The 253705-nt window shown below is 37.5% G+C and overlaps 2 protein-coding genes, 1 non-coding gene and 1 pseudogene across 6 annotated transcripts in view; 3 read left to right on the top strand and 1 right to left on the bottom strand.

Annotated features, from left to right (window-relative positions):
* Positions 1-15501, top strand: part of HEY2 (hes related family bHLH transcription factor with YRPW motif 2) — a 16794-nt gene extending 1293 nt beyond the window's left edge. The window contains exons 2-6 of one of the 4 annotated variants that reach the window (XM_020986983.2): positions 1040-1122; positions 3363-3441; positions 3586-3669; positions 6676-6757; positions 13308-15501. In XM_020986983.2, the coding sequence (XP_020842642.1) occupies positions 1040-1122; positions 3363-3441; positions 3586-3669; positions 6676-6757; positions 13308-14002 (1023 nt within the window). In that variant the 3' untranslated portion in view covers positions 14003-15501. Of the gene's footprint in view, positions 1-817; positions 1123-1154; positions 2666-3362; positions 3442-3585; positions 3670-6675; positions 6758-13307 lie in introns of those variants that run through there. The other 3 variants (XM_020986982.2, XM_020986981.2, XM_020986984.2) reach the window with 3 other exon arrangements.
* Positions 15502-41679: 26178 nt separating this feature from the next.
* Positions 41680-41751, bottom strand: TRNAE-CUC (transfer RNA glutamic acid (anticodon CUC)). The gene has a single exon. It is a non-coding gene; the product is annotated as a tRNA-Glu (tRNA).
* Positions 41752-51737: 9986 nt separating this feature from the next.
* On the top strand, positions 51738-226847 carry NCOA7 (nuclear receptor coactivator 7). The gene is given in 18 exon segments (XM_078155161.1): positions 51738-51998; positions 70063-70207; positions 84326-84440; positions 144332-144573; positions 179900-179979; positions 182871-182978; positions 184354-184467; positions 185063-185188; positions 187418-187602; positions 191364-191989; positions 191992-192402; positions 193708-193876; positions 208296-208443; positions 219208-219333; positions 220101-220253; positions 223135-223230; positions 223638-223711; positions 224632-226847. Coding segments are annotated over 16 exon segments (2844 nt in total). The 5' UTR covers positions 51738-51998; positions 70063-70207; positions 84326-84390; the 3' UTR covers positions 224768-226847.
* Positions 172195-179767, top strand: LOC110208933 (eukaryotic initiation factor 4A-II-like; annotated as a pseudogene).
* Positions 226848-253705: the final 26858 nt, after the last annotated feature.

Genomic DNA, 253705 nt, shown 5'->3' with positions numbered 1-253705 from the left:
GAAATCTAGATTCCAGTCTCCTTTGAGCGAACCCTATGTTCCCAAATATTCTGAGCTGGAGAAGCAATGGAAATTTGGGGAGAGAAAACAAATCTCTAATAGAACAGTTTTAAGAGGATAGGAGGAAAAACCGTCTACATATGAGACTGCGATCATGTGAGCTTTGGAACCACGGATCCCGAGAGGGGAAGAGCCCAGAGGGCAGTCTCCCTTTTAGACTTCTGCCAAACACGCGTGCGCACAGCACAAACACACACGCACGCACAGAGCCACGCGTTTGAGGTTGTTCTCTAAACATAGCTCAGAAACTTTGTTTAGGACCGAAAGTGACCGGGGTGGGGGGAGTGTTGGGGGGGGCGGGTGCCGAAACCAAAAGTCTTGCACTCAACACCTGATTCTTAGTCTCAGCGTCAGCACAATTTCCCTACATCGATCAGAGAAATGCGGTAACACTCGCCCCGGGGTCGACCCGATTGCGCCTTTCCCCGCCCGCAGCTCCCAAGAACCGGAGGTGCAGCGGCTGCTTTCCCACGCTTGGAAACTACCCACTGGCTCTAGGCTTTCGCAAAGGACACCCCTCCTCCCAGTCCCCTTGCCCCCTCCCCCCAGTCCCCTTGCCCCCTCCCCCCGCCCCGATCGCCTCTCAGCCACCAGCCAATCCCAAGCGCTCCCGACTCCGAGAGGGGGCGGGCTGATGCTGCCCATCAGGAGCTTTTCGGTCCAATAGGCGGCGCCTGCGGGGGAGCCAGCCGCGGGGGGGGGGGTGGATGGGGTTACACCCGGGACAGTACGCGGGGGGGAAGGGGGCGTGCCTGGAGACTGGGCACTTGCGCTCGCTGGAGGTAGGGACTGCAGCGTGGGAAAGAGCAAACAGGAACAGACCGCTGCAGCCGCCTCCGTCGTGCCGCGCTCTCCAGGCTCTGCGCTACGCTGCAGACCCTCGAGGGGAGGGGTAGGGGGGAGAGGAGAAAAAGAAAAGCACCCGGGTGGGTATTTATTCCTCATTAGCCTGCCTTGTGCATCCCCCCGGTTCGCCAAGATGAAGCGACCTTGTGAGGAAACTACCTCAGACAGCGACATGGATGAGACCATAGACGTGGGAAGCGAAAACAATTACTCGGGGTGAGTGTGAGTAGCTCAGGTGGTGGGGAGACGAGGAGGGGATTCTTTCCATCGGGAGTTGTTCTAGGGTTGGCTGGAGCAGGGCAAAGAGAGATCCAGGTGGTCCCCTAACCTTTCAGCGTGGCCAAGGCTTTGTGGGAAACTCCTAGTGTGGGTGAGCATCTCTTGCGAAATCTCGGGGAGTATTTACCTCCCGGGCATCCTGGAGGAGACCAGAAAACTTGCCTGTGAAAGTATCCGCGCTTAGTTGAGTAGTGACGTTAGGGAGTTATATGGGGCATTGTATTGTTTTTGAGGACTTTGTGGTTTTTTAATCCTTTGGGGGTAGGGTGGAACACGAGGAAGGTGAGACGTTCTGTGGTTGTGGGAGATTTAATGAGCCATTGACTTCGAGGCGATGGATCACCTGTAGCTGTCATACCCCGTTGGTGACTTTGCAAAGGACTAGGTAAACTTCAGGTGTCCCAGCTCCTGAAGGTCCAGTCGGGAGCCCTTTCGAAAATGGGACTGTAGGAGCAAGAAAAACGAATGATTTCTTTTTTCTCTTTTCACCGAAGAGTTCAAAAGCGTTCACTGGAAATCTTGAGGCGATTTTATAATGTCCAGACTGGCTAGGTGGCGCTTTGTGGAATAAGCATATGTGACTGGCAATCCAGAAATAAAATGACCTTCTATTATAAGGGTGTTTTCGGGCATCATCGTTTTCACACGGGTATCAGCATGATTATTAGGACTGAAAAAGAGTTGGGTCATGTTAGTAGAAAACAAATCACCACTTCACATGACAGAGTTAACCTGGCATTTTAGTGCCAATGCAGGTCAAGTTATAATTGCTTCTAATTAGCATTCCCAGGAGCTGTTAAATTATTTACTTTCAACTAAGTGTCATTCAGAGGTCAGGATTCTTGCCTTTTGGAAATTACTTTTCTTTGGTATTTTCACAGAAATCCAAACACCAAAAAGCCAAAGTTATTTGAAAAGTTTAAAAACTCTTCTGTCCCAGTAGTTTTCAAAGTGTGATCTGAGGACTCAGGGTCTTTGAGGTCAAAACTTCTTTCATAATAATGCAAGATATTTTAATGATATTTTAATTTCTAGCACAGCGTACATGGATATGTTTAAACCCGTATAAATAAAAGCTTTTGGGGTCTTCAGTAATTTTTGAGTATATAAGGGACTAAAAACTTTGAAAACTGCTATCTGTCTAATCTTGTTAAGTGTTTCCCAAAGTGCAGTATGTCATAGCTCAAAAACGAGGCTGATGGTGAAGAAGACATTGAAGAAAAGGAGGAATGTTTGAGACGGGAGTGAAAAGGAAGGAGCAGGGCTAGTTATAGTGGAATTCTAAGACAGGAAGCAGTTCTGACCATCTTTTCTGAAAGGAAACAGCACAAATAACAAAAACAGCAAATTCATGAACATAAGTTGCGCATTATGACATCTTTGCACATTATGAAAAAAGAAGTGTCTTACTAATTAAGAGTGACTACAAAATGAATGAGACAGTGAATTCAAGATGCAGTTTCCAGACTACACTTTATAGGTAGGTTTAAACCTAGACTGTTTTTTTAAGACTGGAAGGTTTTCAACTACAAGTCTCAGATTCATTTTCAGAGTGAAGAAGATTTATCTGACCATTCCGCTTTAGTTTGATGCATGTGTGTTAATAACTTATTTGATTCACAGTGTTCTGGAAGTTAGGTACATATTAAAGTTTAATTTTTCTTGTGCTAAGAAATAAAATAAGATAGCTTTTGTTTATTTTAATAATTGGATCGAGTGACATATTACCAGAATGTGTCTGTTTGATAACAAGACTTTAATGTGACCTTTATTTTAAAATAGCCTTGCTTTTCCAGTGCCAGAGAAGGAAATGCCATCAGAGGTTAGCTGACTTTTGAAAAAAATCTAAGTGGAACTATGAAGTGTCTAAACCTACATACTTTTCACTAAGGCTTTCCATAATTGTTTCAGTGAGTTATAGGTAGAGGCTCAAAACAGTGTTTTCTTATGGCCTTGATGCCAAGACTATCCATTAAAAGATGTAATTCAAACCTAGAGAGAGAGACCAGAAGGCCTAAAAAGCAAAATGTGGTAGAAGTGAAGGAAGAGTTAAGAATAAAGGACCAAACACTTAGGGGAGTAGTATAATCGCTGAATATTTAATAGGTGGCATCAGGTACTCACAAGGAACAATCATTGTGTTATGTAGCACCTGACACATTCTTACTGTTTTATAGGCAAAGTACGGGCTCTGTGATTCGATCAAATTCTCCAACAACAACATCTCAGATTATGGCGAGAAAGAAAAGAAGAGGGGTATGTATACTGTTTTTCCCCCCCCTCTTTCTTTGATTTCATGAAATCAGTCTAACATGTAACTTTCTATCTTTCCACTATGTGTAATTTCACTATTCATGTATTCATAAACTTTCTTGTTTTGTTTTATTTCTTTTGGGACAGATTATAGAGAAAAGGCGTCGTGATCGGATAAATAACAGTTTATCTGAATTGAGAAGACTTGTGCCAACTGCTTTTGAAAAACAAGTAAGTTGCTTTCCTCCCCTCTTAAAATTCGTGTATGTACGCTCTCACAAACACAGATTCTCTCATCTAGTAATGTGGGTTCTTGTTAAAGCTCATTAAAATAATAGTGTATGTGTCCTGATCTGGCATAAAGCAGCCATTTCAATAAAATGCTTTGTTGTGGCAAAACTATTAAAAACATAATCCGTCATGAAGCCGAAAAACATTTCCATTCTTTTGCTTCTTTTTCCCTTAAGGGTAGGAGTGTTCATGCTTTCTCTGTTCTTTCTATGAATACCAGTAGTGGTTTTGTTTAAAAATGTGCTGCGTGCAGTATGCTTCAAAAAAGAATGAAATGTAAATTACACTTCTGTCTCAAATTGTGTTTTTTTATTTAAACACTTTTTCTTATTAAAAAAGACAGCAATCCCAGAAATAGTATATCTAACCCACAATCTTAAAATATAAACTGATTTACCAAGCCATTTACTTTCATTTTAATGCCTTGTTATTAGCCTGTTTGATTTGAAGCATCCTTTTAAAAGTCTAGTATGGTCAAACTTGACCACATAATTAACCATTTCAGAATAGAAATACACCTTTAAAAAATAAACAGCCCTTTGCACAAGTAAGAAAGTAGAGACCTGGTCAGTTTCAAAGCTGCTTGCTTCATGGCTCAAGAAAAAGTCGTATTTAAACTACCTATACAAATCTGCTGGCAGCACAGACACCAGAGAGCATCCTTCAAAGGACAGAAACATATGATGGAAATATTTTCAATTTAGTTCAAACAGGGTATGAGACAACAGTTATTTGTTCCATTTTATTGTTTACTTCATGAACACCACAAACATTATAATACAACCCCTACAAAGTCCTTGGAAAATACCCAGAAACTGCAATTTTGAGTTATTAGTCACTCTCAGTGAAACTACTTGTACCGTCTCTATGGAAAAGATTAACACTGAGAAAAAGTACAGCTTGTAATACCCTATTAATTATAACTCCTTAATGGGAGAAAAGTTCCCAAAAAGACACTTATTCTATATCTTGAGTCTTTCCATAAGGGGAAACATAATGTTAAAAAAGTAATTTTGATGAGGAATGCTTTGAATCCTTCTATGCTGTTATTAAAATATCAATTATCAATGCTTTTTTAAAATGTTCTGATTACTGAAAGTCTGTCCACAGTTATTAGAATCACTTGGTTTAGGAATTTTTTTGGTTTGTTAGATTTTTCTTAAATATTGACTTAAAACAACTTAAGCTTTAAAAAACAAACCTCTGTTCTCTGGCAGTAAGTTATTATAAACACATGGGTCTCACATTTGCAGAGTTTGGTTACCAAGAACAGAGAGTTAGAACTTGTCATAGTATGATTAGAAGAGTATTCTTTCATGGAAATAAGTGACTTGGGGACCCTCACTATGGACTGAGTTCTGGTACTATCCATTTAAAACAAGTAAAGCTTAGAAATCGAAACCAAATCTTAGCCTCTGTTTTGAAAACATAAGAATTTAATATGTTATACATTATCTATCCAGCTTTTGCTGGCAAGTCAAGCAGCCTTAAGAGATATCTGTGTGTTCCAGTGGCTTTTCATAGGTATCTTTACAAGGAAATAATTTCAACATTTTTAAATGTCTGAGGTTCCTCTCTGAAGGAGCTCACAGTCTGATCAAGAGGACGCATATACAAATAAATAACCAAAGCAAAGCAAAATGGGAGAAAAAGTATTTCTAATTAAACTATGGAGAAACTATCGCAACCTTTAAAAAATGATTCAAAGGTCCTTAAGAATTTAAAATATTACCCAGATTAGAACTGAGTTTTCCTCTCATATTTTGGATATTGATACACAGAGTGACACCTGCTGGTCAAAACTGAAAAGGGTTTTGTTTTGGGTTTTTTGGGTTTTTTGTTTTTCTTTCATCCAGGGAGGGACTTTGCTGATAAGGAACTAATGGATTACTTTAATGGCAAAATCATTTTCCCTTTCAGAGCCTATTATTTTAAAAAATTCATTTTTGAGTTATTAAAGTCATTAAGTCATTAAAATCATGTATACTTTGTATCGTATAATAATCGATAAGCCTGCAATATCCTATAATACTATTTTAACATCCAAAGTAAGACAAAGGACATTTTTTCCCAAGATAAAAAATAGATACAAAGCTTTTTATCCTATGCAACTGTACAGTTTTTAATTTGGTATTTTAATATGCATAAAAAATATATGACACTGTCAATATAGCAGATTCTTTTTTTTTTTGCATTTCATGAGGTGATCTCTTTTTTTAAAAATTAATGTATTTCTTTTTAGTTTTCAACATTCACTTCCATAATATTTTGAGTTCTGAATTTTCTCCCCCTCCCTCCCCTCCCTAAGATGGTATACAATCTGATACAGGCTCTACATATACATTCATATTAAACATGTTTTTATATTAGTCATGTTGTAAAGAAAGATTAGAACCAATAGGAGGAACCACGAGAAAGAAGAAACAAACAAAAAAAAAGCAAATAGCATGCTTCGATCCGCATTCAGACTCCATAGTTCTTTTTCTGGATGTGGATAGCATTTTCCATTATGAGTCTTTGGAAGCTGTGTCAGATCCTTGCATTGCTGAGAAGAGCTAAGTCTATCAAAGTCAGTTATCGCACAATGTGGCTATTACTGTGTACAACGTTCTCCTGGTTCTGTTCACTTCACTCAGCATCAGTTCATGTAAGTTTCTCCAGGTCCTGAAAGTCTTTTATAAGGTCAAATATTTTATTAGACCTCCAGTCATTCTTTAAAAGTAGATGTGGTAAGTATTACAAGCTATGGCATAGTATGAATAGTTCCAGCTATTCAGTGATTTACCATGAAGTCTGGTAGGCGTCTAAGATATATTCTGGGAAGAAATTAAACTAATAATGCTCTGATAGCAAGGAAAATTAAAACCATAACATTAAGTTCAGTGAAAAGTATGCTAAATTAGAACCTGCAGGATTTATAAGGCTTTATTATTTTTATTCTTCAAGGGATCTGCAAAATTGGAAAAAGCAGAAATACTGCAAATGACAGTGGATCATTTGAAGATGCTTCAAGCCACAGGAGGTAAAAGTAAGTTACTTTCTCTCTGTACCTTTTTTTTTATTTAAATATCGTAAACCCAGAGCTGAACAGTTTTTTAACATGCTGGTATAGGCAGTCCCAGATTAAAGCAGTGGAAATCAATGCTAATGACAGGATTAAACTCGTGGGAAAGGACTGCTGGAACAAAAGAAACACTTGACCCTGGGCTTGTGTTTGCTTTCATAACACTGTGGGAGTAAAGGCTTCATTCACGGGCAGCCCAGTCAGAGATTTGTTTGGGGCTTCAGAAGAGCACTGAAATCTGCATGGGGAGACAAAACAAACACGCAAACATCCAAACATAAACAGGAGGTTGGCGACAACCATTAGGCTGCACCAAAATTCTAATGCTAGAATTTGATATAATGTAGATATCTGTAAGGAAGTGAAAATTCTTTGTTGTTTTGGATAGCTTTTGTTTGATGCAGGGTGAAGGGGAGTAGAAAGCTATTTTAAATAACCAATAATAAACCTCTGTATTTCACACAATTAATGGAAATAACTGTTCCCAGGTTCTAGGCCCCAGATTTAGGTACCATGGGGAGTGGACTGGGCAGTGGTTTGATGGAGGTAATGGGAAGATGAGAAGGGAATACTTCTATCAGTTAGGGATCTCGTTTTTAAAAAGACCTAAAGGGCCTATAAACGGTCCTATTTCCTTACATGCACATCCCTCAGGTTTTACATATAGCCTTTGTATGACTGTTTCCTCTCATAGGATGTCCTTAATGTTTATTTTAACCACCTTATAAAGCCATTTAGGGAACACTTGTACAGTGTGATTTCCCTCAGGCCCTACCCTCCCAAGTAACAGATTGGTGTAACTGTAAAGGACAGTGGACAAAGTTTAGTCAGGAAACCTGGGGTTTAGTCCTATTATACCACTTATTGTGTGACTCAGAAAACTCACTTGAAATAGCAGTAAAAGCAACTGTACTACCCACCTCACTGAGCTGTTGTGGACTAAAGGCCTTTGCAAACTGAAGTGCTAGGTAATCGAAAAAGTAAGACCCGGCCTCAGACACTAGTTGTGACCCTGGGCAAGTCACTTTAACCTCTGTTTGCCTCAGTTTTCTTACCTGTAAAATGAAGATTAATAATAGCACCTACCTCCCAGGGTTATCATGAGAATCAAATGAGATAACTGTAAAGTACTTAGCACATAGTAAGCACCATTATAAGTGTTATTATTACTGAAGTTAGACATAATGAATAAAATTTTGATTTCTGTTTTATGAAAATGTAAGCCAGAAGTATAAGATATACCCTGTCTCTGTAGTTGTTCAAACAGAGGCTGGATAAACTGCTTATCAGGAATGTTATAAGGAGGAATCATGCTTTTAATAGGGGTTGGACTAAGGACTTCTGAGGTCCCTTCTAACTTTATTTTTACTGATGAACAATCAGCAAATGAAAATCTCTGACCTTAACAGGGCCAGATTAAATTAGAAGGTCGTTAAAACACTGTCCACCAAGCACCATACTAGATACCAAGAAAAATGCAGGATTTAGATTAAACAAAATCCTGCCTTCAAGGAGTTTACAGTCTAGTCTTAGGATAAGATGATACAATCACTCATAACCACAATACAAAAGTAAATACCAGCTGCACTTCCTTGAAATGTGGCTGGCTTTCTTATATTTGAATTATCATTTTGAGCCCTAGTCAGAACAGTTCTGAAGTTTGCCTCAAAAGAAAACATTTTTTTTATTCTGGTTTTTTTTCGGTGAGGCAATTGGGAGAGAACATGTATTTTTTTTAAAAGTTCATAGTGTCTGTTCATGGTAGGTAATTTAAAAAATAATTAGGTAGGTGGTGGATAAAGGTTTGGGGAAGAAATATGAAGTTATCATGTCTCTTAGTCGATAGAACATCCTTTGTCAAAGATTTTCAGCCTTGAGCTGTGGCTAGATTCTAATTTATTTTTTTAACACCTTTTTTTTTACTTCTGTCTGCATTTGGCATTTGTAATTTGTATTATTTTTTAGTTAACATTAAGAAACAGCAAACTGCTCAGGCCTGTAAGTTACATAATGAAGTATGATGTTGGAATGTGTTCAGTTTATGGCTATAAAGGAAAATTTCCTGGGAGTTTCTGGAATAAATTGTATTGGCCTATCTTCTATTTCCTTTGTAGCTATGAACAAGCTGAGTAATGTCAGTTTCTAAAGCCATTTGGGCTCTGTCTTATTAGAATAATGCTTCATTCTCTTGCCTCTGATTTATACTGCTCTGGGAGATTTGATCTTCTGACTTCGTTAACTTGAGAACTTAGAAGATAATGCACTTTCCATTGAGGGTTCTTCTACTTCAGAAATATCTTTGCTTCCTGATCTAAAATGTAATTTGTTAATAGCACTATTAATATGTTAGGGGTAATTATAGCTCTCTTTTGTACTTATCTAACACCTTTCAGTTTACCTAATTCAGGGGTAGGAAAACTTCAGCTTCAAGGCCACATGTTGCCCTCTAAGTCCTCAAGTTCGGCCCTTTGACTGAATCCAAACTTCACTCAGGGGTGGGAAACCTGCAGCCTGGGAGGCCACAGATTCCCCACCACTGGATTTATTAGCCATACATTCTTTTCGATAAAGTGTCTTTTTACCTCTAAATATGTTTCCAAGACTTCCAGACTTGTAATTCTAAGTATAGAATTTTTAATACACGGGACATGTATTTCTGCAAGGTGTTTTGGCTATAGAATATAATGGTCATAGAATCTTAAAGTCAGATAGGACCACAGAGGAAATCTAGTCCAACCCTGTACCTTGACAATAATTTCTTCTACCTCATCCCTGAAAAATGGTCATCTACGACCTTTCTAGTAATTGATATGTGTAACAGAATCCACAAAGGATTTCTTCTCTGTCGAGTAGTTACGAAAGATGACAGTTATATGTGATTACATTATCTCTTACATACCTACACACGTATATACATGGGTTCATGGAAAGATTTCATCCTGAGTGTGAAAAAATAACTGGAAATGGCATTAAATCAAGTTAGAGAGAGAGAGAGAACACTACTACATACTTAGGATCATAGCTCTAAGAGCTGGAAAGGACTGTTCTCAACCTTCATTTGTAGATGAAGAAACTGAAGTAGATTAAGTGCTGCTGTCGCACAAGTAATTGACACCAGAGATGAGATTTGAACCTGGGTCCTCTAGTTCCAAAGCCCATATTCTTTCTACCAACTCTAAAAAAATCTAAAAAACCCATTAAATATCTAAAGATTACTCTTTGAAACAAGTAGTGAACTTACCCCCATGTTTATTATTGCCCACTACTTTTGTTTTTCCTACATATACAGATATGTGAAGGAGCTGTGATTTCATCAGTGGGTAGAATTCCCAGTGTGGGAACCCCCTTCATCAACCCTGATCACTGTCTCCAACCTTAAGTTCTAGGAATGTGTTTGAGATTCATTGAGGTTAAATGATTTGCCTAAGGTAACACAGCTAGAAAGTGTCATTGGAGATATTTGAACCCAGGTCTTTTTGACTTCATACCTATCGCTATTTACTGTGCTGCATTGCTTCTGTTTTCCCCTATAGATGTAATCTATTCTACTTAACATATATTATGTTCTAATTAAAGGGATAGTTTTTCATTAACTGTAGCATAGTAGGAAGAACCATGGCTTTTACATTCATGGGATCATAGGTTTTAGAAGGAGTCTTTTGAGGCCATTGAGTCTGGCCCTTCTCATTTTTAAAGAGGTAAAGAAACAAATTCGTTGTTGGTAGAATTGTGAAATGATACAATGATTTTGGAGAGCAATCTGAAATCATGCCCAAAGAGTTATTAAATTGCCTATACCTTTTTTTGTTTTTTTGGTGAGGCAGTCGGGATTAAGTGACTTGCCCAGGGTCACACATCTAGTAAATGTCAAGTGCCTGGATGTGAATTTGGGTCCTCCTGACTCCAGGGCTGGAAAGTTATCTTCGTTTTTGGTTTTGGTTTTTTTTTTTAAGGCAGTTGGGATTAATTAGTACATATCAAGTGTCTGGTCTGAGGCCAGATTTGAACTCAGGTCCTCCTGACTCTAGGGCCAGTGCTCTATCCACTGAACCACTAGCTGCCCCTTAGCCTATGCCTTTTGACCCAACAATACCACTATTTGGTCTGTTTCTGGAGATACATAGGGAAGGGGGCGGGAAGAAGAGGAACCTCTATGTGTTCTAAAATGTTTATAGCAGTTCTCTTTGTGGTGGCAAAGAACTGGAAATTGCAGGGATGCCCATCAGTTGGGGAATTGGCTGAACAAGTTGTGGTGTATGATTGTAGTGGAATATTGCTAGGCTATGAGAAACGATGAACTCAACGATTTTAGAGAAACATGGAAAGAACTGCACAAAATAATGAAGAACAAATTGAGGAGAACAAATAGAACATTGTATCAGTAATAAAAATATTGGCGGTTTTTTGGTGAGGCAGCTCGGGTTAAGTGACTTGCCCAGAGTCACACAGCTAGGTGTTATGTGTCTGAGGGCAGATTTGAACTCAGGTCTTCCAGACTCCAGGGCCAGTGCTCTATCCACTGTGCCCCCTAGCTGCCTCTAACAATATTGTTTTAAGAGTAATTTTGAGCGAATAAGTTATTTTGATTAATATAAATACCCAGATTAACTATAAAGGACATATAAAGAAAGATGCTATCTGCATCCAGAGAAAAACTCATAAATAGAAATATGTATAGAATAATTTCACATATATATACCTATTTGTGTCCATCTTTAGGGCTGGGGTGAGAGCGAGGGAAGGAAGGAAAAAAAGACATTTCTGTGATTATTTTATATTTAAAAGGACTAGCAAGTTGTACATAATAGATTTGCAGTTTTATGTGCTGTCACCTTTTTTATTGTACTGTATTATAGAAATGCTTGTTTTATTCCATAAATTAAAAAAAAATTTAAGTAAACACACTATAGCACAGAGAATTTAAGTGATTTACCCGGGGTCATATAGCTAGTAAGTTTCTAAGGCAGTATTTGAACCCATATCTTCCCTACTCTTCTTCTTCCTCCCATAGTTAGAAGATTTGAGTTTCTGGAATGCCTTCAATAGCAAGAGTCTGAGCTTTATCCTATAGCAAATGGAGAACCATTGAAAGTTTGAGGAGTGGAACAGCAAATAAAAGCTTCCCTCCAGGAAACCTGATCTAGAAATGTATCGAGGGTCACTTGTAGAAAAGAGAAACTAGAGGCAGTGACTAATTAAGGGACCTGAACCACATTTCAAGCATGAGGTGATAAGAACCTGGGCAGACTTGAGACTATGATGACTTCATCAGGATTAAGAAGAATTATATGTAATGTAAAAACCAGTAATAAAATGTCATTAAGAAAAAAAGAAACTGAGGCCTAGTCCAGCTTTACTACTACCCAAGTGAACTTTGGCAAATCAATTAGCCTCTTGGCTTCAGTTTTCTCATCTGTAAAGTGAAGAGCTAGAACAGATGATCTAAGCTTCAAATCTTATGATGATATGACTCACCTTTGAGCCAGTTATGAGACTAATTTCAGGAGTGAGTGTGTGTGTGTGTGTGTGTGTGTGTGTATGAGTGTGTATATATATATATATATATATATATATATATATATATATATAATATATTATATATATATATATATATATATATATATATATATATATATATATAAAGTATATACACCCACTTACTTATTGGACTGTTCTTGGAAAAGTGCCAAATAAACATATGCTTAAGAATGAGCAGCATTTATAATAAAATTCAATGAAGTTAAGAATTCCATTAGGTATCTCATATTATTAAGCAGCCTTGTACTGGTTGGCAGAAAACCGATTAATATAGCTCTTCAAATTAGTAACTGAATTACACTTAAAAAAACCTCATTTTGTTTCCTCTGAGACTTTTTTCTTCATGAGGAGCGTGACAAGATGTTTTCAGTTTGCTTTTAAGTAACACAACATGTCAAGATGCGCTCAGAATTTTACTAAGCAGACACTATCCTAATAAAAGGACTAAAGAAAGTCCCCAGACTGTCAAAATGTATGTGGTGTTTAGCATGTAGGTTATAAAGCCCAACACCAGAAAGAAAGGGGCAGGATGCTATAGACAGATCCTTTAATCTTCAATCCATGTTGTGTGTAAAGGAGACAGAGAGACTAGATCTCTATTACCATGAAAAGGCCTGCCATGGAATTCCACTCTCCCACAGTACAAGAAGAGAGCGATAGCATGTTTTTTGAAGAGTCTGAAACATGAATGTTCTTAATTTCTTTTTCCACTGTGATATTTGGTTGCAGGAATTGTCGCATACTGTATTGCTAGAGTTTGTTACACGTGTAAATTACCAAATACACTTTTTAAAAACTTCTATAAAACTAAAAAATACAAATAACTGTTCTAAGTGTTTAGAAGGAAGAGATTCTAGCTAAATCTGAGCAAGGACAAAGTGGAACATTGGCTGGTATTTTTTGTTTCTCCTTTCTCACTCTTTCCCTCCCCCCCCCCTTTTTTTTCCCTTTTTCCTTCCCCAATTCTATCTTTCAGGTTATTTTGATGCCCATGCACTTGCCATGGATTTCATGAGCATTGGATTCCGAGAATGCTTAACTGAAGTTGCCAGGTACCTGAGCTCAGTGGAAGGTCTGGACACATCGGATCCCCTGAGAGTTCGACTTGTTTCTCATCTCAGTACCTGTGCCTCTCAGAGGGAGGCAGCCGCCATGACTAGCTCTATGGCCCACCACCATCATCACCCTTTACATCCACATCATTGGACAGCTGCTTTTCACCATCTTCCTACAGCCTTGCTTCAACAGAATGGACTGCACACCTCAGAAACCACCCCTTGTCGATTGTCCACAGCGTCAGAAGTGCCTCCCCCTTCCCATGGCTCAGCTCTTCTCACAGCTACTTTTGCTCATGCCGACTCTGCACTTCGAATGCCTTCCACGGGCAGCGTGGCTCCATGTGTTCCGCCCCTCTCTACTTCTCTCCTGTCCCTCTCTGCCACTGTCCATGCTGCGGCTGCAGCAGCCACAGCAGCTGCTCATAGCTTCCCGCTTTCCTTTGCCGGGGCATTCCCCATGCTCCCACCGAATGCAGCAGCAGCAGCAGTAGCAGCTGCAACAGCCATCAGCCCACCTTTATCTGTGTCAGCAACTTCCAGTCCCCAGCAGACAGGCAGTGGAACCAACAGTAAACCTTACCGACCCTGGGGGACTGAAGTTGGAGCTTTTTAATATTCCCCGGAAGCTTTCTACTAGACTTTTGGCAATAGTAACTGAATGTCCTTCATTTCAGAGTCAGCTTTAAGGCCTGCACCCTGAAGGTAGCAGCCATGACAGATGCCTGAAAAGCCATCAAGAAACAAAAAACACTGTTTTTAGACACAGATCTCACAAGAAGAAAGGATATATTGCCTGTTTTCTTCTTTGTTTTTGCTTTAGGCATCTTGTTAACTAACATCAGTGAGCTTTTGAAAATGTCACATTCTTTTTACCGTTTAAAAGTTTATGAGGGAAATATACAGATTCTAGAGATAATCTTCCAGCTACACATCTTCATGTTTGTGGGTTAGGAAAGAAATACTCCATGGAATTCTCCAGAGGCTGGATGAAAAAGAAAAAACCACGATTTAAAGTTTCATAAGTGCCTGAGCTATTAAATATTTTCTTCATAAAGGAATAACATTGCACAAGAAAAGAAGGTAGAGAGGTATGGGTTAAGAAATGAGAAGGGAGGGAGTACTGCATTAGGCTGCAGACATTTGATACATTTCTAGAGAAGAGTGCACTGTTAAAACCAACAGATTTATTTAGCTAAAAGAGGTTTCTGAGAAGTAATTTTCAGGTTGAAAGGCCTAGTTTTATCTTACCTAGTTTACTTTCTTTGTACAGACTTGCCAAGTGGTGACATTTAGCATAGCATTGGTATAAGCAATTATCCTATCAGTGCTTGGATTAACAAACAATTCAGCACCACTTGCAAGCCTTCAGGCGCTTTTTTTTAAAAATTGGCTTAAAACGTGGTGCTTCTTTATTAGTGCACCTATGTGTATGTAACTGCCTACTGAGTGCCCACTGGAGAATATTTGATTCATGCCAATACAAAAAAAAAAACTTCTTTGTAAGATGTTAAATTAACTTATTTAGTTGTATTTGGACTATTTTTATATATATTATATATGCTTTTCATTGCCTCCAGATAACATGCAAAATTTTTCTGTCACCTATGAGGGAGATTGTAATTTCTGGGGACAACAGATGATGAGATGGGTAGGGAGCATTAGGAAAAGAAAAGGCACTATTTTTTTTCAAGTTGCTCTTTCCCAAATTCACCAATTTCATTTGATTCCAAACCAAGATGAATGTATTCAATGTCATGCCAGTAAATTATTTTATGTCCATTCCCAGACAAATAGTGCTACACAATGGTGTTTTGGTTTGTTTTTTTGCTTTTGTTTTATGACATAAAATAATCTCTTAATACATTAAATCAAGCACGTGAGATTTTATGTTTTGGAAAATAAAGACACAGCGTGTATTATGCACTTGATTTCTCTGCTGTGTGGAGAAAGCAATAAACATTATGAGAATGTTAAACATTATGCAAAATATACTTTAAAATATTTGTTTTAAAAATACTGTACCTAGTCTTTGTTTTTACATTACTTTGTAACTTTTTTCTATGCAAAAATCTTTACATATCACTAATTAAATGAATTCCTTTTTTGACTGTTGTTATGGATAAATTGAAATTGTTTGCCACTGCAGAATGGAAAAGCTTAGGTAGATTAGAAATTAGGCCTAGTTTCCCAAACAATCTAAGCTAAGACTTTTCCTCTTCCTAAATCATTTTAACTCATTTTTATTGTAATTTCTTGAACCTAAAACTTCCAAGCCTACCTGAACTCAGGACAGCATTTGTTTCCTAGGCTTCTAAATTTAGCATCACTGATATGACAGTATTGTGGAGTATGAACTGATTGGTTCTCTACACTATTATTCCTACCTGTTTTTCAGAAAAAAAAAGATGTGTGCTAGGCATTTCTTCTTAGAAATAAATTGCAGAAATAAACCTAATAGAAATAACTTAAATGCAGTACTACAAAGAATATATCTAAAATCATGTGTCTCAAAGGTCATTTGTAGAGGGGTTTTTTAATATGCATACATACACAAAAGACGCTATGCTTCCCTTTTGTGCTTTTCTGAAAAGACACCGTAGAACCATAAAAATATCATTGTGGGTTTCCTTTCCCTCTTTGCTGCATTGAAGCCTGGGAAATATATTACTGATTTCAGGGAAATAATTTAAACAATGCAAAAAGTGAATAGAATGAAGAGGGTTGTTTCTTCCTTTTTATTTCTATCTTTGCTAGTAAGTACACATCAGTATATCATCTTTAGTTTTTCAGGTTCAACCTAGTATTACTAAAGTTTCCTAACATCTGTACCTGGATCCATCCATTTTCAGAATTGGTTCCAGATTTATGTTTAACCCAATTGTGGATATGATCTAAATTCAAGTCAACAAACATTTCTCAAAGCACTCCTTGCCAGATACTCAAAGGTGCAAAAAAAAAGGGTGATAGTGGAGGTGGGGTGAGGGGTCTGCTGTCAAGAAATTTAGTTTAATTGGGGAGAAAACATGCAAACAGTTTTGTACAAACAAGACATAAGCAGGATATGTTGGACATGATCTCAAGAGGGAAGGCAGTAATATTAAGGGAAACTGATACTGGTTTCTTGCAGAAAGAGAGGTTTTAGCTAAGATTTGAAGGACGCTAGAAGGTAAAGATGGAGAGAATTCCCAGCATGAGAGACAGCCAGTGAAAATGTAGTCTGGAGATACTTGTACAAGGAGCAGGAGAGTGTAAGAAGACTGGAAAGGTAGGGAGGGGTCAAGTTATGAAGAGCTTTAGAAGCCACACAGGATTTTATATGTGATCCTCTGTGGGAATTTTTTCAGATTAATCCTATGCAGAGCTCATCTGTGCTTAGTAGTTCATGTTGTCTGTCTCATCATACTTTGAGCTTCTTTGAAAGTAGGGACTGTCTTTTGCCTTTCTTTGTATTCCCACAGCTTAGCACAGTGCCTGGTCCATAGGCAATTAATAAATGTTAACACTGACTGATTTCAGAGACAATAGGAAGCCACTGTAGTTAACTGGATAGGGAAGCAACATAGATCTGTGATTTAGGAAGGTCAATTTGATAACAATTCAGAATGGACTAGAGTATGGAGAGACAAGGCAGTAGGGGGAACATGAAGGTTATACAGCTGGCTAGTTCACATTGTTTCAGTTTATGAAATATTTTTCATAAAGGGAATGGAAGGTTTACCCTCAGCTCTGGTTTGTGGATGACGCTGGGCCATGAAGTAAAATTGAGTTGCATGCTCCAGCACTAACATCATTAGAATGACCTTATGATAGTTTTAATGAGAAGGATGGGGAAGAAGTGAGGAATACAGTAAATTTCAAATTACAAAATGGATTTGATATAGGATCTAAATATTGCTTTTTGAAAAACCAAATCACAACATTCAAAATTTGAAACTTTTATAAGGCTGCTAAGCACCCACTTCTACACCTTCATTAAACACAAAAGCCAATATTAGTAGATCTGACCAGTTACTTAAGAGACCTCTGATTGGCACAGATGTGAGATTCATGTTCACTGGTTTGACATCTCACCTGAAGTCAAAGCATTACAACAAAGTTTACAGGAAGCCAGGGATTCTTTGAATTTTATTTCCAGGGCCCATCATCACTTTAGTGGCAACTAAAGTACTTAACAGTGTAGTTAGAATCTCTTGCTGACCAGCCACAACTTATAATCAGAAGTGCCTTAACTGATCCCCAAACCAGGAGCTACTTTGAGAAATATATTGCCAGCAAATTACTTGTCCAGGGAATCATTTTCATTGAACTCAGACACTGATTTATCTTCCTTAAACTCAAGAGCCAACATTAATAGGTGATCTTGAGCTTTTTTTGGTCCACTCCCTTGTGGTAGTAACTAATAAGTAACACAAATGCCTTATTACTTAAAATCACTTAGCATTGGTTGATGCTATCAAGTCAAGATGCCAACTTTTAATGGGTTCAGCGATTTCTGATACCCTTTTAAGGCATGGTATGCCAATTATAAAGACAATTAAAGAGAGATCATTGTTCTAGCTGATTCCATCAACCAACAGCATGAAAAGTATTTCTAGACAGTGAATTAAATTTACTTTCACAAAGACTTTGGTTATGAAAGAACTCAAATGACCTCATTGAAATGTGGTACTCTCTTTGCTTACTTCCATGCTCCCTACTTTGGCAATCTTGCTCTTCACCACTCTACTAAATTTCTTGAGGTTGCCTCTGCCCAAAAGATATTTTCCCTCTAGAGATCAACATAACATCAGGAACTCAGTTTAGAAGAATCTATCTCAGACAGTATCAGGAGCAACTATGTTTTGCATTCCAGGGAAAGATCATTAAGCATTTCTTTTTATTTATTTATTGTTTAAAATTAATTTATTTTGAATTATGAACAAACATTTCCATAAGCTTTTGAGTTTTAAATTTTTTTTCCCCTCCCATCCTACCTTCTTTCCCAAGATGGTGTGCAATCTCATATAGGCTATACATATACATTCCTATTAAACATATTTTCACATTAGTAATGTTGTAAGGAAGAATTAGAACCAATGGGAGGAACCACCAGAAAGAAGGGAAAAAAACACAACAGAAGGAAAAAAAATGGCAAATAGTATGTATGCTTCAATCTGCATTCAAACTCCATAGTTCTTTCTTTGGATGTGGATAGCATTTTCCATCATGAGGCCTTTGGAGATGTCTTAGATCCTTGTATTGCTGAGAAGGGTTAAGTCTATCAATATTAGTCGTCACACAAGGTGGCTGTTACTGTATACAATGTTCTCCTGCTTCTGCTCACTTCACTCAGCATCAGACCATACAAGTTTTTCTAGGTTTTTCTGAAGTCAGCCTGTTCATCATTTCTTATAACACAGTAGTATTCCATTACATTCATAGACCACAACTTGTTCAGCCATTCCCCAATTGATGGGCATCCTCTCAGTTTCCAATTCTTTGCCACCACAAAAAGAGTTGCTATAAATATTTTTGTACATGTGGGTCCTTTTCCCATTTGTATGATCTCTCTGAGATACAGCCCTAGAATGCTATTGCTGGGTTAAAGGGTATGCACATTTTTATCATTAAGCCTTTCTTATCAAAGCATAAGAAGTGGCCACCCATGGACTCCTCATCTGCTCTACTGTACCAATACACATAGTCATTACATGATATTATATACTGTGACCTTCAGAAAGCTGGGCTTTTGAAGGTTTTTATATTAGATTTAGAACCAGATTTCAATGAGATTGTGACTAAAACATGAATAGAATGCCACCAAGACTGGACAGTCGAATACGATTCTGCATAAGTAGGAGAATACAGGCAATACCTACCCTGCAAAAGTGAAGGTTACTTTGTCAAAGCCCTGATAGGGAGAAAACTAAATAAAAATGACAGCAATAATAACAATAACTAACATTTATATAGCATTTACTATGCTCTAGGCACTGTGATAAGTGCTTTACAGTTATCTTATTTGATTCTCACAACACTGGCAAGGAGGTGCTATTATTATCTCTGTATTACAGTCAAGGAAACCAAGGCAGACAGAGGTTAAAAAGTAACTTGCCCATGATCACACAAGTAGCAAGTGTCTGAGGCTGTGTGTGAATGCTGGTGCTGGAATTTTGAGTGTCCTTTGGAGATCAAATCAGTCAATATTTAAAGAAATTAATTGACACTATTCTTTGGAAGGTCAAATACTGAAGCTGAAGTGTAAGCTTAAATACTTTGGCCACATAATGAGATGACAGGACTTATTGGAAAAGACCCTGATGTTGGGAAAGATTGAAGGCAAGAGGAAAAGGGGACAGCAAAGAATGGGAGGAAGAGAGAGTGTCATGGACACAATGAACATGAACTTGGACAGACATAGGGAGATAGTGGAGGATAAAATGGCCTAGTGTGCTATACAAAGAGTCCAACACAACTGAATAACTCACCACCAACAACAACAATAATAACTACATCCTGACTCCTGGCTAGCACTCTATCCACTGCCACCTAGCTGCTTCTAAAGATAATATAAATTTACTTATGACTACCTATCTAGGATACTGGTTCCCAATAATCTAATCATAGTGCTAGTTCTGAAAGACAGAAAACTTAAAGAGAAGGTATTTCTCAAAACAATTCCTTTGTATGTAAATTTGTCAAGTAATATGTGAGGCCTCCAAGGTATAGAAGCACATTTTATGCCCTTACATGAATATGCACTGGATGACAGTGAATGTAACAACTTTTAATTATCTTCTGGATATGATGTCAGTGGCAGCTTCAAGGTCATGTTCCTTTGTGATCAACTTGGACTATTCATCATGGTGTAATGCTTTGCATCTAGGGCTTTAATATCCCTTCTGTCATGAGCTTGATAAAATGTTTGGGTCACCCCACTCTTTCCATACCGAGATTTCAATGCCTTATTTTACTCCATTTATAATTTAGAACTGATTTAACCCACTGAAACAACTAAGTGATTTGTCTCTAACGTATTAATTACATTGTGTTTTAAAGAAGCAGAGATGATAGGGGAAGCAATGAAGAAAAACTTCGTACAATATTGGCATCTTTCTGTGAGATCTTAGTGCTCTCAGAAGGTGAAGTCATCTTAGGACAGGGTGATAATCAGACTATTTTGATTAAGTGTTTATGAGATGAGAACAGAAAATCAGCCTATGCTACAGCAATTATCTACAAAGAGCTGCAGTTCCTGCTGGGCATGACCTCAAGCCTGAGGAATTCTGGGCCTCTGACTACTTCTATGAATACAGCAAGAAAAAGCCTTTTAAAAGAGCATGTGTACCAAGTGCTCTGGTACAGATATATAGCCTGTCTGAGGATACTAAGGTGCTACATACAATTAGTAGGAGCAGCTAGGTGGCATAGTGGATAGAGCACTGGGCCTGGAGTCAGGAAGTCCTAAGTTCAAATCTGACCTCAGATACTTACTAGCTATGTGATCCTGGGCAAGTCACTTAACCTTGTTTGCCTCAGTTTCCTCATTTGTAAAATAAGCTGGAAAAGGAAATGGCAAACCACTCTAGAAGACCTTTTACCAAAAAAAAAAACCTCAAATGGGGTCATGAAGAGTCAGACACAAATGAAATGATTTAACAACAAAGAATCAGCAGTGCCCAAAGTGCCAGCCAATCTGACCAATTCTTGGCCCTCACTGTCAAGATGTTCTTCTACTATGAGGAACTTTTAATTGAGATTCCCAGAGAGATAAAAGATGAAGGTCTCCTACTAGCAATAGGACCCATATCAGATGAGTTACGTTCACTTGCTTTAGCATGAAGAGTATATTTCAAGGGAGTGTCAGACCCAGTCACACACAGATTTATAATCCTTCAAACTACATTTTGTACTTGTTTCAGAAGACAAACCAAGCTGTCCACATGGGTATATTAGGAATTGGAGGCCTATCATTAAGAGAATAAGACAACCACACCAGGCCTACATCTCAATCCAAACCTTCAGATGACCTGGATACGCATGTACAAGTTCAAACTGGATACATGAAGAGTTGAAATCACAATGAGCATCACAAAGGGCATCAGTATGCCAATTAGAGCACAGCAATTCTTTGTGCACATAAGCTAGGTTTACACTCCAGCTATACCAACTCAGTTTCATTTTTTTCTATTGAATCTCTAGTGTACTGAAGCTTGTACTCAAGAAGGCCATGTCTGCTGTATCTAGGATATCAGATAATCAATCACAATGGTAATAATAAGAGCTGGCATTTATAGAGTGCTTTAAGGTTTACAAAGTCCTTTACGTATCTTAACTCTAGGTTCTGTTATTCCCATTTTACAGATTAGAAAACTGAGACAGGCAAAGATTTATGTGGGAAGGGAGGGAATAAAATATTTATTAAGCACTTACTGTATGTCAGGCACTGTAACAAATGCTTTACAAATATTATTTGATTTGATCCTCACAATAATCCTGGAAGGTAGTGCTATTATTATCCCCATTTTATAGATGAAGAAACTGAGACACAGGCTAGAGGCTAGATTTAAACTCCAGTCTTCCTGACTCTGGGGCCAGCACTCTATCTACTGTGCCACCTAACTTCCTCCATCATCAAAAGCAACAGTCATGACATGTAACATTGATTCAATGGGAATGGTACCATCTAAATAGGAGGTTTTTAACCTGGTGTCGTGATATCTTGACTTGTGCATGACTTCAATTTCTACACTAGTCTGAGAGTCAGTGGTAGATAATTTTCCTTTTTTGCTTTGTGCAAAGAATGTTTCCAATAACATTTGGAGGTTGTTGTTTTGTTTTGTTTTGTTTTGTTTTTCACACAGAATCCTGCATATCCTGGAGCACCATGGCTCTTACAAAACCAATCATGGGCAAGGTAAGTCAGAAGGTTAAACTCAACTGGTGTGGGACCCATTTATCAAAGCTGCCTTGGCATTTGACAATGAAGTCTCTTAATCTCTTCTGATTGAGTCTTGTATTTTCCAGAGCATTAACTGAGAACCTCAAGCCACCTTGGAGAGGCATTCTGTATTCAACTTACTCCTACTTACTTGGGAAATAGAGATTGAAGGTATTTGGTAAACACAACTGTCTATGCCTCTTATTTGCCATAAATCTCAGTACTTACATAATACTTACCTAGTCGTTGGACAATCAGACACTCCTAGTTATTTCGAGACTATTTATAAGATCCCTTGATTGGGAAAGCACTTATCCCCTTATTGAGCACCCTCCATATTTCACATGACCTATATGGAAACAAAGCAAGTTCTTTTTTCAGGACTTACTTTATCTAATTACTAATCCATAGGATCCAAAGTCTAACTTTCATATCTCCTTTGATATGTCTAAATTAGATCTCAAAACAACTATTGACCTCAACCCATAGCATGTCAGCTCAACCATAAGTTGTATTAAATAGATGCAAATAACTTTGTGAAGTACGGGGCCCTCAGTCTGGAAATGTCTTTTTTTTTTTTTAATATCATACTACCCCAGATCATTCATAGCTATCTGAAGCTGCAATTAGAAGTTTGGACATAGAAACTATGTTGCTCCTGATAATGAAACAAGGATTGTGCTGAACATTGTTTATATGCAAAATATTACCATTAAATATATATCATTCAGTGACACAGCCTCTTATGGCCAATGCTTAGATTTGGATCACTGTTCAGCCACCAATATAAGGATTGTTTCTCCAGCACCATTGATGGTAAACCAAGCCAATGATGATGACTAGTGTGTTTGTAAAGACATTGGTATCAAAATGCCCATTAAAGTAAATCTATTAGCAGATTATTATGGTGGTTTGTGTAAATTTCTCACCTTTTTATTGTCTTTGTTGCTGAAAAGGAATTAGATGACCCTTTCTTAACTATCCATTAGACCTTGAAGTCCTGAGTGGGTAGTCACCCTTATAGAATCTTATAGCTTTTTACCATTCAACTTGTTTCAGAGTCAATAGGAGAATATAACACATTGTCTGCTAAGGTTATGTTTTCACTTGGCCATGAGACTTACAAAGTAAAAGTACTTTGAATATATGATTAGTGAGTCTGGAGTCAGAAGTAGGAGACAAATGAGGAAAGCAACTCCCAGACAAAGTATTATCAACATCCCAACATGACTTGTGTTCTTGGAATTATATGGGGTTGTCTTCTCTATGTATCCTACAAGGATGGGTATAGCCTTTATTTTATTAAAGAAAAAAAAACAAAGAAAAATCTATTAATAATAAAACTACTCAAATGAAAAAGGAAGAAGATCAAGATGCATATTTCTGACCAAGCATCAATCAGCACTCATGAAATTTCTTTTACTTTTTAAAAATAAATTGAAATATATGATATATGCACATGATAAGAGCTAGTATTTAAATAGCACTTTTAGGTTTTATCAAGTATTTCACATACATTATCTCATTTGATCCTCATAACAGCTCTGGGAGATCAGGGCTATAATTAGCCCCATTTAATAGATGAGGAAATTGAAGCAAACTGAGGTTAGGTCACTTGTCTGGGGTCACACAGCTAGGAAGTGACTGAAGTAGGATTTGAACTCAAGTTTTCCTAACTCCAAATCCAGCACTCTATGCATGGTGCCACAGCTGTCTGCATATATCAAATAAATTTAAACAGATATGTATACATATATTTAAATATATACATACATTTAATTCTTTTGGTGTTAAGTTCACTTGTATGTCTCAATAGGTTGCATAAGGTCAATTCCTATAGCTTTTGGGGCCCTGTATATGTAAGATATATAAACTTGTTCTTATGGAATATAATCGTTTTTCTATAATCCCATGCTAAATAAATTGTAAGCATGGTTCCTGAGCTTTGAAAGTTCAGACCTATATGGTTAATGAATAGGAAATTTCAGAAAAATGGACTCCATAACAAATAGAAAGCTCTCTGCTTACCCTTTCCACAAATAAAAATAATAACCAAAAAAAAGCTAGCATTTACATAGTACTTTAAGGTTTGTGAAGCACTTTACATATGTTAGTTCATCTGACCCTCACAACAACCCTTGGAGGTAGTTGTTATTATCCCCATTTTACAGATGAGGAAACTGGTCACAGAGAAGTTAAGTGACTTGCTCAGGGTCACAAAGTTATGTAAGTGCCTGAGGCCACATTCGAACTCAGATCTTTCTGATTCCAATTCTTCATTTTATCTACTGTGCCACCTAGCAGCAATATACCCATTAGTGATGCCCTGAGAAATAAATAAAATAAAGAGTTGTCCTTGCTACTAGTAGTACCTTTCTAACAATCCTCCTAATTTCTAGCTTAAATATATCTAGTAGGAATGAGAGTGGGAGGGAAGGCTGGGCCTTCCCATAGGGCAACTTCGTTTGTTAACTCACTGAACTAGAAAAACCAGAAACATAATGGTATAAAGGAGGCTTTTGGTATTGCATTCCTAAGTTTTGAGGTCCATGTTATCCTGAGATAGCATGAAAGGAAGACATCTAGGTTACATTTTCAATTCAATTAAACAAACATTTATTAAGCACTTGCTATATACAAGGTTGCTTGCTGCTTGTCTTTCATTCTCAAAGAGGACCATGACATTAGGGAGGTGATGCCATGACATGCAAATGAATTGGATTTAAGTGAAGAAAGGCTGTGCAAAGGCACCAGTCTGACTTTCTCCTCTGGAGCCATCTGGGTCCAGTGGCCAGATATGGATCAGGACAGTGGCCCAGGATGTAGTGGGAGTCCTTGGCCTTTTCAAGCTAAGGTCTATACAAGGTAATAGGAATTTGGGAGAAGATGGTATGCAGGAATACAGGACAGGGATTTCATACAGGACAGTATGAAAATTCCTTACCCCAATATAAATTGATGCTTGACACTGAAAGTAAAATCAATGAGCATTTAAGCGTCTACTGTATGTCAGGTCAGATGACTTGCCCATAGTCAAACTGCTAGTCTGTGTCAGATATAGGACTTGAACCCAGGTCACCCTGCCTCAAACACTGGTCCTCTACATAGTCTCTCAAAGGCCCCTGGGCCTCAAGGAGCTCACATTCAATTGGGTTTACACATACTCTTGATTTTAAAAATCACTAAAACGCTCATGCTACATTTAAAAAAGAATAATTATACTTCTATAATATGACACTAAATAGTATCTCATTTTCATAATGTCTTATGGATTTATACAATACTTAAAATTATATGACTCCATTGATTCTCACAACAATCCTTTGAGGTAGGTGGGAGAAAGATATTATGTGTATAAATGTCTATACTATATGCTCATTCATGCCACCATTCATAATTTAAATATATGCACATATATTATATATACATACATATACACACACACATACAGCTTGTTATTTTTATTCAAATGCAACCTGATATGTATATGTAACAATTGCCAGGGAATAGGATCAACTATTGTTTACAAACATACATCTATATTGACAATAAAAGAGCACTTACCTGCCATTCACCTTCATTCAAGACTCAAAGAAAGGTTTCCACCAGTCAGTTTCTCCTGAATCATTAAACAGTGTTAAGGCAGTTTGTGCTTGACCAAGATAATGAGGATTACAACAGCAAGCTCATGCTCCCCACTACTGATCATGGGAACTGGCCTCAGTCATAAATCCATGAATTATCTAGCTCACATTGACCAGTTCTCGTGCCAGAGCAGCTCTTTTTATGTGACCGGCAAAACTCCAAGGATGCCCAAAAGCAGTAGCCACAGACAAAACAACAGAAGAGCAATAATTCAATAAAAATAAATTTTCTCCTGCTTCCCCAAGCTCTCTGATTTAGCAGCCTGATTGCTGGCCTTGCCTATGAGGCACTCTAGACAAAAGGAGAAAAAAAGTTCACACTAATTGCTTATTTTCAGGGTATGACCCTGTGAGAAAGTTTTACAAATGGTTCCTCTCTTCTTTTTCCTTCACAAATATACCTGATTTTCTAAAATTCTTACTTTTTTTTTGCTAGGCTTCAGATTCCTTGCTGTCTATTTCTGTACATATAAAAGTTAGAATTATTCACTGTGAAAGGTGTTAGTAGACTAAGTGTTTGGCTTTACTTCCATCCCCAAAGCTAATGAATGACTAAATAGTTAAACTAAATAATCAAGTTTTTTGTTTCTGCCTTTGGCTAATTTATTCTTTCTGCATATAAGACATTTGGGAACAATTCTGAAATTCATATTTAATAATTAAATTCAGGAAAATTAAATTTCACATTTATAGGACATGCAAAACAAACTTCCATTATTCAACATTGTTTTACTTAGACTTTACTCCCTTGAGTAAGTTTCACATTCCACCTCCACTCACCCCTTCAAGCCAAATGAACAACATGACAAGCATTGATGGAGTCCTTATTATGTAAGAAACTTTGGGCTGGACACTTGGAACAAGAAATGTCCTCCGGTTGCTTACAGTCTAGTACAGGAGCTAAGGCATATTGTTACGTAAGTACCTATAATACAAGATAGAAGTACAGTTATAGGGGCATAGTCTAAGAAGAAATCAATTCTGGCTGGAGACTGGGGAGCAGAAAAGGAAGGATTCCTGGAAGAGGTGACATATGAACCAAGCCTTGGTGATTAGGTAATATTTTGATAGGCAAAGATTGAGGAAAGAAGTTTGAGAAGAACATAAGTAAATGCATGGAGACAGAAAAGTACAGGTTATATTTGGGAAGCTTCAGGTAGCCCAATTTGAGCTTAGAATACACGAGGGAAAGTCATGGTCAAGGAACCTAGAAAAAATAAATTGGGTCCAGATAATGGAGGGCCTTGGATATCACATTTAAGATTCTGGACTTTATTCTGTAAGGCATTTAAAAGTTTTTGAGCAAGAGACTAACATGGGATCATAGAGCTAGAGTTGAAAGGGACCTCAGAAGTCATCTAGCCCAACCTCCTCATTTTGCAGATGAGGAAACTGAGGCCTAGAGGGGTTTTTGACTTGCCCAGAAGTGGGATTTGAACCTATGTCCTCTGGATCCAGAGCTATGATTTAAAATGATTAATCCAGGGGCAGCTAGGTGGCACAGTGGATAGAGCACCGGCCCTGAAGTCAGGAGGACCTGAGTTCAAATCCAACCTCAGACCAAATACTTGACATTTACTAGCTGTGTGACCCTGGGCAAATCACTTAACCCCATTGCCTAGCCAAAAAAAAAAATAAATAAATAGAAATTAAATAAAATGATTAATCCAGACATGATAGGTAGAATGAGTTTCAAGAGAAAAAGACTCAAGGTATGGAAACCCATTAAGAATCTATTGCAAGAGCCCAAATGAGAGTAATGAGGTCCAGAACTAGAGTGGTGGTAGAGGTGATGAAAAGGATGGAACAGATGCTAAAGACATCGTGGTGAAATTAATTGTACTTAGGCATTGATTCTAATTGTCATTGATCTAACTGCACATATCCCATTCTTGTGTTCAGCTTGGTGGTATGCAAAGCTTGCTTGTCATGAATATGTTAACCATAAAGGAAGCCATTTCTCATATTTCTTTTATACTCTTAAATGACAGAGATTGCACCATGAGTAAGCTAGGTAGGTCCACAAATTTCTTCCAACTCAGAAAAGGCCATGATTCTGTGGTTCTAGTTCTTCTTCAAAATTAGTCTAGTGTGGTGCTAATAAACTAAGTGGAATTCCAAAATGAATGTTTGGAATTAGGCTGTACTATTTTGAAAATACAGATTCCTAAGTTTCACTCAACAGAAATGAGATTGGTATGCGATTACTGTGTTACTTCCATTTTTCAAAAAGCAGACCCTGCATATTTGCCTATAATTTTCACATCACCTAGTAACTAGAACATTCTATCTTTTCACAATGTCTGGCACCCAGTAGGTGCTTAATAAGTTATTTCTTCAATTGAATAAAAGCTATAATATTGCAGATTTAGAATATTAGACATGGAGTCTGAAAGATATGAGTTCAAATCATGCCTCAGACACTTCCTAACTGTGTGACCTAGGGCAAAACATTTAACCTTTCTAAGCCTCAGTTTCCTCATCTATAAAATGAAGTTGAATAATCTAGCACCAACCTTACAAGATTGTTGAGAGGATCAAATTAAATAATATAAGTAAAGCACTTTGCAAACCTTAAAGTACTATACAAAGGTTAGCTATTTATACTATTATATGAGAATGAAAACACTGGCTTTATATTCATTTTAATTGTTTTTCAAGCCATATTAATGGGTTTCCTGAGATAATATATTTATTATATTGAGAATTGGGTCTGGCAATAAACTAATAATCATTGAATAAATGCATGAATCAATCAACTGAATTCTTGTTTTATAATAAACCTATAATTTCAATAAGTAGCATGCAGGAAACTACAAAGAATCTCTGCTATTCCTTTTGGATGCATTAAACCTCAGACATTATCCTTATGAAGCTTTTCCATTCGAATCTCAATTAGTATTTTGTCCTGTAGGAAAGAATAGAAGTTAAGCACATGAAACTGGGATGCCACCTTGTGGTACATTTTAACTTTTTCAACCAGATTTCTTCAGCTTTCCTGCACCAATGTACACCAGTGGCCCTATTAGTATAGTATAACTACTCTTTTCCAGGTACAGAGAAGGGAGGAGATAACTGAAATATTGTTCCTGGGACCATAAAGAACATTAATATTTATTGTATGCAAGACTTTGTTTTAAAGTCTCATTAATTATCAAGACCAGTTATAGTATTGATAGCCAGTTTGTATTCAACTCTATGCCAGGCTCTGTAGGTAATAAAAAGGTATAAGATATAGTGCCCACTTTAGTGAAGCTGACAACCTAACTGGGGGAGGGAGGCTGGAGAAAGGAGGAGGACAGAGGTGATATGAAGTAATAAATACAAGGCAAAATGTAATTAAATGCTAGATTGTATAGTTCTCCAGTCGAAAAGTATCATACAGAGGAGAGGGATAACAAAAGTGAAGGCTCTTCAGGGAAAACAGGTTCATAGGTTTTATATACTAGAAACAATTTTACATTCAATTCAACATTTATTAAGTGCCTACTGCATGCTAGGTGCTTTGCTAGACTCTAGGGATACAAACACAAAAAAGTAAAACAGTCTTTGACTTCAGAGAACCTATATTCTACTGTAGGTCACAACATATGCACAGATAAAATACTAGGTAATCTGAGAATAGAAAGAACCCTAGCACTAGGGATATCAGGAAAGGCTTTAATTAGGAAGCAGCACATGAGCTGAAACTCAAGTAAGTTTGGGATGCTTAGAGGCAGATATGAAGAGGGGTTGGATAGCCTGTGCAAAGGCATAAACACAAGAGATGGAATTTTGAGTTCAGGAAATGACTAACAGGCAAGTCTGATTTGAATGCAGTGTGTGTTCAGTGGCCACAATGTGAAATAAGTTTAGTAAGGTAGATACGAGTAATATTGGAGAGGGATATGAATGTAGGGCTGAGGAATTTATATCTTATTCTAGAGGTAAAAGAGTCACTGAAGATTTTTCAGCAGGACAGTGGCATGTAGGACCTAAGTCTTAAGAATATTAATTTGGCAGCAATATGTAGGATAAAGCTTGTATGATCTGCCAACACTTTCCTTTTCTCCCACCTTCCTTTCTTCTCCCTTTTGGGAACTATTTGACTTCTCAGATGGGTTGGATGAGATGGGAGTCAACAGTTCTATTTCTTTCAATCAGACAGACCTCACCATCTGCCCTACCTAGTTCCCCAGCACAGTCATTTAGCCTAATTATGTAACCTAATGACCCCTGGGACATGCCATTTGCCTTACAGCCAAGCCCTTAGGATTTCCAGGCCTTTCCAGTACCCCTGCCATTGAACTTTCTTTTATGCATTGTCTCTCCCAATAAGACTATGAGCTCCTTGAAAGCAGGGATAGCATTTTTTTTCTATTTTGTATCTTAAATGTGTAGTACAATGCTTGGCTCACAGTAAATGCTCAATATTTTTTTCCTATCATTCATTCCTCTTGTACTCTCAATTCCATGTCTTTGCCTAAGCTACTTCCTATTCACTCCACCAATCTTCAGCTACTGAGATGTTACACATACAAAGAACATTAGAGACGAAAGGCATTTTAGAAACCCTTTGGGACAGTGGGGAAAGGGAAAGGTAAGGCCCTGGTTTGAAGCAAATAAGATGCCTTGGCCAGGTTACTGTTAGAGATAATACTAGATTTTACAGCGCTTCTTAAACTGGGGTTGCAACCCCATATGGGATTCTCCAGTGGAAAAAATTTAAGAAGCCTTAGAACTCAGGTCTTTAGAACTGGTGGAGGTGGATCAAGAACCTTTGATGTCATTTTATACAAACCCTTGTTTCAATGAATAAAGTAGCAATTCAGCTGGGGAGAGTGGTAGTTTGTGACTCTCAGCAGTAAGTTCTCACTCCCACTCTCAGTCATACAAGTAGTTTGAGCAGCCATGTCACCCTTTTCTTTGGCCCATCTATACTTTATGAGGTTTGGATGACCTAGGAGCCAAGGGAACGGAGGAAAGGAAGGAAATGTAAGAAGAGCAGCCCTCCTTTCTACTCTTCTCATCCAGCCACCTCAGATGGAATCTGCCCTGCCATGGAACCCTCCTATATGTATTGTCTCTTCCTGTTAGAATGTGAGCTCCATGAAAGCAAGAACTGTTTGAGTTCCGGAGCTTAGCACACAGTAAGTGTTTAATACTTTGTCATTAAATCATTTACTCACTCATCTCCTCCATCTTCCACAGTGGCTTCATCCCCCTCGGGAAGGGTAGTCTCCAATATTTAGGATAACAGCTGAGGACAGGGGCAAGAATGGGAAAGCATGGGAATTGCCTCTAAGCAGCAGGCTCTAGAAAGGATTCTGCTGTCTGTGATATTGCTTCACTTGACACCTGTTCAATTCAGGTAGAGGACAGGGCTGTATTACAGAGGCTGTGGGGAGGACTCAAGGACCCTTGGAACAACTGCACCCCTTCCATAGTGATGGGGCACAGGGGAACATCCTATTGGCCTTAGGAGAAACAGCTGTCAGCTCACTCTTGGGCTGCCATAAATCTCCTGCTTCTCCACAGCCCTAACCCTCTTTCTCTGTACCCTGTGCACAAGAAGTAAAAACTAGTACCCTGGCTGACCTACAGAGAAGAGGCGAGAGCCATATGTGCCTTCACCAGCATGCACTCCCTTCTGCGACCTCACAACACACAGTCTCGTATGAATCTGGTCAATGAGTTAGTTCCCATTGCCCCTCTCTTCGCAACTCTGGAATGAAAATACAAACTCCTCTCTGTGGCACTTAAGGCTCATCACAATCTGACTCCAGCCTACCTTTCCAGGAGTATACATGTCACACATTCCTCCCCTTCACAAACTGAACATTTTAGCCAAACATTCTTACTTGCTATTTCTCTTACTGAACCAATGTTCAGTAAGAAAAGCATCCCCTATCTCCACACACACTGGTTCTTTCCATGCCAGGAATGTTCATCTTCCTCACCTTACAAGCCCTAGTTTCCTTCAAATGACTCAATTGCCATCTCCTGCCAAGGCCTTTCCTGATCCTTCCAGTGCCTTCCTCTCAGATTACTTTGTATAGATTTTGTACTTATTTATAGAGGTGTTGTGGTACACTGGAAAATACACTGGATTTGGAGATAAAGGATATGAGTTTGAAAGTGTCTCTGTGGGGGAGGATTCTGGGAAGATGGTGGAGTAGGTCAGAAAATTTCAAGATCTCAAGATTTTCCTCCACAAAAGAGATAAAAGAAAAAGTACCTCTAGGTGAACATTGAGCCTTGAGAACAAATAAGAGTAGGGGCAGAAGAGGGGTCTCCTGGGGCAATTGGAAATCTGAAGAAAAATCCTGGACAAGATTTCCTCTTGGTGAAGAGTAAACTCCTCCAGGCTAGGGTCTGCTTTAACAACCAGCAGCAAGCTGCTTAAACAACAAAAGGCAAGCCCTGCGGGGGTTGGCTGGTTTTCCAGCCTGCCTCAGCCCCAGCCACAGGAACTTTTACCCCTGGAGTTGTAACGGGAGTTGGGTGTCTGAACTGGAGAAGATTGGGAGAGCCTCTTCTGACCAGCAATGCCAGACTCAGCTGTGCTGTGGAGAGCTGGTCAGGCAAGAAGGAACCAGCACATGCCCAGTGAGTGCTGAAGCTGGGGATGCCTCTGCTATGGGCACTTACAGGAGGCTAGTTTGAGTTTGATTTGAGTTCAAAGTCAGAAGGGTGAATTGAAGAGGATTAGAGGCACCATCCCCCCATACCCTAGGACTACAGTTGTTATAAAAACTAAATTATTACCAAAAAAATACACAGGCAAAGGAGAAAGAATCCAACCATAGAGAGCTGGGAATAGAGAAGATCGGGATTCATCTTCAGAGGAGGACATTAAAGCAAAGAACCCTCTTCTACCCCAAAGAGGAATGTCAGAATGGTCACCTGCCCAAAAAGAATTCACTGAAGAACTTAAAAAAGACTTTAAAAATCAAATGAGAGAGATTGAGGAAAAACTAAAAAGAAAAATAAGAAGATTATGAAAAGAAAGTCAACCAATAAGAAAAGGAGATCCAGAATCTTAAGGAAGAAAATGACTCCTTGAAAATCGGATCGGGCAAGGGAATGCCAGCAAAGTTATAAGAGATGAAGAAATTTTAAAAATATATGTAAAGAATGAAAAAATAGAAGAGAATGTGAAACATCTCATAAGAAAAAAAAGGATCTAGAGAACAGATCAAAAGAGAAAACATAAGAATAATTGTACTACCTGAAAATTCTGATCAAAAAAAGAATCTTGGCACAATAATAGAAGAAATAATTTTTTAAAATTGTCCTGAAGCATTAGAACAAGAGGGGAAAGTAGAAATAGAAAAAAATCCACTAGTCTGAAAGAGATCCTATGAGGATAGTCAATATTTCATATTATAATCATATTATAGTCAAATTTCAATACCCCAAGATCAAGGACAAAATATTATGAGCAACAAGAAAAAAACAATTTACATATGGTGGCACTACAATTAAAATCACACAAGACCTAGTAGTGGTGACATTAAAAGATCACAAGTGTTGGAACACTATATCAAAAAGCAAAAGAACTGGGCTTCTGGCCAAAAATATCATACCCAGTAAAACTAATCATAACTCTGAATGAAAAAAAATGGACATTTGATCAATTGTCAGACTTTCAGGTCTTTGTTTAAAAATAAAACAACAAAAAACAAAAAACTCTGAACTCAATAGAAGATTTAACATACAAGAGCCAAGAAAAATATAAGGTACATACCAATGACCAATTACAAGAGACTAAATAAGGATAGAATTTACCTTTTATGTATGAAAAATATAAAACCTATGTCTAAGATTGTTACTAGTAATTATGTAACTTATAAGGAAGAGGGCGGTAGGCCTTCAAAAAGTAAAACCATTCAAGAACAGCTAAAAGAGTAATTATCTTTTACAAATGAGGTGCAAGAGGAAGAACCAATACAGAGGAATTAGATGGGGGAGGGGAGCTGTTAGTTCTGGAAACCTATTCTCATCCTGAATGGGTTTAAGAGGGGAAAATACATACACATTCAGAAGAGTATAAAAATCTTCTAAATTTAGAAAGAAATAAAACTCTAAGGGGATAGGGAGGGGGAGAGGATAAAGGAGGAACCTTTAGTGGGGAGGGTGTGGAAATAGGTTAAAAAGGGGATATAAAAGGGGGTTTAGATTTAGAGTAATGGGAGGATAAGGGAGGGATTGCTCCAGTAGGGGTAGGTTAAGTAATAGGAGGGTAAGGTAGCAGGTAGAAGAAAAGTAGAAGAGTTAGAACAGATAGGAAAAATAAAGAGATATGCACAAACATAAAAACAAAGATTAGGAGTAGAATCTTTTAGGGAAAGTATATATGTGTGTGTGTGTGTGTGTGTGTGTGTGTGTGTGTGTGTGTGTATGTGTGTGTATGTATAAGTGTATGTATGTATCAATACCTACTTATAAATATAGCCAATGCTCAACTGTAGCCTTGGGTGGTGGGTAGGGTAGAGGGAGGGAGAAAAAAAGAACAAAGTAAAAAGTATACAGTAGAGAACAAAAGAAAACCTACAAGGAAGCAAAGAAAAGGTGGACAACTTTCAACATAATGAACAGTATTTAATATATAGGCTTTCTTTAAATGAAAAGTTATCACTATATAATTTGAATCCGCTCCTATGTTCTGCTGTGCATATGACATTTTTTGGTTTTTTTCTTATTTTATATTTAAGTTTATAATGTTTCTTTTTCTTTTCATATTATGTATTTAAGTTTCAGCATTTGTCTAAAATAAATATTTTTTAAAAACACACAAAAACATATGTGGAGACTTGGTCTAAGGAAAATATTTAAGGCTATATAAAATGCTTTTTAAAAAAATTATCAGAAAGTAGCTCTGCCCTCTACCACTTATGTGTCTTTAGACCAGGGGTGGGGAACCTGCAGCCTCAAGGCCACATGTGGCCCTCTAGGTCCTCAAGTGCAGCCCTTTGACTGAATCCAAACTTCATAGAACAAATCCTTTGTTCTGAGTTTCCTCATCTGTAAAATGAGTTAGGTTAGACTATATATAGCCTTTAGGGTCCCTTCTAGCTTGAAATTTATCATCCTGTGATCCTATGTGCACATATGTTTCTCCCCAGTAGAAAGTGAATTCTATGAGGCCAGGGGTTATATTGTTGTTGTCTCTGATTGTTACATAAAATATTAATAAAACAATAAATAATGCTTGTGGAATAGATGTGGAATGAATAAATGAGTAAAGACTTCCTGCTTTTTGCCTATCACTTCATGCATCCAGGCCTCAATCAACATCAGCACAAGCCCAGAGGTCAGACCTGTCAGCCTCCATGGCAGGTAGGGAGAGAGGAGGCCTGGACCTGCCATGCTCACCTAGGATCTGCCTTGTTAAATTTTTTTTAAGTGTGTATGTATGTGTATACATATGTGTGTTATAAGTATGTATCTCCTCCTGGATATTACCTCCTCATTTTTCATTAGATTGCCTTCTCCTGGTTCTCCTACTTGGTTAGTCACACTTTCTTAGTAATCTTTGCAAGATAATTATCCATAACCGGCCCCTAGATATTATTGTATGCTAATCAGCAATGTCTTAATAAATATTTAACAGCCAATTCTGGGGAGGGGGGAGTGGGGAATGTGAACACCATCATTATTAACATTATCTCAATCACTTAAGTCTATTCAATAAACAACATGATTTGTAGCATTTGTCAATGTCTAAAATGTAAATGCTCACACTGAAAATTTAACAATCAGCTTCCTCAAGTGAGCTTGAGTTGACTCCAGCAAACCCAATTCTAATACTCTGTTCTAGGTCTTCTTCTCTTCTCTCTCTACACTCTCTCTTTTGGTAATCTTATCATCCTTATGGATTGTTATTATCTGTTTACAGATGACTAACAGTTCTATACCTAGTCCTCATATATTTCCTGAGTTCAAGAAGCACATTACCTACTTACCTGTTGGGTGTCCTTAACTGCCTGAGTGACCCATAGGAATTTAAAACTCAACATGTACAAAACAGAGCTCCTTATCTTTCCTTCTAAATCAGGGGTTTTTAAATCTTTTTTGTGTCATGGACCCATTTGGAAATCTGATGAAACCTATGGCTGGGGAAGCATTTCTAGGATTCCTGAAGTTCCCTTGCCCTCTCCCCCCAGGGAAGCCATTCCCTATCTCCACAGGTACTGTCCCATTATGGCCAAACTCCTTTGGAAAGGTTAGTTAACTGATATATCTAAAATCTTGGGGAGGTTTTTCCCATTTATCTTGTGTTGATTGTACTTCGTTGTGGAGTTTCTATCTTGATTTTTTTTTACTTGATCCTCCAGCTAACCTCTCACCCACATTTTTTAGAGAAAATTGAGGGACCAGAACTTCAAGGGAAATGGAGTTACCATGATAGGGAATCAGAAATGTCTACACAGTAAGTAAGGCCTGTGTTCAATCCTATCTTATTTCTTCCACCTAAGTTGGCCTCTACATGCAGGGAAGCGATCTCTGCTGTAAATTTCACTTTCCCTTGAAGAAGTAGTGCCTTAGTTTTGACTTTGCTTGTTGGTTTGAATTAGAAACTACCAGATGATTCACAGGGGTGGGCTCCTCTAGCCCCACCAAAACCTTTCCCCAGCATTCCTTTTATTCCCTTCCCCATGCCCCAAGGTTGGGGGTACCTTTATTTTCTCTTGTCCCAGCTACAAAAATTCCTAGACAGGGCCATGTATTTAGTCAAGGTTACATACAAAAATAGAGCTTCAAGGTCTTCCTTAGGTAGTCTACGGTCCTATATTTTTCCAGCTTGTTCTACATCAAGAAAAATAATAGCTTCCATTTCTGTTTGTGCTTTAAGTATGGCAAAGTGCTTTACACACTGTCTCGTTTCATTCTTAGAGCAGCCCTGTGAGGTAAACATTATAGGTATTATTATCATTTAATAAGATTGAGGCTGAATTAAATCTAGCTACCTCTGTTCCTTGACACACAGCAAGTGCTCAATAAATTCTTGTCATTGTTGTCTTCCTGATAGGCCAAGTTACACTTCCCAGACTCCCATTACGGCCTATGCAGATGACTAGCTGAGGAGGAAGATATAGAAGAGGTCTGTGTGCCCTGGGTCAAGTTTATTATTTTTGCTGGCCTTTGCATATGTAATTGAGCTGCTATTCAAGCCTCAGATCCTTTCTTAGGTATGGAATTTTTCCTTTGCATCTAAAATACCTTTCCTTTTTCATTTCAGTGTCTCTACTCATGTGTGTGTGTGTGTGTGTGTGTGTGTGTGTGTGTGTGTGTGTGTGTATGCATACATAGAGATATATATAAAACCTTTTGTAAGTATAAAGAGGACACACTTTTATACTTTATTATTATTCTGGCCTCAATGATCAACCTTGTGCACATAACCCCTAAATTTACATGTTTAGCTCTTATTTAGGGATGCTATGGCAGAACAGATAGAGTATGGGATAAGAATGACCAAGGTTCAAATCCTACCTCGGACCCTGGGTGCTTAAACTTATCCAGCCCCAACCTCTTTGTGGAGCTAATAACAGTACCCATATCATGGGAGTGTTATGAGGCTCCAATTAGATAACATATGTAAAGTGTTTTGCAAATCTTAAAGTCTTATAAGAATGTCAGCTGTTTATTATTACTTCAGCCGGACTCTCTAGTCCTGCATTCCAATTGCTGGTTAAATATCTGTACATCCTGCAAGTACTTCAAACTGAACATAGCCAAAACTGAATTCATTGTCTTTCTACCCAAGACATCTCCACTTCCCAATTTCCCTATTTTCTCTGTCATCCAGAACTAAAACCTTGAAGTTATCTTTGACTCTCCCTCCTTCTCATCTCTCTTATTCAAGCATTAGCCAAGTTCTGTCCACCAAACCTACAAAGAATCTCTGCCTGATACTTCCTGCCTTGGCTACCTCCCCTTATTTAGGTCTTCACCACCTCTCACCTGGACCATTGTAATAACCTCCTAACTGGGCTTCCTGATTTGTCCCTATCCTCAAAAAAATCATCTTTTAGAAAGCTACCAAAGTAATCATCAGTTGATTATTTTGTGAATTAACCTGTGAATTAACATATCCAGTCGCCTTTTTTTCATTCTTTATCCTGCCTGATCTTTTTTAGCCTTTGATATTGTTGTTCATGTTTTCCTTCCTGATATGCTCTGCTTGCCCAGCTTCCATGACACTGCTTTCTCCTGGTTCTCCTACCTATCAAAAACTCCTATTCAGTCTCCTTTACTAGTGGTATATTTTCCTCCTTCTACTCCTTCTGTTCAGGTGTTCCCTGAAGGTTCAATCTATCCAGAATAAAATACAAGCTCCCTAGATTTGAAGGCAAAACCCTCAATAATATGGCTCCAACTTTGCTTTCCAGCTTCATTCTGCATTATTCCCCTTCACAGAATATTCTTTTTCCAGACAAAATGGCAATTAGCTATTCCCCCATCTCATCTTACTCTCTGCTGTTTCTTTACGTGAGTGAATGCACAAACCATCACCTGGAATATATTTCCTTTCACATTTCTGCCAACTGAAAGCCTTCTCTTCCTTCACCTCTCAGCTCAGGTGCCCACAAAGCTTTTCCTGATTCCCAGAGCTGAAAAATGACCTCTCCTTCAAATTTCTTTTTTCACTTTTTCTAAACCTCTCTTTCAATGTACTTTAAAAGCTGTTTAGAGAAATATCAGATGATAAATAAGGCCTACTGCAAAAAAAAAAGAATTGTAGATAGAGAAGAGAGGGCTTAATGCCTAAGCAAACTTTTATATAGAATCATCAGATTCCCTTATTTTTTTTTAATATAGAATCTGCAGATATACAGTGTTTATTAATATATTGAGTAAGAATTAGAGCTGTGGCAGCTAGGTGGTGGAGTGGATAGAGCACCAGCCCTGAAGTCATGAGGACCTGAGTTCCAATCTGGCCTCAGACCAAACAATTGACACTCACTAGCTTTGTGACTCTGGGCAAGTCACTTAACCCCAACTGCCTAAAAAAAAAAACCCAGAACAAAACAAGAATTAGAGCTGAAAGGGGGTGAGGGAATTATCAGCTTGTCAGTGAAAGGTCTAAGGGAATACCCATCAGATAGGAGATTTGACATAAATCAGAAGCTAGGAGTTGAGGCAGGTAGGTGGCATAGTGGATACAATGTCAAACCTTGAAGTCTGGGAGACATCTTCCTGAGTTCAAATGTGATTTCAGACACCTAATTGCTGTGTGATCTCATGAAAGTCATTTAACCTTATTTGCCTCAGTTTCCTCATCTGTAAAATGGTCTGGAGAAGGAAATGGCAGATCACTCCAGTATTTTTGCAAGAAAACCCCAAATAGGGTCAAAACAACTGAGCAACAACAACAGAAGCTAGGAGTTAGGATTTCACTGACTCCAATCCATCTGTAAGAAAGGTGAATTTTAGTGTGTGTAAAGTAGATTTTTTTGTTATTCTTTCTTAGAGTTTTCATCCCAGGATCCATAGCCATAACAATCTCTACTTCCCAGGTGTTAGATATGAGTTCTCATGATGATGGTTCAAAATAGTTTCTACTGCACAGTCACGGTAGATACAGTGGTGAAGTAATGTAAAATTGTGAGGCTATTGCTGGCAATGTGCCTTCTCGAGAAGTAAGTAGGCACTGGTTAGTGACTGGGGACCCCCATAAGGGTGAATGTGCCGGCTGGAATGCTGTGTGTGCCTTGATCAGCCCCCATCAAGGCTTGGGAGGGGGAATCTGTGTGTTTGCCTCAACTGGCCCCCATTGAGGCTTGAGGAGATTTAGGGGAGTGCACAAGTTGTGTTGGTCTCAATTCACCCCATCCAGATGGAGGGGTTATTGCCCTCCCCTTCATGCTGGCCCCTGTGAGAAGGGTTGTTAGGGAATGCTGTAGGAGTTGGTACTCCCATTATCAGCGAACTCCTCCTTTGAGAAGACTAGACTAAATTAAGTTTATTTAACCCCTTATTATGACTCCATTCCTCTCTTCCTGTCTGACCAGATCAAAAGGGATCCTGCTAGTGAGAAAGGTACTAGCAGCCCTCCTGTGTCTCTTTCCTAAGAAATGCATCGTTGGTGGAGTTGTGAAATGATCCAACTGTTTTGGAGAGCAATTTGGAACTATGCCCAAAGGGCTATAAAAATGTGCATAACCTTTGACCCAGCAATAGCACTTCCAGGGCTGTATACCAAAGAGATCATAAAAATGGTAAAAGGACCCACATGTACATAAATATTTATAGCAGCTCTTTCTGTGGTGGCAAAAAATTGGAAACTGAGGGGATGCCCATCAATTGGGGAATGGCTGAACAAGTTGTGGTCCACGAACGTAATGGAATACTATTGTGCTATAAGAAATGATGAGCAGGCAGACTTTAGAAAAAACTGGAAAGACTTGTATGTACTAATGCTGAGTGAAATGAGCAGAACCAGAACTTAGTACACAGTAACAGGCATGTGGTGTGATGACTAATATTAATAGACTTAGCCCTTCTCAGCAATGCAAGGATGTAAGACATCTTGCAATGTCTCATGATGGAAAAGGCTATCCACATCCAAAGAAAGAAGTATGGAATTTGAATACAGATCAAAGCATACTATTTGTTATTTTTTTTCTTCTGTTTTGTTTTATTTTCTCTCTTGTGGTCCTTCTTATTGGTTCTAATTCTTCCTTACAACATGACTAATGTGAAAATATGTTTAATAAGAATGTACATGCATAACCTATATCAGATTGTGCACTGTCTTGGGAAGGGAGGTGGGGAAGGAGGAGGAGAAAAATTTAAAACTCAAAAGCTTATGGAAGTGATTGTTGATAAATTAAAATAAATTAATTTTTTAAAATGAGGAAAAAAGAAAGGAAAAAAAAAGGAACACTTCTAGCTCTAATTCCTCAGCTCTCAATACAGATGCCAAGGAGCTAAAGATTTTTAAAAAAAGAAAAAGCCAAAATTAATTTTTTTTCTTTTTTGAATTATTCAAACAGAGCTCCATTAACTGTGGCTGTACCCAAATTTAAGTCATTCTCAATGCACTGGGATCTCCTAGCTTTGCCTCCTCGGAATTCCTACTTTTCTTCAAGATCCTACTGAGATGCACCTCCTACCGGCAGCCTTTTCTGGATCTTTTCCTCTTTACTTCTCCCCTTTTCCCTGTCTCCCTGCCTCCCTCTCCCCTTCCCAGAATAATCAGATACATACTTACCTACAGTAAAAAGTAAGCGTCTTGAGAAGGTGGGTTTTTTTTCCTCATTGTATCTCTCCGAGCTTCTGGCACAGTGCCAAGCACGGAGTGTTTAATACACAAGATGAACTGGATTGCACATGAGCAGTGTGCTGAGGTCCATACATTCTGATTTCGTTTTAAATATGGTGATAATAGTATTTCAATATAATTTATTCCTTTTGTAATGCTTTTGTATTATAATTTATACATTTTAAAATATGAAGCAGAGAAGGGGTCTATAGACTTCACGAAAACTACCAAAGGACATCAAGGCCCACACAAAAAAAGTTAAAATCTCTTGCATGGGATTTTTACAACTGACCTACAAAGCTAGAATGTAAACGCCTCGAGAGTAGGGTGTGTTTTGTATTGGTGCCCCTAGCACCTAGGATAATTCTTGGAGTAGTAAAACGAAGAATTTTGAAACAAGCAAGGAGAGAAGTTAACATCCGGAAGCACTACCAACAAAGTAGAAACATAGTTTCAGAAAGCAAAACACATTTTTCCCTGACCGGGAATCGAACCCGGGCCGCGGCGGTGAGAGCGCCGAATCCTAACCACTAGACCACCAGGGAACTTGGAGAGCGGCTTGCTGCAGACCTATTAGTGTCTTTAACCTCTTCACGTAGTAAGTTTTGTCCAATCAACATCTGGATAAAGGTTCCACCCCTTCCCCTTTAGTTTCAGCTCCAAAGTCCAGACACTTCCCCTTGTGCCAGACTTCGCGTTTTAGCTCCCGCTCCTCTTTGTTTTTATTTTTACCACTCTGTGGAAAACTTTGAAACCGATTTTTAAAAATCCGTCAATAAGAATGTGACATTCTGCTTCCAGAGAAGAATTAAAATGAATAATCCAAAAGACCAGGCAGCTATGGATTAGTTTGGTCCCTCTCCCCAATCTTTTCTGTATAGTATTTTTAATAATGCGGTAGTGGTAAGAGGGACAAAGTTTTGTAAGAGTCTTATAAGAGAACGAACAGGGGTTCAAATTCCACGTTTACTGTTTATTATCAGCCAGACCTTGGGAAAGCCTCTCAGGCCACTCCGGGGTCTCAAGGTTTTTGGGGAGGGGTGGGGGAGCGGAAGGGAAGGGTGGGGAGGGGAGGGGGTTATAGGACTCCGTATCCTCTGGGATGTCTTCGAGTTGCTCCAGGTCTTAGATGGATTGCAAGTAATATGAGTTTTTAAATGGACATTATTTTGAGATTCAAACTGGAAGAGATTTTATATAATATATATATATGCATGCACATATTTTATATATATTATATATATACATATATATATATATATATATATTTCTTTTATGAACATAGTTATTTGCACACAGTCTCTCATACAAGAAAATGAGTTCCTGGAGGATAGGGACAGTATTTTTAATCTGTCTTTGTCTCTACCCCTTTCCCCCACTGGAATGTAAGCTCCTTGAGGGTAGGGACTGCCCTTCTGCTTGTATTTGCATCCCCAGTCCTTTGCACAGCTCCTGACTTAATAAATGTTTATGGATGGACAGACTGATGTACTGACTAGTCTGAGTTTTCTAGACGATTCAGTTCTATCTATAGTTCTCTGTATACTATGCTGGATCCTGGTCTGAGAACTGTCTATCAACTGATGTAAAAAAACTAACCACAGCACTAAAAATATCTCGGCCTGTGTGAACAGTCTTTATCAAGACAATGCAACAGGAGGGATTTTCACGCCTTTATTTATTTTTTAACGAAAATTGATAAGGCTGATTAAAAAATAAAGTTCCCATGCAGAAATTAGGCAGTTCCTTAGGAAGCAGTATAGGAATGGCCCTCTGATTGTGAGAGTGGGAAAGCTGAGTATGAATTTATAATGAGGATGTTGTTGCAACAGCACTTGGTGCTAAGCTGATATCATTCAATATAGTAATTAAGGTGGAGACTGAACTTGGAATATTGCTTGGAGAAACCAAAAATAATGAAAAGGAGCATTAAATACTGGTATTAATTACTGAATGATTTGAATCAAACTGGTTGATTCCAAGAAGCAAAACAAATAATTTGAATAGAGACTTATTTATAAATAATAAAGAGTTAAAGAACCGCAGTAGAATTGAGAAAAAGAGTTATTTGGGTGGCAGAGCATACGCCAGTCTTTTGCCAAAGAGCATTAGAATAACAGAAAAAAGGTTGTAGTAATTCAGTAGGTGGAGCTCTTTCCTCCCATGTAACAGCATGCATACCCAACTTTCTTTTTATTTACAAAGCCGGGAAAGCTTAAAGCAGATACTGAAATTGTATATTTATGTTGTCTGAATATCTATATTAGGTTTTGTTTACAAAATTTTTTAAAGAGAATAACTATTTGCTTTTAGTCACTTGAATCAATTTACTATTCTTTTACCCACATTTTTTCCTCAAGAGTGTAATAGTTTCTTTTTAAAAAAAAAATAATTAATTAATTTTTAGTTTTCAACATTCACTTCCACAATACTTTGAGTTCCAAATTTTCTCCCCATCCGGTCCCTCCACCACCCCAAGGGGGCAGGGCATGCATTCTGAATAGCCCTTCTCCTAATCTACCCTTCCTTCTGTTTTCCCACCTTCTTTTTTCCCCTTCCCCTTCTGTTTTCCTGTAAGGCAGGAAAGATTTCTATACCCCATTGCCTGTATTCCTTATTCCCCAGTTGCACATGAAAACAATTTTTAACATTTGTTTTTAAAACTTTGGGTTCCAAATTTTCTCCCTTCCTCCCTTCCCCACCCACCTTCATTGAGAAGGCAAGCAACTTGATACAGGTTATACATGTGTAGTCATGCAAAACACTTCCATAGTAGTGATGTTGTGAAAAACTATATTTCCCTTCATCCTATCCCGCCCAGCACCCCCCCTCAGTTTATTCTATTCTCTTTTTTGACCCTGTCCCTCCTCAGAAGTGTTTGCTTCAGACTATCTCCTTCCCCACTCTGCCCTCCCCTCTATCATCCCCACCTTCCTTTTCCCCCTTCCTCCCTATTTTCCTGTAGGGTAAGATAGATTTCCATACCCAATTGAGTATGCATGTTATTCACTACTTAAACCAAAACTGATGAGAATAAGAAAGAGTGTAATAGTTTTTAAGATAATATTGTATGTTGGAAGAATTTATCACTATTCCTAATTCTAAGTAAGACACATTTATAATTCCCAGCTATTTTAAGTTCATTCTGCAAAATTCTCAATATCTAATGAGAAAGGAAAGGGAAGGGATAAGTTGAAAACTTTTTTTAAAAAATTAAAGCACACACTTATTTAATTTATAATGTATATGTCTTTCCTTAGAAGACAAACCAATGTAGGCCCATCACTTGACATCAATTTCTCTCTCCTAATAAGTCCAATTAATGCATACCATACCATTTAAATTTTAGTTTGATGGGTTATTGCAGAATTGTAGAACTGTGATCTTAACACTGGTACTTGTCAGAATAAATAATTTTCTTCTTCCATTATGCTGTTCAGAAACACTGTCAAAAGCATACCCAAGGAACTGTTAAATTAGCCATCAGACTGGTTGAGTGTAGATGTAAAACTGCTAAAAAATGCAACCAATAGTCAAGGCTAAATTTTAATAATAATAATGTTAGGGTATGAATGGGAAAGAGATTTGGACTGTGGGAATTGTAGGGATTGAGTGAACCTTCTTGTGCCTCAGTTTTGGACCCAGCTCTTTCTAATTCAATTATGTACAATCTGTACTAGAATAGAATGTAAGCTTCTTGAGGGAAGGCATTATTTCTTTTTGCCTGTGTATCCCTAGTGTCTAACACAGTACCTACCTGACACCTGCTTGGCATTCAACAAATGTTTATTGAGCTGTAGTTCCCATATTCACCTCTTCATGGGACTGTTCATTTTCTGTCTTGGGAGAAAACTTCATTGCATTGTTTGAATGCACTCCATGGCTGGGAAGCTGGACCACCTCTACTTGTTGCTTAGAGACGCTTAACTAAGGACCCACATTATGCCAACCAGAAACCCAGTCTGATCCAAAGACTAATTCAAGTTCTCTTACTATTACACATCTCAAGCAACCCATATATCTTATCTGAAAACTGGCCCTGATTGGCCAATCAGTAAATTTTTCCTCGTTCCTTTCATTGAATACAGACACCTGACAGGGAGTGGGACACCTTTTTCTGATTTCAGGGATTTGTACCAATTTTCTCTCCCCATCTCAACTCAGAAAGCCTCTAACCTTACCTCCAATTAGAAATCAAATTACCTAATCTTGTGTCCTAGTTTATGTGTTGTTAAACATTTTCTTTTAATGCATAAAAATCTGTCTTCCCCTGTATTCGGGGTCCAGTGCCAAGCTGAGGGGGTCTGGTCCTGATTTGTTATGCAATTGTCACGAATTGCTTAATAAATGGATGTACTTAGAAGCTCATATGTTTGTTTCTTCATTTGTTTCAGATTTTCCCCTTCATAGGATTATACTGACTTTGGCTGTATGTCTAAGTGCTTACCTGAGCCTCCACAGCAATAGATTTCTACAGATTGCAGTATTCTTTTTCTCGTACACCCTGAGATGCTCCTCAGATCATTCCATTAGACTGTTGTTATTTTTCCACATCCAATTCTGCTTCATCCCAAAATGCTGCCAAATTTATGCCCATCTACTGTTGCACTAGTTACATGTTTTTGGAAGCCAAGATGGTAACTACAATATCTCAGATAAACAATAACTGTGGCCTTCACATTCTCTTATAAAAACTAATCATAGCAGAACATTATTAGGTAATGAGCATTTATATTGGCTGCACAAGCCCATTCATGGATGTTAAGTAAATTTGAGAGTCCTTGTATCTGCCCATATGCCTTTAGTCCCACGAAGAAGTGAATATGGCAACTCCAATTCAATAAACATTTTTTGAGTGCCAACTAGGTGTCAGGCAGGCACTGTGCTAGGAACTAGGGATACAAAGGCAAAAATGAAACAATCCCTTCCCTCAAGAAGCTTACATTCTATTCTAATAATCTGTGCCTTTTTTTTTTACTATACATTGGGAAATTATTTTTCTTACAATTTGTAGTTTGTAAATTCAGAGAAATGCATGACATATCCTCTTTGAACTAAAATATATAATCTTGTTTTAAAACCTCTTTTGACCATATTTTAGGCCATTCACATCTGTCTGTATGTCAAGCTGCACAGTTCTTTCTGTGATTAGCTTCTCCTGTGAACTACTAGGTTACTGTCAAAGAAGGATTTTTCATTAGAATTCAGAGAAGTTCTGAAGCCTGTCCTAGTCTAAACTAGTAGAAGGCTGTATATAACCTATACACTTAAGAAAACAGCTGATAAACTTAGGGTACTGTGGCTCTGAAGTTGGAAGTCTCATGAAAGTTGTTTTCCTGAGACAGTCATGTTCTGCAGGGAACTCGTAATGACCTGGTCTATAATGTTAGCACAGATGAGAATGTCTTCCATGTGTTGTTCATCAGACCTGATGACAGATCTGATAGTGATCACCACATGCAAACTGAAGATGTTTCTGCCACATAATTCTGGCTAAACATAGATTTGTGTGAAGAGGGAAAGTGTGCTGCAAAGAAGATGGAATGCCTGCTTTAAACTAAAATTTCCCTGAAGACCAGTCATAGAATTATAGAATTTTAGAGATGGCTGGGACAGTAGAGATGATCTAATCCAATCTCTCTGACCACAGGACAACTGGTCCTAGTTCCAGTTGTGGCATAACTTATTTTGTGGTCTTGGGCATGTTAACAGTATTTCTTTTCTCTGAGCCTCAGAAACATTCTATGATTCACTGTAGAGAAATTTTCTCTAAAACATCCCTACTAAATGGTCAATCAGCCTTTGCTTGAATACTTCTAGTGTTCTCTAGTCAACCCATTCCATTGTTGGAGAACTCTAAAAGTCCTCCTTCAGAAAAATTTTTAAAAATGAGTTCCTGTAATTTCCACCATTGGTCCCAGTTTTTTCAGTAACAAGGACTAAGTAAAGGAGGACAAATAGTCAAGTGTTGGTTCTGGAAATCAGAGCACTTTCAAATCCTGACTCTGATGCTACAATGTGTGACCCTAGGCAAATTATGTACCCTCCTTGAGTCTCAATTTCCTCATCTGTAAAATGAGTTGGTTGGCCTACACTGCTTCTGAGCTCTTGATTCTAAAATCAAATGGACTCTTTTCCTCAGTACAATACTAGAGGGTTTCCTTTGTTCACTTCTCCCTTGTCTAAGGTACTTCCTAAGGCAATGTTCCTTCTTCATGCAAAAGAAGATGAAGAGCATTTGTCACCCGGGGTGTCCTAAGATGATGGTCCGGTTTCCTTCAAAAATGGAGCAGACTCAGATATTTTTAACATGGATCCTTATGCACATTAAACCTGCATTTGGCACTATAAGCTGAATATTATTACTGGTGCCCAAACCGTTTTATGTACATATTCTATCTTCCAAATGAAATCTTGGGCTCAGAGAGCAAGAATCACCAGGCTTTGCCACTTTTTAAAAATAGATAAATGAAGAAACTTCAAAGAGGTGCTTAAATTATTTTTTTTTTGACTAGGCAATGGGGTTAAATGACTTGCCCAGGGTCACACAGCTAGTAAGTGTTATGGGTCTGAGGCTGGATTTGAACTCAGGTCCTCCTAAATCCAGGGCTGGGGCTCTATCCACTAAGCCACCTAGCTGCCCCCTTAAATTATTTTATTTTACTGGAATTTCATTACATTGACTGTTGCTCTAAGTCACTAGCTTAGTGTGGAACTCTATTACAGAGTTTTTTTGGTTTGTTTTTACTGTAATGGAATTTTGTTTTAATATGATAATTTAACATGGATGATAACACTTTACATGGAAAGACTAATGTATTTGGAGTGGATCTAGGTTAAAATCGTACATATGTGTGATTTGGGCAAGTTACTTAGTTTCTCTGGGCCTCAGTTTCTTTCTCTATAAAATTAAGTGGTTGAACTAGATGACCTCTAACATCCCTTTCTGTTCTAAATTTAAGATCAGATTAACCTATAATTCCCTCTAGGAACCAGAATTCTATGGCAAATCCTTTGTAGATTTTGTAGATTAATAACCTTCCTCTATATTTTTCCCCTTGAAGGGCTAGTTATTAGGAAAAAATGTTTATGTCTACATTTAGGAAACTGTGAGCATTTTCCTAAGATTTTTTAAAAATGTCTTTAATTTATAAAATGCCTGTTTCAAAGCATATATGGTCTGTCTATTCATTCACAGAAATGTGCAAGGATGTATCTTCTCATTATATAAGAAAACAGTTTCCAAAACAGTGGAGCAAAGGCACCAGTTACTGGAGTAGATTGATATCTATATATATAAAATAATTAGGGAACCATTAATGGGATTTGACCTATAGTGCCAAAAACAGTTTTCATGTACATGTTCAAAATATCTGAGTCTATAGCATTTGTGAAAGAACACTACAAATCAGAAGTATTTTTTAATTTCCCTCTCCATGAGAAAGTAACATTGTCTGGAGTTATTGCAAACAAGGAAGTAGTGAATGGGGAACCACCAGAGATGGTTAGCGAACAGTGAGAGAAAGATCCATCTGACTTAGATGTAGAGCTGACAGATGTCTTATTTTACCAATGAGGAAACTGAGGTACAGATGATAAATGATATACCTAAGGTCACATAGGTGATAAATATCAGAGACAGGATTTGAACTTACGTGCTGGTAGGTAGCTCAGTGGATAGAACCCTGGACCTGGAATCAGGAAGACCTGAATTCAGATCTCACCTCACACACTTACTATCTGTGTGACCCTGGGCAAGTCATTTAACCCTGTTTGCCTCAGTTCTTCATCTATAAAATGACCTGGAGAAGGAAATGGCAAACCACTTCTATATCTTTGCCAAGGAAAACCCATGGACAGTATGATCCATGGAATCATGAAGCATCGGACACAACTGAACAACATTAACATTCTAATTCCAGAGCCACCCACTGTACCATATGGCCTCCCTACACAGATGATGCAAGGATAAACACATAAATGAGATAAGTTTCATTTAGCCTTGCATCATTTCTGCAAAGTATGGAAAATAAAGGAAGACCCAAGATCACACAAAAGTCAGCCCAGCAAAAGTCAAGCCAATACAAAATTTCCAAACAAGCTCTTCTAGAGGCTCTTCTAGAGCTCTTCTTAGGCTATTCTTCACTATTCCTAAGAGTTTCCTTAAAAACAATTTTCCAAAGTTTTAACTGATGACCTTACATTGTCTTGATTGCAACATAGACCATAATCTTTTGACACAATTTCAAAATCATAACATGTATATCTTACACTAACATGTAGCAATTCAGTTTCTTTCTGCTTCAAATGACTTCCCTTTAGTACAGCTATACCTAGAATTCTCACTTTAATGATCTTACCCTTTTAAAAATATCTACAAATGTGCCATAATTAAAAGTACATGAAACCAAATGGAAGTTTTTTTTAATCATTACAGCAAAGCTTAAAACAAGTTAATAACAACCTTTATTATGTTGTTTTTAACAGACATTTTATTGTCTTGGGGCAAATCTCCTATTTAGAGATGAGGGTACTGGGTGAATGCATCTAATATATAAATGTTCTTAGTTTGGTCATGTAGTTAGTTGGTAGTTGCTGGGGTATATCCAGTACTTAAAAATATTATGAGAGAAGCATATTATAAGAGAAACAGTGTAACACTGGAGGATAGAGAACTGGCATCAGCTGGGTTCAAGTTCAGCCTCTGATTCATACTGGTTGTGTAATTATGGCCATACTACTTAACCTCTCATTACCTCCAGGAGACTATCTAAAACTCTAGGTTGCAGAATAATTGATCAGTTGCGTTGATAGATTAATATTCAACACAAGGAAGACCCAATACTGATGAAATCACATCTCTGGACACTGTTTCCAAATGACTGGCTCTAATAGATTATAAACAGCAGGAGATGGTCAACTGTATTTTTCCCCCTGGTTGAGCTTTGGCATGGCATTAGCTTTTAAAGAGCAGAACCCCGAGATTTTCTGTAGGTAAGAGAGCAATGGTTACAATAGAAAGAATGGATTTTGAGCCAGGTTGTGGATAGCATTCCCAGCTCTGCTGCTTACTATCTATGATCACTTATCTGTATGTCACTTATTAATCTCTCTGGGCCTCGGATTCCTCATTTATTAAATGAGGGGATGTTCAAGATAATTTCTGAGGTTGCATCAGTGAAAGTAACATTACCTGGAGATACCTTATACAGGGAAGGAGTAAACAGGGAAGTAGTGAGGGGAAAGATCCGTTTGAATTAGGTATGCAGCTGATAGGGAGGGGGATCATTTTTACCCAGGAGGACACTGAGGTCTAGGGAAGGGTAACAATTCCAGCTCTAAATTTACAGTACGCTTCGATGAACATTTCTAGTCTTGCACAAGTTGCCAAAAGAACAGGAAGGGAATGAGATGCTTGGTGTGGATGCCTCATCCAAACCATCAGACCATCAAAATATTCAATTTCTGCTGAGACACAACTAACCAATCTCTACTCTCAGCTGACTAGGTTCCAGCCTGCTGTACTGCTGCTGACAGAAGGCAGCAACAGGATGGTGTGAATCTGGGGCTGGGGCTGGGTATGGGTCTGTCAGTCCAGGCTTCGGGTTGAGGTTGTGGGTAGATTGTGACAATGTGGCAAATTCCTTCCTAGATGCAACACTGTAAAAAGAATTGAAGCTAAAATGAAGAATCGCTTGCCACTCGGTGGCGCTTGGATCTGACCTTGACTGGAGATACAAGAGAAAGGCCCTCGGCTGGCTTACAAATTGAGGGAGATTAAAAGCCCTCAGCCCCACGCAGAGCTGGCTACTCAAAGCCAGTGGAGACCCCCGAGTGCAGCCCTACCATCTCCCCCACCCCTTCGCCCCCAGGCCTACTCCCTCAGTGGGCCCAGCCCAGCCCGGGCCTGCGCTCTCTAGCAGAGTTACAGGGGCCTGGCCCAGCCCGGCCCTCCGCGGGCTCGCGCGCCGGCGCCCGCCGCGTCACAATGGGGCCAGGGACTGGGAAGGCAGTCGGCGCGCGCCGCTGATCAAGTGCGGGGTGGAGTTGCCGCTGTCTCCCGGGCTGGGGCTCTGGTGCTCCGAGCTCTCGAGCCGAGCCGTGGTGCCTCCAGTGCTGGTGGTGGTTGGGGACTCTGGTTGGGGGTGGTGGCGGTGTCAGCCGCGGTGTTGGGGAGGTGACAGCGACCTGAGCCCGCGCGGGTGGGGGCAGGGATGCTGCCGCAGCTGCGGTCACCCACGCTGCTGACCCGACTCCACTGAGGGCCATCTGGGAAACGGTCAGGATCGTGCCCGGGGCGTAGCAGGCAAAGCCACCGGGGCGGCAAGAGGGGCAGCTTTGGCCACGATGATTCTCCGGCAGGAGGTTGGGAGCCCACCGCAGCGGCTCGGAGCCTAGGCGGTGCATGCAGCCGGAGCTGTCTGCTCAGAGAGACCCCTAGGTCCTTCCCTGGACAGCGGCGGCGGCCACAACAGCGGCTTGGAACGTGAGGGGCCCCGGGTGCGCGCGACTCAGCCAGCTCCGCTGCCTCCTCCCCCTTCCCTTCCTCGGAGCCCGTTCCTCCTCCCCGCCCCCCCCCCCACCCCGACCCCTCCTTCCCCAGGAGAGAGCGAGAGAGAGGATGGGCTCCCCTGCTCCGGGCAACAGCGGCTGCTGCGGCGGCGGCGGCGGCAGCAGCAGCAGCAACAGCAACAGCGGCAGCAGTAGCTCCTCTTTCCTCGGCCAAGGCCAGATATGCGTCTTCTTGGACACCTCCTCCCGGGCCGTCGGGATAGGCTTCTCAGCCCTGTAGGTGAGTAAGAAACCTTGAGAGCAGTACTCGTAGAGGCTGCTGATGTAGCAGATGCTGCTGCTGCCGAAGCTGATGCCGTTGATGCTGAGCCTGGAGAGGGATGGGGATGGGGGTGGGGTTCCGAGAGGAGAGGGGGATACTCCCCAGCCACCGGGTTTTCTCCAGAATGTGCTCGGAGGAGTCCTAATGGCGGGATGCGAGCTCTGTTTCGCTGTACAGCCGGCTCCAGAACCATGTGAAGTTCAGGAATGTTTCAGAGAGAGGAGGGAGGACATTGCCCTTCCACTCCCCCCGGGGAAGAACTAGGCTAGGGGTCGGGAGCTGGACAGGTGGCTTAGCTGGTGGGCGGTGGGTGGACGGACAGGTGGGTTCTAAGAGTTCATTGTATTTGTTCTGGAAATATTCCTGCCCTCTTTTTCCAGCCCCAGGCGGTACCAGAATGGAGGAGCTTATTTTAGGGATGCACAGGAGGAGAGTGTGGGCGTTTATGCATTTCATGGCTTGAGGATTTTCCTTTTTTCTTTATCTGACAGGTCGAACTCAGATTAGTGCCTTTTGCCTCTTTATATGAACATTTTAGGCCTGGTTAGAGAAGGGCCGGCTTGCGGTAGAATGTATTTCAAACTGTTAGTAGATAAAAGAGGTTGGGATATTTCTACGGCCCCTACCCCAGGGCCTCTATTTATTGAAAAAGGCATATATGTTAAGACTGTAAGATTTGTCCTAGGTACAGGATGTGGGGTGGGAATGTACTGCAGTGTTTCACTGAAGGGCCAGCAGTAGGCAATCATGTGTCTAGCTCAACTTCCAACCTGATCTTATTGCTTGTCTTCTAGAGAAATTGCACTGCTCTTTCAAGTTCAAAACACAGAATAGTTGACAAAATTCGATTTTCCTCTCACTCCTGTCTTTGATTTCAGGTTGACTTTAGGTGATTTGGTTCTTTGGAAAATGTCAGATGTTTAAAGAATCATTAACAAAGAGACCACAATTTGGAGTGAAAATTGAAATTGATCTCATTGTCAGTACTATCTCACTTAGTCTTTCTCGTTTGTGGATGGCTTTCCAACTTGAATAATTTTCCAAAACTAGTTGGCATTTTTTGCCTTCTTGTTCCAGCCTATGGTGTATATATTCATAGGGTTTTTTTGTGTTAATTATAGTGTAATCTTCCCCCAAATCCCTAAATCTAAATTAATCTTGTCTGTCTAAGCTTGCAATTTTTCCACTGTAGGTGATTTTTAAAAACCTAGAATATCCTTAACTACTTAAAGGAATAAAATTTAAGGTTTAAATGTAAAAATTCAAGTTTCTTCAGAGGAAAAACTTGTAAGGTTTAATGCCAAGTTAACTTGATTTGTATTTGAGTTGCAAAGTGATGTTTGGATAGCTATTATATTATGGGTAGTCAAAATCAAAACAGATCTGGGGAGTGCCTGTTCTCTTGGGAAAATCAAGTTGAGTCTAACTGTGTAGTACCAGTCAGACTCTAGTCATATATTTGTATAGGTTTGCTCACAATATAGCAGGTGTTTCCAGGCTAAGCAAGCCATTTCACTTCTGTGGCACCTCAGTTCCCTCATGTGTGAAATGAGAGGGTTGGACCAAGTGATCTCTAAGGTCCCCCCCAGCTGGAACATTTTGTGTTTCTATGAATCAATACAGCAATAGACATTGCCTGTTAGGATTTGTTTTCTACACTCCATAAAATCCCAGGATTGCTCTTTATCCCTTACATCCATGGTTGTGTGTGACAGCTTCCGCTTCTTTCCAGCTTCCTTGCTTAATGACCAATGTCTCTTGAGATTGCTTAGTGGGGTGTTGTTGATTTCAGTTCCTCTCCATTACCATTATCATTATGTACCTTTCTTCCATGTTTGTGTTACTATTTGCATTTCCCCCCTTTTCAACTGATTAATTTTCATACCTAGTTCTTGTTTTATTTACCCTCTAACTGTTAGGGGTGGGGAGAGTTGGTTTAGTGTTTTGCAAACTCATTGTGTGGCAGTCAAAAAAGTTGATGCAGTCTTAGGCTACATTTCAAGAAGGGGTAATATCTAAGATTAGTGTCCCCAGTTAGTTCCCAGTACTCTGCTCTAGTCAGATGACACGTGGAATTGTTTTTAGTTCTGTGTGCCACAGTTTAGGAAGGACATTTTCAGCCTAGAATTGGGTCCCAAAGAGAACAGCTTGGATGGTAAAAGGACCTGAAGTTAACGTAAAGATCAATTGGGGAAAATGAGGAAATTTAATATAAATATGACTTGGCAAGGACAATAGATGAAAAAGGGCTGTCATGTGGCTTGGCCCTAGAGGGTAGAATTAGGAACAGTGGGTGGAAGTTGCAAAGAGGCAGAGATATAGGATTGATCCTAAAAGAAAGGGGGAAAAAAACCAAACATACTTTGAGCTATCCAAAAATGGAATGAACTGCCTCAGTTGGGCCATCTTCATTAAAGGTCTTCAGGCAAAACCTGGATGACCATTTGTTGGGAATCTTGTAGAAGGGATTCTTGTGTGGTATGTGTTAAGTGAGATGGCCTCTGAGTTTGCTCCTAACTCTGAGATTCTGTGACTTACTAGATTCTAAAAACAAATGATAATACTGATTTTTATACCTATTTTTCCAGGCACATGACAGATGCTAAGTAAATACATATTGAACTGAATTAGATTGAGTGGATTGTAAACATTCCTTCATAATTTTCTGTCTTATGCACCACACAGTTTATTTCATTCCCACAATTGTTCTAAGACCTTTTTAGGCAAAGATACTTATATGAATATCTGATGTCCTCTTTAAAAAATAAGTCCTTTAGTCAACTTTCATAGATTTAGACTCTGAAAGAACCTTACAACTAGCCCAATCTTCTCATTTATAGGTGAAAAAACTGTGACCCAGAGGGATTAATAGCAGAATCAGAAAATGAACTGAGGGCCTTTGCTTCCAGATCTAGCACCCTTTTCACTCTATCATTCTACATTATCGTTTGTTTGGAACCTTTGTATCTAATTGTGAAAATGTCTTAAAATAACATTAAAATGTGCTTACAGAGACTTTCCAGTCAATCAAAATATTTAAAAATGTAGTCTTAAAATATTTGGTGGCACATTTAAATGTATATATTCAGTCACATGAGCTACTAGAGGTTAATACCTTCCTAAGATTGCTAAACAGTATCTAAAGCTACCAGTAGTAGTGGTTTAGGTAAGAAAGAAATGTATTGCCATAAATGGAGGTCCTGGCAGCTAAGTAGAGCAGTGGGTAGAGTGCTGGACCTGTAGTCCGGAAGACCTGAACTTAAATATAGACTCAGACCCTAATGTGTGAAATAGCAGCTACCTTCCAGGGTTGTTGTGAGGATCAAATGAGATAATATTTATAAAGTATACCCGGAACATAGAAAGCACTTATTGCACGTACCATTTATAGTCATATAATGTCAATAGATCTAGAGAAAGGTCCTAATATGTTGGATGAACTCCACATAGAAAACTTACAGGAGGACATAGACAGGTATCATAGAAGATAATAAGGCATAGATAAGTTGTAAGCTGCAAATTTGCAGAGAATATTCACATCTGTGAATAGATCCCTTAAAGTGTCTAAAGCAAAGGGAATCAGTGTATTCTGGGAATTTTATAATTAGAGCAACTTTACAAATTCTAAAAATTGAAATTAAAGCCATTATTACATAATTACATTTGGTAAAGATAGCCTATATTCCTTATCAATTTCTATGAATAATGTTCTAAATTTTTTTTAATGGAAAGAGGTAATACCATTATAAAATACCTTGCAATTACTATACTTTGACCTTCATGAGGTTTTTAAAAAAAGAATGAATGACTATAATTAGATTATAATAAATCCAGATTTCAGCGGGAAATGCAAATACTTTTCAATATAACTAATATAATATTTTCTTTTTATTGATCTACATAATAGAAAGAGTGCTGAACTTGGAGCCTGGAGACTTAGATTCAAGTCTAGTCTCAGCCACAAGCTGTTTGACCATACATAGGCAAGCTTAACTCTCAGATTCTCAGTTTCTTCATCTACAAAAAGAAGATGATAATATTTCTACTGGCTACCCAAAGAGTTGTCATAAGGAAAAAGCACTATATAAATGAATTGTTATTGTTGTCATTCATTCCAATCTTTATGCTGGCCAAAAGAAGTATGATGGTAAACTACACTGTTGTACTGAAGTTCTACAAACAGAAGCTTACACTGTTTGACCAAAGTTAGTATAAACCATTTTTAAAACCACACAACTTCAATGAAGTAACTTTTTTTTTTGGCTAAGTATAAACTCAGCCTCTGTTAGTAGAGTCAAGCACACTCACAAAAAAGATCTTTTTGGTTAATAGATGCACGTTATATGTATGAGTAGGTCACAATATTATAGATGTAGAGGTGGAAAGGATCTTTGAGATCATCTAGTCCAACCTGTCCATTTTACAATTGAGGAAATTGAGGTCCAGAAGGTCAAGTGACTTGCTCAAAGTCATATAGGAAGTAATTGGCAAAGCTTGGATTTGAATTCAGGTCTTCTGACTCTAAGTCTCACACTCTTTCCCTAAGGTTAAAAAGGAATGAAAGTGCTTATTTAGCACTTGGTACTTGACTGCTTCTCCAACTCTTCTCTGATTCAGGTAGAATGATCCTGTAGTCCTAATTCTCCCTAAATTTCAAACCTTTATCCCATCTCTAATCTTTACCAAAATATCTCTATACATTCATTTCCTTCCTTCCTCCCTCCCCCTTTTCTTTCTTTCCCCTCTGTGTGTGTGTGTGTGTGTGTGTGTGTGTGTGCCCTTGCTCTCTCCTGCAGTCTATCTGTTCCACTAGCCCTCTATCACATTTTCTTTTTTTGCTCTTCTTAAAAATTATTGGGCTAGGGACTGGACCTGTGATTTTATTGGTATAGGGAGCTCCCAGGTTAGGAAACTCCCTTCACTAATGCAAGTGAGCACCTTTGAAACTCATGGTCTTAGAGAGTTGGCTAAAGTGCTAAGGTTAAGTGGCTTGCCCAGGGTCACTAAGACAGTAGTATCAGAGATCTTCCTAGCTTCAAGGCAGACAGATACTTGTACCTTGTATACTCATATAAACTCTTTACATTTTTTCACAATCATAATTTATGCATCTCTTAAAGCTTATTATTACATTAATCCTTAAGGTTCATCAGATATCTGCAGCACATTGATATCTTGGCACAACTATGTTCTATTTAATGTATTTCTTTTTTTTTTTTCTTAGGGGCAGGGATGATCATCTTGATTGGGAAGTTTGTTATTTTTCATTGTATTATTTTGAACTCACAAGGGTGTTGTGAGCACTACTGTCAAATAAGGCATTGTAAAATGTCATGGACACTTTTACTAAGGAGGAAGTAAATGAGTCAGTCAATGAACAAACATTTATTAAGTACTCACTATGTCAAAGGCTACATTAAACACTGAGGATATGATGACAAAAATGAAAGAGTCTCTGCCTTCAAGGAACTTATAGTCTCTGAGGGGAGAAAAAGTACGCCCATTCAAATCACCTGAATATATATAAGGTGAATCCAAGATTGTTTGGGGAGGGAATGCGCTAGCAGTTGGGGTGGAGGCTGGGAAATAGGTATGGGTGACCAGGTAAAGCTTGATGAACCAGGAAACATTTAACCTGAGTCTTGAAGGAAACCAGAATATCTAAGGCCAGAAGTTGAGGAGGGAGTGCATTCCAGTCATGAGGTACAACCAATCAAAAGACAAGTATTTGCCAGTATTGTGGGAGGAACTCAGTAAAGTGTAAGAAGTTTAGACAGGAAGGGACCAAGTTGTAAAGGGCTTTAAATATCAGACAAGAGTTTCTATTTAAACCTTGAGGGAGTCACTAGAGTTTTTGAGTAGGTTTGTGAGATGATCAGATTTGTCTCTTCTGAAGAAAATCAGTTAGCAGCTGGGTGGAGGATGTATTGGAGAGGCCTAAGGCTTGATGCAGGGACATCAAATAGTAGGCTATTGAAGTAGTCTCTAGGCTGGAGGTGATGAGGGCCTTAACTAGGGTGGTGCCTGTGTGAGTGGAGAGAGGATGGGATGAATATGAGAACTGTTTTGGAGGTAGAGAAGCTTTGATGAATAAAGAAAAGGAGGAGTATTAATCATTTAAAGTTGAAGTTTTTCAGTCAATACTATTACACTGATAGGACTCCTTTATTAGTATCCTGTGACATACATTTTCAGTTGGAGCCAAGGTCAGAATTTGTTATGGTTGACTGTGCATCGTTGTTATAAGGGTTTTGTTTTAACTTTATTCATTTTTTTAGGGGGAGATGAGAGCAAAATAAAATAAGTGCTTGTTAATTTAAAAAAAGTAAATTGCATGACCTTTCAAAATACTATAATAATCTTGACCATCTTGATTTTCTTCCTCTAATTCAAGCATTTTATTATTGTATTCTTTTTGAAGCTGGATATACCGTTTTCCCTTGGCTCAAAGAATTCTTTTTTTCCCCCTTGAGGGGGAGGGAAAGATTCCCTGTCTTACCTCAGAACTGGAAGCTTTTTTTGTCATAATCAGCAACTGTGGGATGATTCTGCAAAATGAGTGCCTCCTTTCCTTAGTCATGTTATTCAAGGCTTTTACTTAGTCTGCCTTATACATCATAAACTTGAAAAGACTAGAATGTGTTGTTCCTCAATCAGAATTTCATTTTATTGGTGTCAGTAGGTGGTTTGGGGTTTTATATAACTGACTCAAGGGAGGTTTCTGTTATATCCTATCCATGTGAACAAGCAGATGTGACCAATCTCCATGAAGACGTTTGGGTTCAGTGTGGTGCAATGTATGAGTCAGGAGACCCAAGTTCTGATTTTTGTTCTGCCAGAAACTTACTCTGTAACCTTGAGTAAGTCACTTGATCTTCCATACATTTTAAGAGAGTAGGTCAAATGTTAAGGTCTCTTACAGCTCTACTTATATGGTCTGTTATTTATCTACATGATACCTGTAAAAATATGAACTGTGGGAATGATTTTTTCACTTTTTATCGAGCTGTATCAGCTTTATGTAGATACTTCAGGAGTGTCATAGTAAGCAAATTTTGCTTGATTAGAGACATTGAGAAGCCATTAGATATTAAGACAGCTTATCCTGCTAGAGGTTCTATCCTTGAAGCAATCACGTTATCATATTGAAATAATCAGAAATGAAAGATTTGCTACAAGTAATGAAAAAGGGGCATTTGAGAGGAACTTGGGGGATGTGTCTCCTGTACTGTTAGGGGTCAGGAACATTTGGCAGGCTTGAACAAGTTTATCCCTAGAGGCACTTTTCTTTTTCTTCTTCTGTGTTTTCACCAAGCAGACTTCTGATCTTAAGTTGGTTTCCTAAGAACGCTTCCCTACCAGGAAGAGAGATGTTTTATTGTAAATTATTAATTGGCTTTCTGGTACAAATAAGTCTCCTGTGAGTTTGGATAGCACGAGCCAGTTTTTCCCAGAGTCTGAGCACCCCTGGGTAAGTGTGCCATGAAAGTTCCAGATTAGCGGTGCTAATGAGACAGACTGTGAATGTAGAGAGAAATCGTGAGCTCTTCTCTAACTATCAATATCTTTCCTGCTACTATATGTACACATACTTCTGTTAATCTTGTTGTATACTTGGATGGTTTCTTCTCTTTTAAATAGATTATAAGAATATGAACTTTCACAATCAAATTAGGAATAGCTTTTATTTCTGAGAATCAGTATCAGGTGATAGACACTGGTATGGGAGTCAAGGACACCCTGGGTTTAGTCCCAGTGTGGTCTCTAAACTGCTATGTGATCTTAGATAAGTCACTTAATCTCTCGTGTTCTCCTCATTAAAATCTTAGGATTGGACTATATGACTTCAAAGTTGTGAACTTCCATATTCCTATGATTCTAATCTGGGAACTGCTTTAATGGTTTAAATAACATTTGCTTTTGTATAACATCCTAGTATTTCATACCTGTTTTTCATCAAAGATTTTTTTTATTGTCTGAAGCAGCAACTCATTCATTTTTGCCCCCTTTTTTTTACATGTACCAATTTTATTTTTACTTCATCCTTATCCTAGCCCATATCCCACTTGCTTCATATTTTGCTTGGTTTTGGCTTCTTTGCTTACATTTTGTATTTTATTTTGAGATAAGATTAAGTCTCGAGTATAAATTAGGAGAGGGATAGAGACTGGATATGTGATTTCATAGGTATAGGCAACTCCCATGTAAGTAAGCTCCTAGTACCAATGCAGTTCAGTACCTTCTCTGCAAAGTCTAGTCTTAGAAAGTTGCCTAAGAGTCAGTGACTTGCATGGGGTCACACAGCCCATGGGTGCTGTGTCATGTGTAAGACATGAATCCAGGTGTTCTTGACCTTGCAACCAGCATTTTATCAGTTACACCATTTTGCCTTTCTTCCAGGTAAAATACCTTGCATAATATAAACATTGGCATAGAAGTCTTATGTTTTCTTTAGAAAACGTAAACTAAGGAATGTATTAAAAATGAATTGATAACAGAATTTTAGAATTGTAATGGACCGTACAGATAATTTATTCCAATATCCCCTCATTTTATGATGAGAAAACATGCCTAAATTGATTGGTTGTCATCAGAGCTGGCATATGAATCAAAACCTTTTGACTCAAAATTCAGGAGTCTTCCCATTTTTTCAGTATTATGATATATCTGTGATCTGATCAACATGGGCACTCCCTCCAATAGCATATATTGCAACTGATCCTCACCTTCTCATCTTGTGCAACTCTTGTTCATTTCCTCTCAGAAATCTTCCATACAGAGTCTATTTAACATTAGGGGTCTTAATTTAGGCCTCTTGATATAACATGAGTACCAGTCTGTTTCTTAATTCTCTTTCGCCAGCCTCATTTTTTCATCATATATATCTTTGATATCTTTTCTGCCTCTTATGCAAAGGTCTTCATTGGTAACATCTTTCCGTCTATTTAGATTTGCTACACACCTTGCTATTGCTTTTTGGGTAATCTTCAGTTTTGATTCTTCAACGGTGGTATTCTTCCATGGTTCACAGCTATGTAGTGTCACTAGAAGAATATTGGTGTTTAAAAAGATGGGGTTTTGTTTCAAGAAGCTTGGAGTCACAAAAAGCACTGAACAATTTTTCAAATGAAATTTAGCTAATTCTCTTTGTCCTATTCAATTCTGAGCCCAGCTTATTGTCTATCTGAAGTGTTTGTCTGAGACATCTAGATGAGTTATTCACTGATTGTTTGGTAGTTCAGTTGTGTATGACTCTTTGTGATCCCATGGACCACACTGTCCATGGGGTTTTCTTGGCAAAGATATGGGAGTAGTTTGCCGTTTCCTTCTTCAGTGGATTGAGGTAAGCAAAGATTAAGTGACTTGGCCAGGGTCACACAGTAAGTAACTAAGGCCAGATTAGAACTTGTGTTCCTGACTTCAGTTCCAACACTCTATCCACTGAGATGCCTAGTTGCCTCTTATGCGCTGATGCGTTCTAAAGTCTAGTTATATATCATGAGATCACAAACCTAGAATGGACCTGAGGCTATCAAATCCATCCCCCTTATTTTAAAAATAGAGAAACTGAAGACCAAAAAGGCTAAGCAACTTGTCCCAGTCCACACAGATAATAACCATCAGAGGTAGGATCTGAACCCAGGCCCTCTGGTTCCAGAGCCAATGTCCTTTCCACTAGGTCATGTGGATAGCAGGCACTCATTAACCACTTGGCTTTTCCTTTGTGGATAGTAAGATGTCTTGCCTCAGACACAGCACAGATGGGAAACGTGACCCCATGCAAGTCACTGAACTTCTTAGTGTTCTCCCTTGGGCAACTTTCTGAGACTAGAAGTTGCAGAGAAGGTACTGACCTGCATTAGTGGAAGGAGTTTCCTTACCTGGGAGTTCTCTATGCCCATGAAACCGCACATCCAGTCACTATCCCTCTTCTAATGCTCTGCAAATGTTTTTTTTTTAAATGACTATCGATCTTATTTAAGAGCTTCAGCAGTGTACCTTAATTTACTTAAATTTAATTCAACAATGATTTATTTAATACCCTCTATGTACAAAGGACTGCACTTAGCACTTCATTTGTTTCAAAGACAAAATAAAAATAGTTCCTGTGCTCAAGGAGCTTACATTCTACAGGAGGACGTGACATGTTAACAAATGCTTAAATTTTTAAAAATTTGATAAGAGAATATTAGAGAAAAATGGTTGAAACTAGATTAATGCAATCAGTACAATGTAATCTGCAAACAAGAGCATTTGGAGAACCTCACTATCTCTAGTGTACCTCTTCAACTTATATTCTGTACTGGGTATCTTAAACGACAGTGAGATATACATTTATAAAATCTATCTATCTATCTATATCTATATCTATATCTATATCTATATCTATATCTATATCTATATCTATATCTATATCTATATCTATATCTATATCTATATCTATATCTACATGGCAAGCATTTGTTTCAACCATAGGTTTTACTTGAGATTGATCACTTAATCAGAAAACATCTATTTAGGTGCTTACTGTGTTCTAAGCACTGTGCTAGGTCCACAAAAATGTCTTCAAGAATCTTACATTCTGTAAGGGAAGACAAAATGAACATATGTAAATATATATTAAGTATATACCTAATAAATACAAAGTAACTCAGTGGGGGTCAGGGCTGCATTAACAGGAGAGATCAAGAAAGTCCTCATTGTGTTCAAGTCAATGTTCAAGGAAACTAGATGCAGAAAGTAAGTTTCTGGCATGAAAAAAGCCATGAAAGTCATATATGAGGATCAGAAGAAATTCAGATTGGCTGGAAGGTAAACTGTATGAAGGGGAGTAATGTATAAAATAAGATTGGAAAAGCAAGGAGGGACCAGGTTATGATAGGCTTTAAATGCCAACTGGAGAGTGGATATTTGATCCTAGTGATAAAACAAACAGAGCGCCCTGGTATTCATTGTGCAGGGGAATGGCATGTTATCAGACCAGTGCTTTAGGACTATCACTTTAACAGCTCTAAAAAGGATGGTGTCTAGAAGATATATGTATGTATATATGTATATGTGTATATCTACACATAGATATACAAACATTTATATACACATATACATATATATCATATATATGAGATATATATACCATATACATCAGGGAGGCCAAATAGAAACCTACTGAAATAATGCAAGTGAGAAGTTATAAGGACCTGAAAACTAGGATGGTAATCTTGTGAGTTGGGAGAAGGGAACAAAGCAAGAGATAGTGTTGAGATTAATTAGAGGGGCACCAAATGTGGCTGGATGAGAGGAGACATGGGCCCAGCCAGGGAGGGAGAGGGGTGGGGAATAACCTGAGTATTGCTGGCCAGGATAGGGAGCTCTCCCAGCCTGAATGAGAACAGAACATGGTGGGGATAGTTGCCATTTCTGCTTCTTCTACCGCTGATGGGTGAGCCCTGGTTGCCTTGGCCATGATCATGACTATGACTGTGAGTGAATAGATGTGCTTATATTGGCTGTGGTGAATCACATGTAGGTCATAGTACTATTCATTCTAAAGAAACAAAAATACTATCTCACTGTAAATCTTATCATTAGAGTTTGGTGTTACGCTGGCACTTAAAAAGTGTTTCTGGGTAGGAAATTCAGAACTCCATCTTCATTAACCTATATGAGAATAAATCTTTACCCTTCCCCCCCAAGAAAACATCCAGGATTTTAAGGTGCCCCTTCCAACCCTCAAGATCACACTGGCTTCTGTCATTTGCTGATCTGGGTAGAGATGTGGAAGAAAAAGAGACAAAAGTAGCTGCCCATATAGACTTACTCTAGCAAAAACCTGAAATTCAGGTCAAGCAATTCAGTAGGAAACTACAGTCAGTGATTTCTTCTACTCCAGAACAGTTCAAAGAACTACTTAGAAGCCCACAAACAATAGGAAAAGGTGCTGCTAGCAAAGCCAGCATAGTCACAGGCAAATAAGCCTGTGGTGTCTCAGTAAGACCAGAGTGGTCCAGAAGCATATGGAGCCTGCAGATTTCTGTGTCTGGAGGCGGCAAGAGCTGAGATTCCATCTCAGCCTAGGAAAGTAGGAGGAAGTTCTGGGAAGCCACCAGCATGGCTCAGAAGTTCTTAGAGCTGGACATGCCAGGCCTAGGGGCTTAGAAGCCCCTAACACTCGGTCTAAAGACTCCAAAGAGGGTCCTGAATATTGTGAATCTCAGGGATCTGCACATGGTCTCCTACCTCAGATAACCTTATCCGAGAAGGTTGAACAAATAAGCCCTGGAACCCAGGGGAGCCAGGATGAATCCACACAGGGCTGATCACCCCATACAAATGGGAAGCAGGGAAACAGAGCTTGACCTTGGCACAAACCCCGGATTCAGGAGCTAAAGCTGAAGAAATGAGTAAACCAAATAAGACATTGAGCAGTATTTAAAAATACTCTAGATCTTGAGAGGCTCAAAAATCCAGCTTAAAAAGAGAAAGTAACTCCATAACAATTGCAAGCAGAAGTTCAAAGGAAAAAATGGATCCCCCCTCCAATTCATTTAGTCCAAAGGACTACATGAATACATAGAAGAAATGAAGCAAGGGATTAAAAATTTAAATAAAGCTGTAGAGGAAAAGATCAGAAGGAGAATAAAATAGCTTAGAAGAAAAAGTGGTAAATCTTACCGAAGTAACAGTGTTCTGATTAAATGCTAGACCAAACAGAAATCAATGACCCCATGAGACAGCAGGAAATATTAGAAGAAAATCAAAAGATTGAAAAAAGAAGAAAATGTAAGCTAGCTTATTAAAAAAAATAACCCTGACACACAAAATAGTCCCCAAAAAGATAATTTAAGAATCAGTGGATTCTGAATCTGCAATTACCTGAAAACCATGATAAGGAAAAGCCTGGACACACTGTTTCAGGAAATAAGTGAAAACTTCAGATCTATTAGAATCAGAGTATAAAGTGAAGATAAAAAGAATCCACTGATCACCTCCTGAAAGGAACCCCAAAAGCAAAGTTCCAAGAATGACATAGCCAAAATCTTGAACTCCCATGTCAAAGAAAAAACACTATAACAAGCATCCAGAAAGAAGTTTTAGTACAAAGTAGCTATAGTCACAATCACACAAGATTTGACAGTCTATTACAAATTACAAATATTATTACAAATCAGAGATCTTGTAATACAATATTCCGAAATGCAAAAAGGATAGGATTATAATCAGGTACCAATTCCCTACTGCAAAGCTAAGTATTATCCAGTGGGGGTTGGAGAATAGACCTTTAATGGAATAGAGAACTTTCAAACTTTCTGATGAAGAGAATGAAGCTGAGTAGAGATTTTAAAATGCAAACTCGAGAAAAAAGAAAGCTAAAAAGGTAAATTCATTTGAGCATTTGGAAAGGGCTATAGGATAATGTAGTGCTAGCATTCTAATGGGGGAGAAGAAACAAGTGTCCCTGGAAAATCTTAATGTTGTCATAGAGTATTGAGGGAGTTATACAAGAACAAAAGAGGGACAGCTAGGTGGCTCAGTGGATAGAGTTCCAGCCTTGGAGTCAGGAGGACCTGAGTTCAAATGCGGCCTCAGACACATAACACTCACTAGCTGTGTGGAGGGGTAAATACACATATTCATCAACAAATACATATAATTTGGTGTAGAAATACATCAAACTCAACAGGGTTGAGTGTGATGAAGAGACTAGGACCTGAGAGAAGATAACATTATAGCGGGAAGAGACACACAAAAGTAGCCTTCCTAATGCTGGTGGAGGGGATGAAAAACAAAGAAAAGAAATGAGCCAGCATATAAAGGGACAAATGGTTGAACCAGTGGTGATGAATGGAATGGAATATTATTGTGCCATAAGAAATAAAAAAGGTGATTTCAGAGAATTCGGGGTCATTTGACCTGACACAGAATGAAGTAAATGGTGAAGTAAGATGACTATATTATATATGTGTGTGTGTGTATATGTGTGTGTGTATTGTGTGTGTGTGTGTGTGTGTATGCACATAAGAATGACAACATTGTAAAGACAAATGACTGCCAAAGATTTAAGTATCAATGAAATGACCAATTATTTTTCCAGAGAACTGATGACAAAGTACGTTACCCATCTCCTAACGTAAGGGACAGAAAGACATGTTTTTGGATATGACCTCTTTGTGGGTTCATTTTTTTTGACCATGCTTATCTGTTTATGGTATTTTCCCCTCAATTTTTAATTGAGGGTTGAGGGGAAAGGGATGTCTAGTATGAGAGGAGGCCCCCCATAAAAAGAGGGCCATTGAAACTGTCAAAAATGCTCAGAAGAGAAGAGAAGGAAGTTCAGAAGGAAGTACAGTCAAGCAGGATAGTTTTGACTGTGATTTGTAGAATTATTACATACGTTTTTTTTAAATGAGCAGTATGAAATGGAAATTTGTGGTTTCCTATATATTTCTTTTTTTGTGTCTTTTACTGTGTAATTTCAAAAAACCTTCCTGTTCTCTTCTCATACCTTCATCAATGATGTCCTTGATACATGTGTGGATTATCTTGAAGGTTTTATAGAGCTAGGACAGTTAACATATGGGTTGGTAGGAACATTTTTTTAATTGCCCTTTTTGGTAGTAATAATATCCATTATTTTTTCCAAGCATCTGATATCTTCTCCTCTGTCAGATACCTTGAGAATCATTTCTTCAATTATGTCAACTCCAATACAAACCACTTTTATGGATATTGGGTCAGTTTAAGCTGCTGTTCTCATCTTTGTTTTCCGTATTGCCATTTCTACTTTGTCATGTAAAACATCAGAAACTGTGTTGTTGGAATGCACATGTGGTGGCTCCACTGTCATTGATGGAGAAAAAAATTGTTACAGAAATTTTTGACATATTTCCATTTTTTATCTATTTATTTCATTCCTCCAGATTTCAGCCTTGAGTGCTCTTGGGATGATTTGACTTAATTGGTTTTTTGTTTTTGTTTTTGTTTTTTGCCAAGCTTTCTGTTAACTTGTTTTTCCTCTACACCTTCTCACTATTGTACGAGGCATAGTACTCATATACCATCCTCTCTATGAGATTTTACAAATCATTTTATATTTATGTAGGTATGATGCTGTTTCTACTGAGAGAGAGAGAGAAAGAGAGAGAGAGAGAGAGAGAGAGAGAGAGAGAGAGGAGAGAGAGAGAGAGAGAGAAACTGTTCTCACCTTCCTGTAAAATAAAGCATATTCCTCATTCCTGTCTAGGCCTTCCATTATTTGTTTCTATTTTTCCTATGGAACCTTAATTTTCACACCTCTCCAAAACGAGCTGGTCTCCTCACACTCCAGTGAAGCTGGTCTCCTCACACTTCTTTACACACCATATAAATACTTACATACAAACTTTTCTTTACGCTATTAGGGTTACCTAGAATGCTCTTGATCTTCTTCTGCCTGTTGAGTTTTATTACCTCCAATCAGCAAATATGCATGCCCTGAATATTATTGACTCACTCTTCTTTGCCTTTCATATCCACATTACTCACTGTCTATACCACTAGTTTGTTCATTTGCCTTGTGCTGTTGTTTTTTTTTCCTCTACATATCTCATCAAATGACTATAAATTCTTTGAGGGCAGGGGCTTTGTCTTTTTTTTTTTTATGCTTTTGAATTTCTCTTTGCTCCTAGTACACCTCTTTTCAGCATATACTATGGATTCAATAAATGCATATGGAATAGATCATAGATTAAGAGTTGGGGAAAAAAACTTACTATCTGTCTCATCCAACCTCTTCAATTTACAGATGAGAAAATCAAGGTCTAGAAGGGCAAAAGCAAATTACTGAAGGTCACCCAGGTAGAAAGTAGCCATACTAGGCTTTGAACTAAGGTCCTCTGATGGCAGATCCATTTTTCTTTCCATGATACCATGTTTCCTTCATAATATATACCTGTTTGAATTGACAAGTATCCAAATTGTGTCATATAAGACAATGACAAGAACTTAGAATTCTGGGCCTGGAAAAGAAAAGACTATATTTGAAAGGTTGTTACCTAGAAGAGAGATTAAACTTAATCTGCCTCACCTCAGAGAACAGTGTTTAGACTAGTACATACTGGAAGTGAAGCAGATTGGGGCAAAAAATATAAGAAAGTATTTACTAAAATTTAGAACTCTTCAACAATGGAATGCGCTGACTTGAGAGGTAGTGAGTTAGTTCCTCTGTCACTGAACAAGTTCAAGAAGAGGCTGGACAATCATTTTTCAGGAATGGTGTAGAAAGGATTCATTAAGTCACTGAAGAGAGGGTTAGACTAGATTCATAATCCTTTCTTTTCTTTTTTTTTTCTTTTTGACTAGGCAGTGGGGTTCAGTGACTTGCCCAGGGTCACACAGCTAGTAAGTGTTATGTGTTTGAGGCCGGAGTTGAACTCAGGGTCCTCCTGAATACAGGGCTGGTGCTGTAGCCACTGTGCCACCTAGCTGCCCCACATAATCCTTTCCAACTCTAAAATTCTGTGATCTATAAATATGGTTTAATATTTTGAACTGTTATATACTTGACCATTTTAAAGTCTTTTTACTCTTCATTTCCTTCCCCCCCCCAATTCCCCAACTCTATTTTATGGTGTTTATATTCTCTAGATTTTATAGGAAAGAGAAAATAAAACTGGCTGTTATATACAAAGTATTGCTAAAGGCTCATAAATAAATGTCAGTTAGCAAGCATTTTAGTCCTGTTTACATCTGTTATTATTTCTGATCACTTGTTTGCTCGAATTTATGTATATTCATTAAACTTCTCGGGGGTTTATAATAATTTATTAAGTATATTCAAACTGCATAGTCTTCCATTCTCTGGAGGGGAATCAGATCTCAATATTTTCACCTATTGGTACTTTTGGTCTAAGCAAAAGGTCATGTAATCTTACAAATTATTTTCATTTGTAGTAGAACCTGTAATAAAACTTAATTGTGAATTTTTAAATGGTTCTTCCCAGTTAAGATATTAGCTGCTCTTATATAGTCTTTAGCTATAACCAATCAATAATGAAAGGCATGCCTTGGCAAGAGCACTGACTCTGGACTTGGGTTCCAGGGAGACACTTGAGGACATGGGTTCAAATCCTCGTAAATACTACCAGTATCATCTTTGGCATGTGACTTTATGTCCCTCAACCTCAGTTTCCTCATCTGTAAAGTGAAGGGAAGGATGTTGACTAGATGTTTATTCTGGTCCCTTCCAACCATAGATCTATGATAAGAATTTTAAGACATACATTATGTGGCCAGAATACACATGAAAATTTGGCACTTATTACTTGCCTTTGAGATGCTTATTTGCAGTCTAGTTAGAAAGATATAAAAAGCAAAAGAAGCAATTAGATATTAATAGAAAGGGGTATATAGAATAGAAAATATGACCTAAAAATATTAGTATGGTTTCATTATGTTAAGGTTACCACTGAAAATAAGTATGATATTTGTAAAGGATTAATGAATAGTTATGCTTAATCTTTGGAATTTTCCATACTTTTAAAAATGTTAGTGTCTATGCTTATATCTCAGCCAAAATCTTGCCATTTGTTATCTTATCCAAAAAAGATGGTACTGGTTTATCCACTGTGTAACAACTGCATATGTGAGATCTTTCTGTTTTAATTGGACAAAATAATACTGTTGATTATTTTTTTTACATTCTCTTGACAACATAAACATGTTTTTATTTGAATTATATAAAACAGATATGTTTCTAGGTGCCAGAGAAAAGAAGTAACAGATGTTTAAAACACAATCAATGTCTTTTGCACAATATTTTATAATATCCCTTTAAGTTTTGATGTGTCTGAATCTCAAGATTTAAATATATCAAGAAAGATGCATAATCTGATCTTTGGTTTTGGATGTTGGACTCTTCTTGGCTGACCATCCATTACTTTGTAAACTGAATCCTTGGGCTAGCCAGAAGAAGCATAAAAAAAGGGAATATACCCTTTGTTAATGTTACTTGTGCTATATGGATACCATTCTCTCATTCTTCTAGATGGCTTTGGCATATTGTTTGACCAGGCATAAGGAATGAACTTGTGATTCATTGGTATAGGAAACTCACTCAAGCTTCCCCTCCCAATGCAGATTGGCACCTTTCTGCAACTTACGGTATTAGAGTTGCCTAGAAACCTGAGAAGGTAAGTGGCTTGCTCAGGCTCATATAGCCAATCTGTATAAGAGGTGGGATTTGAACTCCTGGCTTCCTGACTCCAAAGTCAGCTATTTCTCCTTTATTCCACACTGATTCTTCATTTGAAGAGTCCACTGTTTCTTTTGAATGCAAAGTAATATTGAGTGTGTAATTTTGACCTCCATCTCTAAAAAGCCTTACAATAGTTTATGGATCAGGGTGTTTCTATGTTTTCCTATTCACTATGAGTGTCATGCATAATTTTTAGGTTGATGTGGATATCCTTGAGATCACGTATGCTTTATACATAGATGGATAATAATTGTGTAGCTCTTTAAAGGATAAAGTGTGTGCATGCTGAATGACTCAATCCAGTATTTCTGAATGCTTTACCTGAAAGGCACACGACTAGCTCTTTCCACAGTGCAGATTATTGGCTATGTTAATCTGATTTCACAGGCAGATTTTCCTTGTTTCTAGTGATTTAGCTTTGCTTCACTCTTTGCACTTGATCCCATTTTTTTGAACTTGCAAATGACAATAGGCTTTAAAAAAATTATGGTCATACCTAGACTATGGTATATCAAGTTTATATAAGTCTTGCAGAATTATAGTAACAGTATGTTTAGCATACCACTGGAATCACTAATAGTGTACCACTGCCAAAATCTTGGTGTATTTTCTTGGCATGTAGCTACTTATTGGTTAATCTTTTATCTTTGGCAAGCCTTCCCTGACAATTTAATTCCCAGACCCCTCAAAGTACTTATTATATGTATGACCCATTTTGGCATTTGATTATGTTCTGGTTTCTAATTGTGACATGTGTAGTCAGTCTCATCTTTCTAACTTCATGAAGTCTGAAAACCATGAAAGCAGCAATCCACTCAGCAATACCTTTTACATCTGTAGATTTTTCTGTACATAGTCCCAGGGCTGGGTGCACAATGTTCATAACAACCCAAGTTTATGTAATTTTTAAATTACATAAAATTTTTATGTAATTTTTTTAAAATTTTTAAAATTTTAAAGATGCTCCACTAAATACTAGTGGTGACCACCCCAGTGGTGACTCTTGGTTCTAGAAGGTAATATCCTGTGAGGTCAATCAGTTAATCAGTAAACATTTATTTAGTGCCTTCTACGTGCCAGCACTGTGCTAAGCATTGTTGGTAGACAACACACAAAAGGAAGCTGAAAAGGGGAGGAGAGAAGAGAATGAGAGGGAAGAGTACTACTTAGTGTCAGGGAGCATTATGGAGAAGTCCAAAGGAGTGCATCTGGATGGGAAATAAAGAGATGGCTGGCCAGGGCATCTTCTTAACAAAGGGAAGTCTTAGGAGGAGCTCTCCAGCTCCATCCTTTAGAGGGGCCCCAGGAGCAGAGGGTACCAATAAGGTGTGAGTACCAAGGCTGATGTGATCTTGCAAGATGGTGAGGTTCCTGGAGATACGATAGAGAAATCCAGAGGAGTGCGGTTGGATGAGAAATGAAGAGATGGCTGTGCTGGGCATCCTCTTTAAACAGTGGTTTTCCTGGAAAACCTGCAAGGATAGGCTCACGAATGGCTCACAGAGTTATACAAAACTGAGTCTAAGTTCAGAGAAGCTCATCACCAGGTTGCTGCAGGGTGATGAAGATTTTTGTCCAGTGCAACTTTTGAAGACCAACTACTAAGTTATTAGAGGTTTAGTGATCTGTACCTGTGAGGAGGGTGTTTTAGTGTGTGTGTGTGTGTGTGTGTGTGTGTATACTTATATATAATGGGTACAAATTATATATATATATATATATAAATGTACTTAAAGGTTTACAGAGCACTTCCCCCCTCCCCCGCCCCAATAACTTATAAGGTAAGTGATGCAAGTGTTCCTAACTTTCAAATCAGGAACCTGAGGCTCAAGGAATTTAAATTACTTGTCCAAGACCACAGAACTAGCAGGATAGGCGCATGAATTGGAATTCAGGTCCTCTAAATTCATATCAAGCATTTTTTCTTCTATACTGTGCTGAAACCAAAATCATTATTGAAAACTTTTGAGAGTGAAGAGGATAATAATAAAGATCAGTTTTCTATTAATTATAGCACTGTTTATACATAAAAGGTACTCAGTAAGTGAGTTCTTGTTGAATGGAATAGTATTGATATGCATAGTATTTTTTCATTACCCATCCCCTAATGCCTTTTTTAGTCTGTATTATCAGTTTGGATACTGAGGCATATTAAAGGGGAATGATCATTCAGCTGTTTTTCAGTGCGCATTTTTTAAATCCTATAGATAACCTGGTGTATTTCAAGTGTGCTTTCAATACTGACCAGCAAAACACAAAATATTTATAAGCTTTTCATTGGAGGAATGGAGAATTGCTTAGTAAATGTACTTTATTGCTTCTATTGTAGATAATAGACCTAAAAATATAGTCAAATCCACTTTCTTAAAAAAATTCTTTAGTCAGTTTATTACATTGATTTTTTAAAAAGGCATTGCATTTATTTTTTACCCCAAAACTTAATCTAAAACTTTGATTGTGTTAATCACCTCTGAATTTATGGTCTATACAAATCTATCAAACAGCAATAAAGGGGGAAAAAGCATCTCCGATTTATCTTGTATATATCTTGTTTGTACATAGTTATTTGCAAGTTTTCCCTGTTTTAGATTGTAAGTTCTTTGAGGGTAAGGGATTGTTTTAGTCTTTCTTTGGCTCTGTGTGGGTGATTAGAAGAATAGCAGTACCATCAACAGAAATAGGGAAGTTAGAATGAGGAGGAGGTTTATGGGAAAAGATAATGAATTCTCTTTTCAACTTGTTGATTTTGAGATGCATATAGGGCATCCACATGGATATGAACAATTATATATGTGGGACTGGAGCTCAGGAGAGAGATGAATACAGGATGCATTGATTTGGGAGTTATTTTCCAGGAAAGAATAGTTGAATTCATGGGAATTGATGAGATCTGCAATTAGGTGGTACAGTGGATAGAGTGCTAGACCTGGAGACAGGAAGACAAGTTCAAATCTGGCCTCAGACCACTTACTATCTGTGTGACCATATGCAAGTCCCTTAAACTCTGTTTGCCTCAGTTTCCTCATCTGTAAAATGAGAATAATAATAATAGCACCTCTCTCCCAGGGTTATTGTGAGAATCAAATAAGGCAATAATTGTAAAGTACCTAGCACAATGCCTGACATATTGTATGTACTATATAAATGTTGTTGTTATATCACCAAGAGAAAGTGTGGAGAGAGAAGAGGGCCCAGGACTGAATCTTGAGATACATCCACACAAAGGGGACAGGACATGGACGATGATTCTGCAAGAGAGTCTCAGAAGGATTTGTCAGGCAGAAGCAGAACCATGACAGAGGAATGTCAGGAAACTAAGGTAGAAGGGAATATTCAAAAAGAGGGGCTCATTAACAGTGTCAGACATTGCAGAGAAGTCAGGAAGAATGAGGACTGACAGAAAGCTATTGGATTTAACAATATATACTATAATAATCATAGTTAATGTTAATAGAGGGCTTTATGATTTACAATGCACATTATATATATTATCTCATTTGATAGGTTAGGTTTGCAGATAAGGAAATTAAGAGTGAGAGAAGTTAAGTGACTCACCCAGGCCCCAAATTTAAAAGAGTGGACAGAAGACTCTGGGCCAGGTAATGAACTCCATGAGAAAGGAGGGGGAATGACCTAAGAACTGATACCCTCAGACCCTAGTGGAGCTATACCAGAATGTAGAGACTAAGAGCCCCAGAAATTGCAATCTTACCTCAACTCTAGTAGAGAAGGGACCTTGCCATTCCTCAAAGCACCAACACCAACCATCCAGCAGCTGCCACCATCAGACAGGTAAGTTCAAGAGACCCAGGAAAAACAGCACCTCCAGACTATCAGCCCAGCTACTGCAGCAGTTGTCTAGAGGAGCACCCCTTGTGGAGATTTGACTCCTCAACAAGTTCTTCAGCCCCTGCTTGATCTGAAAAAGAAAGTTCTAACCACCAAAATCCTAGTATTTTCAAAGCATTCAACATCAGAAATAGATATGGTTTTATCAGTGGAATGACATCAAAGGAAAGGTATTACCATCTGCTTTGCTACTTTACCCTAAGAACTACTGGGTCTTTTCTTTTGACTTGTAGCTAAAACCAACTATGAATATATTATCTCCCCCTAATTAGAATGCTGCCTCTTTAAGGATGGCCCCTTTTGCCTTCCTATTTATATCCCCAGCATTTATCACAGTGCTTAGCACACAGTAAGTGCTTCATAAACATTTTTCTCATTCATTCATTCATACAGGTAATTTGCACTTCTTATTATGCCTCACACTAGAAGCTCTAGCTCTTGTCACATCACCTTTGCCTAGGCTGTCCCCAGACCTAGAATGTACTCCCACCTTACTTTGCCTCAAGCAATTCCCTTGTTTCCTTTAAAACACTCCAAGTGCCACTTTCTCCGGGAAGCCTTTCTGATCTCCCAGAGCTGCTCTCTCCCATAATCTTGTAATTATTCTGAATATATTTTCTATGTACTTATTTATATACTTGTCTCCCTTGATAGAATTTAAACTCCCTGAGGGCAGTGACTTTTATTTCTGTCATTGTATCCCCAGTACTTATCAGGATTGACACATAGTAGGTGCTTAATAAAGGCTTGAATGGTTGCCTGAGTTCTCTGAGTTGGTCCCTCATTGTGGAACTTTTCCCTTGTTTCTAATAACAACAGTATCTTTTGTGGCCACTGGGGATCTTCCCTGTTAGCACTGTGGGGCATGTTGTAACTATCCCCAGCCCTTTCCCTGAATAGTTGTGGCCCATGGTGGGTGTCCAATAAACAAAGACAATAAGGAAGTGTTCTTTTGTGGTCAGTGCACTGAGATCGGGGTAGGCCTGTGTTCTGTTTTCAATGCTGATGATGCCTTTCAGTATGACTTTCAGCAAATCATTTCTCCTCTTTGAGCTTGTCCTCTTTCTGCAGGTGGAAGAATGCTTAACACCTGATTTCTCACATGGACAGTGAAGATAATAAGATAATAATAGATAAGATAATAAGAGAATGTCTTTGAACCATTCAACATCCTGAGAAGGAAGGCATTTCATGAAATCATAGAAATTTGGAGCTTGAAGGGACTTAGAATCATATCATTTGAGTCCCTAGAAAGATGACAAAGTACCAATCTTTTATGTTATCTCATAGTTTCATAGATTTCTTTTTCTTCCTTCCTTTCCTTCTTTCTTTTTCCTTAAGGAGGACTTATATGACATCTATTTCATGATGAAACAGATTATGTGATTTGCCCAGTTATTCAAGTAGAAAGTGCAAAGCCTGGATTCAAACCCAAGACCTCTAACTCCAGATCCCTCGATCTTATTACATTACACTGATTATCTGTGTTTTTGTAACAATGTATAGATGACCTCACTTATAATCCCAATAGATAAATATAGATGATATAATAATAATAATAATAGTAAGATAATGGGCACTTGGATCATCCCTCTTGTAAGTCCTCATCCACTTGTAAGTTGGAGGGAAATAGGTAGACCAGTGGGAAACTTAAGCGTACACCAGTGAAGGTCCCCCTTTCCCAAGTTCTGGTTGGCTCCCTAAACTTATTCTGCTTTGTCCAGGGATTTGATTCGTGTTAGATTATTAGTCCCTCTCCACTTACTGCCAGACCTGATTATCACCTTGAACTGGCTAAGGAACATTATCACTAAGTGGTGCCAAAATGTTTTGATTCCCAGGTGGGATCCCCTTCTTATTGAATTTGCATCTTGCTTCCTACCAGACTCACCCATTCTCCCAAATCTCTATTGGCACTGCTAATATTAACCGCACAACCAAAGATTAGCAGCTCCTAGTTTTCTTTACATAAAAAGGGAATGAATGGTAGCTATGAGAGAACAAAGACCAAAGAGGAGGATTGTGAATTCATGGCTACATGCAGTCAGTCAGTTCAGAGTACTTTCACATCCAATAACTGCTTTATTCTCTTTTGCCTGGAGGGGAAGGAGTAGATAGATGCAAATGCCTTGGGAGTGGGTGGGGACAGCTAATTGCATTTTGCTCCCATTCCCTGGCAAGAGACTCAGAGAGCTATCACTAATAATCACTCTCAGTTCATAACAGTTTTCCCTTTTTGGGTCTTGCCTCAGTCTGAACAACATAGCAAACAGCCTCATCACTTTGCCTGCAGCAGCAGCAGCAACAGCAGAGCAACATAGTCTCTCAGGAGAGGATAATTGGAAAGCAAAACACTGGGAGTAGACATTACTACAGGATCCCAAGATGGGGGGGGGGCCTGCTTGAATTCCAGATTCTGCACTCCCATCTTGGCTTCTCTCCTTCCAGAATCTTTCTCACAGAAATCTTTGTAATGCAGTCCCAGATATTTGCACAAAGACCTTCCCAGAAATCCTAGTTCCAAAACATCAGTAGTTGATGAATTCTGGGGTTGTGTTTCCATAGCGACATAGGTTACATTCTCATTTATTAATTCATTTTCTGTGGAGAAATAGATTGGCCAAAGATTATGCTTCAAATCAACAAATAGAGCAAGTAGTCTGCCAACCCACCAAAGAAAATATTCTGATATATCTTGCTTGTGTTTTAAAAACTTAAAACATAATTCATTTAATTAAATGATGAAGAAAATTGTTTCCCAGTTGGATATTTGTTTTAATTTGATTTTTTATCATGAACTTAAATCATCAATAGACACAAACATTTCAACATTATAAAGAATAAAAAAGTATTGTATTTACAACTGTGAACTTGTTATTTACAGCTTGATTTTTAAAGTGTATATTAAATTTAATAAGGCAGTAAAAAATTTTCCTATTTGTATCCCTTTCTGAACTTAGTTTTTCTTCTTCTTCTTCTTTCTTCTTCTTCTTCTTCTTCTTCTTCTTCTTCTTCTTCTTCTTCTTCTTCTTCTTCTTCTTCTTCTTCTTCTTCTCCTTCTTTTTGGTGAAGTACTCGGGGTTAGGTGACTTGCCTAGCATCATACAGCTAGTGAGTGTTTTGTAACTGAGGTCAGATTTGAACTCAGGTCCTCCTGACTTCAGGGCCAGAGCTCTATCTATCCACTGTGCCACCTAGCTGTCCCTAGTTTTGCTTCTTTTATGTTTTTTTAGTTTTGGGTACTTTTTAAAAATGTTTTATTGATGTTCTTTTCCTCCTTCTTTCTCTACCTTTTTTTTTTTTGCATCTCTATTACTATTCACTATCTCCTCCATCCTTCATCTCAAATAGAAATCCTCCCTTTGGTAACAAATTAGTATAGTTAAGCAAAACAAATCAACTTAATGACCCTGTCTGAAAATGTATATTTAGTTTTGTACTTCTAGTTGATCACCTTTCTGCCTAGCGGTGGAAAGCATGCTTCATCATTAGTCTTCTGAAGTGATGACTGGCTAAGTGACTTGCCTAGGATCACAGATTTAGGATCTGTCAGAAGCAAGACTTAAATCTGGCTAGGTCTTCCTGGCTTTTAGGTCAGCTCTCTACCACTATGCTACATTACCTCTCAGCTGATCCTCATTTGGCATTATCTCCAGTCCCCTTCTGGATTTGAATATTGGTGAATGACTCTCATTTTTGTATGTTTGTATCAATTCTTTACATATCTTGGATATCGTTGTTGTTTTGTCTTTTTTCAGTCATGTCTGACTCTCTGTAATTCCATCTAGGGTTTTCTTGACAGAGATACTGGAGTGATTTACCATTTCCTTCTCCAGGTCATTTTACAGATGAAGAACTGAGGCAAACAGTCTTAAGTCACTTGTCCTCTAGTAAGTGTCTGTGGCTGGATTTGAATTCAGGAAGAGGAGTATTCCTGACTCCAGGGCTGGCACTCTATCCTCTGTGCCACCTAGCTGCCCAATCATGGATATTAGACTTTTATTTAAAAAAAAGTTTCCCTTCTAAGTCTAACTACATTGATTTTCTCTTTGTAAAAGTTTTACAATTTTACATAATCAATCCCATTTTGTTGTCTATGGTCACCTCTATTCTTCATTTAGTTAGGAATGCTCCCTTAGCCATACTTATAAAAAGTATCACTGTCCCTTCACTCCTTCAAACTTTTTTGATCACTCACCTAATTAATGGCAAAATTTTGAGTGTGCACCTCTAATTGTGCATATTTATTTATTCATAAAGTATGTCTTCTACTGAAATCTTAGGCTAAGGTGTTGTTGAGCTGTGGAAGTGAGCTTGGATTCCAGATGGCTAGGCTGGTAGAGCATAAGAAGGTCTCAGGATGAACTGTGTATCATCTGGCTTCTTCGGACAAGCTTAAGTTCAAAGAAGCTCATTACCAGAAGGCTAGGTCATGAATTTTGAGAATACCACAACTCATAAGAGGGTCTAATCTCCATCAGTGGAAAGAGTAGCCATATTGATGAAATCACAGATCTTTCGAAGCATTCAGTGTGTGTGTGTGCGTGTGTGTGTGTGTGTGTGTGTGTGTGTGTGTGTGTGTGTGTGTGTGTTTTGTATGCTTGTTTTCCTTTTTTTTATTGAAGGAGCCATTCAAATTCCTGCCCTTGAATGATGATCAGAAATTTGAATATAGCTCTCATACGTGGATACAAATGAAGCCTTGCATGAGAATGAGAAGGTGCCATATTGGGGCTTAAGCATCCTATGGGAGAAGCTGTTCTCACAGGCACATTTTGTTTTGTTCCTCAGGTGTCCAAGTTACAGTGTAATCAAGATCTAAACATAGCAGTTATATTTGTGTATTAAGAAACATGTTACGCGAAAAACAACTGAAGGACATCTTAGGTACATTTGGGTATTTGTGGAGCTGACTGGTTGAGTGGGTATAAAACTACTAGAAGGATAGGTGAGGTATATGTTGGTTCAAATAGAGACAGCCTCAGGGTTTAGGCTATATGCCTAAAACAATCTTTAAAAGGAAAGAGCATAGTAGACAGAGCATTGGATTTGCCATCAGAGGATATTGGCTCAAATCCAAGCTCTGACCTTGGGTAAATCACTCTCTAGATCTTAAAGATTCTTTCAAGTTCATAATTAATGATACTGTAAAAAAAAATATATATATATATATATATGTGTGTGTGTGTGTGTGTGTGTGTGTGTGTATGTGTATGCAAACTGAAAAATAATTGAATAAAACTAATATAAATTTGTTTATTACGAAGTTTATTTTATGTTTCTTTTGAGTACATTTTTTGTTCATTTTTATCATTACCATTCTTCATCCTTGTTGCTTACATTATTGTTACCTTATTTGATACAGGATTGTACTCTGAACTTTGTATAAGTATTTGGAGGTAGGGAGGTTTGGCCACTATTTAGACTGGTAAGGCAGATGTTTAAATGAAAAAAAGCAACATATGTGTCACATGCACTACCAGCACTGATCTGACGCATCTGTGAGATGTGTCTTTGCATCTAAATAGCTCTTTTCTTTTTTTTTTTTTTGGCTGGGCAGTGGGGGTTAAGTGACTTGCCCAGAGTCACACAGCTAGTAAGTGTTATGTGTCTGAGGTTGGATTTGAACTCAGGTCCTCCTGAGTCCAGGGCCAGTGCTCTATCCACTGCACCACCTAGCTGCCCCCTAAATAGCTCTTTTCTAAAAGTATTCTTTTAGATATTTAATATAGTTAGTTAATCCCCTGATGGTATAGAAATAGATAGTTAAATCCCCTGATGGTATAGAAAATAATCTTCATTACAATACTTGTGAGGTAATGTCATTGGATGTGCTATTTTATACTTAAACTATGAGTTGAATTTAGTCTTTAATTTAGAGTAGAATCATTTAATTTAGAATTAATCAATCAATAAGGATTAAGTAGCTACTATGTGCTAGGCACACTGTGCTAGTCTTTGAATGCACAAATAAAGTGAATGAAGCTCCCTACTTGGCAAGAAGCTTATATTCTAATGGGAGAGATAACAAGTACCTATAGAAACATATATATAATAGATATAAAGAGAATATATGCAGTTAAGTACAAAGTAGTAAACAATAAGATAGCTTGGGAGGGAGGGGCTAGCTGGAGGGGAGTTCAAGGAAGGCTTTATGTAAAAGGTGGTGCTTGATCTGCAACTTGAAGGAAGAGATTCTGAGGCAATAGTAATGTAAGAATCCTTACCAGGCGTGGGAGGTGGCTATGGCAAAGGCATAAAGATACAAGATGAGTGTTATATGTGAGATCATCAGTGGAAGAATTTTTACAACTTATTGAACAAATTGTTCTTGCTTAAAAAAATTCAAAAATAATTCTCAAAAAGGAACTTTTACAGCCAGTTTTTGGTATAGAAAGAGGACATCAAACATTACAGTTCCACATTTGTGAGTTACCCTAAATATGGCATTTCCTTATTCATTTTCTTTTTAGCAGATTTCTGTGAGTGTATGCACATTCTTCTCTTAGATATAGAGTGCATTAGTGGGATAATGTGATCCAAGTTTACATGTGTATTGTGATGTTTTTATTACTTATACATCCATCTTAATATGTGGGTGATATTATTTCTTTTACCTTATTGTTAACTAAATAATTATGTTTAAGATCTAAAAGTGTCATGATTGTAAGTGGCTGTTTGTATAAATAGGAATGTATTGGTGAGGGCTCAAGTACTAGATTAGTGAGTAGGAGGAGTGTGGTCCCCTCAGCAGGATAACTTCTAGGATCCTAGAGAATTAGAATGTCACCACATGATGATCCAGACCTGCCAATGTGAAGGCAGGTTAAAGTGAGCAAACCAGCCCATAAAATAAGTTAGGTCAGTATGCCCCTATGAAAAGTGTAAGGCACTATACAGTGAGTTAGCATTCCACATACCCTAATTACACTGGGACTGGCTGCATCTGTAAGGCACTGGCAGAGAGATGATAATTAAACCCTTGGGAGTTGATGAGTTCATCAAAAGAGAGCGTATGGAAAGAGAAGAGTATGAGGACTTAGAACCTTGGAGGACAAACCCCAGTTAGGGTTCAAGATATGGATGATGAACAAGCAAAGGAGGTTGAAAAGGAAGGATCTAGACAGATAATAGGGGAAACTGGGAGAAAGAATAGTGTCACAAAAACCCAGAAAGGAGAGAAAATCCAAGAGGAAAGGATGGTGCAAAATTCACCTTTCTGTTATTTCTGGGACCAAGCACAAGTTTTATCCCTCTTAGACATGTTGTTGTTTTCAGTCATGTCCAACTCTTTGTGACCTTTTGGGGTTGTCTTGGCAAAGATACTGGAGTGGTTTGCCATTTCCTTCTCCAGCTCATTTTACAGATGAGGAAGCTGAGGCGAACAGATCTAAGTGACTTACCCAGGGTCACACAGCTAGTAAGTGTCCAAGGCCAGTTTGGACTCAGGTCTTCCTCACTCCAGGCCTAGCACTCTTATCTACTTCAACACTTTACTGCTTTTTCAAAAAATGTAATACCGCTCATACCCTTTCCCTCCAAAACTCTCTCTTTTCCAGTCTAAATATCTCTAGTTCTTTAAGCTCATATGCATATACATATATATGTCTATATACACATTTGTGTGTATACATATCAGTTGAGCATGTATCAGTTTATATGTATATATGTAGATGTGTATATATATATATATGTGTGTATATATATATATATATATATATATATATATATATAAAATATAATATTATATCATTATAGGATGATTTCCAGCCCTCTTAACATTCTAATGACAGTGCCTGGCCCATAATAGATACTTATTAATAAATGCTGATTGATTGATTCCGATCACTCTCCTTTAGATGAGTTTGGTTTATAGTGTTTCTGGATTCTCTTCATCATCTACACCACCAATACCTTAGGTCAGGCCTTTATTACATTTTGCCAAGACTGTTACAATGATCTACTTATTAGTAGTGTCTGTATCTCCAGTCTATTACCACTCAACACACACACACACACACACACACACACACACACACACACACACACTGCATCCTGTATGACAGATTAATCTTAATCATATTACTCCCTTTCTTAAAAGTCTTCGGTGTTTTTCTGTTGCTCACAAAGTAAAGAACAGGTTTTTTTAGTTTGTTATCTAGCAATTTAGACCCAACTTTTCTATATCTCCCACTGCTCATCTAGATGAAATCTATGCTCAGTCTATCAAAACCTATCCTTTTTGTCATTCCCTAAACAAATCCTTTCACATCCTTATAGTACTAACTCAAATGGCACCTTTTTTTCTATTTATTTATTTTTAGTTATCAACATTCTCTTTTATAAGATTTTGATTTCCAAATTTTCCCCCTTCCCCCTCCCTATGACAGCATGCAATTTGATATAGGTTATACATATACATTCATAATAAACATATTTCCACATTAGTCATGTTATGACAGAAAAATCAGAACAAAAGGGGAAAACTATGAGGGGGGGAGAGAGAAAATAGTATGCTTCAATCTGCATTCAGACTCCATAGTTCTTTCTCTGGATGTGGATAGCATTTTCCATCATGAGTATTTGGAATTTGTCTTAGATCATTGTATTGCTGAGAAGAGCTAAGTCTATCAACGTTGATCATTACACAGTGTTGGTGTTACTATGTACAGTGTCCTTCTGGTTCTGCTCACTTCACTCAGTTCATGTGAGTTTTTCCAGGTTTTTCTGAAATTTGCCTGCTCATCATTTTTTATAGAGCAATAGTATTCCATTACATTCATATAACAGCTTGTTCAGCCATTCCTGAATTGATGGGCATCCCCTCAATTTCTAATTCTTGGTCACCACAAAAAGAGCTGCTATAAATATTTTTGTACATGTTGAGTCCTTTTCCCTTTTTTATGATCTCTTTGGGATATAGAACCTAGTAGTGGCATTGCTGGATCAAAGGGTACGCACAGTTTTATAGCAAATGGCACTTTGTTAATGAAGACTTTCCTAATCCCCACAACTAGATATAATCCTTCCCTCCTCTTGGCTCCTATTTTAAAAGGTCTAGTTGTGCTACTCATATGTCTGCCTTGTTAGTAGCTATTTTATGTACAAGTCTACCAGATTATAAATTCCTTTAGGTCAGGGACTGTCTTAAAAATTTTTGTCTCATCATGCTGGCACCTAGCATCATGTCTTACACATAGCAGGCCACTCAATAACTACTTGTTGAGTGAGTTGAAGAATTAATTTATATGTATATTTGGGGCCAGATCATATAGGGCCTTCAGTGCTAGGCAGAAGTGTTTAGACATGATGCATTAGACAACAGGGGAGTCATTAATGATTTTGAAGCAGAGGAGTCATATGATGAAAGCAGGAAGAAGAGTCTGGTGACAGCTTTTCAAAATTCTTTATGAGACATGCCTTAAAATGAATTCTGTTTAGCAGAAACTAAATGCCAGCCTTTTATAGAATGGATGTATCAGGTTTCCCTTCTAAGTCCCTACTTTTATTTTAAGATCATAGTTACATAGCTGGAAGGGGGACCTTAGAGGTCATCTAATACAACTCCTTCCTTTTGCAGATGGAGAACCCAAGAAATTGAATGACTTGTCAAAGGATCCACAGCTAGTAAAATGGAAGGGCCAGAATATGAACCCACATGCTCTGACTCCAAAGCTAATGCTTTTCCCACTACACTATGTTTTGAAAATTGATGTTAGGTATTTGCATTTGTGGGTAGTCTAATGATCAAAGATAAATACTGATTTTACTTATTTGGTTCCTGGGGAAAGCATATCCCTATCAATCATTTTATGTACTGTTCTTTCTTTGTACTTATGGTGAGATAAAAATCCATTGTAGACCTTAAGTGTGGTAGAAAAGTCGAGTTTAAATTCTAAATTGTAAAGCATCAATACAAATTGACAGTTGTCACTGTGACCAATTTTTGAAAGAATTCTTTTGCCATAAGAAAAATCCTTTCACTTAGATTCATATCAGCCTCTTTACTTAATAGTTTAACCCCTCCTAAGGCAATTTGTATTTTACATGGAGTTAGCATTTTCCATCTGCACCACACAATCAGTATTTCCTGGTTAAAGTTTATCTATATTTGTCATGGGGCATACACGGCTTTGTTCTTGATATTGGCAGTTATGAGCTCATTCATTTACAGTTGTGTTGTTGTGTTTTTCAATTTCTCCAGGGATATGAAGCACTGATTAAAAAGGACTTCCTCAAATACTCACTTTGCACTTTTGACCAGGTACCATGGACACCAAGGAAGAAAAGAAGGAACGGAGACAAGGCTATTTTGCTCGGTAAGCGTGTGTTCTACACAATTATTTCAGTGATTGAAAAAAAACTGGTTGAGTGTACTTTGTCCTCCAGTATTGCTGGATCTATCATATTTCAAAACTGTAATAAACACAGCGGGTAACTCACTAGGAGGAGTTAAATAAGTTTCCTTCAGTATTTTTTCTCACTTGCATTTGATTTCATCTCCTATTCTTTCTTGCCTTTGTCAAATTTTCCAGGCCTAGTATCATTGTTACTTAGAGAATGCAGCTGTCATTGTGAATTGAACTGCAAATTGCTTTTGAATCCCACAGTTAGCAACCTACCTTGAATTTTAAGTTTTAAATGCCTAGCTCCTACTGCTCTGTAGTATAGTCGGTTAAGCTGCTACTACAGTGCTGAAAATCTATGACCTAATAGCTACTACTTGTCAGCTCCAAGGGGTCTGTTATGAACATTTTCATAGGTAGATAGAATGGCTGAAATCCTCACTGTTGAAAAGCTTAACTTCTAATATACACTTGGGTATATATCGTCCAACAAGCATTTATTAAGTACATACTACATGCAAAGTATTGTGTGCTAGGTGCTGGATGTACAGAGACAGAATGGAACAGTTGCTTTGAGGAACAGAAAATCATGTTATCTGCATTACTAGCTTGAAATTATGATTTATAGATTTAAAATGTATTTTGACAGGTTTTTTTTATTGTATCATCATGTTATGGAAAACACCTGGGAATTACCTTACAAAGCTAAATATTTTCAGAACATAGCCTGAGAACTTAGAACACAAATGTATATTACTATCTTTCCAGCGGAAATTCTAGATTAGGTTGCATTTTAATGTTTTGAAAAAGTATCAAATGTCCTTTGTTCCATATGCTTCTTTTTCAGATCTAGAAGAGATTTTGTCAAATTCTGCCCAGTTTAAGCAGAGTATAATTTCGTTGGGAAATAAAAATGAAAATAGAGGTTCCCTTTAAAATTTTTTATCAGAAATTGATAGACTGTAGTTTATAAAAATAGAAGGAAAAAACTACAGTTGGGAATAATAATCTTCAATGTAGCTTATAGAGAAATAAAGTTGATCTCCTAAAAAAGGGTTTCTTCTCTTAAGATATGGTCAATACCATCATAGAAAGAAAGAAAAAAAAGATTTGTTGGGAGAAAATAGAAGTCAGGAATGGTACCTAGAACATGTCAGGCTTCAAAGATGAAGATAGAATTGGACAGAACAAATAAAATGGTCCATAAAAATAGACATGTTGTACTAGAGGATCATAATACCTTCTCATTCTGCAGCTAAGAGTAATCAAAGACAAAGTGAGGTTGAGGGACATGAACTTTGCACTAAAAGTTAAATTTATATCTTTCTTTTGTGAAATGCAGAGCAAGCAAAGAGATTTTTATTTTGATGGATTTTTAAAAATTGATTTAAGGGTCTCCTCTTTATTTCATTTTAAATTTAACTATCCTTTAAATCAGAAGTGAAATGGTGGATGATAATTAAACTCCTTAAGTTATAGCAATATGCATCTCCAAAACATCCAATTAAGTAAACTTTCTTACTAGGGGAGTATGCCAGTGCTCTATCCTGGGCCCTCTTCTCTTTCCTCTCTACTTTTACTTCCTGATTCCATTGGTTCAAGTATCTCTACATAGATACTACCAAATACAGATAGGGAAGTCTATTCTCTCTTCTGAACCCCAAGCCCCCATTACCAATAACCTGAGGTAAATTTCACTGTCAGGTTCAACATGTCCAAAACAGAACTAATTTTCCCCTAAAAACTTACCTGTTTCTTTTTGTGGGTAGCTATGTCTTCCTAGTCACCCAAGTTAGCAATCTAGAATTGTTTTCGACTCTTCCCTCTCCCACAACCACCATAATCAATCAATTGCCAAGTCATAGGAATTCTACCTTGATAACATTTCTTATATGCCTCTGGGTCTTTCTCTATACATAGCCACTACCCTACTTCAGCCCTCATTACTTCTCCCCTAGCCTGTTGTAATAGCTTCCTAAATGGTCTCTTGGTTTAGTATCTCTGCTCTCTTTGATTTATTCTCCATATAGCTGCCAAATTAATCTTCTTACAGCACAGCCTTTACCTGTGTTACTCCCTCATTCAAAAATCTTCAATAGCTCCCTGTTGCCTCAAGGGTAAAATACAAGTTCCTTAGACTAGGATTTATGTCACAAGTCTGACTCTAACCTAACTTTTCAGTCTAATATCATACTATTTACTCCTCTTCTTTATTTTCCAGGTAAACTAGACTGTTAGCTATTATCTAACTAGAAACTCAAACTAGCCTGTTAGCTAATCTGCTTCTGTACATTTCCATAGGCCCATTCCACAAGTCTGAAATATATTTCCCTACTCATTCCTCCCATGCAGAATCCTTATCTGCCTTAAAGACTCAGACCTGTAGCCACTTTCTCCATGAACTAACCCCTCCCCTTGTTATTGTTTGATCATTACTCAAATTGCCATGTATTATGCTTATATGTATTATATACATGTTATGTCTATCACCACCCTTAATGAAATGTAAACTCCTCTCAAAGAAGGCAGACTCTTATATTTATCTGTTTTTCCCCAGTGCCTAGCACATACCTTGCATTTGGCTGGTAGTGAATAAATGCTTATTGAATTGAATTGAATACCGTGCTTGTAAACTTGAACTCTGACTGTAGAACAGCTCATACTATACTAAGTATAGTAAGAGGTTAGTAAAAAAAAAAAATGGAGAACAGAGTGGTTAAATTTTGCCTACCTGCCTTTCACTTAAAAAAAAAAAGCAATACAAATACCTCTGTAGTAATGGTCCTAGGATATGAGGACAAAATAAAAATAGTCCTTATTGAAGCTATGAAAATTAGTAAGTCAAGGGTGTAAATAACAAGAAGATGATATAAAGAAATAGAAAATGGATTGCTTGACTACCATCGTGAAGTAAATCGGAAAAAAAAGGCGGGGGGAGCGAGAAGTAAGAGCCATAAAAACAGTTAAGAAGCCGGCTTCAAGACTGAAATGCTTTCTGATACATAAACTAAAATGAGCCTAAAGGGGAAGTGTCAGCACACAACCAGCCTACTGGAAAGTAGAAACCAGAAAGCCTTCTCTAGAACTGGCTGCCTGAGTGATAGAATGTAAAGTCAGGCCAAAGAGTGAGACCTACCTAATTCAAGCAATCACAATTTTCCCTTAGAATTGTAAATTATAAACCCTCCTTCTGAAACCAAGTTAGTATTAAAACCAGATCAACCTCTAAGATCTGGCCAGATACATTGCCTCTCCCCACAATCTTGATCTGAAACCACTACAGGGATTTTTCTTTGCTTCCGTAATCTGTAGGCTTTCTCATTCTATGAAATGAAACCTTGATAATTCTGTAACATCTCTGCTCACTTCCCCAAGTAACCACTGCTTTTTGTTTTTTTGCAAACTAGTGTGGCATGCAGTTTAGTCAGCACTGTATGACTATGTATGGTAAATACTTTGTCTTTTTTGCTTCTCCTTTGCGCTAATTCTAGTATCCAAAATTAAGCCCCTAAAGAAGTTTATTAACAATATTTTATTTAAATTTGATAGTAAGAGCAGCCTTGTTCATACTTCATGCTGTTTTAGAAATAGTCCTCAGTGTAGCAGGGAGAGGATTGTCATGGATAATTTGCACCCATCCCATGTCCTGTTCTGATACCTTGTTACATACAGTTTACCCAATTCATGGCACTTAATCTTCAACATCCTCAGAAAAGTAGGTGGTGTAGTGGATAGAGCACTGGGCCAGAGTCTGGAAGACCTGAGTTCATATCTTGCTTTAGACACTTACTATATGTGTGACCTTGGGCAAGTCTTTTAACCTTTGTTTGCCTCAGTGTTCTTAATTGCAAAATGGGGATAATAATAGACCCTACCTCTCAGGGTTGTTTTGAGGAACAAGTGAGATATTTGTAAAGCATTTAGCACAGTGTTTGACCCATAATAGGTGTTATATTAATGCTAGCTGCTATCATTATTACTATTTTCAATGTACTTGTTTCTCATTACAAATTGGACAAATTGGTTGAATTATTACAAAACTATGATTCTATGCTTCTGATAGTCTCTGATTCTACTATACAGATAGGACTAGTTCTCTGATTTTACTAGTGTAGGGAAATTTCAGGTGAGGGAATCCCCTCTTTCCATGCAAGTCAACACCACCTCTGTAAATTATAATCTTGGAAAGTTACCTAGAACTAGACACTAGAAAGATCAAAGAAAGATGAAAAGGACCCATTATATACAAAAATACTTATAGTAGCTCTTTTTTTTGCAAAGGACTGAAAACTACTGGGGTTTCCATCAGTTGGGGAGTGGTTAAGTAAATCATATCATATGAATACAATGGAATATTATTGAACTATGAGAAATAACAAAAAGACAGTTTCAGAAAAACTGCTGAAGACTGAGAACTGAGCCAATTCAGATACAGAATGAAGTAGGCAGAACTAGGGGAACAACTTATACAATAACAACATCTTTGTCAAGAAAAAGAACATTGAAAGATATAAAACTCTTATCAACACAATGATCAACCATGATTTCAGAGGATCATTGAAAAAGTCCAACTTTGACAGAGAAGTGTTGGACTGAAGATGTAGAATGAGACATACATTTTTGGACATGGCCAGTGTGGGAATTTGTTTTGCAATTTTTTTTTGTATTTCAATTTTTTTTAAGTTTGTATGGGAAATGGGAGAGAAAGAAAGGGTAGAAATAGGTAGTCCCCAAAAAAGCAAGGAAAAGGAGAGGGGGAAAAAAAGGTAATTGAAACATTTTTATAATGGACAGAAGAGAATAGAAGAAAGGCTAGAAAGAATCCCAGACAATCAAAATTTTGAAAATTATATGCTAAATTTATTATATATTTTAAAAGATGTAAGCTGTGAAGAAACTCAGACTTTCATGTAGAATCTTCTTTTTGTTATACTATGTGCGTGGAAATGCTCATTTTATTTGTTGTTTGTTTAGTTTAGAAAAAAGGAACATGAAAAGAAAGATGCTAGGGCACTAAGAGGTTAAATGATTTACCCACAGTTACACAACTAGGATATGTGAGGGACAGGACTTGAATATAGGTCTCCCTAACTTTGAGACCAGTTCTTGATCCACTATACCATTCTACCTCTCATGATCATACTATACTTTATTAATATTTTTTGGTTAAGTGTGCATTTGTAGGCTAGCTTGGCAATGTAGCTACCACAGATAACATTGTTTTTGTGCTAAAATGCTTTCAGAATTTCAAACCACTGACTTAACATCAGAACTTTGGAATACAAACCATTTGTAATCTGGTAATTGCCTCTACTTTCATGATTATCAGCTTATTTAACTCAACAAACATTCACCGGCTTCTATCAATGTTCAAACAAGGGCTACAAAGCATAAGCAGTCAGATTCTTTGTTTAGTAATAGCCTCCACTCTCGTCTGAAAGCAAAGTCTCGTAGTAGAAGGGAAGACTTGTAGAAAATAACTTTGCATTGCAAAGCATCAACTTGCTTTAAAAACTTGGAAAGACAATGACCAGAATTTCTTAAATTTGGAACTTGAAAGCTCAGAAGCTATCTAGCCCAGTCTCCCAATTTTTACAGAAGAAGAAACTAAGGCCCAAGGAGGCAAAGTCCTCTTGACAATGTCACAGGGGCAACAAGCATCTGAGGTGGGATTTGAATGAAGGTCCTCAGTGATCTTTTCTTTGTTCTATGCTGCCTCCTCCTTTATAGATCAGTAGTATTAATTAAAAAGACAACAGTGGCTTCCATGGACGTGTCAATTTCATGATCTGGGGAGACCTCTATGTAGAAGACAGAATCCCATTCCTTTCTATAACTCTTTCCTCATCATTTCTGTGCTCTGATAATGAATGTAAAAGATGGTGCCTGGGATGACATCATATGAACATTTATCTGTCCATGCCCAAGAAGGGATAAGAGAGGATCACAGAAGATGAAACAGACAATTTTATTAAATAAAATTAGAGTTTTTTGTACAAACAAAACTAATGCAGTTAAATTAGAAGAGAAAACAAATGGGGGGGGTATAAATCTGTATAGTAAGTTTTGCTGATAAAGCCCTCATATCCAAGATACGTAAGGAACTTATTCAAATTTATTTGAACGAGATCTGTTACTCAATAAATAAATGGTCAGAGAAGATGAAGCTTTCAGAGGAATAAATTCAAGCTATCAACAGCCTTGTGAAAAAAATTCTTAAAAAACTAATAATTAGATAAATACAAATTAAAACTACTCTGAAATTCTACCTCCTACCCATCAGATTGGAAAATATGACCAAAAATGTAAAACAACAGTTGGAGGGGTTTTGGGAAATCAAACACATGAATGCTGTACTTCAGCTGTGAATTGGTCCAGTCATTCTAGATAGCAATTTTGAACTATGCCCCAAAAGTCACTAGACCATTCATGCCATTTGACCCAGCAATGCCACCACTAGATGTATGCCCTAAAGAGATCGGAAAAAAGGGAAAGGGCCCATATGTCTGAAAATATTTATAGCAACTTTAAAAAAAATTCTAACTAGAAACTAAAAAGTTACCTCTCAGTTGGAGAACAGCTAAACCAGTTATGGTATATGAATGTTGTGAAATATTATTGCCCAAAAGAAAAGACAAAAGAGATAGTTTCGAAGAAATCAGGGAAGACTTATATCAACTGATGCAGAGTGAAGTAGGCAGAACCGGGGAAACAATTTATACAATAACAACAAAATTGTAAAGAAAAATACCTTTGAAAGTCTTCAGAGCTCTAATCAGTGCAATGGCCAAGCATGATTCTAGAAACAGAGAAAAGGTCAGTTACCCCCTCCTTACAGAGAGGTGTTAGAATGATATAGAATGAGACATGAATTTTTGGACATGACCAATGTGGGAAATTGTTTTGCTTGATTGTGCATATTTGTTACAAGGATTTTTTTTCTCTTTCCTTTTCCTTTTTTGTTTGGGAGGAATATAGGAGAGAGAGAAGGTTGATAGGGTTTCCTTTCCCTCCAAAAGAGAAGAGAACAGAAAGAAGGCCTGAAAGAATCACAGGAAAGCAAATCAGCTTTGAAAGTTACATACAGCATTTATTATATACTTGAAAAGAAAAATAGACTACATTATGGGGATTCAGCTTCATGTATAATTTCTTGTACAGTATATATGGACATGTTCCTTTTATTTGGTGTTTGTTAAGGATAAAAGTAATATTAAAAATAAAATATATGCATCATATATGTATATATTTGTCCTTCATATGGTTAAAAGAATGGATCTTTCCCCAGCAGCTAATGAAAGGCCTCAGAAGACTATTTAGTGGGCTGTAGTCTTGCCTATTTAATGCTATTGCCTTTAGTATGAAATATGAACTCCTCTGTTTTTAAAGTCCTTTATAACCTAGCCCTAAACTATCCTTCCAGCCTCATTGGACATTTCCCCCCCACCTGCATTTTGTGATCCAGCCAAATTGGCTTTCCTTTCTGTTTCTCATACATGACACTCTGTCTCCCATCTCTGTGCCTTTCCATTGGCCATCTAAAATGCTTGGAATGCTGTCTTCCTTACCACTACTTCAGATGTTAATTCCTGTAAGATGAAACTTAAGCACTATCTTCTGCTTTAAGCTTTTCCTGCCCTCTCCTGCCTGCAATGCTAGTGCCTGCTTCCCAAACTACCTGGTTTGTATTTAACTGCTTTGTGCTTATTCGCTTTATATTTATCTTGTAGAATTATCCATGTGTTTATTATCTCCTCTATTAGAATATAAGCATTTTTGTGAATAGGCATTATTTCATTCTTTGTGCTTGTATCCCTAGCTCCTAGCGCAGAAACTGGCACATAGCTGTTGCTTAAATAAATGCTAGTTGATTTATTGATTACCCTAATTTCACATCTATCTGACTTGATTTTTAGGCACTAAAAATCACCAAACCATAACCATTCCTTTGCACACCTGATCAGCTCTCCTTGAAATTTTTCATAAATTGTTAAGACTTATCAACCATTTTTCCATTAATCAATTTGTCTTATCCATTTTAAAAACTGAAGAGAAGCAAAGCAGCACACTAATTTAATTCAGTACCTATATATAGTTTGGTGTTAATGAGACTGTTACTATGATTCATCATAATTCAGTTATTTTTGGAAAACCTTAATCACTTAGTAGATAAAAGGTATGTGCTAGGTGGTGAGTGTCATGATAGACCCAAATGCACGGTTCTCTCTTTAGTTCCTGAATCTAGTTCCTCATCCGGCTCCTGAATCTGGTCAGCTTGTTCCCATTCAACAAGCATTTACTCTGTGTCAGACGCTATGCTAGGCACTCTGGGTATAAATGCAAGGAATGAAACACTTCTTATTCTTAAAGAGCTTATCACTGACCTCCCCCTTCCCTCTTGGCTAGCTACTGAAGACTGAGGACTGAGCCAACTCAGATATTTTATCTATATGGGTTTTGTTACCACAGTCCCCAGTGTTGCCGTTGTGAGGCTGGCTTGGGAGTCAAAGCTCTCTCTCACTTCAGCTGCTACATACGTAGGGTTCAATTGTTTCTGAAGCAGCCCTGATGTACACTCATCCCCAACTTTCCTTCCCCATCCCCCATACTTCTGCAAAGCAGGGTTCATCATGCAAGTATCCTTGACAGCAGGAATTGGCTTTTGCCTTTCTTTGTACCACCAACACTTAGCGCAGTACCTGGTTCATAGGAGCTCATTATTGTTGTTGTTGTCATCAATAGTAAAAAATTATAATTGCATTTATATAGTTCTTGGTAGTTTGCAGAACAGTTTACATGTTATCTTGTTTGATCCTGACAACAACCCTGTGAGGTGGATGTTATTATTTCCCCCATTTTACAGATGAGGAAACTGAGGTTGAGATAAGTCAAGTGACTTGCTTAGGGTCACATAGCTTATAAGTGTCCAAGGCTAGATTTGAACTTAGGCTTTCCTTGCCCCACGTCTCACATTCTCTTTACAAAACCACCTTTGATTTGACTTGATTCTTGCTCCCGCTGTGCTGGGATCTTCATTGGCCACTGCTTATTCACATGTACCATCTATCTAATCATCTGGGATGCCCAAAAGGTGAATAAATGCTTAAATTTGCCAGCTTGTCCACAGTCAGAGTCTTGGCAACTTACATTTTAAACTACCTCTTCAAAGATTGTGCTAAAGTAATACACAGTGCAGGTACTCCACATACTCAAGGTAAATAAGCTTTCCGCATTCTCATTGTGAGGACCAGATTAATCACACCCACTTCCAACAGAGGAGGAGAGAGAATTGTTCACTCCTTGAGAAGCTACCTGAGACCCCATTTCTTTTCAACCTATAGCTACTAAATTTCAGGTCTGTCATTAAGGGAGATATAAGGATGAAATGATACAGTTCCTGCACTCAAAGAATTTATGTAATAGGAATTTTCTACTCTAATGAAATCAAGAATATGTGATTTCTATAATGTATTTCCTTCACCCGGACAGATTTTTAACTCATTCATCCTATGTAATCCTTGTCTGTATTTTTCTGTAAATTGTCCACAGAAGATCTAACCCATGGAATGAAAGCCTGAATGTTTTTTTTCCTTCTTCTTTAATTATATCTGTGGTTCTAGGGCTGTCCATCAATTTTGAGTATTAGTTCTCCATGCATGATTAACCCTACCGCCTTTCAAATCATACATACTTTCTGTTTTCTTCTATACCACTTCTCATACACAGTAGTCATTTATTAATATGTTCCAGTATCCTCCCATGCAAGTCTCCATTGATTACTTTTATAATTTTTATTCTCCTTGAATCATGGTATTCTATAATTAAAATCTGTGTAGCACCAGTGTAAAAATATTAGTGTTAAAAAAATAGAATTTTGCCACAACAAGCAGTTTGGGAAGCACTGATTATTTTCACAAAAGCTATCCAGCCCAAATTCATACTGTTCAATTATGGGCCCAACTCCTTATTTATCTGCAGTGCAGTATCCAAGATAGATACAAAGGGTCCTAAAAGGCTTAGTGTCATTTTAAGTTATTAAAGCTTAACGACTTTTGGGATACCCTGTATTTTGATGAACTAACTCAAGGAGTTGTTTTTCTATCTGTTTGTCATAGTTTGGGTAATAACATTTTTCATCGTCTTATGTTTTCAGTGAAAATGTTTAGTCCATTTTTTTTATATTACTGTGGATTTCACTAGGGAGACTTTATAGTGTTCTAAGGCTCAATGATATTAGTATAATGTCATCCATGAATAGGAGTACTTGGAGAAGCTTGCTGTCAATAGAGAATTGTTCTCTTGTTTGAAATCTCATCATACATCATACATAACACTAAGGACCATTTTATGCTTTGCTAGATGGCAATATTGAATGAAAAATTTAAAAATATATTTCCTTAGTCATATATGCCAGAATTATAAAGTTTTAACACATGTGAAAACACCTGTTCAAAAAGAGCCTTCAAAGTTGCATTAGGTTCGAATAAATGAATAGCTACAAAAGCATTTAAGTGCTTATAATTTGTCAGGAACTGTTCTAATACAATGGGGATATAAATATAAGCAAGCAAGATAGTGTCTGCCTTCAAACTTATACCCCAGTGATGGAAAGCTACACATAGATTTGGAAAGGGGGTGGTGGTCAGAAAGGAGGTAGCAGGGTTTGGTATTGGCTAGGAACTACGTGGTGTCGTGGGCCCCTGGCAAGATAAGACAAAGATTCAAAGGGTCCCGAGGGTGGAGTCCAACTTCTAGTGGAAGGAGGAAGAAGAGGATGCCCAGAGTGTGTAGGCAGCATAGATGGGAAGTGCTTTTTCTGAAATCAATAAAACGGCAGGATCCTTTACTCCTCTCAAGCAGTAGTGTGACCATAAACATGTGGGAAATCATCTGTGAAAGTTTGCCTATTCTGTTCTCATGTTTTCATTAAGGATACTCTTGATGAGTACGAAGACCATTCTCCAAAAGATTTTGTACAGATAAGAAGTCAAGCATGTGTATCGTTAGTTTCTGATATCTTTATTCTTTTGGAATCTTTCTCTCTTCAAGAGATCTTAAATATTGCTCCTTGAGTACCTTTAAATTTGTATTTTAAACAGCATGTTATTTCTTTTCATTTTGTACCATTTGTACTATCATTTGTACTGTTACACAGTTTTAAGCTTAAGTAGCTTTAAACAGCACAAAACTTTTGACACACCCTATGTAAAAGAAAATATAATCAGTGGAAAAGCTATAAATATACAATGCCCTCGATTTTGTGTCTAAAAGTAATATTAGTTCTCCTGACCATACACAGCCTTATAGATATGGTTCCTTGAAAAACCTTGCATTTAGTGGGCTTTTAATAAGTAGTTGCTAAATTGCATTGAGTGTTGTAAACGCTTTAAAAAATACTTTTGTTTTCAATAAATTAAAATTTAAAAATAAGATTGAGGCAGAATCTCACAGTGTATAGAGTGCTGGACTAGGAATCAGGAAGATTTGAATTCATATCCTATCTCTGGCACTTAAAAAATGTGTGACAATGAGCAAATCATTTAAACTCTGAGTCCAAGGCAAGTAAGATTGAAAATTATAGCAAGAAAAAAAATTATAGAAAGGTCGAGATTTACAAAGGTTCAAAGATAATTCTTCACCAGCAATTCCCCCTCCGATGAAAGATCCTTGACATATTTTTTTTGTTTGTTTTTTATGAGGCAATCAGAGTAAGGTGACTGGCCCAAGGTAACACAGCTAGTAAGTGTCAAGTGTCTGAGGCCAGATTTGAACTCACGTTCTCCTGACTCCAAGGCCAAAGCTCTATCCACTGTGCCACTTAGCTGCCCCTGATCCTTGACATATTCTTTTCTTTTGTTTTTCTCTCTCTCTCTTTTTTTTTTGTGTGAGGTAATCAGGGTTAAGTGATTTGCCCAGGGTCACACAGCTAGTAAGTGTCAAGTGTCTGAGGTCATATTTGAACTCGGGTCCTCCTGACTTCAAGGCTGGAGCTCTATCCACTGCACCACCTAGCTGCCCCTCTTGACATATTAAAATAAATAAAATGAAATTAATCAGTTGTCTGGCCTATATTGTTACCTTCATTGATTGAACAGAGTGACCTTAAGAAATGATACTAAATATACCACCAGAATGTGATGAAGTAGAAAAAATTCTGTGAACATTTGATAACTAGTACAAAAAAGAATTTTAATGAAAATTGATTTTTGACAATGAACCCTCCCTCTGGTCTACCTAAAATATTGTGAAATTCTGTTTTTCTTAGAAATATTCCCATTTACCAGAACTGCCTGAAAATCTTTAAAATAGCTTTTGTAAAGTGGGAGTATAAACATTTTCTTTCAGTCTTAAATTTTCTCAGTACTAACTTTTGCAGTGCTAAACCACGTGATTAGCGAGCAAAAGTAAACTAGCTCTCTTCTAAAACTATTTCCCATGGAAAAACTGTTGTCTTTTTAGAAAATTATTACTGATTTCCAGTTAGAATGATGAGGCTCTTCCATGAACTCTTTAATTTTGTTTACTGTTCATGTTTCACATTGGGTTGATTGAATTAGAAGCAGACAGTTCATAAGGAAATTGTTTACATAGAGTGTGTAATTCATTGTCAGGGAAAATCTCCAAGGTCAAGTCTGGATACAGTCTGTGTTTCCAGGAAATTGTTAACTTTTTCTAAAGACAAGAGGAGGAAAAAGGAACATAAACATTTAGCTATTAACACTTTAGTGTCTTGATATCTTGCTTTACTTGTTAAGAATGAATTTTGTTTTGTTTTTTAATTTGATATGATGCTATTCTAGATGGAGGGTTCTTGGTGAATAGTGCTAGTTAGACTGTAAGGCTGTTTCATTTTGAAAACACATTGGTCCTGAATTTGTTTTATCCAAACCACCTCAACCCATTTCTCTAAGAACAGTTTTATAGATCCTATTATGGAAATATCACATCCAAGGGTTCAGTGCTACTTAGCACAGTGGTTCTTAACCTGGCTCCATGGACCCACAATAGGTCTTTGGGTGGATTTCAGAGGACCTTTGAACTTAGGGAAAAAATTACATCTTTATTTCTGTATAATTTCTTTTATAATCCTATATATTTTATGCATATAAAAATTATTCTGCCAGACTGCCAAAAAGGGTCATGACACACACAAACAAAGATTAAGAATCCCTATACTAGTTGCTATAAAACCAACTTTCCAAAACAAATGATGAGCATATCTTTCTATGATCTGAAGTCCTAATGATTTATTTTTATACTGGGCAGCATCTTGATGAAAGACCCCACAAATTCTTGACACAAGAAAATGGACTAGCTAATACTTTTGTCTTCTGCCACCTGCAGGATATTGCTCAATACAGTGTAATCCCATTCTCTACCTTGGTTTTTTCTCCCCTTTCCAATTTTATAAAGAGACTAAGCTCATGGAATTTTAGAGTTGTTAGAGACCATCTTTAAGAACAGATGTTCCCGAATTGTAGTATACCAAGCATACCTTTTCAAATACAAATAAAATATTTCCTCCTAAAGAGAAATCTCCTTTACCAGATCTCTCTAGAGAGCCCCCAGACAAGGAGCCAAAGACAGAAAAGCCTGCATAAAAGATAATTTTTTAAAAAAAATTTAAGCCAGTATGCTTGTTCCTTCTTTTTTTAAACTAGGGAAGATATCAGCTGAGTTGGTATGAATATTAACTACATCACTTACTACTTAGATGGTTTTAAGCAACTCATTTAACTTAGGCTTGGGCTTAGAAAGCCCAAGTTCCTTCATCTGTAACTTAAAGAGTTTGGACTGTATCAGAAGTTCATATCATGGAGCGTTTTGGCATTCTGGTAAAGCCTAAACCCCTTCTCAGAATAGTATTTTTAAATGCATAAAATAAAACTAGCAACTCTCCCATGGATGAAAGTGTTATAGAGGAAATCAATTATATTGAAATATAGTTATCAAAATATAAAAAAAATTCACAAGACCCCAGGTTAAGAACCCTTGGACTAGATGATTTCTAAAGGCCTCTTCAGTTTTAAATTGTGTGATCCCATGACTCATTTCTTCCATACTTGGACCAAAGCCTTGAGATACTTTTTGTCAAGTGCGTTTTTAAGCCTTTGCTAGTTGTCCATGGTTCAGAATCTCTAATAACATAAGAAAAGTAAACTCTGGGCCAAGAAATTCTTTCATTTCACAATAACAAGAAACCCATTATTTACTTCAGTTTAGATGGCATTGATTTCATTGGGAAAAAATGTACCTCCCTCTCCCTCCCTCTCCCTCCAAACCCACCAGAAAAATAAAAGTGAAAATTCTTATAGAAGCAGTGAGCACTCTCCCCAAATTTAGCTAAACCATATACACTTTTCCATGCATTTTTCCATTAGTTGCCTATCTAGTGCAGTGACTGAGACAATTCAATAAATATTTAACATGAGTCCCTTCAAGATAGGATCATGACAGATTTGATAGCAAATGAAGAATTACGTATTTGATTTGAAAGAGAAAGCACCAGCAGAGGTAGCTTTGACCCAGTGGGTCTACCTTTTCTAGAAAGCATATCCCATATTTTGAAGAAATTTAAGAAGTTGCTAACTATTTGATTTGCTTTGGTTTTAGCTAAAGATAGCTAAATGAAGCATTTTATTCTAAATTAAAATATAAAACTATCTTTCTCCCTTGTATTACTCTTCTTCCACTTTTTATTTTTTCCTTCTCTTCTTTCTATTATGTTGAGTCTTTCTTTTGATTTTGTTCCTCATTTTTTCCTCAAGAAATATGATTCTTCAATCTGCATCGGGGGAAGGAAAAAACATTTCAGTGTTAGTCATCAAATGATAATGGCACTCCTTGCCATCAAGAAAAGGACTTCCCATTTTATTAATGGAGCCTGGTTATTGGGAGGAAGCTTGGTCAAAATGCACACCATTAAAAATTTCTCTCTTGGGAAAAGTGGATATGAAATTATACTAAGCTTGAGTATATTTTATAATTTTTCTCCCTTAATGTGTAGTTCCTCTTTCCATTTTTTATTGTGTGATATGAAGTTGCCTGTGTGTAGATTATTTGGCAGTAACCTCTGTCAAATGTGGAATATTAATAGTGAAAGAGGAAAAATATACCAAAGTGGTAAAAATAGGGTTTGGAATTATGTAGTCAGCGTAAAAGAAACTTTATATACCAGCTTATTTTCTCCAAGGAGACTTTTTTGTAATTAATTTTGATAATGTTAAAATTGACTCTGTGTTCTGCTAGTTGAATGGATATGTAATCTTATCATTATGTAACTATTGAAAATTTCTTGAGCCTGACTCTTTATGATGAAACACAACATAAAAGCCACTATTTCTGACCTTCTAAGAGTTTACAGAGATTAAAAAAAAGACAAATGGGCATATGATTGAACTTAAAATAGTATAAGATAATGGTGTGAAATATTTTTAAAAACCTTAACATGAAATATTTTTTGCACAAGTTACATTGTTGATGAATATCTTGCTATATTTACTAAGACAGAATGGCACCCATTCCTTACATCCACTTACTTAGAAATAACTTTTAAGATGTGGTTTGATTTGATTTGATTGATTCAGCTCAAATCTGAAGGGAAACTGAGGATGCTTTATGGTATTTCATATATTGAGGAAAAATTGAACTTTGTACAAAACCCACAAGAAAGGTATGGCTCCTATTACTAAGCAATTTGATTTCTAGTCTTCTGATTCCTGGTTAACCATCTCATCTTTCTTTTTGGATGGATTCTTTTCATTCTCTGTGCTAGCTGTGTTTTCTCCTTACTTTCTGTGACTTCAATAAAGACATAGATGGTAAGATTATCAGACTAAAAGATCTCAGCAGTTAGAAATGACAGGCCAAATACAGATATTTGAAGAGGGATAATTTTAAAAATCTGATCACCTGCATAAGTAAAGAAAGGATCCATGAAGTATGGGTAGTCAGTGGTTCACATGATATAAACTCAGGGAATTTAGTGGCAAATTTAATGTCCTGTCAAAAATGCCTGCTAGATTTTTCTCCTGACATGACATTTTAAAAAAGTTTTATTTATTTTATTTTTCATTTTTGAAATAAAACAAACATTTCTATTATATAACGTAATAAAAAAAGATGATTGTACATGAAACTGCAAAACTCTTATGTATGACTTTCTATTCCTTTTAAATATATAATAAAGTTATCATGTAAATTTTCCCTTCCCCCCCATAGCTACCATTAGACACAAATATGTGCATGTGTATACACACAAATATATGTAAAATTATTCTATATATACTTCCATTTATCAGTTCTTAATCTGGATGCAGATAACATCTTCTTTCATATGTCCTTTGTAGTTAACTTGGGAATTTATAATAGTCAAAATGACTTATTTGCTCAAAGTTCTTAAAACAGTATTGCTGTTACTATATACGCTGTTATCTTGGTTCTGCTCATTTCACTCCATTATGTCATGCAAGTTTATCCATATTTTTCTGAGATCATCGTGCTCATCATTTCTTGTAGAACAGTAGTATTCCATCACTATCATAACCTCAACTTGTTGTTCAGCCATTCCTCAATTCATGGGCGTCCCAAAATTTCCATTCCTTTGCTACCACAAAGAAAGCTGCTATAGGGGACAGCTAGGTGGCACAGTGGATAGAGCACCGGCCCTGAATTCAGGAGGACCTGAGTTCAAATATGGCCTCAGACCAAATGCTTGACATTTGTTAGCTGTGTGACCCTGGGCAAGTCACTTAACCCCAATTGCCTAAAAAAATAAAAGCTGCTATAAATATTTTAGAACATATAGGTTTTTTTCTTTTTCCCTAATCACCTTTGGAAATAGACCTAGTAGTGACATTGCTGGGTCAAAGCATATAGGCAGTTTAACAACTCTTTGAGCATAATTCCAAATTGTCCTCTAAAATGGTTGGATCAGTTCACAATTCCACCAACAATGAATTAGTGACACAGTTTTTCCACTTCTTCCTTACATGACATTCTGTCTACCACCTACATGCACATACCCCCCCCCCATGCCAGAAATACACTTCTGCCTCATTTTCACCTAACAGAATCTCTAGCTTCCTTCAGTGCTTTGCCTTATTTGCCTTTCCTGATTTCTCCCCAGTTAATAACAATCATCCTTTCCAAATTGTCCTATTTGTGTGTGTGTGTGTGTGTGTGTGTGTGTGTGTGTATGCAGGAACTTTTTTTGTTGTTGGTATCCCTATCACCTAGCATAATGCCATAGTAAGTCTTAATAAATAAATGTTTGTTGAATGGAAATTGCTTTGACTTGCTTGATTAGCAGCACCTAATAATTTAATTTTATGATATCACCCCTGTCTTAAAAGTATTCATTTATTAACAAAGTAAATTTTAAATAATTTTACTTTGATAATTTTTGAGACATACTGGAAGCCATAAAACCGGGGTTGGAATTCATTTATTTAAATAATAAATATTTTGAGTTAGTTTACATACTAAAGAACTATTTTTAAAAAAACTTTTCAGAGGTATAAAGATAGTCCAAATGAAGAGGAATGTGAAGGTCTGGTATTTATGATTTGTGAAAACATTTTCCTTTAGGACTTAGGAAAAAAATAGGGAATCCCCACTGATTCAAGATAAGTTTGAAAGTCCAGGAATTCCCAAGGAATGGGAATTCTTTTTTTCCCCTTGGTGACAATTGGGTGTGGTAAGAATTCCCCAAAGATTTAAGTTCCTTTTAGATCCTGGATAAGAGGGCTGAACGGTAAGAGCCCCAGAAACTCTCTTGGGGTCACTGAAAAGGCAGTGGCTAGCACTTGGGTCTTGGGGGCTTAAAGTTAATGATTTTTAACTATTCCTTTTCCACACCCAAGCCAGCTATGCTTTACATTTGAGTAAATAAACAAGATTTAAGTATTCTTTTTTTCTCCCTGAAAGAATTTGTGCTATGCAATTACATAATGATTTTTTAAAAATCATGCCCACTGATTTTTTTTTTTAGCTTTTATTTCATCTATTAATTAATGAAATAGTAGTGAAAGAAGATAGAACTAGGCAGTAGAATATTTGAATTCCAGGCCTGGCTCTTCCACTAACCACCATTGTAGTGGTAGGACTTAGCTGTCCTGAGCCTTAGTTTTCTCTTCCCACAAATGAGAACATTGGACTTCTTATCTGGGATCTCTTTGCAATATAAAATTCCACAGTTATGTAAAATAATGTGAAGGTCACTCTTTGTGAATGGAAAGGGGGAGGGCATCTGTTGTGGAATGGAAAGGTGTTTAGTTCAATAAAAAAGAGTATATTCATGGCTTTGTTGGGATCTTGAGGGGAAAAGTAACCAGTGAAAACAATCAGAATTTTGTTAATTCAACACATTAATGAAACATTCTCATAAGTTTGGTGGTATAGTTGTTCAGTACTGTCTAACTCTTCATGACCCATAGACCATACTGTCCATGAGGTTTTTCTTGGCAAAGATGCTGGAGTAGTTTGCCATTTCTTTCTCAAGTGTACTAAGACAAACAGAGGTCAAATGACTTGCTCAGGGTCACACAGCTACTAAGTGTCTGAGTTTGAATTTGAACTTAGTTTTCTTCCTGACTGCAAGTCTTGGGTTCTATCCTCTGAGCTACCTCTTGGTGCCTGCTTCATAGGTTGGGTAGATCTGCCTGTGAAAAACAGTAGGAAATGGACTAGATAGGAAAGCATGGGCAGGGCTGGGGTCTGCTTTGTTGCTGGAAGTACCCACATGGTAAGATCAATGATCTGTCCAAGTATAGAAGTAGATGCAAAGAACTAGTATATTGTTTGTACATAGTTGTTTTCACATTGTTTTCCCTTTTAGACTGTGAGCTTAATAGCATGTCTGTTGCCCTGTTTTGTATCCCCGGCACTTAGCACAATGCCTGGCATATATAGTAGGCACTTAATAAATTCCTGTTGATTGTTGCAAGGTGTTATGCAAGATTCTGAGGAAAAACAGATCATTTTTTACCAATACAGTTATTTAAGGGCAGAGCCAGGACTAAAAACCAAGATCTCATGACTCTCCACCTCTCGCATCATACTGTAATAACCAAGGTAATTAAACATTTATTAGACATTTGCAGTATTTTGGGTGCTGATAATAAAAGAGAGGAAAGAAAATCAGGGAAAGTATTTTTTGAATTTGATAAATTTAATAATTTCATTATTAAAAATGAAAATGAGTAACTTTGGTTGATATTTACTTAATCTACATTTTCCAGTTTTCATGATATAGTACATTTGTTTTTAAAGTATCAGATGTTTATTTGACTTTTAAGCATTAGAGTGCAAATTTCTAAATGCCAGGAACAGAAGCCTGTGTATGTACTATAATCTGTGAATAAGGCTTAGGCTATAGAATAAATATTGAGTATACTAATGTTAAGGATAGTAAATATTGAATGCAGCAATAGTAATAAGCAAAAGGATAATTTTTTTAAAAACCCACAACACATTATATTGTCAAGAAACTTTGTTACCTGAGATAGAAATTCTCCTAAAGGCTTAGGTGTATATTCAGGATATTAAAAGAAGGAAACCATGCTATGAAGGTGTCAAATTCCAAAACAATGTCATGTGTTAAAAGTAATCTTAGAGTGAGGGAAAGAAAGAATAAGAGAGACTGAGGTACTGTCCTTTTTGGTTTGGTTCTTTAGCTGTCCTAAAATGATTAAATCAGGTTTATGTTGGGCTGACATTGTAAGTTAGTATTGTGTGATTACATGGAACCTTGCACACCCCAATAAAACACTGTGTTTCCCAAAAAATTGTTACCCTAGATAGAAATATAATCAGACCAAGGTAATTATGATACTATATGAGCATGTGAGGCCTGTGAGGAAGACTTTCTCTTGAATGGGACAGAAACACTTCCACCTATTTTTTTATTTGTCCTTTAAAAGATAAATGTAAAGAACACAACTCAAGGCAAAATTAGAATTCCAAGTTAGAGTTTAGCATCTCTAGTGCTCCCTTTCATTGCTTTTCTCCTTTCCTTCCTCTCCAAATGTTGTCCATCTGCTTATCAAAAACTAACATTCGTTTGACAGCTAACTTTTCTTTTGTAAGTAGATACTAGGTTTTAAACACAATTTACAGTGAGTTTCAGTCAGTCCATCAAAAATATAAATTTTTCTAATTTGATATGAGAGATGAGGTTTGTATATAGTGGTTTGCATTTTGTCTCTACCCACCCACCCCTTTTTAAATCATGAGCTCCTTGACAGCAGAGACTGTTTTTGCCTTTCTTTATATCCCCTTCTGCTAAGTTCTGAGGATACAAAGAAAGGCAAAAACACAGCCCTTGCCCTCAAGGAACTCACATTTTGATGGAGAATGCAACATTTGAATAACTCTCTATATGAGATATATATAGATATAGTAGATAGAAAGTAATCTCAGAGGGAAAGGTGGAGGTGGGGAGGAGAATGGACGTGGTGGATAGATCTTCTAAAGAAGGTGAACCAATTAAACTAATCAAATTACCACCACTAAGGTCCAAACAAAATATTTTCCCTTGGTGGATGTATTTGTCTTCTTATATGGATTTTTTGTAGAGTACCACCCTAGAGATTGTTGTTGTTTGTCCTTCATTCTCGAAGAACACCATGACATCAGGGAGGTGATGCCATGACATGCAAGTGAATTGGATTTAAGTGAGGGAGGACTGTGCAAAGTCACCAGTTTTACTTTCTCCTCTGGAACCATCTGGATCCAGGGGCAAGATATACATCAGGATGACTGGAGATGGTCCTAAATGCAGTGGGAGACCTTGGCCTATTATTCAGGAAATCTGTAATTGAAGAATGATTAAGTATTTGCTTAGAGCAACAGATAGACATTCCTTGAGCTGTATTGGTACTCTCCCTCTAACTCTTCTACCCACACCCCCCCGCAAAAAAAAAAAAGAAATTTTAGGCCTCCAGAATGTTGGGTAGTCTGTGGAAGATCTATGGGAGAACATGAACAAGGATAACACAGCATGAGAAGGTATAAATGTGTTAATGGAGATAACTCTTACTTCAATTCCATAGAAATATTGAAGTATAAGAAGTATTGATATGATAGTAATGATCCTGATTTCCTGTACATTAATTTAATGTATTATGTTAATACTATGTTAAAGTTTAACCCATGGCCCAGGGTTCCCCAAGACTAAGACCAAGTTCATTCCTGAGGACAGCACTATTCCCACCATAACCCCCTGGATCTGTCCCCCCACCCCACCCCCCGCCAAAAAAAAGATTCATTTTCTGTCTTGGGCTCCTTGCCTCCACTTATAGTTACTCCTAATGAACTTATGGTATGACTTATGTTTAGTGTAATGACAGTAGATCTGGATATTGCTACGGAGAGTGAAATTGATTATTACTGTCCTCTTCCCTACCTGCCTTGTCTCTGGAGATTTAATCCATTCATTTTTAAGTCCTTTAGGTCAATGTGGTCCTCTTTTCTACAGCTTTATGGAATTTATATTAACTAAAAAGTTAAGGATATAATTACAATCTCTTAAGAGCCCCCAGTTAGAAAGATGCCAATTGATTTGGCTCTCTGTTTTAATTTAAGTTTATGTTTATCTGTAATTAACCCTTATTCTCTCTATAGTTCAGGCAAAATTTAGTTTGCCAGAAATGTTTGGGTAAAGAAGCAAGTAGAATATTGTAAAAGGTCTGTAAATAGTGAGAGGAGGGTAGGGGAGAGGAGGGGGAGTACCTTTCTTAGAATTTCCTTCAGTCCTTGAAGAGGTATAACTGTTGATATCAACTGATTCTACTGTTCTGAGATATCCTCCTTGATCTCTGCCTTCTCTGTTGCATCTGAGTTTTTCTTTTTCTTTCTCCTTTTGTGTGTTGCTTCTCTTGCCTATTCTTTCCAGGTCAGCTCTTAAGCTCCCCACTCATTCCTCTTAGTGTGTCTCTCACATTCCAGCTCTCTCTCTCTCTCTCTCTCTCTCTCTCTCTCTCTCTCTTCAGCTGTCTTCTATTTAAAATCCTACTGCAACAGAAAAAACTTGACCCTCCAATTTCTATCCTACAATAACTTCTTTCTTCCAGACCTGAGAAGAAATATAAAATCCTAGGTTCTTTAGCAACTTAAGTCCCCTCTAAAGTCAGACAATCTAAGCCTTTCCAGCATGACCATTATACTAAGTTTCCCCAAATGTAGGGGAAAGGAGTCTTCTCTAGTATGAGCACTCAAAGTAGCAAATGTGAATTAAGTATGGGACAGCCTTTATTTCACTTCATAGAAAATGTAAAAGGGGCAGACAACTCTTAGGAGCCCATAAACAAATAAGAGAAATAAATAAAGCATCAGATTGCCCATCAGCTCCCCTCAAAGGGGAACTGAACTTGGAGTTGCTATGGTCTGACACTATTTGTCAATCCTTAGCCCTCCCACATGGTACTTACACACATTCATAGTATCACCTAGTGATTTGGACTCTTCCTCCAACCTCTGGAAGTCAAACACACTTGAGCAGCTGATGAACAGGCAGTCCTCTTCCCAGAAGACTTGTTCCATCTGAGTAACTCACTGTCTCTGCTTTCCAAGTAAGGCACTGACAAGGAGCTATGTGGACTATCCTTTCTCCAAGGGGCATACTACATCAGGAAATCCCACTCTCTCTAGAAGATCTAATCCCCATATTCTGAAATTTGGGAACTCTCAAACTAGGGTTACCTGTAAGATAAACTCCTCAGAGCTAATACTGCCAAGAAAAACCTCTCTTTTCCAACTAGAAAGCTAAATTCTGTGATCTCACTGCCTAGGAAATTAGAAACTCTTTGTTTCACCCAGGAAGTGGTTGTTCAGTTGTGTGTGACTCTTCATGACCCCATTTGGGGTTTTACTGGCAAAGATATTGGAGTGGTTTACCGTTTCCTTTGCCAGCTAATTTTATAGATGAGGAAACTGAGCCAAACAGGGTTTAGTGAGTTGCATAGGGTCACATAGCTAGTATGTATCTGAAACCAGATTTGAACTTGGAAAGAGGAGTCTTCCTGACTCTGGGCCTGGCACTCTATCTACCGTGCCACGTAAGTTGATAAACACTGTCCATTAATTAACCCTCTCAGGTCAGGTGGGCACATACATGTCTTTCTCTGTCATGTGATTCTACAGGAAAGAATATACATGCTAAATCATTAAGCATTAAACTTAATTATTAAAATACATTATACTGAAAAAAATTGTCATATAATCTCCACAACTTGGAAATAGATGTGTTGAGAGAGGCAGGTGAGTGTTATAAGGTCATCTCAAAAGGAATTCTCAAAAGAATTCACAGATAGATTTTGTTTTATAAGGGAAGAAAGGGGTGGAGCCAAGATGGCAGAGTAAAAGCAGTGACTTCCTTGAGCTCTCCCCCAAACCCCTCCAAATGCTCATAAAAAATGGCTCTAAACAAATTCTGAAGCAGCAGAACCCATAAAAAGACAGAGTGAAACAAATTTCCAGCCCAAGACAACCTGGATGATTGATCAGAAAGGTGTATCGCGCCAGACTGGGAGCGGAGTACAGCGCGGCGTGGGTGCTCAGGCCACAGTGAACCTGGAGCAGGCCTCAGAGGACTGAATAGTGGGCAGCTGTGGAGGTTTCCAGACTCCTCAATCCACAAATGCCAAAGACAACTTACACAGTCAGTGGGAAAAGTCTGTTTCTGCGGTGCTAAGAGAGGAAGGGGGGGGTCTCAGCTCCATTCCCCAAAAGTGTGGCCCGGGGCGGGGGGGGGGGCAGCTGCTTCCCGAGCTTCCAGCCCACAGACTTGAGGGGGAATCCAGTGGCTGATCAGAGAGGGATTGCAGGGATCTCTTTGTCAGTGCTGAGGCAGGAATCTTTTGCTTTGCCCATGTTTGGATCTGGGTCACAGTTCTGGGTCACGGTGCTGGGGTGAGGAGGAGCGCTGGTGTGGTGGACCTTATAGTGGCTGTGAAGAGGAACCTCTCCTCACAGTTACAGGACAGAAAGGAATACTTGTAGTCACAGATCAAGAAAGCAGTAAACACCTTGCCCTTTATCATACCACCTTGGAAGAACTGAAAATTTATAGGTCCCTACAAGTATCTCTGAAAACAGCTGTACAAACCCCCGAAGCCTGGGACAGTACATTCTCCACATTGGAAGCAGACTCGTACCTTAACAAAGAGTTTAAAACTCAAGTAATTGGCTGGGATTATGAGCAAGCAGCACAAAAAGAGTCAGACTGTATTATCTTACTTTGGTGAAAAAGAAGATCAAAATATACAACCAGAAGAAGACAACAAAGTCAAAGCTCCTCCATCCAAAGCCTCCAAGAAAAATATGAATCAGTCCCAGGCCTTGGAAGAGCTCAAAAGGGATTTTGAGAAGCAAGTAAAGGAAGTAGAGGAAAAACTGGGAAGAGAAATGAAAGTGATGCAAGAAAATCATGAAAAAACAAGTCAACAGTTTGCTAAAGGAGACCCAAAAAAATACTGAAGAAAATAGCACCTTAAAAAATAGCCTAACCCTTTTGGAAGTCCAAAAGATTACTGAAGAAAATACTTCCTTAAAATTACAATAGAGCAATTGGAAGCTACTGACTTTATAAGAAATCAAGACACTGTAAAACAAATCCAAAAGAATGAAAAATTAGAAAAGAATGTGAAATGTCTCGTTGGAAAAACAACTGACCTGGGAAATATATCCAGGAGAGAGAATTTAAAAATGATTGGACTATCTGAAAGCCATGATCAAAAAAAGAGCCTAGACATCATCTTTCAAGAAATTATCAAGGAAAACTGCCCTGATATAGTAGAACCAGAGGGCAAAATTGAAATTGAAAGAATCCACAGATCTCCTGAAAGAGATCCCCAAAGGAAAACTCCTAGGAATATTATAGCCAAATTCCAGAGTTCCCAGGTCAAGGAAAAAATATGACAAGCTGCCAGAAGGAAACAATTCACGTACTGTGGAAACATAATCAGGATAACACAAGATTTAGCAGTTCTACATTAAAGGACCAGGGCATGGAATATAATATTCCGGAGGGCAAAGGAGATAGGATTACAACCAAGAATCACCTACAGCAAAACTGAGTATAATCCTTCAGGGGAAAAAATGGTCATTCAGTGAAATAGAGGACTTTCAAGCATTCCTGATGAAAAGACCAGAGCTGAATAGAAAATTTGACTTTCAAATACAGACTCAAGTGGAACATGAAGAGGTAAACAGGAAAGAGAAATCATAAGAGATTTATTAAGATTAAACTGTTTATATTCCTGCATGGAAAGGTAATATTTATAACTCATGAGTCATTTGTCAGTATTAGGGTAGTTGGAGGAAAAAAATTATATGTATGTGTAGATAGATAGATAGATAGATAGATAGATAGATAGATAGATAGAGGGCACAGGGTGAGTTGAAGATAAAGGGGTCATATCTGGAGAATAAAATTAAGGGATGAGGAGGATTATACTTGGAGAAGAAGAAAGGGAGAGGTAGAATGGGGTAAATTATCTCACAAAAAAAAACAGAAAAGGAAAGGTTCTTACAGTGGAGGGGAAATAGTGGAAGGTAGAAGGGAATGAGTGAATCTTATTCTCATAGGATTTGGCTTAAGGAGGGAATAACATACGCATTCAATTGGGTGTGGAAATCTGTCTTACCCTACAGGAAAATAGGGGGAGAAGGGGACAAGAGAGCAGGGGATGATAGAGAGAAGGCAGATTGGGAAAGGGTAATCAGAAGTAAATACTTCTGAGGAGGGCAGGGTCAAAAGAAAGAATAGAATAAATGGGAGGGCAGGATAGGATTAAGGAAATAGAGTTAGTTTTTCACAACATGTCTACTATGGAAATGTTTTGCATAACTGCACATGTAAAACCTATATTGAGTTGCTTTCCTCTTCAATGAGGGTGGGTGGGGAGGGAGGAAGAGAGAAAATTTGAAACCTGAAGTTTTAAAAACATATGTTTAAAAAAAATGTTTTCACATGCTACTGGGAAATAAGAAATACAGGCAATAGGGTACAGAAGTCTATCCTGCCCTACAGGAAAACAGAAGGGGAAGGGGATAAGAGAAGGGGGAAAGATAGAAGAGAGGACAGACTAGGGGAAGGGATATTCAAAATGCATGCCATCTTGGGGTGTGGGGAGGGGTGAGATGGGGTGAAAATTTGGAACTCAAAAACTTGTGGAAGTGAATGTTGAAAACTAAAAATAAATAAATTTATATTTAAAAAAAAAATAAAAGCCCCCGGACCATTCAAAAAAAAAAAAGGGAAGAAAGAGGAAAAGTATTTTTGTAATGTTCACTAATCACTTCTGTAAATATTATAATTATATACATACATAATTTGATCCTCACAACAACCCTAGAAGGTAGATGCTATTATCCCCATTTTACAGTTGAGAAAACTGAGGGGAACAGAAGTTAAGTGCCCAAAGTCACACAGCTAGCAAGTGGCTGAGGCCACATTTGAACTCAAGTATTCCTAATCTAGGCCCAGAGCTTTATCCACTATATCATCATCTGCCTCTAAGAAAGCTTTGACCAAAAACTTTTGAGTGTCATTTTATTTTGAAACAATTTGGACTCAACCAAATGATGACTTCATTATTTTATTTAGCAAAGAAAATTGAAATAGGTTTCAACTAAGTCATTTAGAAGTAAGTCAACAAATTGATCATGGATATGTTGGGGGGGATTACGATATGAGGTTAGAGGGATAAAGTACATATTCCAGAAGGAAGCTAAAAAAGAGAACCTATTAGGCCTTTACCTTATGGCTTAGTTCATTTTCTCCAACATTTTATCACCTATGTGTGTTGTAACTGTGGCCCCCTTTAATGGTATCTCCATCCTTTGTTGGCCCAATGCCTAGACCCTGGAGCTTTTAATTTATCAGTTCCACCTACGTTTTTCAGGCCTCACTGTGTTCTGTGACTGCATTAGTTTAGGAACCATTAATCTAAGTCAGTTTTCACCTTCCTTTTCCTGTTTATTCATAGACTTGAAAAGAATTGGGCTGGCTTTTTCATTCCCAAAGCATTTCTCATTTAGAATAAAAATTTCCAAAGGAAGAAAGCTTTTCCCCTCGAATTATTATTTTGGGTATCCAGTAGTAAGGCAGCTCACTGGCATGCTACTTTCTAAAACCTCATTATCAATAGTAGTTCATTCATTTTTCATTTTTTCAATAACCATTTAAGTGCCTACTATGTACAAAGTACATACTTGGCCCTAGGAGATACTTAGTTCTTAAACATCAATTTTTACCTACATGAAGAGAATGGGTGGAAATAATAATGACCATAAACCAGAAGAGAATAAGAATGCAAGCTGTCATGTAGGGTCAGAGGAAACAAAGATCATTTCTGACTAGTGGCTTTAACTTGGCTATTTTTCTACCCTGCTGCAGCCCTCTCTGACCTTGGACACTATCACCTCATTAGTGCAAACTCTTAACACCTCATACTTGGACAATTGCCAAAGCCCAGTGGTTGGTCTCCCTGCCTCAAGTTTCTCCCCTTTCCAATCTATCTTCCACTCAGCTGTCAAATTGACCTTCCAGAAACTAAGGTTTGACCCCCATCATCCCCCCACCCACATTCAATAAACTCCAGTGGCTCATTACTTCTAGGATCCAATGTAAAATTCTCTGTTTTGCTTTGAAAGCCCTTCATAACCTTGCATCTTCCTACTTTTCTGGTCTTACACATACTCTTCTATCTATGATACTGCCTCCTTGTTATTTCTCACTCAGAGCAAGTTGTTGTTTAATCGTGTCTAACTCTTTGTGACCCCATTTGGGGTTTTTGTCGTTTCCTTCTCCAGCTCCTCCTAACTAGAGCATTTTCAATGCCCCTCCTGCCTGCAGCTTCCCTGGCTTCCTTCAAGCCTCAGCTAAAGTTCCACCTCATGGAAAATCCCTTTCTTAGTCTTCCTCAATCTTAGTGCCTTCTCTCTGAACCAACCCCTTCTCCCCACCCCAGTTTATCCTTATCTTGCTTGTACATAGTTGTTTGCATCATGTTATCTCCCCCATCAAGCTGAGTTTCTTGGGAGCAGGGACTATTTTTTGCTTTTGTATCCTCATTGTTTAGCACAGTGCCACATAACAGCCCGTGGAACTGGTAAGGCTGAATACATACTGGTTGACTTGTCTACTTCCCCACCCTGCAAACCAGACTCCGAAGACTATTTCTTGGATAGGTTAAGCTACCTAGCTCTGAACTCCCTTAAACCATGTTTCTTCACTGCCATTTTCCATCCTGTTGCTTCATGGATATTTCCTTTCTCTTCTTGCTCTGATTGGGTAGCTAGGTGGTACAGTGGTTAGAGTGCCAGACCTGGAATCAGGAAGACTCATCTTCCTGAGTTCAAATTTGGCCTCAGATGCTTACTGGCTGTTGAGCGCCGGGCAAGTCACTGAACCCTGTTTGCCTCAGTTTCCTCATTTATAAAATGAGCTGGAGAAGGAAATGACAAACCACTTCAGTATCTCGGCCAAAAAAAACCCCAAATGGGGTCACAAAGATTTAGACATGGTTGAACAACAACAACTTGCTCTGATAACTGTAATAAAATCAACAAAACCATGTCTTCTTCAAAGGGCATGTCGATGGGATGCCCTGTTGTCCCGCAGGCTATTCCAGTGACTTCTCAGACCAAAATACCTGTTCCTGCATACCACTCCTCAGTTTAAATGGCCTACCATTTAAAGAGAGGCAGCTAAGTGGCACAGCGGATAGAGTGCTGAGCCTGGAGTCAGAAAAACCTGAATTTGAATCCAATCTCAGATACTTACTAGATATATGACCCTGGGGAAGTCACTTACCAGCTATTTACCTCAGTTTCCTCAGCAGTAAAATGAGAATAATAATAGCATCTACCTCCCAGAGTTGTGAGAAACAAATAAGATATTTGTAAAATTGATTGGCACAGTACCTGGCATATAATAAGCACTTAATAAATGCTTTTTCATTCATCAGGAAAAGATGGTTTCTAGTCTGGGACTTAAAGAATGGAAAGCCTTTAAAAAGCTGTTGATTTGCAGGAGAAATTATTCTAGGTAAATCAGTCAGTCCAGAAGATCTTATTAAGCCACATACCAGACCCTGTTCTAGTTGCTTAGGGATACAAAGACAAAAATGAAAGGCCTTGCCTTCCAGGAGATTACATTCTATCAGAACAATATGAATAAAGGGCTAAGTTAGTAAAGTGCTGAATATGTAAATATTAATTTAAAATAATTTATTTTCAAATTCTAATTTAGAAAAAAAAGTTAGTGGCTTTATTTTGTAAAGTCCCTGAATTGTGAACACTTAAACTTTACTAGCCAAGTGATAGGGATGTGTGGCAGTAAACAGTTAAACTGTCAGTCAGTAAGCATTTATTAAACACCTTCCATGTGCCAAGACCTACACTAAGAACTGGGGCTGCAAAGAAAGGCAAAAACCAATCCCTGCTCTCAAGGTGTTCAGTCTAATGAGGGAGATAACATGCAAACAGCTATGTACAAACAAGATACATATGAGATAAATTGGGTGTTGTCTCAAAGAAATGGCAGGAAGATTAAGGAGACCTGAGAAAAGCTTCATTTTAGCTGACGTTTGAAAGAAGCCAGGGAATCCAGGAGGTGGAGATGAGGAAGAAGGGAATTCTAGGCATGAAGGACACCCAATGAAAATTCATGGCTTCAGGAGATGGCATGTCATCTGTGAGGAAAAGCAAGGAGGTTAGTGTCACTGGATGAGAGAGTATATGGGAGATGGAGAAAGACTATTGTGTAGGAAGACTGGAAAACTAAGAAGGAATCAATTATGAAGGGCTTTCAAAGCCAAATAGAGAATTGTACGTTTGATCCTGGAGGTAGAAGGGAATCACTGGAGTGCTTTGAATATAGGGGAGTGACATGGTCAGACCTACATTTCAGAAATATCAATTTGACAGCCGAGTCAAAGATGGACTGGAGCAAGGCCAAACGATGCAGGAAGACCAACCAGAAGGCTGTTGTGCAGCTAGGGCATTCTGGTAGCAATGTGTTTTTTAAATGATTAACATGATTTTAGATAAAGTGAAAACAGCTAGATCTTTAAATTTTGAAATATAGGGGTTTTTTTTCTGTTGTGCTTCCATAGATAGGTCTGTACTAGCTTCCACATCTGTTTTGAATGAGAAATGTTAGCCTTGTAGCTTGTTATTTTGCAGCCAGTGAGTGAATGGCCTCTGTACACGAATTCTGGGGAGAGCAGATATTTGCTCAATGTATATGAGCCTTCAGAAGGAAAACAAGAAGCAAAATTGCCCTGATATTTTCAAGTAGCTCAGCACATGACGTCTGTATAGCTCTGATAACAGTTCATAAATGTCGTCTCAATTCCTCCTCAACTAGCCATCCCCAACAGTGTTTGGATGGCTTTTTACCTCAATGCACTGAGAAATGTTCTGGAAAGTATGGAAAGGGACATGGTGACCAGTGCTAAGCTATCTTTTCACTAAGAATTAAAAGATATGCCTACCAGGTAGGTGCAGGCAGGTGGTGCAGTAGAGTGCTGGACCTGGAGTTAGAAAGACTGCTCTTCCTGAGGTCAAATCTGGCCTCAGACACTTACTAGCTGTGTGACCATGGGCAAGTTACTGAATCCTGTTAGCCTCAGTTTCCTTGTCTATAAAATGAGCTGGAGAAGGAAATGGCAAACCACTCCAGTATCTTTCTTTGTTAAGAAAACCCAAAATGGGGTCGTGAAGAGTCAGTCACGGTGAAAACAGCTAACAACAACAAATACTTATATTGGGCTGATATCTTAAAATTGGAAGAAACCTTGGGTATACCGCAAGGTGATGCATCTAGTGTAAACTCATACCAAATTCAGGAATACTTACTACAACTTTCCTGACAGGTATGACAAACTCACTCACACTCATAAACACTTTCCAACATGGAGTTTATTTTGTTTCCAAGCCGACTCCCGAGTCTGTTGTTTTCTCGGTGAGTACTCTGGGTGGAGACCTACAGAGTCTTGGAATTCTTCCCATTAGATAATTACATTTGCTAAGACTTCGTTATCACAACCCCATAAAATTCTGATGTAATTTCTTGGAGATTTGCAGTGGGATCCACATGCTCCCAGACCAGCTTCACAGACTGGCCAACATAGAAACGTATCCAAAGATATTCACTCAGAGGGGCAGCTGGGTGGCATAGTGAATAGAGTGCTGGTCTTGGAATCAAGAAGATCTGAATTCACATGTGGCCTCTGACACTTACTAGTTGTGTGACCCTGGGCAAATCCTGTTTGCCTCAGTTTCCTCATCTGTAAAATGACCTGGAGAAGGAAATGGCAAACCACTCTAGTATCTTTACCAAGAAAATCCCAAAATTCAACAGGACTGAACACATTCACTCAGAAGCTTTATTTTTCTCCCATTCATTCTGCATTCTACACCGACTCTCCACCCAGTCAATTTGATTACTCCTCCATTCTCTCATTACCTTTCACACATATTATACTTGCCCAAGGTCTGATCTTGCACCTTCTCTGCTCAAAACCTTTCACTGTCTACCTGCTGCCTCTAGGACAAAAGGATAAACTCTTTAGCCAGGCATTGAATGCTTTTCACAGTCAGGCTCCTGTCTACCTTGCCTGCTTTATTTCTCAGTACTATCTTTCACAAACTCAGTAGTGAAGACCAAGGGTTCTTAACTTTTTTTGTGTTATTAACTCCTTTGAAGTCTGGGGAAGCCTAGGCACCCTCCTCAGAATAATATTTTTAAATGCATAAGATAAAATACATAGGTTTACAAAGAAAAACAATTATACTGAAATTCAGTTATTTTATTAGCAAAAAACAAACCAAGAAAAAAATAAAACAGTAATCAGTTAAGAATCCCTGTTAAGAATCACCAAATGGAACTATATGAACTTTAGCTCAAAACAGGTCAACATATCTATTCATATGCCTAACAAATTTGTTGAATTCTCCACCTTCTACCTCAGTATATGAACTCAGGCTTGCCCCTATGTCTGGAATGTTCTTCCTCTTCATCTCTTCTTATCAGCAGAAGAATCTTTGTCTTCTGTCAAAATTCAGCTCGGACGTGATCTCTTCTATGAAGAGATTCTCCAAGTGGGTAATGTCTGCTCACTTTCTCTCTCTCTCTCTCCCTCTCTTTCTCTCTCTCTGTCTCTCTGTATTTGTGTCTTTTTACTTTGCCTTGTATTATATTTAGTTCTTCATATGTACCTGTTGTTTTTCCCTTCAGTAGAATATAAGCACCTTGAGGGCAGGGACTGTTTGTTTTTTGGGGTTTTTTTGTCATTTTATCTGCCCTGCTGATTTGGTATTTGTTCAACTGGCTATACCCTGCCACAGTCCCATCTTCCAGCTGATATCTTTTTCTATCTTGTTCTCAAAGCTATCATGAAAGACTTTTTCAAAACATCTTGTTGCAACGGATGTATACTTTGACATTTCCTTGATCTGCTATCTTGGTAACCCTGTCCAAAAAAAGGATATGTGATTAGTTTTACATAACCAGCAGTGAACCCATGGTGTCTCTTAGTGACCATAATTTCCTTTTGTTTGGTAATTTGTTCAAATTTTTTCTGGGGATTAATATTAGATTCCCTGCTCAGTAGTTTGTGGCAAATACTTTTTCCTTACCTTTTAAAAAAATCGGGTCAATTCTCTGCCTTCAAGTTTCTGTTACATCAAGTGCTTTACATGACTCTTCAAAATGATTAATAATAGTAGATATATTTTCATATCTATAAGTTTTTCAGTACCTTGAGATGTGATTCTGTTAATCAAAAAGCATTTAATCAAAAGCACCTTCTGTGTGCCAGGAACTGTGCCAAGTCCTGAGGATTCTTTCTAGTTTTAGATATCATGCTTCTCACTTTTTTTGGCTGCCATTTTCACTTTTGACTCACGTTGAGCTGATACACTAAAACCCTCAGATTATGTTCGGGCTAACTTCTGTCTAGCCAAGATTTCCCTGTTTTATATTTCTAAAGTAGCTTTTTTTTTCCAGTCCAAGTGTAGGCTTTTGTTATTTCAGTTAAATGCTATCTACTTGGATTTTGCCCAGTGTTCGCACTTGTTGAGATCCTCTTGGACTCTCATCCAGTTTGTTAGCTCCAGCTTGGTTTCATTGGTAAATCTGATAAGCATTCTATCTTGCCTTTAATTCAAGTAAGTGACTTTTAAAAATCTTTAAACAACCATTACTCTAAGCCAAGCGCAGATCCCTCAGGCATCCTTCTGAAGACCTCCTTCTAGGCTGACATTGAATCATGAAATGAACTATTAGCTTTTGGGTACAGTGTTTCCATTCACTCTAGATTCATGTAATTTTACTATCATTGAATCCAGCTCTCTCTGTATTTTCTACAAGAATAGCATGAAAGGCTTCTCTAAAATCAAGATAAACTGTAACATGCTGTAAATACAGTATTCCTTCATCTAGTTCTCATTGAATAATCCTAACAGAAAAAGAAAATAAATATGGTCTGGTATGACCTGTACACTTCCTGCCTAGACTACTACAAGAGTCTTCTGACTTCTCCTTACTTCATCTTGCCATTTGAATCCATCTTCCACTCAGCTGCCAAGGTGACTTTATTGAAGCATAGGTCTAAACATGTCACAATGCCTTCTCAGTAAACTCCAATGGTTCCCTGCTATCTCCAGGATCAAATATAAAATTCTCTGTTTGGCTTTTAAAGCCATTCACAATCTGACCCCTTCCTACCTTTCTGACTTTCTTATGCCTTACTCTCTTCCATGAATTCTACACCTACACTGTGCTACTTGAGGATGGCTCTCCATCTCCTGTCTGTGCATTTACAATGGCTAAGTCCCCTACCTGGAATCCTCTGCACCCTTATCTCCAACTCCTAATTTCCTCTGGGTTCCTTCAGGAAATCCCACCTTCCATAGGAGACCTATTATGATCCCCCCCCCCAGTTTCTAATGCTTTCCCATTTCAAATTACTTTCAAATAATCTTATATTGTTTCCTCCTTTAGAATATACACTCCTTGGGGACTGGTTTCTTGTTTTTGTTTTTACTTTTTATAGTACTATAAATGATTAGTACAGTACTTGGCATATAGTAAGTGCTTAATAAATGCTTACTGACTGACCAAAAAAAAAAAGGTGTACTGGCTCTTTGTGCTTCATTTTCTATATGTTCACTACCTGTCCCTTTAATAATGGACACTAGAGTTTTGCCAGGATTTGGAGTTAAGCTCACAGCCTGTAGCTGGTAGACTCCATTCTCTTTCCTTTTTTTGAAAATTGAAACATTTGTGCTTCTAAAGTCTTGCGGCACTTATGCCTTCATTCTCTACAGTCTTTCCAAAGTCACTAACAGTGGCTTTTAGTACCTTGGACTGTAATTCATCTGGACCTGGTAACCCATCAAGGACAGCTAGGTAGTCTCTTAAATATCTCTCTATTTATCTTTGGTTTCAGTTCTCTATTACCTTTATTTGTTTTGTCCTTTCCAGTTCAAAGAGTATTCTCCTTGGTGGAAAGAACAATAGCAAAATAAGGGTCGAGTGGTTCTTTTTTCTCTTTGTCTTCTGCTATAAATTCCTCCTCTTGCCTATTTGTTTCCTCAATATAGCTTTAATGGCCCTTTTTGTTGTATTTAACTTAGTGTATTTAATTAACCCCATCTACCCCCATTTTCTCATCTTTAAATGGGGATAATAGCACTTACTTTCCAGGGTTGTTGTGAGGATAAGATAATATTTGTAAAGCCCTTTGGAAACTTTAAAATGCTCTAGCTATTATTGTTTTTAGTATTCCTTGCTGTCCTCAGATTATTCTGAGCTTTAAAATCCCTGACAGTACTCTTACAGAATTTTAAAATTTTCAAAGATCCTTACTTAACGACATTATGAGGTATAAGTAGCTGCAGATATTATTATCCTTTTTTTGCAGCTGAGGAAATTTAGAATCACAGAGATTAAATGACTTGCCTGTGGTCACATAGCTGGTAACTAAAACAGGATTTAAACTCAAGTCTCCTGACTTCATGTCCAACATTCTTTCAACTATTTCTTGTTTGTTAGAATTAACTTAGGCTTTTTAAAAAACTATTCTGGGGGAAGCTAGGTGGTGCAGTGGATAGAGCACCAGCCCTGGATTCAGGAGGACCTGAGTTCAAATTCGGCCTCAGACACATAACACTTACTAGCTGTGTGACCCTGGGCAAGTCACTTAACCCCATTTCCGAAAACAAAACAAAAAAACCCCAAAAAACTATTCTGCCTTCCTTCTAGGCTCAACTTGATTTTGCTATCCAATCTTACAAACATTCCTAAGCACCTTCTATGTGCTGTCACTGTGCTAGGCCCTGAGGATATAGAAAGAAAAATGAGAGAGTCCCAGACTTCAAGGAATCTCATTCTACTGGGTCTTCTGGCACAATCATTTTGATGTAATTCTCCTTTCTAAATCCAAAGCAGAGATGGTATGTTTTTCTCTTTTCTGTGGTGCTGTTTGACAATTCCACATACCTGTTGTTTAAGTGTTTGTGTGTGGGGGGGGAACAATTCAATGAACTACAAGAAAACAGTAAAAGAAAACTACTTTGAAACTGTGATTGGTTGCTATTTTTTAGTACTTAAGTAAGTGTCCACTCTTCTGTAATGAATTTTAAATGCATTCTTAATGTTATGTTTTGAACATATAACATTGTCTTATGATTATGGTTTATTTTTTTCAATTCTCTGAGTTTGCCAAGTAATATATTCTTTGGTAGTTTGAGTCTCTTTAGAGATTTAGTGATGTGTCTTAAATGCAAACATAAGAATAAAGTAATTTAACAAAAATCTTGTACATATTTAATGGTGTTATTGCTGGTAGATGTTTCTAAATCAACAGGCCCTGAAGCTTAGTTTTCTTGCCTGAGTGATTTTTAAAAATCTATTTGCTTAAAATTTTCTCACTAGTTATTAAGAGGTTATTTGTTTTAAATATTATTTTCATTACATTTTTATTCTATTTAAAAATTTCTTGTAAGTCTTGTGCAGAATAAAGGCCAGCTGAGTTTTCTCTTTGTATAGCATAGTTTCATGTGGAAACATGAGATTTTTGGATGAATATTGGACTTCATAAGCAGTCTTTAAAAATAGTTTTATAATGTGTATTTAATTAGGCAGGAATTTTTTGGTATTAATGAATTTAAGACAAAATAAACAGGTCTAAATCCCTAAGCCATGATTTTGTTGTTTATCATGTTTTTTTAAAAGAAGAAATTCCAAGGGGAAATCAAGATGAAAGATTCTTTTAAAAGCCTGTTGATAGGAGGAGGATTTGATTGTTCAGATAATTGGATATAGTGAGTTTTGTGTCATTTGTTTGTTGCGGATAGCAGAGAGTAGATCTGAGAGAAAATGGGAGGGGAGATACAGAGGAAGAAAGGAGGCAACAAGGCTGTAATCTCTAAAAAAGGGATCTTATGTGTAGCAGGTTAGCATCATTGCTGAAGAGACAGAACAACTTGTTAATATTTTGGATTTTTAGACCTTAGACAAAAGGGATAAAATATAAGGCTCATTTTCTTAAAACATAAACAAAAAGAACATGCTGTTAAAGAATGAATGTATTTTTTTTAAAAAAGGACATTATCATCCATTTGTAAAGTTTGATGGGCCTAACTAGACCCGTAATGTATACCTCTTATTAGATAGCATATTACCTAAGCTAAACTTTTTACAAATCCAAGCTTTCAGCAGAAGTATTGATTTATTCCTAAATTCATTCTTAAATAGTGATTCCTAAATACCAATGCAATGTAGTAAAAGGCAGACCTACAGTAAAGAGACTGGGGTTTATATGTAGGGTCCAGCACTGTGAGCAAGTCACTTCATGTCTCTCAACCTCAGTTTCCTTAACTGCAAAAGAGAAATCATAATACTTGCACTCCCTGTATCACAGGGTTATTGGGAAAAAATGTCTTTTTGTCAGTCTTAAAAGGACACAGGTTATTATTTTCAGGTGAGCTTTTTTCCCCTTTTGGATCATTTCTGAATAAGTTTTGCATACATTTAAGAGATTTTGCTTGTTAGTTGTCGAGTTACATTTAAGACAGAAAACAGTCCCAGTAATCACTCTACTTTCTGTTTTAAGTCTTCATGGCAGATCTGCTTTGTTCAGTGGCCTGTTGCTATGTGAGATGGCTTCAGGAAGCAAGAATTTTTCTGTTCCTCCACAGGATGTGTGTCTGTGCAGTATGTATTGTTATATCTGGATGCTATTTCTAGCAGATTTGGAGGAATTTTTTTCCCTAAATTTTAAATGTTTTACTCAAAATGAACTGTTTGCACTAACTGACAAGAGATTATAGATTGTTAGGCATTCTAAGGAAGTCAAGAGCAAGGAAAAATATTTTGGCAAATCTTCCAATTTCCTTGGCTTTGCAAAGACTGTAATTTATTTAAACAATGAGTAAATCATATTGTAATCACTAAAGATGGAAGAGAGCTTCCCCCCTTTCAGATACATTTAAAAATCTATTTTTGAGTCATTGATAATAGCTCCCACTTACATAACACTTTAAGATTTACAAAGCTTTATCCAATAACCCCATGAGGTATGTACTAACCATCAGACCCATTTTACAAATAATAAAATCTTAAAGCTATGAGGGGCAGTATTGTATACTGGACAGAACTAGCCTCAATGTAAGTCTCTAGTTGTATGGGACTTCAGAGGTCCCAACTCCAGGACTCCAGCTCCCTGATTTTAAAGATAAGTAATATGCCCAAAGAATTAAATGACTTATCCAAAGTCATACAGGTAGTATATATCTGTATTAGGTTCTCAACGTAGGTAGACTTGGTGTACCTTCCACTGTAATATACCATGGTTTGTCTCTGACACATGCTTGCTCTGGAACCCTGGACAAATTAATTAACCACTCAGTACCCCCAACTTTCTAAGACTATAGATTGTATAACAGTTATCTGATCTGTGTTGTGTGGATCAGCAATCTAGGCCCATCAGATCCTGTCTTTTTGTGTGTGTGTGTGTGTGCTTCTAGAAGTATTACATTAGTGCAAAGAACTCTGGGTAGCTTAGGCACTGAATCCTTGGAGGACTCTGGGAAAGTTCTTGCCTTTAGGCAGGCAGGGGCTTTGAAAGGTTTGTGCTACTTGCTTGTGTAATTTTTGATAATTCATCTTATATTAATGTTTTACCTTTCTCTAAATGGTCTAGAGGTTCCCACAGAGTTTGCTAGGCTTCAGTAATTCTTATGAATATATACATTAATTTTGTAAACAGTTCTCTTGATTTATTATTCTCTGCTATGTCCTTCCCATATTGTGCCTCCTACCCTTTGATTCTTTTCCTCCAAGATTATAAAAAGTTTTACATAGCTGAAACATTTGGGAGAATCTTACATCGAAAGAATCTCCTGTTGCAAATTCCATGATGAGTCTCTCCTATATGACCATGGCCATATTTGTTTATAAAAGAAATATGCCTTGGTCTTGCATTTAGTAGAATACTGGTATTCATTTCTTCCACAGTTGGTAGGGGGAATTCCTCACTGAATTCCTTATACCAATGATATCACAAATTCAGCAAAAAAAAAAAACTAGTGTGATATTTTCATCACAGTATAAGGTTTAAGGGCAAGGCCTATGAAATCTCTTTGATCTGGTCCCTGCAACCAGTTATTTAGTGGTGCTTCTGTTTTTAGGTAGTTTGGAAGGCACAGCAATTCAGGTATGGACAGCTTAAGTAATACTTTGGGCATGCAAAACCATGAACCTTATAAATATATCAATTCATGCTCACTACTATATGCATATATATGTATGTATGTATAGCTAGATAGAATGCATGTATACCTATGTGTTTGTTTGTGTGTATGTGTATAACTATTATTTATAATAAGCAAAGTTATCTAATGGGAAAAGGACCAGATTTGGTATCAGAAGATCTGGGTTCAAATGTGAGCTCTACTACCAGGTCAGTTAACTTTTCTGGGCCTCAGTTGTCTCAACTGTAAAATGCAGTAGTTCATGACATCATAGACCCATAGAATTAGAAAGGGACCCCAGACGTCATCTAGTCCAGTCTTCTCATTTTACAGATTAGACTAAATAATCTCTAAGGTTCTTTCTAGCTTTCAATATTATGACCTTATGAAAGTAGAAAATAGTTAATGTACTTTTGACTATAGAGAAATCAAATAGAAAATATGGCACACACACAAAAAAATTGAAGTACAAAGGTGTACTGCTTGGTGGCTCAGTAGATAGAGTACTAGGCCTGGAGTCAGGAAGACTCATTTTCCTGAGTTCAGTTCTGGCCTCAGATGTTTACTCGCCGTATGACTCTGGACAAGTCACTTAAACCTGTTTGCCTCAGTTTCCTCATCTGTAAAATGAGCTGGAGAAGGAAATGGCAAAGTATTCCAGAATCTGCCAAGAAAACCCCAAATGAAGTCTTGGAGAATTAGACATGCCTGAAAACAAAAACTATGAAAGATACAAAGTGTCTCTCAGTGGTTCTTAATGAAGGCTTTCTTTCACTTTAGCTCCCTCTCAGAAACTGTAATGAATCCAGAGTATAAATGCCACATTATTACTACTTATGATCATTACTAGTAGCAGCCCTGCCTTTAGCTTCTCTGAGTCTCAGTTTCCTCATTTGTAAAATGGGGTCGTATATTTGCACTAGTTACCTGAGGGGATTGTTGTTAATGAAGTGCTTTGTAAACTCCAGAGTGGTTATGGGAACATAAAGCTATATAGCCTATAATTACTATCTTACTTATTTTGGGGTTGTTTTTGTCAGTACTTCAGACACCTAAGAGACATTCCCTTCCCTGCTTTCAATTCCTTCACTTCCAGAAATTATCTCATTGGCTCAAAGGATAAAGGAACTTAGCAGGTCATCAAGTCACTCATTTTACAGATGAGGAAACACTGAATTTGAGATGACAAATGACTTGCCTTAGGTTACATGGTTAACTCGGAGTGAAAAGAATGACTGAGTTTGAACCCTGGTTCAGCTAGTTCCTATTCCTTTGACTTCAAGGGAAGTACTTCACCTTTCTGGGCTTCTTGACTTATGCATAAAATGTGGGTGTCCTTAATCTGGAGTCTATGACCTTAGTTCTTTTTTTATATGTATTTTTGATAACTATATTTTATTGTAATTGGCTCCCTTTGCAATCCTATTTAATTTTATTCATTTAAAATATTATTCTGAGAAGGGGTCTGTAAGTAAGTCCAGACTGCTAAAAAGGCCCCATGACAACCCCTGGACTATATGATCTCTAAGTTACTTTCCAGTTTTTAATTCTATGATCTTTCCTATAAGAGCTAATGGTAATGGCTAGTGCTATTATATAGCACTTTAAGGCTTACACAGCACTTTATAAATATTATCACATTTTATCCTCCCAACAACAGTGGGAGGTAAATGCTATTTATCATCCCTCCTTTTATAGATGAGGAAACTGAGACAGGCAGAGGATAAGTGAGTTGCCCAGGGTCATATAGCTTAGTAAGTGTCTGAGACCAGATCTGAATCAGTCTGAATCCACTAAGCCATCTAGATGCTCACACTCCTATAGTAGAGATGGATTTGTAAGCCAGTATTCCAACTCCAGATCCAGTGCTCTTTTCATTATTTCAAAGATGGCAGACATAAGGCAGAGCAGCTCTTGAACACCTACAGTGTAGTTACTAGGAGCCTCTAGAAGTTACCAAGGCAGTTACTACTTCTTGTTTTACATAAGGAAAAATTGGAAAGTAAAGGTCACTGGAGAGAAAAATTAGACTTTGATTGCCTGACTTTGACCAGTAATCATGTCAGTGACCTCTATCAGAAGGCAGATTGCATCCCTGGATTATCAAGGATAATTTTTTGTATGCATCCTCTCCTGACCTAGGATCTGTCTTTGGGTAGTTAGGTAGGTAATTTGGGTAGGTGGTTAGTAGGCTACTTAGGCCAAAATGAGAGCCTATGTTACCAACAACTGTGGATATTTATCACCTTTAGTGTGTTTGCATCAAAAAACTTAAACCTGAAGTTTTTCTTTTATGACTGAGTATACTTATTTTCTATTCCATTCAGAATTGGTGGATCTTTCCATAGTAGTCATATTATTGTAATTTAGACCAAAGTAAAAGAAAAAAAAGATTTCACAATTCAAGGGAGTCATCTTGGGACCAAGTACATATTTAGTAATCTGCATCCTCTTTCAATTATTGACCCTTCTAAATCTTTTGGTGCTTTGACCATCGTCCTAAGAAAAAAATTTTCAGCACATGTTCCATGATGCTGTTTTTTTCTTCTTCTGTAGGTTAATTTCACATGTGGATTTGATTTGATTTTATATTATTGCAGACTGGAATAGAAGTTGATGACTGGCCATTATTAGGCCAATTCCAAAATGAAGTAGACTATGTAAGGAGCTTGATACTCCACTAAATACTTTAGATTAATGTTCCCCTGGGGAATGGAATAATAAATGACTATGTGCATATAACTTAACTATCATCAAAGTTAAACAGAATCCTCTTTTGTGCACAGTGAAAGATTTACTAGGATTATCCAGCTCATTCTTATATAACTGAAGAAGAGAATAGAAGAAAGGAGATGAAAATCTGACAGAATTACCTTAAAGGGAAAAGGATATTTGTCCAGAAGCAAAAGTGAATTAAAATGTGTTAGTCTCCCAGCTTGAATGTATACACTAAGGACCTTCAGCTTCTACAACACAATTTCCATCTTTGCTTAAAGGGGCTCTCCATGAGCCATGAAAAGTACTATGCTGTGACTAGCTGTGACTATGTAGATTCAGCTTTAAAACTAGTAAAACTAGTCATCAAATAAACCTTGAATAAGATCAGTCTTTAGAACGTAGACATTTCAGTGACTGGCAATTAGTGATGATATTCTTTCAACAGTAATCGGTGATACACATACTGAATTGATTCACTGATATGTGAGAAAAAAAATTAACTGGCTTTTTGCTTGTTAGTAGCCTTCATAGATAAATTTAGCTAAAAGAGAACTAGATCTAAAGGGTAAAGCCACAGAGATTTAAGGAAAGGAGAAAGGAAGGAAATTAGTCTTTATCAGGTGCCTACTATGTGCCTGATACGGTGCTAATTAAGCCCTTTATAAATATCTCATTTGTTCTAAGTTGGCCCACTACATACAAAAACATATATACATACACATACATCTATTTCTTCCCATCCTCCCTCCTAATCCCCTAGTTGACTGAGACACTTTGAGCAGAAACTATCCATTAAAAAGCTGGGAACTCTGCTCTAAGATGAAATGGAGGATTCAAAAGGAAATTGTTTGGGGTTATTTTTTTCCACTTGATTTATCTAGATAATTAGAACTTCCAAGCGTGCCCAAATTCTACACTTGCATGTGTAAACACAGCAAGAATGGTTAGTTTCCTTTAGTTAATACTAGCTGACGGCAATTTCATTTGTAAATTTATCTGCAGCCATAATTTTTGACAGCCTGATTCCATAGTCTTAGTTACATTACTTTTTTATTCCTCCATTCACCAAATACTTTTGGAGTGTCTCCTTATATATAGTGTTCTGCTAGGCCCTATGCAGGATTAAAAAAAAAAAGTTTGATTCTTTTGAATTCTAGAAGTCCTTATCCAAACTCCCATCTACCCTGATGAGTCGCGTCCTTCTGACAAAGCTCATGACTACATCTCCCACTTTGGGCTCTAGGGATTTTTCTGAGGAGCAATGGGGAGTTTCTTTTGCTTTTGGCTTGAGGTAACATTTTGAGCTGTACTCCTCAATATTAACTGCCAGTTGTTGTTGTTGTTGTTGTTTGTCCTTCATTCTTGAAGAAGACCGTGACATCAAGGACATGATGCCATGACATGCATTTAAGTGAGAGAAAGCTGTGCAAAGTCACCGGCCTCACTTTCTTCTCCAGAGTCATCTGGGTTCAGTGGCAAGATATTGATCAGGACAACTGGAGATGGCTGTGGATACAGTGGGAGACTGTGGCTTTTTTAAGCTAAGGTCTTTAACAGGTCTCAGTTTGACTGAGACAGAATGACCTCTATTACCTAGTTTAAAAAAAAATCTGGGAGTGGAATTCACTCAGAATTTCTGGCTAAAACATAAACAATTACTGTTTACATTCATGGGGGGGGCTCACAAATAATGACCAAGTGGGGCTTGGCCTGGGACCTACTGTTAGCCAATCAATGAGAGCCATAGGGCTAGATTAATCACTAGTGCTAAGTGCCCCAATACCATTTTAACAATTAAAATCAATTAGGTATTACATAGGAATATTTATTGAGAAAATATAGCAAAAAAGAAATATGAACATTTCTACCTAACACCTGGGAGTACATTCACAGTATACTACCTCATTCCCTGGGGAAAGTGGGCTCAATCTTAAAACAGTTGCTAAAAAGCATTCTCCTCACCAAGTTCACTTCCAAATGTGTCATAGCCAGTGGATAACTTACTGTGTCTCTTTTGGCTGACTTTACTGCTATGCTGGGGGAGATACGACTTCTCTCCTCCTTGAGCTCAGCTGTTTGAAAAAATTTGCTGTGTACTTCGCCTCCTGAACTTCTAGCTGCTTGTTCTCCTAATCTTTTGATGCTCACAGGGTTACCACATAGTCAATACTCCTCCTCAAAGTAGGAAAGACCCAATGCAGGATGGCAAAGAATGGAATCCAGCATTCATTCTTTGAGGCCTGAGGCCTCTCTCCTCATCCAGAGGCTTAGAACTTGTCCCCTTCACTCACTGTAACCAGCCAGGCAGGAAATAGAAGGAGCTTTGCCTGGACCTTGTCATGCATGCCATCAATACATTAAAAGTCCATTTCTTTGTCATGTGATTAGCAGACATAAAGTTAGCTATAACTAAATAGTTGTCACTCAGACCCAGGCAGGAATTGAATCAGCCATGCACATTCATCAGGGCTATACTTGTCCAGTTCCCCAATACAAAAGAAATGGTACTAGAAAACAATTAGATTATAAGGTACTTGAGAATTGTTACTATAGACTTGAAGCCTTTTTCTTCTCCATGCTTAAATACTTAAAAACAAAGTGACAGCAATTCTCTCCCTATCCTTATAATATAAGATAATTAGACAGAATTAATTTTTTAAAATATAGTAAAAAAAAAAGTGTTACCTTTCACAGTTGTCAACTTCAGAGGTTGTATGCTTATTCCCAGCACAACAGCTGGCTTTGTGCTCAAAAACAAAATAAAATTTTTGCCCCCCTCCTAATGGCTTGATATGTCTGGGGATGTAAATTCATATTTAACATATTTTTCTGTGCCCCTTTGGATAGACAAAACAGTTTCCTTACTTGCCTTGCCCTTATTAATAGCTCTTCAGGGATACTACCATTGCTTAATATAGTTTTGAAGTTCTTCTTTTGAAACTGTTTCCAGACCCAGTTAATAAGCCACATGAGAAAAGCAAACTCTCATTTCTTTATAGTCACATGATGATTTTACTTTTTTTTGTTTTAATAAAAACCCACATTGCCTAGTCTGTTCCAATCTAGTTTATTAACCAGACTTGATTTCAAATGCCTTTTGGTTGTTTCTAGAAATCATATTCACTTTCACAGGTTGGAGATTATCACCTCTAAGGATATTCAAAAGATTGTGGTACAGGCTTTGAAGGCACTTCTAAAAAAAGAGGTCCAGAAATGTTTTGAGTAATGGCAAAATAATGGAACAAGTAAATAAACCTCAAGGTGACTACTCTGGATGAAACAGCATTCATTTGGTTGTATAAATTATGTTATAATTGCTATTACAATTATACATATATACACGTCAGTCAACAAGCATTTATTAAGCACCTTTTTTGTACCAGAAACTTTATGCTAAGTCCTGCAGATACAAAGAAAGGCTAAAAATAGTCTCTGCTCTTAAGGTGCTCATGGTGTAATGGGGGAGAGAACACACACACAAAAAAAAACCCATATGCAAACGATATATATAGGATAAATTGCAGATAATTGGGAACAGGGAGACATTTATCACTTAGAGAGACTAGAAAGCTTTTCTTGTAGAAGGAAGGTTAGCTGGTATTTGAAGCAAGCCAAGAAAGCCATTTCCAGGGAGGAGATGGAGATGAGGGAGAGAATTTGGAGCATGGGGGGGCAGCCAGTGAACATTCCTAGAGTCTAGACATGGAGTGTCTTGTTGGAGAAACAGGAAGCAGGCCAGTGTCATTGAATTGCAGAGGATTTGGGAGTAAGGCATAAGAAGACTTGAAAGGTAGGAAGGGTCCAGATTATGAAGAGTTTTGGAAGCCAAACATGATTTTACATTTGTCCGCAGAGATGATATGAAGCCACTGGAACTTATTGAATATGAGGATCAGAACTGCACTCTAGGAAGATCAGTTTGACAGCTAAGTTGACAAAGCACTGAAAGGCTTAATCATTTTGTCTTAACATTATAAGGGTGCCAGAGGAGCATACAGGCTATCCATTGGTTATCCCTTGCTCTTGCCATGTGATCAGCCTGTCTTTTTTTTTTTTTGGCTAGGCAATGGGGTTAAGTTACTTGCCCAAGGTCACACAGCTAGTACGTGTCTGAGGCCAGATTTAAACTCAAGTCCTCCTGACTCCAGGGCTGGTGTTCTATCCATTGCACCATCTAGTTGCCCCAGCAGCCTATCTTTTTCAGTCAGATATTTCTTTGTTGACATCCTTTATTCTGGTTCTGTTTCATAATTTCTTGTTTACAATGTGTTGCAGTCTGATTACGTTCATCATGCATACTCCATTACCTAGCAAGGATACTACAAACATGGATGCTACAACTAAAACGGGGTATTGTGGTGATCTATTTATCAGCAAGTTGCTGTAGCTGGGAGTGGTTCTTTGCTCAGAGGAAGCAGCACATTTTGATATTTTTAGAGAAAGTTTAAATGACTACCAAGCACTTCCAAGCTCTGGACTCACATAGACCGGGTACAAATGTGGGGGCTGCTGAGGAAATCCTCCTTCTCTATCTGGAAGGCCAGATTATTGGACTCTCAAGCCTAGGCAGTTAAAGAGTCAGCACTCCTCAGAAACTCCCTTAGAAAGCCAGGGTTCAGGAATTTGCACTGTGTAGGTCACCAGGAAGAGTACATGTCAGCCTCTGCCACAAAGCACATGTGCTTAAGTAGGACTTCTTCATTTATTTTTTAGCTACTACTATCTCTTGAGCCAGGAAAGTCCATACTTGGAGGGTCATTGCCCTCTCACTTCTGTTCAGTAAAGGGGGAGAAGAAAGATAAATGTGTCCAGGAGCACCCTTCTTATACTCTATGGGTAAACAAGTCACAGTTGCTTGTGCCATAAGGCAGCTATTACGAGCTCAAGGTAGGGGAGAATTTCACGACCACCTACTGTATCCTTTCTGGAAGAAAGGAAGAGGTAAAAAGAAACCCAGAGTTCTTGAAGAAGTCTTCTTTTATAGGCCAACATAAAGGGGTAGCTTCTCTGGCAATATTCACAACAGTCTGTGCCAAACAATTTGGTTTCTAACTCCTTCTCTTCATGTCACATTGTCACCCTGGTGCCCTCCTCTCCTCATTGGTGATAACCTCCTAAGAATTACTGTTTTGGAAAGGACTTTAGCCATACTTCAACTTATTCTTGCCCCAACTGCCTCTGGATTCTACTTCCTGCTCCTCACCTTCACATTAACTCCACATAGGTACCCTCCCTCCTTCTGCCCCTTCTTTCTAGCACCTTTGTATGTGTTGTCTTCCCCCATTAGAATGTAAGCTTCTTGGGGGTAGGAGCTGTCTTGCTTGTATTTGTATACCTAGCACTTAAGACAGTGTCTGGCACATAGTGCATAATAAATACTTCATCCATCCATCTGATTAATACAGCCCCACAATGTTACTAAGCATTTGTCTATTGCCCTCTTACCAGTAGGCATGTCACCCTCTGCGTGAGGAAGTGCTTTCAAAAGTCCTGGACAAAGGCTTACTTGCCTATAAACTCTTCAACTTTGAAACGCTCTTCAGGTCAACATCTTACACACAGTCTCAAGCACTAGACATGGTATAATCCCTGCTGTTGGAGGAGGTAGAGACTGATAATTCTACTTGAGTTGTGGAATGCTGTGTTCTGAACTGCAGTAAGGCTAAAGCCAATCTGGGCATCTGTATTAAGTCCAGCACTGATGCAATGAGGCCCTAGAGAATGGAAGGTCTCCATTTTGATGGGAGAGTCAACTCAGACTGGAAAAACACAGCAGGATAAAGCATCTATGCTTATCAGCATTGGGATGAGGGGTGTGAGCAGCAAAAGTGTTTTCAGCTTGTGGGACTCAGTCTCAGAAACAAACAAACAAAAACCAAATGGACTCAAGCCCTGCTTAGTATAGTAGGTGGGACTGAGAGACCTGGCAATTCAGCTTAGGGGAAGTCAGAGGGGTTGGAATTTCACCCCAAATCCCAGAAAACAGGCAGAAAAAGAGTAGGAAAGGCTGGTGAAAATCAGGCAGACTCCTCAGGAGCCTAGGCTACACATGTGTCATGTCCACTAAGCTTTTACAAGTACAATGCTTCCACTCACCTAGGTCACCACAAGCAAAGCCCATGCACATGGGAGAAACATTAACTAGGTTGGGAACAAAGTATGAATTCTCAGAGTGACTGAGCCACCAAAATGTGGGCGGAAAGGTTAGGAGGACAAAAGAGGTCTTCTGTCACACTCGCCCTTTCACTAATGGGCTCTCAGCTGGTCAGACAAGGGAAAACCAAATGTTGATGGACTCTGGAGGCGTCAGAGAGTTTAATTGTTTGGGTATTGTTCAGAAAGAAGGGATTGTCCCTCTTCCGAAAAGCAATGCAGAATCATATTTTTAAATGCACAAAGTAAAATAGGATTGTAAATGAAACCAATTATGTTGAAATGCAATGATCAAAATATTAAAAATAAAGTTCAAGTTAAGAACGCCCATTTAATTCTAAGTATTAGACAGGCAACAAGGAACCATATCTTTTTTTTCTTTTTTTTCATGAGGCAGTTGGGGTTAAGTGACTTGCCCAGAGTCGCACAGCTTGTGAGTGTTATGTATCTGAGGCCAGATTTGAACTCAGGTCCTCCTGACTCTGGGGCCAGTGTTCTATCCACTGCATCACCTAGCTGCCCCTGGGACCATATCTTCTAAACTTTCCATCTCCTCCAGTGCCTAACATAGGAACTTGCACACACTGGGTTCCTAATAAATGTTTGCTGGGTGAATGCTGAATTTTCCTGATAGATTTTATTTACAGAAAAAAATCTTTAGAGAACAAGGTTTACATGTTTGTACATAAACCTATGAACGAAACGTGTGTTCTGAATGCCCCATGAAGAACAGTTTTTCTATGACCAATTCATAAATGAGAAGGTATTTATTTGCTATCTTTTAGCAAAGAATTGGAAATAAAGTAGATACGCACTGACTGGGGATTAGCTAAACAAAGTATGGTAAATGAATGTAATGGAATATTACTGTGCTGTAAGAAATAATGTATGTGATGAATACAGAAAAGCATGGAAAGATGTACATACATTGATGTAAAGTGAAATAAGTAAAGCCAAGAAAAACAATACATACAATAACAACATGTAAATGGAAAGAACAATCACTCAACAAAAAACCCAAAAGTGAATATAACATAAAGATCAAGCATGGCTTGAAGAGATTGGAGAATATAATCACAACTGACTCCTTCATAGAGGGTCCAAAGGTGTTATATATTTCACACATTTCTGATCAGTTATGCCGATTTTTTGTTTCCTCTTTATAAATCTATTTATTAAATAGGATGAATTGGGAAGCAGAAGGGGAAAGAATACTGTGGATAATTATAATAATATAAGAAACAGAAAATATCAATATAAACATTATAAAAAATACTGCTGTCGTGACTACTGGATTATTTTGTGAACAGTTGATACCAAACCTACCCCCCTACCCCCCACCCCCACCTGTCCTGTTTCTTAGACTATTGACAGTTTTTACTTTTGGCAGGTGCATAAAGCCAGATTTCTCCTACTTAAGGCCTAATCAATCAAATCAGTCAATAAAGCATTTATTAAGCACCCAGTATGTGCCAGGCACTGTACTAAGCACTGGAGATACCAAAAGAGGCAGCTTATGGGCTTCTTATTACGAAGTAAAACCCTTTGGTGTGAAGAGCATCCATTCTCAAACTACCGACTTCACCATCGCCTCTCTCATCTTCCGGGCTGCTCAAAGCAGCAGCAGCAGCAGCCATTCAGCTCTTGGCACCAGTTAGAACTGGGGGAAGTAGGGTGGGCTTGATTATATTTGGATGATAAAGGTTCACCACAAGACAGTGGAAGGGTGGGTTTTATTTAGAAGATAAAAGTTCACAAAGCAGCTGTTTTTGCTTTTTTTCTTCCTAAACTTATCGTAGAGCTTTTTATGTGGAAGACACTTCAGATATGATCATCTAGTCCAACCTCCCTCATTTTATAGATCAATAAACCAAGGCTCAAGGAAATCAAAGGACTTGCTCAAATTGTCCAGATTATTTAGTAATGAAATAATATTTTTAAAACACTTAGCATAATGACTGGTACATAGTAGATACTAACCTTTCCCTCCCCTCTAACTGGCTAGGCTTGATCATGAATCTTTTAGCTTCCTGTCCATTAAGTGCTTTTCCACTCTGTCATGGCAGTAATTCTTAACTTGGTTTTACAACATTCCCAGATGCCCTAATATTTCAAGAGGTATTATAAAATTCTCAAAACAAAATTAATTTGAATTACCTTAAATTTTATTCTTATATACATATATATACATCTATATATCTATATATCTATATATCTATATCCATATCTATATCTATATCTATATCTATATCTATATCTATATCCATATCTATATCTATATCTATATCTATATCTATATCCATATCTATATCTATATCTATATCTATATCCATATCTATATCTATATCTATATCCATATCTATATCTATATCTATATCCATATCTATATCTATATTTATATCTATATCTATATCTATATCCATATCTATATCTATATCTATATCTATATCTATCTATCTATCTATCTATATCTATATATATATATATATGCTATGCAGAACTTTTCAGAGGAGTGTAGGAGATGTACTAATGTCAAAGAAAATGTAATTAGAGTCACATGGCTAGTAAGTGCCAAGTGTCTGAGGTCAGATTTGAACTAAGGTCCTCCTGACTCCAGGGCTGTGTATCTAACCATTGTATCACCTGGCTGCCCCTTTTTAAAAGCTGTTATATTTGCTTTTATTAATATTGTTCCCTCTGCCCTTATAATAATCATTTATTTTCTTTTCATGTAAAAGACAAATTTATTCACTGTACTATTGTGTTATCTCAGCATCTAATTCACTTATTCTGAATATAACTTAATAAAGTATAAAAATATATCATAGCTTCTTTAAAAGCCAGGTAATTTTAGTTTACACTGTAATAAATGTTGTGATTTTTATTTTTTAAAAGTTTTTTACACATTTGGGTGATTATCTTCTTTAAGGTGATTTTCACACTGAAGAAAAACATTCTTTAGTGATTACATGAAGACCTTGATGTATTCTCCTTTTCATACATTTGCCAGAACTTTTGTTCTTTGTGCTAGTTATACCAGTATGATTTCTTCTGTTTTCTTGTGGTTCAGGTTCCCTATCTCCTTAATGCTTCAGTAATTTCATAATCATACTGTACTTAGGATACCTCACTCATTTTCAAAGCCAGATTGTAATTTTCCTTACAGAGGATGACTTCAGAACAAGCTTTAGAAGCAGGAGAAATTGGACTCAGAACAAAGCACATTTTAAACTTTCCCAATTGGTTTAAAGAGGAATCTTGAAAATGAGCAAATTTTCTTACCAATGTTCACTTCTTTTTTACTTCAAAGCTTTTTTTTTAATACAGATTGTAGATGAATGACATTTAATAAACTATTTTTCTTGGTAAAGTATATTTAAAAGGGCTTCTTAAAAACACACACACACACACAATTAAGCTTTTGCGTTCCCAGGCTTCTAAGTCAAAAATACTGTTTGTTAAATAGGAATAGTCCTGAAAATGGAAAGCTAATTTTACCCTTTTACCTTCTCACACAATAAACACCTTGTTGGTCACAGAGAACAGCAAATCATTTGCTTAAAGATAGAAGCCAAGAAGCCAAATGCTCAATGATCTTTGTTCAGTGAGCTTAGATATAAAGGAAGCAGATTCAGTAATATCAGACCTTCAACCATATTATAAGGTAACAGCATTGTTGGAAGTGTAAGACGAATAACTTTTATTATTTTAAATTAAAACTTTCTGGTATAAATAAAATCTATGCATCCAGTAGACGGAATACAGAAAATTTGGAAAACCTTTCATAGACAGTCTCTCTGATAGAATGACAGTGAGTTGGGATATTGCTGTGTGTAGGAAATGATGAGCTGGTTGATTTAGAAAAACATGGAAAGACTTGGACTTATGAAGGAAGATGCTATCCACCTTCAGAGACAAGTACAAATAAGCATAGTACAGTCTTACATATATGTATATGAGTATGTATGTGTATGTATTTGTATGTTTATGAATACCTATGTATATGTATAATATATATAGATATCTGTATATATTATTTATGTGTGTGTGCCCCCCCCCTTAATTGTAGCCTTCTTTGGGTGGGGGAATAAAGGAAAAAGTACACAGCAAAGAACAAAAGAAAACCTACAAGGAAGCAAAGAAAAGCTAGACAGCTTTAAAAACAATGTGTAGTATTTATTATATAGGTTTTCTTGAAATGGAAATTTATTGCTTTGTGTTGAATCCTCTGTGTACGTGGCAATTTTTTTTTCTTATTTTGTACTTAGGTACTTCAGTTTACACACACAAACAAGATATGCTATGGAGAACTTTTCAGAGGAGTATAGGAGATGTACTAACATAAAAAAAAACAAAAGCACAATAGGGTTTCATTTCCAAAAAGCATCTTCCAGATCTCCAGTCCTTCTAATTGCCTGGTTTACATTCTTATCAGCAGATAATGTATCAAATAATTAAATGGCACAGGAATATCCATTGTACTGTGCATTGCATATTTTAGCATCATCTAAGATATAACTGGGTTTGGCAGTGATCAACTGTGTTCAACAATGTCATGAAGAATACCATGGACAACGTTCCAAATGGGAGGATTCCCTGTATATTCAGAGGTTTTCTAGAAATTCCTCCTTGTAGATAATATTGTGTAGATTACATCAAGTCTCAGAATATTATCCTGAGACCGTGACCCTTCTTGATTAACTTAACAATTCACAGAGGGCAAAATCAAATGGGTACAGAATGCTTATTGTTTAGACTTTGAAATATAGGATTCTAGGACTGGAGATGAAGAATAGAACAGGCCAGATTTTATTTGGGAAACTGCACAGGGGGTTCAAGAATCCCTTTGGGCTCTCTGACAAGGACTTCCATTTTTAAAAAGTGTTATCCTGGTGATGATGTATGACTGCAAGTGAAATGATATCACAGTCTCCAAAGAATCAAAATTACAAGTGATCCAGAAAGCAAGACAGACAAATGTTGGGCATAAGTAGACTGTTACATGCTATCAGCCATGACTGGTGTCCGAGAAATATTGTCAAAAGTGTCTTTCCAGAAGTGATGAAAAAAGTGGTCTAGTCATGTAGCAAGAACAAGGTATTAAAAAAAAATGTAGGTAAGGGAATTAACACTTATGCGGTACCTCCTACTACAAGGCACTGTGCTGAGGGCTTTATAAATATTATTTCATTTGTTCATTATAACAGCCTTGGAAGATAGGTACTATTATTATTCCCATTTTACAGTTGAGGAAACCAAAGCAAACAGAGGTTAAATTACTTGTCCAGGGTCACCCAGTTAATAAATATCTGAGGTTGGATTTGAATTAAGGTCTTCCTCACTCCAGTCTTGGCACTTTTATCTACTAGCTGCCTCACTCAGGTGTATAGATAGCTCAGGCACTGCACTGGTATCTCTGGAACACTTAAATACCCAGAAAAGAAATTCATCATATTGAGTAGATCTCCTAGGGAGGATTTGTGAGAGGACATGGATAAGAATTACACAGAGTGAAAAGGTATTGGATGGGTTGCCACTAGGTAGAGTTCTAACATTGATGAAATCACAGTTTCATTAAAGAAATTTAGTTGAAGACATGATATTTGTTAGAAACTTCAAAGAAAAACTTTTAAAACTTTACCTTTTAGCCACTTTTTTTGGAAAAGAAAAATCAAAAATGGCTTAATCTAGTAATGCTGCTGTGTTAAGTTGTTTTATGGTGGGAAGGAGATTGAGAAGATGAAAAGTAGCTATTAACTTTTAAATATTAAGTGATTAGACCCCAACATATTCATGATAGTAGGACTAATTTGCTGACTGAGTCAATTTTATCACCAGAACACATTTAAAAGCAATGCATGGCCCTGAATATCTTAGATCCCTAATTACTGAATTAAAGAGAGAGATTATTAAGGAATTAAATAGCTTTAATTAAGGTAGTTTTAAAAATTAATATTGTTTTGGTCATATGTGGCTGATGGATATTTTTAGACATTGATCTATGTCAGCAAAGATTCTTTTTCTTCTACCTTATTGTGCTGTATTAAGTTTTCAAAAGCACAACAGAAGAGAGTTAGTTTAGTTTTAACTACTAGTTATTGCCCTGATTCATTTCTTTTTTTTTGTAACAAGATAAAAAGCTTTGAAGACTAATGTAATTTTTATCAAGCCACCATATTGTCTAGTTGAACTATTTCAGCTCTTTCTCCCCTTCACTTAACTTTGGAGAGGAACTCCAATAGGGCATTGGTAAAAATGGATGGGAAGGGAAAGGGCACTAATTTTATATACATGTGTGTGTGTGTGTGTATGTATGTATGTGTGTATGTATATATGTATATGTATACATATATATTATATATATATAACACAAAGCCAAGCCTGTAGAGTAAGTCTTTTTTTTTGTTTTTTTTTGGAGAGGCAATCAGGGTTAAGTGACTTGCCCAGGGTCACACAGCTAGTAAGTGTCAAGTGTCTGAGGCCAGATTTGAACTCAGGTCCTCCTGACTCCACGACTGGAGCTCTATCCACCTTGCCACCTAGCTGCCCCAGGAGTAAGTCATTTCCACTGCTTCAGATATAATGAGTCAAAGCTTTAAGACATTGCTATATGCTTTCTTTAGAGGGTCATCTCTTATAAAGATACTGGAATCCCAAGGTATAGCTGAAATTTTTCTTATTAGCCTCCCTCTTCTAACATCCCTCACTCCACAAGGGGAAAAAAAAATCTCCCCTAATTACGAACAAAAGTGATAACAATTTGTCATAAATTTACTGATTCCTTCATCTTTGTCTCCAGTTCATTTTTTTGTTAATACCACATAGATCCCAGTGAGAAACAAATCTTATAGTAATGATCTTTGGGTAGGGTCTTCTACTTCAATAAAATAGGGAAGTGAAACTCCAAATGAATAAATTCTTTTGCTGTAAGAATCATCTCAGAATCCCTGTTTGTAGAGAACATCCACAATTTAAAAAGATAAATCTACCACATGCCTGTGATTTGGGGAAAGAATTTCTCTTTCATGCTTTTGGAACTATACCCCTTAAGAATATGTCTCCCAAGTTCTTGACTAAATAAGGTATAGAGAGGATCACAGGAGATAAAATGGATTAAATGAAATTGATTACAACAAAAGCTTCCGCAGAAACAAAATCAGTGTAGGTAAAACTAAACAGGAAATAGTTGACTGGTAAAGAAATCTTTGAAGCATGTTGTTTCTCTGACAAATGTCTGAAATCTAAGATATATAGGGAACTGATTCAAATATATAAGAACAAGCTATTCTCCAATAGATAAATAAATGGTCAAAAGATATGAGAAACATCATGGAAAATGCTGTCCACATCCAAAGAAAGAACTACAGAGTTTGAATGCAGATAGAAGCATACTATTTGCTCTTTTTTTTCCTTCTGTTTTGATTTGTTTCCTTTTTCTTGTGGTTCTTTATATTGTTTCTAATTCTTCTTACAACATGACTAATGTGAAAATATGTTTAATAGGAATGTATATGTGTAGCCTATGTCAGATTGTGTGCCATCTTGGGGAGGGAGGGAGAGAAAAATTTAAAACTCAAAAGCTTATGGAAGTGATTGTTGATAAATCAAAATAAATTTAAAAATATGAAAAAGCAGTCTTGAAGGGAAAAAATACAAGCTGTAATATTAGCTACATGAAAAACTTTTCAAATAATTAATAATAAGGAAAATGGAAATTAAAACAATTTTGAGATTCTACCTTAAAGCCATTGATAACTATGGTGGGACAAGGAGGTTTCTCCAGTATTTTAAATAACATTTGATGAACTGGTGTGGGGGCTCTGAGCTTATTTGATTGAAAGCTATGGATTATCCTGGGGCTGAGAATAATAAGATAAACTATAAGAACAAGTCAAGGAGCAGAATGTAGAGTGACCCACAAATATGATTGTTAACTTCTGTAATTCTGTTAACATCTAAGGAGTCATCCTATTAATTCTATTATACTTAGTTACACATCACTTAGTTATTAGAATGTAAGTAAGCTTCTTGAGGGCAAGGACTGTTTCATTTTTGCCTTGGTTTTACCAGTATCTAGCATTTTGACCGGCACATAGTAGGGTTTTAATCTATGCTTACTGATTATATATGCCCTGAGGCAAAAGCTATCCTTTCCTTCCCCAACCACATTTCAACTTCAACCAAAAAACTGTAGTAATCTTCTTAAGAAAAGAGCTAATTTTCTTACTAATTCAACGCTAATTATCCTTAACTTTTAAAAATTAGTCTAAACAGGGGCAGCTAGGTGGTACAGTAGACAGAGCTCTGGCTTTGGAGTTCAAATCTGGCCTCAGACACTTGACACTTACTAGCTGTGTGACCCTGGGCAAGTCACTTAACCCCCATTGCCTCACCAAAAAGCAAAAAAGAAAAAAAAAAGACTAGTCTAAACACAAAAGACTTAACTACCAAATTAAAAAAGTGCAACCTTAAAAAATGTTAGAAGGGGGAAGACTGAGCAGGAAATGTGTCACATCAGCCAAACTAGCAAAATCTTCCCCCTTAAAGAAAAAAGTAGTTTAAAGGCACTTAAAAGTATTTCCTCCCCTGGGAGGAGGATTTTTGTGGTTGTGCTCATAGTTTTTTTTCACAGTTTCAAACTAGTCATATTCTTAATACTTCTGATATCCTAGGGGTGGGAGTAGTTAAGGGTGAAAGATCAAGTTTACTTTTAAAATGAGAGAAGTAACCAATTGTGAAAATGTTCAAATATAACTTTAAAACTTCTCCTAAACAGATAGTTTGGTATCAGTGCTATTTTGCAGTTTTTCCTGAAATTATGCAGTTTGAGGTTTGATGATTTATGACTGAATTTTTCTGTGGAAGGAGGGGGAGAAACAAAAGAAGTGATGGAATTTGCCACAAGTATGTTTTAGAGTGTGAAGGGAGGAGGAGGGGCAGGCTTTAGTGATATTAATTTAAAATATATGCCTCAGGGGCAGCTAGGTGATGCAGTGGATAGAGCACCAGCCCTGAAGTCAGGAGGATCTGAGTTCAAATCTGGCCTCAGACCAAACACTTGACACTTACTAGATGTGTGACCCTGGTCAAGTCACTTAACCCCAATTGCCTCACCAAAAAATAAATGAATGAATGAATGAATGAATGAATGAATGAATAAATATATATGCCCCAGAGACAAATTTAATTTTCTCCAATACAAAGGGGGGAGGCATTTATAAGTGACTTTCAGTTTAAAGTAGAAAAAGTATTAGCATTGTTAAGTAATTAAAAGTTTCAAACTGAATTGAAATAGTCTTTGCTACCTTCTTTTCCCTCTCCTACCAGAGTTATCTTTTGAAGGGGAACCCAGGTTCGATTGATTTTTTTTTTTATTGGCCATTAAGGGTAACATAAGTCCTTAGCAAAATTAATACAGTAGTGGAAATATTCAATGTGATATTGTCTCTTTTTGTAGATTGACCTTCTTCTCAGGCAGTCTTTACTGATTGGTTTGCTTGTCTCCATGGTATCAGGAATACTGTGTTTTAATTTCAGTTCTTCTATAACAATCCAGATTTTGGGAAAACTTGTTTTATTTGAAGATTTTGTATAATTCACTTTGCAAAAAAGAACCACCTCCTCTTTTACCAGAGCAATATTTCAAAGTTTGACTCATGACAGAAAAGAGAAAAGTATTTATTCATTATTTTCTGAATATGATTCTTTTACAAGACTCCTGTTGTCTATTCTGGTATCATTTTTTTAGACAGCCAAAAAAAATGGATGACTGATCTGCACTGAGGGGAAAAGTGTTGGTCTGTTGCACGCTATGCCTGCCAGGCAATTTGCTCATTTATTAGCCAGTGGAAAACTGAGATTTTGGCTGCTAAGCAAAGAATAAGAGCAATATAACATTGTTGGAATCCAATACTTTTACATAAGGAGTCAAAATATTTTACAGGTATCATAAAACTTAATTTATCCTCATGCTATCATTAATGAGTTGTGAGGAGACAGACTTTATCACCTCAACTTTATAAATAAAAATATTAAAACAGATTGTTGGAGTAATTTACTCCTCATTTCAAAGCAAGCTATTGGCAAATCTCAACCCTAAAATTCATTGCCTATCAACTTATGCCATTGACTTGTTCTTTCTACTTACCACATTTTTTTTTCCATTAGCACACATTCAAATTGTACATGTACTCAGAAGGGCAAAGGAAATATAAAAGAGGAACTGAAATGCTGACTATGCCTTAACTGAAGAAAAAACAAATCTGTTTTAATTTTTTATTCAGGATAAGTAGTCAAAGGATATGAACAAATGTTTCTCAAAAGAATTGCAAACAATTAGCAGTATCTATGTGAGATATTCATCAAAATAGTTAATAAGTAAAATGCACATCAAAACAAGTATGAGGTTTCACCATATACCCAGCAAATTGTCAAAGATGGCAAAAGATGAGAATAGTCAATCCTGGAAAAGCTGAGGGTGTACAAGTATCATAGCATACTGTAGATGGAGCTATGAATTGGGCTAACCATTCTGGAAAGCAATTTTCAGTCATGTCTAACTCTTCGTGACCCCATTTGGGATTTTCTTGTCAAAGATATTGGAATGTTTTGCCCTTTTCCTCTCTAGCTCATTTGACAGATAAGGAAACTGAGGCAAATAGGGTTAATCAACAGCTAGTAGGTGTCTGAGGTCATGTTTGAATTTGGCTCTTCCTGACTACAAGCCTGGCATTTTATCCCCTGTAGCACCTAGCTTCCCCATTGGAAAGCAATAAGTAATTATATTAAGAAAAAAAATGACTAAAATGTCCATAACCTTTGACCCAGAGATACCGCCTCTAGATAGATGTATCACCTAGCCCAAAAGGTTAAACACAGAAGGGAAAAAAGTCTCATTTACACCAACATATTCATAGAAGAACTTTTTGTGGTAACAAGAAACTAGAATCAAAGTAAATATCAATGAATGGGAATGGCTAAGCAGATTATGTTAGATGAATGCAATGGAATATTATTGCAGCTTAAGAAGTGATGAATATAAAGAATTCAAACTTATATGAACTAATATAAAGTAAGAAGAACCCAGAAAATGCAAGGATGAAATACATAATGACTATAACAGTGGAAATGGAAAGAACCACAAAAACAAAAACAAAATTGTGGAACTGAATAGTATGTAATTATAATAACTAAGCTTAGCCCTGTATAAGAGATAAGAAAATGTGCCTTCCTCCCTCTCTTATTTGTGGAAGTGTAAACCTATGCACATGGAACATTATATATACTGGTGTGTTGATTTTTCTGAACTGTCCTTTTTTTTTTTCTTCTCATTTATTCTTTCTTGTAAGGGATGGCTTATGGGTGGGAGAGGATGTGCTTGGAACCATATGTTCAGAAACAAAGATGATAGAAAAATAAAAATATCAATAACATTTTAAAATTTAATTCAAAGTATTGCATTCAAGCAGTTTAATATTTTTAAGAGAAATAGGCATTATCTATGTTCTGAAGGAGTTTCCAGTCTTATTGGTGAAACACTGTAGACTAGTGAAAGAGTATTTAAAAAAAAAACACAAGTGCAAAATGTGAATAGACATGCTATGTATTGAATGATTATAAAACTCCTTATTTACATTTCTGTAGCTTAGAAATGGTTGAAAGCATAAGTGGGGGAAATAAGTTAAATAGTATAGTTCTTCTTGTAACTTAATATCAGTAATAGTAAACTTTCCCCATCCTAGGCAATTAATAGCAGCAGATTTAAAAGCATATTCATGTAAATTAATCATTAGTGACCAGGTTCTCACAGATATTAGCTTGAGCATCAATTTAGGGAACTTCAAAAAACAGCAAGCGTATAATTGTACTTTGTATAAGAAACCCATACTGTGAGATTGCAAAAGAGAATTTATGTATCCCTCAGGAAAAAATGTATCTTCTAGAAAAATCCTTATCTTTCTTCAGGTCTAAATGATGCACCTTTTTGTAGAATTTCTTAGAAATAAACTGGAAGGAGCTCAGCATTTTAGCATCATAAGAATTTAATAGTTGCAAATGGGAAAGGTAAGTGTAATTAGCAGGAATATATAACTGAAAACAATATATGAAAAGGGCTTCAGTATATCGATTTAATCAACTTCCAGAAGCCCATGAAAACAAACAAACAAAAAGAATAAAGTTGCCAACGTAGTTCCTTTCTAATGATGTGTTTTACCTTCTCCTAGGTTGAAAAAGAAAAAGCAAGCCAAACAAAACGCTGAGACAGCATCAGCCAATTTTCGCAGCACCACAACTACTAAAACTCAGGCTGGAAAAGAAGATGCTAAAGCAGTTATTTCAGAACAAGATAACTTCAGCATTCCTGTGGAAGAGGCAGAATATTTAACTGATGAAGACAAAAAAAAGAGAAAAAATAATCAGTTAAAAGAGATCAGACGTACAGAGCTAAAGAGATATTATAACATAGGTAAGTTACAATATTGCTTTTGTTTTAAAAGCAAACTTTATAATATATTTTATAAATTATTATATGTAATATTTATATATACTTTATATAATATAAAAGTTACATATAAAATATAAAAATATAAAATTTTATAATAGTAAATGTCTTGCTGTGAAGATCAAATTAGTTGCATTTGTTTCTCCTGTGAGAAATATGTTTATGCTAATGTAATCAATAAGTGACCATGCCTAGTAAGGTTACTATATAGGTAAGAGAGTAGTCCCTACCTTTGGAATCTGGGAGCTTGGTGACTTATCCCTAACTACACTTTCCTACTCCAACGAGGTGGCCCAGAGATGAATTATTTTCCTTTGTTCAACCTCTGTTCCATTCTGGAGGCCAGAAAATTCACTGTAAATAATGCCAGTCTACCCTACCTAAATCTTGCTTACTCAAGACTGTGTAGCTTAGAGGTAAATGGTCCTAAGTCACATTGTTTGTCTGACTCGGCTATTTGGAAGCTTCTAAGAGTTATTAATAAAAAGATTAAAACTATGAGAATCTCTTATAATTATTGGTAAAAAGCTACAAAGATAGGATGAAATCTTAGCTATTTTGGATGGAGGTTCAAAGCTCAGGCCTTTTTAGTTCTGTATATTTCAGGTTCTTCACTGGCTTTCTCCATTGCAGTCCCTCAATACACAATTAATAAACAAGCATTCATCATAGAGGATTTGTGACCATTCATAGTTTTATCTGAAACAATGTCAAAAAATTAAAAATAGCTTGAAGAAATAGAGGAATAATACAGGAAATGCTATACTTTATAATAAATTTCATCTTACTATCCTTGAATTACTTATTTCTACTTTGCAGCTCAGGAAATATTATACCCATTTTGGAAATGAGAAAACTGAAGCAGACATGTTAAGAGACTTATAGAATAAAAAAGTATATCATATTCATTTTAGGAAATTAAACATAATTGAGCTGAATTATTTAGTACCACTGAGCTGAGTAGATCTTTGAGAGCATATCTAAGATAATCATGCCTGGCTTCCAGACAAAACTGTGCCTAAACCAGTGGTACTTAATCTTTTTAAATGTGTCATGGACCCCTTTGTCAGGTTTCTGTTGAAATCTACGGACCCCTTCTCAGAATTCTCAGAATAATATTTTTAAATGCATAAAAATAAAATATACAGGATTACAAAAGAACAGATTATACTGAAATACAGTTATCAAAATATTTATTAAAAATAAGTTCATGAACCCAGGATAAAGATCCCTGGTCTAAGCTATCCTGGAAAGATAGGCTTTTGTTTGACTCTCAAGTCTCTAATGGGAAAAGATTTTAAAACTTCCCTTAATAATATATTCTGGTTTTGCATAATTTCTATAAATGTAATTGAATCCATTCATCCATCCAACTAACATTTATTGAGAATCTTTTATAAGGAAAGCATAGTACTAGGTACTGAAGGATGCTTTCAAGAAGCTTAAAATGTTGTATGAGAGATAACATATATATTCAAATATATGCAATGGAACATAAGTATGCTGTGAGCTCCTTGAGAGCAGAGATTGTTTTTCTCTCTCCTTGTATCCTTAGTCCTTACTTAGCATAATACCGTGTAGATCGTAGGTTTTTAATATGTACTTGCTGATTCTGAGGAGGAAAGACAGTTGGTATTTAATAAATGTTTTTTGAATTGAATTGAGCTGAAATACAATTTTTGCTTTGAAGGGATCAGGGAAGAATTTGTGGAGGAGGTAACTTTGTTCTTTGTATATGGGGCAGCTAACACAAGCCCTAACATAGTAGTGTTCAGTATAAATGTTTGTTGAATTGAGATGAATTAATCTGCATCTTGAGTCATGGGTAAGACAGAAGAAGAGGAAGAAGGCAAAGGAGGATGTCCCTGGTATGAGGAAACTAGCTAACTATGAAGACTCTGAATAGAGAAAAGTAAGGCTAGAACAGAGGTGATGAACTGGGAGAGCAAGGAGATACTGAGATTGTGATTGATGAGAAGAGAGGGGAAATGAGCTTAGAATAAGGCTAGGGAAGAGGTGAAGGAAAGGAATTTGTGAAACAAAAACTTTGGAAGCATGGGAGTAAAGGACTTGCCTCATGAGGTTACTGTCAAGAATAATTTTGTTCATTTTAAAGTGGTGTGTAAATCAGAACTATTATGGAAGTGAGGGATGTGCATATACAGGGCCAAGTAAGGGAGTCATAATAGTCCTTGCTAGAACAGCCACTTTCAGACTACTTTGCCACAACTACTCAGCCTCAAAGAGATTCCCTTAAAGTTTTCATCCTCCAATTTTACCAACCTTTCTAAATCCTTGTTGTTGTTATCTTTGTACCTCCTGGTTACTTTCTTTCTACCTTCAATGACCTTAAGTTAAGACCCTAAATGCCCTTGAATTCTTGCCTTCAGTTCATCCAACTCCTCAAATTCCACAGGTTTCTAATTTATCTTGGACGCCAAAAAAGGTCGTTACAATTTTGACCTAATCTAACCAATCCCCTAAAACTTTTCTTCATCCAAAAGCTCAAACTCTAAAATCACCCTTTGATCACGATTTCCTGTGCTTCAACCATCCCACTGCCCCACTCCTTCTAAATCCATTGTTTTAAAATTATAATGACCTCAGGTCACAGAATCATACAGAATTTGAAAGTTAGAAGAAACCTCAGCAGCCATCCAGTCCAACCAATAGAGGAAAAGAATCCCCACTATAGCATACCCTACAAATAGCCATCTATACTATGCCTGAAGACCTCCAAGATGGAGGAACTACCACCTCCCAAGGTGGCCCATTTTACTTTTTAATTGCTAGGAAGTCATTCCTGACAGCAAATCTAAGTTTTTCTCCTTGCTACTTCCTTCCGTTGTTCCTCGTTCTGCCTTCTAGGGCCAAACAGAGCAAATCTAATCCCTCTTCCTATTACAATCTTTCAAATGTTTGAAGATAGCTATCAGATCCCTCCTGAGTTTTCTCTTCACCAAACTAAACATTCCAGATTCCTTCAGCCTTTCTTTCCATGACATGGACTCAAAGCCCTTCACCATCCTCTGGATGATCTCCAGCTTATTAATGTCCTCCTTAAACCATGGCACTCTGAACTAAACACACCACTCCAGGTGTGGTCTGGCCTCGGCTGAGTCCAGAACAGCTATCATGTCTGTATTCCAGGAAGCTTTGCCTTTTGATTGCAGCCCATTTGTTCTTTTGGCTGCCAAATCACACTGCTGATTCACAATAAATTTACAGTTCAGTAAAACCCTGAGATCTTTCTCAGACTGTGTCTGACCACACCTTTCCCAGGAATTAAAAGCAAGTTCACTGGCCTATACTGTACAGGCTTTTTTTGAAAATTGGGACAATATTTGTACTTTTTCTACTATGTACCTCACCTATATTCTCCATGATATTTCAATTATGATAATTACTCAGCAACATCCATAAATTCTTTAAGTACCTGAGGAAATAGTTCATTTATACAAGGTACACTTGAATTTATCAAGAGCAAGTAGATGCTCTGTCTTATTATAGACTTACTTAACTGGCAACTAAGTGGCACAGTTGATAAAACACTGAGCTGAGTCAGGAAAATATGAGTTCTAATGCATCCTCAGATATTTGCTAGCTGTGTGACCTTGGGCATGTTTTTAAAGCCCTTCATAACCTGGCGCCTTCTTAGCTTTCCTGTATTCCTTCACCTTACTCTCTTCCACATATTCTGATCCATTGATACTGGCCTCTCTGCAAGTTTCTCATACGCAATATGCCATACAATTTCCCAACTCTATACAATTTCACATTCTATCCCACACACCCAGAATTCTCTTCTTCCTCATCTCTGCCTTTTGGTTGCTCTAGCTTTCTTTAAGTCTCAGCTAAAATTCTACTTTCTGCAAGAAGCCTTTTGAGGTCCCCCTTTGAGATTACCTGCAATTTGCTCTGTATATATCTTATTTGTATATAGTTTTTTGCACATTTTCCTCCCCGTTGGAATTTTAGCTTCTTGAGAGCAACTACTATTTTTGCCTTTCTTTAAATCCTTAACACTTACCGTAATGCCTGGCACATAGTAGGTGCCTAATAAATGCTTGTTGACTGATTGGCTGACCAACTTGCCCCCATACTAATCCATTCTGCTAATTTTCTTTGATCTCCCAGTACTAGTTGACCAGAGGTACCTATTTTCCCTTTACCAACTGTCTCCCTGAATTGCTGTGTTAGCCAGAGCAGGTTAGGGTTCCTAAGCCTGGTTCTGGTAAGGATGGTTCATATTGCTACAATTACTTTCTCTTGCTAATCTCCTGCTGCCTCCATTTTCTCATTTCCCATTCCCTTCTTAGCTCCTTGCAATTTGGTTTCCAATCCCACCACTAAACTGAAAATATTCCCTCCATGGGCGTATCAACTGTCTCTTAACTGCTAAATCCAGCAGTCTTTTCTGAATTTTCATCCTGATTTCTCTGCAGCATCTAACACTTATTAAATTTCCCCCCTCCTAAACAATCTTTCTTCCATGGGTTTTCATAACTCTGTACTTTCCTGGTTCTCCTACTACCTGCCTGATCAGTCTTTCTCATTCTTCTTTGCTGGATCATTATCTGAGTCTCATTCCCCTCTTCCAAGTTGTATCCTAAGGGCTCCATTCTTTTCCTTCATCTCTTAGTGATCTCATCATTCCTGTGGGTTGAGTTATCATCTCTATGCATATGTCATACAAAGATCGAAATACCACTGTTATCTCCCTCTTAGATCCAAACACCCCAGTCTGAGATCCACACAACAGGCTTGCATGAAATCTTCACTTAGATAGCAACAGGCATCTTAAATTCAACATGACAAAAACATAGTTCATTATCGTCTCAAAAACCCCACCTTACGTAGGTCTTCTTGAGGTCAACCACCTCCCTCAGCCTCCTTTCCCCTCCCATTAGAGTGTAGAAGGACAGAGTACTAAATTCTTACTACCTTCCTTTATAGAAGGCAGAAACTGGACTCAGTTCACTTGACTTTACATCTGCTTCCCTGCCTGATTTCAACTCCATTGAACAAGATGCCCACCCATGAAAAGCTCATCACTTCTAAACTCACCATCATGCTTCTAACTCAAGCCTTGCATCCCTTAGCTTTTCCCCTATGATTGGAATACAAAAGTCCCCCAATGCTTTGCTTTATGGAGGGCAGAAACTGGACTCAGCTCACTTCATTTTGCATCTGATGCCCTGCCTGGTTTCAACTCCATGGAACAAAATGCCCTTGTGCACTCCCCGATATCCTGTCTCCCTTCTCACCAATTTCCTGCCTCCTTTTGTGGGTTGTCTCCTCCTCTAGATTATAAACTCCTTGAGGGCAGGGACTGTCTTTCTTTTTATTAATTGTATCCTGATGCTTAGCATAGTGCCTGGCACATAATAGATGCTTAATTGGATTGGATCACTGTCTTTCCAGTCTCTCAGATTCATAACCTAGCATCATCCTCAACACCTCTCAACCCCACTTGTCCAAACCAATTGTCTTGTGAATTCCATGTTCACAATATTTCTTCTGTCCTTCTTCTATCTTTAACCATATTTGTTTTGTGACTTTGTCAAGAAGCTAGGTGGCACAGTGGATAGAGTAGTATTGGATTTGGAATAAGGAAGACTGGAATTCAAATCCTTCCTCAAATGCTTACCAGCCGTGTGACTCTGAGCGTGTCATTTAGCCCCTCTCAGCCTTGGGTTCCTCACCTACAGGAACCCCACTTTGGGTTCCTGTAATTTGGGAATAATAGCTCCTAACTCATTAATTGTAGAGAGATTAAATAAGATAAGGGAAGGCTAAAAGGAAGAGAATAAGCAGTGGCTAAATTATGTTATAATTTGTTCCTCATAATTGTTCAACTTTAAAGGGGTGGAGAGAGAGAAGTATTTATTAAGCATTCCCTATGTGCCAGGCACTATACTAAGCACTTTACAAATATTGTCATTTGAGCCTCACAACAACCATGAGGGGTAGGTACTGTTATTATCCCCATTTTACAGTTGAGGAAAATGAAGCAAACAGATGTTTAAGTGTCTGAGTCTGAATTTGAACTCATTTCATCATGACTCCAGACCCAGCACTCTATCCATTGTGCCCACCTAGCTGCCTAATATATGTAAAGTGCTTTGAAGATCTTAACATGCTATATAAATGCTAGTTGCTTTATTATATTAAAATATTGTTGTTATTATCACCTCAGACCCTCATCATCACTTACCTGAAATGTTGCATTAGCCTGTTGAGTGAGCCTACCTTCATTTTCTCTCCTATCCAATTCATACTCTACCCAAATGAAAAACTGTTATTACTACTGCACAGGTCTGACCCTGCTCTAGTATCTTCAGTGCCCCCCTTTTAAAATGCAAACCCTTTAGCCTGGCATTTTAAGTCTTCCACTATCTGTTTGCCACCTACTTTTACAGTGTTGTTTCATTTTATTCTCCATATACTGGCCAAACAAAGTGGTACATGTTGGCATTTCACCTCTGCCTTGTAAGTTTCTGGCTTCAAAGCACCACTCAGGAAAGATCTTTCCTGATCTTTGCATTAGTTAGTGTTCTCCCCTCCCAGATAACTCTCTACTGGAGTTATTTTGCATTTATTCTGTCTATATTTTGTAAATACCTCTCTATCCGTTGTGCCACCTAACTTCCCTCAAGAACTTTTTAAAAAAAAATTTATTTTCAGTTCCAAATCCTTTCTCTCCTTCCGTTCTCTATTCAATGGTTGGGGAACCTGCAGCCTCGAGGTCACATGTGGCCTTCTAGGTCCTTTGGATTGAATCCAAATTTTACAGAACAAATCCTTTTTTTAAGGAGATTTGTTCTATGAAGTTTTGATTCAGTCAAAGGGCCACACTTGAGGACCTGGAGGGCCACATGTAGCCTTGAGGCCACAGGTTCCCCACCCCTGCCCTACCTCATCCATTGAGAAGGCAAGAAATATGATACCCATTATGCATATGAAGTCATACAAAACATATTTACATATTAGCCTTGTGTTGGGGGGAGAAAAAAACAAGAAAAGTAAAGAAAGAAGACTTAAAAACATGCTTCGGTCTGTCATAGCCCATCAGTTTTCTATCTGGAGGTAAATAGCATTTTTTCATCATGAGTCCTTTGGAATTATTGTGGGTCATTGTACTGAGTAGGGTAGCTAAATCTTTCAGTCGATTGTCATTACAGTATTGCTGTTACGTGTACAACATTCTTTCAGTTCTGTTCACTTCACCTTGCGTAAGTTCATATAAGTCTTCCCCGGCTTTTCTGAAATCATCCTCGTTGTCATTCCTTACAGCACATTAGTATTTCATCACAATTGTTATACCGTAACTTGTTCAATCATTGTCCAATTGATGATTAATTGATTTTAAAATGGGACTCAGACTTCATATAAACTTCTCAGAAACACCTTTATTGCAGAGATCAAAGCTTGCCTGTATATCTCCACATAGAAAACTGTAAATCAAACCTTACGTTACTATAAGGTGCTGCTAGCACAAGCATACAGGTGACCCTTGGAATTGCTGCACCCAGCAAAACTGAGGAGCTGTCCTAAGACTTTGTTGTGATTTCAGTAATGATATATAATGTGGTAACAGCTTATCTGCTTATCTAATAAATTTATCTAATGAACCATTACCTCTTTTTAAAAAGGTAAAAGTATTATTTTAAAATATCACAGTAACTGAGTATTGAATAGAAATATATCCTCAGACTGCTTTAGTAACAGATTATATTTTTCAGTTTAACTTTTATGAGTCTATAAAAGATTGCTGATAACAAAAGCATACTCTTTTTCTTTGTGTACTAGTTTGATTCTTAGTGCGTCATTTATTACTTGGCTTAATGGATATTTTATCACAAGCCATTTTACAATCTAGAAAAGTCACAAATGTTAGCCTATCAGAACAGACCTCCATGTTCTTAATATTCCTTTTGCGTTCTATAAGATCACAAATTTTCTTTCATTGTTGTTGGGAAGGTGAAAGGGAATATGACTCAATTATACATTTTTGCTTTAAACATTTTGAGTGGTTTGCACATTTGTTTTCCTTTTTTCAATGTTAACTTATTATTTCTTTTTTCAGCTCGCCTCAAACGCTCTATCACTTAAGAGGTTTACAAATGTGTAATAATTTTTGAGTGTAACATCTTCTGCTCTATAAATTATCTCACTTACAGTAAGACAGCTTCTTAATTCAATACAGATACTCTCCCCATAGTCAAAACAGTTTAGTTTGTTAGTATTATATTTCTTTACCAGAAAGGAATTTAGTTAGTGTGCCTAATAGATTCCAAAGGGTATAATTTTCTGCTCTACTATCCCTGCCGAAACACACAGGTATTACAATGTTGTGCACATTGCAGGCAAATACGGAAATTCTAGATAAGGTGTTCATTTTTGGCAAGCTCCATTTTTGTCCGTAGCAAAACAGTAAATTAAAGTAGATTGTGGACATTTGCCTGACTGGATCTGTGCTACTTTGAGAGATTCACTTTGACATTATCTTAAGCTAGTGATAGAGATTTGTTTGGACCACAGGTGGGGAACTTGCAGCCTTGAGGCCACACGTGGCCCTCTATGTCCTCAAATGTGGCACCTTGACTGAATCCAAACAATTGTTCTGTGAAGTTTGGATTTAGTCAAAGGGCTGCACTTGAGAACTAGAGGGCCACATGTGGTCTCCAGGCTGCTGGTTCCCCACCCCATTTTGCCATGACAAATAATTGAAACCAATGTAAATTGCCTTGCTTTTGCAAAGCAAATCTGGTTTTAGCCAAACTTATATGTTTTCATGGTTGCTTTCCTTTTATTTATGCAACTCAAGAAGTTTTTCTAAAATTTGCATTCTTAAAACATGTAATTCTTGGAGATTCTTTTGTGCCTTCAAAAAACCGATTCGCCAAATTAACTGAGTCTAAATTGTTTTTTTATGTGTTGTTAGATTTGGCCAAATCTAGATGCACAACTCTAGATCAGGGATTCTTAATTTGAGGTCCATGGAACTTTAATGGGGAAAAAATATTTCCATCTTTATTTTCACTATCCTCTAACTGAAATTTACCGTTTCCTTCAGTTAAAAATATTGCTCTGAGAAGGGGTCGATAGGATTCCTCAGACTGCCAAAGGGGTCTGTGACATTTAAAACAAAAAAAAAAGAACTCCTGCTCTAAACGAACTTGTACATTAGATGCTGTTTAGAGTGAATTTAGATTTTCCAATCCCTCAGAAGTTCTAGTACTACTTTTGACCCATAGTGCTATTATGCTAAATGTATACAAAAATTATCCTTCCTTTCTGCTGTACCCACCTGTTGCTAAGTCTATTACTGTTTGTAACTTATTTTTGCCCTAGAGGTCACGTGAACCTTATGCAAAGCAAGCCACCCAGTTTCTGACTGCTACTACTACATGAGCCAGTTCACCCACATTCCATACACACATCACATTGTTTGAAGTAAGTTTTATTGTATCATTTCTAGCATTTCCCTCTGTCTTTATTGCTTGTTACCCCATTCCAGCTCACTGTGCAACAGTTGCTTGGGAATTCTGCTATCGTGTGGTTAAATAAATTTAAATTTAAGTAGACTCAATTAAACAAATACTTATAAAGAACTGATTGCAAAAGGCACCATGGTAAGCTTTGACAATGCAAAGATTTATTTTAAAAAAACCACAATCCTTGATCCCAGGGTGCTTATATTATAGTAGATAGATGGGATCTTTAACACAAATAACCCTAGTACAAGTTCCAGTGATCAAGGGCATAGGTGAGGTGAAACTGAGTGGCCTTAGCAACTGAAAGAGGGAGGGATCACTTCTGGGTAAGTTGTTGGTGTGACAGTGTGGGTGGGGATGTGATGGAGATGACACCTAAGCCAGGTCTTGACTAATAGCAGGCCCAAGGGATTGTGGGTACAAATGCACAGAGGCCCAAGAGAGCAGGATGAGATTTAAGAATGGTGAGTAAGCCAGTTTGACTGGAGCACAAAGTGTACAAAGTGAATAGTGATATAAGGATGGAAAAGTAGGTTGATGTCAGACTGTGGAGGCCTTAGAATGCCAAGCAAATGAGTCTGTATTTTATTCAAGGAGCAGTAGGAAGTTAATGAAGGCTTTTTAGCAGAGGAAGGACGTGGTTTGACTTGTGCATTATGAAGGTTATTTTGGCAATAGTGTGAAGGACAGATTGGAGAGAAGAAAAAACTGGAAGGGTGTGAACTAGAGTGGTGGCAGTATGAATAGAGAGTAGAAGACAGATACAAGTAATATTGCTGAGTTTGAATCTATGCAACTTGGAGACTGGATATGAAGGAGGTAAAGAAAAGAATCAAATATGATTCCTAGGTTTCCAACCGGAAGCACTGATTTCCTAATCTGACCCAACAGTTGTTGTTGTTGTTGTTGTTGTTTGTCCTTCTTTCTTGAAGAGGACTATGACACCAGGAAAGTGATGCCATCGCTTGCAAGTGAATCGGATTTAAGTGAGGGAGGGCTGTGCAAAGTCACCAGCCTCACTTTCTCCTCCAGAGCCATCTGGGTCCAAGATATAGATCAGGACACCTGGAGATGGTCCCTTACCCAACTGTAATATGTTCCTGAAAGCCTTACTTTCATTCTGACAGATTGTTTGTATTCCAGGGCCTTCCTATTGAGGACCCTGCCTTCTAACTGTGTTAAGTATGGCTTATTAAAGATGAAAGCAACACTGCTCTAGAAGCTGATACTCACACAAGTAGAGTAAAAGCTTCGTGGCCTCCAAGGAGTTTGATGACAAGGAGTTTATCTGGTCTGGAGCTCGATATCTTACACTAAGCCATCTGTCCTATATACTCATCAATAGATAGATGTCAGGAGAATTGATTGACAGTTTTTATACTTGTGTTGCTGATAAAAATCTTTGGTTGTGATGAGTTTCCTGATGCAAGTTGGCCTAATCTCAGTCATCTTTTTTTAAAAAAAATATTTACTTTTTTGTAACATTTTGAGTTCTGATCTATCTCCCTCTATCCCAACCCTGCACTGGAGAAGGCCAACATTTCTCACACATACACACACACACACACACACACATACACACACACATAATATATGTATGTGTATGTTTTATATATATGTGTATGTGTATATGAAACCATGCAATACATTCTTCTATATTTCAGTTCTTTCTCTGGAGGTAGATAACATCTTTCTTCATAAGTCCTTTCTTCATAGGTCACCTTGCTCAGAATAGCTTAGTCATTCACAGTTATTCTTCAAACAGTATTGCTATTACTGTATGCAACATTTTCTTGGTTTGCACATTTCAGTCTGCATTATTTCATTCAAGTCCTTCAATGTTTTTCTAAAATCAACCTACTTATCATTTCTTACAACATAATAATACTCTATTACAATCATATACCATGACTTATTCAGCTATTCCCTCAATTTCCAGTTCTTTGCCATCACAAAAAAGAGCTGCTATAAATATTTTAGAACATATGGGGTTTTTTTCCCCTTTTTCCTTGATCACCTTGGGAAACAGACCTAATAGTAGTATTGCTGGGTCAAAGGGTATACGCAGTTTTATAACTCTTTGGACATAATTCCTGATTGCTCTCCAAAATGATTTGATCATTTCACAGTTCTACTAACAGTCTGTTAATGTCCCAATTTTTCAACATTCCCTCAACTTTTGTCACTTTCACCTTCTATCAGTTTAGTCAGTCTGATAGGTATGAAATGGTATCTCAAAGTTGTTTTAATTTTCATTTCTCTATTCAATAATGATTTTTTCATATAATTATACATAGCTTTGATTCATTCATCAGAAAATTGCCTATTCATAGGGACCATTAATCAATTAGGGAATGTCTCACGTTCTTGTAAATCTGACAAAGCTTTCTATATATTTGAAATGTGAGACCTTTATCTGAGAAACTATAAAGTTTTCCCCCCAACCTTCTTCTTTCCTTTTAACCTTGGCATCATTGGTTTGATTTGTACAGAAACTTTTTAATGTAATGTAATTAAAATTATTCATTTTACATCTCATAGTGTTCATTACCTTTTGTTTATTTATGAATTCTTGTATCCATAAATTCAATAGATATATGTTCCATGTTCTTCTAATTTACTTATGATATCTCCCTTTATGTCTAGGGCATATATCCATTTTGACTTTATGTTGCTAAATAGTGTAAGATATTGGTCTATCTGTGTCTAGTTTCTGCCAGATTGCTTTCCAGTTTTCTCAACAATTTTTACCAAATAGTGAATTCTTATCCCAAAAGCTATTGGAACATATCATAGTGTAGAAGTGCACTGAGATTCTGGTAGTTCACAGTTGACAATCGTATAGTAAGTCACAGCCAGAATTATTCTAGCAAAGCCTTGGCAATAAGATACTAAAATAGTTGCCACAAATATTTTTCACCTAATTTCTGAAGGATTATTATAGTCATGACATGTTTAAAATTATGGGACATTTCCTTAGCAATTCTTATGGTAAATGGAATAATTTATATACACCCTTCCTGCTGGTTAATCTCACTAGGTATGCCATTAGAGTCTGAGCTTAACAGTCCTTCACAACTGACTGAAGACAGACCAGACCTCCAAAGCTGACAAAAGTTACATCTTGGTATATGTGCTGTGGTGCACAGAGCCTCATGTACCATATTCTTAACATTGTATTCCTTTTTATTTTTTTTTTTTATGGAGTTAGAGCCAGTCATCTTCACTGTTTCTGTGGTAAAAAGGTAGGAAATGTCATTTTGGATCAGTAGGTGGTGCAATAGGCATTGTGTTTTTCATATTTTCTTTTCTGGGGCTCTGGTTGTTATATGTACTTTATTCTGCACCTAGTACTCATTAGAATATAGGGCATCACCTAAAGGCTTGGCTGCATATTGTTTTCAGGTAACTACCTCCTGAAAACAATGAATCTATGATGAATATTTCTATAGGCCCTCCTTATTGCAAAGTAGTGAACATCATTTTTGAATATAATTTTAGTAATGTTTGGAAAAAGTTCATTGAAAATCATTTGATTTGTTTGCTTCTTTTTGCTAATTAAGTGGAATCAAACTATACATGAAAATCATTCTCTGCTGTAGCATACTTATTCAGCTGCTCTAGTATCATTCCCAAGTTATCAAAGAAGACTACATGTTTCAATTTCAGCAACTTTAAAAAACATTTGTGAGCAACTTCTAGACCATTGTGCTATGGAAAGACAAAGATTAAATAAGGCAGTCCCTGTTATTTGCTAAGGAATACAACATAGAGGTGGCTAGCTGACTTACTGGATAAAATATTGGGAACTGGAGTCAGGGAAGCCAAGTTCAAATCCTACTTCAGACAATTACTAGCCATGTAAAAGTGGGCAAAGTACTTAATCTCTCAATCTCAGTTTCCTCATCTGCTAAATGGGGAGAATAGCAGTACATATCTTACAAAGTTGTTGTGAGGACCAAATAAGATAACATATGTAAAGTGCTTTGCAAACTTTAAAGTTCTATGTAAATGGTAGGTTTTTTTTTAATATCATCTCTTATATGAAACTCAGCTTTTCCTGCTAATTTTCTATATTCTCTTGATGTCTGAAAGAGCATAGCAGTTAAGATCTTACTACTCAGTATCATGGAATGGTCACTAAAAGTAGACGAACACTGGAAATGGTCATGACTCTAAAGTAGTTTGTGGGAAAGTAGAAGAAAAGAGGAGGAGGAATAAAGGAAGTGGGGGAAAAGGCAAGAAATATTTTATTGAGGTAGAGATAATCAGATCTAGTTTCATCTACAATCCTTTTTCAGCTTTAAATCTGTGATTCTGTTATTTGGACAAGTCTTTTCATACTTCATTTGTTCCAGATTTTCATTTTTCATTCTTACTTTTTTATGTTTTCAATGTACATAAGAAAGATATTAGAAAATAAAATGTTCATTACTCATATTTTCACTGTTAATTGCATTTGACTTTTTCAAGTCTGTGGCAGTTCTCCTATAATTTTTTCAATTTGCTTTCCATTAAGTACAATTTAGTAAACATTTATTATGTAACTAAAATGTGTAAGGTATTGTGCTGGAGTTACAAATATTTCGAAATCCTGCTCAGGGATTTACATTCTAATGAGAGAGAGCTAGTATATACACAGATAGGTATAATAAAAGGTGTGCAGAGCAAATGTAGAATCCAGAGGACTCATTTTAGGAAAATTTGAAGAGGTAGAGGTTTGCTATTGGTGAGGATCAGGCAAGGCTTTGTGCAGGAGGTAGGGCCGGATCTCAGCCTTGAAAGAAGAAGATTCTTAATGGCAGTAATGAGGACTGAGTGAATTCAGGACATGAGGGACTATCCACCTGGAGGCAGGAAATGGCATGTTGAGCTCAGGGAAGTAGTATAGTTTGGCTTTGTGGTTTAGTAAATGAAAGGAAGTGATGTGAATAAGGCAGGAAAGGTGGTTTGGAGCCAGATTGTGGGAGTCCTTAAATACCAGATTAAGAAGTTTTTGGTTGTTTTTTTAATTTTTTTTTGTTTGTTTTTACCCTAGAGGCAATAGGGAGCCAGCCACCATAATTACATTATTTAATTAGCCAGAATTATATCATAAAAACTATTTACTGGAAAGAATACGTTCTATCTTAGTTATTATATTATTCATGTGCTTCCTTTCCTAATAAGTTGGGATGGGAAGAGTCATATACATATAAATAGAATTATAACAGAAAGGAAAGAAGATTTTAGAATACCACTGATTTGGAATGGTACACACCGTTCCTACTGCTAGTCTTTCAGTGCCACCTTTCCCTCTGGTTCAGAAGATTTTGCCGCTAAAAGACATTAAAGAGACACTGGCTAGCTACTCTGATAAAGTGACCTAAGGGCCATGTTCTAGACAGTTCTGGAGGTTAGGGGCTCAATTTAATGGGTCCACCCAGACCTGATCAGGCTTTGGGAAGTTCATTTAATTCATTGGATCAGTAAATGGAACAGCAGTTTATTAATTTACAGTGAGAACTGTAACTTCTAGTGTTACCAGATTATTATGGCAACCATTTATTTATTCAAAAACCATTTATTAAATGCCTATTATGTGCGAGGTATTGAGGATATAAAGATACATACAAACATTCCTGGCTTCAAGTAGCTTATATTTTATTGGAGAAATAGCAGGTACACAGATAAATAAGAACAGATATGTAACATGGATACTCTAGCCCTATCAGAACCAGAGAAGTTACATCTGCCCACTCAGGGCTCCAAAACACCCTGAAAGGTTTGAAGCAGTTTTTCTACCTCCATAGACTGTTACCTACTCCCCTACCACCACCATTATTACGGTCCTATGCCTAGCCTCCAGTTCCATTTAACCACTTAATATCATGAGCCTTTACAAAGAGATATTTACTTTAAAGATATAGAAAGAACAAAAATACATTTCTCCCAACACCTTGGGTCATACTCTTACTTATACCACCTCATGTATGATGAAGTAGGTTTAGCATAAATTCAGTATTTCCCACACAGGGTTGGCCCCACCAAATTTATGTCAAGATGGACTATCACTGCAAATGAGTCCAAGTTTTAGCTACCACTGAGCTGGGGTTCAAAAGGTCACTCTCAAAGGTTTCTCCTTGCTTCTTGGGGCATTGATGTTTTGCAATACCTGCCCTAGAGTCTGATTCCCATGTTCCTGAGGCTTGCTGTCATAATCACGTTAATAGACTCAGATTCCTGCACCAAGAACATAAAAGAATGAATGAAAAGGCCCATATCTTAGGAGACTATATGGCCTCGGAGAGAAAGAAGGCCCTGAGGCCATTTCCCTTAATACATAGTTTCTCACTGGATGCCAGGAGAGATAGAGTAACCTAACTCCCTCAAATGCAAATAGATCAAAGAAATAGCAGCTGAAGCTAACAGGCTTTTCTGAAGAGGCTGATGGTTCCACTATTTACATAACCAGTTGGGGGGAAAAAAGAAAGAGCTCCTCTTCACCACATGGTCAGCCTGCCAGAACTAGTTACAGAATGTCCACATAGGCTCCATAGTCTCTCTAAGACATTTCCTTTAGACATCATCACAATTTCTCTAGCTTCTCCACATGGAGAGATTGTTAGCAGAACAAGCTGGTGGGGTCTGCACCTGGGCTAGACTGCAGTTAGAAATATGTGCAAAGTCAGTACATGATAAATTTCTGGGAGAAAGGACACTTACAACTGGGGGATCAGATCAGGCTTTATTTAGGAGTTAATACTTGAATGGAGCCTTATAAGAGACTAGGGATTCTAAGAGGCAAAGATGAAAAGGGAATGAATTCCAACCTGTGCAAAGGCATAGAAATGGCAAGTGCAATATTTTTGTTTAATTTTTTTATTATGAATTTAATAATTACAGACAATTCAAGAGACAAAGAAGAGTGGGGAAGAAGGCTATATAAGAAACTATGAACTCCTTCCATGGATAATGTTTTATTCATTTATTTTTGATTTTATATTTTCTATTTATTTTATTATTTTTATTTATATAGAGATAAGCTTAACAAGGTAGTAATAGACTTCTTGATTTGTACTTCCTTTTGTATCTCTCTCCCTTCCCTTTGTGTACTTTATATAGTACTTTGTATGGTACAGCTCAGTGTGGCTGAAATACAGACACATTCTCTTCCCAGTAAAAGTTTACTTGGAAAAAACAAATTAATTAATAAAATAATTGTTGAATACAGGTCCAGAATAAAGGGAGTTAGATATATTGAAGGGACACTTGACTCAAGCTGCGATAGCTTGAGGCAACAATATAGGGACCTTACCTGCTCAAGCAACTAAAATATTCATATCTCCCCTAAAACATTATAAAACAGGCAATTAACAGGACTGTGAAGGTAGTCCCTCATTTCCTTTTGAGCAGTGTTAAACTTGAAATGAAGTTGTGAAGGCTTGACCTTGGATCTTACTTGTCATCTCCCTATCGAGAAATAAGATAATGTCCCAAATTTTGTACTCAGAAATTCATAAATTGAAATCTCTCCAGTTTTGAAGGTAAAAGAGAAGAAATTCAAATTACAATAAAGTATCTCCCAGTTGTATTCAGAGAGTAATACAAAGTAAAAATGTTGATTATGGATCAATTTTTTTAGTGCAAAGAATTAATATCAATAATACAGGACAGTAAAACAGAATATTATTTGAGAGACCTACAATATTAGTGATAATAAGAGATGTTCCTACAGATGTAAACCAATGCTGTGTCTACAGAGAAACTTGTGTGTGTGTGTGTGTGTGTGTGTGTGTGTGTGTGTGTGTGTGTGTGTGTGTGTGTGTGTAGAGTATGGCATTTAAATAAACAATTCTCTATCCTTAATTTCTTCATTGACTTTGCTGTCAAATAAAATTATAGCATCTAACTAATCAAGTTAAAAGGAAACTTAGTAGATAAAACATTGGTAAACAGAATTTTGTGTTTTTCCTTTGTTGGATTATCACTATTTACCATAACGGAAAAGTAACCACTAGTAACAGAAAATTCTTTGCTGCCATGACCTCCTACCTAGACATTCTTCCTTACATGGATCTGTTTATCTTAGTGTTTCCAACCACAACTATGAAAGCTGAATTTCTGTCTTCATTTCCCATGGCAAGTGCACAAGGCTGAAGTTGTGGTACTTTAGTCAGATTCATGGCCATACACAAGCAGGTCAGGCAGGAAGTACTGCTAATGACATCCTTTTCAAAGTTACACTAATTCAAGTAGGGCCTCACCAGACAATGAATACAGATGAATTTTTATCCAGAGGTAGGTTGCCTAACTTTTACTTCATTTACTTTTAACTATCTTTTAATCAAACATTCAGTATGAAGAAAACTGGCAGGCTCTGTTGTGGTTAGTAAATTAAAAGGTATGAGTCTACTCATATCAAACATTTTAAAGAAAACAGAATGATACCTAAAAGTATGATACCATATCAATATCAGATAGAATGAAAAGTAAGGAAGGCTTAAGGTTAACAGCATAGTGACCATTAAAACCAATGTGTTCTACATGTATATGTTTGATAAACATTTGAATTGGATTGAAATAAAAACAGTCTCAGGTCAACTTAATTCTGAAATTCAGGATATCCCAAATCTTTAAGAGAGGCTTGATATGATTTAGTTTAAAAAAAAATTTCCTGAAAATTTTCAGTAACATCTAGCTGTGTCATTTTTCCTTGAAAAATTAAATTGGATTAATTCAACATTTCATATATATATATATATATATATATATATATATATAATGTATATTTAAATTGCAATTAATTATCCCTTCTTGAAAGGCAACATGATGTACTAGATAGAGGGCTGACCTTGGATTCAGGAAGACCTGAATTTGGCCATTGGACCATATTGTTCAGGTGACCTTATGCAAGTCATTTAACTTCTCAGTGCCTCCAGGCAACTCTCTAGGGATATATTTTAAAATGAGTTAACAATATGCATTATTTAAGGGAATTTCCATGCTAGACATTCCCTATACCAGTGAAATCCTGCTTCTCCAGCTCCCTCTACCCCAACCCTCTCCCCCACCAAAAAAACCCCTTTCCTTCCATATAACTTTGATCCAAATAACATAATTTCATAGTATTTTCATTAATCACACATAACCAAATCCTGCTATAAAACCCTCCAGCCAATTGTAGGCTCAAAGATTTAGAGCTGGGAGGGACCTTAGAGATCATCAGATCCAGCTCCATCATTTTAGAAATGAGGAAACTGAGGCTCAGAAAAGTTGTCACTTGTTCAGTGTTGCATATCTAATAAATATCTAGGAGAGAATTAAAATCCAGGTCACATAGGATCATTTCACATAGACAGAGCTAGATAACAGATTGGTAGCTGGATAACAGGTTCCTTTCATGTACAGGTAGTAAGGAAATTGGCTGTATACAATGCAAGTTCTACGAAAGGCAGGTGAATGGCATGGTGAATCCAGTGCTGGGCCTGGAGCCAAGAAGATTAGAGTACAAATGCAACCTAACACACTCAGTAGCTGTATGACCCTGGAAAAGTCACTTAATTTTTTGTCTTCCTCAGTTTTCTCAACTGTAATCTGGGGATAACAACAGTACCTACCTCACAGGGTTGTTGTGAGGATCAAATGAGATCATATTTGTGAAATACTTAGAGTGTCTGGCACATAGTGGGCTTAATAAATGCTTATTTCCTTTCTTCTAGCACAAATACTTAATTAAAGAGGCTGTATGATCTCATACAGATGATTCAACATTGGTACATTACTATACATTCACTATAACACCTTCCTCCTTTTTTTCCTTTAATGGTAATGTTAGGAAAGCATTCTTATCCTATTCAGTTCTACATATATGATACTTCCAAAGTAACAAGTTATTTACCCATTTGGCCCATACTTCATTATAGCTTTAGAACTTCTGAAATTATTATTTCTCTCTTGTATTTCATGACTAGTTATTGAATTAGGACCAACGTTTTTCCCTTTTCTACTTTCTCATCTAGAAATCAACCAGTGTAGGAAATCTTGCTCAAAGGCTTACCCAGCCATGAAAGCTAAAATCTAATCGAAGACAGTAAAGGAATTCTAAGTTTAGGTGAATGGGTGGATTCCTGCTCCTTGTGTTTAAAAATGTGGATTCTCCCTTTTGTCAGACCAGTGATATAGAAATTGATGAATGTCTTTGACCAAGATTTGGGCGCTCAATGTCACTTAGACCTTCATTGTAATATATCCCACATCTCATAATATTCATTCTCTAGTTAATTATTAACCAATCAGAGTTGATTTTCACCCTCAGGTGCATACCTTTTCAAAAGACTATAAATATCAAAGATTTAACAGACTGAGTCTCTTTGCTACTGAGGAGACAGATGAGCCTGTTTTGTTGACTGCTTTCTAAATGTAGTCAATAAAATTGATTTTAATTTATCCAGAAACTCTGTGTCTCAGAAATTTTTAATTGTCACATTTCTGAGAGCCTTGAAGTACCCATCAAGTCCAAAAGTTTTTAGCTGCCCCAGGCCGGAGGTGCTGGAAGTCGATTGCTTCTGAGACTTGTGGAGAAATTCTGGGCCGCATTTGGTGGCCATTTTTTTATTCGCTGATGAGTTTTGTTCACCATACCTTTTGACATTTCAGTTTGTATTGTGTATATAGTAAAATAACTTAAATATTATCAAAAATATTGGGTACCCTTACAACCCCTGTATTAAGAATAAGCATTTCCCAAAAGTTTGTTTTAAGTTGATTAGAACTTGTAATTCATTTTTCTTTAGAAATAATAACTTACATCATGGAGAACCTAAGGTGTGAAATGCAGAGATAAGGGAAAAAGAATAAAGTAACTGTGAAGAACTAGCTGGTATAAAATCCCTGGAACTGTTTTTCTGCTGTGAGCAGACTAGGGGCTGACTTGCCGGAATGCTTTTCCATTGCTACAACCTTCTACCTTTGTTCAGGGTTTACTTCCTTCCCTGGCTACTACCTCACAGCTACTACAAAAAACAAGTCAATCTCACACACAGACCTTTTGAAGTTTTCAATATTTTTTTCTGCTAATTAAAAAAAAAAAAGGAACAATGTACTGGGAATAAATTTGAAAGGTTCCCTTTTATACCTAACTCTTCTTTTTTCCATTTAGCTGGGTTTAAAGAAAGACAAAGTTGTGGGATTATGGGATTTATAGCTCAAAGGAGAACATCTAATCCCAGTGTCAAAAATGGGCATCAAGAGTGAGTTGCAAACCAGATTAAAACTTAATTGGGTGGCAAATTAATACCTCAATAGAGATATTAATGGTTTAACTATTATGGTATTGTTTAGGACATTATAGCCTTAAATGCTCCATTAGTATGAAGAATTTTTTTAAAAAGTAATTGGGAAATATTTAACAAAATAAATAAAAAAACCAATAGAACATAGATAATGTTAATATGTGATTTTTTTTTATTTTGGTGAGGGAATAGGGCTAAATGACTTGCCCAGGGTCTCACAGCTAGGAAGTGTCAGATGTCTGAGTCCAAATTTGAACTCAGGTCCTTCTGATTCCAGGGCCAGTGCTCTATCCACTGCACCACCTAGCTGCCCCTAATATGTGATTTTCTAAGTCAATGTGCAGCCCTCAGGGATATGTATGGTTTAATGGCTTCCTTTCTATTTGAGTTTGACACCACTGATCTAATTTAACCGCTATCCTATTTTATATTTGAACAAAGTTGAGGCCCAAATATGAGAAGTGCTTTTCCCAGTAGGGATTTGAACCCAGTCTTCTCACTCCAAATCCAATGTACTTTGTATGACCCTAAGTTCTAGCTAAAGGATTTTAGCATAATTTATCTTAATTCAAAAAAAAAAAGCTATTCTGAACATTTAGGCTCTGGAGAGAGGAAAAGGGAAACCATATGCTCTTGGACATGGGGAAAGAATAGGGTAGGAACTTTTTTTTTTTAACCCTAGAACATTAATTTTACCCAACTCGCCAATTCCTAGTTGGGCAGTGCAGCTGTTTCCTCCTCCACCTCCTTCCTCCTCCTCTTTCCACTTGAGGAGTCATACTCTTACATGTAGCTACTGTGTCCAAAGGAATATAAATTTTAATCGCGTATACTTCACAAGGGTTCTTGGGCTTTGGGGACCAGATTTTTTTCTTCCTTATTTATTCTTATCTTTTTGGGGGGTTGTTTTGGGGGGGCTTGTTTTTTGAAAAACTGGGACAGTTAGCTCTTTTGTTTCATGTAGTTTTCATTTATAATTTCTTGAAATACAGTTATCCCTTCCACGTTGAGACTTTCCTCATTGCAGCCTTGATATATTGCTGATCGACATGAGAAATTAAATGGGAATTTTGGGAGAGTTTTTTTGGAAGCCACCGATGACACTCAAAGGCCAGCTGACAATGTAGAAAAGGTTTATAAACTCAGAAATACATAAAATATATGTATGGTATTGTATAATATCAATGTATTTTATCTTTTAATACCATAAATATACCCAAATTTTACAATAAGGTACTGTAAAAACCCCATAAAAGAAAAAGAAAAAATTCAGATGCTGGTGTGAAAGGAGAGCCAAAAAAAATTTATGGGGATTCTCTAGATCTTGAGGGGGCAGCCTGCACTGCACCCTCAGTCCCTGAGGTGGAAGGGAAAACTGTAGGGCTCTGGAAAACCAGGGTTTGATAAAGCCCATTATGATTCAAATGGAGCTATTTCACTATGCCTTTAAACCCAGATCACACTAGCTTTACTAATTGGCCAACAATAGGTCCCAGCCCAAACCTCACTTGTTCATTGTTCGGGTTTTGATGGTTCCGAGTGAGTGTAAACAGCAATTATTTCTATGGCCAGAAACTCTGAGGGTCTTCTCCTCCCAGACTGATTATTTTGTGTAGGTAAACTAGGCCATCTTTTGACTCAATTCTTACCTAGCCTTTACCTGCTGAATGAGCATTGCCTCAAACAGACTGAGACCTGGGAAAGGCCTTAGCTTAAAAAGTCCAAGGTCTCCCGCTGCATCTGGGGCCATCTCCAGTCATACTGACTTAGTCCTTTTTTTTTTTCCTGACTTACGTCTCGCCACTGGACTCCGATGACTGGAGGAGAGAGTAAGGTTGATGACTCTGCACAGCTCTGCCTCACTTAAATCCAACTCACTTGCAAGTCAAGGCATCACCCTGCTGATGTCATTGGTCCTCTTCAAGAATGAAAGATGGGGACAGCTAGGTGTCATGGTGGATAGAGCACCAGCCCTGGAGTGAGGAGGATCTGAGTTCAAATCCAGCCTCAGCCGTATAATACTAGTTTAAGTGACTCTGGACAAGTCATTTAACCCCAGCTGTCTCACACACAAAAAAAAAGAAAAAAAGAAAGAAAAGGAAAAACAAAAGAATAAAGGATAAACAACAACAACCTGGTGAAGAGGAAAAAGATTACCATCAGAAGACTGCTCCCCCCTCTCCCCTCAACTAAGGTCTGAATCATGTCGATGTTGGAAATTCTTGGCTTGTTATTTATTGTTGTTCTTCCTTCCTTCCAGAGGAGGACCAATGACATCACAAAAGTGATCTCTTGATCTTTCTGTAAATTAGATTTAAGTGAGGCAGAGCTGCACCAAGTCATCAGCTTCACACTCTCCTCTAATCATCAGTCCAGAAGCAATTAACTACCAGAGCTAATCATCACTGAAAACACACTCGTAATACATGTTGGTTTTAGGGTTGAAAACTAGTTCAGCATTTGGAATTAGGTTAAGACAACCAAAGTAATTGGTCTTTTTGTACATGTTTCTTTGGTAAGAGAACAGCAGAGAATCCTCCACAAAGGAACAGGGAATTTTCTGAATGCAAGGGGCTTGTGGGATCATACTTTTTTTTTCCTGGAGAGCCAATTAAACCCAGCATACCTCTGCTCCTAAGTTCTTTCATAGCCCTAAATCCCACAATCATCGTACAATCTTATAAAAACAGATATTTATTAAACAGTTTTGAGCCTGTGCCTCCAATAGTAGCTATAGCCTTTGTATCAAGTGGAGTAAACAACTTGAGAATTATACACTAGGATTTTTCCTCTATTATTTTTTAAAATCTCAAAGCCGGCATTACTGTAATCCTTTATCTTTCGTGTCCTTTATCTTTAATGTTAATTACTTTCATGTTGCAATTTGTGGCAATAAATGGAGTAAACAGCCATAAAGATAACAGGCAAAGCTTCTCTAAACATTTTCCCAAATCATTAATAGTATGAATGTGAAAAGCAACATGAAAATTATTTTATTGCATTTTATCTACCTTGTTGCAAAAGACAGGACTCTCTAGCCTCTGCCAATGACAGCCTAATTCACGTTAATAAATATTTATTGAGCTGCTTATACAGGTGATCCATTGTACCAATGGAATACAGTTATCCCTTCCATATCACAGAGATTAGGGGTGTGGCACCTCATTGATCTGAAAAATCCCTGTAAAAATGTTTGGCCCTCCTGTCGTGCCAGAGAAGAAGTCTGAATTATTATGGTGTTAAAAGAAAATATGTTGATATTATACAGTATTATACATATATTTTATGCATTTCTGAGTTTCTAAACTTTTTCCTGTGTTGTCTGCTGACCTTTACATGTCTGCAGCTTCCACAAGGCTCTCAAAAAATTCCCATTTAATTTCTTATGTCAACCTGTGATATATCAAAACCAGGATGGGGGAAATCATGATGTTGAAAGGGTAACTATAAAGATCAATGGGAGGAGCAGGTAGGTGGCACAGTGGATAGAGCACGGGCCCTGAAGTCAGGAGGACCTGAGTTCAAATACAGCCTCAGACCTCACACTTGACACTTACTAGCTTTGTGACCCTGGGCAAGTCACTTAACTCCAATTGCCTTAAAAAAAAAAAAAGAAAAGATCAATGGGAGATCAGTCCCCTGCCCACATGGAGCTGTCGGTAGAGTAGAGGAGATGAGATATAAACACAAGTAAATGTAATGCAAGGTAGGATTTGCTGTGTACATCAACAAGGTACAGAAGAAAATGCTGAACGAATTGAGAGAAGAAATCACTTCAAGCTAGAGGAAATGGGGAAGAGGGAAAGCCTAAGCTAAAAAAATACTCAGGTAAACTTAAAGATTACAAAGTATATACAACAGGTTAGTGCAAGCATGTCAATATGTTGAGGCTATATATTTTCTAAAGTAATTTGTTCTTAATGGTTAGTCAACTTTGAAATGAAGGGAAGGAAACATATTTATTAATGCCTTAATATGTGCTTAATAACGCTAGCATGACTATGATAAATGCTTTACAAATATCATCTCATTTGATCCTCACCCTTGGGAGATGTTATTATTACCCCCATTTCATTATTAAGGAAATGGACAAAGATGAAGTGACTTACCTAGGGTCACACAACTATTAAGTGTCTGAGGCTAAATTTGAACTCAGGTCTTCCTGACTCCAGGTCCAGCTCTCTATCCACTGTGCTTCTTAGTTGCCTCGTAAAAGCCTACGATTATTGTATTTCTCCCAAATGCACATCTTTAAAACAATAATGGATTAGTGCAATGGATTAGAGTCTGAGTACATGCTCACATGTATCAGACCTAAGAAAGAGATGATTGGTCTCATGGGAACTTTAATTTCTCTATAGAATCAGTTTTTTCTACACACTTTTTGCTTTTAAAAAATTAAACACAAATTTATGAGAGGTGTGATTTTTAATGCTACATTTGTAGAGTGGTTGCTGTTTTTAAGGTTACCAAGTAGAGGGACCTAGTAGAAAGAAAACTGACTATAGAAATAGGAAGACCTGCTTTTAAGTCCCCATACTCCTTTTGTGACTGTGCAAATCACTCTCTAAAACTATTGGTTGCAAAGGAGGTAACAACCTTTGTTGGTTTGAAGCTTCCTCATCCAGAACTTTGCCAGTGAAATCACACAGTCTCACCTATATCAAAGGTGAGTTAGTGAGTTAACTCCTACAGTTAGGAAGCTTTGAGTTCAAATCCAACCTCAGACACTTACTATCTGTGTAACCTTGGGCAAATCACTTAATGTTTGTCACAGTTTCCTCAACTTTAAAATGGGGATGCCACCTGCCTCCCAAGGTCCTTGTGAAGATCAAATGAGATTCTACTTGTAAAGTGCTTAGCTTTACAAGGCACGTAGCAAGCACTTAATAAATTCTTGTTCTTTTCCCCATTCACCACGTACCCAATCCCTAACATTAAGAAGACCAGAATCAAGAACAGTAATTAAAATGGGTTTTTCAAGGACAGTAAGGGGAATATAAATATGATAAGACCTGTGCAGAATTGGCCCTAATAGAATTTGAGGGCCTAATGATTTTTTTAACTTATATTAGCAAGCTGTTCAAAGAACTACTAAAAGAAGACTACATCTTTGACTATCTGACATTGTCTTTTCTTCATCCCCTAAGGCTCTCTAGGTCCAATATAACAGAAACCTAAGGGAATTTGAAGTATAATGTTTAGATCTCTTTAGCATCTTTGCCTAGAGGAACTTAGCTGATCTCTAACAAAAGCCACGGATAGGTGTGACATTATATTGTAGGACCTCTCATTCTGTATACCAGAATCCCTCCCCTAAAACCTTGGTTAGATCTGTTCCCAAATAGTGTTGACTTTTTTAATTGTCTCATGAATATGGTGAGAACATCTCTGTTTTAATTCATTATCATCCTCATCCTCCAAGGTAAGTACTTTAAGAGGCTTCTCTCTGTGTGAAATATGTATGTTCAGTATTCTGAATACGCATATTAAGATGCATAGTATCCATTTGTATTTTAATTTTTTTAATTTTGTCTATATTTCTGGCCTCTTTATGTTGTTTTCATTTGTTTCTTTCTCAGCATTGCACAAATCATTCCCCTCTACAAATTTAAACAGTGGTATATTTACATTACTAGTAACATTAACTAAGGAGCCCAGAAACCAATCAAATTAATGGTATAGTGTATTTGTAGATACTTCTAACACTTCTGTTCTTTCGCCTTCATTTTTTTGTATGGCTGTCAGAAGGGTAACCAGTGATAGCCAGTGGTCATTTTTGTAGCACCTCTTGTATGTGCTTCCTCCTCTCCTGACACTGCCACCAGCCTCATCACCTCATGCCTGAACTATTGCAATAGCCTGCTGACCTCCCTGCCACAAGTCTCTCTCCATTCCAGTCCATCCTCCACTCAGCTCCCAAATTTATCTTTATAAAGCAAAATCTGACTGTGTCAGGCCCCTACTCAGTAAACTCCAGTGGTACCCTATCAACTCCAGGATCAAATATAAAATTTAGTATTTGATATTCAAAGCCCTTCACAACCTGGACCCCTCCTCCTTTCCAGTCTTCTTATCCTTACTCTCTTCCAAGGAACTCTGCAGACAGTCCAGTGACACTGGCCTCCTGTTCTACCATATACAAGACATTCCATCTTCTGACCCTATGCATTTTCTGTCCCTCATGTCTGGAATTCACTTCCTCTTCATCTCTACCGCCTGGCTTCCCTGACTTCCTTTGTGGCCCAGATAAAATTTCACCTTCTTAAGAATCCTTTCCTAATCTTCCCTAACACTAGTTCTTTATCTCAGCTAATTATTTCCAGTTTGTATATATCTTGTTTCTACATAGTTGTTTGCATGTGTCTCCTCCATTAGACTGTGAGCACCTTGAGACAGTACATGGCACACAGTAGTCAATAAACATTTATTAAGCACCTGCTACATGCTAGGCACTGGACTTTAAGTACTGGTAATACAATATTAAAAAAAAAGACTCCCTGCCCTCAAAGAGCTTACAATCTAATGGGGGAAGACAACACACAAAAGAAGCTCAAAAGCAATGGACGGAGAGTTAGAGGCAAATACTTGATTTGGGGACATGGTAGAAAAGAAACTCAGAGAAGTCCCAAAGTAATGCATCCAGGTGAAAAATGAGACATCTGAGGTGAGCTTTTCCCTGCAATAGAAGTTTGGAGTTCATGGCCCCACCTTCCAGTCAGACAGGCAAAAGGTAACGATGAGGAGGAGTACTAAGGCTGATGAGATTTTGTAGAATCAAGAGGTTATGCTGGTAATGAGATTCTTGGGGCATGGTGGAAAAGTCAGAGAAATCCCAAAGTGGTGGAGCCAGGTAAGAAATAATAAATGCTTGTTGACTAATTAGCCAACAAATACTCTTATTTTGTGCTGATAGTGTTTAGTGGTATATGTGAATTTAGTTCTGTGATCTTGCAGTCTGGCAGGCAGGCAAGTCAATAACCAATAAACATTTACTAAGCATCCACTATGTACCTGGTACTGTACTAAGTGCTAGGGATTTAAAAAAAAAAAGACAAAAAACAGTTACTTTTCTCAAGGAATTCACAGTTTAATTAAGGAGACAGCCTGTAAACAAGTAGACACAAACAAGACATATAGGATAAGTTGGAAATAATCAACAGAGGGAAAGAACTTGCATTAAGAAGGATCAAGAAAGGGTTCCTGTAGAAGGTGTAATTTCAGCTGAGTCTTGAAGTAAACCAGGGAAGCCAGGAGGAGGAAGGGAGGAAAGAGAGAATTCTAGGCATGAGGGAAAGCCACTGAAAATGCATGGAGTCTGAAGATGGAGTCTTGTGAAAGGAATTGCAAGGAGCCAAGTTTGGCTTGCAGAATTCCTTGGGAAGTGGCAGGAGGTAAAGGAGTAAGGTATAAGAAGAATGAAAAAGTGGATGGGAGGAGGGGGTTTTGAAGGGCTTTGAATGCCAGGGAATTTTATATTTTATCCTGAAGGTTCTAGGGAACCACTGTAGAGGGTGACATGGTCCAACCTACTCTTTAGAAATATCACTTTGATAGCTGAGTGGAAGATGGACTGGAATGGGGAGAGATATATGGCAGGAAGACCATCTAACAGGCTCTTACAATAGTCTAGGCATTTGTTGATATGAGCCTGTACCTGATTGGTTGCAGTGTCAGAGGAGAGAAAGGGGCTTATGGGAGAGATAGTATAATCAACACTTACTAGTTGATTAACCATGGGCAAATCACAACTTCTCAGAGCTTCAGTTTCATTATCTATAAAATAGAGATAGTAATATCCATAATAATTTCCTCAGAAGAAAATAATGTATTTAAAGTTCTTTGCAAATATTAAAGGGGTGTGTGTGTGTATATATATATATATACATATATATGTACATATATATGTATATATATACACACACACGTATATATCAGCTATTATTAGGCAAATTCAAAAATTCAAATAGGTTGTAAAAAAACTAGTCTGTTAATATTATGTTCTCTATTATTAAAAACTGGTCTATCTGATTCAGATGTTCTCTATTACTAAAAATTGGTCTATCTGATTCAGAGATTATGGATAGTTCTCATTTACTTCTTCTTTGTTCTACTACAGCCAGCCCTTCAGAGAGAGGATTTGGGAGGGTAAAAGTGGGAAAGGGAGCAAAGGTGTTGTCGGTGATTCCTGAATCACACATGCTCAGCAGACTGTAAAGTTATCATACATGCCAAACCTTTCTCCTATCATCTTGGGTATAGAGATTTTGAGCTGCATTCCTTTATTCATGAGTGTATCAACATAAATTGAAATAGCCAAAAGGCCAGTGTCATTACGTTGAAGAGTATGTTTCAGGAGTAAAGTGTATTGGCTGCCCCCAACTCCCAATGCACACACCTGGAATGTATTCCTCCTCAACTCTATCTCTTAGAATCCTTTGTTCCCTTTAAAACTCAGATCAATGTTTTTAGTTAGGTGCTTGGCACTTGTATGGAATGGATCACATCTGGTGATTCTGTGGATTATTATAACATCATTGAAACCCAGAGGGAATAGATTCTGATAGTGTCATCAAGAACAGGTGGAATGAAATTGTGGTTTAACTTTGGTGATATGAACTTAAAGGAGTCTTTTCTCTGGGGTATCTATACTTTACGAGTTTTCTGCATTAAAGATCCAAAAAGTAATTTTGATTCTTAGTGGCTACATATGGGAGCTTTTTGTCATGCTTGAAGTGGCAGCACTGATATTTGAAATAAAATGCAAAAATTTCAGGCTAAGAAATCTGGTTGTTGGAACTACAGGGAAAGTGTTTGGTATGATAATCCTTCTCCAAATCCTTGGTGAAGATTATTCTTCTCCAAAATAGATCAAGGTATTTGTCTTAGATAAAGCAGATAAAGTGTTGAATCAATAAGTTTAAGTATCAAATATAATCAATTTTTCAAAAATTAAATGCAAATATTCAAATTATATTGTTTTCTGCCACAATGCCAACTAATATGTGAGTAGTAATCAAAAAAGTTCATGAAAGATATTATTCACACCCCAGTGAATAAGGAAGAATTGACCTTTTAAAGGGACTGACCAATTCTATATCAATGTCAAAAGAGAGGAATTAAAGCTGAATACTTCCATCTCATGCCCTAGAAGCCATCATCCTAGGATGCAACTCTTTGTGGAGATGAAGCTTAGTAACTAACTGCTTCTGTAAATCTAGAAAAGAAAGTCCTCACCACCAAAGTCTCTGGCAAAGTCTTTCAAATGATTTGGCATCAGAAATAGATAGGATTTTATTCCTGGGAATGACATTAAAGAAGATACATTACCATCTACTTGGCTGTTGCACTCTAAGGACCATGGGACCTTTCCCATCTGAGTCGCAGCTGAAACCTTCTATATTTATTATTTCCCCTGTTAAAATGTGAGATCCTTGAGAGTAGGCACTGTCTTCTTTTTCCATTTGTATCCCTAACACTTAGTACAGTGCTTTGCACCTTTCAAGTGGTTAATAAATGCTTTTCTTTCATTCATTCATGTTCTTTGTAACTCATACAAGACAATGATCATTACACAGGCATTATTTCTGGAATACAAGGTGAATGATAGGTCAGCTGATTGGAAAAATGCATATCAGGGATTTAATAGTTTTTGTTCTACCTGGTTGCTATAACCAGGAGGAAGAAGATGTTATCCTGAGGGAATTCAGATCAGAATCAAGTTGGATTCTGATCATTACTTACTTGTTGGCTCATGGAACTGATTGCAACCAATGTTTTTGGACATAAACTATGATTGACCTACCAATTATGAAAACTATGTTTACAGAATTGAAAGAGGTAGTCTTTGGTGAAAGAAGGTTGTAGCTATAAACTTTGATGTTGAAGAAGAGAAGAGGATTCTTTGTGACTTTGAGACTTTCTATAGTACAATAGTGGAGAAGGTACCAATGAATGTGGTTAATTTTTTTAGTCCCTGATTTGATATGATTTGGATTACAATGTTCAATGCTGTTGAATGGGCAACTTAAAATGCAAATTCCTTTTCTTTCTTTGGGGATTTTAATCTTGTTTACCACTTGTTTTGACAGTCCAGAAATTCATATTTTTGGATAGGAAAGCAACTTTAGCCATGAACTGTGGTGACAAGAAAGCTTATTGGCTTTCTCCTTTAGAATTAGATTGTTGGGTTTTGGCATAAAGGATATAGGTTCTGTAAAATCTTTTCCTTATAACATATTCATTTCCTAGTTCTTTAGAGAGAATTAAAAAAGATAGTCTCTATCATTTAATACTTTATTTGTGGATTAAAGATAATAATTTATTTGTGGATTAAAAGATATGTGCTATTTAAAATCAGCCAATTAATCATGTTAAATGGACATATCTGCTTTTATTATGTTAGTCAATAGCCCAAATAAGAAAGCATTTTCAAATATACCAGTGGTTTTTTTTTCTTTAGAAATTATTTAAATACACTTTGTCTGGCATCGTAGTTATTTTATTATTTTTAAAAGCTAGTTTATGCAATCCGTTTCTGCATGAGGCTTTTCCTAGTTCTTCTAGTTGCTAGTGCCTTTTCTCCTCCTCCCCAGGGTTATGTTTTGTACATACCTATATATGTGCATATTCCATTCTCCATGGAAGGGACTACATTGTTTTTGTCTTCATATGTCCTCTACTGGGCCTGGAACATGAAACCAAATGATAAGGTTAGGGCCTGGACCTGTAATTTCATTGGTATTAAGGGAACTCCCGATGAGGAAAAGGCTTCTACCAGTGCAAGTCACTGAGAGGTGAGGTGATTTTACTCAGGGTCATTTAGCCAGTTAGACCAGATTTTCCTAGCACCAAGACCAGCTCTCTCTATCAACCATGTCCTGCCACCTCTCCCAAGCTGATTGATCAATCATAACTTATTACGAAATGCTGTCCCTCTCCTAGATTCTCAATCTCTGATGATAACTCTCTCTCCTTAACTCTTCACTTTCTCTAATTATAGTTTCTGAAACCAAATTCAGCCTTGGGGGAGGAATTCCAAAGCTGTCCTATGCAGGTGGTATGCTTTAAACAAAAAAAGCACAACAACGGAAAACAAGTTTCTTAGTACATTTCCTGTTAGAGTTTATATGGTATATGGTTGCTATGCTTGATTCTGCATATGTGAAACACCTTATCTAAATCACTTAACAGTATCCGTACTTTCATGTGGTCTATGATTATGTTGAGTATTTTTGTTCTTTTCAAAAAAGAATTGCATCATCACGAGGAAATAGTGATCTGAATGAGTTGAACTTGTTTGTTTTGTTTTTCGTGTTTTGTGGGGGGGGGTGTTGTGTTGTTTTGCTTTAGTGGCGTTATATTGATTTGCTGATTCAAGCCAACAAACTAGTTCAAGGTGATTTTAGACTTAAAAAAAAAGAAAGAGAGAATCTAAGAGAGGCCAGTCTAGGAAAGATTATGGGATCTGAAATCAGAGAATCTGGGTTTCATTTGTTGTCTTATTTACTACTGGTATCACTAAGTCACATTGCTTCCTTGGAACTCATCTGTAAAATGAGGCATCCCAGCTAGAGGATATTTAAAGTCCTTTTCCAGTCCTGAATCTGGTTATTTTATGACAGTCCAACAGCCTTTCAGAGAGGTTTCCTAGACACTTCTGCTGTCCTTTAAGTATAAGCTATGTTTTTTTGTCAGAGGCATTATTAAGTGTATTTGTTTTTATAGATAACATTTGCACATGACTAGGGAGTAGCGATGCATCTTTGTGATTACTTTTGTTAAAGGGGAACTTGGAAATGCCTAAGTGAAACGCCTTGCTCTACTTCCTCAGCATCCTGATTGTTAATTCTGTTTTCCTAAATCTCTCTTAAAACTCACATTTTGTAAAAATTTAAAAAAAACTTGACATTGCCTATTTGAAGCATAGATTGTTAATGAGAGTTTTAGGGGCAACTCTTTAGACACCTCCCTTCCCGGTGGTGTCAGCAACAATTCTCCATTTTCCTTCCTCCGCCCCACCTCATCCCGGTCTCTGACTTGACCCTCCTCCCTCTTCAGGTATTTAAATATTTAATGAAAATACTGCACTGGGCGAGTTTGTTACGCATTCTGTTATGTGGATGTAGAAAGTGAAAACTCGATTGTCTGGCTGTAAAGTTTAGAAGGATAGGAAAGTGTCTCTGTGTGTGCAGAAATACAAAGACCCTATGTATTTTTTAAATGATGGGGGAGCTCTGGGAATCTCCTGGAACAGAGAGGGTTAGGAAGTGCTCAGGCTGCCCTTAGGCGGATGGGGCAGGATCTAGGATGGGGGAGGGGGAATAGGGCGGTGTCCACCTTGTGGCGGGCTTGATCCACCTGGGGCGAGCTCATCCCCATGACCCTCGGCCCCTGCTTGCTGGGGAGGCGAAGAGTCTTTGGTGCTGCTTCCCTGTGATGTTGCTGTTTAACCTCACACTTTCCCAACACTGTGCTCCTGAAAATTAGCCGCCCTAGCTGGAAGATTAGAGCTTGAGCCAGGTTGGTTACTTCCTTTGCAGCTAGACTGTTTTGGCCTAAAATTTGATTCCAGAAGTCGTTTTTCCTCAGGATGGTCTCAGGCTTTTTGAAGGCTGCTCCTGGCTGCACTTTGCACAGCTAACTGGTAGAGGTTTGCATTTGAGCGTTGCTATGATTTGGACCAGAGACACCGAGTCAGTCATGCTCCGGCTTCGAATGAAATTCCAAAGGTTGAAAATGGAGAAATCTGGTTCCCTGTCTTCTGGATACAGTTCTGACCACGGAGAAAGCTTCAAGTCACTACCTGAAGCTTTGGATTATGGGGCCCATGGCAAGACCACCCCAAGAAACACAAAACAGCCTCTGTCCAGCATCTTCCCACACTTGAAGGCTCATTCCTTGTTTACAGACTGCACGAGGCGGTCTTCCTTTTGGTTAGGTACGGAAGCAGAATGTAGTGAAATCTATACTTGTAAAGTATATGGCAGTATATATCAGTGTTGTTGTTGTTTTAAAGCAATATAGAGTGAAGGTAATTGGACTGACTTTAGAAAAAAAAATGTCAGGTCAGTATCAAAGTAGTCAATGCTCATTCATCTTTGAAAATGAATGTGACAAGATAAGGAGGCTTAACTGGGGTGCTATTCATCTGTATTTTCCTGACTGCATTTGTTTAACTTTTTTGACCCATTAATCTGACTTGGGAAGGAGCACTTTTAAAAATTACGCTAGAACTTGTAACATTATTATTACTGTTATTTCTACTTTTACTCTGTTTTTAGCTTCTTCATCACCACTAATAGAAAGCTGTTTTATGTCTGCCACTGAAATGTAGAGAATAATTTACCTTGAAAGGTATATCAACTAGTCAACCAACCGACTAATCAATCAACATTTATTAAGTGCCTACTATGTTGGAGTCACTGTGCTAAGAGAAATACAAGTGTATTTCTTTGGAAGCCAATATTTTTCTGGCTGTAGGAAAACTTAAATGAGCTATTATCTTGGGAACTTTTCTTATATGGTTTAGGGTAGTCTTAAGATTCCCTCCCCCAAAAAATGCTATAAATGTAAAGAAGGAATTAGTATCACAAATACTAGAAATGTAAAGCCAGTGGAAAGGGTACTATGAACATAAAAATTTTGGTTGATAGCACTTAAGGGAGTAGCATAGAAAGACACTGGTAGAGAATTTCAAGAGGATTTAATGCATATCTATAGATGGTTGTAAGGTTTACAAAGTATTTCCTCCCTACTGACACTGTGAGAAAGGTAGTGAATGTGAGAAAGGTGGTGAAAAAGTCATAGAATCATAGCACTTAGACCTGGAAAGGACAGTAGAGCTATCTAGTCAGTGGTTCTCAAACTTGTCTCCATTTACACTCTTAAAAATTACTGAGGACCCCCTCCAAAAAAAAAAGAGCTTTTGTTTATATGTTATAGCTATCAAGATTTACCGTAATAGAAATTAAAATGGCATTATTGTGAAAATAGTTTTGATTTCATGGAACCGGAGAAAAGGTCCTCAGACTATGGTTTGAAAATCACTGATGTTGTGTAATTCTCTCATCCTACAAATTTTGAAACTGATTAGTGAGGTTAATTGACTTGTCTATGATCAAACAGCTGGAATTCAAGACTAGGTGTTCAATCTATTGCCATTTCCACTATTTTCGCTTAGCTCAGTGCCATAAGGGATCTTTAGAAGTTTGGGATCTTTACCTTGAAGCAGCTTTCTTTCGCATAAGCAAAATATCTCCTTTTTTGTCAGACATGAGGAACAATTTTCTGAGATTTGTAGGGTATTGTGACTGCTTCCTGAAAGAAGCTGTGGAATTTCCTTTTTTGGAACTCCTCAAGCGTGAGAGACTATCATCTTTCTGACATTACTTCGCTGGAAAGCGGAGAGGCTGAATTAAATGGCTTGTTCCTGATCCTGTAATCTGAGCAGATCTGAAGTTGTAAAAAGCTGAGACGGTATCTTAATGAGGATATTTAAATTCGTTCTTCCTTTAGATGACAACCAGAACAAAACCAATGAGAAGAAAGAGAAGAAGATGGTGGTTCAAAAGCCCCGAGGCACTATGGAATATACAGTGAGTGTGAAAGTCATGGTTGTGAGTGTTCACACAACTTAGGATAATTATGATACTTATAGTTTTGTCACAGGTCTTATCAATATCCTACTACTCCTACTACTAGTATTACTACCACCACTACCACTGCCACCACCTAGCTAGCTGGCATTTGAATAACATTTTAAGGTTGGTAAAGCACTACAAACATCTCATTTTATCTTCACAACAACTTATCATTATTATTATATTCCCTTTTAACATGACGGAACTGACACAGGCCACAGGTTAAGTAATTTGCCCAGGGTCACAAAGCTAGTAAGTGTCTGAGACTTGTATTTTAACTCATGTCTTCTTGACACTAGGTCAGTGGTCTATCGACTGAACCCCACCTAGCTGCCTTATTACTAAGAATATACTAGCTTTGGAGAAGACTTTTGGAACAGAAAAAAATACCCTTAACATAGATTTTATCTTTCTGCAAGTCTTTTAGAGTGCCTAGCCACAGTGTCAGTTCAATAATTACAAAAGAAATAGATATCTATTTATATTTGAAAACTCTGATCTTACTCTGGATATCCCTAAGCATCTTTTTACCATTGTCTCAGAATTTTTCTTTATTGGTAATATGGGTACTTCTAAAGCTTTCATTCTTAAAGCCCATTTCTGCCCAGCAGAATACTGGACAGCAGGCCTGGGTGATATGTATCGGACCATTGAGAAGAGGTTAATTTAAAGGCAAGAGCACTGGATTTGAAATCAGAGCCTCAAGGTTCATAATCTGATTTTGCTTATTCTTTACTACTGATGTGATTTTGTTCAGCATTCAGTCACTTTTTACCTCTCTGGTCCTCTTTCCCTTCTTCTATTGAAGTGAAGGAGATGGAGTGATAATCTCTAAGTTCCATCCATGCTGATCTCTAAGTTCCCATGATGCTGTATTCAATTATTAAATATAAATGAGTGGTCAAAAATAAGAACACTGATGTTCACATCACACTTCAAGGCTAACAAAACACTTTATATACATCATGTTATTTGATCCTCATAACAGCCGTGAAAGGTGGGTAATTTAAATTTTACTAGCCTCATTTTTTACAGATAAGAACTTGAAACTCAGAGAAAGGGAGTGATTTTCCCAATAATGATAGAGCCAGTAATCAAACTCAGGTTCTTGGACTCGAAATCTGGTACTATTTCCACTATACTGTGTTGCTTTATACAAATTAATAGTATACACATTCACAACTATTTCATTAATGTATAAAATTAAGTTTGCCTCTTGAACTTGGCTTAAAGGTTAATTTCTTTTACATGCAAAACATTAGAAATAACAGTTGACATACTTTATTTAGTCAAGTTAATGATTACCAGGTTATAGCCATCCTCACTGAATACAAGGTTTAATAATGTGAAGTTGCTTCCTTTCTACCAGCATCATCTACAGAGTATTTCATACCTCCTATCACTTTGTAATTTTATCATATAAATGTGAAAAAATCTCCATAGTTATTCATAAATTGCAATTGTTTTTAGTAAAAAAAGTTTGTAGTATCCGTGTGTATTATCGATAAGACTCAAACTAGATTGTTTTCCTCCTGCTCACTTCACTTTGCATCAGCTTTCTCTGAAACCAACTCCTTCATCATCATTTCTTATAGCACAATAGTATCCCATCACATTTATATATCACAACTTGTTCATACATTCTGCAAATGATAGCCATTCCCTCAGTTTCCAATTCTTTTTTTCATTTTTTAAAAAATATTAATTTATTTTTAGTTTTCAACATTCACTTGCATAAGATTTTGAGTTCCAGATTTTCTTTTTCTCCCTCCCTTCCCTCCACCCCAAGAGGGCATGCAATCTGATATAGGCTCTACATATACAATCATATTAAATATATTTTCACATTAGTCATGTTGTAAAGAAGAATTAGAAACAATGAGAGGAACCACAAGAAAGAAGAAACAAGAAAAAAAAGAGCAAAAAGTGTGCTTCAATCTGCATTCAGACTCCATAGTTCTTTTTCTGGATGTGGACAGCATTTTCCATCATGAGTCTTTTGAGGTGGTCTTAGATACTTGCATTGCTAAGAAGAGATAAGTCTGTCAAAGTTAGTCATCGCACAATGTTGCTGTTACTGTGTACAATATTCTCCTGGTTCTGTTCACTTCACTCGGCATCAGTTCATATAAGTCAAAGTCCACCTGCTCATCATTTCTTATGATGAACAATAGTATTCTATTATATTCATATACCACAACTTTTTCAGCCATTCCCCAATTGATGGGCATCCCCTCAGTTTCCAGTTCTTTGCCACCACATAGAACTGCTGTAAATAAGTCCTTTTCCTTTTTCTTTTTATCTCCTTGGGGTATTATAACCTCTAGTAGCCAAATTGTTGGGTCAAAGTTATGTACAGTTTCATAGCCTTTGGGGCATAGTTCCCAACTTCTTTCTAGAATAGTTGGACTCATTCTCATATGCTATGAATTTTGTAGCTCTAATGAAAAAAGATTCCAAGCCAGATCTAGGAAATTATTACTTTAATGACAAACTCTATTATAAGCTACCATGGGACAGCCCAGGGAGAAAGGACATGCTGAGTATTGATTGTTGTTTGGGCCTGCGTGTGCTTCACCTTCTCCCCCGCCCCAAGCCATGTTACAGAAAATTCAGAAATACATAAATATTCTCTGGGATTTAAAAAGTCAAAAATCACTGAATTAGATCATGTTAAATAATTTGATTTGAGGTGATTTCTTTAGGGATTAAGAGGGAGAAGAATCATCTTGTTCTCTTGAATATATTATTATGCAGGTATTGCTGTGGCTTATATTGATATTTCATAAAGATAAATGTTCTCTATCAAAAATGTTTTGACTTTTTGTATTGGAATTTTTTTTTAGGCTGGAAGCCAAGATACACTTAATACGATAGCATTGAAATTTAACATCACTCCAAACAAGCTTGTGGAATTGAATAAGCTTTTCACACACACTATTGTTCCAGGCCAGGTAATTATTTTAGTATTATTATGGTTTCATACGTTTGGATAAATCTGCTTCAGCTTAGAGATCTACTCTAAATGCTTTTTTATTGACTGTAGAATTAATGTTCGGTTCAGTCTCTCCTTTCTCAAATATTGAGATCATAAGTGTTGAGCTCCCCAGAGATGAGTGCTATAGAGATAATAAATCCTTAGGGGAAACTTAACTAGTACAGTTCCTTATACTTATCTTGTGACCAGTTGTGTGACACAGGTTAGTGCTGAAATGGGAGAAAACTCAATATACTTTTTCTCAAGAGAAATGATCCATTCTTAGAAATTTATAGAGCATTTAGTCCTGAAGTATACAGTATATTAATCAGGGTTGTATTTTGAGTTCAGAAAAATTGGCATCTTTTTTTTTATTACTTTAATTACATAACCAATGTCCTTAACAATAGGCCATAGTCACTGTTCCTTTACTTCCAAAGATTGATATATAACTTTTAAAATACCGAATAGAGCTGATAAATTACAGTTCTGCTTTATATTTTTAAGAGAGTTTGTTTCAACTTGAGAACTTGCATTTATATGGATGACATTTGGATGACTCAGTCATTTGGAAAGACTATTAAGATTGTACGGCTTAATTCTCTTTTTACATGATAGGTCTTGTGTGTGCCTTCAAAAGTTTTTCTCAATTGGTGGTTCAGCAGAGCACCATCACTTGTCTATATACATTGTTATCATTTTAGTTCCTTCAAATGGCCTAATATCACTCAACCATAGTATCAATACAATCATAATGCTAATTTTTTTTCCCCATGCTTCTTTCAAAGTCTACATAATGAGCTCTGAAAAGCTTTATGTGGCCCTAGGGCCATAGGCTGGCAGCCTCTGCTCTCTTCCAACTTTGGTATTTTCTATTTTTGGCAAAAATAGAAAATAGCACACTCTTATGGTTCTATGAATTTGACTAATAGAAATAAATAGGCTTATGAGCTTAAAGCTAGTAGAAAATAGGAACATATTAACTTAACCTAAAACTAATTCTTGCATTTGAAAAGTACAGCACACGGATGTTTATTTTCTGTTTTTGTCCCTATCTTAAAATTTCAGGTTTTGGTAAATGATGTATAATTTATTTCTATAATAATCCTAATACAGGAGTGGGGATCCTGCAGCCTGATGTGTGGCCTTCTAGATCCTTAAGTGCAGCCTTTTGACAGAAGCCAAATTTTACAGAACAAATCCTTTTAATAAAAGGACCTAACCCTCCATGAAGATTGCTGTGATTTGACCATTTTATACTGTTCTTCTTTGAACAAGATAGCACTTAGTAGATAACCACTCAAATCAACACTTAATGGCATACTCAATATATTCCTCATTCCTGTTCTCAGGTCCTTTTTGTGCCAGATACTGACTTTCCTTCCAGTACTTTAAGGTTAACTTCATCCAGTCCTGGTGCTACTGTTTCTCCTTCATCATCAGATGCAGAATATGATAAACTTCCTGTAGGTATATCTTCTAATCAAGAATCACAGGTTGTATGTATTATTAGGAGCTGTTTTCTCACATGGTTTTATAACTTAATGTGCTAATTTTGATAAGACTACAGTCAACATTTCCCCAATAAGAAGGTTGAAAATTGTCTTAAGCAATAAGCTATGACATTTTTGACAAGAGAATCATAGAAATCTGTCACAGTTAAACTCGAAAGGAAAAAGGTTGGTTTATAGACAAATAAGAAGTTAAAAAAATCTCTGCTAAATTAAAACCATGTGAGTTTGGTATGGAGTCTTTCACATTAATATAATTCTGAAAGCATTTAATTAGCCAATTCTTGTAAGATGGTACTTGTACTTTTTATTTAAAAAGTACATAAAAATTCATTTTATTTGGGTACTTTTCACTATCCATGTTTCATTTGGGAATGATGTAGTACATTTGTCACTTTTCATTTAAGATTGAAATGAAGCAGGTTAGATGTGGGGGACTACAGTAGAATTTTATTTCATTAAACTTAGGGTTGTTTTGAATTTTCAAAACAAAATGTAAGAGAAGGTTTTTTTACTGTTTGTTTATTATGGAAATATTTGCTTTTTAAAGGATGCTGACTTAGCAAGAAAAGCCTTAAAACCAATTGAAAGAGTACTGTCATCCACCTCTGAAGAAGATGAACCAGTAGTTGTAAAATTTTTAAAAATGAACTGTCGCTACTTCACAGATGGCAAGGTAGGTAGCAGTTGTGGTTGTTTGGGGGAATATGTATTAAAAGTAAAAGGCTGATGGAAATGACTACAGCTGAGGAACAGTCAAAACTCTGTCCAAAGGTTCCAGCTCACAACTTGACAAAAGTCCATTAGTTACCCTCTACTGAATTTCTGGTATTTCTTTTCTTGAAGTGGCACAAGCTAGTTGGAAGAAGTGGCTTTGAGCCACCTTGGACAAATTGTTTATCTTTCTGTGTTTCTCTTTTCTTGCCTTTAAAAATCCTATTAGAGAGAGAGAGAGAGAGAGAGAGAGAGAGAGAGAGAGAGAGAGAGAGAGAGAGAGAGAGACAGAGAGAGAGAGAGAGGAGAGAGAGAGAGAGAGAGAGAGAGAGAGAGAAAGAGAGAGAGAGAGAGAGCAGTGGCCCTGGAGTCGGAAGACCTGAGTTCAAATGTGACCTCAGACACATAATACTCCCTAGCTGTGTGACTCTGGGCAAGTCGTTTAACCCCAATTGCCTCACACACACATATACACACACAAAAAGAGAGACAGAGAGAGAGAGAGAGAGAGAGAGAGAGAGAGAGAGAGAGAGAAGAGAGAGAGAGAGAGAGAGAGAGAGGAGAGGAGATTGAGAGTGAGGTTTGTTGATATCCTTTAATGTCCTTAAAGGACACGAAACTCTGCTGATAAAGGAACCAACATCAACTCCTTTTCCCAACAGGTGGGTCATAGACCTGACTTAATTCAGCCTTTTTTATCTTTCTTTCCTTTTAGTCAGGTGTGTTGAGGGAATGATCATCTATATCGGTTGTGGGAGCCAGAATTGTCTTACTTCAGAAGAGGCAGGGAAGAAACAAATTTTATGTTTAGGTAGCTTTAAGCTTCTGTATTTTATTTTGCTTTGTTACCTTTCCCCTTACCTAGGGTTTTTTCCTTTAAATTAGTGCCGAATTTGAAGTCAAAGGATCTGGGTTCAAATCCCAGCTCTTCTACTTATTGCTTTATAGCCTTGAGCAAGTCACTTAACCTCTGTAGGCCTAATTTTTCTCAGCTATAAAAGGAGGGGGTTGGACTTGATGACATCTGAGGACCCATTCTAAATCTATAATACCGAGATTTGAATAATACTGTCACTGCCACCAAGATCAAAGGTGGGTTTACAGTACATTGAGCAGTATCCCATTTATTTTTTCTTTTTTTTTTTTTTGGCTAGGCAAGAGGGTTAAGTGACTTGCCCAGGGTCATACAGCTGACTAGTAAGTGTCATGTGTCTGAGGCCGGATTTGAACTCGGGTCCTCCCGAATCCAGGGCTGGTGCTCTATCCACTGCACCACATAGCTGCCCCCAGAACAGTACCCCATTTAAAGGGACAAACAATGAGGAATATTCACTTATAGAAAAGTTATTACAAAGTTGCCTCATCTTTCTGAGTTAAAAAAAAATTGTAACCTTCTTTTATACTGTACCTTTCTTAGTAGCTGTGGTTTTGATGCATTGTCAATATAAACATTTATTAATCACTTCCTATACACCAGGCATTATGCTAAGTGCTGGAGACACAAAATGGAAAAAAAGGCAAAAGACAGTCCCTGCTTTCAAGATGATCACAGCCTAATAAGGGAGAGAACATGCAAACAACTATACATACAAACATAAACATATAAACAAGTTATTTAAGGGTAAATTGGAAATAATTAACAGAAGAAAGGTACTAGAATTAAGGTTTCCTATAGAAGGTGAGATTTTATCTGGGACTTGAAGGAAGCCAAGGAAAACATGGTCATTGTAAAGACAGTTTTGTTTACTTTTAGGCACAATGACTGATAGATGCCTAGAATGAATGAATTGTGAATCATGGAATTTTAGGGCTAAAAGAGATCTTAAGATCCCTACTCTATTGCCCCTTAATTCAAAGATCAGGAAACTAAAACTCAGCAAAATGTTAACAAGTTTTGTTGACTTTTATTAACAAGTTAACAAAACTAAAGACAAAACTGGTACAAAAACAAAGATTTCATCATTCTGAGTTCAGTGGCTTTCTACTATTTGTGCCACATCTAATATTGCATTCAAAAAACCTTAAGCATGTTTCTTGTGACACCCTAATAAAGGAACTGAAAAAAAATATGGGAGTAAGTACTAGATTCAGAAAAATTGAAATAGTAACTCGTGTTTATAAAAAGTCTTTTTACGTAGTTAGAAATCTACATGCCATTATATTTACATCTTTCTTTTCCTTCCCTTTTAAGGGTGTAGTTGGAGGTGTCATGATAGTCACACCTAACAACATCATGTTTGATCCTCACAAGTCTGATCCTCTGGTTATTGAGAATGGGTGTGAAGAATATGGGCTCATCTGTCCCATGGAAGAAGTTGTTTCCATTGCACTATACAACGATATCTCCCACATGAAGATTAAAGATGCATTGCCATCGTAAGAGGAATTCTTTATTTTTGTGAGAGTGAGGAGTATAAGAGACTTAGAGATGGAAAGGAGGAAAAACAGAATTTGGTATTGTGAAGAAGAGATAGATACCACAGTATATTGGGAGTGTTTGTATATGAATTTTTCAGTGGCAGTTTTTAATATTTTCAAGAAAAGAATAAAGCTGAGCCATCAGAAGAAAAAAGTAACAAAATTTGGTGATCCAGGAAGAAAGTCAATATGTAAGAAAGGAATAAAAAAAATCAACAAACTTTTATTAAGTACTTACTATGTCCCAGGCAAATGTGGTAAGCATTAAAAAGAAAAGCATAAAAAAAAATGTCCCTGCCCTCACCTGCCCTCAAAAGAGAACTGGAAAGGAATATATGCCATCATGGCATTTCTATCTTGTTTTCTCTCAGACAATAGCTACTCTATGAGCAAAACTGGGCTAAGGAAGGAGAAAAGGAGTCTGCTGGAAGAACTCTACTTTATTGAATAATGTCTAAAAAGAACAGGAAAAGTGGTTCAGTTTTTAATATAAATCATTAAGATTTTCCTCCCAGAGTCAATAATCAGGAATACTCCCAACCCTTTATGACACCATTTGGATTTTCTTGGCAAAGATACTAGAGTGGTTTGCCATTTCTTTCTCTAGCTCATTTTTTAGATGAGGAAACTGAGGCAAATAGGGTTAAGTGACTTGCCTAGGGTCACACCGCTAGTAAGTATCTGAAGCCAGATTTGAACTTGGGTAGAGGAGTCTTCCTGACTCCAAGCCCAGCACTCTATTTACTGGGCCACCTAAATGCCCTACTCCCAACTTACTTTAATATATAAAGCCTTTCCAGCCAGATAGCTTCCTCCTTCTCCACTGCTCATGATTTCCCTCTCCTTTAGTACTGTAGATACTGGCTAGGAGTCTACTTCCTTCCTTTTTATCTATAGGACCCTACTTCCAGCAGTTCTAGGTCTAGATCTAGTTCCTGTGGTCCTAGGTCTTTTGGGGTAGGAGAGATGGTCAGAAAAAAAAGAGGTAAATTTTCATCCTGTTTTCCCTGCCTTGTCTGCTAACACCTATGCAGTACGTAGCTGTCATCCTACCTCAAAACCTTAACCCACTCACTGTAGAGAAGTTCCTTTTTTGTGGGGGTAGAAGACTGGAAACAGTCTAGGTTGTACCTTCTGTTCTTTGTATATCCAAACACCCACCATTATTCTATTTGTGTCTCCTTCTAAGTCTAAGTGTAGGGGGAGAGACAGGAGAGAACCTTCCTCAAGGGAAAGAGAGGAAGAAAAGCCTCATAAATAGAGACTTTCAAACATTAGATTGAAAATGTGGTTGCAAAGCAAGCAAAAACTGAGGAAGATTTATCCTCAGATTTCTGAGGCTTTCTGAAACTTTGGTTTTCTCCTAGTACACGTTTTTTTAAATTCAAAATGACCTATTTCCACAAATTTTTATCCACAGCTGGATGTTAAAGTGACTATTATAAGCATTTTCCTATAAACAAAGATGTAGTTTACATATTTGTTCAAAATGGAAAAATATTTTTATCAGTAATATTTCATCTATGATATCTGATTCACCCCCTGAATATCGTTGAAACTCCTTCAGAGAGAGGCTGCTCCTTCTAAACATCATTTGGAGGCAAAAATGTTATATTCAACTCTGATTAGGTTTGATGTACAGTTAAGAAAATGTTTAATTTTATTTCAGATTTATCCCATTTAAAAATATTAAAGTTTATATAATGTAAGAAAAAAGTTTTTTATCCAATGACCTTTAAAATAAACAAAAACAATGTCATCTTATTATTAGTACTGTAAAAAACTTTTAGTCAATTTCTTTCTCCTCCCCAACCCAGTTATAGCATCAGGGTGACAGAGAAGTGAACCATGAGTATTTGGCTATATGTGCAACAATATCTAGCTTAGTATGATAACACCTGATACGGAGAAAGGTTTATAAGAACTAGGGGGCAGATAGGTGGTACAGTAGGTAGAGCTCTGGCCTTGGAGTCAGGAGGACCTGAGTTCAAATCTGGCCTCACACATTTAAAACTTACCAGTATGTGACCCTGGGCAAGTCACTTAACTTCACTAATACTTCTTTCTCATCTATAAGATGGCAATGATAACACCTCTACCTCACCTACTTCTCAGTTTTTGTTGTGAGGGTCAAATAAGATCATATCTGTGGAAATACCTTGTTAATACCAGAGATCATTGCAGATATAGTCTTAGTCCAGATACTAATACTTTAAGTACTTTTTGAGTTGGATAAGCTTTGGAGGGCTAGCCTGGGAACCCAGACATCTTGTGGCATAATAGGTGATGGGAAAATGAATTTGTAGTTTCAGACAACTGAGATGCCAATGAATTTTGGGTTCCCAACCTATGTTGCATCTGTATGAACTTAGCTGCCTTAAAAGATCTTAGATTGGTATACTTCTTAGCTGATGATCATTTATCCTTATGCCATGGGAAAAGGCTAACATTATCTAGATTTGCCCTAACCCCTTTACAAATAAAACCATATCTCCTGAAAATAGCTGCCTTCCATCTTCACTGTGTTTTATATCTGATACTGGGGAAGACGGAAAGTGAAGTTATAGTGACATATTTTCTTCAAACTTGTACTATGTGTTGTTTCTCATCTAAATTTTTTTTTCAATAATTAAAGTAAATTTGGAATACCAGGCTAAGAAGTATAGTTACTGTTTTTATAGAAGCAGATTCTCTTTAGTAAAGAGTCAATTATAACAAAACTTGATAATATCCAAGCAACATGGATCTTCAAAAGGAATCCAGCACAAACTGTTGGCATAAAATTACTTGATTGAAATAACACTTTTTATATGACTGTCCCCCCACAAAAAAAAATTGTTAGTTAGCAAGCTTAGCTGAATGTAATGGATGCAGTAGATGATCAAAAAGCAGATGCTTTTCTGAAAGTCTTTAAAACTATGAAATGTTATACAGTACAACTTTGCTTCTAATACATCACCACACCATAAATCTGGGCAATAGGTGGCCCCAAATTACACTCCACCCAGGGGGATTTATTATAGGGAATAGAAGTTGATTTTGGGGAAAATTTTGCCTATGATAGTCCTTTGAAACACAACATGACTGTATATTCTTGAAGGCGAGTATGGCTTCATTTTCATCCTTGTACCCATGGAACCTGGTATCTAGTAAGTGCTTAATAAATGCTGTTGATTGATTGGACAGCGTTTTAGCTAGGTTCTTGTGTTAATTATGTAGTAGTTGTTCAAGTAATGTTTACTAAGTAAATGAGGTGTAAAGAATTGATGATAGTTAGTTTCCAGAATATTTACCAAGGAAAAAGTACTTAGTGTTTTTTCCCGTCGAATCCTTAGGACTGGGATATTTTCCCTCCCTTTCTTATCCTTTAGGAAAACTAGCAAGTACAGCTCTTTTATCTTAAAAATCTTAAGACACATTTCATGTTCTGCATTTGTTAAACATAACTTCAAAAACCATCCACACATTTCCACTAAGGTATACAATACCATTTTTCTTTCTTGACATAATTGTTTTAGTTACTTTATGTTTAGTTTTGAAGATGTTATTTCTTGATTTAGATTCATCCTTCTAAAATCATTTTAACATATTTTAGTTATACTTTTTTTTTTAGTTGGGTCTGTTTGGTGTTTTGTTTTGTTTTGTTTCCCTTTCCTCCATTTTGGTTTTTGTTTTATTTTTTTAACATTCCATGTGCATCCACCATTTCTTCCTGACAGTGACCTACCACAGGATCTTTGTCCTCTGTACAGGCCTGGAGAGTGGGAGGACCTGGCTTCTGAGAAGGATATAAATCCATTCAGTAAATTCAAAACTCTCAATAAAGAAAAAAGGCTACAGAATGGAGAAACCACCACTCCCCTAATTTCCAAGTCAATAAAACCTTTGGAGAAGTCAACAGATTACAGTCCTCTTAAGCCCTTTGGCAATACCATTCTAAGGGAATCAGAGACCTTGGGATCTCCCTTGGAGGAACCTAACAAGCTGGCTACAGTGACTGCTGACATTAAGAAAGCCTCCAAGACAAAAACTGCTTCAGATTCTAGAACCAAAGAAAACTCCCTTTTAGGAGAAGACGATGACTTTGTTGATCTGGAAGAACTTTCCTCCCAAACTGAGGGTGGAGGTGACAAAAAGGAAACTCCAAAGGAATGCCTTTCTCTTGACTCAGAGGAGTCTAGAAAGGTCAGATCACAAGGAACCGGCTCCACTTTAGGAATATTGAACCAGCCAGCACTGGATCTTTCAAGAACAGAGTATGATACTGAGCTAAAAGGTGCTCTGGATTTAAAAACTTGTGAGAAACAAGATGTAGCACCTGAAGGGAACAAGCAAGCCATTTCTCCCTAAATGAAGTGGAATCAATGTTGAATATTCATGAAGATCTAGATAAAGTCAAACTTATTGAATTTTACCTTAATAAAAACAAGGAAGGGTCACAGCTATTTGAAAAAGTAGAAAATGCAGAAATTAATGATGGCAAAAGCAATCTTCCCTTAGGCATAGATATTACTCTTAGTAGCTCAGTTCCTGAAGCAAAGGAACCATTTATTGAAGGCAGCAAGAAGCCAGGTAAAGGCTATGAAAAAGAGCCATTTTCATCAAAAATGGGTCCATCTACAGAAGAGAGAATAATTAAAGAGTCTCTAGATGCCTCATTGGAATCCTCTCTGGACAAGAGCTGCCAAGGTGCACAGGTGGATAGTAAATCAGAAATCAGATTGTGGCTGTTAAAGAGAATTCAGGTACCCATTGAAGGTAGGTCAGAATGTGTGTGTGTGTGTGTGTGTGTGTGTGTGTGTGTGTGTGTGTGTGAGTGCACACGTGTGCGTGTGCACTTCAGCTTAACTTTCCAAATGCTGCATACATGGCAACAGTAACAATGCTGCCAACATTGAAGGAGATCCCTGTGTCTAATAGAGCATCTTATCCCTTAGGGTTAAGAGATGAGTTTATATATTGGTGCTGGACTTAAAACATACATTCCTAGGATGGAAGGAAGTTGCTGATGGTGGATAGGAGTCGGGGAGAGGCAGAGAAATGGGGAGTTTGTTTTTTACCTTTCAAGGAACTTTGGCTGATTAGTTTAGATCTTAAAAGGGTTTAAAATGGTTTTCTGAAAATTTCTTTCAATTCTGCAGTGCAGTATCCCATTTCTGACGATCTTTACATATGTGGCTTGGGATGATCACTGAGTTTCATCAGTTTCATCATCTGTAAAATTAAGAGATTGACTAGCTAGATGGTCTTCTAACTCTGCAGTAATGATCCTTTTACCTTCTGAGTTAGGCCATAATCTTGTCATTATTTATAGGCATAGAGTCATTTAATTCAATAATCAATAAACATTTATTAGCACTGGAAATACAAATAAGAAAAAGACAATACTTGCCCTCAGAGTTTACAGTCTAATCCATTTAGATTTTATCCACTTAGCTTTACAATGTAATCAATTATATTCTAATCCAGGCAGTACTTTTTTCTTTTTAACAACAAAATTTAGGTCTTTAACTAAACAAAACTTAGGTCAGGGTAAGTGGGTTACAGTTTGGAGGTATCACACAGCAAGTGATGGGGTACCCACAGGCAGTTCTTACTTGTTATTTCTAGTGGATAAGATATCATCCATAAACATATATGTGAATAAGTATAGCACTAATGCATTTTGTTTCTTCATCTTTCCTCACTTTTTATTAATCTTTTAGGTAAATCTTTAGGAAAACAATATTGGGATAGTTTGCATACCCACCAGGAGCATAGATTTATCATATTGCTGTTCTAGGAGTTTGTAAAGTTCTGCTGTTAGAAAAAAGGAGTTTGGTAAGAGAATTTGTGTTTTAGTGCTACCAAAATGTCCCTTCATACTGATCTGGTATGTGTAATTAAATTATTGGAAGTCTTTATTTTGTAAAAGAAGACTTTTAAAATTCACATTAGAAAAACAGTGTCTATTGACTTCTTAATTAAAAATACTTGTTATTTTACTCAGGCTACCAAACTACATTGTCACTATATATCATTAGAGTATTTGGATTTTTAAAAAATTTGTTTAACATGGTTCAGATATGCTTCCATCAAAAGAGGAGAAGAGCAAGACACCGCCAATGTTTCTGTGTATCAAAGTGGGAAAACCCATGCGAAAATCCTTTGCCACTCATAGCACGACTATGGTACAACAGTTTGGCAAAAGAAGAAAGCAACCAGAGTACTGGTTTGCAGTTCCTCGAGAAAGGTAAGTTGATAACAATGCAAAATTGGAAATGTGCCCTGGAGCCATTTTTTAAAATTAGTGTGGCTCTTGAATAAGATTTGAAAAATTCCCTTTCCATTGAATTTTGTTTGAAAGAACAAAAGGCTGAGCTGGATCTGTATTAAAAAGTTTTTCTTTTCAGTTCAACATATACAAAATTCCTATTAAACCTGTTAAACCTATTAAAACATACAGCAGAAAAACTTCAGATATGATGGAATGATGATAGCATTATCTGTCAATAGTACAGATGTATAAAAATTCTCCAAGAATATCATTTTTTAAAACAAATGGGGAAAAAAGACTTTATTGTGGATATAACATTGTATAATTGCCATTTCTAACCGTATTGCTCCTAGATTTAAATTTTTTGTTTAATTTCTGGAAAATGTAAAGTTTCCAAAAAGTTGGATTTAGAGTCAGAGAATCTGTTTAAACCATGGCTCTGCTGTTTGTTCTCTACATAACTGTGGGCAAATGTCTTGACCTGGGCCTCAGTTTCATGGGGTTGGACCAGATGGCTTCTAAGGCACCTTCCAGGTCTCCATCTATTATCCAACTTATTCAGTACCTTTTATGATCTTGGAAAGATCTAGGTCCTGGTCCTAGGTCTGCCATACCTCTCTAGGTAGGACATTTAGGCAAGTCACTTTGTGTATGTTGGCTTCAGTTCTCCCTCTTGGTGTTGAAACTAGATGGAAGGTTCTTTCTAGCACTGAAATCATATGCTTCTGTAAATGGGAAGTAGGAAATATGTGTGCTTCTGGGTAAGGAATTATAGCCCTGGGAAATATTTAAGCAGTAATCTGGCATATCCTTCCTTCCTTCCTTCCTTCCTTCCTTCCTTCCTTCCTTCCTTCCTTCCTTCAGTAATAGGTATTAAATCACTTGCCCAGGGGCACACAGCTAGTAAGTGTCAAGTGCCTGAGGCTGGCTTTGTACTCAGGTCCTCCTGATTCCAGGGCTGGTGCTCTATCCACTGTGCCACCTAACTGCCCCAGAGTCATTTTCTAAAGGTATTTGGAGGAGAGTTCAGGCCAGTCCCTGACTTTTCTCTACCATCTTGGCTTCACCTCCCCTGGCATTTATTTCAATGAATGTTTCAACTAGAAGTGCTTATCACAACCTATCCACCCCTTCTGTACAGTTCTGGTCCATGTTCTGCTATGGATTCCCTGTGGTTTGTTCACTACAGACTTTTCTCTAAGTCTGCTTATATTTTGTGGGTACTCATCTAGAGCACCTCTTGCCCTATGCTTGCTGCATAACTGGATTTCCTCCCACTCTAATTATCCCTCATATCATCTTCATAAATGTCCTGACAGAGTATGTGAAAGTTGTATACTTAACATGGCTTCAAGAATGAAAGTTTTCTCTTTGGTTAGTTTTTTCTGGAGGCAGTCAGGGCTAAGCAACTTGCCCAGGGTCACACAACTAGTAAGTGTCTGAAGCTCGATTTGAACTCCAGGCCAGTGCTCTATCCACTGTACCACCTAGATGCCCCAAGAATAAAAGTTTTCTTAAAGTAGATTAAATAATTGAAGGTATTTTTCTGTCTTGCATTTATGTGGTAGAAAAAGTGATCAAAGACTCCTAGGCACGTACTTTTTCAAGTGATTAGACCTATGGATTTCCTCTCCCCCCCTCCCAATCTTAATTCACTAATATAATCACACACTTTGAAAGGCTTAAAGTACTTCAGAGTGTACAGTTCAATCCCACAGACAAAATAGAATATATCTGCCTAAAGTAAATTCATTTGTAGTTCAACCTTAAATTTGTAATCACTTTGTATCAATTCTTACAATATTTTGTCATTTTTGTAGTAGCAACTACTAGAAAGGAAAGAAATGGTCTTTCATATGGTAAAGTTTTGAAAATTTAGGCCAGGTGAAAGGTCTAGTATCAAGGAAGAATTCTCTACAGATAAGATGCATGATCAGATTCATTTCAGTAGTGTCCATCATCTTTAGTTTGTCCTGGAAAACTTTAAGGAAGGATTTATTTTTAATGTGGCACTAAAGTACATCCACGAGATAAGACTGGGTCTTGTTTTGCCCCAGAATGTTGTGAACAGGTCTACTAGTCATTTTTAAAATGCATTTTAAACTAAATAGAATGTGTTAGTTTTGGGTTTTTAAAAAAATTTGTTGTTCAGTCATTTTCAGTCACAGCTGATTCTTCTTGACCCCATTTGGGGTTTTCTTGGCAAAGGTACAGGAGTGGTTTACCATTTCCTTCTCCAGCTCATTTTACAGGTGAGGAACTGAGGCAAATAGGGTTAAGTGATTTGCTTTGGGTCACACAGTGTCTGAGATCAGACTCAGAGTGGATAGAGTACCGGCCTTGGAGTCAGGAGGACCTGAGTTCAAATCCAGTCTCAAACACATAACCCTGTGTAACCCTGAGCAACTCATTTAACCCCATTGCCTAGCCAAAAAATAAAAAAACCATACGCATAGATTCAGACTCATGAAGAGTAAATTATTTTAATATTCTTCATTCTGTTGTATATGTCAAAGAGCCAACACAGTAGGCAAGAATGGGGGCAGCTAGGTGGCACAGTAGATAGAGCACCGGCCCTGGATTGGACCTGAGTTCCAATTTGGCCTCAGACAGATAACACTTAACTAGCTGTGTGACCCTGGGCAAGTCACTTAACCCCATTGCCTAGCCAAAAAGAAAAAAGAAAAAGACAAGTTAATGGCCATCCTGACCAGATTCCTTGCTTTGACTAACAGAATTCTCTCTCCCCCATCTATACCCCTCAAAACAAAACAAAACAAAACACCTGCTGACTAGAGTCCTGTCTGTGCTGCCATTTGGTTGCCCATCACTCTGACTCAACTATGATGACTGGAAAAGTGATGCAGAAAAAGGAGAACTGAGTCCTTGTTTTCACATTCAAAGCTGGAACTTGGAATGAGCTTTGCCATCGCAACTCATCATAAAAACGTAATCATTATTAGGCTTCTTTATTGTGCTATTAGGTTTTAATTCCACTATAAGGCTTAAAATGGATTTGTACAGGTTATTCTGGGGTCCTTGCTATCATTTTGAAGATTGTTCCTATGGAAGATGCAGGCAGGGTTTTAAACAACCAATTTTAATGTCTAAAGTAAAATCCGTTTCACATGTTAGGGCCTGACTGCATGATGCAATGTTACTAAAGTCACTTATGGTAATAGCTGCAGAATAATTCCAGTAATATGATGTGGTCCATGCCAGTAGGTACTTCAGTTTCATTCGTTAACAAGAAATCTTCCATGGTGAACATTTTTTTTGTTTTTGTTTTTGTGGTATGCAGAAAATGGGTCATTGGAGGAATTCTATTTTACTGCATTTTATAGTCACCGTAACTTATTGGTCTTCGTACAGCAAACAACCAGACAAATTTAGTTTTCTTTCTGAAACTAATTTTTAATTATCCAGAGCCTGGCTTGGAATGTTATGTGACTCTTGGAAGCTATCTTTCACCTTTGGTTAGCGTGGGACAGTGGAAAGAGTGCTAAAATTGGAGTCAGGGGACTTGAGTTCAAATCCCACTTCTGACATTTACTACTTATATAACCTTGAACAAGTCACTGAACTTATCTGGGCCTCATTTTCCTGATCTATAAAATGAGGAAGGACCCCTCAAAAATAGTTTCCTCAACAAGAATTTCAGAATCTCTCAATAAAAGTTTTCTTCTTGGTGTTTTGGTCACTGGGATATCAGATGACCCCTGAGTTCCCTTCTAGCTCTAGAGCTATGGTTTATGACAATGTTGAAGGAATCTGTTATTTGTTAACGATTTTGCTATTTGCTAAGCTAAAGGGGCTGGCACTTGGCAGACACAAGGTACTCTGCTCTGGGAGGAGAGCATACAGAGTGGTACCTCTGGGGAAAATGTTTAACTATGTGTTGGAAGGATCACACAATTCTGTGGCTTCAAAGTGTAGAACCAGAGAGAAGACTTAGCATATAGAGTTTGGGGTTCCTGGTGCTTAGAACCATTAAATTGTCTAAGCTAAACAGAAATAATTTGTGGTACACTTCACCATCAAAGAAATTCTCCTGTTCCCTTTTGACTCCCACTTGATATTCCCACAACTTTTGTTTGCTTTTCTATCCTCTGGAATAGAAATTAATGTCTAGAATCCCAGGACCTTTGTGCCTGGCACTTACTAAGCTCTTAATAATGCTTCTTGCCTGCCTTCCTTTGTGATTGTAACTGCATTCTGGGGGAATTGAACAAAGTATCCACCCTGTCCACTAGATTCTCTTTGTACCTCTCTTCTAGTATATAATATCACCTTTCAATTTAACTAGTATTTATTAAGTGCTTACTATTGAGTCAGGCTTAGGGCTAGGCTTTAGAATTTGAAACACCAAACAATCTCTGCCCTTGAGGAGTTTATTTTTACTATCTTGAACATAATTCTGACAAATATTTTACTTAACTTTGCTTTGATTTACTCCTCCTGAAAAGTACATGAAATTTCATTTCTTCTGTGATGTTTTTTCAAAGTTTGTCCTTTCTTTTCTATCAACTTTGCCAAGGTATTATCCATGAACTGAATTGTTCCTACCTCAATCATATTGTGGTCTGGAGCTTCTTTCTTTAGGTCTTAGATATGTCCTGTCACTATTGTGAAATAGTATAGTGAGGATGGAAATAAAGAGTGAGAAGAAAACCCTCTCCCTGCCCATCTGTTCTGCTTCTTCACCTTTTACTAAACCTGGCTGTTAAGAGTTGGTGTTTATGGTAATGTACAAAATCTTCCAAGTGAGTGGTTACCTTAAAAGCTAATCGAAAGCTTGGGAGTATGTTCAGGGCCATTCAGCCAGCTAGACATTTAAGCAGCCACTTTTGGCATTCCCAGAGATCTATTATTGTGATCTTCATATCTCCTTCCAGGGGTTTAGAATTAAATGGAAGTTGACTCTGTTCCTCATAAACATCAAAGCCTCACAGACCCTCAAGGGGCTCCTGAAAGTTGTATAGTACCTTAGAGTAAGGCCACAGAAGTACCTTCTGGAAATGGTATGGGTCTCTATCCATAAGCATAGAGATGGGACGTGGACCTGTAATTTCATTGGTATAGGGAACACCTGGGAGAGGAAACCCCTTAGTAATGCAGGTGAGCACTTTCTCTGCAACTTATAGTCTTAGAGACTTGCCTAGACCACTGAGATATTGTGACATGTCAAGGGTCACCACAGTCAATGTGTATCAAACTTGAACCTAGGTTTTCCTGCCTTCAAGGCTAGTTCTTTATTCATTCCACCACTCTGTCTCTTGCTAAATTAGACACCAAGACAAGTTGATACATACGTAATCCTATCTCTGTAGTTTTCTAATTTAATTTTTTTCAATTAATAAAAATGTATTTCCTGTCTGTCCCATCTCCCCTTCACAGTTGTCAAAAAAGTGGGGGACAACGGATGGGAAGGGAGAGACTCTTATAAAAAAGTATATACAGTCAAGCAAAACAAATTCCTGCACTGGCTAGAACAAAAAAATGTATATATTTCAGTTTGTACCTTGAGTGTAACCCATCTCTCTCAGGAAGGGGGATACATGTTTCATCATTGTTCTTTTGAAATCATGGTTGATCCTGGCATTGATCAAAGTTCTTAAATACTTTTTAAATAATTTTTTTGTCAATTAACAAGCATTTATTATCACTTGCTCTTACCTTCCCTTTACCTCCAAAACAGAAAACCTAATTTTGTATCTAATTGCCAGTTTGAGTTTGGTTTTTTATTTTTGCAAAAGAGCTTATCCAAAAAAGCTACTGTTTCATACACATAAATGAGTTTGAAATACTTCATAAATTTTGGGAGAAATGTAGTAGAATATTCCATTCTCTCTATACTGTTTACCAAAATGTATAAGGTCTTTTCATTCAAAAAATATTTACTGTCTACCCTACTATATAGTACTGCGCTATAAGGTATCTAGAATATGTATAACATATGCACATCATGTCACTTGTAAATATATAAAGCAAGTATTGTAAAGGGTAGAGTTCAAAGTATCCCATTTGTTGCCTTGTCTACTACGTGAGAGAACTTTTTAATTAAATTACATAATCAGAACTGAGTGTGAATAAGCCCTGTAGACCTCCCTGAATCAATCAGTTAAAAGCATTGTGTGAGAGACTAGGCAGGACTGAGTTGTGGCAGGAAAAAGAGAGAGATTGAGGATAGTAACTGGCTCTACAGCACTTGGAGAGGAGGGAAGGAGGGAACAAAGAGTTACCTTGCATATCCCATTTGATCCTCACATAGCCCTGCAAAGTAAGAGCTATTATTTTACAGTTGAGGAAACTGAGGTTAAGTGAATTGCCAAAGGCCACATACCTAGTAAGTGTCTGAGGCTAGATTTAAATTCATGACTTCCCTGACTCCAAGCCCAGTGCAATATCCACTGCCCCACCAGCTGTCTCCTGTGGGAAGTCCCTTGAAAAGGTCAGCTCTTTCCCTAAATTCCCCTCTCAATGCCTGTCTGTCCACATTCACTGTAATATAATCTGCTGTTTCATTACCCAAATGTTTCCAGGAAACTGAATTTTGCCTTCAATTGCGAAGAGGCCAGGTTCTAACTAAAGATAAAAATTCAGCCTTAGGTAGAGTGCTCAATCTCTGCTAGGCCTTAGAAATTGCCTTAACTGGGGGCTCAGACTGATTGTGAAACTCGTAAGTTTCATCTAAAATAAAGTCCCCAGAGCCAAAGAGGAGGAAACCAGGTAGACCTGAGGAGCTGTTATATTGTCTCATAGAATTAAAAACATGCAAATTATTGTAACGTGGTATTAAATATTAACATTATATATTAAACATATCATATTTTGATAATAATATTAAGCTAACATTTATATAGTGCTTATTACGGCCAGGCACTGTGCTAAGTACACTTTACAATTATTATTTCATTTGACCCTCACAACAACGCTGGGAGGTAGGTGCTATTATTATCCCTATTTTACAGTTGAGAAAACTGAAGCAAACAGCCATTAAGTGACTTGCCCTGGTCCATACAGCTAGTAGTACCTGAGGTCTGATTTGAACTTATATCTTTGCTGACTCCAAGCCTGGCACTCTATCCACTGCAACACTTATATCATAGACATTATCCCTGCCCCGGAAGATGGGAATAATGCTAGTAACACACACTTAGCACTGATCAAGAAGTCTGTGAGAATTTTGTATCTCTGGTAATTTTGGGGGATTTCAAGCCATCATGCTAAGTGTATTTTTCCTTTTTTTGAAAGAAAGCAGTAATTCCTATTCAGATATCAGGGTCATTCCTCCTTCCACCTCCCCACTCTGGTTCTTTCATCCATAGTGTCTTAATCTCAGAAGAGTTAATTTGATGTTTTTCTAGCTTTTTAAGTCTTTAAAGGAGTGGTTTAAGCAAGAACAGTGGTGTGGAACTTGCCAACCTGTGTATAAATGTGTAATCCAGGCCGAATTAGTTGGTTATAGAGGTTTGAATAATAAGTAAGCTGACTTTTTTCTTTTTTTTTAGTGAACCAGTAACTACTTGCTCAAGGAAAAAAGGGCCCTGGTAAGGGAATATGATGCATATAAATGACTACTGACACCATATGTAGATCCTAAATCATCTTCCAAATATGAACTTACCTATCTGTAAATTCTAAGTCAAATAGTACTGACTATAGTCAAAGATGTGCTACAGGGGATTCTTACATGTTATGCACAGAGTTAAACTCAATGACCTAGTGTAGTGGAAAGCATTCTGAATTTGAAATTAAAGACCTGGGTTCAAATTCCAACTGTGCTACTTGGTACTCGTGTAACCTTGAACAAGTTTCTTAAACCTTGCAAGCCTCGGTTTCTTTATGTAAAATCAGGGAGTTAGATTGGATGGTTTCTTAAGTCCCTTCTAGCTCTAAAGCTGTTCCCCTATGAGGAGCTTTTTAGCTTGAAGTAGTTGTGATTTTAGGGCAGCTAGATGGCTCAATGTATAGAGTTCCTGGAGTCAGGAAGATTCTTTTTCCCAAGTTCAAATCCAGCCTCAGGCACTTAACCCTGTTTACCTCAGTTTCCCCATCTGTAAAGTGAGCTGGAGAAGGAAATGGTAAACCACTGCAATATCTTTGCCAAGAAAACCTCAAATGGGGTCACTGAAAAATAAAGTTATGATTCTAGATTTTAAAAATATTTTAGATGACAGTGTATTTTCAAGTCAAAAATGCTATTTGAGTAAAGTATTGCCCCACTAGTAATCTGTCTAATGTTTTATACAAGTATTAAATTGATTTTAGGTTTTGTTCTACTTGATTTCTTTTCAAAAGAAAGACTCACATGAATTTTTATGTAAATGTGTGTTCCATTATTTTAAATACAAAACTAGTAGAACAGCAGAAAACAGTATTTCTTCTAAATTGACCCTCTTAATTTGCATAATTTTGGTAGCCAGATCTTTCCTTCTTTGGTGTCTATACACCTAGATTTGGAATATACCTGAGGAAAATGAGAATGTAAAATTATGGTTAAATTGATTCCACTTTGAAAAGCATTATATTCCTTTGCATAAATATCATCTCAAACATACTTATAACTTAATTTTTTCTGCATAGGACAGATAGATGGTTAGTCCTTTGACCTTCAAAGATGTATGACCCAGTGAGATCACTTTTGGTATTGGTGGTATGGTTTTTGCAGTCTACGACCACTGATGTGGCATTACCATCCTGCTTTGGCATTTGTGAGAAGCTCATAGGGAACACTTGTAAAATTGTTCAAAAACGGCATCTCCTGACCTATATCATGTTACAAATCCCAGAAACATAGGTGGAACATTACTTTTAAAATTCTATAAATATTAAACAACTTTATGTCATGTATTGTACTAGATTCTAGGGATGCAAATATGAAACAAGATATCATCCTTGTCCTCAAGAAACTTGTAATCTAATATTACACCAATAATCTATCTGAAGATTTATGCTACCAAGATGCCATACTTTGCCATAGATGCCACCTAGAAGAATTGTTTAGCTAGCTTTCTTTGTTGTATTAGCTCATAAACTCAGTTACTGTTTTAGGCTGTCTTTCATCACTTTGTGCACTGTAGTGTCATGGAAAGGGTGCAGCATTTGGAGCCAGAGGGTGGTGGTTCAAATTCTAGCTCTGCTTCTAATTGTCTGTGGTCTTATTACTCACATAACGTCTCTGGGCCTCAATTTTTTCATCTGGAAAATGACAGGCCTCTAAAGTTCCTTTTGGCTTTGTTTTCTAGGGACTTAGCTGAGCATTCAAATTTATTTAATGGTTACTTGGGTACAAGCCTCTTATTGATGATATCAAATTGGGGAAATAGTAGATAAAATCAGTAACTGTTGGGTAGAGACTGACTTTCCTATCTTGCATCTAGTGACCACTGACATATAAAGATCATGATCTCACTATTGTAACCCACATAAAGATCATGTCCTCACTATTGTGACCTACCTTGTAGTTCTTGAAACATATAACTGATTTTCCCCCACCTCTTCATTATCACTTATCTTTCAAAAGATCAAGGTGACCACTCCAATTCTGAGATATTTAGAATGGATAGTCAACTTGTTCATGTTATAGCCATGAGTTGTTAAGCAGCACAGAAATCTGATGTAATTCTTGTGGCTAATAAGAAGTCAGATTTTTATGGTACTTTTAAGAGCTTGCATCATATCCTGATATTTTATAGATGAAGAAATAGGCCCAGAAAGGTTCAGTGCCTTACCTGAAATCATAGCTAGTAAGTAGGGATTTGAACTCTCGAATCTAAAGTTCTTCCCACTACAAAAGTTCAGCTACCCAGTTTAGAAATAAAATGCTTCCTTACAGCCAAATCATCAACACTGGGACTCAACAATACACAGGTCATTTTCACTGTTGGTTAAAACTTTCCTAGTGACTCTGACCATGAAATATAAAGGACAAACTAATCACCAAATTCTCTATATCTGAAGAAGGGAACGCAGCTTTTCTCCACGACTGGGTCAAGAAGCTCTACATTAATTACAGTTCTCTGCTAAGGTTGACAAAACGTTAAAATAAGAGCAGAGAGAGGTGAAGAGATAGAGGGAGCCAGGAAGTCGTTGGTTGGCTGTTGAGACAGCTCAGATGCAGAGGTTCCCATGATTGATTTGTCCTAGGATACTGCTCCTGTCTATCTGGCTGACCTTAGCATCTGAGAAGGGTAAATGATCCGACCACCTTCATAGTTATAGAATGGGAGTAGGATGGTAGGATGGAAACAATACCAGAGGAGTATTCAGGATGCTCAAGTTCTAGTCCCAGCAACATAGAAACAACAGAGCTAAGCACTTATCCAAAATAATTAGTTAAAGTAGGAAGCTACAAGATGGTGTACTTAAGGATGTTTTGGAACCAGCTTATACAGGCTAGTTGTTATATTTGCATTGTGAGCATTTAAGAATTAGAAATCTGTGAATGCCACAAATCAGGGTTTAATTTATTGTTTTTGTTGCTTGTCTAGACCAGGAGGGGGGAACCTGTGGCCTCAAGGCCACATGTGGCACTCTGGGTCGTCTAGTAAGGCCCTTTGACTGAATCCAAACTTCACAGAACAAATCTTTTTATTAAAAGGATCCTTTTGTTAATCTCGAAGTTGAAGGTTCCCCACTCCTGGCTCTAGACTGGAGAAAATGCTAATATTGCAGCTTAAACTCAATAATGTGTCATGTACATACTTTTTTGCAGAGCTCCATGTTAAACATTTACCAGCCCACTCCTGGCTATACCCCAAGTGAATTGTTGCCCCATGCTTACCCCACAGCTTCGGTGTCATGGAATTTCCACCCATGGCTACTAGGGTTTCTCCTATGCTCCCAATTGAATTAGCCTTGAAAAGTTTATTTGAGATCGTTTTGCTCGCTCCTTGATGAGGTAGATTTTGTGCCACTTAGCCTGCGTGAAAAAAAAATGCTGCTTCTGGCTCTGACTCCTGCCCTTGTTAATCGCCAACATACATGGAGCCCCTATACCTGGGTATTAGTGCCACCATGCCAGACATTAGGATACAAAGACAAAAATGAGATGGTCCCCTCCCTAAAGGAGTTTACATTCTTCTGGGAGATAATACATGCACTGTCTTTTTTCCAGAATCTTTGTGGGAAAAGCACTTTGTAAACCTTAAAATATTATAAAAATGTAAGTTATTTTTTCTTGCTGTAATCTTTTCCTCAAAGATGAGAAGCAGGCACCAGAAGTGGAAGTATGTGGTTTCAGGAACTCAACCATTGTATTCACACACGTTTCCTTTCTGGTTTTCCCCCTGAAATATATACTTAGGTATTTCTACAAACTCCTAGAAATGTAGTTATGAAGTGCCAGAATAGGAGACGACTGTGTTCACTCTCCTCCTGACAACATTCTTTTATTTCTTTCCCTTAAGACTAACAGCAAGAGGGGGAAGAAAAGGATATGTGAGACATCCAAACTAATTTACTTTAAAAATTAAACAGGATACCTTAGACTTAAGAGTCCAAAAGTGAATGTGGGTTCTGCTTCAACTGATTAAAACCAGGCCTCTGAGGCCATCTACAGGCCAGAATGGGAAACACCTTTTAGATCATAGGATTAGATAATGGGCAATACAACATTCTGTGGCCTAACCCATCTTGCTAAGGAAACCCGGATGGCAAAAGAATGTAAGTATAAGAAATAGGCTTCTGAACTAAAATAAGAATACTCTCTCACCACCCTGGAATATTGGGAAGGAAAGGTAAGATAAGAGAGGAAACAAGTTCTTCCCCTGTCCACCCAGAGGCCTTAGATTTAAAAGTCAGTAACCCTGCTATGAATTGAATTGTAATGCTTTTTTGGGGGGAAGGGGTGCAAAATAGCCTATTGCCATTCTTTACACCTTTGGGAGTGAGCTTTCATGCCAAACCAACTATGTTACACTGTAGCCTTGTGCTGCTTAGGAAAATCTGGGAGTTTACTACATATACCACATAAATGCTCGCTTCTGGGTTACCCATTTCAGATTGTGCTTTTCTGCCTCTCCATCTCCCTTAATTCTCTTTAGAAATTAGTCATCTTTGGGGGCAGCTAAGTGGTGCAGTGGATAGAGCATCGGCCCTGGAGTCAGGAGTACCTGAGTTCAAATCCAGCCTCAGACACTTAACAGTTACTAACTGTGTGACCCTGGGCAAGCCACTTAACCCCAATTGCCTCATCAAAAAAAAAATTAGTCATCTGAAGTCCCACCCCCTGAAGTCCCACTCCTTTGCCATTAACTTGTCTTTAAAAAGGATATGTGAAAGTCAATTGGATATTCTTAAATCTAGTGTTGGTGCCACCATTTTTGACTCTCCCTAATTGAGGTTATAGGGCTAGGATAGGCTACCTATGACACTGGATCCAGGGAGTGGCACCTGAAGCTATTGTTAGCACCATGGTGCCATTCCTGACCGCGTGTGTCTTGTTATTTTTTCTTCCTTTTTCCTCTTCTCTTTTCATTTTTCTTGCATTTTTCTTCCTGCCTTTGTTCTTCCTGCCTTGGTCATGCCTCAGCTTGCCCATGGTACCCAGTGTCACCCACAGACATTACTTTAGCCCCACTGGCATGACTTGGGGCTATGTAACCTTGGGCAAAATACAACCTCCTCTGTTTCCTCCACTGTGCCTCTGTTTCCTCCTCTGTAAAATGAAGGGTTTGGACTGTTAGTCCTAAAGGTCCTTCCTTCCATCTTTAGACAATGATGATCCTATAATCCAAAGACTGCTTGGACATGAATTGGTGTCTTTGAACTTAGGGAAAGGTAATGTACACCCACATGAAACTGATACCTTTGTACATCAAGCATTTTTGGAAAGATAGCTAGGTGCTTCTGCCAAGGTAGGATATTTCCAGGGATGAGAGATCACAGTACTCTGTTTTGTAGTTTCTGTTAAGAATAGGCACTACCAAGACAATGTCACTAAAAACCTCTTTCTCTTCCCTCCCTCCTCTTTAACCCTTAGTTTTTGCCCTTCTGCCCCTATGATAGCCATTCTTAGAGACATGAGAAAAGGACAATGTAAAAGTCCTTAGCAGCATCAATAGTGGTCAAAGCAGAGAATAACTCCAAGTCAGTGAGGTACCCTTGGCAGGAGCCTAGAATTATGTGGGGATTCTTAGATACTAGTGGGCTAAATATTTTTAGTTATAGTCACAGTCTATATTTTATTAGAGTAGAACTCCCATTAAGAATTTTAGGAGATATTAACTGTGCATTAGGAGATAGTTTGAATAATGTTGTGGTCAGGAGCTGGTGTTCTAATGTAGAAAATCCTCTCTATACTCTCAGGCTTCTAAAACCTATGACTTTAAGAGGGAGACAGCACCAGCACCACTCTCCCCTCCCCCGCCCCCATTCTGCTAAATGCCTTCTATGTGAAAAGATTACAGTGAACTTAAAATGAATCAGTATGAACTGATTAAGCTTTAATAGAATATTCCATAACCTTAATGTATTCCATCATTTAAAAAGCAAGGGATAAAGAGAGCAATTTATACAACAACAACAACATCATAAAGACAAACATCTTTGAAATGCTTTAGAGCCCTGATCAGCTCAAGGCCCAGCCATCATTCCAGAGTACCAAGGACGATGCATGCTACCCAACTCCTGAGGACCACAGTACACAATGAAAAACATTTTTTGATATGACCAATGTGGGAAATTGTTTTGCTTTGCTTGACTCTTCATATTTGTTCCAAGAATTTTGTTTTTCTTTCTTTTGAGTAGAAAGAAGGGGGAAGTGGAAAGGAGAAAAAATAATAGATTTTTGTTAACCAAAAAAAATCAATTTAAAAAATTAGAAGCAAGGGATAAATTAAGAAATGAGTTAAACTTATTTCCCAATGAAGTCAAAGTGCCTTCCCTATGGTTGTAATAAAGCTTCATCTAATGTTATTCCTTCTTATCTCTTCATCACAATGTTTTATGAAAATGATAATATACTTGACCCACAGAAAGCCTTTCTTCTGAATATTATCTCTTTGTTCCCTGCTTAGGTCATACCTCTCACTTTCATGGAAAACAGTGCCACATTTGGTGTGAAGAGTTAATGGATTCTAGCTTTTTATTATGTGGCCCCTCAGTTTTTTCTTCTAGGGCTGATGCATGGTGCCACTGTCCTGCAGCAGTGAACTACTAGATACAACAATTTAAAGCAGGACATCATCTCTGCTGATTGCTGTCATTGGGCCTTGTTTTCAGAATTTGAAAAACTTCAGGCAGAGAGAACTTGAACAGTTCATTTCCCAGTTGGCAGAATGGATTTGCCCAGCAGAAGAATGACACAGTTCAGCACATCAAAATTTCTAGTTTGTTTTTTTTTTTTAATATCTGGTCACTAATCTATGTGCCTTTCCTCTGTGTTTTTCAGGGTAGATCATTTGTATACCTTCTTTGTTCAGTGCTCGCCAGAAGTTTATGGAAAAGATGCCAAAGAGCAAGGGTTTGTCGTGGTAGAAAAGGAAGAGTTGAATATGGTTGATAACTTTTTCAGTGAGCCAACAGCTAAGAGCTGGGAGGTGAGTGCACACCACAACTAACAGCTATCGTAGAAAATGCAGAAAAGCAAACAGGTTTCTGTAGCCAGGATCTTCCCAGAACCTATACACATATATAGGCTTAGTTTTTAGTTGAGGAATAAAAGGAAGCTAAAGTTTTTCACCACTTTTTTTAGCATAGAAAGTATGAGAACTCACTCTCAAACTTAATACTAGAGGTTGCTTTATAATTTAAGCTAATTGATTATTTATTGAATTGAATTGAATTGAAAACTTTTTGTGTTTTTATAATGTTTGTGTGACTTTCTTTTGCATTTAATCCAATGTGGTATCCAGAAATCAAGAAATATTTCCTGTTCCCTCATCTGTGATACATTGCCACAGTGACATCAGATAGTCAGGTTTCCTTTTTTTTTTTTGTATATGATCCATGTATCTATGAGATCTTCCTAAAGCAAATAAGGAATGTGTTCATCTCCTTTTAAGCGACTTAGTCATTTTTTGAGTTTCGTGTATTTTTAAAGCAAATTTGCAACCCAAGTGATCTTGTCTGTTTGTTTTGTGTCCACTTCTATAGGCACATACTCTTTTGCCCCATACAAACAATGAATCAGGCTTAGAGCTGGAAAGGGTCTTAGTGACCATTGAGTCCAACTCCCTCATTTAGTCAAGGAGGAAACTGAGTCCCAGACAGGTTAAATGATCATACTGCTATTATATGTCTGTGGGAAGATTGCCTCAGATCACACTGCTCATCTGTGTCTCTGGGAAGATTAAAATTCTGGGCCTAGCACTGAACCCACTGTACTACCTATCATGTCCTTCTTCTACTTCTTGACAGTGGATGGATAAGCTAAAGATGGCCCAGAAGGCCTACCCTAATCTCAAGTCCATAGCAGACCTAGTTTAGCACTACAAGATGCCTTCATGAGCGTCTTGAGAAAGGCCATTAGCATCCCCTGGTACTTATATAAGTTGCCCTCCTCATTGGATTGCTGTGAGCTAAGTGCTTTGTAAACCTTAAAACAAAATAGAAACCCAGGCTGGTATTATTGTATTCACTATTGGATGATCATTAAAAGGCCCATATTCACCGGGAAGAGCAACTAATTTACAATTTTGGGTTAATCTCAACTTGCCAGGCTGCCTGCCAACAGAAAGCTCTACTTATATCATCTTCTCAGAAATCACATGCTCCTTCATTTTTCTTTCTGTTGTAAATTCCTTACAAGATGAAGCATGTTATCAAAAGCACACACTGTTATTCTGCCTGTTATGCACTCAGCCATTTAAAGATTCCTATTCAATGGAGCGGACCATGCCTTGGACTCTTCATCTTGCTCTAGCTTTCCATGTAATGTTAGGTACGGAGAAGATGTACTAAGATCCTAGGTTAATGACTTGGCCATTGGCGCACAGCTACTAAGTAAGTAGCCAAGCCAGTCTTCTGACTCCAAATGTAATACATTTTTCTCAGTTCAGCAGCTACCTCCATCGGGGTGGAGGAAGTATCCAAAATCTCGGGTGAAGCAATTCGGGTGAGCATCGGGACTGTTAGACAGAAAATCACCAGAAAGGGGAAGGAGGGGTGTAGGGTAAAGATGAAAACAGTGAGGTTTTGTTAACCTCAATTAGGAAATTAAGTTTGAAAGGTGAAAGCTCATTTTATAGCCTTGGGCCTATCTATATCTAACAGGAAGTCAGTGTTTACTCTCAATCCTAATTTGGGTGTGTTCCTGTAGAATGGCGAACCCTATCCTAAGGGAAATAGAAACTTACTCATGCAGGAAACTAGACAGAGCAGAAGCTCATGTAGCAACCACTCTGCTAGCAGCAGCCACTCTGGGCTGCTGACTGCCTCGTGGAGGCAACGAAAGTCTTTGCCCTCCAGAGGGAGAGGTTGTGAGAACCAGCAACCCTCACTACCTGACAATGAGGCTAAAGCAAATGGCCTTGGACATTCAGATCCTGTACTATGCCAGACCTGACCAGGAGCCTTTTGTGGAGGTAGGTCAGATTATGCCCTTCATTGTTTCTGAATCCCCAAGGAGCTAACTAACTGTATGCTAGAAGATATCTGTGTCCAAACTCATTTCCCTTGAAAAGGGCTCTCGGTTTTTAGAATTTCGTTGTGATGCAGAATTTTATGCAGTATTTTACTGCTTTGGCAGTTTGTACTCTTTGCTCCATCTCTTCTAAAATAAGGAATGCACGGAAACTTAAGTAGAGTGTATTTAATATTTCATTCTGTGACCTGATCTGTATAACTGTGGCAATTATAGTCCTCTCCCGGGATGTGGTACTTCATTTGATGTATTTAAAATGCTTAACTTTGAGGGATTTATTTGTTTTTAAGTTCCCTTCATTAGGAAATAGAACTTAGCAGGAACTGGTCTCTTGATTTATGTTCTGGCGTGATACATAGTTAAATCGTTGGGCATTGTGACCATTTCTGTGCATTTGGGAATTTAACAGTACTTTTACATCTTACCCTCTGATATTTTTGGGTTTTGTTTTTCCTGGAAAATTTGAAGATCTTTATATTATTAGGGTGTTTTGTTTTCTAACAGTATGCCTGTCAATTTCTTAGGGAAAAAATAAATGGTTTCAACCAAACTTCATAAGGAAAAAATGGATTTTGAGTTAAAATGATTACTTACTACCTTTGTGATATTGAGACAATATTGAGGTGATATTGAGGCACTTAAACTTTTGGGTCTCAGTTTCCTCATCTGTAAACTAAGGGGTTAGACTAAATAATCTTAGACGTTCCTCCTATGATCCTGTAATTTAAGCCCAGATACAAAATAGGAGATGCTATTCACTTTAAAATATTTCTCGATTTAGAAGAAAAGTAACTGTCTCTTGTTTTTGAACTATACAGACTGAATTTTCATCTGGTTTACATCTTAGCTAAAATGTTTCTTGCTACCTGCCCCCATCACTTGCATAATCAGTTTCCAGGACAAAAAAACACCAGCAAAGTCAGTTACTTCTTTTGATTTGCTCAACAGAAACCATTAATAACCTCGAATGGGAAAAGACAATAGAATCCTAATTTAGAACAGGAAGGGAACTATAAGGTCATCCACTCCAACCCCCTTATTTTACAGATAAGGAATCAATGGCCCAGAAAAGTTAGATGACTTCTCCAAAATCTTTTAAGTAGCAAAGCAACAGGGCTCAATTTTGAAACCAAGCCCTCTGACTCAAAATCTAGTATTTTTCAACATCATCTTCATTGTGGTTTTACTTATTTCATACTCAGCCTTCACTATGTGGTCTACTACTTTAATTTTTCACTAATTACTACCCTAGAATCCCTTGTCCCTCTGACCTACAAATTTTCACCTCTTGATAATCTCTCATATAAAGTCATTGTTCCTGGACCAGGATTTCTGAGTGTTTGCTGGAGAAAGTTATGAAATTAAGTCAAGTTAATCACAAAACTTATGGCATACTACCTCAACTGGGTCCTAAAAAAGTTTTACTCTCCCCATCCTTATCTGCTTTTACAGGCATTGTTCCAAACCTTGTCTTCTCTCTTCCCCATGACTGTATACCTCACTCCTCACACTTAGAGAAGACAACCTGTTAATTCAATGAGAAGAATAAATCCCTTCCTCAGTAGGCTTCCTCAAAACTGTTCAACATTATCATTCAACTTCTCCTTCTTCCCTCCAATTTCAGCAAAGCTGTTACTCTGTACATGTTAATAATAACGATTACAACAACAACAATACCTACCATTTATGTAATACTTTTTAAGGTTTGCAAGATGTTTTACAGACATCTCATTGGAACCTCCCAACAACTGTATGAGGGTAGGTGCTATTATTATCCCCAGTTTAAAGATGAGAAAACTGAGGCAAGCAAGAGGTTCAATAACTTGCCCATGGTCACACAGCTAGTAAGTGCCTTCAGGCCAGATTCGAAGTCAGGTCTTCCTGACTCTAAGTCTAGTGTTCTATCCTTTGTACCACCTGTCACTGGCCCCATTTTCTCCCACCCTTTTCAGGACTATGGTCCATCTAGCAGTCATCACTTCTTTTTCATGTGTTTCTGTCACTGGCACTTTCCCCTCACCAACAAACTAACTCAGGTCTCTTAATACTAAAAAATACTTCCTTGGACACTTCTAACATTGCCCAGATTCAGTCTCTTTTATCCTCTTCACTGCTCTGGAGACAAATGGATATACCCAATGCTTTTTTCTGCTGCCTTAGTACATACTCAAGATAATAGTTGATCAACAACTATTGAAAGAAACTGATCTATGCAAAAGTCTTGCTTCTGTCCCCACCATTTTACTATAATTGAGATAGAATCACCAGGGATATCCTAAATCACCGAATCTAGTCATCTATTTTAGTTTTCATTTTCCTTAACTTCTATGTAAGCAGCATCTGAATGTATTGAGTATTTAATCATTTCAAATACTTTTTTATTTGCTTCAGAGGTGCAACTGTCCTGGTTCTGCTGTTGCCTCCCTAACTACTTATATGGCTTTTCATCCTTTTCCTAGTCCCTTAATGCAAATGTTCCCCAAGGGTCTATCCTTGGCTATTTGAGAGAGATGGTGGTGTACCAGGATTTGGAGAATCTGAGCTCTTCCTCAACCGCTCCATAGGGGCTTAGAGATGCACCGCTCTCATAACAAATAGAATCCCCTTTAGACTCCCCCCAACCTACCATAGGAATCCTCTGAGGGACCCCTATAATCTTGCAGAGATCCTTGGACAGACAAGTTCAGGAGTTAAAGTAAATCAAGGGTAGATCACAGAGGGCAGAGACTTTGAGTACATCCAGCATTCCCTGCCCAGCCTGAGTCTTTCCTAAAGCTATGGCTATAGGAACCCAGCCAAAAAGAGCAGCCTTGGGATGTTGGGGGCTGGACCACTGAGGCATTAGACAGGGGTAGGACACCAGCAGCCTCAAGGCCACAAATCATTTTATTAAGGGGATTTGTTCTATAAAGTTTGGATTCAGTCAAAGAACCACATTTGAGGATTTAGAGGGCCACATGTGGCCTTGAGGCTGCCTGCAGGGGCTCATGCCCATACAAGAGAAAAGTTCTAGGCAAAATCTAACCCCCATGGTCCCTGAAACCTGTGGTAGGAACTAGACATTAGAGTAGCCTTTGTACCCACTATCCAGAGGGGAGGACTCCAGGCAGAGCAGAAGGTTCTAGAGCCCTGTGAAAAGAGGGAGCCCAGTGTAGAAATATGTTTTGCATGACTTGACACGTGTAATTGATATCAAATTGTGTGCTTTCTCAAAGAGGGAGGAGAGACAGAAGGGAAGGGAAGAATTTGGAACTCAGAATTTTTAAAAAATGAATGTTTAAGAAAAGTTAGAATAAGGTAAATGAGGTAAATTAGATGAGGTAAATAAGATGAGCAAACCAGGGAAAGTTGAATACCATGAAGAAATACCTTGGTTTGAATGACCCTCAGAGGAAACACCCAAAAGAGGATAGTTATCTCCAACAAGGCTAACTAAAGCCTTGTTGAAAAAAAAAGTCCTGGTCTTTCCAAATAAGATCAGGGGAAAAGCAAGGAAATCCATTATCACCACTGCTATTTAAATTATTGCTAGAAATGCTAGCTATAGAAATAAAACAAGAAATTGAGGGAATAAACATAGCAGAGGAAACAGAATTATTGCTTTTTGCACATGATGTGATGGTGTACTTATAGTCAGCTAAAAATTAATTTATATAATTAATGATTTTAGTAAAGTTGCAGAATATTAAATAAATCCACATAAATTATCAGCATTTTTATATATCACTAGCAAAACTCAGAAGGAAGAACTAAAAAGAGAAATGATGCAATAAAATATTTGGAAGAGTATCTACCAAGATGCTCCCAGGAACTATATGAATCCATCTATAAAGTACTTTGCAGAAATACATTCATAAATGATTGGAGAAACATTCGTTGCTCACAGGTAGCTTGAGCCACTATAATAATGATAACATTAATTTATTTAGTGCTATAACAATCAAATTTCCAAAAGAACACTTTATAGACCTAGAAAAAAATAACAATTCATTTGGAGAAACAAAAGGTAAAAAATCTCAAGGGTAATGGTATTTTTTTTAATGAGAAGAAAAGGGGCCTATCAATAGCAGATCTCAAACTGTATTTTAAAGCAGTAATCACTAAAAACAATTTGGTACTCGTTTTGGGGGTTTTGTTTTTTGTTTTTTTATTAAAGAAGAGGGTTAATCACTGGTATAGATTTAGGAACATGCCGTAAGGAAGTAAACACAGTAGCAGAGAATTCGAGTAAATCAAAGATCACGGTTACTAGGGAAAGGACTCACTATTTGACAAAAATTACTGGAAAAACTATCGCTTGTTCAGTCAGGAGCTCTTCCCCTATTCATAGTTCATAGCACATAGTACATAGAAAAGTAATTTGTTCTTTACTCATAGGATTTGATGAGCATAGAAGAAATTATCTTTCAGAACTATGAAGAGTTCATGACTCAACAAGTGAAAGAGAGGACCACACAAGATAAAATGAACTATTTTGGTTACATAAAATTTTAAAGTTTTTGTACAAACAAATTTAATGTAGTAAAATTTATTAGGAAAACTGGTAAATGGAGGGGAAGAATCTTTGCAGCAAGTTGTTTTTTCTTTATAAAAGTCTCACATCTAAGATATATAAAAAAACAATATTTAATCATTCCCTAGTAAATAAATGGTTAAAGGATATAAACAGGCAGTTTTCACAAGAAAAAATCTAAGCTATCAACAATCATGAGGGGGAAATGCTCTAAATCACTAATAATCAGATTCACATTATGGCAACAGATTGGTAAAGATAACAAAAGAGGAAAATGACAAATGTTGGAGAGTTGTGGGAAAACAGATACACTAATACAACTCTTGGTAGAGCTATTTTGAAACACAATTTGGAACTATGTTCCAAAAGATACTGAAATGGGTTATATTTTAGCCCCAACTATACCACTGCTAGGCCTATGCCCCAAAGAGATAAAAGAGGAAAAAGATCTATATGTACAAAAATATTTATGACAGCTCTTTTCATGTTAGACAAAAATTAGAAACTAATGAGGTATCTTTCTATTAGGGAATGGCTAATTGTTGTATGTGTTGTTGTATATAGTTGTTGTTTATAGTTGTTATATATGAAAGTGAATAGAATACTATTGTGCCATGAGAAATTATGAAACTGACATGATGATGCAATGAAATTCTGAAAAAAGAAGACTTCTATGAAGTAATACAGAGTGAGCAGAAGTAGAATAGTTTTTACAATGATAACATTATAAGGAAAAATAACTTTAGAACTCTGATTAATGTAGTAATGAACCAAAAGGATAAACATGAAACATTAACTCACCTCCTGATAGAGAGGAGAGTAACTTAAAATCTAGAAAGAGACATACATTTTTGGATGTAGTCAGTGGGCGGATTTGTTTTGTTGGGCTATGTATTAAAGGCTTTATGTCTCAGACTTTTTAAAAAGAACTCATTCAGATAGGAGAGAAGGGTTAGTGAGAGGGACAGATTTTTTTTTAAATCAAAGCTAAGTTTTTGCATCTTTCCTCCCTAAATCTCTCTCTCCTTGAGCCTTCACTATTTCTGGTAATATTCACTATTTTAGAAATTTCTTATGGGTAATATTTTATTCATCCTGTCTACCACATTAAAAATCTTAAGCTTAGTCTTGATTCTTCTCTCTGACTCACCTTTTATTCACACACCCCTGAAGCACTTACCTCCTTTATCTCAATTTCTATTACTCCCACCCTAGTACTAGCATTCTTTACCATTTACTAGTACTGTTGCAATAGCTTCCTAATACTTCTTCCTGCCCCAACTCTGTCCTTTGCAATCCTTCCTTGACACTGCTGCCAAAATAATGCTGCTGTTGCTTAGATCTGGACACTTTTCTGTCGAAAATCTTCCATGACTGTCTGTTGGCTCTTGGAGAAAGTTCTTGTTATTCGCCTTGGCAGCCGAGGCCCTAATTATCCTTTTGTTCTTAAGATCCTCTGTCTAAAGAATAATTACTCACCAGATAGATAGCATTCTATGCCAAGTCCCTCAACAATTCTGACCTGGAAACACCCTATCACCACCAGTTCTGAGACATACAGGTCTATGGGTTGGTCATAATACTACATGTCGTTCTATACCTAAAGTACTTTAGCAATCATCCATATTGTATGACTGTATCTAACCAAACAAAGAAGTTAGTATATCCAAATAAATAAATTTCAACATCCTACTTAACAGAGATCATAGGATTTAGGGAGGGAAGAAATATTGTCAATTATCTAGTCTAACTCTCTCATTTCGCAGATGAGGAAGTTGAAGCTCAGGTGAAATGATTTGCCTGTGGTCAGACTCAGCTTGTGAGAGCTACATCCTTAGTAAGCAACGGAGCTAGGAAGCAAACCAGAGTGTTCAGATGCTAATCCAATACTTTCAGTAGCCAAGGAAGGGAGTCTGCCTACAGTTGTCCTTTATATATGAGGGATTGACTGTTGGTACCTTCTTTTCATGGATGAGATTATGATTTAAATTAGCAAGACATTATTCAGTTACTCTTAAGTTGTAAGGGAAAAAAACATGTCTTAAACTATGTGGGATTTTTTTTTAAATTTTAATTTTAAATTAAAGAAAAAAAAATTTAATCCCACACAGTTTAATACATGTGTTGTTTTTTCCGTAAGTACAGATACAACGGACTCTTATACTCACATACCAGTCAAAATAACACCCTCTTCTCAGGGATAAACATCATGACCTAGATTACAGGGGTGGGGAACCTGTGGCCTCAAGGCCACATGAGGTCCTGTAGGTCCTCAAGTGCAACCCTTTGACTGAATCCAAACTTCACAGAACAAATCCCCTTAATAAAAGGATTTGTTCTGTAAAACTTGGACTCAGTCAAAAGGCTGCACCCACGAACCTAGAAGGACACGTGTGGCCACAAGGCCACAGGTTCAAACTAACCTTGAAACCAGGAAGACCTGGGTTCGAGTTCCATCTCTGAGATAAATTGTGTCTCTGGGCATGTTACTTAAGGCAACTGTCTGGAAGCTTAAGTTAGGAGGTAAGCTCCTTAAGGGCAGGGACAGTCTTTCTTTTAGGTTGTTATATGTATTCTCAGTGTTTAGTACAGTGCTTGGCATGTAACAATTGCTTAAAAAGTGCTTCCCAGGATTATTAGTTGCAGAGAAGGTACTGACTTGCTTTGGTAGAGGCAGTCCCTATCTTGGCAAACCAAGAGCTCCCTATGTAACAGTCACAGGTCCCTGTCCCTATCTTTTCCTCATCCATGCAACATTAGAAAACAAATGATCCCCTAAACAGTTTTCTAGGATAACCTGAAGTTTGAATAGACTCATTAAATTATTTTGGTCATTTTTTTTGTCCGTGTAGAATTCCTTAACACTATAGCTTTTGTGTAGCCAAGGCATTCAAATTGCAAAATGTGAAAAGTCATTTGCTAATTCCTGCTGTTATAAAATATTATGTAGATTTTTTCTTCCCTAAATTTAAACAAAAAGTATCTAGTAAGCACCCAACTATGTGCCAGGCACTGTGCTAGCTGCTGAGGATACAAAGATTAAAAAGAACATATATATATTCCCTGCTCTCAAGGAGCTCATGTCCTATCAGGACAGACAACATGTACATATAGTCATATATTCAAATAAATAAGTTCAAGATCATTTGTGGTGAAGGAAGCCCTGGCAGTGGAGGTTTACATTTTCCTGGTTTGTCTCAGCACTCCAGGTTATAAGCTTCAAGGACATAAGCTAATACTGATAAATTCAGTAGGCTTGCATTGAAGAAAATTAACTATCTTTAGTTTTTAGTGTACACATTAATCTGCTCTTCTGACTGTAACTAAGGAAGAGATGTCAGTAAAGACATTAATCAGGGTCTTATTTAACATGTTAACCTTTGTGCATTGTTAAATTTGCCACATATTTTTCTGCTTACATAGTTTAAATTGAGTGTCTACCCCCAAACTTGGGAAACCCTGTGAAAGAAAGCTTTTATCCATTAAGTCTTGCTATAAAATATTCAGTTCTGGGCACCATATTGGAGGAAGGCCTTTGATAAGATGGAGAGTGTCCAGAAGAAGGCAGCCAGGATGGCAAAGGGCCATGAGTTCGTGCTTTGTGCAGATCAATTGAAGAAACTGGGGATGTTTAGCTTGGAAAAGAAAAGGGGTAGGAGAGTGGAAATGTATCCGTATTCTGGTATTTGAAACAGTTGAAGGATTCCATTTTTTTTTCTGATCTGCCTTTAGGGCAGAATCAGGAACAATGGGTCAAAGTTGCTGAGATAAATTTAGGTTCTAAGAAAAAATATCCAAACAATTGAACTTCTCCACAGTAGATAGAGCACTGGGCCTGGAGTCAGGAAGACCTGAGTTCAAATCCAACCTCAGACACTTACTAACTGTGTGACTCTGGGTAAGTCACTTAACTCTGTTTGCCTCAATTTCCTCATCTGTAAAATGAGCTGGAGAAGGAAATGGCAAACCACTCCAGTATCTTTGCCCAAATGGGCGTCATGAAGAATTGGACATGACTGAAACAACTCAACAATAACGACAAAGTAGAGTAGAACTCTTGGGGAAATGGACGTTCTCCTCTCACTAGAGATCTTAAAGCAAATATGTATACACTGTAGAAAGGATTTTCTCTTGGGTATTGATTGGAGCACATGGCCCCACTGGGGTCCCTTCCAAATCTAAAATTATACACTTCTGCTATTTCAGATAATCACAGTTGAAGAGGCCAAACGGAGAAAGAGTACTTGCAGTTATTATGAAGAGGATGATGATGAGTCCCTCCCTATCTTAAAGCACCATAGTGCTCTCCTAGAGAATATGCACATAGAACAGGTATGAATGGTTATTATTGGAGTGGTAAGAAATCAGTCTTAAAGGATTTAAACAAAACATTTGCATAAAGCCAGAATAGAAGTACTGTTGACATTCAAGGGCAGGATTAGACCACCTGTAGCACAGGAGGCTGGTTTTTGAGTGACACGCAGGCTAGCTTCTCTCCCCTTTCGTTTTCATCTTGTTGAACTCCTATCCTGGCCTTCAAGGCCCAGTTCAATTGTCACCTCCTTCTTAGGGCGCCACCCACCTTCTTCCAGCTAGAAGTGATCTCCACTGCTTCTAAAAACATTTTAGAGCTTAGTTTGCATCTCATACAGTTATGCTAGCCTGCTTTATGTCAGTCTTAATTTGTGTATGTGTCCAATATGCTAGGCTTCGTATTCAACAAAGAGTAGAAATATATTGCCCCTACAAGTAAAGAATTTACAAAGATATCTGCTGTTAATAGTCACAGAAACCCTGAGAGAAAAATTACCCTCTGGTCTGTGACCTCGCTAGGATTCATTTACTGTAATTCTTCCTTTTCCTTCCCATTTAGCTTCCATATGCCTTATAGGAGTAAAATCTTTGTCTCTCAAAAGAGAGAAATTATGCTGATGAGTATGTATGGTTATATGAATTTACTAAAAGGAATTTAATTTTCATTCCTAATGAATATGGAAATTGGAGTAAACTGGAATATGTTGCCTAACTCGGGTTTTTAGAGTAATGTTTAAGAGATTTATTTCATTTCTTTCTTTTATTTCATGATCTTTCACTTCAAGCTTGCTCGGCGACTTCCAGCAAGAGTGCAAGGATATCCATGGAGGTTAGCATATAGTACTATAGAACATGGCACGAGTCTGAAAACTTTGTACCGGAAATCAGCATCTCTAGACAGCCCTGTCCTTCTAGTCATCAAAGACATGGATAATCAGGTTAGAACTACTTACACCTAGTTTTTGCCTCTTAAACCTTCAAAAGAAGAGTTTATTTCATCTCTGATTTCCTGGGGATAGATAGGTATTCTAAGCCTTGAAATACTCTACAGTGTGTTTAAGCAAGGATAACACTGCAGTAAGACTTTTTGGGACACTGTCTAAAGATGAGTTCTTGTTATTATCCAGATATCCACTTTCACTGTACTGTAACAGGAGGAAGGAAGAGTTTTAGTGGTTGTTACTGTTCTTTGTTAACAACTCTAGTGAAAAGTTTGATAGTAAAAGTTATATAGTATATAGTATGGGTATATATATGTATGTATATATGTGTGTTGTGGTAGGCATATATATTTATGTATATATGTATTTTCTAATTTTTTAAAAATTTTATTTTTAACATTTAAAAAAAATTTTTTGAGTTCCAGATTCTCTTCCTTTCTCTTACCCCTCCCCACCCATTGAGAAGGCAATCAATGTTATATCAACAGAATATATTTTTGAATGTGTATATACTACACACACCATTCACTAAAATGAGCTCTTAGGAATTATCTTCCTTTCTACCTTAGCCTCTAGTATATAAAAAAAAATGGAAGGGGGGGTAAGGAGGTGGTAGGGAGGAAAGAGAGTAGGAGGTGGGGTGGATAGAGAAGGAAAGAAGGAAGATTTGAGGTAATGTGGCATAGTGAATAGAAAGCTAGCTTAGATATCACAAAGACAGTTTCTGATATATGTTGGTGGCATGACCCTAAACAAATCACAAACTGTCTCATCAGTACCCTAGACAATTTTCCAAGAAGATGACTGTTTCATATATATGTGATAGAAGGTCTAACCAAATTTATAATATTATCTACATCTACACTCAATACATGGTATAGAGAAAGAGGGATCTTACAGGTATCTATATACATATCATATAGCTACATCAGATCATCAGATAGATATATATTTTGATATAGAATATCTGTATGATCTCTATAAAAATATTTGCCATGTATTATATGTATGTATATATCATATATACATATGTCTATATTATTGTTGTTGTTTGTCCATTCTCAAAGAGGACCAAGACATCAGGATAGATTTAGATATAGATGTAGATATAGATATAGATAGATATATGTATATCGAGGTATGTGCGTATCTTGCCCCACCCCCTGGTAGATTGGCATCTGGGCTACAACTTATGTTCTTGGAAAGTTTCCAGGGTATGGAGATATTTTATGACTTGTCCAGGGTCACACAGCCAGTATATGTCAGAAGTGAGACTTGAACCTATGTTCTTAATTTCTAAGCTAGCACTCTATCCACTACGCCACACTGCCTCCTTTCTTCCCCCACTCTCCAGTCTCTCTTTATCGTCTCTGTTTCTCTCATAAATATACATATATGTAGTTTTATATATATATATATATGTATGATATACACATACATATGCATAACCGCATATATGGATAGAGCTCACATAAACACACATGATCTATTTTAAGGTAATAATGGGGATGGGCAGTCACAGTGGCTATAAATATAAATATGGGAAACTGGGGAAAATAGTTTTATAGGGATTTTATAGAATTACCTCCATTTAAGATAACTGAAGTCATTTAAAAAGTCTTATTGCACACACTTATTAAAGAAATAAGAACAGCTTCTACTCAGAGGCATTTGCATACTCACACTAAACTCCTTTATTGGTAAATAGGGATAAAACGTATTTTGAAAAGGCAAACAGTTAAAGATAGAGTACTCAAATCATGGCTGTGCCATTTCCTAATGTTAGAACCCTTGGCTTATCAAGCCTCTCGGAGCTTCAGATTCCTCCTGTATAGAATGTAGGAATCATAGTACTGATAATGAATATTTATATAGTTCTTTAAAATGTGTGAAGTACTTTATTTCATTTGAGCCTCCCAACAACCTTGTGAGGGGAAACACTGAAGGTATTTTTACTGTTTGCCAATGAAGAAAGTGTTGCTCAGTAAGTCACCTTTTGTCATAGAGCTATTTATTTGGTATATGGCCTACTCTTAGAAAAACAGGTTCTGTTCCCAAGATGCACCATTCTTACTATACTATGATGTTTCTTATATCATAGGGTTGTCTTGTATGTCAAATGAGAACTTTAAATGACTAAAGGATAGGCCTATGTGTGTCCCTTCCCTAATCAAAGATCTTCTGTGATTCCCTGTTACCTCTTGGGAAATAACAATCTCCTCAGCTTGGCATTTTAAATCTTCCATAGTTTGGCTCCAGCCTACTTCTTCAGGTTTATGTCACTTTATTTCCCTTCAGATACTACATGTATTCCAGCCAAATTGGCCTACTTTTTGACCTTAGAACTCTGTATTATGTCTTCTGCCTAAACTGCCCCCCAGCCTATGACCAGAATGTATACCAATCCCCCTCCACACCTAAGAAGCCTTATCTCCCACCAGTTTTTAGTATTTCTTCCCTCAGATTATCCTGTATTTAGTTATCCATTTACGTGCTGTATCCCCCTGCCCAGGAGATTATAAGCTAATTGAAGCCAACAACTTTTTGTGTGTGTAGACTCTGCAGGTTAAAAGGAGTCACTAAATACTTCTTGAGTTAAATTGAATTAACTTCTGCAAAATGCTCTATAAATGTTTAGGTATTACTGTTCTATGCAGGGAAAATCCCTGATAGTCATACTTGTAAAATAAAGAAGAGAAAGAACTTTGTACTCTTGAGTATTCAAATCTAATCAGAGAATCTTGCCAGCAGTCTGATCTCTCATCTGAGTTTATTTGATGTAATGGAACATGTTGGAGGGAGCGGGTGGAGAAGAAAGGCAAGACAATTCAGTAGTTTTAAAAGCTGATTTTGAAAGTAATACTTTGTATTTTGACAGATTTTTGGGGCATATGCAACTCATCCGTTCAAGTTCAGTGACCATTATTACGGCACAGGAGAAACTTTCCTCTACACTTTCAGCCCGAATTTCAAGGTGACTACTTGGGGGGAAAGGGTAATGTGATGCCCCTGTTTTTCCCCGGGAACACTGAAACAGAAAGTGTGCTATCGACCACCCTCATGTAACCTTAGTTGAATAACAACCCTAGTCAGTGCAGCACAGCTTCCAGACATATCAGTTGTGGACCTTGGCACAACAAAGCCTCTATTCCTGGAATCTACAGGTGCTCATTAGTGATCGAGGTTTGCTCAAAGGATCTTCTCCAAGCCAGTCACTCTAGATTTGGTCTTAGCTGAAGAAGTGAAGAGCATCTTCAAGCAAATGGGTTGTTTTCGGTCTCCATCCTCATCCCCAAGATAACGTGTTGATGATAGTCATTTCTCAATAAATCCCTAAAATTAAAAGTATCCCCTGTTTTGTGTTTATTCCGCACATCCTAGGTATTCAAGTGGAGTGGAGAAAACTCTTATTTCATCAATGGAGATATAAGTTCTTTAGAACTTGGTGGTGGAGGGTAAGTTTTTAAATATTTCATTTGACATGAATGACCTTTATTTGATTCAAGTAACCAAAATATGGGTGTCAAAAAGTTGTAGTGATTGTGTCAGATTAACTGAAATTCTAGATTTTTACATCAGCAAGAATGAAAGTTAAAATTACATATTACTTCAAGACCTTGTTTTCATTGTATTTGTAAATTAAGAACTGTGTAGGCTCTATCAATTAAAATCAATGAAAAGAAAGTTCTTTATTTGTTACCAAAATCAATTGTTGATTGTTTTCCTTCTCTTTTTAAGAAGGGATCAAACTTTTCACTAATGTATTGCCCAAGATACTGAAAGGTTATGACTTGTCTGAGGTCACACAGCCAGTATATGTAATAAATAGGAACCTAGGTATTTCTGACTCTACAAGTGGGCTGTATACATTATACCACACTGCCTCTCTGTTAAATAAATAACAGAAAAAAAAATCAAGTGAGCCAAGTGGGAATGTACGTTATTATACAAAACTTAACGGTAGAGATGTGATTGTTTTAGCCAGTCTTTATTATCCATCAACAAGCATTTATTAAATGCCTACTATGTGCCATCCACTATGCTACAAAGAGAAAAATGAAACACTCTCTGCCATCAAGGAGTTTACATTCAGATTAAACAGTAAGTACATATAACTAAATGCACAATATATACAAAATCATTTACTGGAACTGGGGAAGGGAGGAGGCACCAGTCATTAGAGGGGCAAAGAAAGGCTTCATGTAGGAGGTGACCCTTAAGGCAACTTTGAAGGAAGCTGGGGGTTCTAAGAGACCATGATGAGGAAGGAGTGCATTCTAGGGACGGGAGAGAGCCTATGCCAAGGCATGGAGGTAGGAGATGGAATTTTTTTTTCAGCTTGTGTTTTTCATTCTGTTTAAAACTTGTCTTCCAGTGGAAGATTTGGTCTGTGGTTAGACGCTGACCTATACCATGGGCGAAGCAACTCCTGCAGCACTTTCAATAATGATATCCTTTCGAAGAAGGAAGACTTCATAGTTCAAGACATAGAAGTATGGACATTTGAATGAAATTCAGACTGCCTTAAAAATAAAAATAAAAAGACTGAATTTAATCAGCCCTCTTACAACTGGCTGGAAGCTGAAATCCCAGCACAGGCTGCCTAGTAACATCCCATAATGCTTTCTTTTGGAAACCATCCCAGAGCATGATCCATAATGGGAAGATTCTAAAAGCTACCTGGGAGAGGCAGAAAGTGAAGCTTGAGAATGGAAGACTAGATTATTACTAGACTTTTTACTCCGTCTCCCTCAAACTCCTACAATAAAGAATCAAGAGTGTTTATAGATGTATGGGTTGAAGGCAGTTTTTATTTTTGGTAACTGTGAACAAAGATACTGTGGAATTATGTGTATAGTATATGCCTTGTGTATTTATATCGATTTGCATTATCCAAACCTACAGCATCATATTGTTTGCCATGGAAAAGTTTCACTTGTTTGGAAGAAATTCAAAATTTGCAGCACTTAAAAGGGAATGTGGGATTTTTTAAAGAGCAATTTTATTTATTGTTTTTAGCACGTTGTCTGAAATTTGTTAGCAGTTTTTTCTTTTAATGTTTTAAATTTTGGATTTAAAAGAATGCCTAGATTTGTGTGCTGTTTTGGCAACAAATTCATTTGTTTATATAGTTTTATATCGATATTTTTCATTTTGCAGAGAAAATGTATTTGTTTTTAATTTTGCCCTAATTATTCTAGGGTTTTGGGTTTTTTTCGCAGCATCTGACATAATGTATACATTCCTATTAGATGGAGACATTGACTGCCTAATTTTGAATTCTTTTTTAACTTCACTATTGCCAACTTAACTATCTTAGGCCAACTTGTCACTTCAGAAGTGGAAGCAATAAATGCCTTGTAGCAAGGGACCAAGATACGTGCTCCTTCATTTGGGGATGATAAGAGATGAGATGAGGCCAGCTTTAGAAATTACTAGATAAAATAAATGTTTTTGGCAGGGAAAAATGTCATTTGAGTAGAAGAAAATTCGTTACCTCCTAAGAACCACATGTTTTCATAGCAAAAGCTCCATTTTCCAGTCTGATCTATTCTCTGTCCCCACCCCATCCCCAGCTTTTTCGTTAAGGGACAGACTTACTGCTCTTAAAAGAGAGAGTTGGCTGACTTATGGTTTCCTCTATTTTTTTTCCTCTTTACATGAAAAGTTTAAAATTAGCCTAACGATCTTTGTTTTGAGTCTTCTTTCAGTTGCCAGAGGCAGTGTCAGAAGAAACCTCAGCGATTACACAAGAAACCAGAATTTAAAAATAAAAAAAAGAGTACTGTCTTTGGCACTGGCCCATTTTCACATCTTGAAAATATTTTATTCATTTTGCCAAGATAATAAAAAGCAAAGACTGTATTGTTGATCGATAGGTTCTGATAGGTACTAAGGATTGTACTGGTAAAAAATAATTTCAAAATAACTGAAACTGAGATTGGTTGGTCATAAATTGAATCCACTTTTTTTTAAGGTTATGCTTGAAAAGTATATCTATATGATATAAAAATATGATTTGGAACATCTGTCTTAAGCTGGCAGCAAGTCTCCTTTAGATGTCCTCTCATTTATAGACACTTGAAAGGGAACCATGCCGAGTAGCCTCCTGGCAGATCAGCAAATCATTTGCTCCACACACATTCCATGCAATTTAAAGCAGCTGCTATGAAATATTAAATCTGTAACCTGCGTGTGCTTTTTTTTTTAAGTATACCCAGATCCCATCCCTTCCACTTGAAACACCAAATTCTGGCATATCTACTATAAACTTAGCTCAGTAGCTACTCCTAGCATCACGTATGTTGGTGAGAGATATCAGGAATGCCTCATGATAATCACATGTGGCATTTTTACCATTTGTAAACCACCCACTGGTAAGCAAAACATTAACATTTTGCACATGTTTCACTCTTGTTATCTACAGTTTATCCCATGATACTGTATTTGCCAGTGCATAATCAAACACTGTGTTCTCTATTTAAAACAGTATTGTTCGATCAAAACTTTGTGACCCTTCATCTATGAATATTGAATATATGTAATGCAGTGCTATCCCAATATTTTCAATAAAGGAATTTATGCATTCAATGTGGCATTCATTATGCTTGAAAATTTTTCCAAATTCTTTTTCCTCCGAAATAAGTTACCATTGATTCAGCATGACATAATCCCAGCCTAAGCAAGAAGCAACATAGATAATTAACACCTAAGTTTGTGTTTTTATTCTGGAATTCTCCCACTGCCTTTGTTCTCCTTGCTTACTACCCCCATTCTAATTGATATTTTCTAGGTTTTTTTTAGCGACAAGATATTCTCCTAACAATTTTTTTCTATTTTGCTGTATTTTCTCTGCCTCCTTCATAAGCTTCCCACATCTTATCCCTATATTGATGGTGAATGGATCCTTGTACTCTTTCTTTTTCCCTTTTCTCTGAATTCAATCAGCCTAAACATTTCTTAAGTGCCAGTGATACAAAAAGAGGCAAAAGGCAGTCCCTACCCTCAAGGAGCTTACAATCTAATGAGGGAGACAAGTAAGCAAATATGTACAAACTACACACAGAAAAAAAATACGAAATAATTAAAAAGAAAGAAGGCACTAGAATTGAGTCAGGAAAGCTTTCCTGTGCAAGATAGGATTTTAGTTGGGATTTAAATCCAGGGAAGCTATTAGGTAGAAATAAAGGAGAGAATTCCAGGCATGGGGGACAGCCAGAAAAAAATGGCCAGAGCCAAGAGATGGAGTGTCTTCTTTGAGGAATAGCCAAATCATTGTCATTGGATCAACGTGTACATGGTGGAGAGTGAAGTTCACAAAGACTGGAAAGATTGGAGGGGGCTAGGTTATGAAGAGCTTTCAACTCCAAAGAGAAGATTTTGTTTCTGATCCTGGAGGCAATAGGGAGCTATTGGAGTTTATTGAGTAGGAAGTTGACATGTTTGGACCTGTACTTTAGGAAAATCACTTTGGTGGCTGAATGGAGGATGATTTGGAGTGGGGAGAACTTGAGGCAAGCAGACACACCAAAAGGCTTTTGCAGTAATCCAGGCATGAGGTGATGGCCTTCACTACAGAGATGGCAGTGTCAGAGAGAGGGGAGGAGGTAGAGATAGTGAGTTTAGGATGACACCCAGCTTGTAATCCTGAGGGACTGGGACGATGGTATTGTCCTCAACAGTAATAGGGAAATTAAAAGATGTGGGGGAGGGAAGGTTAAGGGGGAAAGAGAACTGAGCTCAGTTTTGGACATGTTGAGTTTAAGAAGTCTACTGGACCTGCAGTTCAAGATGTCTGAAAGGCAGTTGGAAGATTGTCGGTCAGTAGAGAGATTGGGGCAAGATAGGTAATATTTGAGAACCATCAGCACAGAGATGTTAATGAAATCTATGGGATCTGATGCTATCACCAAGTGAAGTAGTATGGAGGGAGAAGAGAAGAGGGTCTAGGATGGAACCCCAAGGGACACCTACAGTTAGAGGATGTGATCCAGGTGATGACCCAGCAAAGCAGACTGAGAAGGAACAATGATGTGAAGAAAGAAAATCAGGAAAGAGTAGCATCCTGAAAGCCTAAAGAGAAGAGAATATCATGAAGAGGGTGATCAACAATGTCAAAGGTTGTAGACAGTTGAGGAGAATGAGGATTGAAAAAAGTTAATTGGATTGGGCAATTGGCAATGAAGAGGTCATTGATAACTTTGGAGAGAGCAGTTTCAGTGGAATGATGAAGTCAGAAGCTAACTTGTAAGGAGTTAAGGAGAGATTGAGAGGAGGTAAAAGTAAAGGTATCTATTGTAGACAGCCTTTTTCAAAGACTTTAGCCACAAAGAGCAAAAGTGATATAGGACAATAATTAGGAGAAATGGAAGGATTAAGTGAGGGGTTTTTCAGGATGAGAGAGACATGGGCATATTAGTAGGCAGTAGGGAATGAGCTAGCAGATAGGAAGAGATTGAGTATAAGGACAGAGTGGTGATGGCAAAGGGGGAAATCTGTTGAAGGAAATAGAATGGAATGCGATCACTTGCACACATAGAGGGGTTAGCTTTGTTAAGTAGTAAGACCACCTCCTCATGAGAGACAGGGGAAAAGGAAGAGATAGTGACAGAAGGTGTATGAGTGATATGAAATGAGGAGGGGAGAAAAGGGCACTCACAGTGAATGGCCTCAATTTTTTCTATAAAATATGAGACAAGTTTCTCAGCTGAAAAAGTAGGGGGAGAGGGAGCCATGGGAGGCTTAAGGAGGATGGAAAGGTTTTCAAGAGCCCCTGTGGAGAGCTGGATAGTGAGTGGATAAAGGAAGTATAGGATGATTGCCTAGCAGCAGTGAGGTCCCATTTAAGGTTATTTGTATAACAAATTTGTAATAGAACCAGTCAGAATGGTTACATGATTTTCTTCACCTTCAATCAGCAGCACACATTCAGTAGCAAAGTCAGAGGATGGTGGGAGTCATCCAAGGCTAAGGTTTGACTGGGGAGGTGGGGGGAGTCATAAGAAGATCTTTCTTCTCCTATTAGTGTGCTGTTATCTGTTAACCTAGTCCTTAGAGTAGTGTCTCAGCTTCGCATTTTCTGAGACAGCAGGGATTTGGGGTCAAGACCTTGTTTTTCTGTGTGTCCCTGTGGACAGATGTAGGAAAATACAAATTGGAACTTAGCTGGACTGTTTGGCAGGGGAAGGCCCCAGACCAGGGGTGCTTCTATACTGTTTCTAGTTGATAGGGTATTCAACCATATGACTTGGTCTTCTACTGGACTGATGTAGCACTCCTTAGCTTGCTTGAGGATAGCCTGCAAATTTGCCTGGCACTACCTGAAGCTTACTCAGTAGTCACTGATTTCAATGACTGAATAGAGTAAGGTTCAGGTTGGAGAAAGGTCCTTACTACAGTTCCAGATGATATGGCACCTCACTACCTCCAGTCTACCCAATCATATGAAAACTTGGAAAGCTGTTTCTTGAACTGTTTCCCTATCGTCAAAGTCATTGCTCTGATGCCAGGCCAGCTACAGTTCCCCAGCACCCTCAAAATTCTCCACATGTTTATTGTTCATTCCCTTGTCAACCCCCATGCCCCTCAACTATACTCAATTTCATCATGCAAATGCAATCACCCTTTATTGCTGAAGCAAGAAACAGAAGAAACAGTCTTAAGAGAAATCACGTCAGCAGAGCCAAACAAAAACACACCTGAACTGGGCTCTAATTTTTAAATTTCATTACTTTCAGCCATTGATGTTGGTGCATACTCCACTATCATTCCTCTTCCCCTAATCACACCCTTTCAATTCCCACCAGGAATTACTATTTTGAAGCCACTGGGATTCCTTCCTTGTCATAAAAACTACTGAGCCCAACTTTCTAAGAAAGTAATCTTCATTAGTGTGGGAAGAGTGGCAGAAGGAAAAGGGAGGGGGAGGCACCCTTGGTGACTAAGGGGAGGGCAGGACCAGGAAAGACAGGGCTATCTCTTTATCTCACATCTATACCTTTCACAAATACCTTCCTCCTTCTCACAGATGAGACACAACTCATTAGCTCTCTGCTGCTGCTGCAAATCGAGCTGGTGTCTACGTTTTCTGGCCAAAGGATCTGGTGGACAAATTTAATCTCATAGGGCCATCCTACCCCTGTCCTCTGCCAGTGAGCCCCTACATATTCAGGGACTCTGCTGGGAAAGTGAGGGTGGAAATGAGACTCCTGTAAAAATTCTTGACATTAATCAAAAGGAGCTGAGCTATACATAACCCTCCTGCCCCTAAACCTCCTACTTTTAAAAAGAAATGTGAGTATCCCCTTTATTCCCACTTCTGACATTGGAAATTTTCATAGGGAAACAAAATGGTTCAGCCAGACTTTCCTAGCTCTTCGTGACTAACCCCATGACAACAGCTCTCACCATTGATAAAAACCACAGGCTTTCATGCCCCCAGGTTAGTGGCCTCTTATTCAACCCACACCCCACACCCCACACCTCCACAACAGCTCCCAAGAAAATAAGATGTTGAAGAACTTGGTTCTTGTGCCAGATCATATCTGTCCTGGTTCCAGCTTATCCTCCTACTATCCTTTTCTCCCTGAAGATGAAGCACTGTTTTTGGCATTCGCTTCAGAGAATTTCTGGCTTGAGGAAGGTAAAGATGCTGGCCTACCAAAGCTTTATATTTTTGGCTTTTGGAGGGCATTTGGGCCTTATTAAAATGGGCACAGATCATCCCCGCACAGAAATGGCTAGAGCCACAGCCTCGATGTCCACTATAAAACCTCATGATCCCACTTACGATTTTTTTCCCCCTTCCACTAGGGTGTCTTGAAGATGACTTGCTACTACTCCCTACCGGCTTCTAGTTGCTCCAGCTTCTTCCATCTGAACGAGGGATCAGAACTACCAGATCACCAGCAAGAAAGAATACAGGTTCCTCTCCTTTTTTGTCCACCAGCTCCTTGGAAATAAGAACACATAGCACCCCTCTAGGTAGTCCTAAAACTGGTGGCTACAAAACACCATAGGAAAAAATGGGAAACAAGGTCTTAGGTCTTTGTATTCGGTATGTCAATCTTCTATGTATACACACCAAGAATTATATATAACTTTCTTTTGGCTCCCTCCTTGGATGTCTGACTCAGTCTCTTCTTCCTGTCCACTCTCCAGGGTTAGATAACCCATTGTCTGAGCTATGTATTATTTCAGTTACTGGTGTGTAGCCAACAAGTTTGGCAAAGCTCTAGATGTTTCAGTCCTTCTAGAATTTATTTCCCCACCTCTTAACTCTGGATCCATAAGCTTCCAGATTCAATAGAAACACCAAAATTGATGATCCTGTGTACAGGTCCCAAGGAATTCTTCAGAGTGTCACATTTTTCTCCCCCCAATAGCTACATGTATGTCCCATATAATACCAGTGCCCTCTCTCATTTTCAGTTTATCCTGTATATCTCGTTTGTACATAGTTGTCTACATGTTGCTTCTCCCATTAAAATGGGAGGTCCTTGACAGCAAGGACTGTTTTTGCCTTTCTTTGTATCCTCAGCACTTAGCACAGTGCCTGGCAGAATAGTAGGTGCTTAATAAATGCTTATTGATTTGACTTGACTTTACATAGCACTTTGAGGTTTGCAAAATACTTTACAAATTTTCTCTCATTTGCTGGTTCCCTATTGGCACCATCTCACTACCATTATCTCCATTGCCATATATAGGCTACGGAAGAGAACATAACATTTTTTCTCTTCTCCCTTACATGGTTCTCTGAAAATAACATTTAACCTTCAAGCATATTTTAACAGATTTATTCCTATACATTACAGGAAGTTATATGTGGGCTCATGGAATGGTTGGGAGGATACTGTTAAAAAAGAAGAGGGACATTTGCAAGTCTACAGTAGTTTTGTATAATACCTGATCTCTGTGCCATAGCTTCCCAGAGTAAGGAAATGATAGTCCCAATGCACTTTCCCCTGATCAGACTGAATATGGGGGCTCATGTTCAATTCTAGGGGCCACATTTTAGGAAGCATACCGATAAGCTAGAGATTGTCCAAAGAAAGGCAACCAAGGTGAAAAAGGGCTTTGAATTCATGTTATATAAGGATTGGCTGAAGGAAATGGGAATGATTAACTTAGAGAAGAGAAAACTTGGGGGGGGTGAGAAATGATAGCTAACTGTCTTCAAGTATTTGAAAGGCTGTCACATGAAAGAGAGGTTTGTCTCAATCCATTTAGCCTAATGATAGGTAGAATTTGGAGCAATGGGTGGAATTTACAAAGAGGTTAATTTAGGCTTAGTGTCAGGAAATACTTCTCAGTGATGATTTAGGGAGCATCTGCATTCATTCAGTAATAACTTCAATTTATTTAAAATTTAAAGTTAAAAGCTAAAAGCTTTTAAAGTTTGCAAAGCACTTCCTATACATTATCTCCTTTGAGCTAACAACAACTGTGAGGTAGGAATACCAAGTGTTAGTAGCTCCAGATAGATAAACAGAGGCTCAGAGAGATTAAGTGAATTATCTGTTGTCACATAGCTATTCAATACCAGAAAGAAAGAGATATGATGCCGGTTTTCCCAGATTCCAAGTTCAACTTTCATCTGCTACATCATGCTACCTCTGTGGAAGGAGCTACGAGGAATTTTGGGTAAGAAAGTGTCCCTGTCTTCATGGAGCTTATATTCTAGAAGGATCTCTATTTGAGAAGTAATAGAATTAAGCTCTTCCCTTTACCCACTATCCCTGGAGTGACCTCATCCTATCAGACAATCAAGTAGCTTCTTACTACATCAAATTTACTCTCAAGTCAATGTCAAATTCTTGTATCAATCAAGACACAAACCCTTGATGGGGAAATCCTCTCAGATACTAAATGTGAGAAAGATTTTTAAATTTCATTTAGAGAAAATGAAAGATAGTAGGCAACATCAACAGGATTTACACTAATGGTCAAGAAGAGCGATGAGCCAACTTATTTCTGAGAATCTTTTCATCTGTCTGACAAGTTATATTTCCTCCTGTTATGAGGAGGCTCAGTATCGTTCTATTCCTGTTGTTGTTTAGTCATTTTTCAGTCATGTCCAACTCTTTGTGACCCCTTTTGGAGATTTTCTTGGCAAAGATACTAGAGTGGTTTGTCATTACCTTCTCCAGCTCATTTTATGGATGAGGAAACTGAGGAAGAGTTAAGTGACTTTCCCAGGGTCACACAGCTAGTAAGTATCTGAAGCCAAATCTGATCTCAGGTCTTCCTGACTCCAGGCCCAGCACTATACTTCTATCTGTATCTAAAGCTAGGATGTCTGCTAACTATAGCTCTAGTACCTAGGTAGCCTTCCCTTTGGGGGAGCTATGCTGTAGCTACCTGATCTTCTTCTACACATTTTCATAAAGCACTCCAACTTAGGCGTAGCCTTCTACCCAGAGTTCAGTTTGTTGCAAGGCTTTGGTAGGTGTAACTTTACTCCCCATCTCCTGTTGAGCCAGCTAAATAGTTACCTAATGTAACTTTCTTCCACCTTTGGAGTAACTTTAGCTACTTTGCAATTAACGTGGTTTCTCCTAGGAGATGATACTCCAGGCCCTTGTTCTGGATCCCTTTCCTTCACCACAAAAGCAAAACATGGATTGTTTTTCCTCTGAGCTGTAGTTGGCTAAAGCTCTTCCTAAAAAAACCATCATTCAGCAAAGTTCCACCTCAATTGCTAACCTCTTGCTTCCTATTCTGTTCCTTAAAGAGGATTAGAAAAACTAGAGACCTCAGGCAATCATTGCTGATATAGCTAGGGGACAACACAGAAAGAGACTTCCAAAGACATCATCTAATAACTAATTCAAAATGGAATATAAAATAATATAATAATGGAATATAATAATATTTAAAATAAAAATATTTTAAAATTGCTTATCAGATTTATTGATAGAAGAAAAATTCATGACCAACCAAGGGATAGAGAGGGTCACAGAAGATAAAATGGATACTTCTGACTGAGTGAAATTGTAAAGCTTTTTACAAAAATAAACCCAATAAATCTAAGATTAAAAGAGAAACAATTAAGTGGGAAAACATTTTGTACCAAATTTCTCTGATAAAGACCTCATTTCCCCACCATATAAGGAACTTATTTAAATGTATGAGAATAACAATCATTCTCCAGTTGATGAATGGTCTAAGAATATGAATAGGCAGTTCTCAAAGGAAGAATAACAAGTTGACCATAACCATACGAAATAAAATGCCCCAGATCATCATTAACTAGAGAAATGCAAATTAAAGCAATTCTGAGGTACTACCTTACACCAATCAGATGGGCAAAGATAACAAACAAGGAAAATGATAAATGCTGAGGTATTATGGGAAAACAGGCACATTGATGAACTGTGCCAGACATATGAATGGACACAATTCTTTTAGAAAGCAATTTGTAATTATTAACAAAAAGTTACTAAACAGTTCATGCCATTTGGCCTACTTATATCACTCCTAGGCCTATTCCTATCTTTTCCCCACTCAAAAGACCAAAGATAGGAAAAGGTCCTATGTATGCAAAAATATTTATATTTGTTCTTTTTTGTGGTGGCAAAAAAAAAAAGCAGAAACCAAAGGAATGCTCATCAATTGAAGAATGCCTGAATAAGTTGAGGTATATGAATGTGGTGGAATACTGTTGTGCTCTAAGAAATGAGGAAATACACAATTTCAAAAAGACAAGGAAAGATTTATATGAACTGACATTATAGCATCAATAATATAAAATCAAGCAATTCTGGAGATTTTTATGAGTTGATGAAAAAGTAAATGAGCTGGGGGCAGCTAGGTGGTGCAGTGATAGAGCACCGGCCCTGGAGTCAGGAGGACCTGAGTTCAAATGCAGTCTCAGACCAGATACTTGACACTTACTAGCTGTGTGACCCTGGGAAAGTCACTTAACTCCAATTACCTCACCAAAAAAAAAAAAAGGAAATGAGCAGAACCAGGAGAAGGGAATAAGCATTTATATAGCACCTACTATGTGACAAACACTTTACAATTATTATCTCATTTGATCCTCACAAGAACCTCATGAGGCAGGTGAAGTTACTATCACAATTTTACAAATGAAGAAACTGAGGCAACCAGAGTTTAAATGATTTTCCCAGAGTCACACAGCTATTAAGTGTCTGAGGTCACATTTGAACTCAGGTCTTCCTGGCTCCAAGACCTAGTACTTAATGCATTATGCCACCTTGCTACCTTAAGAAATAAATTAATTATACAATAACAATATTATAAAGACAACTTTGTAACCCGTAAAAATTATGATCAATGCAATGACCATCCACCATTCCAAAGGACTAATGAATGATATAATATACTATTTGCCTCCTGACAGAGAGGTGATAGATTTAGGTACAGAATGAAACATATTTTTGTATAAACCAATGAGGAAATTTGCTTTGCTTAACTATGCATATTTGTTAAAAGAAATTCGTTTTTCTTTTCCCTTTTTTTCTGGTGGAAAGATGGGACAGAGAGAAAATAAATTTCGTTCAATTAAAAAAAACCCATTTAAAACAGAGATGTGGAGGGCAACAGATGTTGAATGCTGTCTGCACTTTCAGATGAGATTGCTGTATTATTAGTTTTGCTTGATTGTTTTACTTTGTTACAAAAGACAAGGAGTGGATATAATCTGTGAATGTTAATAGCATAAAAATAAAACATATGAACAAAATTTTCTAATAGCTAATATAGAGCAACCAAGGCTCTTCAATGGCCAGAATGTGCTACCAAAGCATTGCTACTGACAAATATGCATAATCAAGACAGCAGTTAGACTAGAAGTTATTTGAGGGCAGGGACTAGTTTTTTCCATTCTTTGTATCCCCAGTGCTTAGCCCAGTGCCTACCTGGTACATAGAGGTGCTTAATAAATACTTTTGACTGAACTTGAATATGGTCTTGGTGGGCAGAGGACTCAGAGCTAGCCTCCTTGGATAACCTTTTATCTATCTCAAATTCATTTGCAGTTAAGCAAGGAAGGCTCTTGAAGCTCTGAAGAAGGCAATAAACCTAAATAAGGGAGTTACTAGTAACAGAAAGCTTTGATCTTCAGACAAGGCATAGGGATCAAAACTACAGTTTCTAGGAAGATTGTAATGGTTTTCAATTGCTTCTCAAATAAAATGAAAGCTCTTAAGCTAACATTCAAGCACTCCAGCATTTAGCTTACTCTCACCTAACTTCTGATTTCCTCTTACATGAAACTCTAGCAGCCTCACCCTGTTTTCCATGTTCCTGTGTAGAACACACCCTCCTTCTTGGCATATCAAGTTTCCTCTCATTTTAGAAAAGACAGATTGTGTCCCTAGCTAATCTTCAAAATCCTGCTAGATAATCACCTACTCGATGATTGCAGTTACTTAAAGGAAAAAAACATTGAAAATATACCAAAAGTCTAATCAATGAAATCACCAATCTTGACATTCTTTGTATAGAATCAAGTACTGAAGACTAATGACGCAAAATGTTTCCCTCCTCTTAGCTGAGTGGTGGTGGATTGTAAAGGCAGAATGAGACAAACATTGTTAGATACGGCCAGTGTGCTGGTCTATTTTACTTAACTATATATATATATATATATTTTTTTTTTTAAATTTATTTTATTCTGAACTTAAGAAATAAAACAAGCATTTCCATAACATAATTAAAGGAAAAAAAGATGATTGCACATGAAATTGCAAATCTGTTATGTACAACTTGCTATTCCTTTTAAATATATATTAAAATTATCTAACTTTTTCCCCTTTTTTCCTCCCCTCTTTCCCCCAGCCCTGGAAATGGCTACCATTAGATACAAATATGTGTGTGTATTATGTATGTGTGTGTATTATGTATGTGTGTGTGCGTGTATATATATATATATATATATATATATATATATGTAAAATATTTCTATACATACTTCTATTTATCAGTTCTTTCTCTAGATATAGATAGCATCTGCCTTCATAGGTCCTCTGTGTTTGTTAATTTGAGTATTTATAACGGTCAAAATGACTGTCACTCAAAGTTGTTCTTAAAACAATATTACTATTATTGTATACAACATTCTCTTGATTCTGCTCATTTCACTCTTTATTATTTTGTGCAAATCTATCCATGTTTTTCTAAGATCATCGAGCCCATCATTTCTTATAGCAGAGTAGTATTCTAACACGATCATATACCACAACTTGTTTAGTCATCCCTCAATCGATGGGCATCCCCACCACAGACCCAGATGGCTCCAGGGGAGAAAATAAGGCTGGTGACTTTGCACAGCCCTCCCTCATTTAAATCCAATTCACTTGCATGTCATAGCATCACCTCTCTGATGTCATTATCCTTTTCAAGAATGAAGGACAAACAACAATAACTTACCAAACAGTTCAAACGTCACGGGTCTACAGAGATAAGAATGGATTCTTCCTAAGGTCAATCCTGTGTTTTCTACCTCTGATGCCATAAATAGGTATCCTCTAAGAAGTGATCTGGGAGTCAAAAAGGGAAAGCAGGTATGAGTTATGGAAGTTCCCAGAAAAGCCAAGAAGAGGGAATATATCCAAAGTGAAGGTCTTAGCTATTCTCAGTAATACAATGATCCAAGACAATCCCAAAAGACTCATGATGAAAAATGTTATCCACCTCCAGAGAAAGAACTGGTATTTTCTGAATACAGACTGAAACACACTATTTTTCTCTTGCTTCCTTCCTTTCTTTCTTTTCAAGTCTTCTTGTACAAAATGACTAATAGGGAAATGTTTTACATGATTGCACATGTATACTCTATAGCAGATTGTTTACCGTCTCAAGGAGGGGTTGCAGAGGGAATGAAGGATGGAATTTTGAACTCAAAACTTAATTAAAAAAATTTTTTTTGTTTTGTTTTTTAAGCAATTGGGGTTAAGTGACTTGCCCAGGGTCACACAGTTAGCAAGTGTCAAGTGTTTGGTCTGATGCCAGATTTGAACTCAGATCCTCCTGACTTCAGAGTAGGTGTTCTATCCACTGCACCACCAAGCTGCCCCTGAACTCAAAACTTTAAAAGAAATGTCAAAAATTGTTTTAACATGGGGGGGGGAGGAAATAACATTATTTTTTTAAAAAGAGACCTCTTCCAAACAAAAGCAAAATTTTGGACTATCACATTCTTTTGCTTAGCCATTAGGCTAAGGCCTTCAAGATATCTAGCAGCAAATGGAGAATAAGTTCTTGGTATAGATCCTAGGTGGAAAGCTGGTGATGGAATGAAGTCAACTTGATAACAAATGCTTCACTAGTGACCAGATAACATATAGTGATGTACACATTTCTTGTAATAAGCAATAATTTTGACATGGCTTCATTTTATGGCAACAGCAGTCATGCAAACTGAGTTACATATGACTCAGAACATCTGAACTTGATCATATATCTTAAACTGAACTCATTACACTTCCCCTAAAACCCTGTTGTGAATTTCCTCATTACTAAGAAGGGTACCATCATTCTTCCAGCCATGTGGACTGGAAACAACCTAGGAGTCACCCTCAATTCCTCACGCTCTCTCTTTCTTACTTTACCTTATCCAGTCAATTACCAAGTCCTTTCATTTCTACCTTCAAATCATCTCTCATATATTATATTCCTTTCTCTCTCCTGATGCTTCCATGACCTTGATGCAAGCCCTCTTGACTACATACCTAGACTATTTCAATGGTCTACTGGCTACTTTCCCATGTAGAAACAAGTGGGGTGTCACATTTAAAGAGATGAAATGCCCTTGCTGGGTTAGGAGAAAGTAGACCTCCTTTTGTTAACAAGACTTTCCAATGCCTCATTTTTTCTCAGTATTGAACCTGAACCAGAGTACTGGTATTAGGGTTGCCTCTAACAGTTATGTTTTTAATTCTGTTGTTTCTAAGAATGGATATTACTCCAAGAAAACGTGGAAAAGTTGTAGGTCTTGAAGAGCGCACTTTCATGACTGTTAGAGATACTGTAGTGGCTGTTAATTCAAGAAAGTTTAGCCTGTACATTTCAAGGATTGTTCAAGCCCACAATGAAAAGGAGCTGTCCCTCTGGAATATCCCTCTGTTCTACAGACTCCTCCTATTTGCAAACACCTCTTGGAATCTCCATTTTGAAAAAGTATCCAGTTTTGTTCCTAACTCTGTAGACTTCTTTTCCCACCCCCTTCCTCTTTTTAGCTCTTTTCTATGGGTTGTCTTCCTCCATTAGAATGTAATCTCCTTGAGAGAAGGAATGGTTTTTTAAAATTTGTATTCCTAGCACCTTAGCACGTAGCAACAGCAAGCACTTAATAAACATTTAATACCTTGACATCAAAGCAAAGAAAAGCATGGTTAAAAACTGCTCCAAGAACTGATAAACCATTGTTGCAAAACAGCCTAATTCATCATCAGAAAACAAGCAAAAAGCTTCAGAGGTCCCTGACAGCTGGAAGAGTTGGTACTGATTCCCCTATGGTTGAAGAAGTGAGTTTCTTGAAACTGGAAGGCAGCAAGAAGACCTGTGACAAAATAACTGCTGACCATTAAAATGAACAAAAGAGACTTATCTTAGGCATGACAATCTGAAGACTGGAGTACTTAAGATTGGAAAAAAGGTAATTTTTTACTGAAGAAATTCACTATTTCATTCAAAGATATAGCAAAACCATTGTCAGAAGTCCAGGTGAGACTGCAAGATCTAGACATCTTCATCAGATTATAACACATACCACACACACACACACTAATTTGTGGAAGATTTTTCACAGTAGGCCTTTGTTCCCACTGAGAGAATAATGAGCTGATAAATAAGCTGATATGCTGAGAAGCAAAATTGTTCTGGAATTACAGAAATTGCCAAATAGAGATTGAACACTACAATACAACTTTGTAATATGGTGCATATCACAAGAGGTTAAGAACTGTATCCAACAGATGGAGATAAACATGCTTCAGCAGCCTTGGGACCTGCCTGATGTAAAATCTCATTGAAAGCATATGGGCTGTAATCAAAGCTAGACTTGAGAAAATTGTACGATTCCTCAAAAGTATACTTACTATCTTAATGTGATGTATTTTCATTATGATGAATTAAAGAAAATGTGTTAAAGTCTTGTGAACTTGATGCCAAATTGTTTAAAAGAAGTGATTGCATCAGAGGAACACATTGCACATTAAATTTTTTAAGCATAAAAAATTGTAAGGTTTATTGTATAAGTCAATAAACATAGTTGTGTTACTTTGTTCCAAGTAATTCACACACCGTAATAAGTTCAATCAAGTCAACATGCATTTAACAAGTACTAGCTAGGTGGTGCAGTGGAGACTCATCTTCCTAAGTTCAAATCCATCCTCAGACACTTACTCTGTGATCCTGGGCAAGTCACTTCATGCTGTTTGCCTCAGTTTCCTCATCTGTAAAATGAACTGGAGAAGGAAATGGTAAACCACTCCAGTATCTTTGCCCCCCAAAAAAAACCAAAATGGAGTCACAAAGAATTGGACATGACTGAAAAATGACTAAATTACAAAAATGCAGGAGGTTCTGTGCTAAGGGCTGGAATACAAAGACAGGCAAAAATAGTCATTCCCCTCAAGGAGACCATGTTCTAATGGGGGAGGCAACAAGCAAACAACTATGTACATATAAGATATACAGTGTAAATGGGAAGCAGTCTCTAAAGGAAGAAGCAAAGGAAGGAAGCCCCCTGGAATTATGGGCAGAACATCTATGGAATGGAGAAAGGTGGGAATGAAAGCCAGATTACAAGGAAGTAAATAGGGAAAGGAAGTGAGAAAGCAAAGGCATTGGGTATAAGATATTCTTTTAAGCCCTTTCAAGATGATAGCTTGAGAGGATGGCAGGGTTCAGGTAAAGTTTTTAAACATAGCCTTGGGAAGGAGAGTCATCTAGAATGAATTTTATTTTATTGATTCTGACCCTTGAATGTTGGTGCTCCACATACAATATCTTTGGTGACTTTCTGTTAGCCAGAAATCTATAATATTCTCTTGCTATGCTTGTTAAGAAACTTATTGTATAATTTGTTGCCAATATATATAGACAGCAATGAAAAGGGCAAGAATCCTGGATTTACCTCTTTTTACTCTTTGGCTTTTATCTTTTCTTTTTTCATCTTTCACAGGCAACATGCCCCTTCCCACACTCCCTAGAGATTCTAAGAGGAGAAGGTGAAAGGGAATCAAAGTAACTTTAGTCTCCTGTAAATAGGTGACAAAATAAAAGTAAACAACTTAAGAATCTGGCCCCATGCTTTAGACAAAGGCTGTTTATTGAATCACAATATTTTTTTGTAGGTTCCTTCTCTAAGAGGGAAAAAAAATCTGCCTAGAAAATGAATTCTGCTGCTTTCTGAGCCCACTACACCTTCCATTTGATTTCCTGGGGTTTTGACACTAACAAAGGAAGGCACTGATCTAGCTTGAGAAGAGATGGTATTTGGTTACTTCTCCCAGAGGAAGAGTTTCTGTTCAGGAGTGTGACAAGTTTCACTTTTGTTTAGCTTTGTTGTAAGCTCTGCTCCTGAGCATTCTGAACTATGCTTGTGAAAACAGGGAACCTGACAGTTTACAACTTTGCCTCTAGGTCATTCAGAATTACAGAATGTTACAGCTGGAAGAGACCCTAGGAATCACTTGTCCAACCCCCTCTTTTTACACACGAGAGAACTGGATCCTCTGTGTCTCCAATGGAGAGTTTATAAAATTGTCTATAGACTCATTAAGAGGAACACAAACCATGTCAGAAAGGGCAGAGAGAAAAACTAATCCAAGTCTTGTATGGTCTTGATGCTGAGTGAAGTGGGTAGAACCAGGAGAACTTTGTACACAGTAACAGCCATGTTGTGCAATGACTGACGTTGATAGACTTAACCCTTCTCAGCAATACGAGGCTCTAAGACATCTCCAAAGGCCTCATGATGGAAAATGCTATGCACATCCAAAGAAAGAACTATGGAGTTTGAATGCAGATCGAAGCATACTATTTGTGTTTTTTTTTTCTTCTGTTGTGTTTTGTTTCCTCTTTCTGGTGGTTCTTCCTATTAGTTCTAATTCTTCCTTACAACATCACTAATGTGAAAATATGTTTAATAGAAATGTATACATAGAGCCTATATCAGATTGCCATCTTGGGGAGGAAGGTGGGATGGGAGGGGAAGAAAAATTTAAAACTCAAAAGCTTATGGACCTGATTGTTGATAATTCAAAATAAATTAATTTTAAAAAGAAAAAAAAAACTAATTCAAGTCTGATCACAACCGATGACAACAGAGAAGAGGATGAATCACCAGTTGCACTGATCTTTGGGGCTTGTTCTCCCACGCAGTAAAGCAGGGGAAGGAGTACAGAAGGAAGTATTAAATTAAAATAAACAGATCAGCTCTGGATTTTCAAGCCCCATTTTGCAGTTACTTGTTTCATTGTGTACTGCTAGGAAAAGGGCTTATTATGAAGAAGTATCAACAATGACATTTTAGGGACAGCATTCCTGTAATATGAATAAACTGTAACATCATTCTCCCCTGCTTTTTCTCTCTTATAAAATATTGTCCCATTTTTTTCAATCAAGCTCAGTGGAAAGAGTACTGAATTTGAAGATAAAGGACCTGAATTCAGATTTCACCTCTGTCTTTACTCCTCTGGCAAGTCACTTAACTTTTCTGGGCCTTAGTTTTTCATATGTAAAATGAGAGAGCAAGACTGAATGACCTCTTAAGTCCCTTCTATCCCTAAGGATATAATATTATGATCAACAAATGTTTATTGAATGTCAATTCTGTATTAGGCACTGTGTTATATATTCAGGGGAATACAATCTGCTGATCTATCAACATTACAACTAAGTGGTTTCCTTTGGGAAAGATAGAAATGGTACAGTGGAGAGTATAAACACTTCTGTTTTATCTTAATCCTCTGTTTTATAGTTTCTGCAACTATAAAATAGAGATAATGATACCTGCAGCACTTACTAATAGAATGTAAGTTCCTCTAACACTGAGACTATTACATTTCTTCTCTTTGTATCCTCAGCTAAGCACAACGTCTGACACCAAACAGATGCTTAATAATGCTTGTTATCTCCCAGCATTATGAAACTTTAAGTGATAATGTATATAAAGAACATAATAAAGGTTCCTGACTATGTAAATGTTAATTATTTTGTTATTTAATGTAAATGCCACAGCTATATGTATGTAAGAAGCTGGCCAGTAGAATCCTGGATTTGCCTCTTTTTACTTTTTCATATCAGAAATTCTATCATTACAGAGGGTTAGACTAAAATTTACTTCTAACTCTTAGATATTTTGAAAGACTCCCCTGGAAACTGTACAACTGTACAATGCTTCCCACTAGTGTTTTGATACTTCTTTGCACTTGTGAAAAATGAATATTTTTCTCTTTTATTTAATAACTGATTATTGTATTAGGACCAAGGTTTTTCCCCTTTTCTGCTTCCTCTTCCAGAAACGAACCATTGTGGGAAATCTCTCTTAAAGATTTATCCAGGCCAAGAGCTAATCAGACAGTAAAAAAAATTCTAAGTTTGGGCTAAAATGGGTACATTCCTTCTCATCGTGTTTGCTCAAACAGGTCTGGGAAGTATTGATTCTCTCTTTTGTCAGACAGGTGATATGAAAATTGTTATCTCTTTTGACCAAGATTTGGGTGATCCAAGTCACAGACCCCAAAACCCTCATTGTAATATAGCCCAGCTTGTCATTGTAATATCCATTTTTTTCATAAATTGTTAGCCAGAGTTGATTGCCACCATCAGGAATATCTGCTCTTCAAAGGGCATATAAATTCTGAGCCCACTGCCATTAGGGGTCTTTGGCCTAAGAGAGAAGGTCAAATAACCTTCCTTTTGTTAATAGATGTGCTTGGCTTATTAAAAAAAGTTATTAAATTATCCACAAGCTACGTCTCTCAGAATTTTCTAATCACACACTGAAGTAACTTGAATCTATTCATTTATCACACCTCCCCCATCCCCAAATAAATCATTAACCTAGTTATTGTTTACTTTTCATGACCCCATTTGGAGTTTTCTTGGCAAAGATATTGTAGTGGTTTGATAGTCCCTTCTCCAGCTCATTTTACAGGTGAGGAAACTGAAGCAAACAGAGTTAAGTGACCTATCCAGAGTCACACAGCTAGTTAGTGTGTGAATTCACATTTGAACTCAGATCCTCCTGACTCCAGGGCCCACACTCTATCCACTGAACCCCTTACCTACCACAACCAAGAGCAAAGTGAAATTCTCTGTCACTAAGTAATCTTGTGGTAGAGTAGAAAGCATATTGGATTTGGAGTCTGAAGAGGAGAGTTCATAGTCTTCCTTTGATACTTATTATCTGTGTGACTTTAGTTGTCACTTAAATTTTCAGGGCCTTTGTTTCTTCATCTGTAAAATGAGGGAATAGGATTAGGTGGACTCTAAAGTCCCTCCCAACTCTAATTCTATGATCCTATGAATGTTATTAGGAAAAGCCTCCTTATTGTTTCAAAATAAAGATATCACCACTTCCCCACAAAACAATGATTATTTTTGAGGGGCAGCTAGGTGGCACAGTGGATAGAGCACTGGCCCTGAAGTCAGGAGGACCTGAGGTCAAATCCAGCCTCAGTCCAAACACTTGACACTTACCAGCTGTGTGACCCCGGGCAAGTCACTTAACCCCAATTGCCTAAAAAAAGACCCCAATGATTATTGGGACTGTTGCTTTGTAAAAATAGAAAAGGGATGATGACCTCTCTTGGGAAATTTTCCTGCTTTTTTTTTTTTACTCTGATCAAGCCAAGTAGTTCAATAAAGTGGGATGTTGTCGAATCCTTCTCCCAAATTAGCACTTCAGGAGAGAAAGTTATTGGAGAATTTGAAGGCTTCAATCATTGCCATTTATCTACAATACCCACTTCTGTCAAATTGTGCCTGAGTTGCCTCTATACCACAAAGGGGCCAAAAGCTGTTTCTTTCCAATTAATAAAAGGAAGAAAATAAGAGTTTCTTAAGCACTGACAGTGTGCCAGCATTTTGTACGTATTATCTCCTTTGGTCTTTACAAACCCGGGAAAGTAGTGGTTATTTTATTCTGATTTTACAGATGAAGGAACTGACGGCAGACAGTGGTTAAATGACTTGCTTAGGGTCACAAAGATAGTAATTGCCTGAGGCAGAACTTGAATTCAAATCTTTCTGACTCCAGGCCTAGATCTAAGATGACACCTAGCTGCCTCAGAGAGAGAAGGTGTTACCTAATCTTTAGGGAGCTGAACTCCAAATCATGAAGACCTATGTTCAACTCCCCTCTCCCCAACTATGTGACCCGGGCAAGTCATTTAACCTATCTCTGTCCCAGACAACTCTTAGAAACCACAAATTGCTGATCTACACTAGTAAAGGGAATTTCCTACATCAATGAAGTCAGAGCCTGATAGTAAAGGAGGAGGAGCACCTTTGTGAAATTTTTTTTATACGATCCAAGATTCAGTTTGATCCTTGCCTCAATGCGATCTGAGTAATATTTGGAATCCCAAAGTTCAGGACAAGGAAACATGGCAGATACAAGATGGCAGAGTCACTAAAACAAGCTATTATGCTGATGGAAATACTCATCGTAAGAAGGGATGATCAGGGAAGATAGAAACAAGTTCACTGTTGGTGGAACGGGGCTCTGCAAAACCAATAAAATCCAGTGGGTTTTTATAGGGTTTTTATCTGGGTCAAGCAGAACCAGGCATTAAGGAGAAGTGGGATCTTTGGCCCCAGGGACTGGTGCTGATTCATGCTGGGGAATTGGTTAGTCAATAAACATTTTCATTGTTCAGTTGTTTTTTCAGTCTTGTGTCTAACTCGACCTCATTTGGGGTTTTCTTGGTAAAGATACTGGAGTGGTTTGCCATTTCCTTCTCTAGCTCATTCTATAGATGAGGAACCTGAGGCAAACAGGGTTAAGTGACTTGTCCAGGGTCACATAGCTAGTAAGTGTCTGAGGCTGGATTTGAACTGAGGAAGAGGACTCTCCTTGACTCTATGCTCAGTATTCTATCCACTGTGCCACTTGGCTATTCAAATATATATTTAGTCGGAACTATATGCCAGGCTCTGTACTAAGCCCTGGGGACAATCCCTGCACTGGGGAAAGACAATCGACAAAAAGCTTGCTTTTATAAAATGGGGGGGGGGTGGAATGCCTGGGGAATTGGTGTCTAGTTCCTGACTTTAACCTCTCAGGGGCTTTTCTGTTGAGCTGGGTGGGGAGGCTCTTGAGGTCTTTACAACATCCACGATATAAGGTTTTTGTTTGGGGATGACTTGAACTTAGTGTAGCCATTTCCAGTCTCAGAGAAAGCAGGAAGTTCTGGTTTTCAGATAAACTATAGCAGATTGGGTGAGGGAGACCAGTGTTTAGTGGTTTAGGATGAGTGGTAGGGAAGAACAGGGCAAAGCATGAACTTATCCTGCTCCACCCAATCCCTTTCAGACTTGCTCCTGAAATGATTTGCATAGAATTAGGAGGATGCAATGGAGATTGAAAGAAATTTCACCACAGCCTTCACCAGGACTGCATTCTTGCTGCCATCATGACTGTGGGGACTCGGGCTAAAGAAGAAGGATAAAGATAAAGAGTTTAAATGAATTTTCTGTCTTGTAGAAAGAATACTGACTCTGAAGTCAGAGGCTATGGGTTCAAATTCCACTACCTGAGTGATCTGGGAATTGGTTAATTAACTTTCCTGTGCCTCAATTTCATCATCTGCAATATGAGAGGGTTGGACTAGGTGACCTTTCAGGTGCTCATGATCCAAGGATTAAAAATTAGGCAGATTTAACCTAAATCTGATGACTTCTACATTCTGACTGGCTAGCTATTGCCTGTGACTGTGGCTTAAATCACAGAAGAGCTGAGGTGCTACACTAAAAGAGTTAAAAACACCTCCCTTGTGAAAATTTTAAAGGCCATGTAGGAGTGGCTCAACTTAGGAGAGACACCAGATGAGAGCAGTTCATCGAAGATACTAGCACTTAAACAAAAATACCAACAGAAAACAGTATCATAGAAGGCTAGCTCAGCAGAGATACCATAGCTCAGCAAAGACAGAAGCTCAAAGCAGCAGAGGATATTGTCACCTATATGGAGATGAAAGAGGTAAGAACGAGACTTAAAGGCTTTCTCTTTTGTTTTTTAACATTTTAATTTATTATTTATTTTTAACATTCTTTTCTTTTAAAATTTTGAGTTCCAAATTTTTTCCCTCTCTTCTACTCCCTCCCATACTCATTGAGAAGGCAAACAATATATATCAATTTTACATCTGAAATCACATAAAGCATTTCTATATTATCCATATTTCCAAAAAATGAAGAAAAATAAAGAAAAAAATTATACTTCAATTTTCACTCAGAGGTCATCAGTTCTCTCTCTGGAGGTAGATAGTGTTTTTTATCATGGGTCCTCTATAATTGCCTCGGATCATTCTATTGCATAGAGTAGCCAAGTCTTTCACAAATGATCATCATGACAATGATCTCCCAGTTCTTCTTGCTTCACTTTGCATTAGTTTATATAGTTCTTGCCATGTTTTTTCTGAAATTACTCTGCTCGTCATTTCTTATAGCACAATCATATGCCATAACTTGTTCAGCCATTCCCCAATTAATGATCATCCCCTTGATTTCTGATACTTTGCCACCACAAAAAGAGCTGCTATAAATATTTTGTACATTTGGGTCCTTTTCCTTTTTCTTTGATTTCATTGGGATACAGACTGTCAAAATATTAGGAGAGACCTGTTTTTCCAAAGTGAAGCCCTAGCAAGCAGGCTGTGCCCTGAGTTTGCCATGAGAACAATCCTTTGTGTTCACCCTCTGCCAAAATGTATTGCTTTGACCAGCATTAGGTGTTCAGTGAAGGATTTATGATTTTTATATTAATCAGCAACTATTTAGATTCGTTGGAGCTCCCCTGTTTCCCAGGAGATTCTGTCCTGAGAGCTAGAGCTAAAGACAACAGGCAGCAGCAGAAAGTGATCAGTCAAATCTCCTAACATCTGATCAATCCCTGGGCTTGTAATGAACTAATGAAATAATGTAATGAACTTAAGAAATAATGCCAAATGAACCAAACCAGGTGCTACACCCTTGTTCTCACCACACTAATTCTGGTTCCATACCCTGCTGAACTATCACAAGGTTCAAAGATTCTAATTTGGGGCCTGTTCCCACAAGACCCAAGAACACCTGAATTGTCCCAAGAAATGCCAACCATAGGAACTGTTTATTCAAGACTGTGTTGGGTCCTGCTTTCTTGTGGTTTTCATGGATAAAATGCCACAGACCACTAGCCCTCCCTCCCAGGAAGACTTCGGTTTGCAGACCTGTTTTCCTCACTTTGAAATTAAACTTCTATTTGATTCCTTACTCTCCTGTCCCTAGCCAGCTTTGTTTGGCTCTGGCCACCCACAGGTCAGAGATTGGTTCTGGTCCAGTTGACAAGACCTAGTAGTAGTGGCATTGCTGGGTCAGAGTATGAACAGTTTTATAGTCCTTTGGGCATAGTTTTAAACATTTCTCCCAAATGGCTGCCCCACTTCACTACTCCACCAGCAGTTTAATAGTGTACCTATTTTTCCCTCATCCCCTCTAGCATATATCATTTCTGATAAGTATGAGGCGGTACCTCAGAATTGTTTCAATTTGTATTTCTCTAATCAATACGATTTAGAGCATTTTTTTTCCCATATGACTACAGATAGCTTTGATATCTTCTTCTGAAAATAAGGCAGAAATTTTCTTCTGGGATACCACCCTAGTAGAATGTGTCGTCCTGGACACATTTGTTCCTTATGAGTGTCCCCTTTCCCAGTGGTGGGGTGGTAACCTGTGGGAGGGTACTCCCCTGTATGTAAAGAGACCTTTCTTGTCCCTTATTTTGCTACCCTATTTAATTTAATGGCTTTTGTTTTAAACCAATGTGTCCTCTGGTTGGTTTAGGAAAGGAAACACATTGGTGGGAACTCATGAGGTATAGTTTCTGAATGGATGCTAATGAACAGTGTGCCTAGAATTTGAGGTGGCTTTCAGGAGACTCACATGTGAGGATGGGCCCAAGTGTTACATGTTTCTTAATCTTACTGCTGTCAATATTTCCTTCTTGATTTGACTAGAAATGTAGTTTTATGTACTAGATATAAACTTTATAGTATTGTGGGGGCACTTGTATCATCAATGTGTTCTTTTATACGCAATACTTTTAGAAAAGGAAGTAGTGTGTTGTAGTGGGAAAAGGACTTTACCCCGCTGGGAATTAGGAGACCAAGACTTTAGTTCAACATATACCACTAAAATATGTCACCTTAGGTGAGTCACTCTGGGTCTCTGTTCATTCACAAAATGATTGAGTTGAATGAGACAATCTCTAAATTCCCCTTCCTCCTCTAAAATTCAATGACAGTATTCTTAAAGTACAATTTTACTATTTGGAATGAATAGAAAGATTTGTTATATTTGTATTCTTGCTCTTTTAGAAAGTTTTATTGATAGTTTGTTCTGATGGAACAAATATTTACAGACTACCTCCACTCCTTGAGAAGTCTCCTCAGTCAGTCAACAATTATTTATTGTATTTACTACGTGCAAGACTCTGTGCTAAATTCTGGGAATATAAATAGAAGCCAAAAAAAAAGAAGACAGTCTCTGCTCTTTGGGAGCTTAGATTCTAATGGAAGGAGACAATGCACAGCTCCTTCTGGAGCTGGGGGAGTTAAGTGGGGTGCTGCTGCAGGAAGAAGCAGTGCAGCTTAGGGATAAAAATATCCCTGGTTCTGGGGGAAACCAAGCAATCAAAAGGTGAGGTCTCAGAGGCAGAGAGGACTTTCAATGTGAGTAGTCCAGGAATAGAATGAGCTTCCACGGTAAACAAGTTTCTATGGCATGGTAGAGAAAGCCCATTGGAGATGAGTCAACAATGTAGTCTGCAGAAGGAAGAACAAAGCAAAACAAAGGTTAAAACTAACAATACAGTGACCTCATCTGGCAGTGCATGCAAAGTTCCACATCCATAGCACTCCTTTCAACATTCTACCTTTTTAAAATTTTTAATGAACAGAAGTGTATTTTCTCTCCCTTCCATCCTCCTAACCCCATCGGAAAAACCCCAGAGAAAAGAAAAACAAATTCCTTATCATTAAAAAAATATCCAGAGTTAAGCAAAACAAATTCAGTCATTTTTAATTCTTCGTCACTCTACTTGGGGTTTTCTTGGTGAAGATATTAGAGTAGTTTGCCATTTCCTTCTCTATATCATTTTATAGATGAGGAAACTGAGGCAAACAGGGTTAAATGACTTGCCTGGCATCACACAGGGTATGTGAGGTCAGATTTGAACTCAGGTCCTCCTGACTCCAGGGCTGGTGCTCTATCTACTATGCCATCTGGTTGCCCTAATTCTATCATTGGCTACATACAAAAATATGAATCCTTTTTAGTCTGTCACCTCTTCTAGAAGACGTATAGCATATTTCCTCATTGGTCTTCTGGAATCATGGATGGCCATTGTATTGATCATAGCTCTTGGCTTTCAAAGCTGTCTGTTTTTATAGTATTGTTAACAGTATAAAAAAAAGAAAGCATATTAATGCTGTAACAACCAATTGTTCATAGCTATGATTTACTTGAAATTTTACTTAAGTTCTTACTCTGGAATGCAATGTTTCTATGCAAAAATGGGTTCTACTTTACAATGAGCTACTTTATGATGTCATTTCCAAAATCAATCAATCAATAAGCATCTATTAATCATCCACCCTGTGCATTAAGCACAGGGAGATACAAAGAGCAAAGTGAGACATTACTTGGCTTTACAGAGTTTTCGTTTTATTGAATCAAATTATGGTGAAAAATGGGGACTACCTAGAATTGTCCTGATGAAGCAAACAAAAGGCATTGCCCAGGCTACTCTAGAGATAAGAGAAGATGATATAAGAAGAACATTTTTTTCTCTTAGATATTGTCAACCAACTTCAACTAATACACAAAATTTCCGACAAAAGTCTTTATAATTCAACATGTAATATTGAGAGATGTTGGTGTAGGGGGATAAGTAGAACAGTGATGAGTGAGGGGCTGATGAGTGGAACTGGTCTCTCCCTGTAAAACATGTTACCCACTGGCAAACTGCTAAATGGAGAGATAGATCTGAGAGAACAACATGTACACTGACAAAGAAATGCAAAATATGATCCATACAATGCCCAATGCACATGGAAGCCCCTCCTGTTACACATATGACACAGTTCCTCGTTAGATTACATTTGGTCTTTTCTCCTTCATTTTCTTCTTTCTTTAGGAAGAAGTATATTTATGCTTCTTTCTCTTGAAGCGTTTGAGCCGAGTCTCAAAGGAAGACAGGCATTCCAAGAAGCAGAGGTCACAGCCTGAGCAAAGGCAGAGAGATAGGAAATGCAGGATCCATCATGTGTGACAAACAGCAAGTATGTCAGTTTAGCTGGAATGTTGAATATTTGAAGGGGATGGGAGAGGGGGTACAATACATAAACACACTGGAAAGGTAAGAAGCAGACAGGTTGGGAGGGACTTTAAATGCCAAACAAAGGAGTTTATGCTGATCCTAGAGGTAATAAGGAACCATTAGAGTTGAATGAGGGCAGAGGTGATATAGTCTGACCTATACTCACAGGTCAAATCCATAGTAATTAGCACTAAAACTGTGACCTGCTCCATTTTTCCCACCCTGGGGTGGTTCATCCCTCCTTAGGCAGTCTTGTTAGCTCTCTGCTCCCCAGGGCCCATCATATTGGAGTCACACTCTACATTAGTCCTACTACAGCTCAGAATTCCAGAGCTCACTAGCCTTAGCCTCCTCTAGCAACAGGATTTGTGTGTGGGCACCACTACTTAACAACTCTGACTGTCCAGGAGGTATTCTCAGATATGAGTATAAAGTGGGGTCCTGGTTTCCAGTCAAGCTACTAAATAAGTTACCAAAATATCTGAAAAAAGGAAATCCACATTTGAGTTCTGGCTGGAAGAATGAGTTTGTTGATTGTTCCATTGTTCTCTTGTCTTGTGCCAAGTCCAGGAAAAGTAACCCTAGAGTAACTCCTCACCCCCCCCCCAAAAAAAACCCCTGCTTCCTTCTCTTTTATTTTTTTTTCCTCTTTTTTTTTTTTTAGTGAACATTGGAGAGTTGGTGGGAGAGACAGGAGGACCAGGTAGCAAAAAGGAAAAAGGAAAAAAAAGAAAAGAGCATCAATGAGGCATTAAAAAATATACAGAAGACAACAGAAAGCCAGAAAGAATCACAGACATGCAAGACAGGTTTTGAAAGTTACATGTTGAATTTATTAAGTATTTTAAAAGAAAAGCAAACTGTACACAATAAGAGACAGTTCAGTGTACAATTTTGTATTTCTGTTTTCTATTTCTGTATGCATATGGAAAAAGCCAATTTATTTGGTGTTTGTCAAGTTCTGAAATGTTTTTTTAAGAAAAAACATGGTTGTACATACAAGGATTCTGAGGTTTTTGCTGGCCAAAACACTGCATCAAAATATTCTGGTTTTGCTATGGACAGATATACATAATAACAATTGGAAATCAGGCTAGGCAGGGGGAGAATACTGATTTTGCTTTCTTAGCCTACTTTATGCTCTGGCTCAAATTCATCTGCCTCTAAGAGGATTTTGGTAATATGAAAGAGGGTCAACCTTTCAGCTGGATAGATGTTTATAATAGCAGGGACCATGCTAGCCCCATATGTCTCCCTATATGGCCAAAACAACCCACAAAGTGTTATCCCTTTCACTGCTCAAGCAATTTCTGGTCGTGAGTATGTGCTGAGTAAACTTGCTTGTAACCTGCTTCTAGCTCCCAAGCAGTTCACAGGTATTCCCCTTGACACACTCAATCTCTGGCCCTGTGTCAGGCAGTTCCCCACCTACCTGGCCTACGTATCAACACGCATCCCATCTGACCTTTCAATTATAGCCAATAGGGGTGGGACAATGAAGAATTCAAGGAAATGAAGGAGGACTCATATGTAACTAATTAAGGAAGAAGGAACGAGGAAGAACCAAGATAACATCATATTGTGTGTACTTCCCACAAAAACATAAACGAAAAGGCAACAAAACTCAGCTATGTTGGTACCACACTATCAAAGTTAAAGCACATCTTTTCTGGTAACAATCAGAAAACAACAAAGATGGATCATAATGTCTTGTCCCATCTGTTGGGCCAATAGCCAGGCATATCACTTTCTTTTTAACTCTTGCCGCAATTTTGTGCTTGAGTTATTCTGAAGAAATTGGTTTTTCTGTAATTTGTTTTCTTTCAGTAGGATAAGTACTTGTATGGTATGATGTTGTAAACAACATATGTATCTTAAACTGATA

The sequence above is a fragment of the Phascolarctos cinereus genome, unplaced genomic scaffold (genome assembly GCF_003287225.1).
Source record: "Phascolarctos cinereus isolate Bilbo 61053 unplaced genomic scaffold, phaCin_HiC Scaffold_5;HRSCAF=322, whole genome shotgun sequence".
NCBI classification, from domain to species: Eukaryota; Metazoa; Chordata; class Mammalia; order Diprotodontia; family Phascolarctidae; genus Phascolarctos; species Phascolarctos cinereus.
Note: the sequence above shows the minus strand (reverse complement) of the source record. Positions and strands in the feature narration are given on the sequence as shown.